General features: G+C 39.9%; 1 protein-coding gene across 3 annotated transcripts; it reads left to right on the forward strand.

Moving 5' to 3' along the window:
- The first annotated feature begins 59,840 nt into the window (after positions 1-59,840).
- PCDH19 (protocadherin 19) lies at positions 59,841-174,020 on the forward strand. 3 transcript variants are annotated; one of them, XM_033201543.1, is made up of 6 exons: positions 59,841-62,066; positions 64,829-64,968; positions 65,617-65,972; positions 116,787-116,845; positions 125,698-125,870; positions 171,785-174,020. In XM_033201543.1, exons 1-6 carry the CDS (start codon positions 59,920-59,922, stop codon positions 172,381-172,383), a joined length of 3,474 nt encoding a protein of 1,157 aa, XP_033057434.1. In that variant the 5' UTR covers positions 59,841-59,919; the 3' UTR covers positions 172,384-174,020. The 3 variants fall into 3 exon arrangements, with proteins under 3 accessions (XP_033057434.1, XP_033057432.1, XP_033057433.1); XM_033201541.1 differs by lacking the exon at positions 64,829-64,968 and having other exon boundaries at positions 65,645-65,972; XM_033201542.1 differs by lacking the exon at positions 64,829-64,968 and having other exon boundaries at positions 65,645-65,972; positions 125,701-125,870.
- Positions 174,021-288,358: the final 114,338 nt, after the last annotated feature.

Below are 288,358 nucleotides of genomic sequence, written 5' to 3' on the forward strand. Positions count from 1 at the left end.
CAAGAGGAGTGGTTACTAGAACCGAGTGAGACCTACAGTTGTTCGAGAGGGCCAACTAGATAGGTACCGTCATGATAGGTAGAAAAACACAATCATTACCCAAGGTATAGCCTGGCCGAGGAGAGGAGAATGTTTGAGGAAAAGTAAGTGCCCTGACCTTACTTTCCTCCTACCCTCAGATCTCCTACCATTATCTTCCATTTGCCAAACCCAACTGGAAACTAAAAACCAAGGACACTTCACATGAAGCAGTCTGTGTAGGTCATCCTCCCAGGGTACTGCTAGGAAGTCAGGAGTTGGATCTGGGGGGAAAACAGACAGTATGAAGCAAAATGGGTTAATATGTACATGTAATGTTGCAATTTAGTCTGGAGTTTGTTTATTCTATTTTATTTTATTTGTGATTGACAAATAATTATATATATTTATGGAGTACAATAATGATGGCTTCATATAAGTATACCTTGTGGAATGATTAAGTCAAGCTAGTTAACATATTCATCACCTTACCTACTTATTATTTTTTGATGAAAACATTTAAAATATACTCTTTTAGCAATTTTTTTTTTGAGATGGAGTTTTGCTCTTGTTACCCAGGCTGGAGCGCAATGGCACGATCTCCTCTCACCGCAACCTCTGCCTCCCAGATTGAAGCAATTCTCCTGCCTCAGCCTCCCGAGTAGCTGTGATTGCAGGCATGTGCCACCACGCCTGGCTAATTTTGTATTTTTAGTAGACACAGGGTTTCTCCATGTTGGTCAGGCTGGTCTTGAACTCCCAACCTCAGGTGATCTGCCCGCCTCGGCCTCCCAAAGTGCTGGGATTACAGGCATGTGCCGCTGCGCCTGGCCTCACTTAGCAATTTTGAAATACAGAATACATTATTATTAATTATGGTCACCATTATGTGTAATAGATCACTAAAAGTTATTCCTTCTGTCCAGCTGAAATTTTGTACCTTTTGACTAGCATCTCCCCTTTTCCCATTCCCCTCCCCCAGTCCCTGGTAACTACCATTTTATTCTCTACTTCTATGAGTTCAACATTTTTAGACTCCACATGTAAGCAAGATCATGCAGTATTTATCTTTCTGTGCCTGGCTAATTTCATCTTAACATAATATTCTCCAACTCATCCCTGTTGTTGCAAAATGACAGAATTTCCTTCTTTTTAAAGGTGGTATAGTATTTCATTATATATGTATATCACGTTTCGTTTATCCATTTATCCATTAACGGACACTTAGGCTGCTTCCATATCTTGGCTATTATGAATAAAGCTGCCATGAACATGAAAGTACAGATATCTCTTTGACACTAATTGTAATTCCTTTGAATATATACCCAGAAGTGGGACTGCTGGATCATATGGTAATTCTATTTTTAGTTTTTCAGTGAACTTCAACACTGTTTTCCATAATGGCTATCCTAATTTACATTCTCCCCCAACACTGTACAAAGGTTTCCTTTTCTCTGCATCTTTTTTTTTTTTTTTAACACTTATTGTCTTTCTTCTTTCTGTTAATAGCCATTCTATCAGGTGTGAGGTGATATCTCATTATGGTTTTAATTTGCATTTCTCTGATGGTTAGTGAGGTTGAGCATTTTTTCATATATCTGTTGGCCATTCATATGTTTTCTTTTGAGAAATGTCTGTTTACATCCTTTGCCCATGTTTAAATTGGATTGTTTTCTTGCTATTAAGTTGTTTAAATTCCTTACGTATTTGAGTATTAGTCCCTTGTCAATGTATGGTTGACAAATGTGTTCTCCCATTCTGTAGGCTGCCTGTGTTTTCAGTCTGTTAATTTATTTCCTTTGCTGTACAGAAGCTTTTTAGTTTGATGCAATCCCACTTGTCTATTTTTGCTTTTGTTGTCTGTGCTTTTGGGGTCATATCTAAGAAATTATTGCCTAGACAAACGTTTTCTTTTAGTAGTTTCCTATGTTTTCTTTTAGTAGTTTCACAGTTTCAGGTCTTATATTTAAGCCCTTAATCCATTTTGGGTTGATTTTTGTATATGGTTTGAGTTAAGGGTCCAATTTTATTCTTTGGCATGTGGATATCCAGTTTTCTCATTACCATTTATTGAAGAAACCATCCTTTCCCCATTGTTTATTCTTGGTACCTTTATTTAAAGTAAATTGAGCATAAGTTTATGGGCTTATTCTGGGCTTTCTATCCTGGTCCACTGGTTGATGTGTCATTTAAATGTCAGATTGCCCACACTAGTAACTTCTATTTGACATAGGACTGGAAGTCCTAGCAGAGTGATTAGGCAAGAAAAAAAATAAAATGCATCCATATAGGAAAGGAAAAAGTGAAATTGTCTCTGTTTGTTTATAACATGATTTTATATATAGGAAACCCTGAAGACTCCAGCCAAAAAAACAAAACAAAACTGTTAGAATAAACAAACTCAGTAAAGTTTCAGGATACAAAATCAACATACAAAAACCAATAACATTTCTATACACTAATGACAAACTATCTTAAAAAGAAATAAAGAAAACAATCCCATTTATAATAGCATCAAAAAATACTTAGGAGTAAATTTAACCAGAGGTGAAAAATCTGTCTTAGTCTGCTTTCTGTTGCATATAACAGAGCACCGAAGGCTTTACTCTGTGCTGCTGCTGGCACTGTGAACAGATGCAAGCAGTGAAACTCCATAGCCCACTCCCATTGGTACCTGATCCCAGCCGATATGGAGGAACCCTGCTGTGCTGCTGTGGCAGCTGCCACATGCAAGCGAACACAGATCTCGCTGCCACTGCCCTAATGAAGCACTTTGGCCAGCAACACCAAACAGAGTGTTGTGGCCAGCAGACCAGGAACACCTTAGCCCCTCCAGTGCAGCAGATTCCTAAACTCAAGGGACCAGAAAACAAAGCCAGGGGCCTGGTATCCGCCCTGCCCCCAGAGTTAAAGCACACAGCCCAGGATTGCTGAGCTAAGCCTTGGCCCCCTAAAACCTTCCAGAAACAAAGCCAGTTGACTGAATGCACCTCATACCACAGTAGAACTCCCAAGGGCATCAAAGAAGATAAAAGCAAAAACAAAACAAAAACCATCCAAAAGATGGCAACTTCAAAGACTGAAGGACCATTAACTTACACAGATAAGAAAGAACCAGTGCAAGAAGTATGGAAACTCAAAAAGCCAGAGTGTCTTCTCACCTCCAAATGCTCACACTGGGTCCCCAGTAGTGGTTCTTAACCAGGCTTATGACAGAAATAGAATTTAAAATGTGTATAGAAGTGAAGATCACTGAGATTCAGCAGACAGTTGAAACCCAATCCAAGAAATGTAGGGAATACAGTAAAATGATCAAGGAGATGAAAGATGAAATGGTCATTTTAAGAAAGAACCAAACTGATCTGATAGGGCTGGAAAACTCACTATGGAATTTCATAATATAATTGCAAGTATTAACAGCAGAACTGACAAAACTGAAGAAAGAATCTCAGATCTTGAAGACCAGTTCTAATAAACAAAGCTTCCAAGAAATATGGGAGTATGTAATAAGACCAAATCTACAACTCATTGGCATCCTTGAGAGAGAGCGAGAAACCAAGCACTTGGAAAACACATTTGAAAATATCATCTGTGAAAATCTTCCCAACCTCACCATAGAGGCCAACATTCAAATTCAGGAAATGCTGAGAACCCCTGCAAGATGCTAAATAAGATGACCATCCCCAAGACACATAGTCGTCAGATTCTGCATGGTTGAAATGAAAGAGAAAATGCTAAAAGCAGTTTGAGAGAAGGGGCAGGTCACTTACCAAGGGAACCCCATTGGGCTAACGGCAAACTTGTCAGCAGAAACTCTTAAGGCCAGAAGAAATTGGAGACCTATATTCAACATTCTTAAAGAAAACAGTTTTCAACTAAGAATTTCATATCCAGCCAAGCTAAGCTTCATTAAGTGAAGGAGAAATATGATACTTTTCAGGCAAGCAAATGCTAAGGGAATTCATTACTACCAGACATGCCTTACAAGAAGCCCTTAAGGGAGTGCTAAATATGGAAAGGAAAGACCATTACTGGCCACCACAAAAATACACTTAAGTACATAGACCAGTGACACTATAAAGTAACCACACGATCAAGTCTGCATAATAACGAGCTAACAACATGATGACAGGATCAAATTCGCACATATCAATATTAACCTTGAGTGTAAATTGGCTAAATACCCCAATTAAAGGGCACATAGTGGCAAGTTAGATAAAGTAGCAGTACACAGCAGTATGCTGTCTTCAAGAGACCCATCTCACATGCAACAACACCCATTGGCTCAAAGTTAAAGGATGGAGAAAAATCTACAAGTAGATGGAAAACAGAAAAAAGGCAGGGGCTGCTATGCTAATTTCACATAAAACAGACTTTCAGTCAATTATGATTTTAAAAAAGAGAAAGTTGGATATTGCATCATAAAGTAAAGGGTTCAAGTCAAAAGAAGGTCTAACTATCCTGAATATATTTGCACCCAACACAGGAACATCTAGATTCATAAAGCAAGTTCCTAGAGATTTATGAAGAGACTTAGATAACTAGATGAATAGTAGGAGACTTCAACACCCCATTGACAGTATTAGACAGATCACCAAAGAAGAAAACTAGAAGATATTTGGGACCTGAACTCAATACTTGATCATCGTACAAGATCTCAAGTTAGTAAGCTAACATCACAACTAAAAGAACTACGGAACCAAGAGCAAACAAATCCCAAAGCTAGCAGAAGACAAGAAATAACCCAAATCAGAGCTGAACTGAAGGAAATTGAGACACAAAAAACCATTTAAAAGATCAATGAATCCAGGACCTGGTTTTTCGAAAAAGCAATAAAATAGAACACTAGGTAGACTAACGAAGAAGAGAAAAGAGAACATTCAAAAAATACAATCAGAAATGACAGAGTAGTCAAGCGCAGTGGCTCACGCCTATAATTCCAGCACTTCTGGAGGCCAAGGTGGGTGGATCACCTGCGGTCAGGAGTTTGAGACTAGCCTGGCCAACATGGTGAAGCCCCATCTCTACTAAAAAATACAAAAATTAACCAGGTGTGGCAGCACGCACCTGTAATCTCAGCTACTCTGAAGGCTAAGGCAGGAGAATCACTTGAACCCAGGAGGCAAAGGTTGCAGTGAGCTGAGATTGTGCCACTGCGCTCCAGCCTGGGAGACTGAGCAAGACTCCATCTCAAAAAAGAAAAAAAAAAAATGAAATGACAGGGCAATATTACCATTGACCCCACAGAAATGCAAACAACCAGCAGAGAATATTATGAACACTTCTATGCACATAATCTAGAAAATCTAGAAGAAATTCCTGGGCACATACACCCTCCCAAGATCGAACAAGAAGGGGAAAGGGTCAGGAATAATAACAAACAGGAACTAGGCTTAATACCTGGTGGCGAAATAACCTTTACAACAAACCCCCACGATGCTAGTTTACCTCGGTAGCCAACCTGCACGTGTATCCTTGAACTTAAACATTAAAAAAAGAAAGAAGGAATAAGAAAATGGGCAGGCATTACCAAGGATGTTTTGCAAAAGAAGAAAAATGGGAGATGACTCTCCCTACCAGAAATCAAAATATGGCATACATTTACAATAATTAAAACAGTGTGAATATGGCTTAGGAATGTAATAGGCTACTAACAAAACAGAGAAGAATTTCAAAATAGACTCATTTAAAAAATTGGAATTTATCATGTGGTAAGTGTGACATTTTATATCAGTGGAACATGATGAACTCTTCAGTAAAAGATGTTGGGACAAAAATTAATAATTTAACACAGTTCTCTATCATAATCTAAGGTAAATTCCAGATGGATTTGAGAAATGAACATAAAATATCAAGTCTTAGACTAAAATACAAGAAAATGAAAGCTTGATAAGCACGATGCTAAAGGAAACCTAGAAACCGTAAAGGAAAACCATGATGGAAAACAGTAACATATTCAATAACATAAAATACAAAACTAAAAACAAAAACAAAAACGTAGAAAACCTCTGAACACCACCACCAACAACAAAAAGTCACTAAAAGCTAGGTCTCAAACTGGTGGCTCATATATGCAACACAGTTTTTTCTGCACAGAGCTTTAAATATTTTTTTGTATTTAAAACTGTTGTGTGGACATTTTTTTGCCTTATTCTTTATTGTCTTGAACCTGGTGAGCATTACAAAATTAAATTACCTTCCTGACTCTTATAATTGTTTGAATTTGTGACATGTGCAACAAAGGAAAACACAAGAAACAGACTGGAAAAGTATTTACAATATATGTAAAAGACAATAAACATTCATAACATACCAAGTGCTTCTACATATCAATAAGAAGGTGACAAAAAACTCATTCAATAAATAAGCAAAGCTATGAATAGGCAATTCATTGAAGAAATACTAATGACCAATGAGTATATGAAAAGATGCTATTTTTCACTTGTAATCAAAAGAATTCAAAATGAAACAAAAATAAGATATATATATTTCCCATTAGGTTAGGAAAAATTAAAAAGATTGATAAAATGTAGAATTGGTTAGTGTGTGTGGGAAACTGATAATGTTATACATATTGGTGGGAATGTAAATCCATATGGCCATGTTGTTGGGTAATTTGGCTCTACTCCGTCAAACTTTAAAATGCAAATATACTTTGATGTAGCAAATTCACTTATAAAAATGCTTGTACATCTTAACAAGGAGACTTGTACAAGGATGTTTATAGTTTTAAAAGATTGTAAATAACTCAATGTCCATCTGTAGTGAAAGGATTATATACATTATCATATCTTTTTGCTATGAAATACTACTCAGAAGCAGGAACAAAATGAGATAGCCCTGTCTCTACTGACATAGAGAGATCACTAAGATATTTTTTAGATTAAAAAAGGCAAGTCACATAAAATGTATAGAGTATGATCCAATTTTTATAAAGATAAAACATCTCAAACTATGTGTTTGCAAATGCATAGGAAAAATTTTGGAAGAATGTACATAAAACTGTCAGCATTGAGGTTGCTTCTGGGGAGTAGTATAGAACAGAGAGTGTCAACTATACTTCTGTATAGAAATATTCATGTATTACTTGAGTAATTAAAAAACATTAAAAAAAGAGTAAAAGTAAGGAAGTGGATTTAAAAGTTTCTCACGTTTGAGATGTGAAAATGCAGATGGGAGAGACAGGAAGTACAGGAAATGAATATACGGTAAGGTGAGTACATTCTAAGTACTCTGACACTATGTATTTTTTAGAAAGCCAGTAATGCTTCAATTCAGAAGTTTGTGCAGGATCTTATATTAGTTAAAATTCAATCAGGAGGGCAGTTTTATGGTATGAGAGATTTTTCAAAGAATCAGACTTCTTACAATTGTGAGAGGAACATATTGCAGGAGGAAAATAAAGGTCTACAAAGAGGAGTTCAAAGATCACCAGAAAGGTCACTAATCAGCTCCCATGAGGTTGAAAGAGTTAGAGCTTACAGGAAATTCTGGAAGCTAGGCATATCAGGCTGCTAACATTAGGTCATGAAGCAGGGATGATGTAGAAAATTATGCAAGATTTTTAGCTTTCTATGGTGATACTGCTTCTGCCAGGTTGCAGTGAAGCATCTAGTGGTGGGCCTGGGATTGCTGTTGGTCAGCAGGACTAATAGGACAAAAAGCTAAAGATGGAGCAGGAAAAAGTGAAGAGAAACTGGAACCTGTCTACACTTCTGTTTCTGTCTCTCAATACTTATAACTAAAGATGGCATTTTTTAGTGTAATGACTACTGCTTTACAAATCTTGTACAACCTCACTTTTGGCCAACTACAAGCAAGTACCATCCAGGGAAGAGGATTGTGGGAAATGTAGTTCCTAGTGTACTAAAGTTTACAAGAGAACATACTAGGAAAGTCTTTATTCAGTAATCACTAAAAGCTAATAGGGGCACTGTATAAGCTGAAAAATATGACTGTGTATTCATACTGAAGCTGGATTGAAAAGAACATATATCCCCTGAACTTACAATAAAAGTAGAATGAAAAGTAAAATAAAATGATTTAAAAAATGCAGGTTGTTTAAAAAAAAAAAGAAGTCTTAAATTTGTAGCCTTCTTTGAAAGCTGGGCCAGATTATAAGCCCCTTTGGTCTGGCTTTGTGAAGATCTGGGCTGCAAAGTTGTTCCAAAGTTCAAGGATTAGCAAGAAGTGATCCATAATGGTAATTCATTCATGTCATTCAGTCAGTGACTATTTATTGGAGTCCCTACTATGTGACTGGTGCTGGCTAGTGCTGGGCATATTGAATGAGCAAAACTAGGCATGGTCTCTGCCCTTTATAGTTTCCATTCCCATTCTGATTCTAGTGGTTGAATCACAAATGGGGGGGTACATTTATAAGCAAATGTAAATATTGTAATTTTGGCAAGTGCAATGAATGAGCATGTTACAATGGGATTGGGGGGAGATTTGGGAAGTCAGGGAAGAGCTATTTGAGCTAAGATAGAAAGAAAAGTAGGAGTTTAGATTATAGGCTATGCTGGTGATCATAGTGGGAAGAAAAGTTCAAGGTGCAATTTTCCATGAGAAAATTGCATAGATCTCTACTGAACAGAAGCTGAGAATGAGAACTGGGAGTTTGTGATGGTTGGTAACTGCAGCTCAATGGCAGTTTGTACCGAATGGGTCAGTAGGCTATCCTGCAGAGGGCACGCATTGTCTCAACAGCTAGTTTTGGTTGGGTTGGCAATTGAGCTTTTCGGTTCAAGAATTAGCTGAGGGTGACAGCCTCCTACCTACAGTTCCATGGGAGCTCAGAATGGCTCCCTCTCCTGTGATGGGGGATTTAGATGTAGGTCAAAGCCCAGCCATTTCTACCTTTTTGGCAAGCCAAGAAGTTCTGGAGTGGCAGATGTGATACTGCCTGGTAAAGCATATACAAAGTGTATGCTAGCAAAGTTTCTTTTCCAATATTAACTTGAGGAATTCTTAGGGGGCAGGTGGGGCAAGATCTCCGGCTACATCACCAATGTCACATAAAAATATGCATGTTCTTGACCCTAGTTGGGTGACAGGATGTCATTGAAACCATGTGTTCTAGGCAAAGTGATATCAAGCCCTCAGTCTCTGATAGCGAGTTTGGATGAAGGATGAATTGGGATCCGTGGAGCCAGGGTAAATGTAGAGTTGTGAAAACCAAAAATATGAGCAGAGCTAAAACTTGTGCAGGAAAGCCAAGTTTCCAAAGCTAGGAAGGGAGTCTTGAAAGTCACCAAAGGCCCAGAGTCAGGCATGGATATATATGTACTAATTCAGAAGCCTGGCACCCATGAGGTGATAGTGAATTTCAGAGAAATAGTGGCTAAGTATAGCAGCAGTGGTGGTGGTGGGCATGTCTGCAACACCTGTCTAGAAAGACAGGTGCTGACCACTAGGTGATCTTTCCTCATTGGTGGTGAGGTCAGGTGTTTGTGGAGCATTTAGTTAGAAATATCTTTGCTATTTAATGTGTATCTGCAAATTCTTAGTTGCTGATGTGTGAAGAGATAGGGAGCTAGCTAGATTGTAAATCAACTATTTTATTGTGCAAACTATTTAGTTCAGCTGATTTTTTTTGATAGAAAGACCTTCTCAAGGAAGGCAGTGGGGTGGTGACTTCCTTACATCATTCTGGCCATGCTTCTTATCTCATAGTTGACCATCATTTTGAATAACTCCAGAGATACCTTTGGGCTGTAGTAAAACTTGAGAGCCATTGACATATTTGCAGTATTTGAACCTGTGGAGTAGATAAGATTTCTTAGAGACCAAACAAAGAGTGAGAAGAGGAGAAGCCAAGGAAAGGATGCTGAAGGATATCAACATTTTTTAATGGTTCATTCACTGTTGTAAGTACTTTACATGCATTATCTCATTCAATTCCTATAGTAGCCCTAGGAGGTAAGTATTATTATTCCCATTTTACACATGAGCAAACTGGGGTTTATGATTATACAGCCATGGTGGCAGAGCTGGTAGTCTAACCCAAGTTCTGAGTCCAGAATCTGTGCTCTTAATTGCTAGGATCTACCAAGGAGCTTGCTGTAAGCAGGGACTAGAGAGCCTTTTAATAGCAGTTTCTTCTGAGAGAGAGGGTGCTTAGGGGAAGAACCAGATGACTGGACCAAAATGACTTGCTGGATCAAGCAGGTCTGAAAACAAGGAAAAGGGATTTGAAATGGATTTATGAGAGGCAGTGTCTGGGCACACACCAAAGACAGTTGCTGATACCTAAAATGGACTTGTTTTTGGATGGGGTGGGTTTGTTGCATGAATTGTCTTGACTTGCTTTTCTGGATACAATGCCTGGTGCATAGCAGGGTGCCCTGGCTTCAAGAGCCAAGTATGGAATGAATGGTTCCTGGATGTTGGAAATATTTGGTAATGTCAAACTAGCTTAGTTGGAATGTCATGAGATTATTCACTTGGGGCAGGGCCCTGAAGGGGAAGAACTGAGAACCTAGCTGGGAGAGACCTGAACTTTCTCCAGCCCCAGGTATACGGTCATCTTTGCTCTGTAAATGGCTCTTACCAAATTAAACGAGGTAGGAAGGCCTCTCAGGAGCTTGGTTTATGAAAGAGATCAAACTGCAGTTTTCTATTATCTATCCCAGCAGGCAAGAAGCCACAAACCTCCTGGGAGCCTAGAACAACAAACAGCAAACCTGACTTTCTCTAAAGAAGAAAAACCGCCTTGATAAGTAGCTAGCAACTGTGGTTCAGACAAAGTGAATAAGACCTATCCTACTTTATTTTCTTCAAAACACCTGACTACATGATAACACATTTTAGATTAATTTATTGTCTCTTACCCCCCGCCACCCCGCCTTCAACTTTCAACTGCCCTACCCCAATAGATATTTTTTTTTTTTTTTGAGACAGAGTCTCACTCTGCCACCCAACCTGGAGTGCAGTGGCACCATCTCGGCTCACAGCAACTTCCGCCTCCCGGGTGCAAACAGTTCTCCTGCCTCAGCCTCCCCAGAAGCTGGGATTACAGGCGCCCGCTACCATGTCCGGCTAATTTTTGTATTTTTAGTAGAGAAAGGGTTTCACCATGTTGAGGCCAGGCTGGTCTCAAACTCCTGACCTCAGGCAATCCGCCCACCTCTGCCTCCCAAAGTGCTGGGATTACAGGCGTGAGTCACTGCGCCCGGCCTTAGACATTGTTTATGGTGGCAGGAACTTTATCTTGTTCACTTCTATGGCACTATGCCTAGAACAGTGCCTGGCACATCATAGGTCTTCAATAAATATCTGTTGAATGTATGAAGACAAAGATAGATGGATCATGGAGGAGGGGGAAGAGAGGCCCATACCCGTAGAGATACTTATGAGAAAATGAAGAATAATTGTTAAAAACACAGACCCTTGAGTCAGACTGCTTGGCTTGAAATTCTATGCAACTTTGGGCAAGTTAGTTAACTTGTGCCTCAATTTCATCATTTGGAAATGGGATAATAATAGTATCTATTTCATCATGCTGTTGAAAAGATGGAGTTAGCTAATAGGTGTTAAAGCACTTAGAATAGTGCCTGGCATATAATTAAAAGCTAAATAAATGTTTGCTATAATAATAACTTATTATTTTGTTTTTAAATTTTTTGTTAATTGATTATTTCTTTTCTAAAATTTTTATTTAAGGTTTAGAGGTACAAGTGCAGGTTTGTTATATAGGTAAAATGCATGTTGTGGGAATTTGGTGTACAGATTATTTTGTCACCCAGGTAATAAGCATAGTCCAATAGGGAGTTTTTTTTAATCCTCACCCTCCTCCAGCCTCCACCCTTAAGTAGGCCCTGGGAGCTATTGTTTCCTTCTTTGTGTCCATATGTACTAAAAGTTTAGCTCCCACTTATAAGTGAGAACATGTGGTATTTGGTTTTCTGTTCCTGTGTTAGTTTGCTTAGGATGATGGCCTCTAGGTCCATCCATGTTGCTGCAAAGGTCATGATCTCATCCTTTTTTATGGCTGTGTGGTATTCCATTGTGTATGTGTACCACATTTTCTTTATCCAGGCTACCATTCATGGACATTTAGGTGGGTTCCATATCTTTGCTATTGTGAACAGTGCAGTGATGAACATGTATGTGCATGTATCTTTATACTAGAATGATTTCTATTCCTTTGGGTATACACCCAACAATGTGATTGCTAGGTCGAATGGTAATTCTGTTTTAAGATATTTGAGGAATCGCCACACTGCTTTCCACAATGGCTGAACTAATTTAGATTTAGACCAACAGTGTATAAGCATTCCATTTTCTCTGCAACCTTGCCAGCACTTGTTATTTTTTGACTTTTTAATAATAGCCATTCTGACTGGTGTGAGATGTTATCTGTATTAGTTTGTTCTCACACTGCTCTAAAGAACTGCCTGAGACTGGGTAATTTATTAGAAAAGAGGTTTAATTGACTCACAGTTCTGCATGGCTGGGGAGGCCTTAGGAAACTTACAATCATGGTAGAAGGGGAAGCAGACACATCTCACATGGCAGCAGGTAAAAGAAGCATGTGAAAGAGGAACTGACAAACACTTATAAAACCATCAGGTCTCATGAGAATTCACTCATTATCACAAAAACAGCATGGGGGAAACCACCCCATGATCTAATCACCACCACCAGGTCCATCCCTGGACAAGTGGGGATTATGGGGATTACAATTCAAGATGAGATTTGGTTATGTACACAGACCAAACTGTATCAGTATTTCATTTTGGTTTTGATTTGCATTTCTTTAATGATCAGTGATGTTGAACATTTTTTCATATGCTTGTTAGCTGCATGTTGTCTTCTTTTGAAAAATACCTATTCATGTCTTTTGCCCACTTTTTTCACAGGTTGTTTGCTTTTTTCTTGTAAATTTGTTTAAGTTCCTTGTAGATTCTGGATATTAGACCTTGGTCAAATGCATAGTTTGCAAATATTTTCTCCCTTTCTGTAGGTTGTCTGTTTACTCTATTGATAATTTATTTTGCTGTGCAGAAGCCCTTTAGTTGAACCAGGTTCCATTTGTCAATTTTGGTTTTGCTGCAATTGATTTTGGTGTCCTAATTGTGAAGTCTTTGCTAGGTCCTATGTTCGGAAGAGTATCTCCTAGGTTATCTTCCAGGGTTTTTTTTTTTTTTAATTTTTCTTCTTCCAGGGTTTTTAGAATTTTCAGTTTTACATCTAAGTCTTTAATCCATCTCAATTGATTTTTATATATGGTGTAAGGAAGGTGATATGGTTTGGCTGTGTCCCCACCCAAATTTCATCTTCATTTGTAGCTCCCATAATCCCCACATGTTGTGGGACGGACCCAATGGGAGGTGACTGAATCATGAGGAAGGGTTTTTCCTGTGCTGTTTTCATGATAGTGAATGAGTCTCATGAGATTTGATGATTTTATAAAGGGCAGTTCCCCTGCACATGGACTCCTGCCTGCCGCCATGTAAGACATGCCTTTGCTCATTCTTCATCTTCTACCATGATTGTGGGGCCTCCTCAGCTATGTGGGATTGTAAGTCCATTAAACCTCTTTTTCTTTATAAATTACCCAGTCTTGGGTGTTTCTTCATAGCAGTATGAAAGTGGGCTAATACAGAAGTTGTCCAGTTTCAACCCGCATATGGCTAGCCAGTTAACCCAGCACCATCTGTTGAATAGGGAGTCCTTTCCCTATTGCTTATTTTGGTCAAATTTATCAAAGATCAGATGGTTGTAGGTGTGTGGTATTATTTCTGGGCTCTCTGTTCTGTTCCTCTAGTCTATGTGTCTCTTTTTGTACCAGTACCATGCTATTTTGGTTACTGTAGCCTTGCAGTATAGTTTGAAGTTGGGTAGTGTGATACCTCCAGCTTTGTTCTTTTTGCTTAGGATTGCCTTGACTTTCTGGGCTCTTTTTTGATCCCATATGAATTTTAAAATAGTTTTTCCTAATTCTGTGAAGAATGTCATTGGTAGCTTGATACAAATAGCATCAAATCTGTAAATTGCTTTGGGCAGTATGGCCATTTTAACAATATTGGTTTTTCCTATCCATGAGTGTGAAATGGTTTAATATTTATTTGTGTTATCTCTGATTTCTTTCAGTAATGTTTTGTAATTCTTATTCTAGCAGTCTTTCAATTTCTTGGTTAGCTGTACTCTTAGTTGTTTTATTTTTTTTGCTATTGTGAATGGGATTGCATTCTTGATTTGCCTCTCATCTTGGATGTTATAGGTGTGTAGAAATGTTACTGATTTTTGTACATTGATTTTGTTTCCTGAAACTTTGCTGTAGTTGTTTATTAGCTGAAGGAGCTTTTGGGTCAAGATTATGGGGTTTTCTAGATATAAAATCATGTCATCTGCAAATAGGAATAGTTTGACTGCCTCTCTTCCTATTTGGATGCCCTTTATTTCTTTCTCTTACCTGATTGCTCTGGCCAGGGCTTCCAATACTATGTTGAATAGGAGTGTTGAGAGAGGGCATCCTTATCATGTGCTGGTTTTCAAGGGGAATACTTCCAGGTTTTGCTCATTCCATGTGATTGGTTGTGGGTTTTTCATAGATAGCTCTTATTATTTTGAGGTATATTCCTTCAATGATTAGTTTGTTGAGAGTTTTTAACATGAAGGGATGCTGAATTTTATCAAAGGCCTTTTCTACATCTTTTGAGAAAATTATGTGGTTTTTGTCTTTAGTTCTGTTTGTGTGGTGAATCACAATTATTGATATGTGTATGTTAAACCAATCTTGCATCCCAGGGATAAAGCTTACTTGATTATGGTGGATTAGCTTTTTGATGTGCTGTTGAAGGACATTGGCCTTAAGTTTTCTTTTTTTGTTGTGTCTCTTCCAGATTTTTGTAACAGGATGATGCTGGCCTCATAGAATGAGTTAGGGAGGAATCCCTCCCCTCAATTTTTTGGAATAGTTTCGGTAAGAATGGTACCAGCTCTTCCTTAAACATATGGTAGAGTTAAGTTATGAATCCATGTGGTCCTGAGCTTTTTCTTGCTGGTAGGCTTTTTATTACTGATTCAATTTCAGAACTCATTAGTCTGTTTAGGGATTCAATTGCTACCTGGTTCAATCTTGGGAGGTTGTATGGTTCCAGGAATTTATCCATTTCCTCTAGGTTTTCTAGCTTGTGTGCACAGAGGTGCTCATAAGAGTCTCTGAAGAATTTTTGTATTTCTGTGAAGTTGGCGACATCACCTTAGTCATTTCTGATTGTGTTTATTTGGATCTTCTCTCTTTTTTAAATTAGTGTAGCTAATGGTCTATCTATCTTATTAATGCTTTCAAACAACCAGTTCCCAGAATCATTAATCTTTTGTATCATTTTTTTGTGTCTCAATTTTCCTTCAGTTCAGCTCTGATTTTGGTTATTTCTTATAATCTGCTAGCTTTATGGTTGGTTTGCTCTTGTTTCACTAGTTCTTCTACATGTGATGTTAGGTTGTTAATCTGGGACCTAACTTTTTGATTTGTGTATTTAGTTCTATAAACGTCCCTCTTGATCAGGAAAAATACTAATGGGTATTTGACCTAATACTTGGGTGATGAATAATCTGTAAAATAAATCCCTATGGCACAAGTTTACCTAAATAACAAACCTGCATATATACATCTGAACTTAAAATAAAAATTAAATAAAAAGAAAAAAAGAAAGAAAACTATAAATATACTTCTTCTTACACTACTTTGGTTGTGTCGCAGAGATTCTGGTATGCTGTATCATTGTTCTCCTTACTTCCAAAGAATTTCTTGATTTCTGCCTTAATTTGATGATTTATGCAGAAGTCATTCAGGAGTAGGTTGTTTACTTTCCATGCAATTGTATGGTTTTGAGTGATTTTCTTAGCCTGCCTTTCTTTCTTTCTTTCTCTCCCTTCCTTCCTTCCTTCCTTCCTTCCTTCCTTCCTTCCTTTCTTTTCTTTTCTTTCTTTCTTTCTTTCTTTCTTTCTTTCTTTCTTTCTTTCTCTCTCTCTCTCTCTCTCTCCCCCCCCCCTTCCTTCCTTCCTTCCTTCCTTTCTTCCTTCTTTCCTTTCTTTTCTTTTTTTTGAGACAGAGTCTTGCTCTGCTGCCCAGGCTGGAGTGCAGTGGTGCAATCTCAGCTCACTGCAACCTCTGCTTCCTGGGTTCAAGTGATTCTCCCACCTCAGCCTACTGAGTAGCTAGGATTACAGGCATGCACCACCATGCCCGGCTAATTTTTGTATTTTTAGCAGAGAAGGGTTTTTGTCATGTTGGCCAGGCTGGTCTCAAACTCCTGATCTCAAGTGATCTTCCTACCTCATCCTCCCGAAGTGCTAGGATTACAGGCATAAGCCATCATGCCCAGTCCCTTAGCATTGATTTCTATTTTTATTGCACTGTGGTCTGAGAGTGTGATTGGTATGTTTTTTTTTAATTTGCTGGGGATTGTTTTATGCCCAGTTGTGTCATTGATTTTAGAGTATGTGCCATGTGCAGATAAGAAGAAGGTATATTCTATTCTTTGGTTGGAGAGTTCTGTAGATGTCTGTTAGGTTCATTTGGTCAAGTGTAAAGTTCAGGTCCTGAATATCTTTGTTAGTTTTCTGTCTTAATTATCTGTCTAAAACTGTCAGTGGGGTGTTGTATTAGTCTGTTTCACACTGCTATAAAGAAATGCCTGAGACTGTGTAATTTATGAAGGAAAGGAGTTCAATTGACTTACAGTTCCACATGGCTGGGAAGGCTTTAGGAAACTTACAATCATGGAAGAAGGCAAAGGGGAAGCAAGCACCTTCTTCACAAGGCAGCAGGAGAAACGAAAGAGCGCAAATGAAGAGCAACTACCAAACAATTTCAAAACTATCAGCTCTTGTGAGAATTCCCTCAGTATCATGAGAACAGTATGGGAGAAACTGACTCCATGATCCAATTACCTTTCATCAGGTCTCTCCCTTGACATGTGGGGATTATAATTCAGATTACAATTCAAGATGAGATTTGGGTCAGGACACAGAGCCAAATCATATTCTGCCCCTGGCCCTTTCCAAATCTCATGTCATCACATTTCAAAGCACAATCATGCCTTCCCAACAGTCCTCCAAACTCTTAACTCGTTCCTGCATTAACTCAAAAATCCAAGTCCAAAGTCTCAGCTGAAATAAGTCAAGTCCTTTCCACCTATGAGCCTGTAAAATCAAAAACATGTTAGTTACTTCCAAGATACAGTGGGGGTACAGGCATTGGATAAATGCTGCCTTTCCAAATGGGAGAAATTGGCCAGAACAAAGGGGCTACAGGCCCCATGCAAGTCCAAAATCCAGCAGGGCAGTCATTAACTCTTAAAGCTCCAAAATAGTCTCCTTTGACTCCATGTCTCACATTCAGGGCATGCTGATGCAAAGAATGTGCTCCCGTGGCCTTGGGCAGCTCTGCCCCTGTGGCTTTGCAGCCCTCTACTTTACAGCCCTCTACTGCCCCCTCCCAACCCACTGCTTTCATGGGCTGGTGTTGTGTCTGCATCTTTTCCAGGTGCACAGTGCAAGTTCTTCATGGATCTACTGTTCTGGGTTCTGGAGGATGGTGGCCTGCTTCTCACAGATCCACTAGCCAGTGCCCCAGTGGGGACTCTGTGTGGGGGCTCCAACCCCACATTTCCCTTCTGCCCTGCCCTAGCGGAGGTTCTCCATGATGGCTCCACCCCTGCAGCAAACTTATGCTTAGACATCCAGGTGTTTCCATCCAGTCTGTTCTCACACTGCTTGCACTTTCTGAAGCAATGGCCTGAGCTGTACCTTGGCCCCTTTTAGCCACAGCTGGAGCTGGAGCGGCTGGCTGGGATACAGGATACCAAGTTTCTGGGCTGCACAAAGCAGCGGGGCCCTGAGCCCAGCCCACAAAACCATTTTTCCCTCCTAGCCTCCCAGCCTGTGATGGGAGGGGCTGCTGTGAAGGTCTCTGACATGCCCTGGAGACATTTTCCCCATTGTTTTGCTGATTAACATTTGGCTCCCCATTGCTTATGCAAATTTCTGCAGCTGGTTTGAATTTCTCCCCAGAAAATAGGTTTTTCTTTTCTGTTACATCGTCAGGCTGCAAATTTCCCAAACTTTTATGTTCTGTTTCCCTTTTAAACATAAGTTCCAATTTTAGATCATCTCTCTCAAGTTCAAAGTTCCACCAATCTCTAGGGCAGTGGAAAATGCCACCAGTCTCTTTGCTAAAGCATAACAAGAGTGACCTTTGCTCCGGTTACCAGTAAGTTCCTTATCTCCATCTGAGACCACCTCAGCCTGGACTTCATTGACCACATCACTGTCAGCACTTTGGTCAAAACCATTCAACAAGTTTCCAGGAAGTCCCAAACTTTCCTACATCTTCCTATCTTCTTCTGAGCCCTCCAAACTGTTCCAACCTCTGCCCATTACCCAGTTTCAAAGTCACTTCCACATGAAGTTATCTTTATAGCAATACTCCACTCCCTAGGTACCAATTTAGGTGTTGAAGTCTCCCACTATTATTGTGTGGTTATCTAAGTCTCTCATAAGTCTCTAAGAACTTGCTTTAATAATCTGGGTGCTCCTGTGTTGGATGCATATATTTAGGATTGCTAGGTCTTCTTACTGAATTGAAACCTTTACTATGATGTAATGCTCCTTTTTTTTTTTGATCTTTGTTGGTTTAAAGTCAGTTTTGTCTGAAATGAGAATAGCAACCCCTGCCTTTTTTTGTTTTCTGTTTGCTTGGAAATTTTTCTCCATCTCTTTACTTTGAGTCTGTGGGTGTCACTGCATGTGAGATGGGTCTTTTAAAGAGAGCATACATTGGGCATTGCTTCTTTATCTAACTTGCCACTCTGTGCCTTTTAATTGGGGCATTTAGCTCATTACATTCAATGTTAGTATTGATATGTGCAGTCTGATCTTGTCATTATGTTAGTAGCTCATAATTATGCAGACTTGTTTGTGTGGCTGCTTTAGTGTCACTGTTGTATGTACTTAAGTGTGTTTTTGTAGTGGCCAGTAACAGTCTTTCCTTTCCATGTTTAACACTCCCTTAAGTGCTTCTTGTAAGGCATGTCTGATGGTAATAAATTCCCTTAACATTTGCTTGTCTGAAAAGCATCTTATTCCTCCTTCACTTATGAAGCTTAGTTTGATTAGATATGAAATTCTTGACTGGAATTTATTTTCTTTAAGAATGCTGAAAATACACCCGCAATCTCTTCTGGTTTGCAGGGTTTGTGCTGACAGATTTGCTGTTAGCCTGATGGGGTTGCCTTTGGAGGTGACCTATCCCTTGTCTCTTGCTGCCTTTGACTTATTTTCTTTAATATTGATCTTGGAGAATCTGATTGCTATGTGTATTAGGGATGGTCTTCTAGTATTTTGCAAGGGTTCTCTGCATTTCCTGAATTTGAATGTTGGCATCTCTAGTGAGGCTGGGAAAATTTTCATGTATGATATCCTGAAATATGTTTTCCATGTTGCCTGTTTTCTCTGCCTCTCTTTCAGGGATGCCAATGAGTCATAGATTTGGTGTCTTTACATTATTCCATATTTATCAGAGGTTTTGTTCATTCTTGTTTATTGTTTTTATTTTTATTTTTTTCTTGACTGAGTTGTTTTGGAGAGCCAGTCTTCAATATCTGAGACTCTTTCCTTGGTTTGGTTAATGCTGCTGTTAATACTTGTGATTGCATTATGAATTATTCTAGTGCGTTTTTTAGCTCTATCAGACAGTTTGTTTTTTTTTCTTATAATGGTCATTTGCTTTATCCCCTGCTGTATTTTTTCATTGTAATCCTTAGATTTCTTGGATTGGGTTTCCATTATCTCCTGTATGTCAATCATCTTTGTTCCTGTCCATATTCTGAATTCTATTTCTGACTTTTCAGTCATTTCAGCCTAGTTAAGAACCATTGCTGGGGAATTCATATTGCCATTTGGAGGTAAGAAGGCACTCTGGCTTTTTGAGTTGCCAGACTTTTTTGCTGTTTCTTTCTCACTTGCATGGGCTGATGTTCCTTCAGTCTTTGAAGTTGCCATCCTTTGGATGGAATTTTTTGCAGGAAAATATGAAGAAGGAAGGAGAGAGGTTAACACTCTTGAAGCAATTGTTATACTCCAGGTGCTTTTCTTCATGACTTACTTGCACTACTTCATTGAATCCTCACTTCAACCTTGGCAAGTAAGTAGCATTATTTTCCCACTTTACAGGTGAGGACACTGAGATACTTGTCCCAAGTGATGCAGAGATGAAACTGAACGCTGGCACTGAGTCCAAGCTCTTTCCACTCAAGAACATTGACTCTAAGTTCTGGATCATAAAAAAGGGCCATGTCTGTTTTTATCTATAATTTTACTCTCAGCCCGTAGCAAATAGTTGGCACTCAAAACTTAATTGGTGGATTTGAACAAATAGTGAATGAATAAATGCTTTTAAGAGCAACAGAAAGGGAAATTCCAACCAAAGCTTAGGGAAGACTCTAGAAAGGCGGTTGAGGCTGCCATTCTGAAGTAGGATGCAGTCTGGACCAGAGTGGACAATCTGAGCCTACAGGAACTGGATGGAGGATGGCTTTGGGCTGTTATGGTGCCAATCATAAGCCACCTTGGGTTCCCGTCGCTGGAGGTTACAATTATGTTTCTAAATTAAAAGGGAAAATATAAGTATATGAAATACATTCTCATTTAAAAAAATACTCGATGATGATAAAGCAAAAATTCTCTTTGAACTACCTTCCACCACTAATTTGATATGCATCCCCTCAGAAATTTGTATATGAATTTAACTATATATATGTATATATCTGTAGCTATATCTATCTTGCTTGGTTTTGTGGTTTTTTATATAAATAATATCCTCCTGTATGCACTGTTTTACAGCCTACTTTCTTCACGTGACAATATGTGTTATAGCTGTTTCTATGTTAGTATGAACCAATCTATCTCCTTTTAAATGATCGAACAGCATTCTATATTTTATTGTTTGGACAAGCCAATTGACGTAAATGGTCCCCTTTTATGCATTCTCCTTTCTTCTCACCTTCTGTCCCTTTGTCCTTCCGTTTCTTTCATTCTTTCTTTTGACACTACAAACATTACAGCAAGAATACTTATAAATGCCTCTTTCTGCTCATGTGCAAGAATTTCTACAGATAGAGACTTGAAAGTAGAACTGCTCAGCTGGAGAATATGCTCATGTAAAATTTAGTAGATAACTGCCAAGTTATGTAATTAAGAGTTTATAAAAGCAGAGGCAGGAAATGAGTGCTCTCTAAACTCATTGGTCTCTCTGTTTTTTAATTGCTTTGCCTATTTCAGTATTCTTTTTCCTTAGCTTCTCTGCGAGGTCACTTTTCAAAAATTTTAGTCTATCTCAGAAAAGCTAAGGAGAAAATTTCCTCGGTTACACTAATTTCTATAAATTTAGGAGGACACTGAGAGTGTCCCTAGTGGCCATATGGCAGTAATGCAACCCTGGCTGCCTGGGCTCAGCTGGGGCTAGGGATCCAGAGAGGTAAGAGTGGGATTTATTCTGGGAAGAGTCAGCATGGCTGCAGTAGTCGTCCTTTCCAGTTTAGAACGTGCCTATATACACTTTTCTTTCCTTTGAGGTCTTGGAGAACCCTTCATCGTGGGTAATCCTTTATCCTCTCCCCACCCCAAATCAAGAAAAAGAGAAGCCATGTATTTTACAGAGAAATGAGACATTCTGAAGAGCTAGTGCCATCTACAGTCCTAAAAACTGCCCACAAGTTTTCTTGAGAATTTCTCCACAGGTCTATATGCTCTTTCATTTGCTGCCATTTGCCTGCTTTCCCTAAAACCTTGTCAGTGAAAATAACAGCAATAATAAATGAATAATACATGATTTGTAATTCAGTGATATTTTCTTGTGTTTTTAACTACTCCTACAGCAATTTTAATTTTTAGTATTTTTTCTTTGCATATGTTTGACTCTATTAGCATATCACAATTTGTATATCCTTTGGAGTTTGCAAAGCACTTTCACATCCAACATATTATTTACTACCTGTAGCAACCACTACTGTCCTTGATTTTATAGGAAATGGTTCAGGGAAGTTAAGTTACTAGTTTAAAGTCACACAACCTATAACTGACAACAACTGAAGTCTACTTGGATCTATTTTCTTTGGCCATTATATTACAATATACCATACTCTGTGTTTATGAATTAATTAGAATTTTTATCTGTGAATATAAATATTATTTTAGTTATCTTTTCTTGATCATCTGAAGATAAGGAAACTAATTTGGGTTTCAAGTTCCTAAGCCTTATAAACAAACTTCTCATAAATAAGATAACTAAAGATGAAGAGTGTCTGACAGCTTTATACTTGATTTTGAAGGGTATACTTTTTGGGTGTGACTGAGAAGACAGAGCTACTCTTCAGTAGGACATTGCTCCCACTCCCTCCTCTCCTGTCAGTATACAAATTGTGCTGTTGGTCAACACTGCAGCTGCCATTTGTTGAGTCTGGCTCTGTGAGCAGTTGCTGCCTGGCCTCCTTTCTCAAGAGGAGGCTTTGCCCCACTTGGTGGGGCTGGTGTCTATGTATTTCTCTTGCCACTCAGAATAATATCAAACTGAAGTTAAACTCTAGTGCAGCCCTGAAGTCTTCTCCAGCTTTATAATATATTTAAGTAATATTTATTGAGTGTTTGCTAAGTGCTAGGTAGTGTAATAAGTCTTTTACACATATTAACTCATGGGATCTTCACATTAGCCCTATGAAGTAGAGATTATTATTATTAAATTAATTTTGCAGAGCAAGAAACTGAAGCTCAGAGATGTTAAGTAACTTGCTGAAATTCATGCAGCTAGTGTGTAGCAGATTTAGGACATGATTCCAAGTCTGTTTTGATGTCTAAGTTTGTGCTTCCAACCATTTTAAGTCTTTCAAAAAGCTTCTCCTCATCCTCCCTGCCACCATTTCAATAACTTCTAAAAGAACACCAAGGTGTAGCACCAAATCAGAAATGGAGTAGTAATGATGACGCTTTGGCTTGAATGCTCTGAATGCTATCTCTTTAGCAATGGACAAATGGCCTTTGAGCATGGATTGGAATATGAACTTTGGAGTCCCCTGACACTTGGATTTAAATCTCAGCTCTACCTCTTCTTTATCTGTTAGTTTCTTTATCTATAAGTTGAATATAATAATAGCTACCCCAATAGGGTGATTGTGAAATATAAATGGGTTAATACATGTAAAGCACTTAGAACTGTCCCTGGCCCATAGATAGAGCTATGTGACAAGATTCTGTTATGAAGCTATAAGATAATTTAGACACTGTGTTGTTTCCTTGCCTCAGTGGGTGAAGAGGAGGCTTGTCTAGGTCAAAGGAGCAGTGGAATGGCAATACTGTTAAGAAAAAACTGTTACTCACTTGTGCCTGTTGAAGCAACATGGGGGTAGTATTTGCAGTTATCTCTTGTCACTGCTGGCCTTGGGCAGATTTATTAACTGATTAAGTTTGCTTTGTGGTAGTATCCCCTTCATCTACCCTCCTCAGACACTTTGTACAGTTGTTTTCTCTTCCACTCCCTGGGCCTCTCCCACACCTATGCCTATGGAAGGAGCCAAATACTCTTCACTCTGACTGAGGTGTCTATGACTTATGAAATTTCTTTATGTAGTTGCTTGTATTTGAACTGAACACTAGATGTTTAGTCTATACTCATGTAGGATTTCAGGCATTAATCAGTGGACATGTCTTAGTCAGCTTAGGCTGCCGTAACAAAATACCATAGACTGTGTGGCTTAAATAATGTAAATTTATTTACTCATAGCTCTGGAGGTTGGAAAGTCCAAGATCAAAGTGCTAGCCAATTTGGTTCTTGGTGAGGGCTCTCTTCTTGGCTGGCAGACAGCGGCCGTTTTGCTATGGCCTCACTTGGCAGGCAGAGGTAGCCCTGGTGTGTCTTCCTCTGAGGGCCACTCCCTCATTAACTCATCTAAACCTAATTATCTCTCAAAAACTCCATCTCTAAATAGCATCACATGTGGAACGGGGGTTAGGGAATCAATGTATGGATTTTGGGGAGACACAAGTCAGTACATAGCAGATCACAAAAGGACATTTAAACCTCAGGGCCGTTAGGTGCCCCTAAAACCATAACAAAATGTAAGAAAGCCAAGTCCCTCTGTACTCCAGGCCCATACACAGTTCAGAAATGAGCATGTTCTATGGAGCTCCCAAGGGCTCTTCCTTCTTGGGTGGTAAGGACAGATTCTCCCCCTTAATCATAGTTGTGGTTCCGAAGTCAGGTTTTGGAAACAATCTAATCCACATTATCAGGCAGTTAAGAGAATGGGATCCCATTTGACTTGGTAATGGTTTTCTTTTATTAACTTTTCGGTGAAAATTTTCCTTTCATTGTGATTAGACTTAGTGATTAGAATCTCTAGATTCTAATCTAGAGATTAGATTAAGTACCAGCAAGTGTTAAAGGGCCAGGACTATCAAAAAAGCTTCAGCTTGAGTTGTTGGTGTAGAGGGAAGGTTTAGGGAAGCCTGCAGCCACTAAGCCTGTTGATTTAGAACAGGCATTAGGTGCCCAGAGAGAGTTGAGAGAAAAGGTGTTATAGACGTCATTAATGGATCCATGGGGAGACTGAATTATTTCTCTAATAACGTGGTCCATTTATTTTTAAGATCATTTGTGGGTTCCTTATATCTTCTAGTTTGTGCACCAAAGAAAGGAAAAGAAGGAAAAGGAATATTTCCATCCTTTTTCCTCTTTGGATTTTTGAAAACCTTGCCCTGATGAAGACATAAAGACTCCAGGGAAGTACAATAGTACTGTGAGGGTGGAGATGCTCTTTAAAAGTGTATATGATAGACAAATACTTATATTATGATATTATTCATATATAAAGAGCTGTTACAGATTAATAAGAAAGACACAAGCATCATAACAGACAAAAAGACAAAGGAGATAAACCATTACACCCACACAAGACAAAAAAATAAAAATGTCCAATAGACACTGTTTTAAATAACAATGAAATCATGTGCTACATTAATGCCTAACACATTCTATTGACAAGGATTAAAAAATTAAAAACAGTCCAGGTGCTGTGACTCATGCCTGTAATCTCAGCACTTTGGGAGGCCAAGGCAGGCGGATTACCTGAGGTCAGGAGTTCGAGATCAGCCTGGCGAAACCCCATCTCTACTAAAAATACAAAAAAATTAGCTGGGCGTGGTGGTGGGCACCTGTAATCCCAGCTACTCAGGAGACTGAGGCAGGAGAATTGCTTGAACCCGGGAGGCAGAGGTTGCAGCGAGCTGAGATCGCGCCATTGCATTCCAGCCTGGGCAACAAGAGCGAAACTCCATCTCAACCAAAAAAAAAATTAAAAACAAATAACCATAGCTGGCGTTGGCCTGGTTAATACAAAAACAGACACTCAAATACAGTTCTAGTGGAGGTATTAATTGGTGTAGACTTTCTGAAAGGCAATTTGAGAATACATACCAAAAGCTTTAATATGTGCATATCTTTTGACCCAGCATTTGCACTGTTAGGTATTTATCCTAAGAAAATAATTATGGATGTGTGAAAAGATTTAGCTACACAAACAATTGAAGCAGCAAAAATTGGAAACAACTAAATACCCTCAAATTGGAAACTGGTTAAATAAATGATGGTATAGGCATAGAATAGAAAATTATGTAGCCATTAAAAATCATGTTTCGAAATGAGAAAATGTTCATGATATCATAATATTAAAATAAGAAAGTAAGATACCAAGCTGTGTATACAGAGTATAATCTCAATTTCATACACAGAAGTATATTAAAAGACTAGAATAAGACACACTTAAATGTTAACAATGATTATATCTGGGTGGTAGGATGACAGATAATCTTTACTTTCTTCTTTTCAGGATTTTATGTCTTTTCCAAATTTCATACAGTGAGTATGTGCTACTTTTATAATTAAAAAAAAAAAAAACAGCAACACAGAAACTATAAAAAAGACATTTAAGCTTGTTTCTGAAAGCTAATCTTTGATTTAATTTTTTCTCTTCAAATTTAAACGCAGACATTTCCTTTAGGAAATGAGGAAAAACATTTTAACTGTCTTGTGGGAGAAATTGATAAAGAAAAAGTTTTTCTGGGTGTGTATGGAATATCCCAGGATAAAAGTACTCCCGTGGACCGTATATATTCTAGACTGACCCTTCTTTCAAAGGCTTCGTGTTACCTTTTTTTCAGAAACTGCTTTATGGAGGTATAATTCACATACCACAAAATTTACTCATTTAAAGTGTACAAGTCAATGTATTTTAGTATATTATCAGGGCTATGCAGCCATCACCACTATCTAATTCTAGAATATTTTTATCACTCTAAAAAGAAAATTCGTACTCATTCACAGTCACTTCTCATTCTCCACTTCCCACCCTCTCACCAGCTCCTGGCTATGGATTTGCTTATTGTGAACTTTTCATATAAATGGAATCACACAATATGTAAACTTTCACTTAGCATAATATTTTCTTTTTTTTCTTTTCTTTTTTTTTTTTTTGAGACGGAGTCTCGCGCTGTCACCCAGGCTGGAGTGCTGTGGCCGGATCTCAGCTCACTGCAAGCTCCGCCTCCCGGGTCCACGCCATTCTCCTGCCTCAGCCTCCCGAGTAGCTGGGACTACAGGCGCCGCCACCTCGCCCGGCTAGTTTTTGTAGTTTTTAGTAGAGACGGGGTTTCACCGTGTTAGTCAGGATGGTCTCGATCTCCTGACCTCGTGATCCGCCCGTCTCGGCCTCCCAAAGTGCTAGGATTACAGGCTTGAGCCACCGCGCCCGGCCAGCATAATATTTTCAAGGTTCATCCATGTTTCAACATCAATCAGTACTTCATTCCTTTTTATGGCTGAGGAATATTTCATTGTATGTATAATGAAGTTGTGTGTATGTATAAACTACACTTACTTTATCCACTCATTAGTTGATGGACATTTCAGTTGTTTTCAATTTCTGGCTTTTAGGAATATACTGGCATGTACATTCATGTACAACTTTTTGCCTGCAAATATATTTTCATTTCTCTTGCATATATACCTAGGAGTGAAATTGTTGGGTTATATGACAACTGTACAATTAACCTTTTGTGGAAATGTCAGGTTGTTTTCCAAAGTGGGTGCACTATTTTACATTTCCACATGTTATCTTTCATCCAATAATTCTCACATGTACTTTAAGAAATATGTACATGGATGATCATTTGTAGTAGCAAAAAACTAGAAACAATCAAATATCCATAGATAGGGAACCAGTTAAATTGACTGTAAATTATGGAATACTATGCAGGTGCTAAAAGAATGAGATATTATATATGTTCTCATTGGGAAAGATATACAAGATATATAAGTTGAAAAAGCAAGTTGTAAACCACTATGTATGATATTATTTATTTGTGTGCAACACAATTATTGTACATATGTATATGTATCAAAAATTTCTGGAAGAATATCTAATCAATTGTTCATACTGATTACTACTGAAGAATGAGACTGAGGGGATTGGTGGTGGTCTGAAGTGTGGTGTGGGGAGGGAATTGCTTTTCAATTTAAAGCCTTCTGTACATTAATTTTAAAAACTGTGTTATTTTACAATAATAAAAAAGTTTAAGAGAGCTTGCATTTTAAAACTTAGCTTTTTAATTGGCATAGACAGTTTGATTTTCATTATTCATACAAGTGCAGCAGGAGGGAAGTAATGCGTAGTAGTCCAAATAGCAGAGTGAGAGTGCAGAGCCTCCTCTACATCAATAGCCCAGGATTCCTTAATCTCTTATTGGATAGTGGGCCAAATTTTAGGAACAAACTACCTCTTGATTTTTCTATTGCATCCAAATGGGTAAATTTATGTTACCAAGAAACATGTTTTGAGGCCAAATTTATGGCTTGTGTAAACATTTTAGTAAAAGCAGAGCCCTCAAGATTAAAATAGGAATGATTGAGGAGACAACATTGGGATATATTTGTTGGCAACCAATACTTGATAAATTGCATTTACTAAAAAGAAGAATTCAGCAGAACAGTTTGCTTGAAAAATGTTACACCATGTAACTACACACAAGATTTGATCATTTAAAATGAGTCAGTTGTTGGCCGGGCATGGTGGCTCACGCCTATAATCTCAGCACTTTAGGAGGCCGAGGAGGGTGAACTACCTGAAGTCAGGAGTTCGAGATCAGCCTGCCCAACATGGCCAAACCCCATCTCTATTAAAAATATAAAAACTAGCTGGGCATGGTGGTGGCAGGCACCTGTAATCCCAGCTACTCAGGAGGCAGAGACAGGAGTCTCTACTAAAAATACAAAAACTAGCTGGGCGTGGTGGTGGCGGGCACCTGTAATCCCAACTACTCAGGAGGCAGAGACAGGAGAATCACTTGAACCTGGGAGGCGGATGTTGCAGTGAGCTGAGATCACACCACTGCACTCCAGCCTGGGCGACAGAGCGAGATTCCGTCTCAAAAAAAAAAAAAAAAGAGTCAGTTGTTGCCAGAAACTGGACAGATTTCTGCTTTTAAAAGAATTTGCGGCCTGGCACGGTGGCTCACGCCTGTAATCCCAGCACTTTGGGAGGCTGAGGCGGGCGGATCACGATTTCGGGAGTTTGAGACCAGCCTGACCAACATGGTGAAACCGTGTCTCTACTAAAAATACAAAAATTAGCCAGTCGTGGTGGCATACGCCTGTAATCCCAGCTATTCAGGAAGCTGAGGCAGGAGAATCGCTTGAACCTGGGAGGCAGAGGTTGCAGTGAGCTGAGATCGTGCCATTGGACTCCAGCCTGGGGGACAGAGTGAGACTCCGTCTCAAAAAAAAAAAAAAAAAAGAGTTTGTATTAAAAGCCCTATGGTATGAATCCCTGTGTTGGGGAAGAGGTAAGCAATAAGGCTTGGCATAGCTACCCTTTCTGTTAATAGGAAAAAGTAGGTGGCCTTAGTTCTCAAATTAAGACAGCCACATGAGATCAACAGCTTGGTGCCCGAGGTGTAGGCAGGATGGAACTTCCTCGGTTAAATATGTTTACAATGAATTGCCTCCATTAATTCCTTTCAACTTGGTTTATACACCCTTTTCAATTCAATTATAAGAAACTCAATCAAATACCTACCCGGTGCCAGGCACTATGTTAATCCCTGTGGTGGATACAATTATGGATGAGACTCCGTTTCCACATGGAAGGAACTAATTTAGGAGCTATTTACAGCTAATTTCTTAACAATTTTCCTTTTTATTTCAATGCACATCTTATATGCACAATATCTGTTATGTTTTTGTTGAGCTTTTAAAGGCTTAAGAGGCAAGTGAAACGCTAATCAAGTGGTCTAATTCATTCCAGGGAAAGTGTAGAAGTCACCTTTGTAATGATCCAATGTGGAGCTGAAGCATGTTCGATTATGCTGTAGGCAAAAGAATCTTGGGCTGCGTTCATCTGCCTCTGAGTTTCCTTTCGTAAGACTTGGAATCCCTTCCACACCCTAGAATAGCTACGTTTTCTAAAAGTAAGGTTTTATAAAAGGAATTCCATGTTCCACTGACCTCTTGTAGCAAACAGCCAAACAAATGAAATAGATGTATTTTGACTGGAAAAAACTGACTCTCACTTATAATAAGAATAATATAAACCTTTGCCAAGAATTACTACTCTTCCCCACTGTGTTAATACTTCTGCTAGCAGGACCTGCCTAAAATTGATTTCACTTTATAAACAACAACAACGGCAAGAACAACCCACTGGTAGAGATAATTTACAACCAAGAGGGTCCATAGTGTTCCTCTACCCTCCTTTACTTCACACACTGTTCCTGTTGGTGGAGTATCTATCTCTAAAACTTTAACACATTTGCTGTTTTTCACCACCTCAAACCTCCTCAGCATTTCTAAATATATATCCAAGATGATTCTATTATTACTTCTGGCCCCTTTCACATTCCTTGAATTTACAGGCCTCTTTTCAGACATTTTCTGATGATACCCATGCAGTTAATTACAGTCTTCCTGATTGAGAGAAACGAACAGCACCCACAGGGAGGGACTGCAGTGGCTCTTCCTTATTTGGCAGTGGTTGCTCAGTTGCAGTTTCTGCTGGGAAAGGGGTCTCCATTCTGCAGTAACATAATATTAACTAGCTGCCTCATAAGGAGGTGCAAATGCAGCACCTCTTCGCCATAATTTGTAAAAGGGCATGTTTCAAGAGTCTGAAGATGGATTTAGCCATTATACTGAGAACTTGCTTTGCTGAGGGACAGGATGTAGTCCATTTAAATCAAAATGGAAGAATTACTCCAGCTGAGCACATTTGACTTGTAACTCTGAGAAAGTAAAAGTAGTAACAATTGTCTGGATCTTGTGTACCTTGCAGAGATAATTTGGGGGTGGGGGTTTTGACCCGTGACAACACAACTTTAGGTAATCAACTCTGCATGAAGATAAGCTGGGGAAGAGAATGGTGCGTCGGAGGACACTTTTTCTGCCAAAGAATGGCTTTCTCCAGGCTTGGCCCTTCCTAGGTGTGTATATTTGGGTAAGTTACCTAATCTCTTGAAACCTCAGTTTCCTCATTTGTACAGTGAAGATAATAATACCTATCTTGTAGGATTATTTTGGGGATAGTATATAAAGGAATCTGTGATATAGTAAAGCGGAGGCATAGTTTAGAGTACAAGATGTTTACTAGGGATCAACACCTGTGAAAGGAAGGCGAAGGAAGCACTTTGTAGTAAGACACCCATGTTATAACCAGAAAAAGGTTTGAGTCCTTAACATTTACTGTTCTTGTTGCTTGAAATGCCATTCCCTAAAGACTCCCACGCCTGTGATAATGACCATAAAGAAAATAAAATAGTAGTGTCTCTGTCTTCTAACTCCTATTTCACTTGTTTTTAAAAATCACTTTTCATTGCTTTCCCTAGCAAAAGTCTCCTTAAATGTCAAGCTTCTTAACCTGCCACTCAAGGATCTCTATTATCTGCCCACAACTTCGTACATTTCCAACTTTTGTACCCTGTCAACCTCCAGCTGGCTGGGCCCTCCACTATTCTTGGCACAAGGCATATTTCCTCCTACATTTACCCTCTCCTGACACCATTCATCCTGTCCTCCTAGCTGCCCTTCACTCATTCAAATGCTTCCCAATCCTCAAGGAGGAATTCTGAGTGCATGCCAATCTGATGTTTTATTGGTCTATTCCAGCTCAGAATAGTTGATTCCTCTTTTGAATTTCTAGTTCTTATGCTTGGACTTCCTCATATTATAAAGTCTTGTAATGCCTTTTGTTTCATTGCTGTGCATTGTTATTATGTTATTGGTGGCAAATATCCGAGTCACTTGGCACCAAAATATGTTAGTGGCGGCAACTCCATACAGGTTTGCAGCAGGAATGTACACCTGGAAGAGAACCAAGTGGGCACCTTGGAGGTCAAGTGCCCCATTTAACCTTGAACCTCAGATTATATATGCTGGCCTACTTCTGACATCTTGCGCCCCTTTCCCTTCATTCTTCCCTTAGGGTGAGCCGCCTGCATGCGCGGTGCACTGCTTGCACTTGGGAGGCGAGTATGCACGTTGTGTTTACTGGAGTTGTACGCATCTCACCTAAGGCTTTCTTCCCTTTTCCTGTGGAATGCCCCTGGAAGGTCACACTCTGCCATTTTGCCTCTTAATGTGCGTGCTCGATCCCACTTGCCCAATTCCTGAAAGCTGCTGATTACCAACTTCAGGTGTTTTTATCTGTTTGGAAACTGGCTCTCCCTGGTGCTGGCTGTGACCTATTATTATTTTAGAGAGGCAGTGTGACAACTGCTGGACCATCACCTGATGGTTGCCTGACATTCTTGGTGGGTGGGAGGGACAGCCCTCTCCTGCCCTGCTCATGCCTGACTAGCTACCTACTGTAACAATTACAGTCTTTGTGCAGATATTTGCTAAGTATCTTTTATGTTCCTGTCCCTAGTCAAGGAACTGAGGATACAGAAAGCAGTGAACAAAGAAAGGCAAGTTGCTGCCCTCAAGGAGAATATATTCCAGTGAGTGGGGATAGACAGATAATAAACAAACAAAGGAATAAAGGAGATAATTTCAGGTAGCGATAAGAACCATGAAAAGAAAGAGCAGTAACATAAAGGGAGGGAAGGGGGATACACTACAATTTTATTTTCTGCATGGTGATTATCACAGGCCTAGAATGTTCTAGAGGAAGAGCATTTGAGGCAGAGGGAACAGAAAATGTTAACGCCCCAAGACTTCTTTATTTTGGCTAGAGTATGGGGTCTTACTACTAAAAGATTAAGAAAAAATACACAGAGAAGGTCAGCTAGGTATCTGGCTATTGGAATAACTGAATCTCATGCTGACTACTGCATATATTACTTCTTGTTTTATAAATTGCAATGCTCTACAAATAAGTTTCCAAAACATTCCATGTGATTATCACAATTACCCTTCAAGTTTGTTAAGGTAGGTATTATTCTCCTCTTTTTATGGGAGGAACTGGGTCATTAGACGACATGCCCACAATCACATATTTAACATGTTTGTTGGACGGGTCTCATTTTCCTCACCATGATGGAAATACCTCAAGTCAGCAACCTTAAATTGAGGGGAATGGAAAGAACTCTGGAGGCAGCCAAGTCAGTTTCAAGCCTGACTCTGCCACTTACTAGCTGCAGAGTCTTAGGCAAATTATTTCACTCTCTATACCTCAGCTTCCTTCTTTGTAAAATAAGGATAGCAATAATCCATGAAGTGGTTGTGCAGAATGAAAATAATAATGTATGGAAAGTCACTAACACAGCATTTGGCATATTAATAGATGGTCCCACCTGTGACCATCATTACACTGAATATAATAATTACAAGAAACAATAATAAAATAATAACCTTTCCTAAGGTTATATTTCTCAGGGAGCTGTTCTGTTACACAGAAGGAACCATTAGTTAGCAGATGATATTTTTTCCTGTGCCTAGAAGTGACCTCCATACATTATTACACACAAGATAATTGGAAACACAGTGATTTTGAGATATTTGATGCAAAAGATCCTGTAAAGGCACTTAGCACAGAGCCTGGTATATAGTAGATTCTCACTTAATGGTTACTATTACTATATAAACCGTTATGTCTATCTTCCTAGATTTCCTAGCATTGTGATGGGTGCACTGGCATTCAGTTAACATTGAATGAGTGAAGGAATAATTGAACTTAAAACACCAAATAATCTTGTTCACTTGCAGTTCAAACAGAGCCAAATGAATTAATACAGGGCTTTGTCTCTGGTTATTTCCTGGTATCTCCATTGTCATCTCAACCAACCTGAGGGGGAAACCATGTATTCCCTTTCTTTTGTATCCTTCCCCACCCCCATTTCCATTGGTCACTGTGCTTAGTTCAATTCTTTGTAAAATGTGAGCAATAAATAAATACATGCTAAATCAATTACCAGTTCACTTGTCCAGAGGCTCATTTCTAATAGATCAAATTCTCTGACACCTCAATGACTCACCTGCATTACTGTCATTTTTTTGAAGTACAGACTCAGTCTAAAGGCTCTGGAAATTTGATGATGGGATTTCACCATTCTGGTTTAAATTCATTGAATACCTGGCATAGAGCAGGCACTCAATACGTAGCTGTTGAGAAAAAAGAATGAGTATTGAATTAATGCATCCTTCACCCTTGCCACTAGATTCTTCTCCTTGTCACCATATTTCAGAGCAGGGAAGTCTAAGACATTGTTTTCTTTGTTTTTCAAGTGCTTAGAGCCAAAGGCATTGATGAACCCTCCCTTAGGCAATGGCATCCTAGTTGAACGCCATTAGGCAAGTCTTTCAACAGAAGCAATTTGGCCTTTGGGTCATCTGGTGCCTCATTTTCTGATGACTATTCTGCCCAAGGCAGCAGGAAACAATCTGCTCAGCCTAGGCTGAGTGAGCTTTTGTGCCTATGGGTGCAGCCTACTTGAGACCCAGCAGGGTGGGGTCACACTTCTATCTCCAGAGACAGGAGGCCCTGAAAGTGAGCTGCAACTGAAATAGAGATCTTCTTGAATTAACAGTGGAACCTGGTTAACCGCATTAGGTCTGCATCTCAAAAACAATAAATAGAATTTAGGTCTCTCCGTCTTAAAAAAACAGCCATTTGTTTTCAGGATAACCGTGTGTTAGAGACCTGGGTAAGGAGGAGACAATTCTGTTTTAAGCATGTTAGGCATGATTTAAAGGGTTTTTCTATTGCTTATAATAGGTTTTCATTTTTGCTGATTGAATTTAGTTGCTTCTGTGGCTGGTATGCAAGCTCCTGGTTGGGGGTGTGTGTGTGTGACCTTTTTAACTTTGTAGCACTTTAATGCAAATGAAATTTAAGGGTGGGGGAGCATGTAAAACCAACCGAATGACAATGAAATCATTTTCTAAATATGTTTACAATCAAATATCTCCCTCGATAATTTGATTTGTAGGAAATGGCAGAGTACAGCATTTTATACAGAAGCTTTTCAATAATTCATCCTCCTCTCATTGATGTGCAAGCCTTTGGCTAGGTTGGTGAGTGCAATAGGTGCTCTGGCACGGGGGAGAAATTCATTTGAGTTCTCAAATCGATGTACCCCTTGTCTGACCCACCCATCTAATGCTGTTCTGGCCTGTGACTAGAGGCTTTTCAACCTTATTAGACTCCTATAGTACCCCTTTCTAGAGTACTGAGAGCATTTAGAACCCGTGCTTTTTCCTTGTTGAATTTTTTGGGGGATTTATATTTGTATAATCCTTATTAAGCTGTTCAATGATTAAACTCCTCTGTAGAAACTTCTAGAAAATTGACACTCCCAAGTGTTAGCTTTTGGGGGCATGGGGAAATGGAAAAGTGTGAAAAGTGGCAATTGGGAGAGGGTCCTCCACCAGTTGAAAAGATAAGCCTCTTAATGGGTCACAAGGTCAAGCAAACTTGAATACATAAATAATAAAGAGACCAAGAGACACTTGAAACCCTCCAAGCTTGAGCTAGCGTTAAAAAGTAGTCTTTTCCCTGGGAATTTGCACTCTTGTGGTGGTTCCTCACAGAGCTTTTGTACAACAGACTTCCTGGCTCTTGGGTCGGGGTGGGGCAAATCCTTTGCAAACTCCTTCCTGGAGCAGAAGGATGCAGGATAGAGGGAGGTGGTGGGTGGGGAGAAAACGGCATGGCAGCATACCCAGTCATCTCAATTAGAATCCCAGAGTCTTCAGGCAGTAGTGTGCTGAGGCTCTGGCACTCAGAGAAGTCAGACAGTGATTACCTACTTTGTAATAATAGACAGGAGACATGAAGTTTGCTATTGTGCTGCTGCTGCTGCTCTGAAACTTTGTGAAGCCATTGATCTGACTTCAATGAACCATAATACTATTGATTTGGTGTCAGATCACTGGTAGGCACTTGAGTGACAGTCTGAGTGGATGTGATGTTACATTTAAATTGTCCTTTTTTTTGTTTTCTAGTTGTCAAAACCTCTTGATAGAATGTGTGCTGCCAAGTGCCTGTACAGTCCTTATTAGAGTTCAAGTGCCAAGAGCATGTGCTGCATCATTAAACAAAATGAGTGGCTCTTGGCCAAATTCTATTGGTTAGAGATGTATAACATTTGGTGAGCCTGATTTTCACTGAGGAGCTCAGAAAGGCATAGTGTCATGCCCTCTGAAGCTGTCGAGGGTAAAAGTAAATCATCCTTCAACCCCCATCTCCACTCCACCAATCTTATTGGTAGCTGGGACTCATGCCATCTCAGCCACATTCCTGGCTGTGCTGGGACTGAGAAAGGGCTTTACTAGGCAAGAAAACCCAGCAGGTTTACAAGTATCTTGGGTTATTTTAAGGGAAGTGGAGAATCAGCAGAATTAGCCTGACATGTTCTTCCCAGGTTATAGTTCCAAACCAGGCGTCATATTGGGCACAATATGTGAAGTAGTGCCCCAGTGAGACTGTAAGGTGGGAAAAACTGAGATGTGTGAAGTTGTGGAGAGCATTCCTTAGTGAATCTTAGTCACTCATTATTATTATTATTTATTATTAGTATTATGACTACTATTATTTTTGAGATGGAGTCTCGCTGTGTCTCCCAGGCTGGAGTGCAGTGGCGCGATCTCGGCTCACTGCAAGCTCCGCCTCCTGGGTTCACGCCATTCTCCTGCCTCAGCCTCCCCAGTAGCTGGGACTACAGGCGCCTGCCACCATGCCCGGCTAATTTTTGTATTTTTAGCAGAGACAGGGTTTCACCGTGTTAGCCAGGATGGTCTGGATCTCCTGACCTTGTGATCCGCCCACCTTGGCCTCCCAAGTGCTGGGATTACTGGCGTGAGCCACCACGCCCGGCAGTCAGTCATTATTTTTATTCAGTGATTACATATTGAGTACACACTAGGCATCGAGCATGGTGCTTAGTGTTAGGGATATAGTAGTAAACCAGAACAACATGGTGCCTACAGGCAAAACACAGTTTAGGAGGGAGAAAAGGACCAAATAAGTCTTATGAATAATTCTAAATATAATGGTAGAAAAAGGAAGGCAGTGTGATATGGCGCAAAGGATATAGACTTTGCAGTCTGGCAGATGTACGACTGAATCTATTTTTACTTGTTTTTTTTTGAAACAAAGTCTCACTCTGTTGCCCGGGCTGGAGTGCAGTAGTGTGATCTCGGCTCACTGCAACCTTTGCCTCCTGGGTTCAAGTGATTTTCGTGCCTCAGCCTCCCTAGTAACTAGGATTACAGGCGCCCACCACCACGCCCAGCTAATTTTTGTATTTTTAGTAGAGACTGGGTTTCACTATGTTGGCCAGGCTGGTCTCAAACTCCTGACCTCAGGTGATCCACTCACCTCGGCCTCCCAAAGTGCTGGGATTACAGGCGGTGAGCCACCGCCTGGCCACGATTGAATTTAAATTAGCTGTTTGTTGTTAAACAAATTACTCCTTTTCTTTGAGCTTTCATTTTCTCCTCCGTAAAATGGTGACAATAACAGTACATATCTCAAAGGGCTGTTGTACGGATGAAGTGGGAATATGCATATAAAGGTCCTAACATAGTGCCTGACTAATTGGTACTTAGTTGTCTAGGAAGGAAGAGTGGAATGGTGGGGGGTGGTAAGGGGTGGGGGAAGCACACTGACAAGTATACGGAGGATTATAAGCAAAGTTGAGGGTTCATGGCCAATTAGGAGACTGTTGCAGTAATACAAGTGAAAAATGATGTTAGCCAAGGCTAGACTGGTAGTGTGTGGGTGGAGAGAAACTGACAAATGCTTATGTTACAGTGGTAGATTGAATAAAGATGGGAATGAGGGAGGGGCTAATCTCCACGTTTCTGACTATGATAATTGGGTGGATAATTACTCTTTTTATGGATTAAGGAATAAGAGAAGAGGATTTGGGGTAAATTAACTATGAAATGTCTATGAGATATCTAAGTGTATGTGAGATACCCAGTAAGTACGCAATTGGATATAAAAATGCAGAGCTCAGTGGAGAGGTGAGGCCCAGAGATCGAGATTTAGAAGTCCTCAGCACAATGATTAAAATTTTAGTTATGAGCGATCTCCTTGTCTTAGTCCGTTTGGACTGCTATAACAAAATACCTTAAACTGGGTAACTTATACACAACACAGATTTTATTGCTTTAAGATTCTGAAGGCTCAGAAGTCCAAGATCAAGGCACCAGCACACTCAGTGTCTGGTGAGGACCCATTTCTCATAGATGGCACCTTCTTGCTGTGTCCTCACATAGTGGAAGAACAAACAGGCCCCTTGTGCTTCTTTTATAAGAGCATTAATCCCATTCATGACAGCTTCACTCTCATGAGCTAATCACCTCCTACAAGCCCCAGCTCTTAATATTATTGAATTAGGGATTAGGTTTCAACATATGATTTTTGGAGGGACACAAACATTCAGACCATAGCACTTGTGAAGAGAGAATGGAGAGAGAAGAGAAGCGAGTAAAGGACAGATTTGTGGGGGCACAATTTGGCAGCTTCTTACTCCTATGTTCACTATTCTTCCCACTTTTCCAGAGAGGGATTTATGGAGTTCTTTATGTCTTTTCTAGAGTTTTTCTTTTATATAACTGACTTGTAAGTCTCCTATAAAATGATCAGGTAGCTGTTTGTATTTTTTTTTTTTTTTTAACAGATGAGCACACAGAAGTGTAGGAAACTATCATGAAATTGTCAAGGTCACTCAGCTGGCACCAAACTCAGGACTCCTTCTTGCCCACCTGCCCATGTCAATTCCTTCTTCATGATCCTTTTTGAAATGGAACTGTCCAGTCCTGTGAGTATGGTTAAGGTATTGTGATTCACACATGCCTTGATCTCCTCATCTATAATGGCATGGGTTGTTATTTAGGGCTATTCATGTTGGGAGGGGAGGGCAAAAGGTAGAGAATGGGAGAGCTCTATTTTTGAGTATGAATTGTCACTGTAGACAGAGGAAAGAAAGAAATCCATGGGAGATGATGACATTGTGCAGTTGGGGAGCAAAGAAAGAGGAGTGGAAGAGAGAAGAGCTAAAAGAAGTGGACGTGTTATTGGAGTACAAAGGCACTGAGGAAAATACTCTTCAAAGATCCCAGCATGAAGTGAGAATCCCAGGAGGCAAGAGAAGTAGTCAGAGAAGAAAGTGGAGGAGGTCGCGAGTACATGTGTGAGCGACAAGAGACTTGTTTATTTCCCTTCAGTTTATTCAGTGGTTTGTTAATGAAGGCCCAGCAGCAGGAGATGTGCAGTCCATTTAGGAATGACAAGGACTGCTAATCCAGGATTTACCTATGCTTGCCGGAGGTGAAAGCCCCTGCTACTAAATTATTTCAAGTGAATGCACTGGCTCAGGTAGGGATCAAATTGTCTCGCTGGGCCAAGTCTTTGAGTTAATGCTTCAGCGCATGACAGTGGAAGTAAAATCCTGAACTGGATTTCCATATTTGTCTAATACAGACTCAGGCAAGAGGCTGGGATGAAGATTGAAGTCCCTGTTTGTTTAAAAAGGCATGCAGAATTTCAACGAGTTTCATTTGCATGATTGACTGACTGAAATGTGACCCCTAATCACACAGTGAGGTTGAATACACTTTGTACTGGCTTGTTTCAGAGAGGAAACTCTAACCTCTTTGGCATTAGCCTGTATAGAACTCACGCCTTACTGATCCTGTACTTTCTCCATCATCCTCAGTGAATCAAGAAATCTCAACTCTCAGCAACAGGAGGTTAAATACTGGTTGATGAGAATGTTTGTTTGCTTGGTTTCTCTCCTAATCTCAGTGCTGGGAGCAGGTGCCTGCTTGGCAGGTCTGGAGTCCTGGACCATCTCAGAAGAGCTACAGTCATAAGTCTGCAATCCACAGCCTCTCCACAGGGTCTTTCTGCTTGGCAGACCTGCCATGGCCTAGTAAACAGGGCTCACCACTAGCATCTGCTCTCTGGAAACTAGTCTGAGAGTCTCGCCTCAGTTGCCCAACTAACTTGCTGTAAACAGACACAAGGCTTCTGGTAGGATCAACAGGAAAGCGCCTTTGTTTGTAGCAAGAATCATTAAACTCCGGATCCCCAGATTTTCCTACCTTCTTCCTCAGACATCCTTTAACAATGCTCCAAGCATCTCTTTACTGTGTGCTTCATTCCTGGTCAGATTAACACCTAGAGGTTCTAAGCACTGAAAAGTTTAGAGTTCTTCCTTACTGCTCCTGTACTTTTTCTATAATCCTCAGTGAATCAAGAAATATCAACTCCTCAACTTATGTAATTCAAAAGTGAAAATTATACTAAACTGTAAAATAAGTGTAGCAAGTCCAAAAATCTGATTTTGACATCATGACTCTTTTACTTTTTAAATAGAAAATATAACATTATTTTTAATTTTTTAGGTAAAATTGATAATCTAGTGATGGTAGGTAACAGGCTGACCCTAACAGATTCAGGGGAGACAGACTACTTCTGCAGAGAGACCTCTTGAACTATATATGCAGAGACTCCATATTCCAAATCTCACAACTTCTTTCTCTAACATATTTTAGAGACTTCCACACAAATATCTCCTTTCCAGGTGTTCAAGTCTGACCTCAGTAAGCCTATGTCATCATTCAAACTGGCTGTTTCTTTCTGGAAAGAACCAGAGAAATCCCAATTGCAGACTGGTTTAACTAGTCTTAGCTGCCTGGTTCCCTCTTAATTCTTAATTGGAAAAATCAATCTGATTGGTCAAAGAAGAGGATCATTCTAACACCCCAAAGTGATCAAAATCACATCTTTTTTTGAAGGTGTAGCTTGACGCCCAGCTGTTGTTTGGGGAACGTCTACCAAAATTTTTGCTTGGCTGCCTAATTTTCATATGAAACAATTCTCCTTTCCTTTGAGCAAAGCTATTACTGAGATGTAGGTGGTTTGAGCTGAAAGAGACGATGGATTTTCTCAGTCCTCTAGTGTGGCAAAACAATCCATCAGTAAGTACATAGAGGGCCCAAGGGAAACTACTCAGAGATTAGCCCATAGGGGTATTTCTTGATTTGTTCTCTGTGTTGCTTTTCTTTTCATTTTAGTGGTGGTAAAAGTATGGCTGATGGGAGGTACACCTCTTTCCACAAAAGCACATGCAACACCAACAACCAACTTCACTGAACCAAGTAGAAAACTGTGAAGCCTCCAGCACAAGGAAACTATAACCAATAACATTCTATTTATTCAACTTAACCTTAAGCTTATTGTTGATTAGCCTCAAATAATGACAAACTTACTGGTGTATTTCCATCTATGTATGATTCAGGGAAATTGCACAGGACTCAGTGTACTGTGTAATCACTTGCTAAATGAGTCTTGAATACACAGGGAGCTACTTGAAGCAGCCTGAGATTGGGCTTATTCTGGCCTTGGGTTTATGTCTATGCTATGGGGACTAAGTGGCGGGTGTGTGTGCGGGAGGGTGTTTGGATGAACTCCTGTTCTGGAAAAACACTTCAAAGTGTGTGTCTCACTGATTGTGGCTCGGTAGGGTTATTTCTATTTAAAGGACAGCACATTTTATTTTTCAAAAGTGGTTACCTCTGACACATCTATTATTTATATTAAATAATGCTATATATATATATATATATATATATGATTGGTTTATGAAAACCCAGCCTATAGTTTTGTAGCATGTAATAGTGTTGCTTCCATTTCACTGTACCTCCTGTAAGAAGCAACCAACTATATTTTGGAAGGGTGGAATAACTACTTCCCCATCTTTCAAAGTAGCTCTGGAATCACAAATGTGGGTACAAAAATCTACAAGTAAAAATGGTTTTCCCAAAAGGAATATAATTGTGTCATAGCCATGGCCAAAGCTATGATCGCCAATTTACTGATAAATTAACTAAGGCATGGGAAAATCAAGTGACATTCCCAGGTGTGGTGGGTTGAATAGTGCCCCTGCACCCCCAATTCACGTTCACCCAGAACCTGTGAATGTGACCTTATTTAGAAATAAGGTCTTGGCAGATGTAATCAAATTAGGATGAGATCATACCAGATCACATATATTGTTTGAGTTGTTCTGAATTAGTGGAGTTTTCATGGGTTTCTCTGATTCTAGATTTACCTGCTATGGATCCTTGAATCTAATAGCAGTCCTGTTATTATGAAGAGCTGGTGATGGTCTGAGAACCATATATCTTAGAGTTGGAGGAGACTTCATGATATCATGGTAAGTTACCTGCTTTAGGGAAACTAAGCTATCATTATTTCCATTTACAGGTGAAATCACTAAAGACAGTTCCAACGATCAAATAAAGATAATACATTTGGTTAGTAGCAGATAATAATATCCAACATTTTAAGTGTTTTCCATGTGTCAGGCATTGTTTTTAGTGTATAATTCATTTAATTTCCACAACCTTATGAAGTAGGTGTCATTACTATCCTGTTTTAAAGAAGACAGAACAGAGACAGAAAGGTTAACTAACTTGCCCAAGGCAGTACTGCTAGTAAGTTATCAGAACCAGGTATCTGCACCTTAGTGTAGATACCACTGGGAACCCAGAAAGTCTGATTCCCAAGCCTAAGTATTTAGTCACCATGTTATATCATTTAGTGGTCAGATAAGAATCAAATTCTCCTTTCCTGGTAGTTTAGTGAAGTGGTTCCTAGCTATTGTTCGGGGCCTATGACTCTCTCTCTCTCCCTCTCTCTCTCTCTCTCTCTCTCTCTCTATATATATATATATATATATCTTCTAAGCATTATCTGTAGACTAAAAACATTAATGTGCTCAACAAATATTATTACATGAATATTAGTGTTTGAGTAAGTAAAGTATAAATTCATTCAAAAGCATAATGAATTGACTGGGCACAGTGGTTTATGCCTGTAATCCCAGCACTTTGGGAGGCCAAGGTGGGTGGATCACTTGAGTTCAGGAGTTCAAGACCAGCCTGGCCAACATGGTGAAACCCTATCTCTACTAAAAATACAAAAATTAGCCAGTCGTGGTGGCGGGAACCTGTGATCCCAGCTACTCAGGAGGCTGAGGCAGAAGAATTGCTTGAACCTGGGAGGTGGAGGTTGTTGTGAGCCAGGATTGCACCACTGCACTGCATCCTGGGTGACAGAGAGAGACTTTATCTCAAAAATAATAAAAGCATTAATGAATTAAAATTGGCTTCTTGTCATGATTCGTTTTATTAAACCAGGGGCTAAAAAAGAACAACAACCCTTTTGTGGGAGGCTGAAATATTTTGAACTATTTCAGGGGTCCTTATATTCATGAAGACTGGGAATCACAGGTATCTTAGTCAATTAAGGCAGCTAAAGCAACAGAGGATAGACTGGGTGGCTTATAGAACAAAAAATAGTTCTGGAGGCTGGGAAGTCCTAGATCAAGGAACTGGCACATTCAGTGTCTGGTGAGGGCCCCGTTCCTGATTTGCAGATGGCTGCCTTCTTTGTGTCCTCTAATGGCAGACAGACAGATCACATCTCTCATGTATATTCTTATAGGAGCGCTAATCCCATCATTAGGGCTCCACCCATAATTACCTCACAAAATTCTCACCTCTGAATACCATCACACTGGGATTAGGGTTCCAACATGTAAATTTGGGGGAGACACATTCAGGCCACAGCAACAGGTATAGGAAAAAGGGCTGAATTTGGAGTCAGACGGACTTGGGTTTGCATCTTGGCTTCTGTTTACTTGCTAGCTGAGAGATCTTGGGCAATTCCCTTAATCATCTGAGCTTCAGTTTCCTCATCTGCAAAATGGTTTTTTTTCTACAACTTGTCCACAGTGTTGTTGGAGTCTCAGATGTACAGTGTATGTGAGAGTATTTTGTAAAACAAAAACCCATAGAATTCCCTAGGAATAAGAACTATAATGACTATTATTCCTCTATAATACTCAAGGAATCAATTTTAGTCCTGAATATGTACACATGTCAATTCTGCCTGTGGCCTTTTTGTACACCTTTCTTTACCTTTGTCATTACTGTGATACCAAGCTGAGGAAATAGGTCAATTTACAGGAAAATAATATCCATCCCTGGCATGAGTTGTCTCCACTTTCCAGTCATGCCTGGAATAGTACATCCTTTGTAAGAGGAGGACTTTGGGTGGTAAAGAGGAAAAGAAGATGGCATTTTAGCTCTTCTGTAGCTTTGACTTCATCCAACCACTTTGAGTAGATCATAGCTATTCTGGGAGGCCCTACATCATTTTTTTTTCCTAGGCTGAGAACTAGAGATGGAAGAATGTAGCCCAGCCAAAGAAAGGGAGAACTGTTCTGTCTTTCTCCCACATTTCTCTCCTTCCCAGCCTTCCAATCTCTGTTGGGGACACTATTTTTTGAAGCAGAAGCCTACAAAAGAACAGACTAGATCCATCGTTGGCCTTCTGAGTGGCATGAAAACGTTTTGGGGCCTATTTTGTGCAGATACCATGGTGAAGTAGCCAGCCAGGATACTCCTGTCAGTGGATCCAAGGACTCTGGTGGAGTTGTGTCTGAACAGCAGGGACAAGCTTGAGGGAACCTCAGTTACAGCCCGAGTCTGACTTGGTCATCTGCTGTGACTTAAGATTTCTCCTTTGATTCCAGCCATTTGTAACTACTGAGTTGCTCCAAGGCTTAGCGTGAAATAGCCTCAGCTTCTGGAGCTAGAGCTGTGCCGCCACCACCTGGGGTTGGGGAGTGTTTCAGCAGGTATTGTCCTTACCTCACTCTTAGCAGTTATTCATTTACAGACAGAATGCTGAATTTATTCTCTTGTCCGAGAAAAATCCTTTTCTCCAGAAGCTTCCTGATTCTTTGGGGAGTGCTTGATATGGAATAGGGTTTGGTTTCTGGGCTACTGATGAAATTTACAAGGTTGGGAGTGATGACTCTTTAAACAGATTTCTTGTACTCTACCAGCCACAGCTATCCATTATGATTAATAAAACAGTGCATTAGTAACGTAGGTCTGACCAGTGCTAGGGCATGATTAATCTTGCGGCCCAACTGCAGTCCAACTCTCTTTGTTAACCTCTTGTCTGAGGACATATAGCTATCAAGAGAGACTGAGGACCTCCTTGTTAATTACACTATATATACTATATGCTGTATATGCTTTATGAGACCTAAGAAGTTTTGGAAATCTGGTTGGCTGCTCTGTCTTCCTAATACCAACCTGTGCTGAGAACCTTGCTATTTATCTCCTTGGTTCCATCTGCACTGCTAGTTCCTGGTTTGGGACAACCACAGATTATTTTCATGGCAGACTTTAATTGTGACTCTTGGCAGAAGACAAAGGTGAACTTCGCTGCTTGATCTGCTATGATCTTTGTGCTAAAGGAGAGAGTAGGAATTACCTTTATTTTTATTTATTTATTTTTATTTTTAGTAGAGACGGTCTCACTTTGCTGTGCAGGCTGGTCTTAAACTCCTGGGCTCAAGCGATCCTCTCACCTTGGTCTCCCAAAATCCTGGGATTACAGGCATGAGTCACCATGCCTGTCTGGGATTACCTTTTTATAGATAAGTGAAATCTAGTGTAAGACGGGTAAGTTTTTATCTTAGTCTGTTCGAATACTAGGTAGAAAAAAGCGGGGTCCCTGGCAAGGGTTTCACTCTCAAGCCTGGGCCTGCAGCCCTAAATAAGAACTTCACATCCCTGTTTTTCTGCCTGAATGTTGCCTTTTGGCCCACCAGGTCCCCCCACCCTGTACCCATAAAAACCCCAAGCTCCACTGGCAGAGGAGCAGAGTAGCATGGCAGAGAAGGAGAGAAAAGAAGTGTCTGAACGTCAAGAGGAGTTTGGCCAGTGACAGTCAGAGAAGAACTTCCCACTGCATTCCCTTTCCAGCTCCCCATCCCACTGAGACACCTCTATCACTCAATAAAATCCTCCACATACACCACACTTACACCCTTACATCTGAGCTGTTTAACGCTTAAGCTGTCCACAGATGGCAAAGCTAAAATAGCATTGTTTGTAACTCACACCCTCTGGGGCTCCAGTGGTTGTGTGCAACCTCTAGACACTGCTGCAGGCTGGTTGGCACCTGAAGGCACTCACCCTGGCTCCTGCACCCGCTCACCTGCATGCTCCCTCTCCTGCAAAGGGTTTGAGCTTGGAGGCTGAGTAAACAAGTCACACCCCTGTCACAAGTCCTGTGAAGGGGTCAAGGGAACTCTCCTCTCTCACTGTTACAACAAAATACCACAGATTGGGTAATTTATACATAATAGAAATTTATTTCTCACAGTTCTAGGGGCTGAGAAGTCCAAGATCAAGGTGCTGGTAGGTTCAGTGTCTGGTGAGGGCTGCTCTCTGCTTCCAAGATAGTACCTTGTTGCTGTGTTCTCTGGAGGGAAAGAATGCTGTGTATTCACATGGTAGAAGGAATGCTAAAGAAAAAAACAACTAGCTAATTCCCTCCAGCCTTTTATAAAGTTGCTAATACCATTTATGAGGGTTCTTCTCTCATGACTTAATCACCCGACACAAAGGTCCCACTTCTTAATACTCTCGCATTGGAATTTAAGCTCTAGCATTTGAATTTTGGAGGGATGCATACATTCCAACCATGTATGGCCTTCTGAACTTTGGAACTGGTCCATGTGTCAGGCCTAAAACAAGTGTGTGGAGCACACCAAGAGAGCTACCATTTGCTGACTTCCCTTTTAAAGTCAGGCTTGCTTTGTGTTCAGATGAAAGAGGTTGGTTGGTAGTGTTCGTCATCTGGCTGCCCTGAGACACACATTTAATTTTCATTATGCCAAGGAAAGACCTAAAGAGAGGTAAGTTATAAGCGTGGAACACACCACACCTCTGGTGCAGTCATAAGATCTGACAGAAGTAGAAATTGTAGGAATACACGGGAGAGTTCTGTTCCAAGACATTCAGTTCCCAAGAAAATGCAAATCATTGCAATACATGGTTTTACAGTTATACTGTCAGAGTTCTCAGAATTAATCATTTTCATTTCTAGCACTAAGTCTGATACTAACCTCTGCATTCCTTACACTGTCTTTTCCTTACACTGTGTAACCTTTTGGAAAAGCACTTATTGCTTTTACCAAAACCTTCTTGGTCTAATCTCCAAGAAATATCTTGAAGAAAATCAGGTTTATCTGACAGGCCATATATTGGCATTTAGTGAATTCTTATCAATGTAGACTGCCTTAGATGGTCTTTACGTTTCATATTAAATGTGACAGATATTCTCAGAGAGGCCTTCCTTGACTATATGCTCTGAAGTTGGTTGCTCCAACCTCTTTTTTTTTGGTATAGTGGTTAAGAAAGCATGCTCCAGAGCCAGGCATCACTTCCCTGGTTCTGTCCACCACTAGCTGTGTTACCCAAGGCAAGTTACTTTCACCTCTCTACATTTCACTTTCCTCACCTGTAAAATAGGCATAATAATAGTATGTACTTCAAAGGGTTATCATGAGGATTAGTGATGGTGCATAAAGCACTCAGAACAATGCCTATCACCATTATCATTATACTTTGAGCCTGGGTTGTGTCTTTCTTGTCATTTATTATGAATTGAAATTGTTGTAGGTGTCAGTTTTTCTGTTTTTGTTTGTTTGTTTTTTGTCTCTCTTCCACTGTTCTGAAAGTTGCATGAGGGCAGAAACCATGGTTGTCTTGTTAATTCTTCTTTCCCTGGTGCCTAGCACAGTGCTTAGCACACAGCAAGAGCTCAGTAAATACTTGCCAAGTGAATGAATGATAATTTAAGAAAATTTCCCTAAACAACTCAAATCTTATAAATCTTATTACCCCAAGCTCCCATTGCCATAAAATCTCTTTATAACAAAAAGACTCCTAGATACAAATTGATGAAGCATTTTATTTTAAGGAATATTTGCTACAAACAAAATGCCAGGACAACACATTCCAAACAGTTTTCCACTTCAGCCCTTCTTTTTCACTAGTGCCTTTGCTTTCTCCAGTTATTGACAGCTAGATCTACTAATGGGACCTACCGCTAGGTTTGGACCCAAATCCTGTCAATCATCCAAGCTATTGATGATGTAGACTAGGTTACCAAAATTATAAAGGTACAAACATATTAAATAATTGAAGTGTTGGCTGGGCATGGTGGCTCACACCTGTAATCCCAGCACTTTGGGAGGCCGAGGCAGGTGTATCACGAGGTCAGGAGATCGAGACCATCCTGGCTAACACGGTGAAACTCCGTCTCTACTAAAAATACAAAACAATTAGCCAGGCGTGGTGGCGGGTGCCTGTAGTCCCAGCTACTTGGGAGGCCGAGGCAGGAGAATGGTGTGAACCCAAGAAGTGGAGCATGCAGTGAGCCGAGATCGCGTCACTGCACTCCAGCCTGGGAGACAGAGTGAGACTCTGTCTCAAAAAAAAAAAAAAAAAAGTTGAAGTGTTGTGTAAACTGTAAAGATACCTTACTCTAGCATGAAGTGTGTTAGAGATGAACCCTGGCTGTTTGTGTAGCCTTCAAGTCATAAATCCTGCTCACTACACCGTCTGTCACAGATGGCCAGATGTCCTAGAAGCAACAAAGACTCCGCCTGTGCTTGTTGACTGAAATTTTCTGTTGACATATCCTATCTTCCGCTTCCATGAAACGTTTTGGGACTTGATGAATTTCTTGAACACAATGACTTGGACATCCAGCTGCTATTGCTGATACCAGCCTCCTCTACTTGCAATACCCCCATCTCAGTGTTCCTACCCATTTTTAGCAGCCCTTGCTTCTGAGCTTACTCTAGTTATATTGCTTTGGTAAATGTCATACTGGAATTTAACTTGTGTAAGAATTAGTGACATAATCTAAAATGTGGGCAAAGTGGAGGAAGGTTGAAGAAGCCGACCTGACATTATTTGGAAATTTAAAAAATCACAAATCATAAAAATGATATTTAGTTATTCCCTACTACAAAAGTCTTAGATGACTTCACTGACCTTAGTAAGGTTCTAATCCTTCAATCTAACAATCAAGGCTCTACACAATAGCCTCTACCTACCTCTCTAACCTCAACTCCCATTATTCTACTATACAATCCTTCCACGAGATCCTTGAGAGCACAGGATTTCTCTTCTTTAGTAGCAGACTGGCACCTTGAATTGTATCTGGAACTTTGTGGTGTTCAGAAAATGTAACAACTAAAAATTATTGAGTTATTTATTCTGTGCTAGGCATGTAAAACATGAAGTACTGTATAGGTATCATTTCCCTTTGCAGGCATCATCTCATGTTATACCACAACTTTATAAATAGACATTATATTATTTTCTCAAAGTCATTCAACTAGGGAAATGGTAAAACCAGGACTTCAACTCAGATCCATTTAGCCCCAAAGCTTGTGCCCTTAATAACTACAGCACAGCACAGCACAGCACTTCAATGGTGTTTGTGGAGTAAGTGCTTGAGCCAAATTGCACTCTTCATTGTTTTCCTAACACACCTTACTGAAGCTTATGTGCCTTTGCAAACACCCTTTCCCTCACCTGAAAGGCATCCCACAGCTTCTAGGTCATCAGTCACCTGTTTGTAACTTGGGTTGTACCAGTATTGAGCACTGCTGCTCTGACACCTGAAAAATACATCCTTGTATTTTTAATTCTCCTTTTATGATATCCATAATTAGACTGTAAGCAATTGGAGGGCACGATCCATGTTTCACACTATTATGCATTATCAGTCTTATGCATCAAGTGTAGGCAATCAATTAATGTTTTCTGAGAAAGCAATTAGTATTTCCTGTTGGCTTAAAATGGAGCCAAAAACTGAAGTTAGGTTCATGAATAATTACAAGAGATCTACATTACATAAAGATGTATCAGAATATGACAGTCCTTTTATGTGCAAATATTAGTTACTGGAATAAGAAATTGAAGGAACAAAGAAGAAATAGATAGTCATCATCATAACCACCACCCTTACAAATAAATCTGCTTCAGAGGTGAATTATCCTGTTATGTCTACTGTCTATTTTAGACTGATCCATGGGAACTTCCAGAAACCAGAAATTAGTTGCCTAGGCTGGACATAATTATTTTGCATTTATGGGATAATTTACATTTATAAAACTGCTTTACAATCATTTTAATGTTCACTGGAGATCAAATAAGACTGAATAGGAAACCTGGGAGGGTCTTCAGAGGCTTCCTGATGATCAGGGACTGCCTATCATAGGAAATCTTTGGTTAAACTCTACGTGGAGCTCCTTTTCTCAAGAGAGGATCAGATTTCATTGATCTCCACGTTCCAAAGCAGTTCATGAACCCTGCTGTTCTGGATGTGTGACAGCTATTTATTTCTCAGGGAAAAGAGAACTAAATTAAGCACCTTTATTTTACTCTCCTTGGTTAAAAAAATCTAATGCTGTATTAGAACAGGTTAATGGTCCACTAAGTAATATTCAGAGCCCCGAGTTATAAAGAAAGGGAGGCCCATGCATGAATCTCTTGAAATGTACAATAAAAGATATGAAATTAGGCGTTATGGATTCTCTTTTAACACTTGTAGGTGATTACTGCTGCTGGGGTTTTAATATGGTGGTTTCACAGACTATGAGATCAAGTTTGTTGTTCTATTAAAAATAACTATATGACTTTCCATCCTCTCTACATTAGGAACAGAGGTCTGGGGAAGATGTCTTCATATACATCGCATTGAAGAAAAACTTTCTATTTCTTTTTCCAGATTACCCTGATCTCTGCTATAGAGCAAGCAATTTGATTACCTTGCTAGCGTTCACTTATATTGCATGACTAACAACATTATTAATAGCTAAAAATTATTCGGGTCCTTAAAGATGCAGTCACTATTCTTCTCTCAAAGGTGTCTTACAGCAGGAAATTCTAGGCTGATTTTAAATGTGTTTTCCATTAATTTAATCAAGCCAACTTTTGCTTCCCTACAATGGCACCAAGAATGGAAGGGCTTGCCTGTATCTTTCACTGCATCCTCCATGGATGGAAGAAGTCAGGCCTGGACTTTCTTGCTTCACATCTTGAGGCTGAGTCTGTCTTTCCCACTTTACCGTTTCTTCCTGAATGACCCTGTTCTTGACCCTAAGCATGCAATCTGAGCGCTGAGTGGGGGTGGAGTGGGGGGAAGATGTTCTGGAGCTCAGCAGATGGATCCCAAGAGCACAATGGCTTACCAGCCCTTCTGTAATTGTTGCCAAAACGCCTTCCTGTTTTCAAAATTGTTTCGCCCCCTGCTCCTTTGTTTTGCTCTGCTAGGAGACTGCAGTTCTGATTTTGCTAGGAACCAAATCTGCTGTTTCAAGGAAATGCAGCTGCTTGCTTTGGTGGGTGGCTTGAAAGAGGGAATTTTTCTATCCTCCCTCCATAACCTCCTTCCCACCCCACCCCCATGTGAACTCCACTGGCTGGCTCATCATCTCATGAAGCATTGATTTTAGAAGCTGACTATTTGCTTTTGATTGTTTGGCTGGGGCTGCAACAAAGTCATTGATGGATCTCATTTTGAGCTATCATTCTGTCCACTCTCTTCAGTCAGGCTTCCAGAACTGATAGCCTGTTCTCCCAAATGAAACTGCATAGCCAGACAGCGAGGCTTTCTCAAGTTCCACCATTTCCCGGGCAGAGAGCACGCAGAGCTGCACAGGCCTCAAGCTGGGCCACTGTCCTCTATGACTGTTAGTTTTCTTACTACCCATCAGTAGGTACAAGACTTAATTTGATCACTGCTGCCTAGGTTGCTATCTCTGGGTGGATATGGCCTGCTACTGATGTCACTGCATTTTGTGATCTTTGCTAAAAGAGATCAGTCAAGCTCAGCCCAGCTGGTATCTCCTGTAACACAGGACACTCTCCCTAACCCTCTCAACTCCCAGCTTTTGGAAGAAAGGTCACTGGTCCTCTATGGCCATTCTGGCTCCAGCCGGAGACAACAGACACAAATTAATAGGCTTTCCCCCAAGTCCAGTACACCAATATGCAAACTCTTGGACCCTAAAACAGGATGTTTTCCCAGGTGGCAAGTCATTGTTTTCTTCTCATTCATAAAAAGGTACATAACTTCCATGCTGCTAAAATGATTTTTCTGTTACTTCTGTTCTGTCTGTCCCCTTTGTGGGGCTCTCTCTGCCTCCTTCTGGGATCTCCTTCTTTCAGTTTATTCTCCACTGCCCCAAGGCTTGTCAACCTGAACAGATACTGTGCCTTGTGCTGTTAGTGGCATACGTGACATGCCTTTGGTACTTATATTGCTAGCCCAGGTAATGTAACTGCAGCTGTCAAACTGGCAGTTCTTCATGTTTATTAGTTTCTTTCTTTCCCTTTTAAGTTGACATTAGCTAAGTAGCGAGTTTCCTCGTTCAGTGAAAAATCAGTTAGTGGAGCAGCTGGAACTCCCAGGGAGCTATGCTAGGCCTCTCCTGAATTCTAGGAGAAACTTGGGAGGAACCAAGAGCAAATCTAGGCCCAGCCTGGTCACTTAGAACTAAAGAGTATACAACAGATTTGGTGCCTCACAAAGATCATCTTTTGCCCAAGATACCAAGAGAAGCCCAGGAAACTGGCTCATCAGACTGACTTTTGTATTCTTCTGGCTATTACTGTTCATTTGAACTTAACGCAAAAGGGTACTATAGTGTGGAGCTCACAAACTCACCTCAGCTCCAGTACTGTATACCTCAAGGTCTTCAAAGATCTGGTTTGTTTTCTCCAATCTTGTGGATATCTCCAAAAAGAACTCAGCCTCCTATAAGATCAAGCAACCAGACAGGTATTTATTTTTATTTTTTAATTTGGAACGCTGATCTTCAGGGCATATTCTATAGGGCTGATATTTTGGCCAGGGCTCTTTTAACCCGCAACCATTCCTTTCAGTGATAGTTCTGCTTTCTTCTTGCCCCACTTGTACTGCTTCAGAAATAGCAGAAGAGACTGTGAGAGAAGCCTAGGGTGGGAGTCAAAAGCTGAGCCCTAATCAGAAGCTCCATCTGAGGGAATTACACAAGGTATAAGGTGCCTGGGATCCACCTACTAGGTTGCAGCGTTAGAGGCTGGGGATATAAGTACAGAAAGAAAAAAAAAAAAAAAAAAGGCTTAGCCTTGGCCTAAAACAGTGCATCCCAAGTGAAAGTCTGCTCACTTTCAATTACGTATTCTTTGTATCATTGTGGTTCATATTTCAGTGGTTTTTGAGGTCTCCAATTTGGTGATAGTTTTTTTTTTTCAAGCTGTCAAAAAGCATTTCCTCTAGGGAGCTGTGGAATGTCACCCTTACCCTCCTCCTTGGGATGAGGGAGTCAGCAGTGGGAAGGCTGGCCGTGATTTAACCAGAGTGCCTTTGAAGGGAGAGCTTTCTGTTTTCAAAAGTGGTGATGGGGGGAGTAACAGCTGACATGAGGTTGCACCTAGGAAACCAGCATTTGGGGTCCACTTGGAGAACATTCACATGAAAAGATTGAGGCAATAATGCTGAGAGCCCAAATGGTGCTGTCAAAACATCACAGGTGATCACTGCAGGGCAGTACAAAAGGTGTTAGAGAGCAGTGTCATTTATTGAAATGTATCTGCTGATTTAGCGTTTGCTAATTAAATGGTCCCTATGATGTGTGCTTATTTAGGGACAGTTATGAGTTTGGCAGCAGCAGGGGTTTGGTCCTGTGGGAAGTGCCATTCCTAAAGGGAGGGGATAAGGCATGGAGGGAGTTTGGACGTAACTTGTTCAAGGATGCTGGCCTTGTCAAAATGGGAAGACATGAAGTGATTAATAACTTTCTCAGTCTCTTTTTCTCCACTGTCCCACACATCTCTTGTGTTTCTTGGAAAAGGCAGGCATTGGGGCCATGGTGAACAATTTCAGCACTTAAGGAACACTTTCTCTACTTTGTTTATCTGCTACAGCTCCCTGCTGTTAATTGTTATCCTCTGTCACAGGGTAGGAAAGGGGGTGGAGTTTGAGAGGAAGAGAGGGAAAAGTGCGAGGGACCTCAAAGGTTTTTCTTGGCCTCTGTCCTAGTCTTCTTGGTGTTTCAGAAGGGTTAGAAACAGCATCCAGGATAATCCCACCCCTGCCCAGCAGGTCCACATCCCCAATTGCTGCTGTTGATGCCTTTCCTTATACTGTCTGGGATAGTGGCCGGGGAGGCGGGAAGGGAGGTAAGGACTATCTAGAAATTGGGCAATCTTTGTGGGCAGAAGAGAACAGAATTTTAGGAAGCTGTCAACATGATATATCCCATCCTAGTTTCTCCTCTAGGAAAATTTATAGTACATAGAAATACATGCTGTTATTAAATTAATCAACTGCATATTAAACTACACAAGGGCAAGGTCCACTAAAAAATATTATCAATCCTTAACACAATGCTGGACAAAAAGCCAACACTTGCTGATCTCACAAGGGAAGTGGTTGAGTTTTGTGTAATGAGGTCATCTTGGAAAATCGTTGAACTGCTCTGCAACTCTGTTTCCACATCTGCAAAGTGTCTTTATCTCCCAGGGATATTGTAAAAATTAAATAAGAGGATGACTTTAATAATGACACTTTATAGGTTTTCTTTTTTTGCCATTTCCTCCATTTTCATTCTTTGATATTCTCTTCTCTAGGCATTGTAACCTAAGTAAGGAGATCAGATATACAGTCAGAAGGAGTTTGATTGAATTTGCTAATTTTAAAATCAAGTTTTTCTTTCTAAGAGAACCTCATCAGGCAGCTGGTCAAACTAGTTGGTGGAATGGGATTCCCATGATATGCAATGAAAGCCAAGCTAGAAGATTACTCAGTTTTCTGCAGCCAGGGCAAAGAGAAGGGGGCAAAAGGGAAGAGGAGGAGGAGGAGGAGGAGGAGAGAAAGAGAGAGACTGGAGTTATTTGAAGGCTAATCTCTTTTGAGCTTAAAGCAAACATTAAAAAAAAGCACATCTCAGGCTAGGGCACAGTGGTTTATGCCCGTAATCTTAGCACTTTGGGAAGCCAAGGGAGAAGGATTGCTTGAGGCCAGGAGTTTGAGACCAGCCTGGACAACAGAGAGAGACCCTATTTCTGCAAAAAATAAAATGAAAAAAAAATGAGCCAGGTGTGACAGTGCACACCTGTATAGTCCTAGCTACTCAGGAGGCTGAGGTGGTAGGATCGCTTGAGCCCTGGAGTTTGAGGATACAGTGAGCCATGTCTGTACCATTGAACTCTAGCCTGGGCAACAGAATGACACCTCGTCTCTAAAACAACAGAACAAAACAAACACATCTCAGAAAGCTTCCTTAAACTTGTCAGAGTTACAGTCCCTCATATACTGGTATCTTGGTTCCTACCATTACTTTTTACTTTTCTGAACAAAACCTTTTGCCCTACCCTTATCAAGCTTAGGAGAACAAGAATTAGCTTCACATACTGATTTAAAAGTAAGATTTCTCCCATTTTGGTCTTCTTTTATTGCCTTTCAGCATGATTTTAGTGGCATGGATGACATTTTAAAGACAAAAAAAAAAAAATCTCTTTACCAATTTTGATGCTGGCCTCTGTGGAGCTGCTTTGGCCTGGAGAGCAGCTGTAGGCGGCAAAGCACCATAGTATTTCTTAGTAGCTGTTGGATAAAAAATACTGAGGATGGTCACTAGATGGCCCTCTTGTGTCTCTAAAGAGGCTGAGGAGGCGTGGCTCCCTTCAGGATTGAAGTAAAGGGAAGCTAAAACGAAGAGAACTTTCTTGTTTTTGTTATCTACATGCAGAACGATTTTATTCAGTTAGTTAATAAATTCCTGATCATGAAAGTGTTTTGGGCTACTCATTTAGTCAATGGCATTGTTGGAGTGTAATGATCAAGTGTGCCTATTAGAAAAAAAGAAATTCTGAGGGCAAAGGCTGTTGTTAGGATTATCTGTAGAAATAGACCGGGGATGGAAGAGCTATCTTGTGTGTGGGGGTGGGGAAGGCTGTGTAACTGTCACTTTGAGCTTAGGGGTGGGGAGGAGATAATAGGAAAGAAGGAAAGCATAGGCACACGCCCCTGCCTCCCTCAGCACCTGGCTTGTGCAAAAGTGGTTTGGTAGCTGGAAGTACTTGGATGCTCTCCTTGGAAAAGAGGGGTGCCTAAAGTGTGAACAGCGAGCAGGAACCTGGGAACACGGTGGCATCGCCTTAGCAAAGAGCGTTTGTCTTTGCAAATGCAGAACATGTCTTTACAATGTGATTGCAATTACGAAGGTAATGACATTGTACATGAATTGAATTCTCCTATTTATCTTTAAAAGACAGCAGAATATAGACATTCTATTAGCACTCCCTAAGGTAAGAGGTCTGCAGTCTTCTTATCTTGTTGTGTGCATCTTTTCGGATGCTACGACAATGTTAATCATTTTACCTGAGTAATTCTTCCATTTCTCGTTACCTGGGGGATTGTTAATGGCCGAGACTACTTCTCAGACTCTTTGCTCCCGCTCAATCAAGCCGTGGAGGCGCCAGTTTACTTTTATTGATCAGTGGGTTCCTGACAGCCTTCGCCACAAGGAAGCAGCATCATCCTTTTTTAACTTAAAGGGGGAACAGATCGCCTTAAAGTTTACAGCTAAAAGCTTCTAAGCATAGCATGCAAACATTTTAGCATGCTGCTAATTGTTCTGTTTAAATAGTCCAAGCAATATTTTAGAAAGCTGCCAAACGCCGAATTCACATCCCGTGATCAGATAGCAAACCCATTTCAAATGCCTTTTTAGGCCTTTTTAATTAGACCAAGATGCACTTCATTCCCATGCTCTGACATCAAAGGTAAATAACTGTGATAAATCAAATGGAACCCTTCCTTTCGCGGAGCCCGCGAGGTACGTCCACCGCTGCCTGCCATGTTGTCATTCTCTACTACTTGCCCATTTCTCCAACGGTGTCTGGAGAAAACCGGGAGGGCCACCGGGCTCCCTTGAGCCACCATTCTGGTGTTCACCCGCAGCTCTAAATGACCAAAATTAAATGAGACTCCTTGCAGAAGCATCGGTTTTCTCCCTGTTTTTCTGGGCCGAATCACATCCTAACGTGAAACAGTGAAACGACCCCCACGCGGAAAGCGGATCAGGCTCCCTACGCTCTCCCTTTGGCCTCGGCTGCACGTTCAGGGGATCGCAACCTCACTCGCGAAATAATTTCTTTCTGTAGGAGGAAACTGCCTTTCCCCTCTCCCACCGCCAAGGTAAAGGCTGCTAAAGTAGCTCTTCTTGGAAGGAAAAATATTTTAAAAAGCAGCTGGGTTGCTCTCCACTAAAATATGGCAGTTTTGAGAAAACCCATTATGTGTCCAAATGCCGGTTTCCTTTTCTTGTTTAACGCTTTTTAGAGGGCAAAAGTGACTCTCATGTTAAGTCCACAGGCTCTAGTCAATGTCGCTGGGCTAATTATGAGTTTGCTTATCCCACTCCCAAATATCCGAGACGACTCACTCAGAAGACATTTTTACTCTTCCAAGAATTGTGAATTCAGAAGCAGCTTCCCCACCTTCTACGAGGGAGAAAAAAAAAACTTGTTTAACGGGCATATTTTTGATTCTTCGCCGCTGGCGACCTTAATTAAAAGCCTCAGAGCCCGAGTGAGGAGGAATGCCCCGCTGCCCCCAGGGAGCCTTCAGTGCACAAGGCAGGATGAGCTTGATGTCAGCCCTGGCCATGCCGGCCTCCCGCTTCCCATACTGGCACATGCCGCAGCCACCACCGCCGCCCAAGTGGAGCTGGCAGCCCACTGGGACCGAGACCCCGCGGGAAGGCTGGGGCGCCCTGCACATCGGCGCCGGCTCCCAGCTGTCGGCGACCTAAGCGGACACGTATGGCGCGCCCGCCCCACAGCTCCTGCCCGGTTTTGAGCTCTGCTGGCTTGGCGCGGCGCGGCGCGGCGGCGTCCGCTCCACCGGCTCTTCTCAAACGTAGAGTTTATTTATAGGGAGCTAAATTCTCCAACAGGGTGGGGTGAGGGGCAATGAAATGTGTCCAGCCCCCTCCGCAGCTCATTCTCTGTGCCACATATCCCATTTGATTAACAAGCAACAGACAAGAGCGAACCGAACCAGGGGGCCCTGCTGGGAGTGCGGCGGGCAGAGAGTAGTGTGGCGTCTGCCCCGGGTGGAAGGATGGGGGTGACGGTCCGGGGGGATGGCGGCCGTGGCTCTCGCCTGATGTGAAGATGCACCGGCCAAAAGCTAGATGAATGACCACCTCAGGGGCGCTTTCTCCTTCCCTTTCTTCCTTCCACTACCGGAGAATGAGAAGAGAGGCAAACAAAAACAGACAAATTTTTAGGGTGAAGAGACAAGGAGAAAGAGAGGGATATAGATATAGATATAGATATATATATAGATTTATAGAGATATATATGTGATTACAATATAGATATTATATTCAAGATATGAAGATATGTAAGGAGTTAAACACGACAAGAGAATCATAACATCCTCATCTTTCCTGAAATCTCTGCAAACATGAGAAGCGCACAGTTCCCGGCGAGGCTCAGCCGCAGCGCCAGCACATCGCCTCCCTGCTCATTCCTGCCCCATTGCTCCCGCCTGGCCTGTCTGTCTGTCCTCCCTTGAATCCCGCCAGGGCTCTACCGGCCGGGGTACCACTTGGCCCCGCCGGTGTGTAAGTTTCCGTTTGGCCCCACCCCCCGCCACCCCCCCTCCCCTTGGCCCCGCCCCAAGACTGGAGCCCGCTGGGCGGCGCGCTGATTGGCCAGCGCCTGGCGTAGCCGGGCTCGGCAGCTCGAGCTCTCTCCGGCTTTCTCCAGACTCCGCCGCCAGTAGTTTGCGGCATCGGGAAGAGCAGCAGCAGCAGTAGCGGCGGCGGCTGGCGCAGCGCGGAGACGGACGAGCGGGCACAGACGGCAGCACAGCTCCCGTGCACCATGCCCGGCTTGCCCGGGAGGCACTGGCACCCGCGTCCCTAGCCCGGTGCTGGCCCTTGGCGCGTTGCGCTCCGCGGCATTCCGGCTGAGCGGATTCATCCGAAATCCTAAACCTCCTACCCCAAACCCATTGCCTCCTGCTTGCTCATACTCCACACTCACACTCCCCACACCACACACTCTTCCTCTCTCTCTCTCACACATTCACACACAGCCCGAGACAGACAGAGAAAGCGAGACAGACCTCCCGAGTGCGCGAGCGCCCGGGAGGGAGGGAGCCCAACGCAGCGCGGCCAGCGCCTCTCCGGGAAGATGAAATCAAGACTCTCCTGCAAGTAAACTTTGGCGGCGACAAAATCGTCGACTGTGGCAGCTGCTGAGGGGGATCCGAGCGACATGCAACTGAGCTAGGAGGGCTTCCTCCTGCGGCGGCGGCGGAGGCGGCGGCGGCCCTTGGAGCGACACCCCAGCCCAAACGGAGAGAGGAGAAGCACCCGGTACCCACGGCGGCGGCCCCGCCTCTCCTGGCCGGTACTGTTGTTGCCTCCCCTTCCCTCTTCCCCATTCCCCGCCACCCCAGGCCATTAGAAAGACTGGGGCTTTGATTTTCTTGGACAAATTGCCACCTCCCCGTTTCCACAAACTTGACGTGGAGGGTCGGGCTGCGTTGTTAACTTTGATTTCCTAGACGCAAACGCCCGCAGACCCTCAACTGCTCTGTGGGGGGAATTCCGCTCCCACCTCGGATCCTGGACAGATGCGCCCCCAAGCCCTCCGAAGCCAGCCTTAGCGCGAGGGAGCGCTCTCAAGCCCTGGCAGCCTCTCTCCCCTCCCCCTTCCTCTGCTGGCCCCGGGACCGCCATCCCGCTCAACCCTATGACCGGGTGCCCGTGGCGCTTGCCAGTAACTGACTCCCGCCTGTGACACCCCCTTTCTCCCGAACAGGCCTTGAAGAGGCCAGTGTGGCCCCCCCAGACCCCGGAGGGCGCATTCCAAGCGGGTACTCTCTCCGCAGTGAACCGGGAGCGCTGGGGGGAGGTCTTTGCGCATGCCAGGTGCACAGACAGCGAGTTCGCCAGCCTCAGTGCCGGTGCGCCGCGGCGGGCCGGGCAGTGCCTGAAAGGCTGCGCCTCCTCCGCCCTCTTTGCCTTCGCCTCAAGTACTATCTAGACTCAGCGGCGCGTCCTCCAGGCCGCGCAGACGCTGCCCGACCCGCAGCCCTGGGCGGCTGCGGACAGTCGCGCCCGGCTAACTTTGAAGGGGGAAAACTGAGTAGCCGGGCTGGAGGGAGGGGGCTCGGGGCCGCGCGGCGCTCCCTTGGCCCCTCGGAGCCCCCGGGGCCCCCGCGAGCCCCCGCCGCGGCCGCCGCAACCTCAGCATTGGAGCCGCCGCGGGTGTCCCCCGCGCGCCGCCGGGCCGCCCTGGGCGGGACTCCTCCCGCGGCCTCCGGGGCCACGGGGCGCGCGCAACAGGCGGCCCGAGCCGGCGGGAAGCTGGAGCGCCGACGGCGTCGGTCTCGGAGGGGTGTGGAGAGGCGAGGCCAGGCAGAGCCCCGCGCAGCCATGGAGTCGCTCCTGCTGCCGGTGCTGCTGCTGCTGGCCGTACTGTGGACGCAGGCAGCCGCCCTCATTAACCTCAAGTACTCAGTAGAAGAGGAGCAGCGCGCCGGGACAGTGATTGCCAACGTGGCCAAGGACGCGCGGGAGGCGGGCTTCGCGCTGGACCCCCGGCAGGCTTCGGCCTTTCGTGTGGTGTCCAACTCGGCTCCACACCTAGTGGACATCAATCCCAGCTCTGGCCTGCTGGTCACCAAGCAGAAGATTGACCGTGACCTGCTGTGCCGCCAGAGCCCCAAGTGCATCATCTCGCTCGAGGTCATGTCCAGCTCAATGGAAATCTGTGTGATAAAGGTGGAGATCAAGGACCTGAACGACAATGCGCCCAGTTTTCCGGCAGCACAGATCGAGCTGGAGATCTCAGAGGCAGCCAGCCCTGGCACGCGCATCCCGCTGGACAGCGCTTACGATCCAGACTCAGGAAGCTTTGGCGTGCAGACTTACGAGCTTACGCCCAACGAGCTGTTCGGCCTGGAGATCAAGACGCGCGGCGACGGCTCGCGCTTCGCCGAACTCGTAGTAGAAAAGAGCCTGGACCGCGAGACGCAGTCGCACTACAGCTTTCGAATCACTGCGCTAGACGGTGGCGACCCGCCGCGCCTGGGCACCGTTGGCCTTAATATCAAGGTGACTGACTCCAATGACAACAACCCGGTGTTTAGTGAGTCCACCTACGCGGTGAGCGTGCCAGAAAACTCGCCTCCCAACACACCCGTCATCCGCCTCAACGCCAGCGATCCAGACGAGGGCACCAACGGCCAGGTGGTCTACTCCTTCTATGGCTACGTCAACGACCGCACGCGCGAGCTCTTTCAGATCGACCCGCACAGTGGCCTGGTCACTGTCACTGGCGCTTTAGACTACGAAGAGGGGCACGTGTACGAGCTGGACGTGCAGGCTAAGGACTTGGGGCCCAATTCCATCCCAGCACACTGCAAGGTCACCGTCAGCGTGCTGGACACCAATGACAATCCGCCGGTCATCAACCTGCTGTCAGTCAACAGTGAGCTTGTGGAGGTCAGCGAGAGCGCCCCCCCGGGCTACGTGATCGCCTTGGTGCGGGTGTCTGATCGCGACTCAGGCCTCAATGGACGTGTGCAGTGCCGTTTGCTGGGCAATGTGCCCTTTCGACTGCAGGAATACGAGAGCTTCTCCACTATTCTAGTGGACGGACGGCTGGACCGCGAGCAGCACGACCAATACAACCTCACAATTCAGGCACGCGACGGCGGCGTGCCCATGCTGCAGAGTGCCAAGTCCTTTACCGTGCTCATCACTGACGAAAATGACAACCACCCGCACTTTTCCAAGCCCTACTACCAGGTCATTGTGCAGGAGAACAACACGCCTGGCGCCTATCTGCTCTCTGTGTCTGCTCGCGACCCCGACCTGGGTCTCAACGGCAGTGTCTCCTACCAGATCGTGCCGTCGCAGGTGCGGGACATGCCTGTCTTCACCTATGTCTCCATCAACCCAAACTCAGGCGACATCTACGCGCTGCGATCCTTTAACCACGAGCAGACCAAGGCATTCGAATTCAAGGTGCTGGCCAAGGACGGCGGCCTTCCCTCACTGCAAAGCAACGCTACGGTGCGGGTCATCATCCTCGACGTCAACGACAACACCCCGGTCATCACAGCCCCACCTCTGATTAACGGCACTGCCGAGGTCTACATACCCCGCAACTCTGGCATAGGCTACCTGGTGACTGTTGTCAAGGCAGAAGACTACGATGAGGGCGAAAATGGCCGAGTTACCTACGACATGACCGAGGGCGACCGCGGCTTCTTTGAAATAGACCAGGTCAATGGCGAAGTCAGAACCACCCGCACCTTCGGGGAGAGCTCCAAGTCCTCCTATGAGCTTATCGTGGTGGCTCACGACCACGGCAAGACATCTCTCTCTGCCTCTGCTCTCGTCCTAATATACTTGTCCCCTGCTCTCGATGCCCAAGAGTCAATGGGCTCTGTGAACTTGTCCTTGATTTTCATTATTGCCCTGGGCTCCATTGCGGGCATCCTCTTTGTAACTATGATCTTCGTGGCAATCAAGTGCAAGCGAGACAACAAAGAGATCCGGACCTACAACTGCAGGTAAAGCCAAGTTTTCTTTGTTTGTCTTGGATGAATAAGGTGTGTTTATCTGTGTCTCTGTGTGAAAATCCTGGTGCTTTTGTTTCCTACTTAAATGCATGCAGCATACTTGCAGTGCTTCTTTTTGTAGGGTGAAAAGTTTGTGGCAGTCCAAGTTGATCAATTCTTTTGATCTGACAATTTGCTGGAAGACAATCATTTAGTGTTTGAATGGATTCTGTCACATCATGATGATGAGCAGAAAAGCAATTACCATTTTAAAATTTGCATAGCTGTCTCCATGAAGTTATGGCAGGAAAAACAGAGGGAGAGAGAGATTGTTCATGTTTTTAGGAAAACCGCCAACTACCACAACTTGGTGTCTGGGGCACAGTGTTTTTGGGACAGGTACTGAATGAAAGGAGAGGGAGTGTTGGCAGCTACCCTGTCTTGTTGCAGTGATGAACTCTGGAGAGAGACTGGGAGTGGGAGTGTAAAATGGGAAAGGGAGATTACGGGGAGGAGATAACAGGAGTGTGTGGAGATGCAGGTGATTAGTGGTTTTTAGTTTATTCTTGGCTTGTTTTTTATCTAGTCCCCAAACATCTGGCTATATAAAGTGAAATTCTGTCAGGCATCTGTATGTTTTCAAATATCTGGTTGGTTGGTAGTGTGGAGACCAAACATCCCAATGAAGAACAAGACTTTGCATCCAGATGTTTCAGTAAAAATAGCAATCTTCTAGAGTTGATGATGCTTTCCTCTAATGTGAGGCTGTGTTGTGGCATTAAGATCTGGTTGCTACCAGTGGATGTCACTGTGGGCTATTGTGTTACAGTTTCTCTTGAAGTGTGTGCAGGATGTGTGTGTGTGTGTGTATGTGGGGGGCGGGGGAGAGAGGGATAGAAGGGGGAGGAGAAGGGAGAAAAGAAATGTGGAAGCACAGTATTTTAAAAAAGATTTCCTGATAAGCACAATAGAAGGTCTTACTGAACCCCTTTCTTACATTTGGATAGAGCACATAAGTCTAAGCATTTCTAAAATCCTAGAATCCAATTTAGAATAATACATGACATTTTTTTTTCCAGCAGTGTCTCATCGAAACAGTTGAAAAAAGTTGTTTCTTTAGTTTGCTGAAAATGAATGATGCTGCTATTTACAACCAAGGTGTGTGTGTGCTTTCCACACACCTACACATCAGTGTGTCTTTTGTGCCATTTGTGTCTGCATGTTAATCAGTCAAAATATGTTCCTGTAGGTTCAGTTTGTATTTGACACCGTCTGAAATGCACACTTCTGTGAATCAGAGCCCCCTGAATATGTAACAGCCATGCAATTATTGTTTCCCTTTTACTATTCTCTGCATTACACAAGTTAGTAGACAAATGCTAACCACACATGAATATCAATCAGGTGCCATAAAAGAGCAGCTGCAATGCCTCATAAATGCTTTAATCCTGTTACTAGTGAAATGGCCATGACTTTTCTTTCCTTCAGCACCAAGTCATTTCAGATGGAGAAATGGAAATTAATATTGCTCTTACCTTTCAAACCTGTGACTGCTAGTGGCGATTTTTATAGGAGAAAAATGTGGGGTCAATAAAATTTTATTTATATGGAGATAATTATGGAGAGGACTCTTTTTAAGCCATTTTCTCAGCATAAAAGTAAATGCATAAGATGCTTTCCTTGATGAAAAAGAAATTAGCTTGGAATAAAGATATTGAAGGCTTTGCCACCTCTTGGTGATGTATGAGTACAAGTGAGAGCCCTTTCTGAGAACTTGCGAAGGAGATGATTAAACAGGAGGAGAGCATCCGAATATTGAAAAAAAAGAGTAAATCTCAGTGCTCTCTAACTTCACCCAAATGTGTATTTTGTGAAGCGCTCTGTTTCCTGTGATGGTTTGGGATTAATGAAGTACAGTATAATTAAATAATTGGTCAATACAGAAAGGGCTGCACAATGAATGCTTCAGCTGAATAATTTGATGGGGCATTGCCAAACTCACTCATCTTGGGTAAACAAAATGATTAAAATTTCCCATTGATTCTGTAAACAGATTAGAATAGAAAATCAACCTTAGTACTAGGGTTTTGGGGATTTTATCTGCTCCCAAACGCCAGTAGTACCAGTTTGCCATCACTGCAAATCTGCCTGAGCACAGAGCGAAGGGGTGAGGGGAACTCAATTGCTTAGCTCTAGGTAGATCCTGGGGACAGAGCAAGAATTTGCCTCTGTAGATGTGCAGTCTCCCTATCTGCTCAGACTTTTTAGAAACCTAAAGTTCAGGAGCGTGTCTTTCCATGTGATTAGGCAGAGGTTTCTTTTGCTAAGCCTCTGCAGAACCTCTTCCTGAAATGCATTCATTTATGAGACTTGCGAGATGATCTGCAATTGCTGCTTGAATTGGGCTCCCTTTTTGTATTCAGACAATTAGCTTTGTCGAGTGAAAATAAGGCACAGTCTTTCCCTTGTAAAGATCAACCCGTATTATTTATTAACCCTATTGTTTTGCTGATTATTGCCCAGAAATCGAATTTCCAAAAAATAAACTGCATCATTATGTGCAAAGTAATAAATGACTTTGAGAATCTGGCTACATTTAAATGTATTTCTTTTGATAAGTCTCTTAATGCTTGGTGTCTTTGGTGCACGTTGCTGGGTCTGTGTCAGTGTTAATTAAATTGAGCTCTTTATGTTCCAGTTGCAGCACAGCTGCTTGTAGGTACACCTGAATGGAGAAGGATGCTGAATGCACTAACCTTTAAATTCCTTTGCAGTAATTGTTTAACCATCACTTGTCTCCTCGGCTGTTTTATAAAAGGACAAAACAGCAAGTGTCTGCATTGCATCTCAGTTTCTCCCATTAGCGAGGAGCAAGACAAAAAGACAGAGGAGAAAGTGAGCCTAAGGGGAAGAGGTAAAAAGGCATTTCCCCTCATTTAAATGGGTTTGGCTGTTAGATTTTTCTAGGAGAGGAGGGGGTCGGGGGGAGAGTAAAAGGGAACTGGGCTAGGGCAGGGAGGAGGGTGTGGAGGAGACGTGAAAGAATGGGGTCTGATCTCCTACCCCAGTCCAAAACTGATCAAGTGAGTCACAGAGGAAGCCGACTGAGGGCGTGTGCCACATGGCAAATGCCTGGAGGAACTGGCAAGCGGGGAGGCGGGGAGGCGGGTATTTTTTATCTTCCTCTATCTCCTCTTTGGTGACTTGCTTTGTATTTCACCTAGGAGTTCTTTTTGGTTCCAGGGAAGCTCCAGATTTGAGCATTTTCATGCTTTCTCTCCCATAGGCTCAACTTTCCCTGTCCCCACACCCGTGCTCACAGGCCACTCACAATGAAAAATTCCAAATCCAAAGTATAGAAACTTTTTTAGGGGGATTGGTGGGAGGTTACTATGTTTAATATGAAAAGTTTATGGCCCTCAGCTTGTTTTCCCATGTAAAAAGCACAGGGAGAAACCCGATGATGTAATGCGCCAGAATAAGGAGCTGGAGCAGAAATGGGGTGCAACCCTCTGGGGTGCTTAATGTTTATTAATCAGTGCATGGTTTGGGAGGGTGTTAGTGATTCATGCTGCCTTTTCTGTCCATAGAATTGCTGAGTACTCCTATGGGCATCAAAAGAAATCAAGCAAGAAGAAAAAAATCAGTAAGAATGACATCCGCCTGGTACCCCGGGATGTGGAGGAGACAGACAAGATGAACGTTGTCAGTTGCTCTTCCCTGACCTCGTCCCTCAACTATTTTGACTACCACCAGCAGACGCTGCCTCTGGGCTGCCGCCGCTCTGAGAGCACTTTCCTGAATGTGGAGAACCAGAATACCCGCAACACCAGTGCTAACCACATCTACCATCACTCTTTCAACAGCCAGGGGCCCCAGCAGCCTGACCTGATTATCAACGGTGTGCCTCTGCCTGAGGTGAGTGCAGCTAAGTGGCTCTGTGAGATTCTCCCAGACCTCCTTCTTTAGCTGCTTGCTGGATACCAGAAGCTGCTGTGCTGGCACATCCTCTGGCAGGGGTGGGGGGAATTTTTCTGCTTATGCCCATTTTCATACTAAGGGTTTGCTACCAGTGCTTCTTGGAGCAAATGGTAACCCAACATACTGGGCCTTTGTGTAGGTATGGGTGTTGGAATTGGTAACGCAAAGAGTCTGAACCCTTGAAATCACTGTGTGATATCCTGGCATAACTCAAGTTTGCTCCACTTGTTGAAAATATAGCACGCTTGACAGCCAGCAGTACCAGTATGCCAGTAAAGTGGCTTAGAAAGAGTCATCAAGTAGTGTTGAAAATGGATGAAACCCTCTAATGCCCTGGGACCAATTTTCCAGTGTGAGAGTGATTCCGCCTCCTAAAGCCCCCATTTGCTTTTTCTTTCGTCACATCACTGCTCTCTAGCATTTTGGTGAGATATGGATGGACTGGTTAAAGGGAGGCAAAGCAAAAAAAGTAAAGAGCCACTTTGCCATTTCTTAGCAGTTCTAGTGGTAACATTTGATGGTTGAGAAGATTGAAACTGTCATTATTGCTGAAAATTTAAGAATTAGTTGACTGGTTGCAGTGGCTCACACCTGTAATCCCAGTACTTTGGGAGGCCGAGGCAGGAGAATCCCTTGAGCCCGGAATTCCAGATCAGCTTGCCAGCCTGGGCAATACAGTGAGACCTTGTCTCTAACAACGAAAAAAAAAAAAAAGAATAAGAATTATCTATGCATTCGAGTTAGCTCTGTTTCTCTTCACTAGGATGAATGTTTTTAAGTAGATTTTTTTTTTTTTTTTTTTTTGAGATGGAGTTTCTCTCGTTGCCCAGGCTAGAGTGCAATGGCACAATGTTGGCTCACCGCAAACTCTGCCTCTCGGCTTCAAGCAATTCTCCTGCCCCAGCCTCCCGAGTAGCTGGGATTACAGGCATGCGCCATCAAGCCTGGCTAATTTTGTATTTTTAGTAGAGACAAGGTTTCTCCATGTTGGTGAGGCTGGTCTCAAACTCCTGACCACAGGTGATCCGCCCGCCTTGGCCTTCCAAAGTGCTGGGATTACCACCACGCTGGGCTTAAGTAGAAATATTTTTAAAAATGTGATGTGGTCAGATGTTTGCTGGCTATGGAAATATTTCAGGGCAGTAGATGGATGATGGCTGGTGGGTGGCTGGGTGGAAGGCTATAAATAACATTTCTTAAGTTGATTTCATTTTTCCATGAATTGCTTAAGTCCCTCTTTGGTTAGAAATTTGATGCCCTGGAAGGCGTATGTCCTCTTCCAAGCTACCAGTGAAAAGAATACTGCACACTTGGAGATCTCTTTCACATCTTTCAAAGCACCTTCCCAAACATTGTTTTGTTTGATCCTCACATCAGGTATCTTGATAAGTTGCCCTTCAGTAGATGATGAAACAGAGGTCCAGAGATGCTAAGGGACTTACTCAGACTCACAAAACTGGTCATCAAGAGAGGGAGGACCATACTGAAGGACTCCATACTCCCTGGCAAATGTGATTTCAGTGACACCTTCTTGCCTTAAAAGTAATTCAACCTGACATACCCAGGCTATGATGCATACATAAAATGGCCTCATAGTATTTGTGTCGATTTTGTAGGATAAGGGGTCTTAGGACCACTTACATTGATTGCTTCTTCTAGTTCCTGAACAATAATTCCCATCAGAATTAATGGGGCTGAACACCAGTGCTTTTGATGAGTAACTGATGGTATTCTGCCAGCAACAAAAGTACCAATATTTTCTATTTATAACTCTATAAATAAGGATTTTTTCTGAAAGTCCAGTATTGTGCTAGGTAAACTTAGTTATAATTATTAATGTTAGTGAATACTACTAAGGCCTAGACCATAGACTACTTGGAAGATTACTTATGGATCACCAATAGCTCAGCAATAGAAAGTGAGAGGTAGTGGTGTGTAGGGGAATCAGATTGATCATGATTTTGAATCCAGGGATCACTGCTTGCTGTGGAACCTAAGACTCTTTCTTTATCTACAAAACAGGCATACCTGTCATGCAAAGTTTTTCCAAGGAATATGACTTGTGTAGTGTAGAAGGTCCAACTCATTGATGTCCCTAGAATAGTAGACCTCTTCATCAGACAGTTGGAGAATCAGTGTTACAATGGCTTGCACTACTGATTATGTCTCCCTAGGCACTTGTAACCAAAGAGGAATTTAGGCTGCTTCTATACAGATAAGTCCTACAAAGTGTTATGACCATACTATTCATATTGATCATTTAAACAGTAGAGGTGAAAGATGCCAAAGTTGTGGGTTTAGTTGTTCACAAGTAACAGCACTGTTACTTGTGGAGATGGACAAAAGAGTTGAATCCAGAGGACTTGGTGACCACTTAAGCAATCATTCCAAGGTACTAGATAAATGTGAGTTCTGGTGTCTATGAAATAGATGGAGAGAACAGAAAACATATGACTACATCTGCTTGGTTTACCTAAGACTTAGTATCATTTCTGGGATTCTTCCATGGGCTGAATGAAACAAAATATTGCTTCAATTATTTAGAAAAGCCATTTAAAATCTCAGTTCTGATCCTGTCTCTGACTCACAAAGCCAGATGCTTTTCCTTGGTTAACAAAATTACACAGTTTTGGTGTGTACAGCTGGTCAGGGCCAAGACAGTGTGTACTAGACATAGTGAGGTTGTGTGTATTTCTAATATTTAGTCCCTTCTGGAGAGTTCAACTGGCAAACCCATTCAGAAAGGAGAGAGGCCCACTTACAGCTGAATACATACCAGGCCATTTAACTTGAATCAGTCACAATGCCCTGCATAGGGAAAATGGCACTTCTCCTTTTTTTTTTTATACCAAAGGCCACTGGACTTGGTGGAATACTTAGGTTCAGTGAAATCTATAGAAGAGCAGGGATGATTGATTCATTCATTCAACTGATATTTGTTGAGCCTACTCTTTGTAAGGCACTGCTCTAGGCTTTGGCATTAGAGAGATGAAAAAGACAAGAAATGCACATTCTAATGTGAGAGACAATCAAATAAATAGGTAATATGCAATATAGAGTAATAAATACTAATATAAGGTGCAATGGGATATTCTCCATTGCTAGGATAATATCATCTTGATATATTTCTTACATTATCTTTATATTTCCCTAATTAATTAATCCATTCAAGAAAGCAACATTTATTAAGCAATTATAGCACAGAATGATAAGTGCTATGATGTGGCAAATATAAGATTCTATAGAAATTTCTCTATTAAATCATATTATGTTACTTACGTTCTTTATATTATTTCATTAAATAATTCTTTCATTTGTTCATTAATTTATCCCATTACCACTTATTATACATTTAGAATGTGTCAGATAATGTACTATTTCCTCAGGATCAAAAATAATAAAACACTTGTTTCTTGACCCCAGGGAGCTTACAGAAAGACAGACAAGTAAACAGGTAATTTCAGTTCAGAATAACATCCTATTCCTGAGCACATGTTACATTCTTACTCTCGAGGTTGGGACAAAAGGGCACTACCTAGTAGGTTCCTCTGTTGGGTTACCTGTGTCAAACCCATTCCCTTTATGAGCTGTAGATCCAGTTACAGGGCTTACTTTCAAAGGAATTATAGACGAGTCCGCTCAGACCTGTGTATGCTAGCTGTACTCTATCACACTTTGAAATTTATCACCATGGCATTAGATCAAGTCAGTAGGCATTGTTGGAGTATCCACTATGTGCTCAGCTGTGTGGCAGGGACCATGGAGATTCCAAATAAGTTTAAGACGTAAATTCTGCCCTCAGAGAGTTCACAGTCTAGTTGGGGAGCTAAGATCACCCACAATGATTTCACTGGCAAGCAATACAAAATAGTTTCTGATCACCTGTCGCTTTGTAGACTCCTAAGAACTCCTTTCTCTTCCTTTCATAGCAGCCTTACATTTTATGTAGATTTGCCATTGAACCCTCAAAATTTAGTGCTGAATGGAAGATAGCTCTTGTATCAGTGTCCAAACCTAGCCACATGTGAACATTGTTGGCTCTAGAAGCTAACAGAAATACGACTTTGAATGCGGTTAAGTAGGCAAGGTAAAGGGAATAGAACACTAGTCAAGAATTGGAACTCAGTTTACAGTATTACAGAGATAATCTTGTGTAGAATTGTATATCATTATTTACTTGTCCTCTGATGTTGGCTGGGAAATCAGCTATGTGGATTTTGTGGTTTTGTACACAAATTTGAGGGGCAAAGTGGAGGATGCTTTTGCTGTTTACAGAAGACTTTTGTAGAAGTAGTGATGTCAGGTATCTTTTACATATTTTAAACTGAAAGGTGAGGTTTGCATTCCTTGGTATCCTGGTTTATTTTACTCATAGACTTAGTGTATATGTGAATGAATTAGAGGATGTGTGTGTGTGTGTGTGTGTATGTGTGTATGAGGGAGTAGAAAAGAGTGAAGAGAGAGGAAAGGAGGTTGAAAAAGAAGGAAAATGGAGAAGATAGTAGGTTTATCAGTTTGCTAAGATCTTTCTAAAAATAGTCCAAGTTTTTTGAGAGGCCCTTAGTATGGCAAATACTTTTTCTTCCAGTCTTATGGAATGGAGACATGCCTACTGGTGCCTCTGGATGCTGGAAAGTGTTATTCCTTTGTACAGCAGCGTTGCTGCATTACCATTTTTGTCACCTGGGTCCAGTCATTATTGGAGGAAGAAAATGCAACTCATTGCTTGTACTGGAAATGGAGACTTGAGTGAGGCTTCTTCCTGCCTCCAGGAGGGGTGAAATGGCCCAAACACCCAGTGTCTTTTGTGCAGTATTTTTAAATTTTAGTTTTCCGATGTTGAATGTTTCTGAGCTGACAGTTCTAAGGGAGTGATAGGAGGCAAAAACTTAGAGAATTACAGTCATAGTTACGTAGGGATTAAATTTTGGTTTCAATCTCAATCATGAATTCTGTTTTCTACCTTTCATCAGGAAACTGTAGTTTCTTTGATATGAGGCATCTAAGGGTTGTGTGTGCATGCTCTGCTATAGTCACTCATGCAACAGTCTTCATAAGTAGCGATGTAGTAGCCGTGGAAGAGTTGGCAGAACAAGAATGTGTGTGGTGGCCAAATTGAATGCTTCCAATTATCCTACAAAAAGTCCGAATGCCTGGTCATCTTAGTGGAAATAATGAAAATAAAACATTAGTTAGGCTTTTAAAACAAATAGTCCAGTACACTTTAGTTCCTAAAACAGAGTTTTAAAGTTAGAGCTTTGCAGTGACTTAAATGAAATTCTGGCTAAATTAGCCACAAACCTATCAGGTAGTAGATTCAGAAAGCGCTAAAAAATAATAGGTATGATAAGGCTGGTTTGGATAGCATGGAAATGACACAAAGCATCGCCTCTAATTAAAACAAACCAACAAACCCTTTAGTGCGCGTCTTGTTTGTTTCCTTATTACAGTGGGGTCTTATAATCATTTAAGTCCTATCCCTAAGGGTCAAAATAACCCTGCAGGAGAAAGCAATGAAAAACAACGCAGCCCACATCTTTTCAAGCATTCTTATTTCAGTTTTCTTCAAAAATCAAGGGCTCCATTTCTACCAGCAGTCATTCTAGGGCCACCGATTGCCTACATTGTATCTTATTGGCGTGTTTCACCTCTAGCTGAGATAGCCAGTTTCCCAGCGGGGATGGGCTTGCAAGATGTGTTCCAGAATAAACTGTTCCTCTGTTGTCTCCATGCAACTGCCACAGAACTGCAGAACTGAGTTCGTTTACATTAGTATCTGCTAATTTATTATTATCATTCCTTATTGGCAATTAGCTGGTTACCTTAGAGATCACCTCTCTCCCCGTACACCTTCGCTAAAGTTGAGCTCAGCCAGAGCTCTTGCTAATGATCCTGAGATTTTTTCTCCCTAAGGGGCTGGAGGCAGGACACTTTCCAGAGAGGGCTCTAAGGCTTTGGAATTCGCCTTATCAGAGGACCACTTGTTTTGGGTCCAGGTGGCTCCACCTGGTTTTTTCTCTGATTGTCAGTCAGACTTACAAGGTGGGGCGAGCTGCAGACCTCTCTCTTCTTAACCTTGCCCCAGCCTGTGCTGTGGCTTGAGCTTATTGTGCCCAGGGCAGAAGCGAAGGGCTTAGGGGATTGCTTGTTAGGAATTAGGGGACTAAAAAAGGATGAAGTCACCTCCTGGCAAAGCTGGAGTCTTTCAACTGTGGCAGTGCTGTGGCTTCTAGGCGTCTGCTTCAAGTTTCAGATGTTGACCCCTCTGCATGTGTACCTCAGCTTCCAGGATTTAGGGGAGGCCAAGCTTGGTTGAATCGAGTGTCTCAGATGTGGGTAAATAAAGTCGTTTTTACAAGAGGCCTGTGTGTGAGAGGTGGGAGGCTGGCTCTGGAGCAGCCATTTTCCCCCATGGAGAAGGGGCTTGATTTCTTGGTGTGTGACTGGCTGGCCTTTGATGTGAGCCTCATTTACTTCGAACAATTGAGAGGCTTGAAGTGAAAATCCCAGAGGATCAGTTGTTTGCAGAGGGAAATGCTCTTCAAGTTACATTTCCTATTTGGCTGTTGTGTAGTTAGAGTGGTTTTTGTGTGGGCTGCATAGTGGGGTCACTCAGCTTCTAGTGGGTGTACCCAGGCTGCTAGCACCTCCCTGTGCCCCCTAGGGGAATGATGAAGAAAATTCCTGCAGCTGTGGGGACAGCAACTCTGCCAACTCCGGGAGCTTGAGCTCCTATGCAGAAACCTTACTTGTTATCATTAGGCATATTGGTTAGGACCACACAGCTCCACAGCATTTCTAGAAGAGGTGTGAGAATGGACCAGTGTTTCCACTCTACAGTTATGAAAATGGAAAAGGCAAATGACTTACCCAGGCACACAACATTTGCAGCCAAACAAGCCTCATTTTGCTTCATAGTAGTTCCTCTGGTGCAGCTTCCAAGCGTTTTCTGTCACATAATGAAAAACCTAACAGGACTCTCCAGGAGGACCTGCGGGTATGCTTTCGTTGGTAGTTGTGTTCCTGAAAAGCTGGTCAGCCAAAGAGTGTTTGTTTTGTAAATTAGACCCCATGCTAATCACAGCAGTGAATTCTGTATTTAAAGAAAGCCTGTGGTGGATCCTTTCATAAAGAAGAGTCCTTATATAATGTGAATAATCAACTCCTAACTGATTTCTTTTTTAAGTCTGGATTTTCACATATCTTGTTTGCTTAAAATTAAGATTCCTCAAATTGACAAGATTTACAAAACCTTTGAAAGGTGGGCCAATTCATTTTTCCCTTGATTGAAATCTGGCCCTTGAATCCTCACTGGTTAGCCTTCCTGTTTGAATTTTACTTAATTAAACAACTTGCAACTATGTAATATTTAAAATATAGTGTCCAGAAAAGATGGGTACGAGCCATTGAAATTTAACAAGTATTAGCATTTAATATTTGCTCCAGATTCTTAAAAAATGAAATAAATATGACAGCTGCCACCTTCCCATCCTTTTCTCTCCACTGTTTGTAAACCCTTGACTCAAAGGACAGAAGCCCATCATGAATTTTTTGTTGTTGTTGTTGTTTTGTTTTGTTTTTTGTCTTCACCTCTAGAGCTTGTTCCTGAAAAGAGATGGCTTCCTCTTCGCCGTCTCAGATTCTGAAAGCTCCCCAAGTCAGTAAGGATTTCCTGTATTGGGTAGAGCCTGGAAATTACTTTGGAAAACGAAAGAGCTCTCTTAGACTTTCCTTTAAATTCAGTATTTGGGGAGGGAGAAAAATCACTTTTCAGAATGGGGGAATAATGAGAATGAGAGTGAGATAGACAAATTGACAGACACATGTTAGGACCAACTGCCTACAGAATTTTGAGCAGACCCTTTGGGACTGAAGCAGGCAGGAAGCTTGGTGTCAAATCTCTGTTCTCCTTGAGCTCTGTTCATGGGCTAGCACCGCGGCTTCTTTTTGTTGTTGTTATCGAGACGGAGTCTCACTTTGTCACCCAGGCGGAAGTGCAGTGGTGTGATCTCGGCACACTGCAACCTCCGCCTCCTGGGTTCAAGCGATTCTGCTGCCTCAGCCTTCTGAATAGCTGGGATTACAGGCATGCACCACCATGCCCGGCTAATTTTTTTTTTTTTTTTTTTTGTATTTTTAGTAGAGACAGAGTTTCACCGTGTTGGCCAGGCTGGTCTCGAACTCCTGACCTCAGGTGATCCACCCGCCTCTGCCTCCCAAAGTACTGGGATTATAGGCTTGAGCCACCATGCCTGGCTGCACTGCGGCTTCTTAATGTCAGATGCTTAAGCACTGCCTTGATGCGCATAGTCTTCTGATGCTCCATTAAGTCTCTGAGTGCCAGGGTGGCCAGTTTTCAGTTTCTCCCACTGGGCCCCATCTGGCCACTGTTCTGTGGCAAGCTGCTCTCCCTCACTGCCACCAGCACTGGCCTTGGCGGGCTCTGCCTTCTGGATTATTTTCGCTCCCAAATCTGATTTCCAGAGCATGAAGGGCACCTCTTCTCAGATTGTGTAGTTTGCTCTTCTGAGCAAAATGGATTCCCTGTGTAAGCTGACAGGAAGAAAAGTTCAATCCAAAGGCCAGATCCCTCTTCAGGGGAGTGTGTGTGTGTGTGTGTGTGTGTGTGTATGTATGTATGTATGTATGTGTGGGAGAGGGAGAGGGGAAAAGGAGAGAGAGAAAGAAGCGGGAGGGAATAAAATGAACATTATCTGCTTCTCTCATTCACTTTTTTGCCTCTGTGATGATGGAGCCTTTACCGGCTGGGCTGACTGTACACATGTCAGTGATATTAGGTCCTCAGAGCCCCCTTCCCAACTCTTTGACATTCTGCTGGTTGTCTCCCTGAGGAAATGCTCATAAGCTTAGTCACAGCAGGCTGTGATCCCCCAAATGTGAGACCATGACACCCCAATTTGATATAGCTCAAGGATAGATATCTCAGAGACTCTTTTTAATTGAGAACTCGGTGAGTAGGAAGCAGCCAAATAATCATTGCTGTGCATACAATTCAGCTTAAGAATACTTTATAGTGCATATTTTCAATTTATTAGAAATTATTTTCTGAGGCTTGCTTTCGCTTTTTGTTTCTTTTGGGCACAATTCTGTATCAAGCTTTCCTCTTCTTTAATTCTCTTGGCTTGAGGGAGTCTGCTTTGGGCTGCCTATGTATACAGGTCGTTTGCTATAAAACCGTATCTTTTCTAAGTGAGAAGAATGGACAGGGAGACCCTGTCAAACTGTGTTCAGAGGGATTGGCTTAACCTTTAAGAGGCTTTTTTATAACTAAAAAGGTCCATAATCCAGCATTCATATTTGAAACTTGGCATACTTGAAGGAGGCAGGGCTCTGGAGATACAGGGATGAACAGAGGCATATGGCTACAGGTAATGGTGAATGGCTTTTGGAAGACTGATTTCCTCCTCTGTGCGGCCAGGCACAGAGGCCACGGTAAGGACACAGACACACTGCACTCATAAGATTGGCATCGACTATGAGCTTGCTGTACTGATCATTTCTTTAATTAGTGCATTTCCATTTTTTCAAGTATAGACTTTTGAGTGATGGAGTATGCTAATGGTAACATTTGTTCCTAAAAGCTTAGGGGAGAGAAGACAATGGTATTAGTACTAAATATTGGTTTTTTCGTAGTGAAGATTTTGCCTGATTTTAAAATTGCAAAATAATTTTATGATAGTTATGGCTCTTTGGAAACAAATCGCAAATACTACATATGAAACACCAATTTTCTGTGTGGCTTGTGCACTTACTAATGGCATATGTGTGCTTACACTTCTAGGTCATTCTAATTTTGCCTTTACTGGTAATTCTTTAGAATAGAAAAAGAGGTGTGCTTTGTTGCAGTAAAAATATAATAATTTCCTGAAACGGAAAGAAAGCTAACCTGCCTTTGCAAAAACTCTGCATTGTGTAGTGGCCTGATGGAGCAAAACCTTATAAAACTGGTAAGCTATAATACCATGGCGCTGGGCATTGTTGGAATGACATCCGGGGCTTGGTCTTTGCACATCTGATCACCAGGTACCCTCAAGAGGAGATCGTGGAAGGTGGAGAAAAATCCGTACCTGTAAAGGTTTGTGGCTGTGCATGGTGTCATATTTGGAAGTATGGGATCAAATAAATATGTGTAATGTTTGCAACACTTTGCTCTCCTCACTCTTTGAGCCTAACAAACTCTATCAGGACAGTTTTCTCTAGTGTGTGAGTGAGCCCAAGTGACTGTATCATCAAAGATAACCATCTAGAAATCTGCAATTCTGAGGTAGGGGAGGAGGTCACTAGCAAAACAGATGAAACAACCACATAAAAGAGAAGCTTTAATTTGTTGAAACCTGTTATTACTAGGGAAATCAGAACCCAAGACAGAATTCTGAAAATTCCAGACAAATGCCAAACTACACCAAACCTGCAACAATATGTGAAGAGATTGGGTTAGGGGGATCTCCAAGTTGTCTTTCAGCTCTAGGTGTAAATGTGTCAATGTTTGCAGCATTGGTTTGAAGGGCTTCATATAGCTGCCTGCATTAAAGTTTGAGTCGAGGTGATGACAATGGTTGCTCTGTAGGTGATATTGAAGGCAGAGGACTTAGCTATGGCAGGTGACACAATAGGTACAGCACATTAGCTTTCAATGAGGACAGCATGTTCTGTGTATAATCTAGGTTGTGAGTGTGCATGCCAAAACTCAGAGCCTCTCTGTTCAAATATGTCTTCCTGTCCAATGCGAGTTCTGCCATAAAGGCAGCAATGGGTATTCTAACCTTGCTTCATTTGGTCTGTACTTGTTTTAGGGATGAATAGGAGATGCACGTGTCTTGCCTGGCAAACGACCTTTCAGGAGAGCACAAATTCACTTAAATATAAATTATGTCGATTATCACTGTACCTAAAAATTTACAGAGCTGGAAGTCACCGATATCTCCTTTTAAGTTGGGTATTCTTGAAAACTGTTTTGTATATCATGATAAATTATCTAACCTTTTATACAGTTGAAGGCCAACATTATGGAAATAAGCAGCTTTTTATTCCGTTCTAAGGTCAGTCTAACCAAATTATGCAACTTCTAATGCAATTGCTTGAAGCTTCCACTTTGAGAGTTTTTTCATCTTAATACCTTGCAACAGAGATAAATATTTTAGCTACTATTCACGCTTAACAATATATTTCACTGATTGTCATTCTCTTCGTGGGATTTGTTGGCATGAGAGGCAGCCCACCATGGCTCTGCTCATTTTGCTGTTTGTTATAGGTTATAAGAAAAGAGCCAAAATTCAATAAAAAATGTATTTTTGTTCTTGCTGTTATTTTTAATTTCAGGCCATAGGAGGCTGACTGAGCCCTACAGAATCAATATATACTTGGCACTTGGGGTTTGACTTAAGAGCCAAAAATGAGGTAGATTTTCTTTTAAACTAGATTTGATTCCAGAATTATTAAACCCAATGCATGTTGGAGGCTGATGGACTGCATCCAGCAGGATTTGGGGCAACTTCTGTAACAAAACAATCTATTTCTTTCAGGGAGTCACTGTTACTTCAGGGGAAGGGGCAGTCGGAGGGGACACCCTTGGAAGCTCTGTTCTACCTTAGGCTCCCTAAACAATAATTTTTAGGAGCTCCTTGATGGTAGGATCAACTCTATGCAATTTCTTTTGGACAGTGTCAGGTGTTTATTAAATGTATTTTGTTACTGATGACTAGCTCTATACTGGTTACAGTGCCCTGCTGTTAGAGAGTATTCATTTATTCTGGGTCAAACCTTCAACTCTATGATGATTTGCCTCCAGACTTTAGTGAGTGGACTTACTGTTTAGTAGTTAGGCTCTTTAAAAAAAAATATTTTAGCTTGAAAATATCCATCCATTCATCCCTCCACCAAATATTTAATAGATCATCCTTCACTGACCAGGCCTGTATTCAGCCCAGAGAGACATAGAGAAAGCATAAGTAGTACCTCACCTTGTAGTTTATATTGCCACTGAGGAGACAAGATAGAAGTTAAACACGTTTTCTTTAAGTCAATGAGGAAAGCAAGGATCATTTACTAAATGGTGCCATGTAGTTAGTTAACAATTGGAAAAGATATGATTTTATTTCCCACTATATGACAAAAATAAATTTCACATTTATTAGTTAATATGAAAACTCAAATAATAAAATTATTAGAAGAAAATATAAATAAATATCCAATTAATTTTGAAACTGAAGAGGACTTCAAGAGCATAAAAACAATGAAAATGAGCACAAAGAAAAATACCAGCAGCTCTCACTATATAAAATTTAAGAATGTCTGTATATCTACAAGTATCATAAACTAAATTAAAAAATAAACCATAAGCTGGGAAAATATTTTAAATGTATAGTGCAGAGAACCTATATTTATTAATTTGTTTTTCAGCTTTATTGGGAGTGTAATTGACAAATAGAAATTGTGTATATTTAAGGTGTACAACTTGATGTTTTGACTCATGTATACATTGTGAAATGATTGCCACCATCAAGCTAATTAACATAGCCTTTACCTCATATAGTTACCATTTTTTAAAATGGTGAGAACACTTAAGATCTACTCTCTTAGAAAATTTCAGGAATACAATACAGTATTGTTAATTATAGTCACCACCATGCTGTACATCAAATCTCCAGAACTTATCTTGTATAGAAACTTTGTATACTTTGGCCAATATCTTCCTGTTTCCCCCACCCACAACCCCTGACAACCACCATTCTGTTCTCCTTCTATGAAGAACCTGTGCTTATTAATTCATTAATTAATGCTTCAATTATTTATAGAGTGCTTACTACATGTTAGTCACTATTCAAGGTGCTAGGGATACAACCGTGACCAAAAATCTCAATTTCCATTGAGTTTACATTTTTATGGGCAAATGGTGATATGAAGAAAAATAAGGAAGCATGAAGCATACATGTTTTGTGGAGAATGAGGATTGCTCTAGGAAGGTCAGGGACGACATCTTGAATAAGAGGACTTTTAAACAATATCCTTATATATAAAGAGCTCTTACAAAACAATGAAAAGACAAACACCCCAATATAAAAAATGTAAAATGAACACAAATGGATAATTAATAAAGAGGCCATTCAAACGGCCAATAGATATATAAAAATATTTCAACCATAGTAATCAACTAATAGCAATGAACTGCTATTGATTTTTAATTGCAAAGATGATGCATACTTACTACTAAAAAATCAAGGAACACAGGAATGTGTAAAAAGTTAAAGTCTTCACAACTATTTCCTCACCAATCTGTTACCTCTGGGGAATCACAGACAATGATTTGATATGTAAGATGTCATTTTGTACTTATCAAATAAGCAAAGATTAAAAAAATAACAGTGATGGCAAGGGTGTGGTTATGATACCTTGCAATATGAAATATAATTTAAAAAATTGATATAATCTTTCCTGGCGGCAATTTGGCAATACACATCAAAAGCCCTAAGATATCTAATATCGTGGCCGGGTGCGGTGGCTGAAGTCTGTAATCCCAGCACTTTGGGAGGCCGAGACGGGCGGATCACGAGGTCAGGAGATCGAGACCATCCTGGCTAACACGGTGAAACCCCGTCTCTACTAAAAAATACAAAAAACTAGCCGGGCGAGGTGGCGGGCGCCTGTAGTCCAGCTACTCGGGAGGCTGAGGCAGGAAAATGGCATAAACCCGGGAGGCAGAGCTTGCAGTGAGCTGAGATCCGGCCACTGCACTCCAGCCTGGGCGACAGAGCAAGACTCCGTCTCAAAAAAAAAAAAAAAAAAATCTAATATTTCCACTTCTGGAATTTATCCTAAGGAAATAATTTTAGATCAGCATAGAAATTCATGTACAGAGGTGTTAATCTCAGTATAATTTATGAGGATAAGACATCAGAAATATCTTAAATATCATCAATATGTTAATAGCTAAATATATTATGATATATAGATATGCTAGAATACTGTGAAGCCAGTAGAATAATATTTTGAGGAATATTTAATTACACATGAAAATACGGTATAATATATATTAATTGGAAAAATCAGAAAATGAAACAACATACATAGATTAATTCCAGTTTAATATATGCATATATTAGTTATTCAAATTGTTTAAATATATTACAATGTATAAATACATATAATATGTAAACAATCCAATTGTGTGTGTATATACGTGTGTGTGTGTGTATGTATATATATATATACACACACACATACACATGCACATATGCACACACATAAGACTGGAAAGAAAATTACCAAAGCATTAACAGTTATCTCAGGTTGTAGGAAGTCAGGCAATTTTAACTTTTTAAATAGTATACATTTTAGTTTTCCAAATTTTCTACATTGAATATGTATTATTTTTGACATCAGAAAAGCAATTACTTAAATTAACCATGATACTATGCAGTAGGTATTAAGGACCAAAAAGGTGGCATAGACAGTTTTTATCAGTTATTCCGAGGAGGGGCAGACCAAAATGTTCCTTATTTTCATTTTCCAATTAGATCATACCAATTTTTTCTTCTTAATTTTCTTCTCTTGGAGGTCTCTCTCAGAAGGTAACAGGTATGAAGTTTTACATTTAAAAATTACTCTTTTATTTACAGTTTACCTTTTAAATGTGAGAAATAATGTTATGAACAATATTTGTTTCCTTTTTCATTCTTCTTGCCCGTATGTATACTCTTGTAAAAATAGATTTGTCTCACCAGTGTTAGACATCTAGTTCACATATTTTATTTTTAGAATGAGAGTTTTAAAATAGTAAAATTTAACTGCAACTTATATAGATATTTAATACTATAAAAATGATATAGGCTTTATCTAAGGGCCACTTTTCACAAAATATATTTTTTTCAGTGCCCTTTTCAGTACCAAATGGCCAATTTGGAGGGAAGTGCTTTTTTAGTATTCTCCAATACTTGATTTCATGTTCTTGCTTCTGGGCTTTGAAGCATCCTGTTTCAACGTGATAGCCCCAACCATTTGGAACACAAAAAAGAAGGAGTCAATGATTTGGTGGTCACTGAGATGCTAAAAATTTTGAATTCAACCTTGACTAAATGCACTAGTTTTGTTCTTTTTTTCAACAAAGTAGAATGGGTTCAATCCTTTTACAAAAGGCAAATTTATTTGATTGCTTCCTCATCTAGTAGCCTAGTTTTGGACAGCATAAATACAAAAGCCAACATCCTTTGGAACACTTCTTTAATTGATGGCTGTATAAACTTCTCACATCCTAAGCAGCACACTTAAGGGCAAAATATTTAATTCAGTGGCCCTGTGTAGATAGACATCAGAACTACTTAGATATTGTAAAGAAAATTCTCATGGAAAAAAAAACCTCACACAGATGCTTCACTCTCCACCCCATAGCTAATGCATGAGAACCCTGTACAACATCACTCTGATTGTAAATGAAATCTTTGCTACAGGAAAATATCTGTGGCCTAATTCTGTAGTCTGTCCCTTGGATAAATGGAGACTGACTTTCAGCAGGACTATATTCTTATATGTGCAACCATTTAACTAGATGGGTTTAAATTCAAATTATAAGGTTTTCATGTTATAGCATGGAGCATTTGATAGAAATATCTTTTGCTTTTTTCATGTGAGTGGGCATGAAAGAAGGGTCTAAAAATTGAGGGACCTCCCACCCCAGCTTCCTTTAGAGTTCAGTTCCTTAAAGTAAAAGTCTTCATTTAAAGAAGTATTGAGAATGTTTGAAACTTGATTATGGAGCAACTTAAGATTCATATTTTCTCTTCAGATGGCTTAAAGATGAGATTGTTTGGATTAGAAAAGAATTTCCATGAAATTAAAATATTTAATTGCAGTTAAGCCAGGATTTGGAAAAAGTTAATGTGATAAAGCAGAATGTTCTAGCTGAAAAAAATTTATGTAATATTATGTAAATTCATATCAGCACAAAAGTTAATATAAAATCCCAGAAGGTGATAAGAATATCGAAAGCAAGGAATTTTGTTTATTGAATTCAAATTCTATTTACACTTGCCAATCAGTGAGGGTTTTGGACTGGCTGTGAAGAGAGCCCTACTAAGCACACTATGCTCTATTCGATGTGTGTGAAGGCCTGACTCTGAACTTGCTTATGGGCCCCGGATAGGCCAAAAAGCCTTGAGGTACCCTTAGCTTCCACCCTCCACTTCCTATGGCTGCTGTTTGCTAGGTCCCAAGAACAGAATTGATGGGATGTTGTGACTGAAATGTTCTTGTTTACCAGTGCCGATGAGGGAGATAGAGCCACGTAGGGAGATGTAGATACACAAAAGCTCCCTGCAACCAATGCTAATCTCAATGAGTTGGTATTTTTGAAAACACATATGTTAATGTCATGACTAAAACACATATGTTAATGTCATGACTAAATAAATGCCCAATAAATGTTTATTGAATTAATGAGAAAAACGTCCATGGTTTTAATGTTTTAAAATTTTAGTTGAGATCATTCTGTTTCTCTTTTCTCATCGTTACATTATGTTATAACATTTTTTCTTTTTTTTGAGACGGAGTCTCACTCTGTCACCCGGGCTGGAGTACAGTGGCTCGATTTCGGCTCACTCTGGGAGGCAAACTCTGCCTCCCAGGTTCAAAGAATCCTCCTGCCTCAGCCTCCCAAGTAGCTGGGATTACAGGTGCCTGCTACCGTACCTGGCTAATTTTTCTGTTGTAAGATGGGGTTTCGCCATGTTGGCCAGGTTGATCTCGAACATCTGACCTCAAGCGATCCACCTGCTTCAGCCTTCCAAAGTGCTGGGATTATAGGCATGAGCCACCATGCCCAGCTAACATTTTTTCTATGTCATTACAGAATATTTATAAGCAATTTTTTAGTGGCCGAAATGTATTCTGTTCTATAGATAGGGTTTAGTTTTACTCAAACAATTGCTAGTATTGAACTTTGAGGTTATTTAAATTTTTGTTTTATATAAATAACACTATGACGGCTATCCTTATATATAAATTTTCTGGTGATCTCTGATTGTTTGCCTGTAATAAGTTCTCTACAAGTGAAATTGTTTTATCTGAGGGTTTGTATATTTTTAAAAGTGATATTTCCCCCAGATAAGTTGTAGCAATGTGTACTCCCACTGACAGTGTATGAAAGCCCATTTCACTGTACTGGCAAAACATTATTATAGTTTTAAACGTCACCACCAATCTGGTGAAGCTGTGGGAAAACAGGTGGTCCCATGGATTATTGGTGGGAGTATAATTTTTTTTTTTCTTTCGGAGACAGAGTCTCACTCTGTCACCCAGGTCTGAGCGCAATGGTGTCATGTCGGTTCACCAAAACCTCCACCTTCTAGGTTCAAGCGATTCTCCTGCCTCAGCCTCCCGAGTGGCTGGGATTACAGGCGCTTACCACAATGCCTGGCTAAGTTTTGTATTTTTAGCAGAGACAGGGTTTCACCCTGTTGGCCAGGCTGGTCACGAACTCCTGACCTCAGGTGATCTGCCTACTTCCGCCTTCCAAAGAGCTGAGATTACAGGCATGAGCCACCAGGCCCCGGCCTGGGAGTATAAATTAGTACCAGTCCCATAAAGGGCAATTTGACATTATCTCTCAAAATTACAAATGCATGTACACTTTGACCCAGCAATTCTACTTCTAGGGAATTAATCTTATAGATATGCTTGACCACATGAAAAATGATGTATATATAAGGTTCTTCATTGATGTATTATATGAAATAGCAAAAATGGAAACAATGTGTATGTCTGTCAGTAGAAAGTTTTTTTTTTTAAAGGAACTTTTATATATTGATATGGAAACTCTCTAAATATATTGTTAACTAAATAAAATGAAGATTCAGAAAAAAGTGTAGGGCACACTATTATTTCCGTGAAAAAAGGAGGGAAAAAGAGAATATATATTTTATTGGTTTATATAAATACATGAAATTGTATGGAAGAATAAATACAAAAGTAATTAGAATGGAGAACTGTTGGGAGAATGGCAAATGAGAGGACAGGGGACGGGGTGGGAAGGAGAATTATTAGTTTCATAGATGGAAAATGGGTATCTAATTTTAGTTGAAATTTGTATTTCTTTGATTACTAATATATATGTTAAGGTAAATCCCTTGTTTAATTTATTGGAAATACTTTTCTTCAGTTTGTTGTATGACTTTTAACTTTTTATGCTTATTTTTGACTTGAAGTGTTTTGGAATCACTATTTGAAAAAAAAATTTATCAGTGCTTTAATCTGCGATTTCTTCTGTTGCTTTTAAGCTATTCAACTTTCTACCAACAAAGAGATTATATATATAATATTTCTTTCAGTATTTTTATGAATTCACTTTTACATTACATTTTTAATTCATTAGGAATTTATTTTGACATATAGTTGGAAGTATGATGTAAAAAACATTTTCCTAGATGGTTAATTGGTTGAGTTTGTACCATTTATTGTTTATTTCTTCTTCACCTTAACTTTCTGGTGCTTCTGAAAAATATGTTGAGTTTGGACAGAGACTAGGCCCTTTCCTGGGCTATTCATTTATTTTCCGCTGATCTGTTTGTCTACTCCTATACCAATACCACACTGATTTGATTATTGACGCTTTATAATAGATTTTAATAGATAGTAGGTTTAGTTTCTCCTTATTCTTTGTCTTTAAAAAGAATTTCAGTTTTTCTGTTTGTTGTTTCAGATGAACTTTGGAGTCATGTTAAGTTTCAAAAATGATTATGTTGGGATTTTGATTGAAAATGTACCACACTGATAAATTTAGGAAGAATTGACATGCGTATAATGTTTAGGCTTTTTATCTAGAAATATGACATCTTTCCATTTAGTCATGTTTCATTCTAATGTTATCAGCATATTTACGTAGCTCTCCTTACATTTTTTGTTAAGATTACTTCTGGCTATTTAATAGTTTTGCTGTTATTTTGAGTGGGCTCTTTATTCCATTACATTTTCTAATCAGACAAAGCTGGCAGAGTACATAGGAGAGTTCTTGACTTTTGCATCTCTATTTTGTATTGAACCCTCCATGTTTTCTTAGATACAATTTGTCACTTGAGTGTTCATGTAATAGTTACTTTGATTTATTGCATCTTTGCTTTCAGAAGTTAGAGTCAGGAGCTGAGTGGCTTTAGGGAAATTACTTCCTCTCTGTGCCTCAGCTTTCCTATCTGTAAAATAAGAGTAATGGGACCTACCTCCTAGATTCTTGTGAGGATTCAATGTGAATGTTCAAGCACCTGGCACATAATAAGCCATCACTAAATGTTAAGTAGCTATTATTATTTTGATCTCTTTTTGACTAGGAAAATATCTAATTTGTGCCTCTTACTCTGGAAGGAGGCAGTCAGATTCTTACTGCCCCTAGCAATGTACTGTAGAGGGCAACACAATTGAATTTTGAAATTAAAGAAAACTTCCATTGCCTCTATTCTGTTACTGCAAATAAATTCCACCTCAGTATGCTTCTGCTTTTAGTTACACAAATTCCTTTTTACATTGCAGTATTTATTCTTTTCCTCAGTGGCTTCTTCAGAGTTTCTCATTGTTCCTTACTGTGACACCCATCTCTAGTTCAAATGTGAAGTGGGAGGAGGTCCTACAAGAATCACAGTTAGCTAGATGTGCTGGCCAGACAGCCAGAAGCCCTTTTCTGATGTTATCCCTTAGTATTTTCTTTCCAGAGTCAGTGGATATCAATTTAGGCCTTAATCTGGCATTTTTCAACCTTTCTCCTGCATGACTCTGTGCTGGGTATCTCCATTAGCTAGGAAGCTCTGGAGATGGCAATTTCATGGACCACTGGCTTGGGGTTGCGACCTGCACTTTAATAAATACTGCCCCAAGCCTTCTTCTCCTGTGACCTGCTGCTTCCGCAGACCTGGGCTCTGTTTCAGGGCCACTGCCTTTTCTTCTTTCTTTCATGCAAGTGACTTACAAATGAATTTTAAATAGCCAGTTCATAGTGAGGAACTTTTGAGATCATGTTCCCAGGACTATGCTCTGTCTCAGACATGTTTTCCTTCTACCCAGGAAACCAGCTTCTTCTTTCTCTTATCCAAGAATATTTTACACTCTTTTCTCAATTTTGGGATGAAATGTAGTGACCTAGGGCAGGGACTCCAATTTCACTTTGGCCACTTGTGGACAAATTTATACTTGTGGGGAGTTTTAGGGAAGTGCCAGGCGGCTTGGGGAAGGGGAGAACAAAAGCTTAATTATCCATTATAATATTTAACCTGAATGTAAAATATGTGAACTCTGCCAAACAGAGTGTCACTGTAAGTGAACCATTGCCAAGAAAATAATAGGTAGCTGGTTGTGTCTGTTTCTTAATGAGATTGTATACAGCCCTGAGACACCAGTTTGCTTTTTTTTAAAAAAAAAATTACTAGATATTGTTCCCAATAGAGTCAGCAGTTGAGTACTAACTGCTTTCTGTTCATTTCAGTACAGGCTGATTATTTTCCTTCTCTAGCTTATCGAGTTGTAATCCATGCACGTATAGTTAAAATGATATCCAAATGCAGCTCAGGGTTTCCTTTGAATATGTAATGGCTGTGTGTGTAGGGAAGGTTGTTGCTTTGCTATAAACCACAGACCCAGAGTAAACCTCAGCTGTGCTGCAGCTATTTTGGACGACAACTTTCTAGTTGCTTGTGTGTAATTGCCCATATTACATCATCCCAACCATTGTGAAATGTGCAAAATACAAGGCTTATCTAATGATTCATTTCAGGTGGATAGTTTCTTTTAAATTAATTTTAGGAGTGGTTCTCTGCACTAAACAGATCCCCTTACTTTGTTCTTGCTTTCTTGTTCAAGCCTAAGGTAATTTAATGATTGATAATGATGTAGCAGAGAGAAGTGTATCATATTCATTGTGCCAGTAACCTTTACAGTCTACCTAAAATGTTCCATGGGATGTGCTTTCTCTTGGCGTAAGTAAAGAACCAAGGGGGAGAAAAATTCCCTCCACAGCATATCAAGTAAACATTAACCTCAAATGAAATTTAATTCCCTGTCATTGAGTAGCAGAGAAAAAAAAAAAAGCTATCTTCAATGGCCACAAGAGGCTTGGTCTTACTGGGGTTTCAGTTTGTCAGACTATACTGTCTTTTGTTATCATAGGCATATCCTATAGGGAAGACTTTCAATGTCTCTGTTGGTGGATTGCACTAACTCATCTTTAAGTCAGGTATGTGAAATTCAAGTAAGCCAAGACCTTCCAGTTTTTTCTTATCCATGTTAAACATTTGTAGGCTAGGTAATATTACATGTTTAGTCACCTACTCTTAAGATGAGGTGTTTACAAATAATATTTATCCTTGACCTTAGACCTTCTATGTTGCTCACAGAGTACAGTTTTGTAAAATGCCTTATAGGTAATATTTCAAAGTGGACAAAAAAAGATTGCTTAGAACCAGAGAGGTCAGAAATAGATCAAATAATCCTGGGACTTTTTATTGCTGAATACTGGACTTTGTAAATATCATATGTGACTATTAGACCAAATGAAACTACATAGAATTCAATATTAATTGGTTCAGTATCAGCTGATGGCCTGTTTGCAGGATTCAATGAAATTATATTATCAATACAATGTTTTATTGATTCCTTGGTTTGCAAAATTAAATAAACATAGTGTAAGCACTTGCAGTGGTAAGTTGTAGCAGGGAAACGGGTTTTGATTTGGAATTTGAAAACAAAATTAAAGGTGATTGAAGCAGAAAGCAGGCTGTGGCATAAAATTTCTGCCAGCACTTTTTGAAGTAACTGAATATATCTGGCGGTTTGGGAGAAATAAGAATCAGAGAACAGAGACTTTGGAGGAAGTGTTTCAAAATGCTTTCTTAAGTGTTATTTCAATACTAGCAACTCATTTTGTTGAATAGTTTAGTTTGCTTTGCTATGGATATATTAATTTACTTCATTTTATGCTTTTTCTTTTCAGTATCTACGCCATTCTTTGTGTTGTTCTAGATAATGACTAAATAGTGGTCAGCAAAACTGACATAGTCCCCTGTCTTCATGGAGTGGGGAGACAAAACACCAACAATATCAAATTGTAATGCTATGAAAGAAAAGAGGATATTATTATGAAAGAGAAAAATGGGGAAACTCAACCTAGTCTGGGGAAGGGAAGTAATATTTGAGCTGACCCTTGAAGGGTGAACAGGAGTTGTGAGGCAAAAAGGTGGGGGACAGGAAAAAGGTTGATGGCTGGCTGTTGACATTGAACTCTTGGCCTAATCTCAGGGAACCATTTCCCACCCCTCCCCCACCAAGGTGGTCTGAATTTGAGTGCCAAAGTCTTGAATCCAACACATAGCCATTGGTTTAAAAAGTGGAAAGAGGCTGAGGCAGGAGGTGGTGGTTGTGGTAACACACCGAGTCTACCATGAATTCTGGAAAAAGCAAATTCATTTCAGAAAAGCAGTCACGAAAAGAATCTATTTCAAAGTGAAGAAAGAAGCAGCCTGCAGTCAGCTTCAGATGGATGGTTTGTGGCTCAAATCCATTCCTCCAGTTACTGCTCGATGGCCCTTTTGAGTCCACGCCACCTCCCACCCCAACCAATGTCAATGGGTGGTGTGCAGATGCAGCTCAGTAAGATAGTGTTTTTAGGGCATGCAAGGTTCATCTAGTCACATTAATAACAGAATCAGAGTAGTGTTAAGGCAATATTTAGCATTTTATATTCTTTCTTGGCTACTCTTGATAAATAGGAGGTCAAGGGCCTCCTCTTTATCTTCCCTCTGGATAAACAGACAGCAGTCTCCAGAGAAGAAAGGCGTCTTTCCTTCCCTATTTTCTGCTTCCAATCTGTTTCTTTTTCCCTTTCTGCTCCAACTTTTTTTCTCTGACGTTCTGTCAGCAGAGGGCGTATAGATGCATCAAAATCCAGCCTTTATTCAACTTGGCCACGGTAATTTCATTGCCTTTATCTCTTCATCTTTACATTCCTCAGAGGCAGGGATGCATCCTGGCGTTTTCTCTTTGTAATAGTACCATCAAGGGCAACCATTCCTTACCTATTTTATAAAGGTGGGAAAAAGCTACTGTCTAGATAAAGCGAAAAAAGTTGTGTTCCTGAGAGCTGGGAGGAAATGGTGTGTGTGTGGTGTGTGTGTGTGTGTATGTGACAGATCTCAGAGTTGCTGGTGCCCTATGTGACTCGTTTGGTAAGGACTCGTTTTGCCAATAGCAAAGCAGACAGTCTGGGTTCCTCTTCTTTGCTTTCCCCGGGCTGTTGTCCTGATAGCAGCTGCCCTGCTTCCTGACATGTCCTAATAATGAAGATGATGTGGCCAGGGGGAGATTCATCTTCTTCCCTAATCTGACTTCTTCATTGAATTTTCCCCTTGCTAAAGTCCAAAGAGGATTGTCCCCTCTTAACTGTGTGCCCTTTTTACTCTGCCCAAGGTCAGAGAATCCAGCTGTGGCCTGTCTGCCTCCCACATCTGTGGCTGCAGAGAGCGATCCATGTTTGTCTGTGACAGCTGTGTGGATGATATGTGAGAGGCAGAGGAGAGCTGTAGTTTAAGCTGCTCCAAAGATGCCTTGACATGGCAGTGCTGACGAAAAGGGAGACTTGTTTGTGTCAATGACATAATCAGAGAAGACATCCATGGCCCAGCTGCAGGGAGTGAGGAAGTGTGCAGCTTAGTATAGTCTTCTGACAAAAGCCCACACACTTCACGTTTATCTGTCCCAGTGCTAATCTCCTTCTGATGTCTTAACCTGACTTTTGTTGTAGTTTATTCAAACGATTCCAGTGACAGAAAGAATTGCTCGGCTGGTGGTGGTTATACTGGCTAGCACATTAATACAAGTGCAGGGTGTTTTATAACCAACTAGTCTCATAATAAGTACACATGAAGAACAGGCAAGGTTTAGTTTAGCATATTCTGCCTATTGTAAAGCATCAGGCACAGTTATAGCTCCTCATAAATAATACTGAGGGCTCCTAAAGGCCATTTTTCATGTAAATTTCCTTACTGTTAGTGAGCTTGAAAAAGGGCTGTATTGATGAACAGGTTATTTTAAAAGTAGAATGATTACTCAATAAAATACTTTTCAGCTTTTCCCTTTGGGGCTCTGGGGTTCCCCCTTATCTCAAGGATCCACGTGGGCAGATTGCATGTTAGCCGGAGAACCTAATAGATGCATTCTTACTTTTCATGCCAGCAAAACACTAATAATCTAAACACAAAGGACATTTAACACAGTAACTGTTTCTGATGGAGCAAGTGGTACTGCTAGCTTGCTTTCTCTTGGTTGGCTTCTGTACGATGAGAGCAGGACTGGGAGTTGAGCCCAGGCTACTTCTTAGTTTTGTATGGTATAAATGAACAACTTAAGAATAGTGTTTGTATAGTCAGGGTCATTTCTGCCCTTTCTCAATGGACTTGAAATCCTGGGCTGAATATTTATCCAGCTTGGTTTTGTGTTTTTAGAACAAAGGAAATTTCCAGTGACCAGTCTGGTTAATCACTAACGTTTATTCCCTCTTCACCACTATTTCGTATTGGGTTTCCTTCTATACCAGTACATTGGATTTCCAATCACATCGAACCCTATTAGACCGCCTTCCATTCATAGAAGATTAGATTCCCTTTCACCTCACTGCCTCTCAGGATTTTTCTCTCCACAATGTGTAGAGTATTAGGTTCCCTTACATGAGTTGCTGCTTGTTAAGTTGTGTTCAGTGCTGCGTAGTATCGAATTCTCTTTCTCATCAGCAGTCACTGGGTTGTTAATTACACACTTGCAGATTCACTTCTCCTGCACATGCTGTGACACACAATTCTCCAAAGCTCTGACCTCACACTTCAGTGCCTTAGCCATATCTGCCCAGATTCAGTTTACTTGAGCTGTGTGGTATTGAATACCTATGCATCAGAGTCTGGGCTAGATACTGCAGAGTTTACAAAAATGGGTGCTGAATAATCCTTGCCCTCAGAGAGTTTACAGTCTACTGGGGTGGATCCAGGGCAGGGCAGTGCATAAGATGAAGAATTATTTGCACAAAGATTAAGTATTGGTTTTACTCTTTTTCTAGAAACAGTTTAGTTTCTAGCATATTTAAAGCACCTTAGAAGGCAACATGTTCATCATAATGCCATTATTGCCACCATTCTGTTCCATAATGGGAAAAAAAGACATTAAAAACACAATTGTGTGAAAAAAAAAAAAAACCTTTTACCAGGTTCCAATGCAGTTATTGGTAGAGTTGGTAGAAAACTCTTGGGTCTCTTAAACTCTTTTAACAACCCTGCTTTCATACAGACCTAAGACAGTATTAGAAATCATATAATTCTAAGAGATATCCATTAGGCATAGAGAAATAAACATTCCTATGTAGACTGCATTCTAACATGCCTTGACATTACTTGCAAACTAGGATCTATCTCTGTTGTATTTCTTTTGGTACCAAAATACTGTGCAATTTTATTCACCCCTGGAAAGAGAGGGAACCAAAAGTAATACAAAATGGAGTGAGTCATAGTTTCCCACAAGCAACAGAAAGTGGAGAAGGCATTACCAGTTGTTATTTTATTGCTCAGCATTCTCAACTTCATTGCAAATTCACAATCTAATGTCTCACAGTAGTGTAAATATTGCCTAATACCTTCTTCATGTAGCTTCTCATTCTTGAATGCTTAACATGTGCCAGGCACTGTTCCGGATGCTTTACTGTAGAATCCCAGTTATTGCTCATCATAAATTAATCTTCCTTCTCTGTATTTGCTGTAGATAAAAAAAATCTAAGTTACTGGCAACAAAGGGATGTGTTTTTATCGCTTTCTGCCAATTCAACCAGAGCACTTCATTAATGCCAATTTCTAATTTGATGTGAACAGTATTCCTAGCATAGTCTGAAGCTTGAAATGACAGTGATTTAAAAAGAAAATAATTTAGAAAAAGACCTAACTAATAAGAAAAGCTATTTACTATAGGAATTCAATACAAACCCAGACTTCGGTTTAAGTTTTTTCTTTAACAACAAAATATTGCGTCATTTAAAAAAAATCCCTGGAAGGAAGGGAACCAAAAGTAAGTCAAAGTGGAAAGAGGTCACAGGACCAATGCTTTTGCTATCTACCCAATCTTTTCTAACTACTCATATGTATTGTGTGTCTAAAATTCAGAGTATAATATCTGTCTTTTCTTTTTTCTTTTCTTTCATTTTTTTTTTTTTTGAGACGGAGTTTCACTCTTGTTGCCCAGGCTGGAGTGCAATGGCGCAATCTCGGCTCACTGCAACCTCCACCTCCTGGGTTCAAGTGATTCACCTGCCTCAGCCTCCCAAGTAGCTGGGATTACAGGCATGCACCACCATGCCCGGCTAATTTTGTATTTTTAGTAGAGATGGCGTTTCCCCATGTTGGTCAGGCTGGTCTCAGACTCCCGACCTCAGGTGATCTGCCCACCTCGGCCTCCCAAAGGGCTGGGATTACAGGCGTGAGCCACCGCGCCCGGCAGATATCTGTATTTTCTAACCTAATTGTGTAGCATAAAGAGGTTTTATTGGTATGGAAAAGTGACAGCAACATTTAGAACTCAGTTTTCAAAGGTGTGTTGCTATTCAAAGCCTTTGGACCATAGCACCATTTCATTAGAAGAATAACATGTTGATCTTCAATTGAAATGCTCTATTTTCTTGACCATGGTTATCACCAGTAGTCAGGGAGGTTTTCGTTTCTGAGGCTTGTCTTTAATCATATAGGGCTTAATATGAACATCTAGACACAGACTTTCTTCTTCCCTAATGCTGTCCCCAAACCTTTCTGGAGCTCCTGTTATGTGTAATGTAGCATGTTCCTACCTTCACAAACATTCCTACCAAGACATGTACTTCCATAGCTCATATATTTCATATTTCATCTTCTTTTGAATCCAAGACTTGTAACCATAATTTATGGATTACGGCTTCAGAGAAACAGTGAGTTACAGTGTATCTTATGATTCCTTGGACATGCCTTATTTAATAGTAAAATTTCCATTTTCCCCCGTTGCTCATTTTTAGCTATAAAGACCATAATGCCAGTCACTGCCTGAAATCTAACCACCCCCTTTCACATTAATATTAATAGCATAATGGCAAACATTCTGTACATTGCCTATGACTCACATAATCACCATGCAAAATGCATCATTCATAAATTGTTTAGTGCGACCTTTTGCACAGTAGCACTAATTATTATTATCACAGAAGCCCAGTAAACTAGACTGGTAATTATCAGGGATTTATTTGAATGGACAGCTAAGCTATTCTTGGCAAGTTAGTCAAAGCAGTTGTCATGGCAGCCATACAAATATGTCTTATGAATTGGGTTAATTAGGGTAATTAATAACTGTTATTTGTCCCCCTTTTCCCAAGATATTGCTTCAGCATTATCAAAAGGGTGAGGGGTGTAAACTTTAAAATAATGCTTGAATCCTTCTGCTAAGAAAGCTACTTATGAAATTAGTGAAAGCTACCTACCCTCCAAGGGTGCTCCCCTAGAGAAACCCTCCTTTTTATGGGACCTTCTCCTACTTTTGGATGTTTCAGAGTCAGCAAGCACAAGCCATACTGAAAAAAAGTAGTTAAAAAGAGGAACTAAATAGTCAGTTTCCCGAGGCTGCTGCTTTCCTTTTAGTCACCTGTGAGAACTCCCAAGAGACTGTCCCTCTGGCTTCTACTTTTAGCAGAGCCCTGCTTTGTTTTTTGCTCATCTAGAACTTTCTTGCCTTGCTCTGCAGCCTGTTCATTGTATCATTTTTTTCTTATTTTTCCCTCACAAGGAAATTGTGAGTTTTTATCACCCACATTTCTGCCCCTCTGAGGTTTTCCAAGTTTTAATTTTGTTGGAGGCCTTTTTTTTATTTAATGCCTTAGGGACCATCTAACATTGCCTGATGGTGGTTTTGCTCTTTTTTTCAAAGAAAGGAAAATAGGCTAGCTCTGAAGAACTTTCTCTTTCTCTTCCTTAAAAAAGTGAAGAGTAAAAGTCCAAGTTTCTTCTCTGTGCATCATGGCATATTAAGTTGTTTTTCTTATTCTAGTGCAAAGAAGAGAGAATGGGAGAGGTTAAAAACTGAAACTGATTTCCCCCAATGAGATAATTCTTTCAGAGTAAATGTTCACAAAAAGACTTTAAGACTTTTTGTAATGGTTTAAACAGCAAATCAATTTCTCTCCATTTCCTGCATAAAACTAGGAGAAGGGGCCTGGAGGAGATGACTCACGCCTGTAATCCAGAGGGAGACCAAGGCAGGTGGATCATGAGGTCAAGAGATCGAGACCATCCTGGCTAACATGGTGAAACCCCGCTTCTACTAAAAATGCAAAAATTAGCTGGGCGTGGTGGCATGTGCGTGTAGTCCCAGTTACTTGGGAGCTGAGGCAGGAGAATCACTTGAACCCCGGAGGCGGAGGTTGCAGTGAGCTGAGATCGTGCCACTGCACTCCAGCCTGGCGACAGAGCAAGACTCCACCAAAAAAAAAAAAAAAAAAAAAGAAGAGAAGGGATACAAGGCAGAAAGAGAACTGAGGATGTTAATTAAACATCTAATCTATGTCAGTTTCTGGGCTCAGTGCTTTTCCTATATTAACTAATTTAATCCTCCCAACAACTCTATGACACTGGAAACATTATTATCCTAGCTTTACAGATAAAGAAACTAAAGTATGTGAAAGTTAAGTATTTTTCTGAGATCACAGATCTTAAACCTCAAGTCTCTGATTCAGAGTCTCCTTTCTTCTACACCAGCTAGAACAGAGTTTCCCCTAAAAAGCAAGAGGCTTTTAGTACTTTATTAATTCCAGATGCCTTGCTCACGCCCCAAATTTCTATTGAATAGAAATGCCCATTTATTTTGTTTGTTTCACTGCCTGTTCGGCAATTGAGATTTCTAGGTCAGTGCCAGCATTCTGGCTGACCCATAAAATTCAAGTTTGGGGGGAATTCTGGTAAAAAGCTTTTAGCAGAGGGTGTTAGATTAATACATTAGAAAAAGTACCAAGGCACTTTCTTCCCATGTCATACTGGAATCTCATGATCAGAAGGTAGCTTCCTCTATTTTACTTTCAGTTGCCCTGTTAGGGAAGAAAGGCTTTCTATTGCAGAAGTGGCTTGGTGGTGCTTGGAAGCTGCACGGGATATATGGAAGATGGAGTGGTTTAGGGTCCTCCAGGTGTCCCTGTCCTACTAAGTCAGAGATCAGGATCAGGTTCTGACATCTTAGGAAGCTGAAAACTGACACACATAGACCCATTTCTTTTTTATTTTTTTTTCTGACGAGGAGTCTTGCTCTGTCACTCAGGTTGGAGTGAAGTGGTGCGATCTTGGCTCACTGTAGCCTCCACCTCCTGGGTTCAAGGGATTCTCCCATCTCAGCCTCTCAAGTAGCTGGGGTTACAGGCGTGCGCCACCACTCCTGGCTAATTTTTGTATTTTTGGTACAGACAAGCTTTCACCATATTGGCCAGGCTGGTCTTGAACTCCTGACCTCAAGTGATCCAGCTGCCTCGGCCTCCCAAAATGCTGGGATTACAGGTGTGAGCCACTGTGCCTGGCCTCCATTTCTTGATATGTTATTATTAAATGGGCCATGATATCATATATTTAGTATTTTTAAGTTTTTTTGTTTGTGTGTGTGTGTATAGTCATTTGTCTCGTCCACGAAGGACCTTCATTCTCTTGATAAGCACTTTGTGCCAGGAGCTGTTTTCAGGGTTCCAGGAACAGCAGTAAACTAAACAAACAAAAAAAAATTCCTAAAATCATGGAGTTAACATTCTAGTAGGGGAAGAGAGATAATAAACACAATAAATACGTGAAATATATGGTATTTTAGAAGATAAGTGCTATGGAGAAAAATAAGGTAGAAAAGGAAGATAATGCGTTTTGGAGGAAATTTGCAGATTTAAATAGGGTGGTTAGGTAAGGCTTCAACGCGGCCCAGTTTTATTTCTTACCACTTCACACATAAACTTTCTTCTCCAGCAAAGCAGATGGTTCATTCATTCATTAATGCCTACTCTACCTACCTTTATATCCTCCCAGGTACAGAATACACATTTAAGGACAAAACAGAGTTGCCCCTACCCTTTTGGAGCCCAAAGTATAGTACAGGAGATAGACGTTTAAAAAATAATTACACAGATAATTACTTGCAATTGTGATAATTGTGATGGAAGTAATAGAAAGTACTAGCACATACTACATATGGAGGCCAATACACAGCTACTAATTCTATTAAGCTAAAGGCCACAGATGGACCACCAAACATTTGGTATCCCTGGATTCTAGTAGGAAGGACCACGATGACATGATTACAAAGCCACAAGTCTCGTTTGGTTTAACCTGTGTCTAGGAATCTGTGAATTTGTGATTTCAAATGTTTGATTGCCATAATTGTATTAGATACTTTCAGCCTCCAACCTAGCCAATACTGGCATTTGAGTTTAAACACATGCGTACACACACACACACACACGCGTGCATGCGCACACACACACTGTTGTATTCTTTGGAAAACAAATGATCTTTTGATGTGGTGTATTGTGGAACTGCTAGAAAACAGGCTTAGAAGGAGGGAAAATGTTAATGAAGGTAATGGCTGATTTTTAGAGCAGAGTACTTCTTTGTTTTTTCTTGTCCTTTCATTGTGCCTCCAAAGCTTCAAAACCTCCTAAAAATGAAAGATGATAGGAAAAAAATGCATCTTTTAATTTTTAAGTGGTAGACAGCGAAGTATTTTAATGATGAAATATATTATTCTCCTACAAACCAAGGGCTAATAGTCTGGAACTGGTACTTTGGCTCTGTAAAAAGTCCAGCAAGACAAGCCAATTATGGACTCAGAAACATTTTTATTTTTAGTTCCTTGTAATAGCGATTCATTCTCTGCTATGGTACATTAACTGAGAAACAAGTTGAAATGAGAGTTTTGGCACCTTTAGAATAATTGAATATATTTACCAAATTCTTAATCGTGCAGAGAGGTTAGAGGGGAGGGGCATAGAAGAACAAAAGGCTAGGTCAGGGAAAAATACGTCTAGGAGAGTTTGACTTTCAATAAAGTCTAAATAGACAGCTTTAGAATACAGTTTTAGAGAACTTTTTTTCTTTTCAGTTTATTCTTCAAGTAGACAACAGTTTGGTTATTCATGCTGATTTCTGCCTTTATGTATGATGTGGTGTTACTTTTATGAGCAGAAGTAGTTAGTTGTTATGAATGAAGAATGCAGTAGGCGTAACTGTGATATTCTTTTCCCTACCACGATATCTGGTAATCCCCAAATTTCCCTCTACATCTGTGTGCATTGTTAACACTGTTAATTGCTCTGTTCCCTTTCTTTTCCAGTAGAATTTCTTTTGTTTGGGAGGACTGTTACTTTTCCTGTTGATCCTCTTTTCCTTCAGTGGCTCTGCTTGCCTATCTGGTGGTCGTTTTGGAAGTTCCAGCCCAATGCCAATCCAGAGTGGAGCTGGTGATGCTGAAATGGAAGGAGTATTTGGGAAGGGTAGATATGTTATGAGGGAATCACGTTGAAGTTAAATGGACCGCTAAAACAAATGTAATCTTAGGCCTCATTAAGGAGGTATAGTTTTCTGATTATGGGAGGTATTAGTCCCTCTGAATTCTTTGCTGTTCAGACTACATCTGGATAATTATGTCTAATTCTGGGTGCCTTATTTTACGTGAAACACTGACACGCTAGAATGAGCTTCAAGGGAGGTTAAGAGACTGATAAACGGCCTGGAGACCACGTCACTTGTGGAACAGCATTCATACTGCTAATTATGAGAGAGGTAAAGAGTTGTATGAAGCTAGCCTTAACATTGATCTGCACTGGGCAAATGTGTTGAAATGAAGAGACTAAACTTTCACAAAAGCATGAAACATTCTTCTTAATGTTTGGCTTGTTAATTAGTTATGTTGAGTACAAATATTTATGGTATTTGAGTCTAGCACCAGCTAATTGACCAGCACAACAGCTTTCACATACTCAGCAAGGACAATTCGTTCTTAGGTATAAGGCCAAAGACTGATCCTTGGGTGATCATGAGATTTCCCTTCCCTTTGTAGAGTGCTCTGTATTTAATCTTCTCATCATTAAAAAACAGATGCTCACCACTGACAGAGGTGGGGTTCCTAGAAAAGAGGGACTGATGGCTGTTATGCTGTCTTCCATCTTCTTGAGACCCTTAGCAGCTTTGTAGTGGTATGCTTTAGTGGGGTTAGGAAGGAGTTAATATCTTGGAAAAACCTTGGATGTGGCTTGATTCCTCTTAGGAATATTGAGAAGATGAACACGTAGTGGGAAATTTGAAATTTACTGGTGCTCTAGGCTTTTTTTCCAAAAGGCACTTGTCATAGTAGTAACAATAATAGTAATAATAATATGCCCAAATGACAGAAGAAATATTAACTTCTGAAAATGAAATTTCAAAAGGCAAATTTTATAATATGGTTGACCACCTTATTCTTTTAAGAACACCTAGGGAGAGGTCATTCATACCTTTTTTTTAAATTAATTCTCTATCGGCTCGTGCCTTATTGATTTGCTTTTCCAAAGCACAGCAGATAAAACTTTGGGGGGAAGAGATAAAACTAAACCCTGTTTGCACAGCAACACAATGTGTATATTGTTGGCTTAAGGCCTGTGGTGGACAGAAAGACTCTGGCCTCAGAGTCCTTCAGGCCCTCTTATCCAGGAAGAGAAGACACAAAACATCGTTCTCAGAGTAGAGACTGTGTTTCTGAGCAAGCCAAGATTTCCCTTGTTTCTTCTTGTGACCTTCTTCCTCTTTTGGGCACTGAATGGGGTCAGGCCTCTAGGGATGGCACACAGTTAGTTGGGGAGAGACAGGAAGGGACTCAGGGTCCAGCAGCTCCTGGGAGGGAGAAGGGTGACTCGGTAACTTTTCAGCTTCTTTTGGAGAAAAGGCACAGTGTCGAGCAATCAGAAGAGGAGGAAAACAAGCATAAAATCCACATCCTTGAAGTCCATAATGGTGAAAGGAAAGCTGTCTCTTCTCCCCACTAAGTGTGGAAGTTTTATGGTATATTCTCTATTCATAGGACTGACAGAGAGTGGGACTGACCTGCTCAGGAAAGTGAAGGTCTCCACCTACAGGCTGCTGCAGGAAGAAGGAGCTTAATCTGTCTTTCCTATCCTTGACAAGGTGACTAGAGCCAGTTTTCAGAGGCTATCCAAGCTAGGGTCGACTTGTCTCAGGACTCATCTTTATGCAAAGTCTGCAAAAAGAATTTGAAATTCATGAACATCTGACCACTGGAGAAAACCTTTACTGGCTCAAAAAATAAGTCTCTGTGGTTTAATTAGCTACCCCTTCGGACATTGATTTTTCTAGCACTTGTACGGAATGTAACTCATCTTCCAAACTTTACAGAAGAGCCAACCCAAATCCAGCTGGATTTGTGGTTGTAGAGAAGTTGCTTGATTTTATTAAGCATGGCTTATGTTCTCTCTTTCTCTCTCCCCTGACATTTATATGTAACTTGCAAAATCAAAAATTACAGCTAGAGAGAAGCAAACTCTTCCCCCAAACCAAATATTTTCCCTAGTTCTATCCCCCTTAGATCATATAGTCTGAGGGCACTTCTGATGGCATGTGTTACCAATGGAGGCTTTCTTCTCCATTGCTGTCTCCTCCGTGCTCCCATGGCACACTGTATATACCACTTGCTATGGCCTAAATGTTGGTGTTCCCCCCAAATTTATATGTTGGGGACCTAAGACCCAATGCGATAGTATTAAAAGATGGAGCCTTTAAGAGGTGATTAAGTCATGAGGGTTCCACCCTTACGAATGGGATTTTTGGCCCTATAAAATGGCTCCAGGGAACCAACCAGCACCTTTTTGTCCTTCTGTCTTCTGCCATGTGAGGACACCATGTTAATCCTGTCCAGAGAAAGATACAGCAGCAAGGTACCATCTTGGAAGCAGAGAGCAACTCTCATCAGACACCAAATCTATTGATACCTTGATCTTGGACTTCCCAGCCTCCAGAACTGTGATAAATAAATTTCCCTTCTTTATAAGTTTCCTAGTCTCAGGTATTTTGTTATAGTAACACAAATTGACTGAGATGCCACTGTGGTAGCACTTACAACCCTGCATTATAATTGTCTCTCCACTTAACTGTCCCTGACACTAGAAATGTGAACTCCTTGAGGGCAGGAGTGGAATCTGGTTAATCTCCAGATCCCTAGCATCTCCCATGGGGCCTGACACGTAGTCTTAACAGTATTTGTTGAATTGAATTAAGTTATTTCAGCCCTGAGCTGTACAAGCTGTCATTTGTTCTGCAACAGTCAGTCGAGGACAGCTAGGAGCATGAGGCAAAGCTTTTCAATTGTGGGGAAGCCTCTGAATGATCTATTTTTGCCTTTTTCTTCTACCCTTCTCATCAATTCCATCTACCCCTTTTCATTACTGGTTGCCTGCACCTTGTGCAAAGAGAAGTCTTAAACATAGTGCAGGATCTTCAGTGACTTTTTTGTCTTTTGACCCGGGGCTGATGGCTTTTCATTTTACTCATGCTTTACATGGCATAGTCAAATCTGATTGAGACTTATTTGGGAGTAGGGCAGTCAGAATTACAGATAGAAAAGAAATTCAATTTTATTACTTTCAAGTTCATAGAATAAGAAGAAGTAGACTATAAAGTCTGTGCCAGGAAGTTTTGCCAAGTAGAAGTCCTTGGACTTGTTTTAATGAATAAATAAGAATGATGTGCAATTAACATATTTATTGTTTGTAAATTGCTTCTAAAGTGCTTAAAAACAATTTACTCTCTTTAAACATTTTCCTTGTAACCTTGTTGATACCACAATTTGCCCAGCAAACCTTTATAAAAATAGATACAGCAGCCTAGCTCTATCCAAATGATCACCAAATATGAATTACTGAAATCTGAACTGCAAAGGTATGACTCCAACACGAGAAAGCAAGTAAGCCTGAGATGGATGCTTTTAGGGAGTGAGCAGAACAGATTTTCCCTTTTCTACTTAGGTGTTGTTAGTTGCAAAGGCAGAAGGTTAGAGTTAGTTGCTCAGTACTATTTAGAGAAGAAAAAAGCTCCCTTCACCAGGGAGCAATACTTGTCATCGTTCCAGCTCCCCTGGTGGTCTAATGCCAGAGAAGTTTCTTTCCACTGAGGCAGTAAAAATGAGAAAATTTACCTTTTAGATAATTTCACTATGATCAAACAATCCCCAGTGGGCAAAACTAATAGAAGATACTGTATTTTGATTGCAGTTTATCTCTAGCAATTATAGATGAGCAATTTAAGTGTCAACAAAGCAAGTCATTTGCTAGAATGAGGCCATATTTCACAGAGCTTTATCATTCAGTATTCTCTGGATCACTCAGCTAAAGGCAGTCTATTTCCTTGGGTGGATCGTACATCCTCTTTCTGCAGTATCCCTGGGAACAATTAATTTTCTTAATGGTAGAGTATTGACAAGATGTGATCTGCAAACATCATTTACACTAAATTTCACTTTTTTCCTCCCCTGAGAAATTTAGTTGACAAGACTTTGAGTATTAGATTTTATTCTTCCAGGACTTCTTAAGAGAAATAACAAGAAGGAGCTGGGCAAGTAGAGTGAATGTCAGAAGAGCTCAGTTCTGAACCCATGCCTGAGTTTCTAATAACCAACTGCGTCGCTTTGGGGGTGGTTGTAAGTTTCTCTGGGCCCATTTCCTTATCTTCAAAATATCGTGTGTGTGTGCATGCGTGTGCAAGACAGAGATTATAGATTAGATGAACTCTAAGGTCATATTGAATTTTAATGCTTTACGGATATATATTCTGTGATTGTTCATGAGCCCAAAGGGGAATTTTTAAGTTTTTCAAAGCCTTCAGTGGACAGCATAGCATTGTCAGGTTGCAGTAATGATTTCAAGAACCTTTGCAAATGACTACATTTGGCAATAAAGCTACTGTAGGCTCTACCATGACCTGAAGAAATAATTAATATTGCATAAAAATGTATTTTTAATTTATGAAGGATAGATCTCAGAAGGGACTATAGATTGAAAGCAAAAGCAGTAAGTGAGCCAATTGGGCTTCCATTTTCTACTATTATAAATTTAGACTGGGTGGAAGGTCCCCTGTTTGGAAAGAAGGAGTCTTACGTTCTTGCTCTGACTCTGCCAGTAATTGGCTATGATCATGGATTCCGAAACTTTTGGGCCTCAGTTTTTCCATCTGTTAAAAAGGGAAAGGAGTATTTTGCCTATATACATCTTCAGACTGTTGTGGTTATTAGAAGGGAGCATAGGTCAAGGCTCTGTAAAAAAAACAATTGCTATATTAATGCAAGGTGTTATTTGAGAAAATAATTTTTAAAATTGGGCCATTGATATACACAGTTCTACAGGTGTTTCTCATTGTGCTAGATTGTAAAACACTGTCTTTGAAGGTGTGGATTGTATCATGTTCAATATTATGTGTGTACACATTGGCATCTTTATGTTAATAAATATGGATTCTAATTTTTTAGGTTTATAAGCGATACTTTGGATAAATGAAAGAGATGGGCATAAAGGATGGGGAAACAGAATGTTAGTTTGTTTTTGACTTAAGCCAGTTTTTCCTACTAAGTTCTTGGGAAATGATGAAACAAATACAAGTCTAGGAAGCACAGCAGCCTTTCTTAAAAGAGCTTTGCAAACTTTGCATTTCTGATTCAATCTATGAAAGAAACAGGTGAGAGATTCCTATCAGCTTTTAATCAGTTAACCAACAGTGGGTGAGCACTTAGCCAGTGCCAGGAACAGTGACAGACACTGAAGATACCAATACTAAAGATGTGGTTCTTGCCCTTAAGGAGTTCTCCAACCTAGTGGGAGTGAGATATAACTAAGCAACACAATGTGTTAGGTGATGTGATAGAGGTAAGTATATTCCTTATATTTTCTTAGGTTACATTTCAGAACCGGCGAATCCTGGGTGACAAGCCTCCGGTTTCTCTCTAAGGTACTGCTGTCCAATAGAACTTTCTGTGATTATGGAAATGTTCTATGTCTGCCCCGTCCAGGACGTGCTAGCCACATGTGGTTACTGAGCACTTGGAATGTGGCTACTATGATTGAAAAACTAAAATTTTAATTTTGTTTAATTTTTGTGAATTTAAATTTAACTAGCTACATGTGGCTAATGTCTATGCTATTGGACAGCACACCTCTGAGGAATGGTAGTGTGAGCCCACAGTCAGGCTCCAAGGAGGTCCTGAATTGGATCATAGAAAGCTTCAGTCAACTTGCCCCTGTCCTTTAACCCTGTTTTCCTATCCAAATACTACACTAGCCCTTGAATGGCTCCTTTCCAGCTGACAGCTCTGAATTATGCATGCTAATGTGTGTTACTCAACCATGGCATGAGGTTCCCCCACTCCCCTCCCCCAACCCTGCCATAAAGAAAGGATACTCTGTAACAGTTCAGTCATAATGAAGGAAGAAAATGGGTCAAAGAAAACTAGTTTATAAAAGCTTTTAAAATGTCTGAAATCTTGCTTTTCACGTAATTTCAGATGGTGTGAGGTCATTTCAACTCTCTTTAAGCTGAGTGTTAGCTCTCTTTCTCTCTCCCTCTCCCTCTCTCTCTCTCTCTCTCTCACACACACACCACACACACACACACACACACACACACACGCACGCACATTCTACCTAAAGGTTCTGCTGTGGTAGATAAGGCTCCTTGTATTCCTATTGAATCAGCAATTAGAGAAGTTGGGTATATAAAATATATATATAATATATATAAAGTATATAAAATATATATTATATATAAAGTATATATAATATATAAAATATATTTTATACATATTTATCATGTACAGAATATATATTATATGCCTATATATATATATGTAAAAAACTTCCCATGCCAAAAACACAACTCTTCACCGCATTATTCTTTTTCTGATAGCATAGATAAAGGGAGACTGAGATAAAATATCCTAGTAGGAAACCTCAGAAAGAAAACTATCACAATATTCAATGGGAATGTAGTTGGACATAGAAATAAATATTCAGAAGAAATCAAGTTTACTATCTGATAAGAAGACTTGTCATTTGTTTGGTGATTCACGGTTTTGGAAAGTGGTTGTACATTTGGTCCTAAAAAAAAATCCCCTAGAAGGTATTTGGGACAGATATTATCTTCATTTTTCTTTTCTTTGGAGATGGAGTTTCGCTCTTGTTGCCCAGGCTGGAGTGTAGTGGTGTGATCTTGGCTTACTGCAACCTCTGCCTCCCGGGTTCAAGTGTTTATCCTGCCTCAGCCTCCCCAGTAGCTGGGATTACAGGTGCCCACCATTACGCCTGGCTAACTTTTTTGTATTTTTAGTAGAGACAGGGTTTCACCATGTTGGGCAGGCTGGTCTCGAACTCCTGACCTCAGGTGATGCGTCTGCCTCGGCCTCCCAAAGTGCTAAGATTACAGGCATGAGCCACTGCACCTGGCTGATATCATTTCCATTTTATAGATTATTTCTAATAATCTAGTCAGAGAGGCTCCATGATGTCTGCAAGGTCACACAGCGAGTAAGAACTTTTTCTATTTTCATCTTGAAGGCTCTGTGATTGGAAGCTTTGTAGGATTTTTCTTTTAATTTTTTTTCTTATGTGCTTTTTTTCAAAGCTTACAACCATCTGCAGGAAACAATCTCCAGAGTAACTTTTGACCCTAACTGAAGCTGGGTCTACCAGGAACCAACATTTAAAAATATCTGTACACAAAGGTACATCATTGTTTCCCTCACAAAAATTATATATAATACACGCATATATAACTATATATAGACACACACACACACACAGAATTAAGAAATGACTGACCACACCTGCTTCTACTGGTTTAGCCCCCACAAAAATGTTTCTTTGTTACCAAATAGACACAGGTATTGAGCCGACCAGGATGAGGAAAGCTTCCTTCAAGAGAAAGGTGTGTACATAAGAGTGAAAGAAGAAAGAGGTTTCTAAACATATTTGAAAAATTGTCCAAGCGAGAGCTGTGGAGGGAGGAAGCTGAGAACAATGTGGGGAAAGGAAAGGAGACATCAGCCACACTGGTTGAGGAGTATGCTGTCTGACATAATACAGCGTTATGTTTCTGACAGTGTTAACTTTTGTTTTTTGACAGTTAAGTTTAAAATTGGTCCTGATTTTTGCTGCTGGGAGTCTGATAGCAGAGGTAGAGTGAGGTGTTCCCCTCATTATTTCATTTCTTAATCTGCCTGCAGGAGGAAATTGCTCTGGTTGTGTTCACTGCCTTTGAACCTGCCGTGTTTAAGCAGGCTAGTGTATTTTCTTTCGCCCAAATAGTACACCTAGTCAGGCAGTCCTATTTACTTTGATTTCAGTGCATTTTCCGGAATCCTAATGAGGTGTGGCCTAGTGGTGTGAGCACAGGACCTGGCATGAAGAGTCTCAAATTCTAGTTGCAGATGCTAGATGCTTCTGTGTAGTAGAGGGCAAGTCTCTTGACCTCTTCTGTAATGCCATTAATGGGGTTAATAATATTTATTTAGCTCATAAAGGCAGCAGGGGGATTAAATAGTTAATGTTTTTTAAAAGGCTTTGAGAAAAAGAAAAGGCAAGTTTTTGTGTATTGTGTCCATTTTCAAATGCTAATTCTTACTAACAGGAAGCATCTGCTCCATTACGGTCATTCAGCACCTCATGGAAGTCTTGCTGGCTGCATGAGAAGGAAAATTCTTCAATTTTGTGCCATGAGATCTGAGAAAATGTAGCTACCTTCAGCCCCAGTTATGAACTTGGGTGTCTGTTTTCTCCCTATCTAAAAACATTCTTCTTCTTTATGTGTTTTCTGAGGTTTAGTAGTTTTTCTCTCTTTTGCAATCTTTTTATGCTTACTGTTACTGGTGCAAAATGACTATTGTGTTTCAGCTGTGGGGGGAAATGAACCCTTTTTGTAACAGCCAGTTAGACATTCTGGAAGTCTTCGTGATAGAAGATGTCATAGAAGTACAAGGTGCTTTAGTAATTGTTCTGTCGGTGCCTTGCATAACTGCATTACAGATTTCTAATACTCTGGCAGTTTCAAAATGCTGATAATATTAGCCACTTTGTGAAGTGGAATTGTGGCTTTCTGTGCATGGTTGCCAGCACTCTCATGTCAGATAGTAGCCTTTTGGTTAATCTCTATTTTAAATCAGATCAAATTCTAACCTGCCCTCATCCCTCCTCATCCCCCTTCCCAAATAAAATGAGAAGCACTGTGAGGATTTGGGAGAAGGACAGGTGGGACATTTTAGAGAATGAGTAAACATATCTATTACTAGTTTTTGAGTCATCTTCTTATTGCTTCTCAGTTACAGTTTATGAAGTGATGCCAAAGTGTAAGCTCTATCTTGCCTCCAATGCTGATTTGCTGCAATGCTTGTTTAAGTTGCTAGAAACTGGAGGCTCCTGTGGGTTTCCTTCTGTGCCTAATAATTTCAACAGAGCCAAATGCCCTTTGTTTACTACAGACATAATTAGAGGGCTGCCAGTGTTAAGCAACCGTGGAATCTGAGTTTGAGAAATGTTTATTGTGCCTCATTAAATCTGAAATGAGTACTTAAAGGTCAGAAATAAATAATCTGTTTATATTTTTGTGACAGTAAATATAAGTGAATGCTGTGTGTACATATCCTTGACTCTACTCATTTCAGTGTACTGAGACACCCCTCTGTCTGCCAAGGCAGTAATCAAAATATCTGCAACAAAAGAGAACTATGGCAGATTTCATTGATCACAAACAAGAAGATGATCTATTGTATTGTATCTAATTAGAAAACATCAATATTAGACGTTAATGTATTCACTATTTCCAAGATGGTCTATCACTTGATTGTTTTTTGTCAGCATGATCACATTTTACGGGCTTGAGCAACAAGCTGGTACAAGGGAAATGAGTTTAGAATGATATGCCAAAGGCTGTTGCTCCTTCAGTCTTAAATAAGCTTGTAGAGGCAACTGGGTTTTTAGTGGCACATAATATAAATAATGGGATTGGGGTTGGAACAGAATTTGGGGGTGTTGTTTTGGCCCAAAGGCACACGGCCACCCGCCGCTTTCTCTAAATATTTTGAAAGTCTTTTCAGCTGACAAAGCTTACTCAATAGAAATTGTACTCTGCACACTCTGCAGGCAGTCAGGGCTCTGTAGCTGGTAAGTGGCAGAGAACTGAGGCACTGATATACTAGAATTTAGCAGAAAGGAATGGTCCAGCTCAGGTTCAGAGGGTCCTTCTCTGGGCCAGAAGGGCTCAAAGGTAGGCTGGATCCAGAAGAGCTCATACTGTGGGTTCCTGGATCCGATTGCTTGTGGGAGATTACACACACACACGCACTCTTATATGTGTGTACATATATGTGTATATATTATGTATATTATATATGTGTATATTTATTTCTTTATTAGAGATGGGCTCTCACTATGTTGCCCAGGCTGGTCTTGAACTCCTGGCCTTAAGCGATCCTCCCATCTCAGTCTTCCAAGTCATTGGGGTTACAGGCATGAGCCACAATGCCCAACCTCTTGTGGGAGATCTTATATGGGTTTATTATTGTCAGTTGGACCAGCTTTACCAAATCATAGCTTCTAAAATTGAAAGCACCATCATGACTATTAATCTTACATCTTAGGTCACCTTCTAACAATGGTTGCCAGTGTCTCTAAAGGGCAACCAAAATGGTCACCAAGGTTTCGGGGAACAAAGTGGCTCATTTCTGGATCCCTTGGGCTCTGTGACTAGGCTCTCCAGCTAGGTCTGGAGAATGATTTCCAGTTAGTGTGTGCCAAGTTTTTCCTTTGTCTAAGTGCTGGACTGTACTCCCCTGACCCTTTCACTGGAATGAGCCAAGGAAATCACTCAGAGAAACATAGGTAGAAGCAGGCTAATCACTTCCCTGATGTTACTGTTTTCTGATTGCTTCCTATCCCAGTAGCAGAAAATGCCAAGAACGGTGCTCCTGGGGTTTCTCTTATTGTCCTTGTTGCGGCATGCTCTAGCTGAGTTAGTACTTAATGTGGCTGTAGCACTTAACCTGTGTGTTTGTTTTCATGGCTCTTTAAAGGGGAAATAACAGTTGGCACTTGCTTGTAAAGTGCTTTGATATTTGGGGATGAAAGGCACTCTGTGCCTGCAAAATAGCTTTAATGTGTTGTTGTTACATGTTCGGGAGGGTGATTGGACTCCAGAATTTGTTCCACTGTCAAATGTGGTTGAGAACTATTTGGTTCTCCATTAAGTTCTGTTTACATGGGATTAAATAGTTTGACTTACATGACTGGATTTTTCATTTTATTTGCTCTTGAGGTACTCTTACTCATACCAAGATATTGTTGATTTTGCATTTGTACATATAATAGGCATTAACTGCTTCCAGAGAGCTTTCTATAAGCAGATAATATTTCAGAGTGTACTATGCCCACAAAGGACTTAGAAAAGGGTCAAGGGCCTTATCAGAAACTTGTATTTGTTTTATGGTATGGTGTTTAGGCTCGTCTTTCAGCAGGCTTTGAATTGTATGGATTACTGCAGACAGCTGCTAGGTTTCTCAAGGAGGCCTCTGTAGTGAAATTCACAACTGGGTTGCTCTTCTAAAGGCATAACTTTGACCCAAAGATGAGATCAAAGAAAAGTGCTTTCCCTAAGCCATGTTTGCCACCTCTAGGTAGGGTGACCACATCATTGGTGCCAGTGAAACAATAGGAATGATAATGAGAGGCTGCTAGGAGGGGAATTCTTTCACTTTAGTTTGTTGAATGTTAACCACATGGCCTGTGTTTCTCATTGATATCCCTGTCCTGACAGTCAGTGGGATGCTAGAGTTGTTTACCACCTGTAGAAAAGTAGCTGCCACACTGTCAATCTGTGACTCAGAGGTCTACATTCTGGTGAACCCTCGTCTTCTCACAGGAACGTTATCTACTTGGGTTTGGGAACACTAACATATGTTGTCACCACCATTCGCAGAGATGTGGTAGGACTGATGGAGTTAGATGGACAGAAAGCACCTAACTGTGTCATCTTATCCCTTATAGTTATATATAGGCTGTTGTGTATTTATAAGGTAGTAGTTGGGAATGATAACAGTGAACAAATTGTAACTACAGAAGGCAGTGTGCAGAGTGGATGCTTTCTGAAGAAGTAGAACCACCTTGGCCTAATAAACTTGGTCACCTTCCTTAATTGTGATAAGTAGCCTCATTCTTAATCCCTTCCATCTCTTCTCTGATCATTCATTGATGCATTACACGAACACACGCTAAATGTCTAGCATTGCGGCAGATGGCACAGGGACCTCAGAGAGAGCTTCCACTCCTGTTGAGAGATGAACTGACACACTACACATGAAATAATCATAGAACCTGAGGAAATGCATAATTACATGGTACAGTCTGTATACAAAGTGCTGAGAAAATACTAAGCAATGTGGGATGATCAGTGATGGAGATATATTAGAAATGAGGGGAATTAGATGGCTTGTGTTGGATGGCTGCTTAGCTAAGGACTTCATTTAGATTTAACGTTAATTGCAACAAGGAGCTACTGTAAGGTCTTGAAAAGAGAAGTGATGTGATGAAAATAGTGGGTGAGGAAGATTTTCCAAACAGCATTTTGCAGAATGAGGTAGAACAAATGAAGGTGAGAAAACAATGGCACAAGGTGATGAAGGCTGTGGAAATGGAGCCAAAAGGGCAGATATACAAGCTATTTCTAAGATCTTTATGAATTGTATAACGTATTTGATAGGATAGGGAGGTTTCTTGCCTTTTATGATGTGGGTTATATATATATGACACATATGAGGGCCAGATTCTCTTGTATGAGTCACCTACAGTCACTGAGCCATTAGGGTGTTATTTAGTTCTACAAAGTAGCAGTGTAATTCTCCAAGTCGCACTCCAGTAGCCTGCGTACAAGTATATGCATGTATCTGCAGGTACATAGGTGCCAGTCTGTGTATGTGTATTTACCTGAATGTCTGACATTTTGATCATCTGTGGTAGAAGATCCATTAGTTTGTGAGCTCCTTGAAGGTGCAGGCTATTTTTTTTTTTAATTCCTGGGGTTTGGTTCATGCTTACTGGATAAATAAATGAATAAATTGAGAATCACTGTGTTTTAGACGGCTAGAATTGTTGGAGCTTGAAGGCAACATGGAATCCTTTTGGTTATTCTCCTCATTTTAAAGATAGATAATTTAAGGCCTCAAGAGGGTTAATGTGATTTATCCAAGGTCATCTGTAAGTTAATGACAATCCTAGGGAGAGAATCCAGCTATCCCCACTACACCACACTGCTTTCTATAGTCAAACTGTGTGTGTGTGTGTGAGAGAGAGAGAGAGAGAGAGAGAGAGAGAAAGAGAGAGAGAGAGAATGAATTTGAATTAGGGCTGGGGTGTGTGGGGAGCATACGATTGACAATAAGTGGTTAGTAGGAGTTTACCTAGCATGTTTTCTAGTTCAGGGCAAATATGAACTTTGTAATGTTGGCAGCTGGGGATGGTGCCTTTTATTCCACCTTCACTAATTCCTGCTTCGGTTGCTGCTGTCTGGATGGATGAGTCTTTGAATATACATTCTAGCTGGAGGCACGTCAGCTTTATTTTTATATAGAATTTACATATTCATTTTTATGTGTTGGGGATAGGAAGTAGGCAAAACTATTTATTATCTCATTTCCAGAAACCATCTTTGTGAGGAGATGGCCATTTGAATATCTAAAACAGCAACCAGCTTTAGGAAAGGTTATGGGTCTTTTCATTATGGGTCAATGGACACAATTATCATTATTGGAAGTCAGTAGTTAAAAAAAGAAGCAGCATTTTATAATCACTTGGTTGTATATCTGATATGGGATTCCAGTTTTCCTGTTTTGATTGCTAAAGTGACTTAAGACTTAAAACCTTTAAAAATTAGGTAGCAAGTTACAGTTATAATGCTTTTCAGCTTGATGGGACTTTAAAAGTGTAGCTTAAAAGTATCGTTCATTTTCAAATGAAAATCTAAAGATTTGAGTAACCTCTGTTTTAATCCCAGTGTCTGCAACCTTTTTTTTGCTTGGTATAGTGACCTGGGATTTGTGCCACTGGACAAAGAGTCTAGTCCTGGATATATCTGCATTTATTGGGCTTCTTTCTCCTTAGGGTCGAAGTCTCTCTGCTGATAAATGTGGTGCTGAGAGCTGCAGTCACTCTTCTAGAGACTAGGGCACGATTCAGTGAACTGTAAAAGTAATGCAAAATGACAATTAAAGTAGGGCATTCTCTGGTACCTTGGGGGCCTGACAAAGTGGAAGTATTTGATTTCTGATATGCCAGACTTACTAACGTAGAAATGTAATAACATATCTCCCACCCAAACGTCTTACTAGAATCCTCCTATATCCAGAAGAAAGCTGAGAACAGCAAATAGTAAGCAAATAAAGCTCCCAAGCAGCTAACAAACAAATACCCAAACAAACAACGAAAACCAAAACATTGCACAAAAGTCCCTATATTAAAGATCATGTAATTTCCCCCTTAGGACCGCAACATCTCAGCTCTCTATGCAGAACATTGCAACTCTTTTTTTCTGGACACAAATATAATTGTATAGTTTCCAAGAACACAGTAGAGTAAAAGCATCAAACTTGAAATGGAAGAAAAGCTACTTTTGATATACCAACAGCACTGAAAAGTTAAAAACACTATGTTTGATGGAAGGTTGGTGGCGATCCTATGTTAAAAATTAAAGACAAGAAAAAAACCACAGCAGTTTGGGACCGTTGAGTATACAGGCAAAACCTGCATGGGGTAATAATTTACATTTATAAAGATGCTCCTAAGTAACCAATAAGTGGTTAAATTATGTTTTTATACCCTATTTTAAGGAGGGCAACTTTGTGATATGTTTCAGAAACAAGGCAGATGGTTAGGATTTTAAATCAAAGTTTTAGTTCTTAAAGGAGAATGCCCTAAGCTATCTGGAAAACTGAGCTGTCCAGAATTATTTATTGTTTGAGAATTTTTAAAAATAAAATTTTATTAAACCTAGGTCAAGTGAGGCACCTGCTTTCAGTGTTACACCCAAGGATAAAGAATTCAAATTAGAAAAAGAATTTGTCATTTTGGGAGGCCGAGACGGCAGATCACGAGGTCAGGAGATCGAGACCATCCTGGCTAACATGGTGAAACCCGATCTCTACTAAAAAATACAAAAAAAAAAAAAAACTAGCCAGGCGAGGTGGTGGGCGCCTGTAGTCCCAGCTACTCCGGAGGCTGAGGCAGGAGAATGGCGTAAACCCGGGAGGCGGAGCTTGCAGTGAGCTGAGATCCAGCCACTGCACTCCAGCCTGGGCCACAGAGTGAGACTCCGTCTCAAGAAAAAGAAAAAGAATTTGTGATAAATATACTAAATAATAAGAAAGTGACTCTTATTTACCACTGAGATGAAATAAAAAAGTTTGCTCTAGACCCATTTTTTTAATGTCACAATTAAGTTTTTCCAAAGCAAATGTTGTTCTTATCTCTTTGCTGTGTTCTTGTGTTAACCTGCCTGTCTCATTAGAAGTGGGGACATTTCCTAGTGAAATTAATGTGACATTTAGAGAAAATTTCCTCTCTCAAATGTTTCATGTTGTTTGCCATTTAGCATACTTAGAGAAGGTATTGGAATAATGTCAAGCAAATTTTGATTAAATAAGGCTAACTAGGAACCAATACATTCATGCAAAAAAAAGGCTTTTGTATTATATCTTAAAGAATGTATTTCTTCTGTGGTTCTTTATCCTATATTGAGATGACCTTGGCAGATAATCTGACAAAAGAAATGACATCTTCTAAACAACTGGGCTTGCCTTAGAAAATGCAGCACATTAGGTCAGAGCCTGTGGCCAGTCCTTTGCTCAAGACAGTTATTTGCCACCCTGGAGGTACACTAAAATTTCCTGGAAAGCTTTTAAAAAAACCACCCAGTGCCTGGGTCCAATTCCAGGCTAATTACCTCAGAATCTCTTGGAGTGGGTCCTTGGTGACAGTATTTTTATTTTTTATGTTTTACAAGAAGAAGATTCTGAGTTGATTCTCATTTGTAGTTAGGGCCGAGAGCCACTGGCTTAAGACATACAAACTGTTCATTAAGAAAATATTTCCTTCTTCAGGATGATCTGAATCTCATCCTTTGCTCCACCAGAAGTGTGAAAAAATATACTCTCTCAGTGCACAGGAGTTGGGTTTGGGCATACACCTCGAACCAGTATGAGCTAGAACACTTGATGTCAGTATACATAGACCCATAATATAATAGCCCATCTATGGCCAGTTAACTCAGTTGTTTGGAATGTAGTACTAATGAGGCCAGAATAGTGTGTTCTGTCCAATTAGAATAATTCTGTTGCATAGATTTTTCCCATAACTGTAACCCAGCTGCCTCACAAAGAGACCTGAGACGGATTACAAAGGCACAAGACAATGGGTGAATCAGCATAGCCCCATCCATTCTGGGAAAATCGGTTCTAGGAACCTGCCACATTGACTAGTGCTACTAATTGCATTAGGATGCAGCATGGGACATCTGCCCATGATGGTTTGTTTTGATTTGGGGGAATATATTTTCATTTGAAGGTCAGGACCCATAAGAATGGGTGGTTTATTCCTTTGGAGTTAAAAAAGGAGGAAGAAAGATAGGAAGGTTATAAGCTTCTATGATATTCTCCTCTTTACAGTAGCAGATCATGCCTGGTACATCTGCCCAAAGTTAACAGAACTGTATTTGGGGGAAGAATTGTTAAGGTAATTACAAACAAGCCCTCGAGACTTGTCTCTTCTCAACTCAGTGCCTGGGAGTGGGATTCTCACGATGAGACATATTATGGCATTAGGACCAAGAAGTAGTATTTTCATTAGCGATAAAATGTGCATGGTATTGCTTTTTTGCCTGAACATGTGGCTCTGGCACCATGCCTGGAGGTCAGGTCACCATGGAGCTTCATATTTGATGCACAGTGCACACAGGTTCCATGCCTTCATATGCAAAGATATGGAAAATTTTCTACTTGAGAACTGTCTTCTTTAGAGGCAGTAAAGACAGATTTTTTAAATACAGTAGCTTGGGTTGCTGCTTATCCTTTTCCTGCAAAGCCGGTATCCTCTAGATTTCCTTTTTGTGTTTTTGTTTCTTTACTAACCTTCTTGAAAAAATGGTTTAGTAAGTTTGGAAGATGAGATGGAACATGCATGTGCCACTATTTTATTGCATGAATGAGGTCAAATTCCTGATCCTACTTGGAGTTAGTTGCAGGTTCTGAATAAAGCAGGGGATCAGGATTCCCGCCATTCCTGTTATGGGTCTGATAAACGCAGCTGAAATTCTCCTTTGGATTCATGTTCTATTATCCCTATTTTATAGAGAGGGAGACTGAAGCACACAGGGATTAAGTAATTTGCCCAAGATTGCAGAGTGAAATGAATATTTGAACTGCTGAGTGCTTAATCAATTCCGGGTTTTAACAGATGTATTAGTCCATTCTTAAGTTGCCCTAAAGAAATACCTGAGACTGGGTAATTTCGTAAAGAAAAGTGGTTTAATTGGCCCATGGTCCTGCAGACTGTACAGGAGGCATGATGCTGACATTTGCTTGGCTTCTGGGGAGGCCTAAGGAAACTTACAATAATGGTGGAAGGTTAAGGGGGAGTAGGCTTATCACATGGCCAGAGCAGCAAGAGAGAGAGATGGGGAGGAAGGACTACACACTTTTAAACAACCAGATGTGATGAGAACTCCTTCACTATCGAGAGGACAGTACCAAGAGGGATGGTGCTAAACCATCCATGAGAAATCACCACCATGATCAAATCACTTCCCACCAGGCCCTACCTCCAACATTGAGGATTATAATTCAGCATGAGATTTGGGTGGGGACACAGGTCCAAACCACATCCACAGGGTAGCATAATTTTTGTGGGGTAGTGAACTTCCAACTTGTTAAATTATATATTGTACTGAATATCATAGATGACACATTTAACCAACATCATTTTTACCTGTTATATTGGTACAACAATTAAACATCTTTGTTGGTTGACTGACTGTTGGATAAACTTCTTCCAGCAAATACTTGGATTGTATTCCTAACACAGCTTCAAGTTTGCCTCCTAATCCTGTTTGTGACAATTTCAGCATTCACTCTCTAAAGAAACCAGAAATGAACCGACCCTTTTGATTTTTAATCTCCCAACCTATTCTTCCAATAGCATTAAAAATTGCTTGGGTTTACATTAAAAAGGGGATATAAACTTCTAGATAAAAGCAGTGTGAGTAGATATTACATGGTCCATCTTCAAATGAGGGGCATGGGTGGGTTTGTGAACATACCTGAGTAAGTGCAGGGCAATGTTGGGGTTTAGTTTCCTTTGAAGTACTGTCTCCTCCTCTCTCTCACACATTCACCATCCCCGTTACTACCTATTGTAGGCACTTGGGGTCTGTACTCTGACTGCTGGCTCTTTGGTGCCCATGTGGATCTGCTATTGCCTGTTCTGTTTTCTTCTCCATCAAACTGTGAGCTTGGAAGCAAGGGCTGCATCTAGGAGCCTAGAACAGTTAGTTTCTGACAGGTAGAGGTCTGAGAGGAATCTGCTATTTTGTTTGCTAGATAGCAGTTGTGTTTTCTTTTCCACACACTCCCAGTTGAAGTAATTTCAGAAGGCTCCTAAGGAATAGTGGGAATGGTGGCGATTTCTAGTGGGATGGCAAGAGGTTCGGGGAGATGTGTTTGGGTAGTTTCTGGATTATACAATGGTTCAAGAAGAGTAGTACTTTAGTGCTGGGCGTGAGATCACTTTACCAGGACATTCAGTTACTTTAGTGTTGACTTTTCTCTGGATTTCACCCTTCTAAGGCTTTTCCCCTCTAGTTCTTCCAACCTCTGGGTGATCATAAGCTGTTTTTCCATCTCTTTCATCTGGCAGGTATTCTGCATTTGCTTTTATAAAGCCATTGCTCCAGCAGTCTGCTGTAACCAGATTAAACAGCGGTGTTCTAATGATAGGAGCTGAGACGGGGGTTTGCTTGCAAACTTCATGTTTCACATGAAAGGCTTTGGCACCCCCTGTGGACTGCCCTTCACCCTGTTTTAGGCATAATGCTTGTTTGCCTTTATATCTGTGATAAAACAAAGGCCTTCCTGCATAACCAGTACTGAGCAAATGTCTTGAAACAAAGGGAAGTGCAGAGTTTAAATCCACAGTGGGGGATTACCTTGCCTGCATTTCCATATCTTTGGAATAAATATTTTAACATGTTAATTATCTACTACTAATAAAAATACCTTTGAACTTCCAGTCAATTTGATGGGCATAGAATTTTCTCCACTGGGGAATGGGAAGCAATTAGTTTCTGTAAGGATTGTAGGTCATGTTATCTCTTCTCGGCAAGTGGTTGCATGATCAGTAGCCAGTCATATTCTAGGGAATGTTTGTGTCAAGGCTGTTCTGGTCTGCAGTGGGGAGCTACTGCCTCCAGGAGCCCCTAGGGCCTGAAGGAGGCAGAGGCTGCTGCTCCACTGTGGCCTTGGGTTCCAATTCACTCACTGCTTCTTGGCCCAGAAGAAAAATTCCTTCTAAGTAGGATAGTTCGAAATCTACTTATGAATCATCTATGTAACCTTTTTAATTTTTTCTTCTCATTGCAGACTGAAAACTATTCTTTTGACTCCAACTACGTGAATAGCCGAGCCCATTTAATCAAAAGGTATGTTGGTTTGCTTGCTTATTGCTACAACTAAGCTTGATTTAACATTAAAAAGCAAAACAGATTAAAAATTTTAAACCGTATTTTTTTGGGGGATTTTAAAATGAATGTCTAACCTACTTATTGTAAAAAGTTTGGAAAATTGAGAAAAGCATAAAAAAGTAAATAAACATCACTGGTAAGTTCATCAACCAAAGGTAATCACTGTTGACATTTTATGTTTCTTGGTATGAAAATGTATGTATAAACACTCAAAATTAAAAATAAAATTGAGATTATATAAAATATAGTTTTATCTAGTGACAGAAATCTGGTATTACAAATATTCACTATTTCTAATATTATTTCTAATTTCTAATATTATTTCTAATATTTCTAATGTGATATTAGAAATATACAGTAGAAAACTTTCACAATCATGTTGATACCAAAATTCTTGTTGCTCTTCACTTTAAATAAAGGAAAGCCTTAAAAATTGTATGCATGTAGAACTTCCCATGAGTTTTGAGATTGATGCTATTTCAACAACTTTGAAATCATTTTAAGGATATTTTAATGACAGAAGCTAATCCGTTCCTTTCTAGATGAGAGAGAAAAAGAAATTTGCCTGATTCTTCTTAAAATATTTAGAAGTGTTTCAGAGGAAACAAAGTTGAGATTTATGTGATTGGTTCGTCATAATTTAGTATCCAAGGAGCCATAATAGATGTTGAGTACAGAGCTGAATACTGCCAAGAAAGATCCCATCTGGTGCAGTGGGCTACACCCAATGGGAGAAGGACAAGGAGTTTGGGAAACCCTCTAAAAGGTGGAAACTGAGCAAAGAAGATAACCTCTTGCGCAGAAAGACCAGTCCTGACCATTCAAATGATGCCTTTATTGCTGTTTCATGTAAATATCGCTTACATGGTCCAGTGGTTATTTTGCAGCTAAAAATGAACTCTGAGTATGTTTGTTAAAATAATAGAAATGAAACAGAGAGGCAAGCAGGGTATGTTAGAGCTGTAACAGAGACTTGCAAATTCTGTTATTTTGCTGGCTCTAATCCCATAAAGTTACATCACCAGAAGAGTAGATTTCAAGGAATAAACAAACTTCAGGTAACTTGCATTCATGTCTAATTTAATTCATGAGGCTTCAGTAACCCCTAAAGCATGCTAAGTTTATCTGTATTGGTCTGGAATTGCTTGTGACCTTAAGTGACGATCATTAGTTGTCTGAAAATGGGTAGCCCTTGTATTATCAGTGAAAGCACAGTTGAGAATTTTTTTTTTGAGGGGTTGGGAGGAATCCATTTCGAATATTTTCCTGGCTCACAGAATAAAAGCAAAAAGTGAGGAACTCAAAATTATCTGACTTAATTTGTTTTAGAAAGAAAAAAATAACCCTCTTATGTGCACTGATTAGAGTGCCTTTGTAGCAGAAACCTGCTTTGTTTTCTGCTTCCGGATTGTTACTTTCAAAGCTCCATTTTAAAACTTTGATAAAAACAGTGACTTGCCTTAGCCTCACAGGCCCCTTGGGCTAACTCAGGGTACCTGGGAATTCTATAGCCAGGTTAAACAGATAACATGATGCTGGGCGCAGTGACTCATGCCTGTAATCCCGGTGCTTTGGGAAGCTGATGGTGGAGGATTGCTTGAGGCCAGGAGTTGGAGACCAGCCTGGGCAAAATAGTGCAACCCCCCCACCCCCTACCGTCTCTACCAAAAAGAAAAATAAATAAATAAAATTAAAAACCTGATAATATGAGTCTGATTGTCACAGCCTGGAAGAAAGCTAAGACTCCAGGCACCCTTGCATCTTACATCAGTCCTGACTATCCAATTTACAAGGTAGACTGATAAGATAAAAACTTATGTGTAAACATTAATGGCTTTGGGGATACATGTATTTCCACAGCAGTGTTGAGACTTACTGGGAACTTCTGATTTTGGTTAATTATTTTATGTTTTTTGTTTATAGACACATACTCACAAAAGGCACAACCAAGACTTAATGGACTCTTGGTGAAAAAGTCTCCTGATTTTGCATGAAATCAAAGATAGCTTTTTTTTTTTTTTTTTTTAATAAAACCAGGGACCACCTTGATCAAGAGGAAACATCTGAAAACTCAGGGACACATGCATTTTTGCCAGGGTTCTGTTTAGAGAGCTGTGAGGGCTTTGGGAAACCTGAAGGCCTTGGAATTTGTGTGGTCAATTGAGTATAGACGAAGTATAATACTTAGAAAGATACAGGGAATCTTGTGTGCTATGCTGTTCTGGGGACCAACTGTGTTAAATGTAAAATGTGAGGAAAATGTTGAGAGTGGTGGCTAACACCAGTGATAAAGTCATGCAAAGCCTGTTCAAATAGCTCACAGAAATGTTTGAAAGGGGTTTTGCTGTATGTGGTTTCTTGAAGATCCATTTACATGCGTGGTAAAAGCTCTTGGCCAGGAAATTCTGAATCTGATTATCAGTTTTAATTTTACTATCAAGTCCCTGTTTCTTTGAATGCCAATACAATTTCAGGCTAACTTTGAGAACTTCTTTTTCTTTTTTCTTTTCTTGTTTTTGAGACCGAGTCTTGCTCTGTCGCCTAGGCTGGAGTGCAGTGGCGCGATCTCGGCTCACTGCAACCTCCACCTCTTGGGTTCAAGCTATTTTCCTGCCTCAGCCTCCTTAGTAGCTGGGATTATAGACATGTGCCACTGTGCCTGGCTAATTTTTTTTATTTTTAGTAGAAATGGGGTTTCGCTATGCTAGCCAGGCTGGTCTCGAACACCTGACCTCAAATGATCCACCCACCTTGACCTCCCAAAGTGCTGGGATTACAGGTGTGAGCCACCATGCTCGGCTGAGAACTTATTTTTCTATCCATGTTCTCTTCTTCTATTCACTTTCTACTTATGCAAGGATGTTTCTTGGACCCTTCTTTTTGGCATTCTTTAGCAGTTGTTAGCATTCTTAGCCAGACTGTTTACATACAGGCATCTTTTCCTCTTTTACCTCTATCTACCCTGAGTAGTTGAACAGCAGCCACCACTGTCCATCTCTGGGTCTTTCCTTCATCAGTCAGGTTCCTACATGAAATAGTTGGCACACCTAAATTGGAATGGCTTGAGGAAAGTTTATTTACAAAGGGGACCATTTACAAAGGCTTGGGCATGGTTAGTGAACCTCAAGGGATACTGCAGTATTATGGCACTGGAGAAGCTAAAAATACTTCAGACAGGACCAGGGAAGAAAGCATGTAGGGAACACTGACTTGAGAGTAACAGTGACTTCTGGTTGGCCAAGGGATCCAGTCATCATGAAGTGACCCTGGAGGAAGGGAGCAGAGGCAATCAATATCCTGATATCATTGTTCTCCCCTGCTCTGATCTCCTGCTGGTGTCTTCCTTTGGCTAAACCCAACAGAAAGCCAGAGGGCAAGGGGGTTCTCATAGGCACAAATCAAGGTTGAGAAAGGAGCTCAGCCTTGGAAAAAGGAAGTGATATGGCAGGCTTCCCATAATTTTATGCACCAAGGAATCTAGCATTATATTTCTGTAGTTTTCTTTTTCTTTCTTTCTTTTTTTTTTTTTTTTTCAGAATGTCACTTGCAACCTGCAGGTGTACCCAAGGAGGCTTATGTGAGGACCCCAGATTAACAAATCATGGCAGTGCAGAGTTTCTTCTGAATGGCTTTCCTTCCTGCTCTGTTTGTTTCTTGCTGTCTTTTCAGAGCAAGGAAAGCCAGCAGAGGTACTTTGTCCCTGCTGCAGCACTCTTTCCTCATGCCTGTTTTGTGGGCTGCTGTGTGATATCCACTCCTACAGTGCTTTGGGAACAACATCAAGCAGGGCATAAGGCTGTGGCCCAAAGAAAATGAAATAGAAAATGAACAAAGCACTCAGTGTGGAAAGGATTAGGAGCTTTGGCTTCCTAAATCATGCACGATGCTTTCTTTTCCACCCAAATTGTCCTGGGGTTTTTGCAGCACCTCGTATGGTGCCTTGTATATAATAAATGCTTGGTACATGTTTATTGAATGAATGCATGAGAGGAATTGAAGAAAACCTTAGCATTTTTCTATTAAAGACTAGCACTAGATTTCTCTTTAAGCCACTGATTTCTGGATTTTAATGTGCATTGGAATCACTTGAAAGGCTTGTTAAATGCAGAGATGCTAGCTCCATCCCTAGAGAACTTCCAGTTGTAACAGGTTCCCAAGGTGATTGTGATACAGGTGGTCCAGAAACCACTCTAGGATTTTCCTTGTATTACTTAAACACAGTTATAATAATCTTCATTCTCACTCCTTTCTCATTCTTAGCCTCAGATATCATTCCCCGGGTATGTGGTATCACCTACTAGTAAGATATAACCTGTTTCCATTCAGATTCTTATGTCTTTTGGAAAAGAGCTCTAATATTTCAGATGGTAAATATGGGTCAGAATTTGTGTGATGTTCATTCGTCATGCATCTGCTGAGTAACTCTTCGGTGCAGAACCCTGTTCTAGGTGTTTTCAAACATATCTGTCTTTCTGTTGGCCACCAGAACAGTAATAGAAACATGTGCATTTGCAATATCATTGGAAACAGGAACCCCTAATTTATTGTCCCACAAAAGTTGTTTTACAAGTCCTTCATCTCCCAAGAGGTATGCAGGTAATAAAGCAAGTGAAATCAGCATTTTTTATGCCTGGCATAAATTGTTATTTGTTTTGGGTGAGTAGCCATTTACCAGGCTGTTTTACAATTTGCGGCATCTTGCTCACTGGGTCTTAAACTGCCTTACACAAATCCATTCATTAAACCACTAAATGCTCTTACAAGATCAGTGTAAGTGGTGCTTAGTTTGTCAGATGGGCAAACTAATCTTTAAATGAGTTAACTATTCCAGGGTTTTGGGGAGTTGTTATACCTCTTGCTTTTTATTCTGAGACTACACAACTTATCATGTTCACACTACCAGTCCCTTACATCCTAGTAGCTAATCCCTCACTGTTTTATTATTTCCATCATTTCTATTTAAAAAAACAAAATCTCTGAGGTTGTTTATAACATTCAGATGCCTTATAAAAAAGATGATCAAATTTTTGAAAGGCAGATGCAAAACCAATTAGGAGAAGTAAGGTAGACATCCCTGGCATCCAGGGAGGTAACTGACTGCAACTAAACATTACATTTATGTTGAAGTTTTTGAGAAATCAAGACAAAGCAGTAAGTACATCAAGTGATATAGTTTTCATTATTCATTAAAGGAAGGATGGCCATTTGACAGGAGAACTATTATTTTCTGTTCTTTAATGTTAGAAGAAATTAACCTAATAGTATGTGACTATTGTTTACAGAAGATATAGAAGAGTTCCTTAAATATAAATTTTCTATACCAATACTCTAAAAACTATGGACATAATATTTAATTGTAACTCAGTGAAAACATTACTACACAGAATAATGATCATATTAAACAATAACCATTTATGGAGCATTTATGTATATCTGGTACTTCACGTACAGTGTCTCTTTGAGTCTTCTAAATGGCCTTGTGAAGGGGGTTTTAGCAAATACATTTTACAGATAAAGAAATTGAGATTTAAAGACATTAGATATCAGATCCAGGGTCACACAGATGAGGTGGCAGATTGTAGATTATTACCTCTCCTAATGACTCCAAGTTCAGGCTGTTCACTGCAGTCTGCTATAGAAATAAAGAACCTGGAGCAGTTGTTCTTAACTGTGGGATGATTTGGCAATGTCTCTTTGGAGACATTTTTGGTTTTTTTCCTTAAGTGGGGGGTCACTACTGGCATCCAGTAGATAAAGGGCAGGAATGTTGTTAAACACCTTATAATGCACAGGACAGCCACAACATAGGATTATGCAGCCCCAAATGCCAATATTGCCAAGGCTGGGAAGCCCTGTTCAAAGGGCTGGTTAGTTACATTGCCCCCACACTAGACCCCTCATCATCATATGTTTCAAGCAAGTTTCAACAGCTGCTGAATTCAGAGTTGAATTCTCTGGCTTAAAGTGACAAATTTGTGTTGTGGATTAAGGAAATTTTCAGACACCAGAAAATATACAGGTTGGAAAGTTAAATATTTGTTATAAAAATGGAGTTACCTGGCCGGGCGCGGTGGCTCAAGCCTGTAATCCCAGCACTTTGGGAGGCCGAGACGGGCGGATCACGAGGTCAGGAGATCCAGACCATCCTGGCTAACACGGTGAAACCCGTCTCTACTAAAAAATACAAAAAACTAGCCGGGCGAGGTGGCGGGCGCCTGTAGTCCCAGCTACTCGGGAGGCTGAGGCAGGAGAATGGCGTAAACCCGGGAGGCGGAGCTTGCAGTGAGCTGAGATCCGGCCACTGCACTCCAGCCCGGGCGACAGAGCGAGACTCCGTCTCAAAAAAAAAAAAAAAAAAATGGAGTTACCTGAATATCATCCAGGCAGGCCATTCCTTCCTCCAGAGGTACATGGATGCTTGTAGGCAGGCACCCACCTCACAAAACAGAGAATAATTTCTAAAAAAACAAACTTTAAATCTATTTAAACTGTGGGATTATGACAGTATTTACAGAAAACTCCATAATATGTGCCATAAAGCTAGAAATGGTGAAACACTTTAAATCATGTGTTTCCAATTGGCCATCATGACCATAAAAGACCTGTAAGATTTTTTTTTTTTTTTTTAAAGAACGGCATCCTGGTAGGTCCATAAGGCTGAGTTAGCTGTGCAACATAAATTGAAGGAGCTGAATGAGCTGGCCTATTGAGTAATTTTAATTTTAGTGCAGTTGATGCTCAGTTATTCTTTCTGAAAATAATTAGCTAACAGGTCAATGCTTCACTCTCTCCTGCTCTTCATTTTCTTATAATTATGGCTTTCCAGTTACTGCCCTCCTGATCTTTACTTTTATATTCAGGTCAGCAAGCATTCTACATCTAGTTGGTCATATGTTAAAAATCTGCTGGGATTCTTCTTGACCAAGTGTGGAAGTGACAATGTATCCATTGTGTCCATGGCATAGCTCTTCATTATCTGTACTGAATCTTCTTATCAGTCTCAGAGAGCCAGGCCTGTGAGTGTCCAAGGTTGAGCAGATCAAGTGAGTTTGCAGTGTCATCTCCACAGGGCTCTTTTCTCAGAGGCATGGTAGGTCTACTAGGGTTTGTTCTAATTTACAAACATAACACTCTTCCTTGTTGAGGCAACAACACATTTTCTTAAGTGTGCCTTTGCTGCTTCCTCACCGACTAGGGAATGGATTCACCATGCACTAGGTATTTCAGATGCATAATTTATGGTTCATGGTGTAGCACAGCTGCGGATTCTGTCAGGACATACAAAGTATTAGAAATAGCAGATGGGTGCCCTATAGCTGTACCTTATGCATTATTCTCTATTTCATGAGAAATGTTGTGGAGTTTTTGGATTGCATGCTTAGTGCATTGGATGGTAGATTGATTTAATAAATGCAAGAATCATTTTACACATCAACACTTGAGCTGAAAGTTTTCATGTTCTTAGTATAACTATACTCAGAGTTGTATTAGTGCTCACTTTCTGGTCCTCACTTTTGTCTTACCTTCTATATTAGTTAGGGTTCTGCAGAGAAACAGAACCAATAGCATATCTAAATCTATAAATATGTAGAAAGAGTTTTATTGTAAGGTATGGGCTCATGGGGGCTGAGGAGTCTCATAATCTGCCATCTGCAAAGTGGAGAACCAGGGAAGATGGGAGTGTAGTTTGAAAGCCTGAGAACCAGAGAGCCAATAGTGTACATTCAAGTCTGGGTCTGAAGTCTTGAGAACCAGGAGCACTGAGGGCGGGAGATGATTAATGTTCCAGCTCAAGCAGTAAGGCAGAGAGCAAACTCAACTTCCTTCTCAATTTTTGTTTTATTCAGTCCTTCAGTGGATTGATGATGCCCACCCACACTGGGGAGAGTTATCTGCTTTACTGAGCCTACCAATTCAAATGCTAATTTCTTCTGGAAACACCTTCATAGACACACCCAGAAATAATGTTTAACTAGTTATCTGGGCATTCCATGGTGCAGTCAAGTTGACTCACAGAATTAAACATCACACTTTCATGCCCAGCTACTGACTCTCCTCTTTTTCTTTGAATATGTTCATCTGTTTTTCTCAGATAAAACTGACCTGGGTTCTCTGGTCCTGATAATCCTTCCTATTTTAGTTGCACTACTTCAATTTCTGCTACCTTTGCTTTTTACAGTTGGTTAGTAGACATCTTTTAGGAGTCAATATACAGAGTGGTTAAATTTCTAGGCAGGCTCTGGAGCTAGACTACCTGTTTTCAGTCTTAGATCCGCTATACTTTTTACCAGCTGTGTGACCTTGGGCGAGTTATCTCACTTCCATGTACCTCTGGTTTTTTTCCACCTGTAAATGAGAATATTAGTAGCACCTTTCTCTTATACAGTTGTGATGATTTAAACAGTTAATTAATGCCAAACACTTAAGACAGTGCCTCATGAATAGTAATTGTTCAGTAAACCTAGCTATTATTATTTTACTTTGATTTTATAAGAAGAGAAAAAAGCCTTCTGAAATGATAACATTCTTTAGAGGCAGTTTTAGAAATGTAGCTTCTTCCACCTTGTCTGTAGTGATGCATTTAAGATAAGTGAATGAAAATGTTAGCTGTGTCAGCATCCAATAGTGGGAACCTCTCTGCAATGTTAAGTTTTATTATCTTTAAACCAAATTTCTCTTCGCCTTATTCCTACCCTATTGGCAATCTAGCCACTGTTTGCCTCATTACGGAGCTGACATCATCCTGGCGCAGAAAGATTTTAAAATCAGATCTGTCACGGTCGTAAATTATCATTCTTTCTTCAAACCAGCAGCTCCACCTTCAAGGACCTAGAGGGCAACAGCCTGAAGGATAGTGGACATGAGGAGAGTGACCAAACTGACAGTGAGCATGATGTCCAGCGGAGCCTGTATTGTGATACTGCTGTCAATGATGTGCTGAACACCAGTGTGACCTCCATGGGATCTCAGATGCCTGACCATGGTAAGGACTGGTTGGATGTAAGTTGCAACAGTAGACTCCAAAGAACCCAAAATGTTTGTAGGCATACTATACTACTTTGCTTAATGAGTGTATTATCAAGGTGTCTACAGAGCTCACACCTCAGCAGCATCTACAGGTTTTTGAGATGTCTTGACACCTAGCCAGATTCTTCTTTGCCCTCCCTAAGTGGATCCTCTAGGTCTGTATAATGTTCAGGCACTTCAGAAGCTTACTACATGTACATATTGCATACATTTTCTTCAATAAAGCTACACTAAGCTCATAGGAGATGAACAGATGCCTTCTCTCCAGGAATAAATGCCTCTTTTTGCTTTAGTACATGAATTCAGCTGATCAATTGAATTGCATAGAACACAGCACTAATGAGACCAAAGGGGTGGGTTTTGTTTCCCTATCAGACTGGTTAGCTTTACCCAGAGTGAGACTCTATTCTCTGACTACAGATTGCGTACTATTTACTGAGGATAGAAAGTACTAAACTTCCCATTTTGTCTATGGAGCTGCTATGCCAAATCCCTCCCTCTAGCTTCCACACAAAACCATGCCATTAGTCATAGGGGAGACCAGGGTAAGAGAACGTGGCTGAGTCAATGTAAAATATTCCATTAATGTGAAAGGCACCTCAAAGCACATGTCAGGAGTAGCATCCTCATGTATGAAAAAGAGTCTATTTCTGTGAACTCAGAACTCAGCCACACATGCTTTATCAAGAGGCACTATTTAAAACTTTGCTAGGCAGAAACCAGGGTATAAAAACATTAGCAGAGTTCAGCTAAGGCAGAATGTTTAGATGGACTTGGGCACAAATGTCATTTTCAATATTTTACTGATGCAAACATGCTATGCAAACAGCCTGTCTTTTTCAATTAAGAAATATGAATTCAACTTCGTGGGTAGGCTCAGTGAAGCTTCAGAATGCTGGCTATGTCTTGAGAAAAAGCTAGACTCAAGCTCAGCTGGAAGTCCTACTGCTATAAGACTTAAAGATGAGAAAACAAAATATGGTGATTATGTGCTGGTCTTCAGCTGTTTCATTTCACTGTAAACATCATTAAATGCTTTTGTTTTGGTTTTGGAAATAAATCCAAAGGAAAAAAATGCACTATCTACAAAACAAAATGTTTTTCATGGAAAAAAAGTTAGTCACTGTAGATTCTATTAAATTGTCTAATCCATCCCCTCCCCAGCAGACCCAAGTGTCAAAGTCTATTATATAGAGAGGTCACTATGAATTGTGCACTGCTGCCTTCCCTAATTGGTGAGTGGTGACATCTGCAGAGATAATACACTTTCTGGGAAACCTCACTATGACTCAAGATGAAAAAAATTAAACACTTATATAACTGAAACAGAGGCAATTTAATACTCAGAGGATTAGCAGTATGACACAGGATGCAAACTGATATATATCATTTACTAGTTGTGTGTTTCAAAGAAGTGCTTTTTCATTTATGTCAAGAAAGGGTTTTTTTTTTTTTTTTTTGAGACGGAGTCTCACTCTGTGGCCCAGGCTGGAGTGCAGTGGCCGGATCTCAGCTCACTGCAAGCTCCGCCTCCCGGGTTTACGCCATTCTCCTGCCTCAGCCTCCCGAGTAGCTGGGATTACAGGCGCCCGCCACCTCGCCCGGCTAGTTTTTTGTATTTTTTTGGTAGAGACGGGGTTTCACCATGTTCGCCAGGATGGTCTCGATCTCCTGACCTCGTGATCCACCCGTCTCGGCCTCCCAAAGTGCTGGGATTACAGGCTTGAGCCACCGTGCCTGGCCAAGAAAGGGTTTTAGTTAGATGCTCTCTAAAATGAAATGACTCCAGGAAAGGAAATAGTCATAATTGATTTTCACTTTATGCGTGGTTAGAACAACATCTGTTTTAATTTTTTGTCACATTTCTCTAGGAAAACAGTATCAGGGAACTGCAGCTAGTTTTTTCTGAGAGAGTGTTTCTTACAAATTGGATGTATTACTATATATGTATTTATGTATGTGTGTGTGTGTATATATATATGCTATGTAGATTGGATAATAAGAGTATTCTTTTTTGTGAATGCATACCTAAATTTTATTTCAGCTTAGTCATTTGGGTTGAAAGTAGAGACCACCAGTCGCCATATAGGTAGAGTGACCACATAACCCAATTGCCTTGTATACCTCACTTTACATCTGTGTCCTTGGCATAATCAATAATGAGAATATTCTAAAGGAGATGTGTGGCAATACTCCAAGATTCTCCTACATATAGATGATGATTTTTACACACACACAAATGCATACGCACACACACACACACACACACTTTTTACTGGGTCATTTTGGTAACACTTTCACGTTTTGTTTCTTACTATTTGATTTGCATGTGTGTATCTTCATTTTTTCTATTATTCCATCAGTGGTTAAACCACTTGAACCAACCCTTGAGTGAGTTCTTTTCAACGTGTGTGATTGCCTAAGTTTAGGTACAAAAAGAATTTCGGCCTTGTTTATGCCTCAGTCTCTCCCTTGTGATATCCCACTACTTCTGAAGCTTTCTGTGATCATACTTGTGTGTCCCAAATCAACTTCAGGCTTGCCACACATACTCCATCACCAGTTCACTTGGACTGATGACTGCAACCTCAAAAAAGAGGAACAATTCCAACAATTAATATTTCATAGCATTTTACTATCTGAAGTCTGCATTTGCATAATAAGTATATCACATGTTATCTTAAGGTACAGTGGTTGAAATGCAGTCACTGGGTGATCCACCATGCATGCCTGATCTTATAACCATTTTAGTTAGATTTGTCCCAGGGTGACATGGTATTGTTGCTTCAAAGGATTACCAGTTTAGAAAGGTGAGATGGGAAAATAGAATCTGCACTGGACTGAGACCTGTACTGAAAATCTCAAGAATTCCTTGAGGAGAAAAAAACTAGTCCCCAATCCCCTTGGTTCATTGACACTGTGATAGGAATCTTAAACCCAAGTGTTCTGAAATTCTTGGAGTTCCAGAGCAACTATTCTTGAGGTTTGTGTAGGTGTCACTGGAGCAGAGTAAAGAATGTAGTGAATTTGTCAGGCTAACTCTGATCCTGATATTTCTTGTAGTCCTGCCAGAACCACTCCAAAGTTGGGCCAAATGTATCCAAGAAGAGTGTGCCTTACACCTTTGTTTTGGGGAGTTTGGCTCACCTTGTCTTTCATGTCTGTAGCTCTCTCTGTGACTTTTCTAATTTGGATATTAGTACTGCATCTTTCCTTGCACATATGTGAACACATGATTGAAGGGAATCTCAGAATTTTCAAAATAAAGATAATTTTGTGCATCTGTTAATTTTTCCTTTGAGCAGGAATGGGTTGTTCAAGGAGCTGATACTGTGTTGCCTGTGTTTGGGGTAAAGGTATAAACTATATTTGCTCCTCTTTTTAAGAGACACCCGGACCCTGTGCTTTTCCACACTGCCAAAAGTTTCTATGGGATTTGTCCTTAAGATTTTATTGGGCCGGGCGTGGTGGCTCAAGCCTGTAATCCCAGCACTTTGGGAGGCCGAGACGGGCGGATCACGAGGTCAGGAGATCGAGACCATCCTGGCTAACACGGTGAAACCCCGTCTCTACTAAAAAATGCAAAAAACTAGCCGGGCGAGGTGGTGGACGCCTGTAGTCCCAGCTACTCGGGAGGCTGAGGCAGGAGAATGGCGTAAACCCAGGAGGCGGAGCTTGCAGTGAGCTGAGATCCAGCCACTGCACTCCAGCCTGGGCGACAGAGCGAGACTCCGTCTCAAAAAAAAAAAAAAAAAAAAAGATTTTATTGTAGCAGAAAAATGATTGGTGTGAATGACAAGGGTCCTTTGTGACTCTGAGTAAGGGCCCGAATTCCTTAATTTTCAATAACCCTTCTCTGAGAACATTCCTAGAGGTGGGAACCCAGAATCACTATATTTAATGAAGAAAGGAGAATATTATATTCAACAAAAGAAGGAGAATATCTTGAAGACTTCTTTTTTTTTTTTTTTTTGAGACAGAGTCTCACTCTGTCACCCAGGCTGGAGTGTGCTTGTGCAGTCTCTACTCACTGCAACTTCTGCCTGCTGGTTCAAGTGATTCTCCTGCCTCAGCTTCCCGAGTAGCTGGGACTACAGATGTGCACTACCACTCCTGGCTAATTTTTGTATTTTTAGTGGAGACGGGGTTTCACCATGTTGGGCAGGCTGGTCTCGAACTCCTGGTCTCAAGTGATCCACCTGCCTTGGCCTCCCAAAGTGCTGGGATTACAGGCGTGAGCCACTGCGTCTGGCTTAGAAGACTTTTGAACTCAAATGGCAGAAGTCAGGTATTTTAGTCACTAGGAAGTTTGGATTATGTGTTTCTTTTTCAATTTTTAAAAATGTCTAAATTTACTTATTATTTTGTTTATAATTGACACATCATGATTTTACATATTGGTGGGGTACAGTGCAATGCTTCAATACATGTATATGTTATATAATAATATAATTATTAAATCAGGGTGGTTAGTATATCCAGCAACCTTAAACATTTATCATTTCTTTGCAGTAATAGCTTTTAGATCCTCTTTTTTAGCTATCTTGAAATATACACTACATTGTTATAAGCTATAGTCTCCCTACTATGTATAGACAGCAGAAGGATTGTGTTTTGATTGTCCAACCAGACACATTCGTGAGCTCAGTGAGGGTGGAAATGAGACAGAATGACAGGAATTTCTGCTTTCTGGATTACTGTCAATCTTGGTATTTCTCTTGACATGCCTAAGACCAGGTCAGTTGGTTGATGAACTGGCTAAGCTGAATTTCCTGGTTGCCAGCTGACTGAATTACAAATTCATTTGTTATCCAGTGCCCATGAATTAATACATTTCAGTTTGTCCTTATTATTCCGCTCTTGTTGTTATGGCTTCCCAGAAAAGAAGATGATAGAGAATTCTTTATCCTGTGCTTTCTACTGGTGTATTGTAGAATGGCATTTTTTGGAATGCTGTCTCTTAATAGCTCTGAGTGGCTTGAGACCAAGTAAGTGTTGTCATTGGCAGGTTTTACCACTTGATTTGGTTCTTGAGGCAATTTGGTGCTGAGCTTGGGAGTCAACACTCAAATTTTTAAACTGATGCCTTCTGTCCCTGAGTGAATTATTTGGCTTGAAGGAGTCTGAGTTACCTGGTAAAATTACCACCCTCTGGTGGGGATAAGAATTTTGCCTTTATGCAGTTCCTGCAGAGACTCTCTAAAAAGAGTGATTGACAAGTAGAGTGGTGAGAGATGCCAGAGGCTCATGGGTTTGTTGCATGATTATGGGTATCACGGGGCTTGAATTTCTTCCTATCCAGGTTATCTCTGAGCTGAGTAGTGGGGGCTGGGGGCTGGGGGCTGGGGTCTGGCTCCTCCTTGCTTCTTTGCATAACAATTTTTGATGATGTGGATATCCCATTATTCTTACTTAATTGTAATCTTGATATGAGATTGGGGTTTATAGGGATCATGCCCTAGAAGTGTACACTAGTCCCAAGCTGAGCTATTTTGTTTCAAATTACACTCATTCCCTCTTTCCTTATGATTTTAATTATTGATATCACCAGATGAAAAGATGACTCCAATTGCTCTAATATGCACCCTATTTGGAGTTCACTACAACACTGAATTGGTTTCCCTCCATGCTGACTGATACCAAATGGAAGCAACTTACAGAATTTTTTTGTAAGATTTATCTGCTTTTCATATCAAATGCATCCAAGTGCAATATAATGATTGCTTTACTTCTGGAAGTATAGATTCTTCTGTTTTAGTAGACTGGTTTATTTACTAGTTTCATCACCTGAATAGCATTTAACATGTTTGCTGTGTATAACATGGATTTGAAGAACTTGATATGTGCCTAATGCAACTGCTATTACAAATTTGCCATGAAAATGTTCTGTAGGCTGTCTACTATGCTTATTCTAGTGTCAACCACAGGTGTATTAAGATGTTTACACTTTCAACACTCTACCAACAATGCGTAATTTTGTTTCCTCTAGCCATTTAAAGAAATTATGATTCCATGACTGAACATCCCTTCTTTTATCTTCTTATCTATCCCCCGACTCACCTCTTATCTCATTGAATTTTGAAACACTCATTTCAATTAGTCTCTTGGCAAAATAGGGAGTTCTCAATGGAGACTATTTCGTGTCATTGCAAAGCAGTGTGCTGCTGGGCTCCAGATGGGATAGCATGGGCCAGATGTTCATAGAGTAATTGAAAATTCCATTTTATCAGAATAGCATTTGCTGTCAAAAAGTTTTATCTTTACTTGAACAAAGCAGTTGATTAGATCCCCCTGGACCTGAATTAGCATCTTTGAGGCTAGATACACTGTTTTGCAATTCATGTGGTTATTTCTTTCCCAGTTTTGCTCATATAGAGACTTTTAAAAATGTCTTCATCCTCTTACAAATATACCTAGTGAAATTTAATTACTTGAACCCAGGAATGTGTACACAGTGTTTCTATATATGTGACTTCGAGCTGCTTTCATCCTGCCTCTGGTATACTAGGCAGGAGTAAACCATGAACTTACAGATATATTTCACTCATTACTCAGTAATATTTTTGAATGCCCACTATGTGCCTGGCTCTGGCAATTGAATGTTTCAACTACTGCTGTTATTGACTGTAAAAGTTGTCATCTTTTTGCTTTTGTTAATCTGGGATTTACTGAGGTGACCAAGGCCAGCTCAATGATGAAATGAATAATTCTATTTTAAAAAATTATAAGAATAGATTTTGGGGTCATTAAAAATCTTGTGAATATTGTACCAGTAAAGCAAGAGAAGCAATATGAAAAGACTGTTATAATCAAGGTGTTATTTTCAATGGGAATCTCATGAAATATTTCTCCTTTGATGTTCTAATTTGGACAATATCACATTGGTAGACTTTTTTTAATCCACCTGTTGTGAGGTTGAATTTCCTACTCACCTTTGGTTAATGTCATTGTAGGATGCTAAGTTTAATCTCTGACATGTCTGACATGTCTACTTACCTTGCTGGTTTAGGGGCAGTCAGTGGCACTCAATGCCTAGTACCCCTTTTTTCTGATGCCCAGAAACTTTATCTTTTCTCTCAGTCTCAGCAGTTTTGGGGCAGGCAGGAAGAGAGGTGACAGTTAGAACTTTTTCTTTTTTTTCAAAACCAGTTATCTGCTGTACCACATAATTGGATTTTTTTCTAAAGCAACATTTACATTTTATTGGAAAAATAATCACTAGAATAAAAAGTTGTTCTTCACTAATGGAAACCTCCCTGTTGTCAGAATTTCTTTGCTAGTATTCTTTTGGCATTGTGCTATTGTGTTATAGCATATCTATTTAACATATTGTATCATAGCATGTTGTGTTTCCCGACACACACACACACCACACATACACACACACACACATATATATATATCGGGAAAACACATGCACACACGCACACTACCCACACACACACACACACATTGGTTATATATATGTTATGCGGTTCCCGCAGAGAGTCTCTAAAAAGGGTGATTGACAAGTAGAATGGTGAGAGATGCCAGAGGCTCATGGGTTTGTTGCATGATTACGGGTATCACGGGGCTTGAATTTCTTCCTATCCAGGTTATCTCTGAGCTGAGTAGTGGGGGCTAGGGGCTGGGGGCTAGGGGCTGGGGGCTGGGAGCTGGCTCCTCCTTGCTTCTTTGCATAACCACTTTTGATGATGTGGATATCCCATTATTCTTACTTAAATATGCAATCCTGATATGAGATTGGGGTTTATAGGAATCATACCCTGGAAGTGTACACTAGACCCACATTCCTGGGTTCAAGTAATTAAACATTTCACTAGATACATTTGCAAGAGGATGAAGACATTTTTAAAAGTCTCTATATGAGCAAAACTGGGGAAGAAATAACCACATGAATTTCAAAACAGTGTATCTAGCCTCAAACATTTATCATTTCTTTGTGATAATAGCTTTTAAGATCCTCTTTTTTAGCTATCTTGAAATATACAATACATTGTTTCTTTCTATATATATATTTATGCTTTTTTTCTTTCTCTCTCTCTACATAGTGTGTGTGCGTGCATGTGTGTTTCCCCGATCTACTTGGAACTTTTAGTTGTCTGATATTCAAAGTTATTTTAATATTTATTATTACTAATAATTATCCGTGGTGGGCTGGGCATGGTGGCTCTTGCCTGTAATCCCAGCACTTTGGGATGCTGGGACAGGTGGATCATTTGAGGCCAGGAGTTCAAGACCAGCCTTGCCAACATGGTGAAACCTTGTCTCTGCTAAAAATACAAAAACTAGCTGGGCATGGTGGCACGTGCCTGTAAGTCCAGCTACTTGGGAGGCTGAAGCACAAGAATCACTTCAACCCATGAGGCAGAGGTTGCAGTGAGCGAGATTGTACTACTGCACTCCAGCCTGGGCGACACAGCAAGACTCTGTCTCAAAACAAACAAACAAACAAACAAAACAAAAAAAACAAAAACAGAAAACTGCCTGTGGTAAGGAATTCATTACTCATCAAAAAATAAATGCCAAAGCTGTTCTTGATTAGTTGACATTAAGAATTTCCACATTTCTAAGCATTTTGAAAACATTAGAGGATACAGGATATGTAAAGGGAGCCCAATGAACAATTAAGAATTTCATTCTCCAGTAGTTTATGGCCCAATAACAAAAATGGTCCAGTATGGAATAGACTGCATAGGATGGTGAAGAAAATAATTAAGATTTTTTGAGCTGGAAACCAAAATGCATTTAAAAGGACCCTTTGGTGTAGTGGGATCTCTTTGGAGGACTAGTGGAAGCCAAGCCCCAACACAGTATGCTAGATAAAATTATGCTCTATTTGGGTGATTTGCTAGGTGAATGTTTTCCAGTTGCTTCATGAAAAATCAACTTCTGTAGGCCATGAAAAGTAGGGACACTGCCAATAGGTTTATAGATGAGAGACAAATCAAGTTGTTTTGTGGGACGGACTTTCTTTCTCTCTCTCTCTCTCTCTCCCCGCCGCCGCTTCCCTCCCTCCCACCCTCCCACGCTTCCTTCCTTCCTTCCTTCCTCCCTTCCTTCCTCCCTTCCTTTCTTTCTCTCTCTTTCTCTCCCTCTCTCTCTTTTTTCTTTTCCCTTCCCTTCCTCTCCCTCTCTTCTTTTCTTTTCTTTTTTTTGAGATCGATCTCACTCTGTCACCCAGGCTGGACTGCAGCGGTGCGATCACAGCTCACTGCAGCCTCGACCTCCTGGGCTCAGGCGATCCTCCCACCTCAACCTTCCGAGTAGCTGGGACCATAGGTACATGCTTGGCTAATTTATTTTGGTAGAAACAGGATTTTGCCATGTTTCCCAGGCTGATCTTGAGCACCTCGGCTCAAGCAGTCCTCCTGCTTCGGCCTCCCAAAGTGCTAAGATTACAGGCATGAGCCACCGCTCCCAGCCTAACATTATTTCTGTCCTGTCATAAGATGGTTAAGAGCCATAAATTTTATCAGGATGGGAAATGATAAGTCTAAACATGGATTTTGAATATTTGTATTTTTTTCTGTTTATTTTCTTTTAATCCTTTTGTTATGAAGTAAATGTGGGGAATTAAGTCCATTCATAGCCAGTTTAGGGACTGGAATCAAGATTTTTTTTTTTTCTTTGAGACAGAGTTTTGCTCCAGGCTGGAGTACAATGACATGATCTTGGCTCACTGCAACCTCCGCCTCCCAGGTTCAAGCTATTCTCCTGCCTCAGCCTCCTGAGTAGCTAGGATTACAGGCCTGTGTCACCATGCCCAGCTAATTTTTGTGCTTTTAGTAGAGATGGGGTTTCATCACATTGGCCAGGCTGGTCTCGAACTCCTGACCTCAGGTGATCCGCCTGCCTCGGCCTCTCAAAGTTCTGGGATTACAGATGTGAGCCACCACCCCTGGCCCCATAGTTTTTTTTTTTTTTTTTTTAATACTTTAAGTTCTAGGGTACATGTGCACAACATGCAGGTTTGTTACATATGAATACATGTGCCATGTAGGTGTGCTGCGCCCATTAACTCGTCATTTACATTAGTTATGTCTCTTACTGCTATCCCTCCCTCCTACCCCCACCCCACAACAGGCCCTGGTGTGTGATGTTCCCCTTCCTGTGTCCGAGTGTTCTCATTGTTCAGTTCCCACCTATGAGTGAGAACATGCGGTGTTTGGTTTTCTGTCCTTGTGAGAGTTTGCTGAGAATGATGGTTTCCAGCTTCATCCATGTCCCTACAAAGGACATGAACTCATCCCTTTTTATGGCTGCATAGTATTCCATGGTGTATATGTGCCACATTTTCTTCATCCAGTCTATCATTGATGGACATTTGGGTTGGTTCCAAGTCTTTGCTATTGTGAATAGTGCTGCAGTAAACATACGTGTGCATGTGTCTTTATAGTAGCATGATTTATAATCCTTTGGGTATATACCCAGTAATGGGATGGCTGGGTCAAATAGTATTTCTAGTTCTAGATCCTTGAGGAATCGCCACACTGTCTTCCACAATGGTTGAACTAGTTTACAGTCCCACCAACAGTGCAAAAGTGTTCCTATTTCTCCACATCCTCTCCAGCACCTGTTGTCTCCTGACTTTTTAATGATAGCCATTCTAACTGGTGTGAGATGCTATCTCATTGTGGTTTTGATTTGCATTTCTCTGATGCCCTGGCCTCATAGTTTTAAAAGCAATTTCAACAATACCAAAATAATGTGTCATTTATTTATTGTGTGGACAAAATAGTTGTGAGATGGCTTTCCTCTTTTATGATAGATGCTTTTTGTCATCCAGGGTCAGGACTTGCCCAAGGTATTTTTGGTCTCTTGTTTTTATCAGATGGCTCAGTGCCCTGTATGTTTTGCATCAAGGAAAGCTTAATTGATACATCCACTTTGGAAATGTGGCTTTTTGACAAGAAAGTCTTTTTTCATTTCTCTTTCTGTAAGGCTTATCCCCAGTAAAACTCCAGCCTAGAAAAATTGTTGTGTTACTCCATTCTCACACTGCTATAAAGAAATGACTGAAATTGGGTAATTTATAAAGGAAAGAGGTTTAATTGACTCACTATTCTGCATGGCTGGGGAGGCCTCAGGAAACTTATAGTCATGGCAGAAGGGGAAGCAGGTACCTTCTTCATAAAGTGACAGGAGAGAGAGTGAATGCGGGAATGAGGAAGTGCTGTACTTCAAAACCATCAGCTCCTGTGAGAACTCACTCACCATCATCAGAACAGCACAGGGGAAACCATCCCCATGATCCAATCACCTTCCTCCCTTAACAGGTGGGGATTACAGGTCCCTTCCTCAACACATGAGGATTACAGTTCGAGATGAGATTTGGGTGGGGTCACAGAGCTAAACCATATCAGTCATCAAGCACCAAATTAGAAAAGGTTTGAGCTGCCCTTTTTAGGAATATCAGAAAGGTTGCTTTTTAGGGGATCACACACAGGTTCTTCTTCTGGGGATATTTTCAAAGATCTCACATAATCTAGGCTTAGGTCTTAGATGGACTTGTAAAGCTCACAGTGGATAGACAAAGCAGACTCTTTTGCGACTGGACAAAATGGAACCCTGTAAACCAATCATTCTGCCATGTAGAGAGAATATAAAGCAGTTCCTCATAGTTTGTGCTAAAGAGATTATCAATGAAATATCAGTCTCCAGAGTTGTTTTGGAACAAATCCTTTGGGACTGTAAGTGTGTGTGTTCAGGTGTCTATGTCAGAAGGGTGCTGTAAGATTTTAGGTTTTGTGGTAAACACTGGACTTCACTTAAAAATGTGCCATTCAGAGATCTAATGTGTGGTTGAAAGTGTGTGTAGGATGGTGTGTAGAAGAGATGATTTGAAAGGCAGTGAATCTGGAAGGGGCCAAAAGAATTGATCAGAAAATGAACTCTTTGTGACTGAAGTTACTCAAAGTTTTGTTACATTGAGGCGGCCTCATGACAAATACTTTTTTCTTTTGAGAGTCTCTAGTCATCAGAAACAATAGTTGTACTTCATTATCCTTCACGACAGTTTAGACAGCAAAAATGCAAGCTATTAAATTTGAAATAACAGACAACCCTGTTTTATCATTAGTTTAGTTCTTTTTAACCTTAGTAATATTAATTTTAATGGCAAATAAGACTCTTTAGGTTACTGCCTTAGTTTAACAGGAAAATATTCAATCTGGCTAAAGAGCTCTAGAATTTTAGAACTCTAAAAGCAAGTTTATCTCCCTCTGTCCCCAGTAAGCTAAGCCTTAGGGTCTTTCTAAAGTTTATGGTCTAGTCCCTATACTCTAAGTAATGCAGGACTGCAAATGTAATCTGCTTTGAATAAAAATATAACTTATAATGTTGCTTCCTTTTTAAGTAGAAATCTGTAGACACACAGTACTCTAATAATTTGAAGAAACTTGGTACTTTTAGTTCATTGCAGCAAGGCAGCTTCCAAGTCATGAGTTTGCAAATCCAAGTCCAATGCCAGAGATATATTTTCCAATTTCTGTGGTCGCCTTTCCATCTCTAAGCTCATATATTCTCTCCTTTTCTATCCTTAACTTGCATAATAATAAATGTTTGACAACTTGCTTTCTTTCCTCCTCTTTCGGCCTCTATAGAGTTTCCAACCTGTGTGAACAATAGAATATTTAGTTCTATTAGTACATGGAAAAGAAGGAAAAGAGGAATGATGTATGTTTCAAGATGTTTAGGCTGGTCAAACTGTTCCAAGGCATCACCACCTGCTGTTTTTAATCATTAATGAGGCTGTCAGTTGCTCTAATCTGGGAGGTGAACCAAAAGAATTGTTTTGACTTTAATTTAATTTAAAAATCAGCTTATTGAAAAAAAAAATGCTTCCAGCTTGTAAGAGTCAGGTTGCACACTGTTGATAAACCAAAGCAAGTCAAATGTTGACGCTGAACCATCATTCATATGCAAACGTGAACTGTTTTAAATTTGTGGAACTCTTATTATTACCATCACTAGCCAGAAATTTTAGTTCCTTTTTTGTTTGTTTGTTTTAGACAGAGTCTCCCTGTGTTTCCCAGGCTGGAGTGCAATGGCGTGATCTCAGCTCACTGCAACCTCCACCTCCTGGGTTCAAGAGATTCTCCTCCCTCAGCCTCCCAAGTAGCTGGGACTACAGGTGCCCGCCACCACGCCTGGCTAATTTTTTTTTTGTATTTTTAGTAGGGACAGGGTTTTACTATGTTGGCCAGGCTGATCTCGAGCTCCTGACCTCGTGATCTGCCCACCTCGACCTCCCCAAGTGCTAGAATTACAGGCGTGAGCCACCACGCCCGGTCAAATTTTAGTTCTTTTAATTCAAGTAGCCATTGCATTCCAGAGACATGCTGTGTATAAATATCTGTTCCATTTTTTAGAAGAAAAACAAATACACCAAAATTTTAAACACTCTGTTAATGTCAGAACACAAATCTATAGCACAGTCCAGAGTGAAGCCTAAAGTTCAAATTCTTTTGCTTGACTCAATGCTCATCACACTGTTTGTACATTTTAGAAGTTTAGTGACTATCTGTGAGTACTCTATTAAGTTTGAGTTTTCTTCACTGGATGGTTTTGCTTAGTGACAAAATGAGAATTCGGAAATACAGTGTCTATGCACGAGTGGATTTTAACGACCTAGAGCCAGACCTTTGTTTGTGCCAACTGTCAATTTAGAAGGTTTCATTATGCCTCCCTCAGCTTCATCAAACACTTTCAGATTTATAATTGATGTCAACTGAAGTTGAAGTCAAAGAAAACCTTCTTTTCTTGACTGTAGAAAGTATTACCTTATTGTTGGACCCTGGTTAGCTGGAGGGTAGGTGTATCAAATCACACTAGCCTTCTGCTAAAACAGCAAGTGAGCACTTGCTGAATTCAGCTGATAATCAATCTGCAGCTAATGAGTCTGCAAACAGACTGAGCGGCTGGAGCTGGCACCAGGAAACCACCATTCCAACTAACCATCTCTTATTAACCTTTTGGTGTTTCCTTTGTGACGCTAATTAGAGACCCATAAAACTATCTGCTCTAGATCTTCGTTTTAAAATACAATTTTCAAAGAAACACAATTCACTTGAAGGCTCCTGTTCGTATGGCCTTTTCCCTCATGAAGGAAAATGGTTGACTTGCCATTTAAGTAAAGTTTGGATAATTAATCTGTAATGTTTTGGTAATTAACATGCCAGGAAAAGTTGGTTCTGTAGTTGGTATAATTTATAATACTCTCCAGATTCCAGTGGTACTGAAGTAGGCGGCAGATGTTTCTACCACCGTTATGTTTCGACTGTCTGAAAGTACCCATTCCCACGCTGTAGCCCTGTCTGCCAGACTGCCTGTCTGCCTCCTCCTTGGTGTGAATTTGTTTTGATTGCCTGAGGGGGTTAGATGTGTGCTTTGCTTCCTTTCTGGGGAATGATGAGCCAAGGAATGAGCTTTGTACTCTTGGGAGAAGGAAAAGTCTTCTAAGTTGACATGCTGTTTAGCTCCAAATAAGTTATCAAATGGGCCCACTCAACATTCGAACTTTTATATTTGCATGATGAAGATGGAGGAGCAGCATGCCTTCCTTCTCTAGTCCCCCATCTCATTTCCTCTTTAATATTTTTTACACCCAGAACAAGAGATAAGTGTTCTAAGCATGTTGGACCCATGTGTTCATCCTGTGCTTTTGTTTACCTGTCTACAGTACCTTTCAGTGCCTCATTTCTCTCATTTGTTTAAAATAAAAATTGCCTAGCACAAATGACTTACATGATCCTAGGGGACAGAATCTCTAGATGAGGAATTGGCTGTCTATTAAATAAGTGAGATCTGCAAAGCTGGACATTGTTTTATTTGATTTAGCAAAGAGGTACTTCTTCCATAAGCCAAATATTAGTCATTTAGGATCCTTTAGAAATTAAAATATTCATACCAGAAATGCAGGCACAGAATCCAATATTCTTGCAGCGTTACCTGGGGCCCCTTTGGTATCTTAAGCTTTCGCTGTCATCAATATGGAATGTTTAAAGTCTTAAAAAGTCCCTGAAATCATTGTGATATGGAACTCATGTTATAATATATCGTTTATCCCATACAGCAACACTGAAAGGGAGAGACAACCATAGAATTCCAAATAGTCAACAGAGGAATGACAGCCATCTATACTGAGGATCAAAATCAAAATCTTGGCTAATGGGGAAAGGTTCAGAAAAATTAGAATGAGGTGATAAGAGAGAATGAAATAAGATAAAAATATCTATGGTTGAAACTGAGATTGGCAGGGACATAAGGGCTATAATCCAGATTTCCTTTTACATGTACTATCTAGCCAATCCTCATTGATAAACCTAATAATTCTAATTCTCATTGGAATCTTCCAGACAGATAGTGTCCAATCAATTCAGGCTCCAACTAATATGAGCCAGTCCTAATGAATCAGTACAATTATTTCCACTCTACTCCATTATATTCAAGATTGACATCATTAGTCTGCCTGTAAATACAAAGGCAGGCAGAACATCATAGTGGCTAAGAGTACAGACTTTGAAATAAGACAGATTTAAGTTTCATGCTTATCTTTGCCACTTAATAGCTATTGACCGTATTTGTTTGAATCCTCAATTTTCACAACTGCAAAATGGGAGTAATGATAGAAATTACCTATCAGAATGTTGTGAGAAGGTCCAGGTAAATACTTCCTGGAATATAGCAAGTTCCCAAAACATAGCAAGTGTTATTGTGGGGACTGAGTCAGTGAAATGGCCACTTTATAGCATTTCAGGTACCCTACCACCCAAAGCCCCCCATCTGTTTGCTTCTATCTGTGATCCCTTTAACAGAAAGTGAGGCATTTCATTTTACAATTACTGTTCACACTTCAAGCAGTCCATGGGGAGAGAAAATGCATTTATTCAAATTCACACTAAGTTGTAAATAGTTGCTATTAGATTGTTTATAAGCTTATTATTTGAGAGGAGTGGTGGGGGGAAGAATGTAGTTTCTAGAATATTGAACTTTAAAAGTCTCAGAGGGGAGAGTCAGAGGGGAGAAATGCATAGAAATGGGGTGCCAAGGAGTGACAACCTCATGAGTTTGCCAGAGCTATTGGTGTCCAAAGAAAGTAATTTGATTTACTCACTGTGAAATGTCTGGATACTGGAAAGCTGCCTTTACTATCCAATCATTTTTCTGAATCAGCCCAGACTCTGAGAAGTTATAAGATGTCTGCCAAAGGTTTGAAAAGAGGTTGTGTTCATTTACATTGCAAAATATATATATTCTTGAGCACTTACTGTGAGATAAGAGAAACCCTGGTTCTTCTCTGGAGGCATTGACTCCACTTTGCCTGCCCTGTATCAAAAGCCGCATACCCCAACCCCAGGATCTCTGCTGCTCTTCCCTGCTCTCCCTCTCTCGCTTTACGGTTCTTAAATGGCTAATGGGTGGTAGACGTCATTTTGATTCCTTTATTTTCTCTCCCACTGCATGCCCAGACTTTCATTAAAAATAAATGAGGAGATGCATTTTCATTTTTAGTTTTTTTTTCTAAAAAAGCCACACTGCAAAGAATCCCTTCTATTCTTTTTTTCTAACAACGGACTGAAAAATGCTCAGCTCTACCTGAAAGGTGGAAAGGTCCTATCTCCTTGCCATATGAATGAGCTTCCAGCAGGTCCATAGGGAGAGTGTCATCTGAGAAATGATGGGAATTTATGTGCGTTTGGATTTTGGCCTCATTTTGTAGTGGAAAAATGAATTTGTTAATGATAGAAAAAAAATCTCAACCAAAGCCCTTTATAAAATTCTCTCTCTCTGACTCCCAGGAGAGAGCCACTCAGACACACAGTTGATAAATGAAAAAATATTTTTACCCTTGCCTTGCTTAGAGCTGTTTGTCTTATATTAATGTAAGCCAGGTGACCCACCTTCACTGATAATATGGTGTTGAGTATAGCAACCTACAGTTCTGTTGCATAAAGTGTTTTTGCTTGTAAGGGACCTTGTGACATGTTTGTGTTTGTCAACATCCTATTGGAAAGCAGGGCTTGGGGAGACATGTACACACATAGAACTGTGTGGAATTAGGGATATGAAAAAACAAAACACAGAGGCAAGCACTATGTTTTTGAAAAAGGCAGATTCATTGTGAAAATAAACTTTCTTTTATAGTTTGAACATTCCATGAATAATGTAACTGGAAGTGCATACATTTGGCCTTCCCCAAAATCTAAATCCACGTGCTGTATGCAAAATGCTAAGATCATCATAGTCCCTAAAATACTTTAATGCCATGTGACCTACTGGAAATGAGAATTGTAGTTTTCATTTTATTGTTTGTTCATTGTAGAGGCTTGGATAAGTCACTAACCTCTCAAAGTCTCAATTCGTATATTTACAGGTGGAATGATGAGCAATGTTGCATTAACGTTGATAAGACCAATAATCAAAGTGTCTCTGTCTCTATATATGTATGTATGTGTATATATGTATGCATATGTGTATATATGTGTATGTATATATATGTATACATATATATATAGTATTTTTTCTTAGTACAATATAATTGTGAATCGGATGGCTAGGTGTTTTGCTGGTTTTTTTGTTTTTGCTTTTGTGATTTTTGTACCCTTCTCTTCCTTGGCCTGTTGACCTGACCTGAGAGTTGGGAACTTTATGTGCTCATCATATTCCACAGATTCATAGCCTATAAACAAGTTACTTGTTCAGTCCAGTCTTTGGATTTCTTATCTACAGAATGGAGGATACTGGTAGTACCTGCCTTGTAGGGTGGTTGTAAGGATTAAATGAGACAATGCATGTAAAACACTTAGTACAGTGTCTGTTCCATAGTAGGCACTTAAAAGAGTAGCGGCAAGATGATGCTGATGAAACATTCTCCCTGAGTTCCTGTCTCCCCTCTTCACTTATCCACATCTCTTTCTGTCTTTAAAATTACAAGCAAAATTTAAGTCCCAGAAAGCAGCCTCTTTTGACTAACAGTTTGTCCTGATCTCTTCTTTACCTGGCGTTCTTTAATACCCATGTACAGAGTTTATATCATGTTAATTTGCTTTTTTCCTATTTTTTAAAAATGTAAAATGAGAAAGTTGATAATTTTTAAGACCCTTCAACTTCTGAGCTTCTTTTATTCTGATTTTGGGTTCTGGGTACAACCTTTTCAGATTCCTGAACACACAGCCATTTACCAATGGATCTGTAATGGGTGCCACACTCAAATTAACAGATGGTATGGTGTGCTTGCTTTGAGGGGTAATTGCTCTTTCATCTTAATTTCCTCCCTTTGGCATTCCTTCTTTGGATGCTGTTCAGTGGCAATGCCATAAAGCATGGGATGAAAATCAAACAAGTAGCAGGTCACTTGCCTAGCTCAGAATAAATTATTGTTAAAAACTAAGAACCAGTGAAGGTCTACCAAGTGAGGGGCTTGTAACTTCTAGTGTTAGGGACCAAGTAACTCTTCAGCATACTTAATTGTCTGGTTGTTCCACCTTTCCTAAGGTGGCTATTTCTAGTTGATAACTGTCTCCATTTTTCTTAAAGTTTAAGAAGATTCCTTCTCCTTGGCCATCATGTCACACCTCTCACAGTTGGTCTGTTCTTCTTAAACTCTTAACACTGTAAGGCAAATCTGATGTCCTTTCATCATTGGAGCCAGTTGTAAACTGCTAACTTTACTATGTAAACTCCTTTCCCCTGTCTTCTTCCTCCTCTGTCTGTCTTCTTCCTCCTCTCTCGTCACACACACTTTTTTCCTTGATGCTTCTTATTTAGGTCTTTCTCCAACCCTCCCCCCTTTCTGCTTGGCCTAATTCTATCCTTTTACCCTCTAGGCAGTTTCTCATTCATCACTGTGTTTTTACAGAGAATAGAAATAATTTTTAATGATACTGAATGAGAATTTTTGTTTTTTTGGTTGTAGTGGTTCAGTCTTCCCTTCTGAAGATTTTTATGACTTATTTTTATTTGGTAAAGTTACCTTCTTTACTATTTTTTCTCTCCTTCCACACAATTCACAGTATACTACCATGAGTGAGGAAGACCCTCAATGAATAAGCACTGATCAATTTATTTATCTGAACATTACCAAACAACAGATGCCATCCACCAATATTTGATCCCCAGGGCAGTTCTTATCTACCTTATTTTACAGATTCCAGAGGTGAAATGATCTATTGTAAAGCAGTGCAAGTATCAGAAGAGAGTTTGTGTTTCCTGGATATATTGTGTGACTCCAGGGCATTGTTCTGCTTTTCCATTTGAAATCTCAAAGGCTATTAGACTGACAGGAAGTTTTAATTCCTGTTGTGGAAGGGTTACTGCCTCGAGTTTGGAAGAGATGTTGCTTAGGGAAACAGCAGCAGATTATAGCAGTAAAGCCAGAAAGATCAGGGAGTCAGAAGTATTATTATGAAATGGAAGCAAATAACTGGTGTGCCTAACTAGCTCAGGAGCATGTTTGATAGTACCCAGGTATGTCTACAGAATTGGCACCTGTATAGATATTGACCTCTCAGTGTGTGTTTTACATTTTACTCTTTGAGTTGGCCTGCTGTGTTTTCTGTGTCACTGGTAATTCCGTTGACCAAAACACTTCAACTGAGTAACAGCTTGAGTCTTCAAGTTTCCTTCCCTCCAGCCTTGCTGATTTCTTGCTCATGTTGATATTAAGAACCTTTTCTTTCAATTCAGCAAAGTTTCCAGATACAAGATTAATTTACACAAATCAGTAGCTCTTCTATACAGCAACAGCAACCAAGTTGAGAATCAAATCAAGAACTCAACCCCTTTTACAATAGCTGCAAACAAACAAACAAACAAACAAACAAAAAAACTTAGGAATATACCTAACCAAGGAGGCGAAACACCTCTATGAGGAAAACTACAAAACACTGCTGAAAGAAATCATAGACACTAACAAATGGAAATACATCCCATGCTAATGGATGAGTAGAATCAATATTGTGAAAATGACCATACTGCCAAAAGCAATCTACAAATTCAATGCAGTCCCCATCAAAATATCACCATCATTCTTCACAGAATTAGAAAAAACAATACTAAAATTCATATGAAACCAAAAAAGAGCCTGCATAGCCAAAGCAAGACTAAGCGAAAAGAACAAATCTGGAGGCATCACACTACCTGATTTCAAACTATACTATAAGGCCATAGTCACCAAAACAGCATGGTACTGGTATAAAAATAGGCACATAGATCAATGGAACAGAATAGAGAACCCAGAAATAAAGCCAAATACTTACAGTCAACTTATCTTCAACAAAGCAAACAAAAACATGAAGTTGGGGAAGGACACCCTTTTCAAAAAATGGCAGTGGGATAATTGGCTAGCTGTATGTAGGAGAATGAAACTGGATCCTCATCTCTCACCTTATACAAAAATTAACTCAAAATAGATCAAGGACTTAAATCTAAGACCTGAAACTATAAAAATTCCAAAAGATAACATTGGAAAAACCCTTCTAGACATTGGCTTAGGCAAGGATTTCATTACCAAGAACCCAAAAACAAATGCAATACAAACAAAGATAAATAGGTGGGACTTATTAAACTAAAGAGCTTTTGCATGGCAAAAGAAACAGTCAGCAGAGTAGACAGACAACTCATAGAGTGAGAGAAAATCTTCACAATCTATACATCTGACAAGGGACTAATATCCAGAATCTACAGTGAACTCAAACAAATCAATGAGAAAAAAACAAAACGATCCCATCAAAAAGTGGGCTAAGGACACGAATAGACAATTCTCAAAAGAAGATATACAAATGGCCAACAAACATATGAAAAAATGCTCAACATCACTGATGATCAGGGAAATGCAAATGAAAACCACAGTGTGATACCACCTTACTCCTGCAAGAATGGCCATAATAAAAAATCAGAAAACAGTAGATGTTGGCATGGATACAGCAAACAGGGAACACTTCCACACTGCTAGTGGAAATGTAGTGGAAATGTAAACTAGTACAACCACTATGGAAAACAGTGTGGAAATTCCTTAAGATTTAAAGGAGAACTATCATTTGATAGTTGGTATCCACCCAGAGGAAAAGAAGTCATTATATGAAAAAGATACTTGCACACACATGTTTATAGCAGCACAGTTCACAATTGCAAAATCGTGAAACCAACCCAAATGCCCATCAAAGAAGCTATGGTATGTTTATATGATGGAATACTACTCAGCAGTAAAAATGAATGAATTAACGGCATTTGCAGCAACCTGGATGAGATTAGAGACTATTATTCTAAGTGAAGTAACTCAGGAATGGAAAACCAAACATCATATGTTCTCACTGGTATGTGGGAGCTAAGCTATGAGGACGCAAAGGTATAAGAATGATACAGTGGACTTTGGGGTCTTGTGGGGGATGGGTGGAAGGAGGGGCGATTGATATAAGACTACAAATGGGGTGCAGTGTGTACTGCTCGGGTAATGGGTGCACCAAAATCTCACAAATAACCACTAAAGAACTTACTCGTGTAACCAAATACCACCTGTATGCCAATCACTTATGGGAAAAAAAAAGTAAAAAACAAAAACAAAAAAACAAAAAAAAACTTTTTCTTTCAAAAACAATGCCTGATGAAATGCAAGTTTTTAGCTTCTTTTCCTCTTGTCATTTCCACTGATCTGGGCTGTTTTAGATAGGATGTTTTCAAAAGTTTTATCAGATGACTCTATTCTTTTTGGCTTATTGGACTGCAAGTGTACTAAGGCCCAGTCACTCAAGATCAATTAGTTCTTTGTGGTACTATATGGGCATTTTGGTGATTGTCATTTCTCAAAAATGATCCAAAAACGATTTTCCACATTGTTTAAACACATTGTTATTACTCTTAACATCCCAATAGTTATCAAGGTGTTTCTTATTGCCTTTTTCTTTTAATTGGGGTTTTTATTGAATAGGAAAGGGGAAAGGCCCTGATTCAGGCATTTGGATTCAGGTCCTGGAACTGCCACTAACTCTGTGTGATCTCAAGCAACTTGCTTCCTCTCTTTGGGTTCCAGTTTTTTTCATCTGTAAATGAAGAGTTTGGACTTGGGATGACTTATAGGCGCTTATTATTGGTAATACTCTATTACTGTTTGTTGTATATTTAGTATGGAAAGATTGTTTGGAAAGTGGATGGCATTTTGGCTGGATTTTCCTGTGTATTTCTAAAGACCAAGGCAAGGTGGGAAATCTGACTCTTACTCCTGGGGCTTTGGGCTGTAATAATCCTTCCGTTGTGGCAAGAGGAATGTGGATGAGACATTGGTGAAGTTGGCTTTTGTTAAACATTCTGAGCTCCTTCCTTCTCTTAGGCTTTTATTTGCACATGTTTAGCTTAACTCTGCTTTCAAGTGTGTGTATTTTTGTGGAAATGGTCCTCTTTTCCTTTTACACCAAATTCATATTCTCATCTTCCTTCTCCCTTACTGAATCATCCATTTCTGAATAGTTAGCAATTTTCAACTTAATGAGGTCTTTCCCTAAGTGAAGAACACAGCTGTTTCTCCTCTGATACTTTGGCAACTGCCTCTGTCTTTCCCAAAATGGAATGATTAGCTCTTTCCTTTGATTTTTTAGCTGGCCATTAGTTCAGGACTACTAGCCCATTTCCTGTGTGATGGAACTACCAAATCCCATGGCCAGAATTGTTCCAATTTGCCTTTAGTGCCTTTTAGTCTTCTGGGGACTTAATTCATATGAAGTGGAGGATTTATCAATCTTACAGAGCTCCATTTATCACATTATCTCAAGTGATTTCATTGTTCAGCCTTTTGAGATGCTGATCTACGAGGAGAACCTAGCCTGGTGTCCCCGATGTGGTTTTGCTGGAGAAATAGAAGATGAGAAGATCCTCAGTCTATTTTGTTCCTGAATCAAATAGTCCTCATTTGTCACAGGATCTCCACTTCAGTTTCTGAAAAGCCCTTTTGCCTGTTCCATTTTAGTTTTAATGTACCAGTATTTAAGAAAGTGATTGCTGTTTTTCCTCATGTACTTTGACTTCATCTGCCCCTCCAACCTTTAATTTTATGATTTCATATCCATTGTTAATTGTTGGGATTTCCTTTTATCATATGTGTCCCTTACACTTAAGATATCAAGTCAACTTCTCCACTCCACTCCAGTTCCCCTCTCACATTATGCTCCTTGTTAATCAATCAAAAGCGTTGTGGGTTTAGTAGTGCTGTTCCAAATGTGTGTGGTGCAGCCCGTTTTTGCTTCCCCACCCCAAATGCCTCATTCAATTTAATTCCATATACTTAGCATATTAGGCTTCTTGTCAATATTTCCTTTCTGAGGTCTATTTTTAAAATTTGAATGCATTCCGCATGTGTAGGGTTTTTTTTTTTTTCTTCTTAAATGATGAGATCTACTGCAACAGAGAGCCAGAATTAGCTCTGTGCCTAGGAGGAAAGGAAAGCACAGAGGGAAAGAATATTTCTCACATTCTCAGAAGGTGTATGTGAGCGCCAGCCCTTGGCACAATATTTATACAGTGCCACTATCTCTATCTGCCTGCACCTTCCCCTCCATTTGGGAGCACAGGCATTCAATATTCTCTTTGGGTTTTCTTAGTTTCTGCCACTATTAACCCTTCTAGTCAGGGCCCTGCATTCCCAGTCTTTCCTTGTTTCCTACTTCCCCATAAAAACTTACCTGGTCCATGTTCCATTTCCCTGAGATCCTAATTATTTCAAGGGACCTGTTAAAATGATCTGTTCTTCTTTCCAAATAGTATTTGTATATTAATGTGATGATAATCCAAAAGAATACCTAATGGTGGCGTTTGGGTCACCAATGCAACCTGATGGGGTGATGTCTTTAGGATACGGTCTTTTTCCCAGCATCAGTTCCTTTATATCCCACCAATAGTTGGCTACATGGTCAAATGATAAGGCTAGCTTGGACTCCATTTATCCCAGAGAGTTAGAGCTGCTTGATGGATAATAATACCTATCTAACATGTATTGAATTTTTCCTTAGTGCCGGGCACTGTGTAGCTCAGCTTACATGCATTTTCTCTTTTAATCATTTCAACAATTCCTTATGAACATCAGTGCTATTAGTCCTGACTTACGGAATAGAAAAAAAGCACACAGAGTAACTTTAAGTAGCTTCTATAGGATAGGGCTATTAAGTCTTAGATCTGGGACTCTAAGGTTAGTCTGGCTCCAGAGCCCATAGTCTTAGACTCTTTGCTGCACTGCCTCTGGGAGAAGGATGGTACCTTTTTCACATGTACACTTCACTCAGAAAAGCTAACTTCAGATGTGCTGCTGGATAATAAGCTTCCCTTTGGCAAGGAACACATGAAGTCTTGAGTTGCTCCAGTAGATCTGGCTCATATCTCATTCTTTCTGGAGTGAAGTTAGCCTTTGGACACAGTGCTACAGCAGAAAGGTTTGCCTTTGCTTTTCTGCACCTCAAAACTTAGAAGTATTAAAAACTTTCTTCACCAGTCCCTGTAGTTTTAAGTCATCAGTAGGGATATTTGCCAAATGCTTAGGACCAAGCTTACACTCTATCTTTTCTCTACCTTCAGAGCTGAGGGAGCTATGTATGTGTCTGTGGGCGGGAGGTTCTCTTTGGTGTTGGTGAGCATGAATATGACAGACTCAGGGTCGGTGGGGCGGGGGTGGTGGGGCGTCCATGGTGGGGAGAGCAGACTCACCCACACTCTCAAGGCAAGTATGATTAGAAACCATGCTTCACTCAGGTAGCACTAGTCTCTTCACTATAAGTAGGTTTTTTTTTTTTTTTTTTTTTTATGTGGTGATAAAATGAATTGTTTTCTGAGGTGGATGGTTGTGTTTTCTGTTATTACTGTTTTTCCTTCTGGACTGAACTTTTATTGACTGCTGCTTACTTACTAGTAGACAGAATGATTCACACCTGTGGGTTGCTGCAATCATGACAATGAACATTCTGTTCAGAAGGGGAGCATTCATTCTCTTTCCCAGCAGCCGTTACCCCAGCATTGGGAATTTAATGCATTCATTTGTTCTTCTTTAGATAAATAGGATTAAATTCAGAATGAAGCAAGGAGCAGTCTTAGTCTGTGCTTTGCATGATTTTCAGGGTCTGCACAGTTCCAGCTGTGTAAACATGCTTGCAGAACTTAAGTATTGTCTAATGGGGGAGGATTGCAATTTAGGAGTGGCACACCATAGCTGGGCTGGAGCCAGACATTCTTCCACCCACTTCAGTCCACACCCTGCAGAGTCGGCTTGCTCAGCTCCTCGAGTCAGAAGTGAAGATGGGGCAGCTGGAGTTAATTATACTGTTTTATAGCTTCTTATCGGTAGGGGATGAGAACTAGGCAAGGGCTAGGAAGATCTAAAATTATATCCTCAAATATGCTCCAGTTATGGCAGTAGGAAACAAAGAAATGGAAGACATTGGACAAAATAAGGAATCCCCAAATATTAAATATGACAAGAAAAAAATCTAATAAAATATCTATTGAAATTGTAGCTGCATTTATATTCCAGTTGATTCTTTTTTGTGGTCACTTGAAGCAAGAGTAGAGAAATATTGTATTGATTGTAAAAGATTGATTTGTTCTAATATTTGGACTCAATTTTGTTCTTGAGATTTGTTTAAATAATGAATAGCTAAGTAATGCTAAAGACTTCTAATAAAGGAGCACTATTATTATGGAAGGAAATGCAATTTCTTCATAACAAATACAAATATTATGGATCATCCAATTCCTTTGTCCTTGTTCCTCCACCCACAATTATGTACAGTGTTGGCTCTGCTCAGTTCAGTAGAGTCTTAGATCTAGTAATTGTTCTGTCTGTCTAAAGAGGAACATGGGCATACATATTCCTGAGCCCTAAAGGATGGGATTTCTGATGATATAGCAGGTTTTGTTTTGTTAGATTCTCCAGGTTATTCTGGGGGAGTATCATTGATAGTTAACACAAAGGTACTTGGCTTCCTACTGGATATGAATGTCAAGACATGGTCCTGATCAAGGAAGAAAACAAAGCATTACCTTTTGAATGTGCTGGGGATTCTAATGCATTTAGGAATAACCCAATCAATAGTATTGGTTCCTGTTACAACTGGCTATTGAAAAACTATTTTTTCTGAGAAACTCACTTCAAAATGTCTCTGAGACAGAATATTCTTTTATAGGATGGAGAGCTCAGGATTGAAAAAGAGAAAGGCTAGGCTGATAAAGCACTGAGTTTGAATCATATGGAAAGTGTTCAAGAACAGAAAGAGAGGAAAATGCAATAAATTATGTTGATGCAATATTGGATGGTCAGAGTGATAAGAGACTCACTAGAGATTTCCAGTCTATGATGTACACACATGCATTCTTTTGTTCACTAGTTGTGGTAGCCCGAAGAGGCAGAAACATGCCTCCAGAGTACCAGCAGAGCATAGGGGAACCCCTCCATCTTCCATCATATTCAACTACAGGTGGGGGGTAATCCTGTCAATATTGCCCATGTGGTACCTCTGGAACTTGAGACTGGGATGCCTATTAGTGCTTCACTGAATTTTATATTTGTAGCATGTGCATTGTAGCATGTACATACCACAACACTTAGCTCATGGATGCTTGTCTGAATCATTAGATATGAACATTATGGGTGCCATAATAGCACGGGAATTCCTGCAGCTAAAAAGGAAACACATTTGGCTTGTACTTTATCCACAATCACTTACACTTAAACTATTGATAGTTGATTAGGATATGTGAACTGCTGGGCTTGTGCCATGGGACTTCTAAGCATATTTGGTGGGCGGAACAGACAGGGAGGCTGTAGATTTTGGCAAGCTGTGGTTCCCATTAGTCAGGCTGACTGTATCTGACAGTAGAGATCCCAATTCACAAAGATGAAGCTTAGTTCTCTAGGTTTTGGCTTATGGCCCAACAATCCTGACATGAAGGACAGGAGAGGAACAATGTTACATTAGGCTGTGAGTTTCTAATGAGCAAATAGTTGGAATGGTTTACTGAATACCCTGTTGGTTTTTTGGTGGAGCAAACACAAAATTCATAATTTGAGAGACATGTAAGACTTGAAATTTTATTTTATAGTACATGTTAACCATTCACTCTCCTAATAGGGAAATGTGGGCTCTTTTATAGGGTGTGCATATTATGTAGGTGTACAGTTAATACTCTTCTCTGTGTTTTTATTGTAAGGGGTGCTGATAACATATCCTACTAAGGAAATTCCAGGCACAGCTGTTTCTAATAATAGGTGCCCCGCCCTACAGAATTGTCAGGCTTACTCTTAAGGTTCTTTGGTGGGAAGGAGGAAAGGCCCCAGAGACCAGGCCTTTTCCATATTAGTGGATTTTCTGGCAGAATCCTGGCCACTGCCATTGTCTCTGATTGCCTCCCTGTAGCTTCCTTGGAGGTATGAGTTTCTAAGCAGAAAGATTTGCTGTGGTGAGGGAAAGCCACAAAACTGAAGAAAGAGAGATGAGGTCTATATAAAACTAAGTGAGAGGCTATTTTGGTCATGGCAGAGATGAGTTGAACACTATGGAATGGAGACAAGATGAGAAGAGGAGTGGGAATGAATTCATGAAAGCACTTATTATTTATAAGTTGGAATAAAAGGTTCATTGAACTCCAGGGGACCCTTCTTATATGAAATGCTTGTGAATATGTTGAAATTTTGTAACGGCAATTCAATCTTAAATACACTGGGGGAGCTGACAACCTACAGTTTATGGATTATTCTATCTAGTGCACAATCACTCTTCTATTTTCCTACCCTGGACATTCTTCTGGGTGTGGTCAAGATAAAGTGGATAGAACAGATGGAAGATTTCCTCAGGAGAGTTCAAGAGCTTCCTTAAACACAGGCAAGATGTGAGCATAACCTTTTACTTTCTAAACTACTTTTTCTGAGAGCTACCTGGAAAAATTTCTAGCTTCCTCACCAATCCAAGTAATTTCTGAAATATTTAGAGACTATTATTCGTTTAACTTTTAAAAATCAAAGTTAGTTTGTGCTAAAAATATCACGTGGACAGTCTGTGTCTAATTGAGTCGGGAAGAAAAAAAGGCAAGCTCTTGGTATCAATCTTTATTCCGTCTGTAAACACACATGACCAGAAGAGAAGGCTGTTATTAATGGTAATGCAGACCAGAAAAAAGGGTATTATTTTCAGTCTGTTGAACAGTACAAAAATGCTTCTCAAGCACTGTGTTCAGATGTTTCTTTTTATTAGCCATCACACAAGGAATTAGACTCATTTCAAGCAGTTCGTTTCCCCACTCTTGTCTCCGTAAAATCGTTACTCATGAGTGGTTTCTTTGTTGAAATACTGCTGACCTCCCATATCGGAATGCACAACAGGGTGTTAAAAATATAAACTTTTTAGTTTGCATAAACTCTGGAAGAAGGGGGACAAAGATTCCCCAGGAGAATAAAACCATTCGTCAATGTCCTTGTTTATTAGTGTCCTATAAGCATCTTATTCAGGAAGCTGTGTCAGCATTACAATTCTGTGTAGACTTTGTGTGTGTGTGTGTGTGTGTGTCTGTCTGTGTGTGTGTGAGAGAGAGAGAGAGAGATTAACAGCAGAGGACTCTTTGAATTCCAGCAGGAGGTTTTAAAATATAATTCTGCATCTGCCCCTCTCTCTTGTCCTTTCCAACCCTTTTCTACCTCCCTTCCCACCACCGACCCATCCAGGGCCATTAGGATAGATAAAGGAGTTGTACCATGTCTTAATATATGAGCAAATGATGATCCTTAGCTCTTCAGCTAGGTGCTGTTTGCATTTTGCCAAAGCTGATTATTTTATCTGCAGTTTTAATAGCAGACCAGATTATTTGCTGTTCACTAACTGTGAAAGCAAATAAAAAAAAAGATTGCAAAGTGGAATTAAGGGGATAAGAAAGTACTAGAGCCAAACAAGTCTTTTTCTTTAATAATTTCCATTTGCTCTTACAATATTTTAATGCTAGAGTTCAACATCTTATATTAAACATATGTGCACCCTTCCTCTTATAACTGCCGAATTGGAATCTTGGAATGGAAATCATGCAGGCTTGAACGGAGCTTCAAATTCTCCCAGTGTTGTCTTATTGTCTGTATACAGAACTAGACTCCTCAGGGCTTCCCCCACCACAGCATGGCATTCCTCCATTAGCCCCATGTTTCCCAGACCCAGTCATGAAGAACTGGCATGTTAACCAACAAGTAGAAAACACAATAAAATTGGAGTTCAGGAGATGCAATGTTTTGGAAAAACAGATTATTCCAAGAGTGTAAAGATACATGATCTAAAGATGGACAGAGCATTTAAATTTACCAGCCTGGTTTTCAGTAATTTTTTGATTTGTTCCATTAACTTGTGAATGAAAATGCATCTTAAGGATGACGAGGACTGGTGGTAGTGGTGGTGAATGTGTGTGTGTGTGTGTGTGTGTGTGTGTGTGTGTGTGGTTTTGTGGCCATGCTCCAGGCTTATTATGCATCAGCTCCTGAAGAGATTTTTATAGAGCTGTGTCTGAGTGTCTTAATTCAGGTCATCTTAACCAGAGAGCCTTCTGCTACTCCTACATGCAAAGGCTCGAGTCAACTCGGAAAAAGTCCTCACAGCTGTGGCCCAGATAGATTCCAAGACTTCTCTGAAACTTCAGATGGAAGAGCCATTCTCTCTATCAAAGACAAGTTGGGCAAGCTGGAGAGGATTATATCGTAATCTTCATGTGCTGAAAGGTGTAAAGAACCTTTTCTTCTTAATAAGAGTACTGGGACAAGCATAGGGTGCCTTCAAATTACCAGACTTCCTCAAACAATAGATCAATTAGCCTTTCTTCTGAATTTGTATAATTGCTTTTGAGGCAACACCCTGAAAAAATATAGCTTACTTTTTCTGACTAGTATAATTAAGTGGACAAATGGAAAAAGAATCATTCAAAGTAAATTTTAAAGAAAAGGGCAAAAGAGTAAAATTTAGCATTGTCCATGGAAGATGGATAATGACAAGTAAACACAGAAGGTGGTGTTTGATCCCTTCAATTTTGGTATTCATTATTCATAGCTATTATTCATAAATTCCAGCACAAATGTTAGGCTTGTGCCCCAGTAACACATTTGCATTTTATTTTAAGTTGATTTCTACCTGGTTTTGCAAACAAGGATTTAATGATTTGGGCTGCCTCTCACTCTTCCTCTGTTGCTTGTCTTTTCATATACAGTGCTGGCTTCTAGCCCCTTTTACACCTTTTGTCTCCATCATCAGCCTTGCTCTCCCACTCAATGTTTTACTCTCTCTCTTTCTCTCTTCTCTCTTCTGTCTCTCTCTTTCTCTCTCTCTCTCTCTCAATGTTTTAGGAAAAAAGATTTCTAACGTGGAAAACTGATATTTGAGTAGAGTCCCCTAAGGCTATCAATTACTTTTAATTTGTCTGGAGCTAAGCTTTTCTTTGTTGCAATAAGGAAGGATTAAAACTGCTGTAAAATTTATTAGCTTCCAGGAAGATATTTGAAATGAATTTTTTTAATGATTGTGCTGTTTGCTGTACCCAGAAGCAGTGTCATCACAACTACAGTATTCCAGATGGTTCCCGAAGTTACACTGAAACATCAAGATAATGCTAGACTTTTTTTATGATGCCTCTATTGGTAATGAATAGTCCATCCCAGGTAGTTAATGGATATTAATTAACAGATATTTGTTTCCAAGGACCGTTTCTAGTGATACCCAGCTGATGACAAAACACACACACTATCCCTTTGAATCATTACAAGAGACAGTGATTGGTTTACCGAGCTCTTTATTTTCCAAATGTGGAAGAAGTGATTGGAGATTTACTAAAGCTGTTTCTTAGCTTCCCCACACAGTCCTAGGAACATTTTGGTAGTCAAGAACCTTTAAGGAATTTAGTAGTTACAGTTGCAACATTTTTCATTGACTCATGTGTAGTATGGCCTATTCTACAAAACTGAATGTCCTGGGACTTGACTGAAGGAAGTGTCAGTTCCTGTTAAGGGGAACACCAGCTGCTGGGTGCCTTTTTTGTTCCATTCAATAGTAAGTTTTCATTAAAAAAAGGAAAGATTTTTCTCTTGGCCAATGTACTCTGTCTACTCTTGCTTTCTGTGTTAGTCTTATGTGTGCCATCTTCACTATGTATTCTCCTAGAAGCTCATGACCATCATAAAAGTGGCTTCTTCACAAGCTGATGATCTGCTAGCAGTTTCCTTATTTTCCACGAAAGAGTGAAACCAAGTTGGAGATAACTTTAGGTTCAGAACTACTCTTTAAGTGTGATAGGCTCTGTGACTGGGCGCAGTGACTCTCTCCTGTAAACCCTGCTACTCCTGAGGCTGAAGTGGGAGGATCCTTTGAGTCCTGGATTTTGAGACCAGCCTGAGCAACATAGTGAGATTCTGCCTCTAATATATTTTTTAATTAGCCTGCAGTCCCAGCTACTTGGAAGACCGAGGCAGGAGAATTGTTGGAGTCCAGGAGTTGGAAGCTGCAATGAGCTTTGACTGCACTATTGCACTCCAGCCTGGGCAACAGAGTGAAACCTTGTCTCTAAAGACGTTTTATTTTATTTATTTATTTATTTATTTATTTATTTTTGTAAAGGCTCTGTCATCCTAGATGTATAACTGCATGTAGAATGTGCCTGACTTTTTAATCTACACCAAGTCAAATAACTGATTTGAACTCTTCACAGAAGTGACAAGATGTTGTAGGTATCCCACTAATACAGGTTTGAGGGACTTAATTCTGTGGGCATCTTCATATGAAACTTTCAAAAACGGTCCTATGTTGTTCAGAGTTGTAGTATCTCAGTGTTCTACCTTTTGGGGAATAGTTCATTGGCCTTCTGTGTCACCTCATATTTACTTATAAAGTTGCTTTTTCAAATGGTTTATAAGCACCTAGATGAAGTCCAGCACTTTGTCAGATTATTTTCTCCTTCACAGAAGCCAAAATACAAAGATTCCAGTCTAGTCAATCTCTGCTTATCTCAGTCACTGTCAGCACCTCTTATTTCTTAGTCTCAATTTTCCAGGCAGCCTTCTGCTTGATTTCCTTGCTCCCCATGTATCAGCACAAATGATTTATACTTATATACATCTTGAAATCTCTTCTTTATGGATTGAATTGAATTGAGCCCCAATACAAATGAAAACTCCAGGAACTGTTGTGATTGCCCAAATTGCAACTTGGATTTTATGACTGTATGCGCCACACTCTCATCTATCATAAATATTAAATTCTCAAGCACTTATACTTCAATATGTTTTAACTTTGTCTGTTTGACCAGCTCAGCACTAAAGATTCCATTGAAGATAATTCAATTGCTTTGAATTCTGAAAGGGGCATCTTTTTAATCTATTTTCATGTTGCACTGGGAGTTAAGTGAATTTCAGGTGCATAGCCTGTGAATGATGGGAGAGGCCTATGTGCCATTTGGCATCACAGAGGCCAAATATTGGGTGGCATTTGCTAACTGATGCTGATCTGTCAAATGATCTAGGACAAGGTTGGGGTTCATCAGTCTTTTTAGCCATTCTCCCTATCTCAAACTAAAACTAAACTTTGCAGAATTTCTGCTGTTTAGTCAGCCATACTGAAAATGCCAAGTTATGCTAATCAGGGCTGGCCTTTTTTCTTCTATCTTCTCTTTTGGTGACATCCCTTTGCCAGTCTCAGGAACTTTGTTCCCACACCCCATCCCCATCCTTCATCCTTCCTGAGGCATCTCCACATGCAGACATTTCTAGTGTTTTTAATCCCATCAAAACTCTCTTATCCTCGATACCCTCATTCAGGGCTCTGTTATGTAACCAAAAAAAATCTGGTAATCTCAGTTCGATAGTGGTGTCTCTTTAAAATTTTTTTTGAAATTTATTTTTTATTTTAATAGTTTTTGTGGAACAAGTGGTGTTTGGTTACATGAATAAGTTCTTAGTGGTGATTTCTGAGATTTTGGTGTACCTATCACCCAAGAAGTGTACACTCTACCCAATGTGCAGTCTTTTATCCCTCACCCTCCTCCCACCCTTTCCCCTGAATCTCCAAAGTCCATTGTATCATTCTTATGCCTTTGCGTCCTCATAGCTTAGCACCCGCTTATTAGCGAGAACACATAATGTTTGGTTTTCCATTCCCGAGTTGCTTCACTTAGAATAATAGTCTCCAATTCTATCCAGGTTGCTGCATATACCATTATTTTGTTCCTTTTTATGGCTGAGTAGTATTCCATGGTGGGTGGGTGTGTGTGTGTGCACGCGTGCGCGTGCACACACACATCACATTTTGTTTATTCACTCGTTGATTGATGGGCATTTGGGCTGGTTCCATATTTTTGCAATTGTGAATTGTGCTGCTATAACATGAGTATGCAAGTGCCTTTTCCATATAAGGACTTCTTTTCCTCTGGGCAGATACCTAGTAGTGGGATTGCTGGATCAAATAGATACACTTTTAGTTATTTAAGGAATGTCCACACTGTTTTCCATAGTGGTTATACTAGTTTACATACCCACCAACAGTGTAAAAATATTTCCTTTTCACTGAACATCCATGCCAACATTTGTTATTTTTTATTATGGCCATTCTTGCAGGAGTAAGGTGATATGGCATTGTGGTTTTGATTTGCATTTCCCCTATAATTAGTGATGTTGAGCATTTTTTCATATGTTTGTTGGCCATTTGTATATCTTCTTTTGAGAACTGTCTATTCATGTCCTTCGCCCACTTTTTGATGGGATTGTTTGTTTTTTTTCTTGCTGATTTGTCTGAGTTCCTTGTGGAGTCTGGATATTAGTCCTTTGTCAAATGTATAGATTATGAAGATTTTCTCCCTCTCTGTGGGTTGTCTGTTTACTCTGCTGATTATTTATTTTGCTGTGCAGAAGCTTTTTAGTTTAATTAAGTCCCATATATTTATCTTTGTTTTTGCTGTGTTTGCTTTTGGGTTCTTGGTCGTGAAGTCTTTGCCTAAGCCAATGTCCATAAGAGTTTTTCTGATGTTACCTTCTAGAATTTTTATGGTTTCAGGTCTTGGAATTAAGTCCTTGATCCACCTTGAGTTTATTTTTGTAGAAGATGAGAGATGAAGATCCAGTTTCATTCTTCTACGTGTGTCTTGTCAATGATCTCAGTACCATTTGTTGAATAGAGTGTCTTTCCCCTACTTTATGTTTTTGTTTGCTTTGTCGAAGATCAGTTGGCTGCATTTACCTTTATTCCTGGGTTCTCTATTCTGTTCCATTGGCCTATGTACTTATTTTTATAACAGTGTCATGCTGTTTTGGTGACTATCCCTTATATATAGTTTGAAGTCGGGTAATCTGAAGTCTCCAAATTTGTTCTTTTGTTGAGTCTTGTTTTGGCTGTGTGGGCTCTTTTTTGGTTCCATATGAATTTCAGGATTGTTTTTTCTAGTTCTGTGAAGAATAATGGTGGTGTTTTGATGGGAATTGCATTGAACTTGTAGATTGCTTTTGGCTGTGTGGTCATTTTCACAATATTGATTCTACCCCTCCATGAACATGGGATATGGTTCCGTTGGTTTGTGTCATCTATGATTTTTTTCAGCAGTGTTTTATAGTTTTCTTTGTAGGGGTTCTTTCACCTCCTTGCTTAAATATATTCCTTATTATTATTACTATTTTGCATCTGTTGTTAAAGGGATTGAGTTCTTGTTGATTCTCAGTGTGTCTGCTGTTGGTGTGTAGCTGTGCTACCGATTTGTGTACATTGATTTTGTATGCTGAAACTTTGCTGATTCATTTACCAGATCTAGGAGCTTTTTGGATGACTCGTTAGGGTTTTCTAGGTATACGATCATATCATCAGCAAACAGTGACAGTTTGATTTTCTCTTTACCAATTTAGATGCCCTTTATTTCTTTCTCTTGTGTGATTGCTTTGGCTAGGACTTCCAGTAATATGTTGAATAGAAGTGGTGAAAGTGGGCATCCTTGTCTTGTTTCAGTTCTCAGGGGGAATGCTTTCAACTTTTCCCCATTCAGTATAACGTTGGCTGTGGGTTTGACATAGACGGCTCTTGTTACCTTGACATATGTCTCTTCTGTGCTGATTTTGCTGAGGGTTTTAATCATAAAGGGATATTGGATTTTGTCAAATTATTTGTCTGCATCCATTGAGATGATCATGTGATTTTTGTTTTAAATTTTGTGTGATGTGTCACATTTATTGACTTGCATATGTTATACCATCCCTGCATCCCTGGTATGAATCCCACTTGATCATGGTGGATGATCTTTTTGATATGCTGTTGGATTCGGCCAGCTGGTATTTTGTTGAGGATTTTCGTGTCTGTGTTTATCAGGGATATTGGTCTGTAGCTTTCTTTTTTGGTTATGTCCTTTCCTGGTTTTGGTATTAGGACGATACTGGCTTCACAGAATGATTTAGGGAGGATTCCCTCTTTCTCTATCCTGTGGAATAGTGTTTATAGGGTTGGTACCAATTCTTCTTTGAATATCTGATTAAATTCAGCTATGAATCTGTCTGACTATTTTTGTTGACAATTATTACCATTTCAATCTCACTGCTCATTATTGGTCTGTTACGAGTTTCTATATCTTCCTGGTTTAATCTAGGAGAGTTGAATATTTCCAGGAATTTATCCATTTCCTCTGGGTTTTCTAGTTTATGCACATAATAAAGGTGTTCATAGTAGCCTTGAATAATCTTTTGTTTCCCTGTGGTATCAGTAATAATATCTCCCATTTTGTTTCTAATTGAGCTTATTTGGATCTTCTGTCTTCTTTTCTTGGTTAATCTTGATCAATCAGTTTTATTTAGTTTTTCCAAAGAACCAGGTTTTTGTTTCATTTATCTTTTGTATTATTTCTTTTGTTTCAATTTCATTTAGTACTGCTCTGATCTTGGTTATTTCTTTTCTTGTGCTGGGTTTGCATTTGGATTGTTCTTGTTTCTGCAGTTTCATGAGGTGTGACCTTAGATTGTCTATTTTTGCCTTTTCAGACTTTTTAATGTAGGCATTTAATGCTATGAACTTTCCTCTTAGCACTGCTTTTGCTGTATCCCAGAGGTTTGGATAGATTGTGTTACTATTATTATTCAGTTCAAATAATTTTTCAGTTTCCATCTTGGTTTCATTGTTGACCCAATGATAATTCAGGAGCAGGTTATTTAACTTCCATGTATTTGTATGGTTTTAAGGGTTCCTTTTAGAGTTGATTTCCAGTTTTTCCACTGTGATCTGAGAGTACTTGATATCATTTCGATTGTCTTAAATTTACAGAGACTTGTTTTGTGGCCTATCATATGGTCTGTCTTGGAGAATGTTCCATGTGCTGATGAATAGAATGTATATTCTGTAGTTGTTGGGCAGAATGTTCTGTAAATACCTGTTAAATCCATTTGCTGTAGGTTATAGTTTAAGTCCATTGTTTCTTTTTTTTTTTTTTGAGGCGGAGTCTCGCTCTGTCGCCCGGACTGGAGTGCAGTGGCCAGATCTCAGCTCACTGCAAGCTCCGCCTCCTGGGTTTCCGCCATTCTCCTGCCTCAGCCTCCCAAGTAGCTGGGACTACAGGCGCCCGCCACCTCGCCCGGCTAGTTTTTGTATTTTTAGTAGAGACGGGGTTTCACCGTATTAGCCAGGATGGTCTCGATCTCCTGACCTCGTGATCCGCCCGTCTCGGCCTCCCAAAGTGCTGGGATTACAGGCTTGAGCCACCGCGCCCGGCCAAGTCCATTGTTTCTTTGCTGGCTTTCTTTCTTGATGACCTGTCTAGTGCTGTCAGTGGACTATTAAAGTCCCCCACTATTATTGTGTTGCCATCTATCTTATTTCCTAGGTTTAGTAGTAATTATTTTATAAATTTGGAAGCTCCAGCGTTAAGTGCATATATATTTAGGATTGTGATATTTTCCTATTGGACTAATCCTTTTATCATTATGTAATGTCCTTTTTTGTCTTTTTTAACTGCTGTTGCTTTACAATTTGTCTGATATAAGAATAGCTATTCCTGCTCGCTTTTGGTGTCCATTTGCATGGAATATCTTTTTCTAACCCCTTTACCTTAAGCTTATGTGAGTCCGTATGTGTTAGTTGAGTCTTCTGAAGACAGCAGAAACGTGGTTGGTGAACTCTTATTCATTCTGCCATTCTGTATCTTTTAAGTGGAGCATTTAGGCCATTTACATTCAACATTAGTATTGAGATGTGAGGTACTATTCTATTCTTCATGCAATTTATTGCCTGAATACCTTTTTTTCATTGTGTTATTGTATATAGCTCCTGTGAGATTTATGCTTTAAGGAGGTTCTATTTTCATGTATTTCAAGGACTCGTTTCAATATTTAGAGCTCTTTTTAGCAGTTCATATAGTGCTGGCTTGGTAGTGGCAAATTCTCTCAGCATTTGTCTGGAAAAGACTGTATCTTTCCTTCATTTATTAAGCTTAGTTTCACTGGATAGAAAATTCTTGGCTGATAATTGTTTCATTTAAGGAGGCTAAAAATAGAACCCCAGTCCCTTATAGCTTGTAGGGTTTCTACTGAGAAATCTGCTATTATTCTGATAGGTTTTCCTTTATAGGTTACCTGATGCTTTTTGCCTCACAGCTCTTAAGATTCTTTTCTTTGTCTTGATTTCAGATAACCTAATGACTATGTGCCTAGGTGATGATCTTTCTGCAATGAATTTCCCAGGTGTTCTTTGAGCTCCTTGCATTTGGATGTCTAGATCTCTAGCAAGGCTGGGGAAGTTTTCCTCGATTATTCCCTCAAATATGTTTTCCAACCTTGTAGATTTCTCTTCTTCCTTGGGAACAGCCATTATTCTTTGGTTTGGATGCTTAACATAGTCTCAAACTTCTTGGAGGTTTTGTTCATTTTTTAAAATTCTTTTTTCTTTTTCTTTGACAGATTGGGTTAATTCAAAAACCTTGTCTTTGAGCTCTGAAGTTCTTTCTTCTATTGTTCAATTCTATTGCTGAGACTTTCCAGTGCATTTTGCATTTCTCTAAGTGTGTCCTTGATTTCCAGAAGTTGTGATTATTTTTTGTTTATGCTATCTATTTCACTGAAGACTTTTCCTTTCATATCTTATCTTGTGTCATGGTTTTGACTTATTTAAGTTGGACTTCACCTTTTTTCTGGAGCCGCTTTGATTGGCTTAATAATCGACCTTCTGAATTTTTTTTTTCTGGCAATTCAGAGATTTCTCCTTGGTTGGATCCATTGCTAGTGAGCTAGTGTAATCTTTTGGGGGTGTTAGAGAACCTTGTTTTGTCATATTACCAGAATAGTTTTTCTGGTTCCTCCTCATTTGTGTAGACTGTGTCAGAAGGAAGATCTAGGACTCAAGGGCTGCTGTTCACATTCTTTTGTCCCATGGGGTGCTCCCTTGATGTAGTGTTCTCCCCCTTCCCCTAGGGATGGGGATTCCTGAGAGCCGAACTGCAGTGATCGTAATTTCTCTTCTGGGTCTAGCCACCCAGTGGAGCTACCAGGCTATGGGCTGGTACTGGGGAGTGTCTGCAAAAAGTCCTGTGACATGATCTCTCTTCAGTCTTTCAGTCGTGGATATTGGCACCTGCTCCAGTGGAGGTAGCAGGAGAGTGAAGTGGACTCTGTGAGGGTCCTTGGCTGTATTTTTGTTTAGTGCACTGGTTTTGTGTTGGTTGGCCTCCAGCCAGGAGGTGATGCTTTCCAGAGTGTATCAGCTGCAGTACTGTAGTGTGGATGCTGGATCATCTTATTTTAACAGGCATTTTTAAATGCATGTATCCAGATTAGTGAAAAATGTGGAAATTTTTCTCCATGCTACAAGGGCTGGTTCTTAGATAGCACTTCTTTGGCATCTGTCAAGTAATACCACATCAGTGTTTTGAATGCCAATCAGTGCTGGCATCCTTTCCCTTCTGCCTGATGTCTGTCATTCCATAGTGTTGTAGGGGAGGGCGGCTAACAAGGAGGAGGCTAGGAAACAGGAGAACAAAAAGAAAGTTTTAGGGAGCAACCAAAAGTGGAGAAAATTGCTGAAAAAAAGGGAAGAAGGGAGTGAAAAAGAGACAAGTAGTTGTTTGTAGTGTAATTTCTGATGTACTTCTTGTCACTTAGAGTGACTACAGGATAGCTTGGTGTCATTGGTTCATGAGTGTCTACAAATATCTCAGCCGTCACTGGTGTTCCCTTGAATGTTTTACAGATGGAATATCATCTTTTTTTTTTTTTTGCTAAAATTTTACTTTAGAATATGACTGTAAACCCCCTGCAACATTACAGCCTGGGAGAGCTCTAGGAAGTTGTCATTATGCCCATATTGAATTTTTGCTAGATACATAACAGGTATTTTCCATATGATATCTAAACACTCAAATAAGCCCAATCCTCAAGATATCAATCATATCAAAACCAAAATAAAATGCCTAAAGCCTTGACAATATTTTATTTCCTTCATTCTTTCCTTCCTTCCTTCTTCCATTTCCTTCCTTTTCCTTTGAGCCCGTTGCTGCTCTGCTTGCCTTGTTAAGTTACAGAGATGGGATCACTAATAGTGCAGGAGAGAGCACTATTAACTATTGTTAGGATAGAAAACTTGCAGATGTATGGCAAATGTATTTTCAACTGGATGTTAGAGGGTACTAGATCTCTCTAACATCTGTATATAGTGTGCAAGAAACCACACAGAGGCTAAGAGGAAACTTAATGTTTCTCAAAAGTTCTAAATTTACTGCCTGTGACAAAGCTACATAGTTTACTTTGTAGGTTTCTGTAGTGTTTATGATAAAATAGTCATTTCCACTTTTAGGAGTTGCACAGTATCTGGGGTGGGACAGTATCTGGGGCGTTGACCAAGATTCTTCCTTCCTTCTGTGCATTTTTCATTCAATTAAATTGAACTATTATCGATAGTTTAATTGACAGCTCTGTGCTGGACGCTTTGCTAGGTTGAGATAGATATGTAATCTTTGCTCATCTAGAGCTTAAAAGGTGGCAGAAAATATAGACATTAAGCAAGTACAGTTGTCTCTTGGCATCCATGGAGGATTGGTTCCAGGACTCCTGAGGATACGAAAATCTGTGCATGCTCAAGTCCTGCAGTTTGCCCTGGGGAATCTGGTGGAACCTGTGGATAAATGAAAAGTTGACCCTACAAATCTGAGGGTTTTGCATCCCACAGATGTTGTATTTTCTATTCACATGTTGCGACAGATGCAGAACCTGCAGATACAGAGGGCTGACCATATTTATTTTTAAAAATCTACCTGTAAATGGACCCATGCAATTTCAAACCCATGTTGTTCAAGGGCCAACTGTAATTACGCATGTGATGAATGTCATAAAAGGGAAGTGCTATGAGATCTACCTTAGTCTAAAGGATTACAGAAGGACTCCCTGGGGAAGTAAAATTTAAATGGAGATTTCAGGGATAATGTATTAATCATGAATTGTGTTTAACTGCTAGTAATAAAGACACCCCTCTCCTACTAAAGAAAATAAATCAATGCCTTAAATAAGAGAGATTTATTTTTCCTCTTATTAAAGAAGTTCAAGTCTGGTGAGGGTAGCTCTACAGTATCTTTAATAACCCAAGGTCCTTATACCTTTCTATTCTGCCACCCACAGGCACATGGCTTCTATCTTCATGGTTGCCTCATGGTAGTAAGACGAATGTTGCAGCCCCAGTCATTATGTCTCCATTCCAGACAGGACAAAGCAGGAAGGAATAAAGACAAAATAGTCTCCTACCTATGTCAACTCTCCCCTTTTAAGGAATTTTCTTAATATCTTGCTTTGTAACATTGGTCCAATCTTATGTTACATGGCCACCCTTGTCTACAAGGGAGCTATGAAATGTAGTTTCTTTTAGCTGAGCACATTGCCATCCCTAACAGAAATGGGGCTTTGTTTCTATTTAACAAAAACAGATAAAGATATTTGGCAGGTAATTAGTTATCTCTGCTTCATCGAGTAGGTGTTAGATAGGTCAAGGGTGCGTGGTGGACTTCTCAACAGTTATGTTTCCTTGATTAGGCACATGTGACCAATTTTAACACCACTAAACTTCTTCATAATTATTGCCATAATCTCTTCCATTATATCTCACAAAAAAAATGGCCCTTCTTTGGTTACAGATTGTCTTGTTCATGAGGTGATGCAGAATAAGCTAAGTAGATGTATAAGAGTACAATTCAGGAAGCTTTTCTGATATGCACATCACTTGCTTGCTGGTTCTATTACTGCTGCCACTTAGAAGTAGCCAACTACTTGAGCTCTCAGGAACTGGAACTCACTCTAACTTTTTTCTTTCTGCTTCATTGATTGCAGATTATTTCTGAAGAAGAAACATATTGCTCTTGTAACTGTAACCTTGAACTATTTTAGTGTTGGATTTTTGTCTGTGATCATTAGGATCTTTGAGTTAATACACCCAAACTCTGAATCACAGTAAAGAACTGCCAGCATTATCGAACACATCCATTGTGACTAGATATCTATACAAGCCCAGCAGAGCCTCTTAGCTCATCTATCCCACCAGGACTTTGAAAGTTTTAGCAAAGCCTGAAATGATGTTTTCATCATTTTCTTTTATTACTTTGGTGGGGACCATGGGTAGGCTCTTTCTAGTGTGGAAGTACATTGTTTGCCCACATCTGAGGAGACGGCAGTTTCATATCCTGAGGAGAGTAGTAATTGCTGCATAAAATTTTGCTATTATCTGCACAAAATAACATATTCTGGTCTTTTTCTATTTGAATTACTTCCTTAATCCATCATGAGTTAGTCATTACTGCCTTACTGCCTCTTTTGCCTCTTGTACCCTGACAAGACTGATGCTTTAATTTTTTTTTTTTTTGCCAGGGGTTTTGGGATTCTCTCACCAAGTTTCCTGATGACAAATTGTGACCCCCAAATACTTATTACCATGTGGATTGAAGAAACTTTCACTTTTTTCTGTATTTTTTTGTGGTCTAAAATAACCAGATTTGTTTTGAACTAAGGAGTTCTCTGGTCTCAAGATCTGTGTTCCTCTTCCAAATTTATGCACTCTCTTTTTCTTGTTTGTTTTGCAAATCCTAGGGACAACTTCAGAAGCAGGGAAAACCAATTTACAAATTCATTAGTCAACCCTAATCATGATTATGTTTAAAGACACCTGCCTTCATTCATCTATACATGAATTTCCACAACTATATGTGGATTTTACAATGCCACATTTTGCTTTGCCTAGGTTCAGGTCAGAACTTTCAGATAAAAATGTAGCAAAGTATCAAGTCACAAATAGGCTCATAAGAAGAATCTTAGCAGGAAATTAGTGAATTGTTAGCCCACCTCTCTATGTAAGCTGGAACCAGCACCTTGACAGTTTGTGATGCTACAAAATGGTTCTTCTCTAGTCTCATAACTCCCTTCCCAGCCACTATACTACATGAGGGCTGGCACATAATCTTTTTAAGTCCTATACAGTTACAGAAGTAGTCTTTTTTATTTTTATTTTTTTACATCTGGTCTGTCTTCATTGCTATATTTAAGGGGCTTTGTATTGTGACTTTCTCACATTTACTATACAATTTCTTTACTAAACTGAAATTTTGATTTTTGAAAGGTAATTCATCTGCAGTATATTTATGAATGTAAATTACCCTGTGCTGGGCAGAGATGCTCTTCCTGCCTGTCTATATTAACCATTTTTATTTCATATATAAAGTGGCTATAAACATATTTAAGCTAAGTTAGACTTCATTGTAACTGTATAGACAAAAATGTGACAAAATATCTGAAACACAAAAAGAAGAAACAGCAACTCAGTGCCCTTGGTAAGGACTTAAAAAAATATATAGGTATCAGATCCAAGCCAAGGATGAGACATTGTGAGTAAAAGAGTCTCTTAGATTCAAGTCTTCACTTGCATGAGGTAAGGGCAGTGCATATAAGTTTACATAAGTAATCTGAGAAAACTGCATATGAGTCCAGCTCACATGGAGCTGAGGTAGGCTCAGTGAGCTTGGTGGGGAAGCTTAGACTGATTGCATTGTTGGGTGTGTCCTGAGTTAGTTTACGTTTCCCTTTTCCCAACAGTGATTGTTTCATTTAGACAGTGGGTCAGCTGAAGGCAAGTACTGTCTATGCAGAGAAGCCTCAGAGAAGACTGAATTCCCTGCTCTGGTCTTCCTAGATTTATTAGATCTTGGAGGTGTGTGTCTCTGGGCTCTCTATTCTCCCTCCCTGTATTCTGGGATCCAAGTCTCCTCATGCTGTTCATTTGCGGCAGGCTAGTACAGGGAAGGAGCACCGTACTCGGATTCAGGATGACACATGGGTGGCATTCTCCTATTGAATGGTGTTGGAAAAAACTGAACCTCAAAATTAGAGGACAGTCACTTCATATTAAAAAACTCAAAGAAATGTTGAGCTTCATGTTGAGGACATTGGGCAGATTCTACTAAATTGTACTTCACTACTGTTCTGCTTTAGAAGTGTGAGCAAGTGGTATGAAATATCAGTCTTAATCTTGGCTGGGATTTTCTTTTCTTAGTTGGTCATATGTCCATGGTTTCAGGGCTCAAGGGTTAGGTCTTTATGCTTTTATGCCTTTCAGTTAGGGACAAAAAGGACAGAGATCTTATAGCCTTCTGGACATTTTTTGCTGGCTTCCAGGGATTTTTACTCTGATTTGTAGAACTGGAAATAATTTATTGAACTTTTCCCTCACCTGCAGCTGCTTACTCTCTCTACCCTGAAACACTCTCACTAATTTTTTAGAGGTATTATTTGGAAAGTTACCAGATAGGCCTCGGAAGAGATGAAAAGGCAAACACAGCTTACTGGGAAACCCTAAAGATGTGACTTCCGTTCTTCCTAAGGGATCTTGGGACCTCCTGTGGAAAGCACTATATTTGGAGGAAACTGATTAAAAGTAGATCAACTAACTCTTCCACTCATACTGTTTAGTCTACACAAAGTACTTCTCAAGTATATCCCAAAATGCTTCCCTTACTTTCATATTTTCTGCCTCCCAGGTACATGCATGTTGAATGATAATAGGGTATCAGATGGCAACACAGAGAGTTTGCAGGGAAGGAGCAGAGAAAGGGCCTTGACCTTTCATTTTGCAGAAGTGGCCATGCAGCCTGATGTGGAACTGTGCTGGAGTTTGCAGAAACATTGTCCTATCTATGTGGAAGGCACTTTCCCTGTTTGTGATGTTGTTCATTTGTTACTTGGTTCCACTGTGCAAAATTCTGAGTGTTTCGTTCCCCAGCACTGAAAGGGGGATGGAAGTGCCCATCTTAAAGATAAATTGGCAAATTATGTCCAGGTACACTGAAGAGATCTTGTCTTTAGTTTGCTTTTAAGTAGCTTAAATGAGGTCAAGGGCCATGCCCAGAATTGTGTTGAAAGCTGGATTTAGCTTGGATTAGGTCCTTGATATTTAACAGGCTTCTAATGTCTTTCCTCCAAATAATGAAGTGTACAGCCAATTCAACCATTATTCCTTGAGCCCTCTGCCTTGTGCCCCTTCACCAAAGAACCTTTGATGAATGAGGCATAGCAGTACCTTGCTTTGCTATGCCATTTACTCTTTAAAAACAATGAAGAAGCAAACAAGAAAACACCAAAATATAGAAATACAGGTATACAAGGAAGGTGTGTTATATCCAGACTGATGCCAAGTAAGACTCTGAATTGCAGACATCTTCCCCCTGCAAAAAATCAGTCACAGCATAAATATATATATTCTATATACATATGTGTATATATATTTTTTTCTGTGAATGTTAAGCTGCTCATATTTTGATGTATTGTGCAATGTGATGAAAATTTTCATTAGGTCATCTTAATGAAAATTCTTGCAAGAATGTAACATAAATATAAATAGATCTGGAAAACTGAGGCTATAAAACAAACATTGAGATGAACAGTTTTCCAGTGACAGGCAGAAGTTAACCCTGGGTCCATGCCTTGGTAAAGCCTGTGTAGTAAGCCTCTCTGAGAGCCAAATTGAAACTTTAACCTTAGTGAACCTGACCTGGAAAGATAAATCTGTGTCTCCCCAATAATTATGAATTGTAACTGCTGAGATCTTCCAGGATGGAGTTAAAATAATCCACGAAAGACTTCTTTAAGAAATATTTCTCTAACAAAACTGCAGATAAGAAAGATAAGAGAGATGGCTAGTTGGGTCTAATTAACAATGCCCAACATGTGACTGATGTTTGCATAGGGCCAATTGAAGCTTATGGGTCAGCTGGAAAGAAGGGATCTCAGTTTATTCCTTCTGATGGGAAATCAAGTCATGGAAGTGGCATAGTGAGGAGATTGGCCGGTGGGACTGGTCGTCAAAAAGAAGGGGTGTGATTGGGCTTTCACAGAGAGTAGGATATCAATCTAAACTTAAATTAAGCGCTGTGTATCAGTGATGGGTAGAGTGGAAGGGTGTTTGGCAGTGCCGTTGTTCAAAAATATGGCCAAGGCTTCTTAAATATACTGACTGTTGGATTCCCTTCCCTGCCTCCACTCTCTCATCTGCTGAATCCAGTTTTAAACACAGGTGATTTTTAGCAGGAGCTGTTGATTAAAATGCTGACTCTCAGCACCTTGACACTCCAGATGAACTTTAGAATATATATGTGTTTTCATCATAATGTGTTTCCCTTTAGGTTTTTTGTTTTGTCAGTAGTGGGAACCTTAAAAAGGATGTACATAGAGGGAGATCTACAGCCTTTTAAAAATCCAATTCTTCACACTTGTCCCAAAAGGCAATAAAGGACTACCTAAAAGTGCCATTTCCCAGAAGGGCCTGTGGATATCTAAGAAACCAGAGCACTAGGGAGTAACAATGATTCCTGGGAAAAGCTGATGAAATTGATATTTTCTTTTTTTCCAAACAGATCAGAATGAAGGATTTCATTGCCGGGAAGAATGCCGGATTCTTGGCCACTCTGACAGGTGCTGGATGCCCCGGAACCCCATGCCCATCCGTTCCAAGTCCCCTGAGCATGTGAGGAACATCATCGCGCTGTCCATTGAAGCTACTGCTGCTGATGTTGAGGCTTATGACGACTGCGGCCCCACCAAACGGACTTTCGCAACCTTTGGGAAAGATGTCAGCGACCACCCGGCTGAGGAGAGGCCCACCCTGAAAGGCAAGAGGACTGTCGATGTGACCATCTGCAGCCCCAAGGTCAGCAGCGTTATCCGGGAGGCAGGCAATGGCTGTGAGGCGATTAGCCCTGTCACCTCCCCTCTCCACCTCAAGAGCCCTCTGCCCACCAAGCCTTCCGTGTCTTACACCATTGCCCTGGCTCCCCCGGCCCGTGATCTGGAGCAGTATGTCAACAACGTCAACAATGGCCCTACTCGTCCCTCTGAAGCTGAGCCCCGTGGAGCTGACAGCGAGAAAGTCATGCACGAGGTCAACCCCATTCTGAAGGAAGGTCGCGACAAAGAGTCCCCTGGTGTGAAGCGTCTGAAGGATATCGTTCTCTAAACCAGTCTCCGGGAAGAAGAGAAAGAAACCACACTGGCTAGTGAAGAAGCAGGAGCTTCTTGTTTTAATTGCTCACCAATGGTTGGTTCTTGAGTGGCTATATTTCAGAGCTTTTCCTAAATGTATTGTTTATAGGTGACTATCATTCCGTGACAATCCCTTGTTTCAACAGGCAGCAGGGGTGTTCAGTTGGAGCAAATTAGCTTTGGCTTGAGTTGTTCATGGGGCCTTGATGTTGGGGAAACAGAGACAAATTCAGTTGTGAAAAGTATTATGTATTAAGTGTTTGAATTTATATATTTTTCTATGTCAAAATTATGATATAAATTACCATTGTTTGTGGAGGATTACATTTAAAAAAGCAAAAAGTGAAAAAAAAAAAAGCTCTGGACACCTTTAATAAGCTCGCCACTGTTTTTTGTAGTGTAGACAAGTTAATGGTCATTTATTGTGTACTATTCATTGATTCAGTGATGTGAAATTGAGCCCCCAAAAGGTTGTTTCTGAAGCTCGAGTACTTCCCAATGCCGCTACTTTGCTGTGGACACCCCTGCTTTAAAAACCCTTTTGCTAGCTGTGCTATTGTTGTATTTGATATTGCAAATTGCTATGTGTGTGGTGATGGCAAAAGGCTTTTAAAGGTTGGTGTTTTCTTTTTCTTAAAAAAATAATAAAACTACAGACAAAAACAGTGCAAACAACGGAGACAGCAAATGAATGAGCAACACCACGCATATAGATTGAGTACTTGGAGAATACTCACGTTTTTTAACTCATGTAGTGATTGCTCACCACTTTGCAAAGTATTTTTCCTGCCTTTCGGTGGTCTGCCCAGGTCCATGATAGATCATTGCAGAAAGTCATTTTTGGATAGGCTGCTATCTAATTTGCAGTTGTCAGAAATACTGTGCTGAAAGTTTTATGACATCCATCTTTTAAATTTTCAGGCCCTGAACAGGAAAGTTGCTCCTGAAGTTATGTTTCCAGGCTTAGAAATTCCCTCTCTCCAATCATCTAAAACTGAAGATGACTGAATCTATTTTAAGATCTAAATTAGCATCTCTTCAGACACACACTTCCTGATTCAGTGTTTCCCAATCATGATTAGAATTAGACTGCAAAGCACGTCATGGGCTGGAATTGAGAACTCCATGTTGCTCTGTATCTTAGGCTTATACATAGGGATAGAGTAAGCAGTACAAAGTGTACATTTTGGAAAAGACAGGTAACAGGTAACAGCATCGCTAATCCCATTACTGTGCCTTCTAAACGGAGACACTCAGACACTTGAACTCGTCTTTTTATGACTAATACTTTTTTGATTAAAAATGTGAACAAGAAAATATTAAAATAAAAATCCTTTAGATTTAGCCAACCCTTTTTGCTGTAGGCTAGGAATATACCCTTTTTAAATTAAACTGTACATCCTTTTTCTTCTGTTTTAACATTCCTCTAACTCCCCCATTTATCTTTTGTCTGTTAATATTCACTAGCCAACGTAGTATTTTTGCAGCCTAAGAGTTCATTATTTAAAAATAAACTAAAGAAATATGTCACCTTTGTTCTGCCTTGGTCTTAAGAGAGTTGTTTCTAGAGAAACAAGTTTTATGGTTCTGTTTTCATTTGTTTCATTTTTTGAAATTCAAGAGTACACAGAGAGAAGGCCTAGAGGTTAGAGCACTAGAATGCAAAAGAGGATTTATTTTCTTAAGTTTAGGTAGATAAGTCAGCTCTTTTGAATGTTTTACTTATTTTTGCCTGAGTTCCTAGCTTTACACATTACTAGGAGTATTTTCTTTTATGGGAGGGAGAAGGGTTTTGAGGGAGGGGGTGGGTAAGGCAGTAGGGATGGGGTTAGGTAGGGGAGAACGTTTCTGAAAAAGAACTTATAATGAAGCTACAAATCCATCCTTATTTCTTATTCAGTGCTGAATACTACCTCATGCAAAATATTGGTGTGGCTGCAAATTTCCTTCTGAAACTGACACAATTAAGGATGAATTACCATAACATCTTCATTTTTCCTCATTTCATTGCCTCTCATACAGTTTTCTCCCTCTGATTTATTTCATTTTGGTAGTGGATTTTGAATTAAGTATTTATTTCTCTTTGCAACTGACTATTTGATTAACACATTAAAAATTTTTTTAAAAATTCCCCTTTAAGTTATGATGGCTGCCTGTATAGAATTTAGACTGTTTCTCACCCTGATCCATCCTGATATTATGTTATTAGCTGCCATTTCAAGGTCACTTTGAAGTCAGACTTCACAGTTTTCCACAGGTGTATTTCTTGCTATGCTCAGTGGGAAAGAGGGAGCAGAAAAGATTGTGGAAAGTGGGAACATTAATTGTCATGTGGCTGTTGAGCCAGAGAAGCCACTGGCTGCCATGCCTCTTACCAACCAAGTTTTAAATGGTTAGAGTGGCATTGGCATTGATTTTGCTTTTCTCTTGGGTTTTCTTCATTTCTTTTCATAATTCATCTTCACGTTATAGATCCATCCTTCTTCCCTATCCAAATACTTTGTTCTCAGTGGGCAGTCAGATTTGTTTTGGCTTCCAAATCTCACTGAGCATGTTCAGAGAATTCCTCTCATTAAGAAATTGTCCTCTCAGAAGCACAAGTGCATACTAGGAGGGCTTTGTAAACTAAACTGGTTTTGAAGGCAGGCTGTACCTGCAAATAGGCATTCTGAGCAAGGATCCTAAATTTCCCTTTGGCTCATGGATCCCCACTCCCCCGCCCCCCGCCCCACCTTCTCCTTTTTGGCATGTCTGGTGAAAAGCTACAAGGTCCACAGGGCCAAATGTTCTTCCTTTTCGTTCTCTAAACATGTTGCACATGTAAACTCAAGGGAGTGATTTTGGTTCCTAAGTCTTAGGCAGTTCTATTCCGTTTATTCTGATGTCCCTTTTAAGGAGGAGTTGGTGTTGAAGTGTGACATACTTTAATGATAACTGCTTTGGCAATTCCCCAGACAGGTAAACTTCTTCATCCAAAATAAGGGGTTTGGTTTACATTGATTGCTTTCCTCCAAATATGGGGATATACAATATAACAAAGGAGAAGGGGACAATGCCATGTGGAATCCCTTTTTTCTTTTCCCTTTAGGGACTAATCTGTGAACCTGTTCAGAATTAAACTTACCATCCCTTTGATCCTCTTAAAGCCAGTAGAGTAAATTATGGCCCACCTTATTGCTGAAATAGATAATGGGCCCCCAAAGGATCCTGCAGTTTCTGTAGAGCAGTGGTTCTCAAGTGTAGTTCCTGGATCTGCAGCAACAACATTACTTGGGGACTTGTTAGAAGTGCTAATTCTCTATCCCCACCTAGACCAATTGAATAAAAAATTCTGGGGGTGGGGTCCAAAAATACTTATGAATCAGATGCCCATTAAAGGTTGAGGGCTTATTAAAGCACAGGTTGATAGTTCCCTGAGTTTTCAGTTCAGTTGGTCTGGGGTGGGGTCTGCATTTTTGCATATGTAAAAATTCCCAGATGATACTGATGCAGCTGATCCAGGGACCATACTTCGAGTACCACTTCTGTAGTGGAAACCTGCCTGATAGAGCTAATTGCACCTAAGGTGTTCATTTAGACAAATTTGTTCACTTAGTGATCCACTGATCTCTAATCAAAAATATTTTTAAAAAATACAATTTAAGTCTCTGAAAATTGGAACCTACCAGAGTATCATCTTGATAGTGTTACTTCAGCATATGACTGACTGATTTTATGAAGGGAGTTTAGCTGACTTTTCCCTATAGCCCTATCATATTAAAAAAAGCAAAACAAAAGTGGTCCACTTGAAGCAGCAAGGACAAAGGGCAATTTAGGGAGAGGCAGGGTGAAGGGGATAGCTCGATTGGGCATCCAGCGTGGAAAAGGATTATTATTGTACATAATAGCAGTTCTGGCTGGAATTCCAATCCACTTTCTGGGGATCATTTTGATGTTGAATGTTCCCCCAAAGCATTCTGACAAGTTTGGTCCACTTGGCTCTTTACCCCAGGTAGGAAGACCCTTATTGACTTTGAAAAACTGGCATAAATGAGCTTAAGAAATCCATTGTATACAGTCCTAGTGTTTGCCTTCTTGGTAAAATTACATTTAAGGATGTCATTTCATGAGTCAAAATGTATCTGCTGACACTGAAGTGTATTGAGATGTTGTTCTTTAGTTTAAGTATGTAACAAAGTAATATTCAAAGGGGATGTGTGGGGGTGGGGCTGGGACCGGGTGGCTTTATATTGATAATGAAATATTCCAGAGCAAAACACATTGTCCTAATGAAGTTGTTGCAGCTCTCTTTGTTTTCTTGTGCCGCTGGAATTGGCCCGTGGGTCACTTGTTGTGCAAAAGTGAATTAATTTCAAATAGGAATCATATTGCTTTTGTGAAACAAAGAAAATTTACCACCTTGTCTGATATATAGATTGGAAGGCGCTCTTGGTAAAGAAAAACCCACAAACACCTGATCTTGATTGGAAAGCATTGTAGGTCATTAGGGAAAACTGATGATGCTGACTGTTGATCCAGCTGTGTTGGCGATTCAAGATGACCTTGTTACTAACTGAAAGTTGCTGTCAACCTTAGCAAACAAACCAGCTAACACCATTACAGCACTGGTTAAGTAGATTTTTACTGGCACTGGCTGGCGTTCAGCTGAGGAAGGCTAGGATACAGACTTTAATGACCAAGAGCCAGACTAGCTCAAGCTAGAAATCAGCAACAAATACCTCCTTGTGCTATTTGAATGCTAAGGTATTAGTTGCAAAAGGCTTACGCCTTCGCTCCTCTAGTGAGGGGAATGAGCCTGATGACACTATTACTGTTTACCTGTCAAACCAGGGTGGAAATTTAGAGGGATGCAAGTACAGTATGTCTCATTAAGCAGTCTCTGTTGCTGATTATATGAAGATGAAATTGTTGTATATGCTGATCTGTATGTTATGTACATTTTCACAGTGATTGAATCGTTGTAAAAAGAAAAAAGACAAAAAAGAATCACCACTGTCTATTTTATGAAGATGATAAAGCAGCTTTATTAAATTATTACAGTTATGTTTCAAATGGTATTATCTGCCACATTGTTTCCTTTTATCTGGTGGTTCTCTGTTTCCCCCTTTAAATGTGTTTTCTCTGCTTCAAAAATTTAATGCATTTTAGTATTAAAGGCTATTATGGAAAAATTATTGAGTGTCTGGTGGACTGTGTTTCAGAGAGTGTTTGTTGGCTCGCGGGAAGCGACTCTTAGACCTAAGAGGTCACCAGTCCTTAGTGGAGTCATTGATGTTCAGACCCCAAGGGATCCTTTTGCCTTTTCCATTTCACAGCATTCACGACCTCCAACTAAGGGGGGGGTGGGTGGGCTCTTCCTCCAGCAGGTTCCAGCTATTTCCTGAGCACCTCCTCTCCTTCCTACCCCAGTGAATACTGTTGCCTGAGGAGGGAGACCCAAACATATCTGGAATGGTAAAGACTTTCCTGGATGGTACTTCAAACAAGAGTGCTAAAGCTGTTCTTTAAAATAAATCATTTCAGGGTAACTTCACAGTGAGACTTCTCTGAAGAATTAATTTTAAAAAAGGTGAGAAATAGTAGAGGCTGACAGCAGGGGAAAAGAGAGTTTAAAACAAAGATGACCTGGCTGCCCCTTTGATGCCTTCAGGTTTGAAAGTGAAGCAACAGGAGAGGCTCTGACTTTGCACAGAACAAGGCTGCAGAGAAAACCCTGACAAGCTTTCTTTATCCAAGCCATTATTCTCTGGGACTTAGCACTTGGACTGTAAGTATTCATTCTGCCTGCGACTGGCAGAAAAAAAAAATCAAGAGTAGAGGAAAAACAGGAGCATGGCAGAACATTTCCAAATAGTGCCATTAGTGGTTAAAGGCTAAATTGCTTCAGCATGACCTAGTCTCTCCGGACAATTAAAAATGATCTCAAGGAAATCTACTGTCTCCCTGGATCTCCATCTTCCTATTATCTCTATCCACCTGTATTAAATTGAGATTGCATCTTACTCTCCAGAATTAGCCCTAAAGTCACAGCAATAGCCAGCAATTTGGTACTGTAGTTTAACAGGTGTTGCATCAGAATGCAAGCACAGACATGCTGGGACACATGGAGTCACACATTACTGATGTATGTACAGATGTTCACGCAGACTCCCAGATGTTCATAAAGGCATATTGGAAGGAGGCTGCTCTGTGACTGACTTGGAGCACATTAAGTCATAGGAGGCTATATGAGTGCTTCTGAGTTAGTTCACACCAAAAACACAAAGAAAATGTTTCTTTGACCACATTTCAACTACCTTTTTTTCAGGGGGAGGGACTGGAAAGGAAATGGCAACTCCATCCTAAAATAAGATCCTCCAAGGAATGAGCAAGAGAAAATAAAGTCTCACACGATGAAGGGCATTTACATATGCAACACAGGCATATCCAAGGTCATTGACAACACCAGTAACTCTGCCTAAGTGTGGGTGAGTGGCAAGATTATAGGCATAACCTCAAATCGATTCAAATTTATAAAACAAAACAAAATACATTATTAAAACTATCCAAAGTGCTTGTGACATATTTTATATATGTCACTGACATGCTGTGTGTGAAGTCAACAAACCATGATGGGAATTGATATGTAAGAGGGCATTCTCCAACAGGAGATGATAGCTGCTCCAGAGACAAAGATACGAGTAACCATTTTTATTATTTTGGTTTGGGGGTATAGACGTGCCTTAGAGAGGTATACCTTGAATGCACTGCCACCACTTGTAAAGGGGTGGAACTCTTATCTCGAGAACAAAATTCTCTAGGATGGGAGCAGAGAGGTATTCCTTGAGAGTCTCAGGTCTTAACCTTTCTACACGTTGACAAATAACCTGCTTATACATATCTGACACTTCCATCCATTTACCATTTTTTGGTGGGCAACTCATTTAACACGGACATTCAAGACCCGGGCAGAGTGGGGAGTGCTAGGGCTTAAGGTACTAAGACTTTTCATGAGCACTTACTATGTGCAAGACACTTTACAAACATTATCCCATTTTATCCTTACAGCAACTTATGTAGTAAATACTGATATCTCCATTTTATATACAAATAAATTGAGACTCAGAGAGCTTAGGGGATTTTGCCCAGGGCCACATGAACACTAAATGACAGAGCTATGATTCAAATCCATGTTTGTCTACTTAGGAATTACTATTCTTTTCAATTACTCTTAAGGGATCAGCAACCAACATGATAAGTTCTTCCTGGCTAGAGTCGTAATAGTGGGTGCTAATGTCTTAAAGCATTTATCCATCCTGGAGGACATGTTGACATTTTAACTGAGATCTTTGGGAAACCAATGTCATGGCCCAAAGAAGTGATTGCAGCATTGGGATTTTCAGGCTAGGGTGCTTTTGATCAGCCTCCTAGGCATGTTCCTACTCCTTCTCTACCGAGTGCCTTCCTTTCAAGTTGCATTAGTCATGCATGGCAGGACTGTGACTCCTTTTAGAGTCTGTGCACTCTAGCTAGTCAACAGCCCTTGAAATGAAGGTCTGGTAACCCTATATTCATCTGTCCCTCTGGGTTTCAAGCAATCTGTCAAGGATGTATTCATGTGTGTTACAGGTCAGCACAGTTGGAGTCAATCCCAGTATATGTTAGCAACAGGTCTTGGCTACTTTTTTAGACCCAGAAAGTTAGTTGAGGGGGAGGGAGGTTGATGGCTAAGGCAAGGTTATAGTGGTAGTGGGTAGGGGAGGCATGTTTGAAAAAGAAATTGAAACCCCAGGCCACTGTGAGGAAAGAGATCAGAGGGTGGAACAATCAGCTGGGAAATGTGGCTGAATCAGCTGTAAGCACTGGGCCATCAGAAGCCTAGGGATTGGTTTTTATGCTTGCCTCATAGTGCAAGTGGAGTTGAAGAGGTGTTGATAGGCCCCCAAAGGACCTTTATCTGGCCCTTCTAAGTTAGCAAGGGATCTGACATGGAGCTAAACTAAGAAGTGAGGTCAGATTTAAAAAAAAAAAAAATGGGAAGGGAGGGGAGGAATGATCCCAACTACATGCATAAAGTCTCTCGTAATGAGTAGACCAGCTTCTCCAAAGGAGGCCTCTATATAGAGAGGCTAAATACCAAGCCATTTAAAATATTTTGTTGTTGAAGTTTTCCTAATTTGCCTCAGTGGCCCAGCACTTCTCAGTCTGGGATATAGTTCCCAGGGTTTTGGATGTCAGAGCTGAGTTAAATGCAATGGTAAACACTGAGATGCTTTGCCAGTGCCATTCTAGCATTCTTTTTTTCCCTTTTAGCAGAAAAATAGGGATATTGTCAGAGACCAAGACAATCAACACTCAGGAACTTTTCCAAAAATGTCTGATAAACTTTCTTTATTCCCACTGCTACCACAGTGGCCCAGGCCTCAGCATCCCTCATCTGGATGATGGAAATAGTCTCCTAATCTGTCTCTTACTCACCTTGCCTCTCTTTATCACATTCTTTATACTGTAGCCAGAGGGATCTTGCTAAAACACAACACTGGTTAAATCACAACTCAGCTCAGAACCCAACAATGGTTTCTCTTAAGATGAAATCCAATCCCTTAACATAGACTACAAGAGTGATTTTCAATTTTTTGTTTGCTTTCCATACTAAGAAATGCATTTTGCATCTCAATTCAGTGTCACATGCTCATAACTGAAACGAACATTTCACAAACAATACTTATCCTTACTACCTGAAAGGCACTGATATATTCTATTTAATTCTGAATGCCAAGGGTCAGCAAACTTTTTGTGCAAAGGACCAGATAATAAATACTGTAGGCTTTGTGAACCATATGGTATCTGTTGCAACTACTAAATTTTAGCATTGGAGAAGCACACACAAATACTTTTGCTTACAACTCAGGGACTTTTGCATCCCTCAGACAAAGATTCCCTGGTTTACAGAATGCAGAGCACTGTACCCTCCACCCCAGGTAGTAAGTGCTCCAACTAGAGACATTTCAGTATCACACAATGCCACAATCACAGGCCCAAATCATGACTAGTTCCACACCAATGTCCCCTTTAAATATTATACCTCTTATTTTTGGAAGTCAAACTCGCTATTTGCCAATGATATGATTGTATACCTAGAAAACCCCAAAGACTTTCCCAAAGGACTCCTAGAATTGGTAAAAGAATTCAATAAAGTCTCAAGTTACAGAATCAATGTACACGAATCAGTAGCACTGCTATACACAAAGACCAAGCTAAGAATCAAATCCAGAACTCAATCCTTTTGACAATAGCTGAGGAAAAAACTAGGAATATAATTTACCATGCAGGTGAAAGACGTCTACAAGGAAAACTACAAAACACTGCTGAAATAAATCATAGGTGACACAAACAAATGGAAACACATCCCATACTCATGGATGGAAAGAATCAATATTGTGAAAATGGCCATACTGCCAAAAGAATGTGCAGATTCAATGCTCAGTGGCAGGGAGACCACTTAGGAGGTTGCTGCAATAATCCAGGCTAGATAAGATAGTAGCTTGAACGAGGGTAGTGGCCTTGGAGTAGGTAAGAAGTGATCCCATTACATTCTTAACTGCCTCAATGCAACCACAGATGCTGTTTTTTTTTTTTTTTTTTTTTTTTTTCTTTTTTTTGAGGCGGAGTCTCGCTCTGCCGCCCGTACTGGAGTGCAGTGGCCAGATCTCAGCTCACTGCAAGCTCCGCCTCCCAGGTTTACGCCATTCTCCTGCCTCAGCCTCCCGAGTAGCTGGGACTACAGGCGCCCGCCACCTCGCCCGGCTAGTTTTTGTATTTTTAGTAGAGACGGGGTTTCACCGTGTTAGCCAGGATGGTCTCGATCTCCTGACCTCGTGATCCGCCCGTCTCGGCCTCCCAAAGTGCTGGGATTACAGGCTTGAGCCACCGCGCCCGGCCGCTGTTATTAATATTAATAGAAGATAAAGACTAGAAAGAGGGAAGAAATGTGGCAAAATGGTGGAGAGGCTCGAGGTCCTGGTGAGTAAAAGAGAATAGGCAGTGGGGAGAGGAGGAAAGATAATTGTGAGAAATAAAAATAGGGCCATGTAGGAGAGCAAAGTCAGAAACTGAGAATGTGTCTTAAATCCATTTTCAATATCAGGTGCTTCTGATTACATAGACTAACTCATCACCATGACTTTTCACTTTATCTGTGTCCGTGTAAGGTAACTTGTTTTGCAGCATTTTGAAATAATGGACTTTTAAAAAAATATGCATAGATTAAGGAGATAGTTGTTCTTCTCCAAGCTGAGGTGAAAAGAAATTCTAATCACCCCCAGGAAAGGAAATTAATGGGTCAGAATAGCCCAATACATTTTTTGGAGCTGTGCTTCCTGCATGAGCGGACTATAGGCAAAGTCCCCTCTCTTGTCTGATCTCCAATCACCAAGTGTGTGACGCCCAGGTTTGGGGTTCAGTACTATCTGTTGGTAGATGAAAACTCAGAATTCCTTCCTGTTGTTGGAAGGTTGGAAGCAAACTAGGTAGTATCTGGAAATTGTTTGTGCCTTGAGTTTTTGAACATTATTATGAACAATTTCAAATCTATATAGTATTGAGAGAATAGTATGATAAATGCAATGTCCCCATCACACAACTTTAATACTTATCAATACATCTGGGGCTTGTATTTCATAGAGAATAAAGAGAGAAGCAGAACCCTTGAGTTAGACTCTGTCTTTTGGAATTTTGACATTTTGATCTCTCTGAAATCAGAAGACCCAGAGTAGAGTCTGGTCCAGAAATAGGAGGCAACTCCAGGTTTTACAGACTGAAGAACAACGGAGGCTAGACAGAGGAGGTGTGATACATTTTAGAATTGGGAAAATTCTATTAAAGAAAAGTAGAAAACACTGAGCTGTTGGTAGAGCACAGCCTCCCAGAGGCTATGGGTTGCCAATTATGGCTAATTTCTTTGTCCTCAAAGTTTTTCACTCAGTTCATTCATTCCACATGGGATTTTTTCCTTTTGAAGAAATCCTAATTCAATGCTATATTTTATCACTGAAATCCATAGGAAAAGTAATCTACTTTGCCAATAGTTGCCTTTCACTTACTTTTTTTTTTTTTTGCAATGCATTGATTTTTTTTTTTTTTTTTTTTATTTAAAAGTTCAGGGCCGGGCGCGGTGGCTCAAGCCTGTAGTCCCAGCACTTTGGGAGGCCGAGACGGGCGGATCACGAGGTCAGCAGATCGAGACCATCCTGGCTAACATGGTGAAACCCCGTCTCTACTAAAAAATACAAAAAACTAGCCGGGCGAGGTGGTGGGCGCCTGTAGTCCCAGCCACTCAGGAGGCTGAGGCAGGAGAATGGCGTGAACCCGGGAGGCAGAGCTTGCAGTGAGCTGAGATCCGGCCACTGCGCTCCAGCCTGGGTGACAGAGCGAGACTCCGTCTCAAAAAAATAAATAAATAAATAAAATAAAATAAAAAGTTCAAGCTCTATGTTTTTTGAAAGATGTAAGGTCTTTGCAGTTTCCTGTAGTGTTTCCTCAGAGAATAAATGTCAAGCTTAACTTTGCACCATCTTCATCACTCTTATCCCTGACCTTGATTGCATTGGGAACAAAAAAATTGTGTGTGTGTTTGTGTGTGTGTGACTGGATATGTGTGGGTGTGTGTATACGGGGAAGAGTGCTTCAGAAGTTCTTGGAGGAGGTGAGTGAGAAGGAGTACCTACAAACGTTTTCATTTTTTCAGTTGGTAATTGTTGCCAGTAAGGGGTCCAACTGACAAAGGCTGGTATGATTTTGCTTAGAAAATAGCTAGTTTGACACAAAGAACTGTAATGAAGCTATATCAGGGAAGGTCATGGTCATTTGCCATAGACTCACCCTGGGGGTGGTGGTGGTGTGGACTGGGCTGGCTCCAGAACCTGCACCTGGGTGGAGCTTGAGTTGAGCATATGGTAGTTTTTCACTTACTAGTTTTCAGATGGCAAGTCAAATATTTGACCTGGACCAATCCCTCTTGAAGTCTCCAAAGGCAGCTGAAGGTGTTTTAAATCTCTCCCAACACGTTGTGAGGAAGCTGCAGCTGGCTTTGATAAACCAAGGAGTAACATGATCAAAACAGTAGCCTCAGTGAGGAGGCAGTGAGCACAAGAAGGCTTCCTTTCCCAGGACTGCGTAAGAAAGAGAATTGCACATTTGGAACTTTGAGGAAAAACACACACACTCCTGGTTTGCCACTTAGTGGTGACTGGGGGTGCTGATGCTTCCTGGCAATGTGCTTCAGGCAAGAAATCTTAGCAAGGGCCAAGTCCTTCCAATTTTTAATCTGACAACTCAGTTCAAACGAGGTGGAATCCAAAGAAATTTCAGAAAAATAGGTGTGATATGCAGGTTGGCCTTATTCAACCTCTGTAGTCAAGGTGGGACTTTATAAGGAGCAACTTCCCATAAGGGGACTTAAAGATTGTATAGCATAGAGTGACAGAACTTGTATAGCATTAACCACCATTTAGTGTGGGCATTTAGTGTGCACCAGGCATTATCAAAGTGGAATATATATATATATTTTTTTTTTCTCATTTAGTCCACCTAACATGATAGTAAGATAGTTACTATTATCATTCCCACTTTGCAGACGAGGAAGCTGAGGCGTGGAGACCCTTTACTTGCTGAGGTTCAAATGGCTAGCAAGTATAAGAGGGGTTCAAATATAGGCAGCCTGATTTGAAAACCCATGATTTTAAGCAGCATGCTATATTTTCTCTCTCAACTGGTAGGGACCTTAGAAATCATTCAGCTTCCTAATTTTACAGATGAGGAAAATGAATTACAAAGAAATGACTAGACTGTAAGATCCACAGCTCTATAAGAGCAGATCATAACTATTTTGCTCACCATTGTAGACCCTGCTACTAATCATAGGGTCAAGTCAATTCTATAGTAGGTGCTCAATAAAAAAAGTTATTGAACGAGACTTTCGGCGGGAGGTGGAGCAAGATGGTGGAATAGAAGGCTCCACTAATCGTCATCTGTCCCCGCAAAGACACCTATTCAACAACTATCTACACAGAAAAAATAGCTTCATAAGAACCTAAAAAACAGGTGAGCACTCATAGTACCTGGTTTTAACTTCATATTATTGAAAGGGCATTAAAGAGATAAGGAAAACAGTCTTGAATCAGGAATGCCATCCCTCCCCGAGGCCCCGCAGCATCAGCATGGTACAGAGAGCAACTCTGGGGCACTAGGGGAGGAAGAACACAGCAATTGTGAGGCACTGAACTCAATGCTGTCTTGTTACAGCAGAAAGGAAACCCGGACCAAACCTAGCCAGCACTCACCCACGGAGGGAGCATTTAAACCAGCCCTAGCCAGAGGGGAATTACCCATCCCAGCAGTTGGAAATTTTGAGTTTCTGCAAATCTCTCCACTGAGGGCTACAGTGCTTTGTGTCTCTAAGTAAACTTGAAAGGTAGTCTGTGCCATAAGGACAGCAAGTCTTAGGCAAGTCCTAGTGCTGAACTAGGCCCACAGACAGAGGACTGGGGGTGGAGGGGATGTGACATACTGAGACACCAGCTGGGATGGCTAAGGAAGTGCTGGCATTACCCCTCCCCTACCTTCAGACTGCACAGCTCACAGCTCCAGAAGAGACCCCTTCTTTCTGCTTGAGGGGAGGGGAGAGAAGAGTAGGGAAAAATTTGTCTTGCATCTTGGATACCACCACAGCCACAGCAGGATAGGGCACTGGTCAGAGTCCTGAGGCCCCCGTTCCAGGCCTCAGCTCCCAGACAACATTTCTAGATATACCCTGGGTGAAAAAGGAACCTACTTCCTTGAAAAAAAGGACCCCGTGCTGGCAGCATTCATCATCTGCTAACTGAAGAGCCCTTGGGCCCTGAATAACCAGCAGCAATACCCAGGTACTACATCGATGGCCTTGGGTGAGCCTCTGAGACTTGCAAGCTTTTAGTGAGACTTAGCACACTTCCAGCTGTGCTGGCTACAGGGCAAAACTGCTTGAGAAGAACAGAGGGAAAAATTAAAGGGAACGCATTTTGTACCTTACGTATCAGCACAACCACAGTGGGGTAGAATACCAAGTGGTCTCTTGGGGGTCCCCAATTTCAAGACTTGACCCTCGGATGGCATTTCTGGACTTGCCTTGAGCCAGAGGGGAGCCCACTGCCCTGAAGGGTGAGTCCCAGGCCAGTCAGCATTCACCACAAGCTGACTTAAGAGCCCTTAGGCCTTAAAGGAACATCAGTGTTAGTTTGAGAGCACTCCTCATGGCCTATGGTGGCAGTGGCTACAGGGCGAGTCTCCTCTGCCTTTGGAAAGGGGAGGGAAGAATGGAAAGGGCTGTTTCTTGTGCTCTGAGTGTCAGCTCAGCCACAGTACAATAGAACACCAGGTAGACTTGTAAGGATTTTGACTCTAGTCCCTGACTGCTGGGCAGTGCTTCTAGGGGACCTCACCACCATGAAAGGAAGGACACAGGCCTGGCTAGCTTTGCCACCTGCTGATTATAGATCCACAGGCCTCGAGTGAACATAGGCAGTAGCTAGGGAGTGGTTACAGCAGGTCTTTGGTGAGATTCAGTGCTGTGCTGGCTTCAGGTTGCCCCAGTGTAGTTACAGTTGTGGTGGTCACAGGGGTACTTGAGTGACTCCACCCCCAGCTTTAGTTGTCTCAGAACAGAGAGAGAGAAGTAGAGGGAAAGACTCCATTTGTTTGGGAGAAAGTAAGGGAAGAGAATAAGAGTTTCTCCCTGGTAATTTAGAGAATTCTCCCAGACCTTGTCCAAGATCACCAAGGTGGTATCTCTATGAGTCTGCAAGAATGACAGTTTTACTGAGCTTGGGGTGCCTGCTAAATCAGATACAGCTTAGATCATAGCAGCGAAGTCCTTTCAAATATGTAGAAAGCTTTTCCAAGAAGGATGGCTACACACAAGCCCAGACAGTGAAGACTACAATGAATACCTAACTCATCAATGCCTAGAAACCGAAGAACATCTACTAGCATCAGCACCATCCAGGAAAGCATGACCTTTCCAAATGAACTAAATAATGCACCAGGGACCAATCATGGAGAAACAGATTTATGTGACCTTTCAGAGAGAGAATTCAAAAGAGCTGAGGTGAGGAAACTGGAAGAAATTCAACATAACGCAGAGAACATTACCCAAGATTGAAATAATTAAAAAGAGTCAAGCAGACATTATGGAGCTGAACAATGCAATGGGCATACTGAATAATGCATCAGAATCATTTAATAGCAGAATAAGCAGAAGAAAGAATTAATGAGCTTGAAGACAGGCCATTTGAAAATATACAGTAATAAGAGACAAAAAATGAATAAAATACAATGAAGCACACCTAGAGGATCTAGAAAATAGCCTAAAAAGGGCAAATCTGAGTTATTTACCTTAAAGGGGAGGTAGAGAAATAGATAGGGGCATAACGTTTATACAAAGGGATAATAACAGAGAACTTCCCAGACCTAGAGAAAGATATCAGTATCCAAGTACAAGAAGGTTATAGAACACCAAGCTAATTTAACCCAAAGAAGACTACATCAAGTCATTTAACAATCAAACTCCCAAAGATCACGGATAAAGACAGGATCCTAAAAGCAGCCAGAGAAAAGAAACAAATAGCATACAATGGAGCTCCAATACATCTGGCAGCAGATTTTTCCGTGGATACCTTATAGACCTGGAGAGAGTGGCATGACATATTTAAAGTGATGAAGAAAAAAATAAAAAACTTTAACCTGAGAATTGTATATGTGGCGTACATATTCCTCAAGCATGAAGGAGAAATAAAGACTTTCTCAGACAAAAACTGAGAGATTTCATCAACACCAGACCTGTCCTACAGAAAATGCTAAAGGGAGTACTTCAATTAGAAAGGAAAGGACATTGATGAACACTAAGTAATCACTTGAAGCTACAAAGGTCATTGGTAATAGTAAGTACACAGAAAAACACAGAATATTATAACACTGTAACTGGTGTGTAAACTACCCTCTTCCAAAGTAGAAAAACCAAAGGATAAACCAATCAAAAATAATAACTACGACAACTTTTTAAGACATAGGCAGTACAATAAGATATAAATAGAAACAGCACAATAAAATGTTAAAAAGTGGAGGGACAAAGTTAAGGCATAGAATTTTTATTAGTTTTCTTTTTGCTTGTTTGTTTATGCAAACAGTGTTAAGTTGTTATCAGGTTAAAATAATGGGTTATAATATAGTATTTGTAAGCCCCATGGTAACCTCAAAACAACATGCAATGCATACACAAAAAATTAAAAGCAAGAACCTAAATTATATCACCAGAGAACATCACTCTGGTAATCTGGATTGGAAGAAAGGAAGAAAAGAAAGAAGAAAAGAAGAGAAGACCACAAAACAGCCAGAAAATAAATAACGAAATGGCAGGAGTAAGTCCTTACTTACCAATATAGTACTTATATCAGACAAAATAAATTTCAAGACAAAAATTATAAGAAGAGACAAACGAGGTCACTACATGATGATAAGGGGATCAATTAAGCAAGAGGATATAACAATTTAAAATATATACACACCCAACACTGGAGCACCCAGATATATAAAACAAATGTTATTAATGCTAAAGAGAGGTAGATCCCAATAAAATGATAGCTGGAGACTCAGTGTTGGACAGATCCTTCAGAAAGAAAATCAACAAAGAAGCATCGGACTTAATCTGTACTACTGATCACATGGATCTAATAGATATTTACAGAACATTTCATCCAATGGCTACAGAGTACACATTCTTTTCTTCAACCCATGGATCATTCTCAAAAATAGACCATATTTTAGGTCACAAAACAAGTCTGAAGACATTCAAAAAATTGAAATAATATCAAGCATATTTTCTGACCACAATGGAATAAAACTAGAAATTAATAAGAGGAATATTGGAAACCATAGAAATACACGGAAATTAAACAATATGCTCCTGAATGATCAGTGGGTCAATGAAGAAATCAAGAAGGTAATTGAGAAATTTCTTGAAATAATTGATAATGGAAACACAACATACCAGAACCTGTGGGATACAGCAAAAACGAGTACTAAGAGAGATTATAACTGTAAGTGCGTACATCAAAAAAGAAGAAATTTTCAAATAAACAACCTAACAATGCATCTTAAAGAATTAGAAAACCAAGCGTAAACCAAACCCACAATTGGTAGAATAAATGAAATAATAAAGAAAAGAGAAGTAATAAATGAAATTGAAATAAAAAAATACAAAAGATCAATGAAACAAAAGGTTGGTTTCTTGAAAAGTTAACAATATTGACAAACCTTTAGCTAGACTAACAAAGAAGAAAAGAGTGTAGACCCAAATAAATAAAATCAGAAATGAAAAAGGAGATATTACAAATGATACTGCAGAAATTCCAAGGACCATTAATGGCCACTATGAATAACTGTATACCAATAAATTGGAAAATCTAAACGAAATGGACAAATTCCTAGACACGTAGAAGCTACTGTGATTGAACCAGGAAGAAATCCAAAAGCTGAATAGACCAATAAGAAGTAAGAAGATCAAAGCTGTAATAAAAAGTTTCCCAGTAAAGAAAAGCCTGGGACCTGATGGCTTAGCAGGTGAATTCTAAGAAACATTTAAACAAGAACTTCTACCAATTCTAAGCAAACTATTTGAAAAATAGAGAAGGATGGAATACTTCCAAACTCATTCTATGAGGCTAGTAGTACCCAGATACAAAAACCAGACAAAGACACATCAAAAAAAGAAAACTATAGGCTAATATATCTGATGTACTGATGTAAGCTTCCTCAACAAAATACTAGCAAACCAAATTAACACTACACTAGAAAGATCATTCATCATGATCAAGTGGGAGTTATCTCTGGGATGCAAGTGTGGTTCAACATACACAAATCAATCAATTTGATACATCATATTAACAGAATGAAAGAAAAAACCATATGATCATTTCAAATGATGCTGAAAAAGCATTTGATAAAATTCAGCATGCTTTTATGATAAAATCCCAGAAAAACTGGGTATAGAAGGAACATATCTCAACATAATAAAAAGCCATATGCTACAGATCCACAGCTAGTATTATACTGAATGGGGAAGAACTGAAAGATCTGGAACGCGACCAGGATGCCTATTGTCATCACTGTTATTTATTATAGTACTGGAAGTCCTAGCTACAGCAATCAAACGAGAAAGAAAGAAGTCAAATTATTCTCGTTTGCAGATGATATGATCTTATAGTTAGAAAAATCTAAAGACTCTGCAAGAAAAGTCATAGAAGTGATAAGCAAATTCAGTAAAGTTTTGGGATACAAAATCAACATACAAAAATCAATAGGATTTCTATATGCCAACAGTGAGCAATGTGAAAGAGAAATTAAAAGTAATCCCATTTAGTATAGCCACACATAAAATTAAATACCTAGGAATTAACCAAAGAAGTGAAAGATCTCTAAATAAAAACTATAAAACACTGATGAAGGAAATCAAAGAGGACACCAAAGGATGGAAAAATATTTCGTGTTCATGGATTGGAAGAATCAATATTGTTAAAATGTCCATACTACCCAAAGCAATCTACAGATTCAATGCAATCCTTATCAAAATACCAACGACATTCTTCACAGAAACAGAAAAAAAACCAGTCCTAAAATGTATATGAATTTATGTGGAACCACAAAAGACCCAGAATAGCCAAAGCTATCCTGAGCAAAAAGAACAAACCTGGAGGAATCACATTACCTGACTTCAATTTATACTACAGAGCTACAGTCACCAAAACAGCATGGTACTGGCATAAAAACAGACACATAGACCAAAGGAACAGAATATAGAACAGAGACACAAATCCACAGAATTGCAATGAACTCATTTTTGACAAAGGTGCCAAAAATATACACTGGGGAAGACAGTCCTTTCCATAAATGGTGCTGGAAAAACTGGATATCTATATACAGAAGAAAGAAACTTGACCCCTATCTCTTTCTATATACAAAAATCAAATCAAAATGGGTTAAACACTTAAATCTGAGACCTCAAACTATGAAACTACTATAAGAAAACACTGGGGAAAAATCTCTAGGACATGGGCAAAGATTTCTTGAACAATGCCCCACAAGTACAGGAAACCAACCCCAAAATGCACAAATGGGATCACATGAAGTTAAAAAGCTTCTGTACAGTGAAGGAAACAATCAGCAAAGTGAAGAGAAAACCCACAGAATGGGAGAAAATATTTGCAAACTATCCCTCTGACAAGGGATTTATAAGCAGAAAATATAAGGAGCTCTGACAACTCTATAGGAAAAAAACTAATAATCCACTGAAAAATTGGGCAAATGATTTGAGTAGACATTTCTCAAAAGAAGACCTACAAATGGCAAACAGACATGAAAAGGTGTTCAACATCATTGATCATTAGAGAAATGCAGATCAAAACTAGAATGAGCTACCATCTCACTCCAGTTAAAATTACTTATATCCAAAAGAAAGGCAATAACAGATGCTGTTGAGAATGTGGAGAAAAGGGAACACTTGTACACTACTGGTGAGAATGTAAATTAGTAAAACTACCATGAAGAACAGTTTGGAAGAAGTTCCTTGAAAAATTAAAAATAGAGGTATCATGTGATCCAGCAATCCCACTGCTGGATATATACCCCAAAGAAAGGAAATAAGTATATCAAAGAGATATCTGCACTCCTGTGTTTGCTGCAGCAATTTGCGATACTTAAGATTTATAAGCAACGTAAATGTCTATCAAGACATGGATGAATAAAGCAAATGTGGTACGTATACACAATGGAGTACTATTCAGCCATAAAAAGAATGAAATCCAGTCATTTGCAACAACATGGATGGAACTGGAGATCACTGAGTTAGTTGAAATAAGCCAGGCACAGAAATACAAACATTGCATATTTTAACTTATTTGTGGGATCTAAAAATCAAAACAATTAAACTCATGGAGGTAGAGAGTAGAAGGATGGTTACCAGAGGCTGGGAAGAAAAGTGGGGAGTGGGTGGGAAGTGGGGATGATTAATGGGTAGAAAAAAATAGAAAAAATAAATAAGACCTACTATTTGATAGCACAATAGGGTGACTATAGCCAATAATAACTTAATTGTACTTTAAAATAAAGAGTGTAATTGGATTGTTTGTAACACAAAGGATAAATACTTGAGGGGATGAATACCCCATTCTCCATGATGTGATTATTTTACATTGTATGACTGTATCAAAATATCTCATGTAACCCATAAATATACATACCTACTATGTACTCACAAAAATTAAAAATATAAAATTTTAAAAATAAAATTAAAAAATACGGAATTAATATAGAATAAATGAGCAAAACGGAGGACTTAAATGGTGGATCCGCAAGATCTCCTACATGTTTAATAGTCTATTTCATTTCATCCCCTTAATTAAAAAAAAAAAAAATACTAAGGCCAGGCGCGCTGGCTCACTCCTATAATCTCAGTACTTTGGTAGGCCGAGGTGGGTGGATCACGAGGTCAGGAGATTGAAAACATCCTGGCTAACAGGATGAAACCCCGTCTTACTAAAAATACAAAAAAATCAGCCAGGCGTGGTGGCCGGGGCCCATACTCCCAGCTACTCGGGAGGCTGAGGCAGGACAAAGACCTGAACTCAGGAGGCGGAGCTTGCAGTGAGCCGTGATTGCGTCACTGCACTCCAGCCTCGCGATAGAGTGAGACTCCCGCAGCCATAGAGCGAGACTACGTTTCAAAAAAAAAAAAAAAAAAAAATGGTATCCGGAATTGGTGGGTTCTTGGTCTCGCTGACTTCAAGAAAGAAGCCAGGGACCCTCGCGGTGAGTGTTCCAGTTCTTAAAGATGGTGTGCTGGGAGTTTGTTTCTTCAGATGTTCAGATGGGAGTGCTAGAAAAGTTCTCCAAGTCCCCACTAGACCCAGGAGCCCAGCTGGCTCCACCTAGTGGATCCCACACCAGGGCCGCAGGCGGAGCTGCCAGCCAGTTCCCAGCGGCAGGCCGGCACTCTTCAGCCCTTGGGCGATTGATGGGACCCGGCGCCGCTGAGCAGGGGGCGGCGCTCGTTGGGGAGACTGGGCCGAGCAGGAGTCCACAACGCGGGGAGGGGAGGGCGGCGGCAGGCCGGCACTGCTGGGGGACCGGCGCACCCTCCGCAGCTGCTGGCCCGGGTGCTAAGTCCCTGACTGCCCCTCGCGGCAGCGCCGGCCTGCCGCTCCAAGTGCAGGGCCCACCGAGCGCACGCCTACCCGGAACTTGCGCTGGCCGGTGAGCGCCTTGCGCTGCCTCCGTTCCTGGCCGCGCCTCTCCCTCCACACCTCCCAGCAAGCAGAGGGAGCTGGCTCCGGCCTGGGCCAGTCCAGAGAGGGGCTCCCACAGTGCACAAGCGGGCTGAAGGGCTCCTCGAGGCGGCCAGAGTGGTCGCCGAGGCTGAGGAGGCACTGAGAGTGAGCGAGGACTGCGAGGGCTGCCAGCACGCTGTCACCTCTCAATACTAAAAGCATTTACACAGTATGTGATGCAGGTAAGGGAAGCCATGGGCATGAAAGATCAGACTTCACTTACTTCATAATTTTTGATGAGCAATGCCTAGCTAGCTCAGACTAGAGGGACAACATTTATTCATTTGTTCACTCTGCAAACATTTTTTGAGGGCCTAACCTGAGCTAAGCACTGTACTAGGCTCTGATGGTACATATGATAATAATAGCTAACCTTTTCCTATTTGAGTACCTGGGCCTATTTTAAATGCCTGATGTGTAACTATTCAGCACATTGGTATTGAGCACTTATTGTGTGCTAGGTATGTTCTGGGCACTGGGGTTATATTGTTGAGCAGAACAGACAAAAATTATGTCCTTGTAGGACTTATACGCTCATCTTTATAACACGTTTATAAGATTGATTCTAACATTAGCCCCATTTTATCAATGAGGAAACAGATACAGGGAGATAAAGATCTCACTGGCAGTAAATAGCAGAGCCAGGCTTGAACCTAGGTAGTATGGTTCTAGAAATGGCTTTTAACAGTTGCATTCTACTGCTTTTCAAAGAGGAATATGAGTCTTTGCACTTAGGGGCTCATGGACTATTTGGGGAGAAAGGCAAAAAAATTAATCATTGTAAAACAACAAAAATAGCAGTAGCCAACACCTGTGAGTGCTTACTATGTTTCAGTCCTTGTGTGAAGAGTTTGACATGTTTTCTTTCATTTCAACTTCCTAACAACCCCCCAAAATAGATAACATTATGATTTCCATTTTATACGTGAAACAGCTGTCACGCTCCACATCCCATGTCCTTAACCACCTTGGTAATACATTACACAAATACATGAACACAGAGTCCTGCATATAGAATAACAACGTTGTAACCTCCCCATGCCCAGCCCTCTTTCCCACTTACTTTCAAACCAAAAGTCTCATTTCTTGATCTTTGGTAGTGTGTTCACACTGTAGGAGCTAGGTATTTTGCTGTGAGAGCTTTGAAAGGCCAACTAAATTAGCTGTTCCATTTCTGATTTTATTGCTGACCTGATGTCGCTAAAGGTCAGCTAGGTTTGTGATGGTACTAAAGGCTGCTTTTATAATAGCAGTTTTTTTTTTTTTTTTGGAGACAGAATATTGTTCTGTCGTGCAGGCTGGAGGGCAGTGGCGCGATCTCGGCTCACTGCAACCTCTGCCTCCCAGGTTCAAGCGATTCTTCTGCCTCAGCCTCCTGAGTAGCTGGGATTATAGGTGCTGCCACCATGCCTGGCTAATTTTTGTATTTTTAGTAGAGGCGGGGGTTTCATCATGTTGGCCAGGCTGGTCTTGAACTCCTGACCTCAGGTGATCCACCCTTCTCAGCCTCCCAAAGTGTTGGGATTACAGGTGTGAGCCACTGTGCCTGGCCTCATAATAGCATTTTGTAGGACATTTCAAAAATGGCACTCTCTCCCTGGGTGAAGAAGCAGTATGGTATGGTGGCTAAAGTTGTCATCTTTAGGCTTATACAGACCAGAGTTCAAATCCAGTTTACTCCCTGTTTCCAGTTGAGTGACCTTGGGCAAGTTATCTACCTTTTTACTACTTTAGATTCCTAGCACCCAAAGCAAATTTTTCTAGATACAGTCTCTAAAGGAGGGAAAAGTCAATATTTTAAAAAAAATTAGAACTACTTATTTTTTCAGTGCTCTCTCTGTATTTGTGTGCATGTGTGTGTGCACATGCCTGTGGGTATGAAAGTATAAACTCAATCGCACTGCCACCAATCTCACAGGCCAATTGACTAGAATATTAAAAAGTATCCTTGCCACTCATCCTTTACAATTTTCCCTTTAGAAAGTGGTATATAACAGAATTACACACAAACTGTATTCATATCTATCCTAATAATGAGTTCATTCTTGACCACATTTGTTAAAATGAATATGAAATAATTATTTGCCACTTAGCAAATGTTAGCCAACTTTACATCCACATCTAGTTATCATATGACAGTTGAGCATTGATAGTTATTGCTGGATATTAGCAATTTTACAGAGCTTCACTTAAAATGTGTGCTGCCTCACAATCTGTTGGCACAAAAAGTATAACAAAGCAAATGACAGGAGAATAGATTATAATGGAGTCTGATGGTTCATCTTTAAAAGAGAAACCTATTTCCAGAGAGAACATCTGCTCTCAATGCAGAGTGCAGGGCCATAGCTGGGGCTGCTATACTTTTAGCAGATGGGAGTGGGGTGGACTGAAAATTCACAGAGCATTGGAGACTGAAGTTTGTCACCTCACCAGATTGCTTTCTGAGTATTTCCTTGTCTAGCAGCTTTGAACCTGCAAATGCCAAGTGAGTACACATTGTCTTCTGAGTTAAAAACCTTCCCAGGTGTCAATGTCAACATTAATTTTTTGTTAAGAGACCCATGGCTCAGATAGTTACATGTTTCCCTGTACTGTGTACATGTAAATATCACAGTCCATTTGTCTGTGGATACATTAGTAAGAACTGAATGATAAACTCATGGCTATCATATTAGGATATAACCTAGCAGGTCAATTAACTCACTTCCTTCTAGCCATGGTAGCATTCTTCCCTCAACAATCAGTCTGGCCTTTGACCAGTTTCATTTTAGAGGAAAAGCATTTGCAAAGTTTCTTTTCACATAAGGCCATCAGCCTCGTGATTGTAGTACGCTTTCGTTTTTCCTTCTCCCCACCTTTTTTTTGGTCAATAGTTCTCTTAAGATAATGAAATCCATACTGTGTTAAATTGCTCAAAGATCTAAATGTAAAATCTTATTATAATGTGACAGGGCCGTGCTAAAAGAATATTGTGTTAGTAACTTTCCATTATATTAACTTACTATTGTGGCTGGAAGTGAAAAAAGCTGAGACTTTTAACAATGAAGCGAGTTTTTTTAAAAGCCTCAATTAAAGACAGGTAGCAGTATTCTGAGGGTTAAATTTAACATAATATAGTAGGTATATTTTAAAAATGGCAGTAAAATGTGATTTGGGGACTCTCAAACTTTATGCTGAAGTGTCATTTCTATCTCTAACAGGAAAGGATCATATATTTAATATATTTGGCTTGGTACCGGCGTCTGATAGGCTAATGGACACTAGAAATGTGTAGAGGGATAGATTTAGATAAAAGAGGCTAGTGATTCATGCTCACTTATCAAATAATGTTTCATTCGGAGTTATGAATAAGCCATAATAAACACAGAGATATGATTTGTTGTTGAACATCAATAAAAGAAGATTAATATGAGTAGTGAAAAAAATCAATAACCAGAAGAGATCAAAAAATTACTGTAAGTAAAAGGCTTTTCATCACTCTCCCTTTTGTGTCTGGAAATAAGAGGTTTTTAGTGTGTGTGTGTGTTTTAATTTTTAAGCAATAAAATTAAAATAAGTGCTTTGGCAATAATATATATATCACATCTTAAATATGTATAAACTCTCCTGGAGTTACAGGGCACTTCACTTTGTATTACTCAACAGCCTCAAAATCTTGAATGTCCACCTATTCTGTTGAATGAACTGCTAGGTGCCATGGGAAGAACTAAAAGGTATACCGTGATCTCTTTCACATATGAAATGAGAGAGCTCAGAGCCCTGTCCAATATGTTTTTCTTTCTATAGCCCCTAAATTCATCCAACATGTGGCAATCTTCAATACCAGGGCAGTTTGAAGGGTCTGCTTAACAGCAATGAGATTTTAATCTAAAGAGCCAAGTAATGCCACATATATTTGTGAAACCCAAAGGACATGTTTCAAGGTAACAGCATTCCCATAAATCTAACTCATCCAATGGAGCTAAAAACTAGAATAAATTGGAAATGCAATTCGTATGATTTACAGATGCATAAAAACCAGGGTCATCAGGTCTGGATTTGGGTATAAGAAGGAATACCATGGTGTTTGCTGTATTTGTCGTATGTCTGTAGTCACATATCCTAATGCTCTAATCATTTGGATGATGGATTTTTTCCCCGAAGGCTTTGTACATATTTTAGTAATTTGTTGATGGTCATAAATATTTGGACATAAAGTTTGGAATATCAAGGCTCTTTGGCATTGTGCACACGCATGTGTGTGTGTTAAAAATTTTCAAACAGAAAGCATCAAGTTTCTTCAAAGAGTTCTTTTCACTCACTTTTGACATTTCTGATTCTAAGCAATACAAATAGATAGAACCTGCCGTGTATTGAGCCTCCTTTGAAACTGGCCCTGGGATTTTTCCTCTCTTCTGTAGATTTCTTTTTTTTTTTTGCGGTGTTTGGGATTTTATCAACAATGGCTGGGGAAGAGCTCAAGGTGGTAAGAACAGCTTATAATATAATAACTCCTAGCTTTCTTATCAGATATTAAGAATAGGGGTGCTCATCAGAAACAGTAATAGCTAACATTATCAGGTGCTTACTATGACCAGGCTTTGCTTTAATTATTTCACATAATTAATTTTATTTAGTCCTCACCATAACTCTATGACTTAGGTAATATTATCTTCATTTTGCATTTGAGATAACTGAGGCCCAGAGAGTTTAAATAACTTGCATACAAACTGATAGTCTTAAGTGGCAAAACTGGGTGTCATACCCAAGCAGCCTGGCTTCAGAGTCCAAGAAAGTAAATATAACTAACCTGTCTTACCCCTAGAGAGTTTTGTTGACAGACCTGAGAGTGGTGTGGTCCGGTCATCGTTATTTTAAAAAAATCTCTTGTTGGAATTCTGGTGAGCTTCCAGAGTTTAGATGCTCTGTTTGAAAGCAAGCTGACCTGGCTTCTTTGAAAAAGAGCCAGTACCAGGTCTGAAGGGAAAATGGAGGCAGACAGCAGACATGCTTATGAGCCATCTGATGATAAACACCCACCATATGGTCAAAATGATTCCCACTGCCTCACAGTGAGGGAAGCAGACACTTTTGCGTATGAAATGCACTGTTTATTTTCTTGTGCAGTGGTTTCAGTTCAAATTAAATGTTTCACGTCAGACAAGGAACTAATAACAAATGATCTCCTCCCTCAGTGGTGCAGTAACAAATATGTAGTAATTTGAAAGCTGGGAAGAAAATTATTACTCCCAAAGATGCAATAAATACACGATATGTTTAGAGAGTCCTTTGATGAAATGAACACTGAAGGTGCTGCTAGCGGTACTTCTGCTTAAGAAAAAAAAACATAGTCCAAAAAAAAAAACAAAAAAGGAAGAAGCATTTAAAAATGCTGTCTGATCTGTCAACATTTTGTTAACATGTAATACCTTAAGGACACAACTTAGAAGTAGAATCTTCAGTGAAGCAAAAACTCATTCTTCACATCACAGGAGATGAAACTAGCAAGTAGAACAGCCAGGCATAAAATTTTGCAGTTTAAAAGCAACTGAGTAAGAAAGACTGCTTCTGCCCTCTTTCTTATTTTGATTGGTCTCTGAAAAGGGCAATGGCCAAACATTTTGTTTTTCTTCAGAGAAGTGCCCTGATGCCTGCCCTCCCCTCTCCCCAAGACCCATTTCCATTCTACTCTCTTAGTTCTCACACTATCCTGGGAGATCTGCTGTTTCTTCTTCTCACTGCCAGGCTTTCTGTATCAAGGACTCCAAAGAAATCAGTTAGAGCCCATGTATTTGATTGCATCTGGCCCTCATCTCAAGCATTAGCAGAGGCAAGAAAGAAGTCCAAGGCCAGGAATACCTGCTGCTGCTAGTGTCCAGTCCTAGGGAGAGTCCAAGGTTAGGTCTCTGCAAAGGGACTTGCCTACTTAATGCTTGCCATAGCCAGCCTTCTTCCTGGAGCCTAGCAGGCAGGATACCACACTAAAAGGTAACAGCGCACCCATGTTGAGATCGGGATTTTTACCTCTACCTTTTTTATTTTGAAATAAGTATAGATCCACAAGCAGTTACAGAAAAATGTACAGAGACATCCATGCACTATTCACCCCTCTGTCCCCAATGTTATCATCTTGCATAATCATAGTACATTATTAAAACCGTGAACTTGACATTGGTATAATCTACAGAGTTTATTCAGATTTTACCAGTTATACATGAACTCATTTGTGTGTATTACTGTGTATGTGTAGTTCTGTGCAATTCTATCACTTATGTAGCTTCATGTAACTACCACCACAAACAATTTGTAGAACTGTTCCATTACGTCAAGGCAACCTCTTGCTACCGCTTAATAGTTACCCCTCCCTCCCAAATCTTAGTCTCTGGCAACTACTATCTGTTTTCCATTTATATATTACATTATTTCAAGATTGTTATATAAATGGGATCATAACATGTGTGAACTTTTTTTCACTCAGCATAATTCCCTTGAGGCCCACCAAAGGTGTTACATGTATTCATAATTCCTTCTGTGTTTGCAGAGTAGTATTCCACAATATGAATATACCTTGGTCTGTTTAACCATTCACTTGTTGAAGAACATCTGGGTTCTTTCCAATTTTTGGCTATTACAAATAAAGCTACTTTGAAAATTAGTGTACAGGTCTTTGTGGGTCATATAGCAGTTGCAAATTTAGTTTTACAAGAGACTGTCAAACTCTTTCCCAGAGTGGCTGTATCAATTTACATTCTCATCAGCAACATATAAGTGATTTGGTTTATTAGCATCTTTGCCAGCATTTGGTGGTGTGACTATTTTTTATTGTAGCCATTCTGATAGCTATGTGATAATATTTCATTGTGGTTTTAATTGTCCTTTCCATAATGGTTAATGAGGTTGAACATTTTTTATGTGCTTATTTGACATCTCTATATTCTCTTTGGTGAAATGTCTATTCCTGTCTTTTGCCCATTTTCTAATTGAATTGTTGTATTTTTAGTATTGAGTTTTGAAATTTCCTTGTATATTCCAGATAGAGGCCCTTTGTCAGATAGGTGGTTGCAAATATTTCCTTCGAGTATATAATTTGTCTTTTCACATGAACATTATTTTGCTTGTTTTTTTCAGTACAAAAGGTTTTAATTTTGATGAGGTACAATTTATCAATTTTTCTTTTTCTTTTGGTGTCAGGTCTAGTAACTCTTGTCTAGCCCTAAATCCCAAAGATGTTTTCTTTTGTTATTATTTTGCCAATAGATGTATAGTTGTCCAATTACTATAACTCCATTTGTTGAGAAGTCAAGCACTCATTCTTCTTCCATTGAATTACTTTTGCATTTTGTCAAAATCAGTTGGGCATATTTGTGGGGTCTATTTCTTGCTTCTCTGTTTTGTTCTATTGACCTATGTGTTTATCCTTGTGCCAATACCACACTGTCTTGATTACTGTATCTGTGTAGTAAGCCTTACTAGCAGGAAGAGTGATTTTCCCCTCATCTTTTTGTAAGAAAAAATTCTCTTTTTTCACTGCTTTTTTCCTCTTTCGATTCCTATTCAAGAGTACATTCAAGAGTAAACTCGTCGGCAATTTTCCTATCCCTAAATTAGCTATGGCTAAGAGTTCATTCTGTCTAGTCTAAATAGAGTAAGTGCCTTTTGGGAGTAGACAAAGGAACCAGTTTACTGTGGGGGATTGCCAAGTGCACAACTTAGATTATGTAGGGTAAGAGAATAAGGCAATTCAAGGATATATTTGGTTTACTTTACTACTAACTCTTTGTTTTTTTAATTATACTTAAAGTTCTGGGATATATGCGCAGAACGTGCAAGTTTGTTACATAGGTATACACGTGCCATGGTGGTTGCTGCACCCATCAACTCGTCATCTACGTTAGGTATTTCTTCTAATGCTCTCCCTCCCCTAGCCCCCACCCCGCAACAGGGCCTGGTTCCCCTCCCTGTGTCCATGTATTCTCATTGTTCAACTCCCACTTATGAGTGAGAACATGTGTTGTTTGGTTTTCTGTTCCTGTGTTAGTTTGTTGAGAATGAGGATTTCCAGCTTCATCCATGTCCCTGAAAAGGACATGAACTCATCCTTTTTTATGGCTGCATAGTATTCCATGGTGTATATGTGCTACATTTTCTTTATCCAGTCTATCATTGATGGGTATTTGGGTTGGTTCCAAGTCTTTGCTATTGTGAGCAGTGCTGCAATAAACATACATGTGCATATGTCTTTATAGTATAATGATTTATAATCCTTTGAGTATGTACCCAGTAATGGGATTGCTGGATCAAATGGTATTTCTGGTTCTAGATCCTTGAGGAATCACCACACTGTCTTCCACAATGGTTGAACTAATTTACAGTCCCACCAACAGTGTAAAAGCGTTTCTATTGGCTGGGCGCGGTGGCTCAAGCCTGTAATCCCAGCACTTTGGGAGGCCGAGATGGGCGTATCACGAGGTCAGGAGATCGAGACCATCCTGGCTAACACAGTGAAACCCCGTCTCTACTAAAAAATACAAAAAACTAGCCGGGCGAGGTGGCAGGCGCCTGTAGTCCCAGCTACTCAGGAGGCTGAGGCAGGAGAATGACGTGAACCCGGAGGTGGAGCTTGCAGTGAGCTGAGATCCGGCCACTGCTCTCCAGCCTGGGTGACAGAGCGAGACGCCGTCTCAAAAAAAAAAAAAAAAGTTTCTATTTCTCCACATCCTCTCCAGCATCTGTTGTTCCTGACTTTATAATGATCGCCATTCTAACTGGAGTGAGATGTATCTCATTGTGGTTTGATTTGCATTTCTATAATGAGTAGTGATGATGAGCCTTTTTTCATGTTTTTTGGCCTCATAAGTGTCTTCTGATGATATGTGTTTGTTCATATCCTTCACCCACTTTTTGATAGCGTTGTTTGTTTTTTTCTTGTAGATTCTGGATATAGCCCTTTGTCAGATGGATAGATTGGAAAATTTTCTCCCATTCTGTAGGTTGCCTGTTCACTCTGATGATAGTTTCTTTTGTTGTTCAGAAGGTCTTTAGTTTAATTAGATCCCATTTGTCAATTTTGGATTTTGTTGCCATTGCTTTAGGTCTTTTAGTCATGAAGTCTTTGCCCATGCCTATGTATTGAATGGTATTGCCTAGGTTTTCTTGTAGGGTTTTTATGGTTTTAGGTTTTACATTTAAGTCTTTAATGCATTTTGAGTTAATTTTTGTATAAAGTATAAAAAAGTGGTCCAGTTTCAGTTTTCTGCATGTGACTAGCCAGTTTTCCCAACACCATTTATTAAGTAGGAAATCCATTCCCCATTGCTGTTTTATAACATGTCAAGTTTGTCAAAGATCAGATGGTTGTAGATGTGTGACATTATTTCTGAGGCCTCTGTTCTGTTGCATTGGTCTATATATCTGTTTTGGTACCAGTACCATGCTGTTTTGGTTACTGTAGCCTTGTAGTATAGTTTGAAGTCAGGTAGCATGATGCCTCCAGCTTTGTTCTTTTTGCTTAGGATTGTCTTGGCTATACGGCCTCTTTTTTGGTTCTATATGAAATTTAAAGTAGTTTTTTTCTAATTCTGTGAAGAAAGTCAATGGTATCTTGAGGGGGATAGCATTGAATCTGTACATTACTTTGGGCAGTATGGCCATTTTCATGATATTGATTCTTCCTATCCATAAGCATGGAATGTTTTTCCATTTATTGTGTCCTCTCTTATTTCTTTGAGCAGTGGTTTGTCGTTCTCCTTTAAGAGGTCCTTCACATCCCTTGTCAGCTGTGTTCCTAGGTATTTTATTTTCTTTGTAGCAATTGTGAGTGGGAGTTCACTCACAATTGGCTCTCTGTTATTGATGTATAGGAATGCTTATGATTTTTGCACATTGATTTTGTATCCTGGGACTTTGCTGAAGTTGCTTATCAGCTTAAGGAGATTTTGGGTTAAGATGATGGCATTTTTTATCATGTCATCTGCAAACAGACAATTTGTCTTCCTCTTTCCCTAATTGAATACCCTTTATTTGTTTCTCTTGCCTGATTGCCCTGGCCAGAATTTCCAATAGTATGTTGAATAGGAGTGGTGAGAGAGGACATCCTTGTGTCATGCCAGTATTCAAAAGGAATGGTTCCAGCTTTTGCCCATTCAGTATGATATTGGCAGTGGTTTTGTAATAAATAGCTCTTATTATTTTGAGATACATTCCATCAATACTTAGTTTATTGAAAGTTTTTAGCATGAAGGGGTGTTGAATTTTATCAAAGGCCTTTTCTGCAACTGTTGAGATAATCATGTGGTTTTTGTCAGTGGTTCTGTTTGTGTGATTGATTATGTTTATTGATTTGCGTATGTTGGACCAGCCTTGCATCCCAGGGATGAAGCCGACTTGATCATGGTGGATAAGCTTTTTGATGTGCTGCTGGATTCGGTTTGCCAGTATATTTTGGATGATTTTCGCATCAATGTTAATCAGGCATATTGGCCTGAAATTTTCTTTTTTTTTAATTGTGTCTCTGCCAGGTTTCAGTATCAGGATGAGTCCCTCTTTTTCTATTGTTTGGAATAGTTGAAGAAGGAATGGTACCAGCTCCTCTTTGTACCTCTGGTAGAATTCAGCTATGAATCCTGGTCCTGGGCTTTTTTTGGTTGGTAGGCTATTAATTACTGCCTCAATTTCAGAACTTGTTATTGCTCTATTCAGCAATTCAACTTCTTCCTGGTTTAGTCTTGGGAGAGTGTATATGTCCAGGAATATATCCATTTCTTCTGGAGTTTCTAGTTTATTTGCATAGAGGTGTTTGTAGTATTCTCTGAGGGTAGTTTGTATTTCTGTGGGATCAGTGGTGATATTTCCAATTATGTGGTCAATTTTAGAATAATTGTGATGTGGTGCTGAGAAGAATGTGTATTCTGTTGATTTGGGGTGGAGAGTTCTGTAGATGTCTATTAGGTCTGCTTGGTCCAGAGCTGAGCTCAAGTCCTGAATACCCTTGTTAATTTTCTGTCTCATTGATCTGTCTAATATTGACAGTGGGATGTTAAAGTCTTCTACTATTACTGTGTGGGAATCTAAGTCTCTTTGTAGGTCTCTACTAACTTGCCTTATGAATCTGGGTGCTCCTGTATTGGGTGCATATATATTTAGGATAGTTAGCTCTTCTTGTTGCATTGATCCCTTTACCAGTATGTAATGCCCTTCTTTGTCTTTTTTGATCTTTGTTGGTTTAAAGCCTGTTTTGTCAGAGACTAGGATTGCAATTGCTGCTTTTTTTGCTTTCCATTTGCTTGGTGAATATTTTTCCATTCCTTTATTTTGAACCTGTGGGTCTTTACATGTGAGATGGGTCTCCTTGGTACAGCACACCAGTGGGTCTTGACTCTTTATCCAATTTGCCAGTCTGTGTCTTCTAATTGGGGCATTTAGCCCATTTACATTTAAGGTTAATATTGTTATGTGTGAATTTGATCCTGTCATTATGATGCTAGCTGGTTATTTTGCCTGTTAGTTGATGCAGTTTCTTCATAGTGTTGGTGGTCTTTACAATTTGGTATGTTTTTGCAGTGGCTGGTACTGGTTTTTCCTTTCTATATTTAGTGCTTCCTTCAGGAGCTCCTGTAAGGCAGGCCTAGTGGTGACAAAATCTCTCAGCATTTGCTCGTCTGTAAAGGATTTTATTTCCATTCACTTATGAAGCTTAGTTTGGCTGGATATGAAATTCTGGCCTAAAAATTCTTTTCTTTTAGACCATTGAATATTGGCCTCCCTCTCTTCTGGCTTGTAGGGTTTCTGCAGAGAGATCTGCTGTTAATCTGATGGGCTTCCCTTTGTGGGTGACTCGACCTTTCTCTCTGGCTGCCCTTAACATTTTTTCCTTTATTGCAACCTTGGTGAATCTGACAATTCTGTGTCTTTGGGTTGCTCTTCTTGAGGAGTATCTTTGTGGTATTTTCTGTATTTCCTGAATTTGAATGTTGGCCTGCCTTGCTAGGTTAGGGAAGTTCTCCTGCATACTATCCTGAAGAGTGTTTTCCAACTTGGTTCCATTCTCCCCATCACTTTCACGTACAGCAATCAAATGTAGGTTTGGTCTTTTCACATAGTCCCATATTTCTTGGAGGCTTTGTTTGTTCCTTTTCATTCTTTTTTTCTCTGATCTTGTCTTTACCTTTTATTCATTAAGTTGATCTTCAATCTCTGATATCCTTTCTTCTGCTTGATTGATTTTGCTATTGATACTTGTGTATGCTTCACAGAGTTCTTATGCTGTTTTTCAACCCATCAGGTCATGTATGTTCTTCTCTAAGCTGGTTATTCTAGTTACCAATTCCTCTAACCATTTTTCAAGATTCTTTGCTTCCTAGCATTAGGTTAGAGCATGCTGCTTTAGCTCCTTTAGCTCGGAGGAGTTCATTATTACCCGCTTTCTGAAGCCTACTTTTGTCAATTTGTCAAACTCATTCTCTGTCTAGTTTTGTTCCCTTGCTAACAAGGAGTTGTGATCCTTTGGAAGAGAAGAGGTGTTCTGGTTTTTGGAATTTTCAGCCTTTTTGCACTGGTTTTTCCTCATCTTCATGGATTCATTTACCTTTGGTCTTTGATGTTGGTGATGTTCGGATGGAGTTTTTGTGTGGATGTCCTTTTTGTTGATGTTGATGCTCTTCATTTCTGTTTTTTAGTTTTCTTTCTAACAGTCAGGCTCTTCTGCTGCAGGTCTGCTGGAGTTTGCTGGAGGTTCACTGCAGACCAGTTGCCTGGGTATCACCAGCAGAGGCTGCAGATCAGCAAAGATTGCTACCTGTTTCTTCCTCTGGAAGCTTCATCCCAGAGGGGTACCCGCCAGATGCCAGCCGGAGCTGTCTTGTATGAGGTGTCTGTTGATCCCTGCTGGGAGGTGTCTCCCAGTCAGGAGGCATGTGGGTCAGGGACCCACTTGAGGAGGTAGTGTGTCCCTTAGGAGAGCTCTAGCACTGTGCTGGGAGATCTGCTGCTCTCTGCAGAGCTGTCAGGCAGGGACATTTAAGTCTGCTGAAGCTGAGTCCACAGCTTCCCCTTCCCTCAGGTGCTCTGTCCCAGGGAGATGGGAGTTTTATCTATAAGCCCCTGACTGGAGCTGCTGCCTTTGTTTCAGAGATGCCCTGCCCAGAGAGGAGGAATCTAGAGAGGCAGTCTGGCCACAGTGGCTCTGCGGAGCTGTGGTGGGCTCCGCCCAGTTTGAACTTTCCAGAGGCTTGTTTACATTGTGAGGGGAAAACCATCTACTCAAACCTTAGTAATAGCGTACACCCCTCCCCCCACCAAGCCCCAGCATCCCAGGTCGACTTCAGACTGCTTTGCTGGCAGCCAGAATTTCAAGCCAGTGGATATTAGCTTGCTGGGCTCTGTGGGGGTGGAATCTGCTAAGCCAGACCAATTGGCTCCCTGGCTTCAGCCCCCTTTCCAGGGGAATGAACGGTTCTATCTCACTGGCATTCCAGGCACCACTGGAGTATGAAAAAACTCCTGCAGCTACCTCAGTGTGTCCCCAAATGGCCGTACAGTTTCGTGGGTGCGACCCAGGGCCCTGGTGGTGTTGGCACCCAGAGGAATCTCCTGGTCTGCGGGTTGCGAAGACCATGGAAAAAGTGTAGTATCTGGGCTGGAATGCAGTGTTCCTCAAGATACGGTCCCTCACAGCTTCCTTTGGCTAGGGGAGGGAGTTCCTTGACCCCTTGCGCTTCCTGGGTGAGGCAACACCCCACCCTGCTTCGGCTTGCCCTCTGTGGGCTGCACCCACTGTCTGACCAGTCCCAATGATATGAGTCAGGTACCTCAGTTGGAAGTGCAGAAATCACCCACCTTCTGCGTTAATCTCATTGGGAGCTGCAAACTGGAGCTGTTCCTATTAGGCTATCTTGCCAGCCACTGCAAACATCACTACTAATTAGAAATGCACTCTCAAACATCTCAGCCTAGACAGCATAAACAATTTAAGGAGCCAAAGTGATATTCAGTCTGGGTGGCCTTCAGATAGTTAACTAGAAGAGCCTCCCAAGAGCCTCCATGGGAAGTTGTCTGATTTGTAAACCACAAACTTTTTCCATCATGAGGAAGCTGAAAACCATGGGGTTAAGCTATTGGCCTAATTAAAAAACAAATCAGAGAAAAACAAAACCCCCAAATTTCTAACTTCTCCCCAACTGTTGACTGCTGATATTCCACTTTACCCCTTTAAGATAAGCTTTTAAGTCCTTATAACATGTAAGCATCACTGGGAGGGCTGATGTTTTCAAGACTTTTTGATAACTTCCTTCTTAGCATGAGTCTGTGCATTTCATCCTTTATTGACATTGATTTTTTTTGTGGAGAAAGGAGTAGAAGAGATCCTATGAAAGTACTCAGTATGGGAAGATTGAGAGGGCCATAGGAGAGCCTAGGATGGAGAGGTCAGTGGTTCTGAGGACAAACTTTGTCCTGTTCATAATGCTTTCCAAAGCCAAGTTTGCCTTAGACTCTTAGCTTTCTGTGCCAATTATGCAATTATCCTTCTCTTTTACTTAGATGGTTATCGTTATAAAAATAAAAACCTAGCTTTATCTTTGTTCTTCATATATACTATATTCTATTGGTCATTTGGTTATTCTCAGGTTGTTTGAGGAAGGTTGAAATAGGACACTTGGAAGGCTGTCATATATGTGAAAGAAAAGGCCTCATTTAATACATCCAAACCAAATGAATTATATTTAATTCTATTCAGTTTTATGTGGTTCAGTTCAATTCAATTCAACATTTTCTACATGTTAAGCAAGTGCCAGACACTTGAGTTCTGGTTCTGAATGTGTGTGTTAAGCCAAAACAGAATCACTTCTGTGACATGGGTACTGGCACCCAAACCAGTCACTCTACTCTCACCAGGACAGAAAGTTGTATTTTTAACAATAAAGACAGAAGAAAGTTAAGGTTATCAACTGGGGGCAAAAAATGGATTTCTCAATGGAAGTTACATCTCTTTGAGTCCAACTGCGACATGCTTCCTGCAGGGTGAGTTCATAATTTCCTGGCTTTTCCTTACCTGACATTCCAGCAGTGGATCAGAGGGCTGTTGAGAGAAAAAGTGGGCTGGGACATGATAGTCGGACCAAGATAGTATGATAAAGGAAATGCAACCTCAGAGCAAGTATATATTATAGGGATTTATTCCTGAAAATGATTGTGGTTTGATACCTCCATTATAAGTCTCACACTCTTGATTTCAGTGAGCTGCATAAAAGAATGCTCATTATGTTTCAAAGAAGATTCAAGCTTGTGCTGACTTTATATCAAGCTGGGTAAATGCAAATGGGCTGGGATCTTAAAATACGTTCGGTGGTTTCTCCTGTCATGTTGATCTATTGTGTTGCCTACCTAACACAACAGTGTCTTTGCTTTGGAAAATTATGTTGGCTGGTTCTTGGATCCAGTTAAACTTTGGAAGCCAAGCAAAAGGAATCTGGATCAAGCAGAAGTGAATTTTTTTCATCATATACCAAATAGCTTTAACTTTCTTCTCATGCTGATTCTCAGAAGTCAAACACCCTCAAATGCAGGGACATTTGGGGCACAGCCATCTTCATGCAGGAAAGTCATATGGCTGGGTCAGGATGGATGGCCATTGTGACAGACCTGACTAGTAGGCACCTAAAACTTTATAGGGAACTGCAAGGTATTTCTCATGCTATGCAGGCAGAATTGGTGGAAGGATTGTCCAGGTTTCTTTCCTAAATATCAAAGCACAGGCGTTCACCCAAGAGAAGCACTCATTGAGTAGCTGCACATCTTTTCCTTCCCCCCGAGTCTTCTGATACAGAGTGGTGAGCCAGTGAGGTCAGTTTAAATCATACTTCAGGAGATGCCACTGACTACTTTGTGGCTGTAAGGGAGGTGGGGTGAGAGGCAAGTGTGAGAAATATGTTGGGTCATAATGCACATAGGTTTACAGTATGTCCTGCACTCCTTGTAAATTGTGAAGCCTCTTAGTGGTAAGGAAAGTTAAAAGCAAGCATGATGACTGATTTAAGTACCTATTATGCAACATCTTCTAATTTGAGGTTTTCAAAGCAGGCACTTTTTGCTTGTTCTTTAATTAGCCATTTATAAGTTATGTTTATAAAACCCAGAGATAGGGGGAAAGTACCTCACTTTCTACCCACCTCAGATATAGCTGAGCCAGTAACTGGAATATTTATGAGGGACAGACCTGGAAGCAGGGAACCGTTGTGAGAATGAGAACCTCTAGCCAATTATTTGTACAATCAAATCAAGTTATTTAGGTGCTAACTTGCACCTCTGAGACTTTTACTGGTTATTGCTTTTGCCACCTTCTTCTGGGGATTGCTTCTAGACTAGGAATAAGGGAAGTATGAATCAGTAAGATGTGTATAACATGTCAGCATCTCTGATCAAAAGATTCAGTGGTAACATGGAAAAATGTTTAGCTTCAATGATAATCAAAGGAATGCAAATTAGAATATTGAGATTCCCCCCCCCAAATCAAAATAGTAAAGAAGGGAAAATGAAAATACCTAGAGCCGAAGAAAGTATGATGCAATAGGCGCACTCATATGTTGCTGGCTGGACTATAAATTGGTACAACTTTTGGCAAACAATGTGGCAGTGTTTATACCCCTTGATGTGATTCAACTTCTGGGAATCTATATGTCATCAGGGAGTTATATAAGGTAGGTAAAGTTTTAGGCACAGATATGCTTATTGTAACTTATTTATTGTAGCCAAATACTGAACACAACCAAAGTGTATGAGAGTGTGGGAATATGTTTAAGTTCATTATGGCATATCCACATGGTGTGCTACCAGGCAGTCATTAAAAATGTGTTCACAAGGAGGTTTTAATAACATGAGAGAAATACTTATGTTTCAATATTAACTGGAGAAAAAAAGAGTACAAGCCTTTATACATAGAGTGAGCACAATCATATTTAAAAGTATGTATATAAACACACAGTGAAAAGGAGGGAAGGAAATGCAACTGAATGATAACAATGATTGAGTTTGAGTGGTGGTGCTATGACTGATTTTTTTCCTGATTTTTATTTGTACTTTTTTGGTATTTTTTTCAAATTTTCTACACTGACTATGTTCTACTGTTATAACTGAGAAAATTTGTATTCAAAAATATTCAGTAAACAGTGGGATTAGGACTTTAAAATATTGACAAATATGAATTTGGTAGATTATCCAGAGGTTTTATTTAGCTATCTTCTTCCTATTTCTCTTTAGGCCTGAGAGTTGTGAAGTAATTTTGTTTAAGTCACAAGCTGTGTAACTCGGTATGACTCATTTTACAGATTCTTCCAACTCTATACTGGCTCTATCCTAGGCCATATATAAGAGAACAGATAAATATTAATAGCTATCTTTTATTTAGTGTTTACTGTGTGCTGGGAGTTAGGATAAGTACTTGTCATTTATTTTTCATTTAATTATCACAAAAACTCTTTGATGTAGCTTATGTTATTACTATACTCATTTTACAGACATGAAAACTGAGGTTTAGAGAAGTTAGATGACAATCTAAAACTACAGCTAGTCAATTGTAGACTAAGAATTCAAATCTATGTCGTCTTAATGATTATATTGGATATACTTCTTGCTTTCAGTAAATGAATGAATAATAAGACCTATGAAAAATGTTTCAGGCTGGACACTTTTGCCTGCACATACCAGAAAACTCAATGAAGAGTGGTTTAAGCCATAAGGCCGTTATATTATTACTTACCAGCAAGCCTGGAAGCAGGTAATTCCAGGGACATTTCAGCAGCTCGGTAATCCCTGGGCATGGGGTAGAATCCTTGGGATTCTTTTTGCCTTTCTCCAGTTTGAAGATGGCTGCAGAAGAATTAAGTAAGCATCATGTTCTCACAGGCAAGTGTTCTAAACAGGGAGGAAATGAAGGGGCTTTATTTTTGCAACATTTTCTTCTTCTTTCTTTTGTTTTCTCTATAACATTGTTTTATTTATTTATTATTTTTATATTTTATTTTTAAATTTAAATTTTGTTTAAGTTGGGGGTACAAGTGCAGGTTTGTTATATAGGCAAACTTGTCATGGGGGGTTTATTGTACAGATTATTTTGTCACCCAGGTATTAAGTCGAGTACCATTAGTTATTTTTCCTGATCCTCCCCCTTCTCCTACCCTACATCCTCTGACAGGCCCAGTGTGTGTTGTTTCCCTCTATGTGTCCCTGTGTTCTCATCATTTAGTTCCCACTTGTAAGTGAGAACATGCGGTATTTGGTTTTCTGTTCCTGTACAAGTTTGCTAAGGATAATGACCTCCAGGTCCATCCATGTCCCTGAAAAGGACATGAGCTTTTTCTTTTTCGTGGCTGCATTGTATTCCATGGTGTATACGTACCATATTTCCTTTATCCAGTTTATAATTGATGGGTGTTTAGGTTGATTCCATGTCTTTATTATTGTGAAGAGTGCTGCAGTGAACATACATGTGCTTGTGTCTTCATGATAGAATGAGTTATATTCCTCTTGGTATGTACCCAGTAATGGGATTGCTGGGTCAAATACTATTTAGGTTTTTAGGTCTTTGAGGACTCACTGCACTGTCTTCCACAATGGTTGCACTAATTTACACTCCCAGCAACAGTGCACAAGCATTACTTTTTCCACAACGTCATCAGCATCTGTTGATTTTTAGTAATCAATAATAGCCATTCTGACTGGTGTGAGATGGTATCTCATTGTGGTTTTAATTTGCATTTCCCTAATTATCAGTGATGTTGAGCTTTTTAAAATATGATTCTTGGCTGCATGTATGTCTTCTTTTGAAAAGTGTCTGTTCATGTCCTTTGCCCACTTTTTAATGGGGTTGTTTATTTTTTTGTCTTGTAAATCTGTTTAAGTACTTTATAGATGCAGGACATTAGACTTTTGTCAGATTTGTAGATTGCAAAATTTTCTCCCACTCTGTACGTTGTCTGTTCACTCAGTTGATAGTTTCTTTTGCTGTGCAGAAGCTCTTTAGTTTAATTAGATCTCATTTGCCATTTTTGCTTTTGTTGCAATTGCTTTTGGCGTCTTCATTAGGAAATCTTTGCTCATTCTATGTTCAGAATGATATTGCCTAGGTTGTCTTCCAGGGTTTTACATTTAAGTGTTTAAATTTAGTTTTGGGTTTAAATTTAGTTTTTACTTTTGGGTTTTACGTTTAAGTTTTTACTCAATCTTGAGTTAATTTTTGTATATGGTGTAAGCAAGGAGTCCAGTTTCAATCTTCTGCATTTGGCTAGTCAGTTATCCCAGCACCATCTATTTCATAGGGAATTCTTTCCCCATCGCTTATTTTTTTTCAGGTTTTTCAAAGATGAGATAGTTGTAGGGTGGCCTTATTTCTGGGTTTTCTGTTCTGTTCCATTGGTCTTTGTGTCTGTTTTTCTACCAGTACCATGTTGTTTTGGCTACTGTAGCACTGTACTACAGTTTGAAGTTAGATAGCATGATGCCTTCCGCTTTGTTCTTTCTGCTTAGGATTGCCTTGGCTATTTGGGCTCTTTTTTGGTTCCACATGAATTTTAAAATAGGTTTTTTTTTTTTTTTTCTAGTTCTGTGACGCATATCGTTGGTAGTTTAATAGGCATAGTGTTGAACCTATAAATTGCTTTGGGCAGTATGGCCATTTTAAATGATATTGACTCTTCCTCTCCATGAGAATGGAATGCTTTTTCATTTGTTTTTGCTATCTCTGATTTCTTTGAGCAGTGTTTTGTAGTTCTCCTTGTAGAGATCTTCCACCTCCCTGGTTAGCTGTATCCTAGGTATTATATATTTGTTGTGGCAATTGTGAATGGGATTGCATTCCTGATTTGGCTCTTGGTTTGACTGTTCTTGGTGTACAAGAGTGCTAGTGATTTTTGTATGTTGATTCTGTATCCTGAGACTTTGCTGAAGTTGTTTATTAGCTGAAGGAGCTCTTGGGCCAAGACTATGGGGTTTTCTAGATATAGGATCATGTCTTCTGTAAACAGGAATAGTTTGACTTCCTTTCTTCCTTTTTGGATGCCCTTTCTTTCTCTTTCTTGCCTGATTACTCTGGCCAGGACTTCCAATGCTATGTTGAATAGGAGTGGTGAGAGAGGGCATCCTTGTCTGGTACCAGTTTTCAAGGGGAATGCTTCCAGCTTTTGTACATCCAGTGGGTTTGTCATAGATGGCTCTTATTATTTTGAAGTATGTTCCTTCAATACTTAGTTTATTGAGGGTTTTTAATATGAAGGGGTGTTGAATTCTATCAAAAGTCTTTATCTATTGAGATAATTATGTGGTTTTGTCATTAGTTCTGTTTATGATGAATCACGTTTGTTGATTTGCATGTATTGAACCAACCTTACATTTCAGGGATAAAGCCTACTTGATTGTAATGAATAAGCTTTTTGATGTACTGCTGGATTTGGTTTACCAGTATTTTGTTGAGGATTTTTGCATCAATTTTCATCAAGAATATTGGCTCAAGTTTTCTTTTTTTGTTGTGTCTCTGCCAGGTTTTGGTATCAGGATGATGCTGGCCTCATAGATTGAATTAGGGAGGAGTCCCTCCTCCTCAATTTTTTGTAATAGTTTCAGCAGGAGTGGTACCAGCTCTTCTTTGTATATCTGGTAAAACTCAGCTGTGAATTGGTCTGGTCCTGGGCTTTTTTTGGGTTAATATGCTATTTATTACTGATTAAATTTTAGAGCTCATTATCAGTCTGTTCGGGCACTCAATTTCTTATTGGTTCAGTCTTGGGAGGGTGTATGTGTCCAGGAATTTATCCATTTTTTCTAGATTTTCTAATATATGTGCATAGAGGTGTTCATAATATTCTCTGATGGTTATTTGTATTTCTGTGGGGTCAGTATAAATTTTTCCCTTGTTGTTTCTGATTTTGTTTATTTGAATCTTCTCTCTTTTCTTCTTTGTTAGTGTAGCTAAAGGTCTATATATTTTATTAATGTTTTTTCCAAAAACCAACTCTTAGATTCACTGATCTTTTGAATGTTTTTCATGTCTCAGTCTCCTCAGTTCAGCTATGATTTTGATTATTTTTTGTCTTTTGCTAGCTTTGGGGTTTGTTTGTTTTTGGTTTCCTGAATCTTTTAGTTGTGATGTTAGCTTCTTAAATTGAGATCATTCTAACTTTTAGATGTGGACATGTAGTGTTACAAATTTCCCTTTTAACACTGTCTTAGCGGTGTCCCAGAGATTCTGGTATGTTGTATCTTTGTTCCCATTAGTTTCAAAGAACTTCTTGATTTCTGCCCTAATTTCATTATTTACCCAAAGTCATTCAGGAGCAGGTTATTCAATTTACATGTAATTGTATGGTTTTGAGTGAATTCTTTAGTCTTGATTTCTAATTTAATTGTGCTGTGGTCTGAGAGATTGTTATGATTTCAGTTCCTTTGTATTTGCTGAAGAGTGTTTTACTTCTGATTATGTGATCAATCTCAGAGTACGTGCTGTGTGGCGATGAGAAAAATGTATATTCTGTTTTTTGAGGGGATGGACAGTTCTGTAGATATCTATCGGGTCCATATAATCCAGTGCTGAGTTCAGGTCCTGAATATCTTTGTTAACTTTCTTACTCAATGATCTGTCTAACATTGTCAGTAGGTTGTTAAAGTCTCCCACTATTATTGTGTGGGAGTCTAAGTCTATTTGAAGGTCTCTAAGAATTTGCTTTAGTAATGCGGGTGCTCCAGTGTTGGGTGCATATATATTTAGGATAGTTAGATCTTCTTGTTGAATGGAACCCTTTACTATTATGTAATGTCCTTCTCTTTGTTTTTGATCTTTGTTGGTTTAAGTCTGTTTTGTCAGAAACTAGGATTGCAACCCGTGCCTTTTTCTGATTTCCATTTGCTTGGTAACATTTTCCTCCATCCCTTTACTTTGAGCCTATGTGTGTCATTGCATGTGAGATGGGTCTCTTGAAGACAGCATACCAATGGGTCTTAGTTCTTTATCTGGCTTGCCATTCTGTGTCTTTTAATTGGGGGCAATTAGCACATTTACATTCAGGTTATTATTGATATGTGTGGATTTGATCCTGTCATGATGTTAGCTGGTCATCTTGAAGTTTTGTTTATGAAGTTGCTTTATAGTGTCACTGTTTTGTGTACTTCAGTGTGTTTTTTAGAGGCTGGTGTGGCCTTTCCTTTCCATATTTAGTGCTTCCTTCAGGAGCTCTTGTAAGGCTGATCTGCTGGTAACAAATTCCCTCAGCATTTGTTTGTCTGAAAAGGATCTTATTTCTCCTTGGCATATGAAGCTTAGTTTAGCCAGATGTAAAATTCTGAGTTGGAATTTCTTTTCTTTAAGAATGTAGAATATTGGCCCCCAATCTCTTCTATCTTGTAGTTTCTGCTGAGAGGTCCGCTGTTAGTCTGATGGACTTCCCTTCGTAGGCGACCTGACCTTTCTCTCTAGCTGCCTTTAATATTTTTCTTTCATTTTGACCTTGCAGAGTCTGATGATTGTGTCTTAGGGATGATCTTCCTGTGACGTATCTTACTGGGGTTCTCTGCATATCCTGAATTTGAATGTTGGCCTAACTGATTTGAGAAAGTTCTCATGGATGATATCCTAAAATATGTTTTCCAAGTTGGTTCCATTCTCCCCATCTCTTTCAGGGACATCAATGAGTCATAGGTTTTGTCTCTTTACATAATCCCATATTTTTTCAGAGGTTTTGATCATTTTTAATTGTTTTTTTTCTCTATTCTTATCTGACTGTCTTACTTCAGAAGGACAGTCTTCAAGCTCTGAGATTCTTTCCTTCACTTGGTCTATTATGCTATTGATACTTATTATTGCATTTTTGAAATTCTTGTAGTGAGTTTTTCAGCTCTATCAGGTCAGTTACATTCTTTTCTATAGTGGCTATTTTATCTGTCAGCTCCTACATTGTTTTATCTTGATTCTTAGCTTCGTTAGATTGAGTTTCAATGTATTCCTTTAGCTCAATGGTCTTCTTTCCTATCCACATTCTGAATTTTATTTCTGTCACTTCAGCCATCTCAGCCTAATTCAGAATGCTTGCTGGACAGGTGGTGCAGTTACTTGGAGGAAAGAAGGCATTCTGGCTTTTTGAGTTGCCAGGGTTCTTGCTTTGGTTGTTTCTCATATTTGTGGACTTATCTACCTTCAATCTTTGAGGCAGCTGACCTTTGGATGGGTTCTTTTTCTTTTATCTTATTTGATAACCTTGAGGGTTTGGTTGTGTTATAAGGTGAATTCAGCTGACTGGCTTCATTTCTGGAAGATTTTAGGGGGACAGTGCTCATCTTCCAACTCCTAGACTGCATGCTCTAACTCTGGGGGACTTGTATTGTCCCCTGACTTTGTTTTCTGGCTCCTTGAGGTTGGGAATCCACTGCCCTTGAAGCGGTGGGGGTGGGAGGCATGCTGAGGTGCTCCTGGAGCACTGGTCACTACACTTTGGTGGGTGGTGTGCGCCAAAGTGTTTTGTAGTGTGATGACAGCAGGTTTCATCCTTGTTGCATGTGCCAGCAGTAGCCATTGTGGCAGCACAGTGGGGTGCATGCTCATTGGCTGCATCAGGGTGCTAGTGGTTGCTGGGGTACTGGCCTCTCTGTGGGCGTTCACCACAGTGGCTTATGCAAGCAGCTAGGAGGGGAGAATTGAAGGGCAGGCCCTGCTGGTGACTCTGTGTGTGGTGATATTGGTTCTGGGCCATTTTCTTTTTATTATGGAGAAAAACCACACAAGCCTTTACAGCATATTTCTGCTTATGTCTCTGTTAGGAGACATAAGAGACAATCATCACTTGTATTTCAGCACATCTTGTGAACAGAGACACTGATAGCTTTTGTTCTGGACTACTTTTTTCAAGGATGCCTATATAGTAAATAGCCGTGGAAGACAGAGATAATGCCTTCTTCCAGGGCAAATGTCAAACATGCTTACTGCCTATCATAAAATATTTGGGTCTTCTATACTTAGGTTTCCTCTCCTGTAACATAATCCACTGAGTGTGCAGGTGTCCTGTGGCCCTGTTTGTATCAACTTGTGGGAATTGGGGACTGGAGAATGGGCTTAAGAAAATGCTGATACTCTGGTTACTGCTGTTGCTATGAGTGGTGAAGCCCTTTGTCTCTGTCCCAGGAGCTGTGTGTTTTCTGCCAGTATCCATAATAGTACATCACTGTGGTAGGCTAACTTGTTAGCTTATAAGTAGTGTAAGATCTCTGACCTTTCACAGTTCTGAGTCTTATTGGTCAGAATTTTTTCATATGGTCACCCCTTACTGTGAGGGAGGTTGGAATAGAGATTGTACAGCAAAGGAAAATGGAATAATCATATTTGGCTTACATACATTATAATTCATTCTCTGGGACTGAGCACATTGCTCCTCTGACCAAGGTTTCTTTTAGCAAGAAGTAGAGGAAATTGTTGTTGAGTATGTGACCAACATTGTTTGCCACAGTGAATGGCCACCATAAAAGAGAGAATGTGACACATACTTCAGGATAGTATAAATGGTGGACTCTGTAGCTTCAATGAAGAAAGGCATTATTTTGTTTGAGAGCCTGGCATTAGAGACGGCTCCATAAAAAGGTAATACTTAATATGTGCCATGAAACAGAGCCAGAATTTTGATATTAGGTTGGTGAAAAAGTAAAGTAATTGCGGTTTTGGAATTATTTTTAATGGCAAAAACTGCAACTGTTTTGCACCAACCTGCAATAGATCCGGATGGGGATGGGCTAGGATGGTAAGAAGATATTCCAGGCAAAGGAATAGCACGAGTCGAAGTATAATGTAAAGAAAACACACAGCATATTCAGGGAGGCAGTAGAGATGGGTTAATTTTTACCCTAAAGTCAAATCTTATATATCACCTACAGAACAAAGGTCGAATACTGGAGTTTATAATGAGCTCTGTGAAATTGTAAAGATCATTTTGTCACTGTCCTTTCAGCGTTTGCAAGATGGCAAGATGCAGCGTGCCATCTTGCAATTTACATGGCAAAAAAAATACGGATAGTGGCTGTGGAGTTACTATGGAGGAAAAAATGATTAGCATATATCATTACTACAGTTTATGTGATTAAAAGGGCATATCAGTTGAGAACTGTCCCATTAATAGTGTACTCTCTACAAGTTCCCTTCTTATAGAGAGCAGAAAGACACGCATTAGAAATTAAAGGCCTGGGTTTGAGAACTAATATACTCTGCCTCTTGATTGATTTTCCTTAGTTATAAAATAGGGGTTTTGAATTTGGTGTTTGCTAAAGTTTTCCAGCTGTGATATTTTATATATTTCCAGATCAGAATAATTACTCCCCCAATCATATACAATGAATCTGCCCTTAATCACTTTCCCACTTCTCCTATTTAACACACATACATAGCACACACTGGCAGCATGATGCATAGACACACTAAGACGTGAACTTTGATCCCATTAAATATTTTCATATCAAAGTCCTGTTGAAGCTGCACCTTCCTTGTGGAGTTTATTTTTAATTTACTCTTTGCATATGCCAAATCATTCTGCAGTAGGCAAGGTCAATTTGGGACTAGGAATTGGAAGGCTCATAGTTTTAGAGCTGGCATTTCAGTTAATATCTGCCGGGTTAGTCCTCTATTCTACGAATACCAATGGAGTGAAAGCTTATTTCTAGAACTTTTCCTATCTGCTGTTTTTAATGCCCTATCGAATGCATTATCAATTTGTGTGACCTGTGATTGCTCCATAACTCAGCTCACAGAGGAATTAAGGTAAGACCAACTTCATGCAGACAAATCTCTGTCATCAGCTTTCATTTTGGGGCTTCTCTTTGTCATCTCCTTCAAAAGCCTGTCACTGTGGAGTGTTCCTTCAGCGCAAAAGGGCTGGAAGAAGCTCAGTCTGTTTGGAGCCTGTCATTCTTTATGTGCTCCTTTGTGATGGATAGAAAAAGCAGTAGGTGAGGAATCTTGTTCTGAGAGCCTAGTACAGAAGAACAGTAGAAATGCATCCAGTACAGAAGTCAGAGCCCCAGCGCAGATTCTTTTGTCTTGGAGGTTACTGCACTCCATTTCTCAAAGAAGACTGACAACCTCAACAATTAGCAATGCCAATCATGGCACTGTCTGAGCTCCCACTGTGTGTTCCTCACTCTTCTAGGCACACAGCTGAGGGGGAATAATAGGATGCATGATTACAAGGAGCTTGCTATCTAGTTGAGCAAAGATGTATTTTTTTTTTTTATTTTTTATTTTTTAGATGGAGTCTTGCACTGTTGCCCAGGCTGGAGTGCAATGGCGCGATCTTGGCTCACTGCAACCTCTGCCTCCCAGGTTCATGTGATACTCCTGCCTCAGCCTCCCTAGTAGCTGGGATTACAGGCGCACACCACCACATCTGGCTAATTTTTTGTGTTTTTAGTAGAGATGGGGTTTTACTATGTTGGCCAGACTGGTCTTGAACTCCTGACCTTGTGATCCACCACCCGCTTTGGCCTCCCAAAGTGCTGGGATTACAGGTGTGAGCAAAGATATATTTTTAAGGGGATAGCAAATGACTTACAAGAACATTTGTGAAACAGCATACAAATAAGTGCAAATTAATGTGGTGCAGCTAGAATAGGGAGAGGCTGTGGAAGCCCAGAATGAAGAGGTGACCTACTGAAGCAAGGTCAATAAGAAAAGGCTTCCCTGAGGAGGAAAATTTTAAGCTGAGTTTTGAATGAAGGAGGCCCATAACACATACACACAGTGCTCCTGGCACCATTCCTTTATTCGGTATTTATTTGGCATCTGTTGTAGCATGGCACTATGAAGGGTACTTTGGAGATACACAGAGGTACAAAGTTCCAGCCCTGCCTTCCACCAGGAGCTTCAGGTCTGTTAAGGAGGTTCACGTATTCCCCATTCCTGATGTTTGCTTGTATATGGAGTGATATCTCATCAGTATAACACTCCTGGCCTCTCTCTGCCTTCTAACCTGCTCCTTTCCTGGAGGGAATTGGTGACTACTCTGATTGATGAGTTGGAGAGAAGGTACTAGGCAGATGAGGCTCAGCTGTGCCCTTCTGCTTCCATTTGAGAGCCAGCAGCCTTGCAGGAAACACACATTCTAGGCTGCTCCTGCATGCCTTAACTCGTATGGGTACAGGTCCCCACATGGGGAGGCCTGCTGCCTTCCAGTGCCATTTGTGACTGGGTGGTTAAGTCTGTCAAATTCTGGAGTTCAGAATTAGGAAGCCCAGCTAAGCTATGCCCTTGACTCTAGACTTCAGCAGTGAAAGAGGTGACATTTTAGTTTTTACCAGCCTGACCTCTTTGCCTACTATGCAATTGACTCAGAATTCAGAGGAGTAGAATTTATTTGGCCTCCTCTCCATCCCCAACCAAAGTCTAATAGGAGATTTGAGACAAGTCTAGTCCATATATAATGGTAAGAAAAGGTGAATATGATAAGCACCATAAGCGTGGCTTGGCTGTTTTTGAGATTCTGCTCTTGACCCTGCAAAGCCTGTCACCAATGTAGAAAAAGTACCTTTTGAGACTCTTGACATTTACAGAATTGGTTGCAGTGGCCCCATTTCACTTGCTTTCAACTGTCTCTTGACTTTCTAGTTGTTGACTTTTACTGTTCCTTTTATTTCTACCCCTGACCTGTCTTCTGAGTCCCTGACTTGTATATCCAATTGCCTACTTGACGTCTCCACCTGGATGTTGCACAGGTTTCCCAAACTAAGTGACCAAAATTGAACTCTTCAGTTCCCAGAGTTCCACCCCAACTGACATCTCTCTCAGTTTTCCTCAACTCAGTGAATGCTACCACCATCCATCCAGATGCTCAAGCAAAAGATGTTTGTGTGGTCTCTATTTGTATGATTATTTGGTCAATGTCTGCTTGCTTCTCTTGGGTGTTATTGCTTCCTCCCCCGACTTTCTTTGTGCTATAAGTACTATATCTCTCAGGGTACCTGGCGCATAAAGGAGTACTCAGTAGATATTTGTTGAACAAATATATTCTATTCATTAACTCTAATTCTAGCTTTGGTCATTGTGATGTAGCAGTTTGTTTGGCTTTTGACCTTTAAGGTTTTCCCCCTTGAATTCTAGCATCATCTTGTCCCTCTCCCTCCGATACTAAAATGTGCTTTAGTTCTGCACTATGATAGATAGATTACTGTGAGAACTCAGAAATGGCTGGGATGAAAGAATGATGGACAGTTCATGGAGAAAGAATAATTTGAGCTGGATCTTGAAAGAACCAGGAGTGTAGAGAGGTGGAAGCAAGAGAATGAGACTTTCTGGTGGAAGAAGTCACTGGGGAAACTTGTAGAGGTAGGAAAGCACTGAGCATTTTTGGAACATGGCCAATAGACTGATTTGTGGAGTAGAATTAAAACTACAGTTGGAAAGTTAGGATACAGCTAGTTTGTGGAGAGAAGCAGTACCTACAATCCATCTAGGAAATATAGATCTGCTTGGTAAATCATGTGATATGAACTCTTCACTAAAACTGTTAAACTATAAATGAAAGCTGCATAGAGAGAGTATAAGATTAAAATCTGTTTCATTAGGTTGTGACCAATTTCTTTGTAAGATGAGTATAGCTGAATTTTAGATAATTTCACAGAAATATGCTACTTTTGACAATGTTCATATTTCTTGTAAAATTCTTCACATCCTCAACATTCTGTCAGATTTGCTGTGAAATTCTGTGAGTGCAATTATTTCCCTTGTCATCTCATGAAAACGAATGTTTCAGGTTCATCTGTTCCACTCCAGTTTTCCTCTAGATTCCTAGGACAAATAAACCTGGGCTCAAGAGAGTGAAAATGCAGCTGTGGGTGGAAGGGAGGGGCTTTTGCTTTCCTTAGGAATTTTCAGTTAAGGAGCCTCCACTGGCCTCAGCATCAGGTAATAATTAGTGTATAATATGGAAGATTGTGAGAAATTTTTCAATTTCATAAAGAATAATTGCTGAAGGGAAAATGGATCCATTTTCCCAGTTCCTCACTTGAACACATTTGTGCTGGCTGCTTGCTTTTTTGAATTGGAGGCCACCCAGCAAGTTGCTGTTTTTAGCAGTGATTATTTTACCAGGCCCATTTCTGTGTCTATTTTATTTTTTCAGAAATGCTTTCCCCTTTGGGTGGGCTGCACTGGGTTGGGGATGTTCCTGAGTCTACTGGGCTTGGGCATATTGTACATGAATTTAAGGAAAGAATGTCTTCCTCACTTTTGCCTGACTCAGGAGGACTGAAGAACTGCCTTCTAAAATGTGGAGGGTCGCCATTTGGGAAAGTGAGTAGACATTCTTTGGAGCTGCAGAGGGCAGATATAAGACTAGTGGCAGAAGTTATGGAGAGGCAGACTTGGTTTGGCAAAGCAATCAATCAGAGCTGCTCAGAAAAAAAAAAAGGAGGGGGGGCTGCCTAGTCAGGTAATGAATGACCTTTGTGTCCCTGAAAGAGTTTAAATAGAGGTGAGATGGCAAACTGTCATGGATGTGGTAGAGAGAATTCCTGCATAGCTCTGCTTATCTGAATCCTACTGCCTTTCTATTGAATCCTACTGCCTTTCTGTCGAATTTGGCCGATGTTTAAAGACCAAACCCTAATATAGTTTTCTACACAAGGCCTTGCTGAGTTACTTTCTAAAGCAATTGTCTACTCTCCACACTTGACACCAACCATTTATGGCCCCATATTGTTAGTTCAAGGTGTCAAAATAGCTGTCCCCAGATATATATAACACAAAAACACTATTTATTATGGATGGTATGTACAACAACCTTCCTTTTACCCCATTCCTGAAGTTTACCCTAACCTTCCCCATCCCCATCTTTTGACTATCCAGGATGGCATGAGACTCAGAGAAGAGGGAGGATGTCTACATCAAATATTCCTTATTTTGCACTTCCCTTGTTCAAGGCCCTATTCTAGGCATCAGTGGGCAAAATACATCAGTGAACAAAGTAAACAAAGATCCCTGGCTTGTGAAGCTTACATGTATGTAAAGTACCAGCACATAGAGAGCACACAATATATACTATATTAACTTCCTTTTCTTTCAGATATACTCAGCTCATATGGTGTTAAAGAAGTAACATTGAACACTTAATATGTGCTATGTGCTTTACACATATGATTGTTTGTGAAACAATACCATGAAGTAGATCATCTCATCTATACTTTTTACGACTGAAAAACACAGGGTTACGAGATTAAGTAGTTTACCCAAGACCAAACCATAAGTATCCCAGGTACAATTTGTTTTTTTAAATAATAAATTGTATTGCGTATATTTAAGGTACACAATGTGCTGTTATGGGATACATATAGATAGTAAAAAGGCTTCTATGGTTGATATGGTTTGGATCTGTGTCCCCACCCAAATTTTATATTGAAGTGTAATCCCCAGTATTGGAGGTTGGGCATGGTGGGAGGTGATTTGATCATGGGGGTGGATCCTTTATGAATGGTTTAGCACCATCCCCTTGGTGCTGTTCTTGTAATAGTGAATGGGTTCTTGTGAGATCTGGTCATTTAAGTATATGGCACCTCCCCCTTCTCCCTTCCTTGCTTCTGCTCCTGCCGTGTAAGATCTCTCACTTTGCCTTCCACCATGAGTAAAAGCTCCCTGAGGCCTCCCTAGAAGCTGATACCACCATGCTTCCTGTATAGCCTTCAGAACTGTGAGCCAATCAAACTTCTTTTCTTTATAAATTATTGAGTCTCAGGTATTTCTTTCTTTCTTTTTTTTTTGTTTTTGGAACGTAGTCTCGCTCTGTCGGCCAGGCTGGAGTGCAGTGGCGTGATCTCGGCTCACTGCAAGCTCCGCCTTCCGGGTTCACGCCATTCTCCTGCCTCAGCCTCCCGAGTAGCTGGGACTACAGGAGCCCGCCACCACGCCCGGCTAATTTTTTGTGTTTTTTTTTTTTAGTAGAGATGGGGTTTCACCGTGTTAGCCAGGATGATCTCGATCTCCTGACCTCATGATCCACCCGCCTCGGCCTCCCAAAGTGCTGGGATTACAGGCGTGAGCTACCACCCCGGCCAGTCTCAGGTATTTCTTTACAGCGATGCGATGATGGACTAATACAGTGGTGAAGCAAATTAACATATCCATTGTCTCACATAGTTACCTTTTTTTGTTTTTGTTTTTGTGTCAATAGCAGCTAGAGTCTAGTCATTTAGCAAGGATCTCAAATACAGTACAATTTTATTAACTATAGTCTTCATGTTGTACATTAGATCTCTAGACTTATTCATCCTATATATCTGTTACTTTGCAACCTCTGATCTACATCAGAGAAGGAAATGAGGTTCCATTTCATCCTCCAGTCCTACCCCGGTAACCAGTTTTATTTTCTCTGTATATTTCAGTTTTATTTTAGATTCCACTATGAGATCAGGAAATACTTATCTTTCTATGTCTGGCTTATTTCACTTGGTATAATACCCTTCAGTCTCATCCATGTTGTGGCAAATGGCAAGATCTCCTTTTTAAAAGCTGAGTAATATTCTGTTATGTATATGTACCACAGTTTCTTTATTTATTCATCTGTTAATGGACACTTAAGTTATTTACACAGATTGGTTATTGTAAATAATGCTACATTGAATTTTGGAGTGCAGATATCTTTACGAGATGATGATTTCATTTTCTTTGAATATATGCCCAGAAGAGGGAATGTTGGGTCATATAGCAGTTCTATTTTTAATTTCTTTAGGAACATCCATATTGTTTTTCATAATGGCTACATCAATGTACATTCCCTCCAGTGGTATACTAGAGTTCCCTTTTCTCCACACTGTCGCCAGCATTTGTTGTCTCTTGACTTTTTGATAATAGCCATCTTAATGGGTGTGAGGTAGTGTCTCATTGTGGTTTTGATTTGCATATCCCTGATAATTAATGATGTTGAGTCCCTTTTCATATACCTGTTGGCCATTTTTATGTCTTCTTTGGAGAAGTGTCTATTCAGATCATTTGCCCATTTTGAAATTGGGTTTGTTTCCCTACTATGAAATTGTGTGAGTTCTTTATAAAGTTTGGTTATTAATCCCTTATGAGATATATGGTTTGCAAATTTTTTTTTCCCAATCTGTAAGTTGCTGTTTCATTTTATTGATTGTTTCATTTGTTGTGCTGAAGGTTTTTAGTTTGATGTAGTCCTCTTATTTTTGCTTTTGTAGCCTGAGCTTTTGGTGTGTGAGAGAGATATATATATTATATTTAATATATTATATATAAATATATTTATAAATATATAAATATATTATATTTAAATATATATAAATATATTTATAAATATATAAATATATTATATTTATAAATAATATAAATATATTTATAAATATATAAATATATTATTTATAAATATATATAAATATATTTATAAATATATAAATATATTATATTTATAAATATATATAAATATATTTATAAATATAAATATATTATATTTATAAATATATATAAATATATTTATAATATATAAATATATATATTTATAAATATATATAAATATATTTATAAATATATATAAATATATATTATATTTATAAATATTATAAATATATTTATAAATATATATAAATATATATTATATTTATAAATATATATAAATATATATATATTTATAAATATTATAAATATATATGGATTGTTTACCATTTGCCAAACACTGTACTAAGTGCTTTACAATATAATATATATTATATATATATTATATATATATCCCACATACCAAAAGCTCAGGCTACAAAAGCACCAATATATATATTTTTATATATATTATAATACGTAATATATATATGTAAAAATTATTGCCAAGGCCAGTGTCAAGGAGCTTTCCCCCTATGTTCTCGTCTAGGAATTTTATGATTTCAGGTCTTATATTTAGGTCTTTTATCCATCTTGAGTTGATTTTTGTGTATGGTGTAAGACAAGGGTCTAATTTCATTCTTCTGCATGTGGAGATCCAGTTTTTCCGGCACCATTTATTGAAGATATTATCCTCTCCCTATTGTCTCCTCTTGGTGCCCTTGTTGAAAATTAGTTGATCATGTAAGTTTGGCTTTACTTAGCACAAGTGCAATTTGAACACAGATTTGTCTGATTTTACACGCATGCTTTTTTCTTATCCTGCATGGTTGTTTTTTTGTTGTTGTTATTCCATGGCTGGTAACTTTCTACCTAATTGAAGATTATCTTTTGAAAAATGAAATTATGGTCTTTAAAGGCATGCTTTCATACTTTAGACGTAAGAATCACCCAGAAAGCTTGATGAAAATGAATACATCTGAACTCAAGTGAGTTCAGGAATCTGCATTTTAACAGGTACCCACCCCCAAGTAATTCTGATATCTGTAAGCTGCAGACCACACTTTAAGAGACCTAATGTCCTTTGATGCTCTAACACTTTGTGCTTCTATGAGATTTTTACTAGTCCCACTTTTGTTATAAGGGCATTGTAAGAACACTCCTGGAATTCATTAGCAGTTGATGTAGTCGTTATCATCATCTCCACCACCACCTCCAGCATCAGCAGAGGCAGTTGTTTTCTATGTGTAAGCCACTTGATTGATGTATTTTTTTTTCTGGGAAACACCTGTGGAAGTGGTGGCCTTTACTCTTCTGCAGGGATTACCTGGCTGGCTGGGTAGCCCATGCAAAATCAACAAAATCAAATAGTTGTAGGCCTGGCTTTATAAAGCTGTAAAAGTGTAATTAGTGACTTGTTTTTGGATCGTATGCCATGAGAATAATCAGTGTTGTAGATTTGGACTATTCAGTCCTACTGAAGGCCTGGTTTTTCTCACTTGCTGAATTTCCTTTTCTTTCCATGCCCACGATGTCCTCTCCCACCACCTTTTGAAAATGTTGCATTAGTGGACCCATTGTTGACAAGAGGAACTTTGTACTTTCGGGCTGCTGAACATTTTTATTTTGAGGGTGAGGTTGACTGGGTACTTACCAATCAGCAATATATGGTTTCAATAGCTAAAGCTTGGAATTTGCGTGTTCTTCTACACAACAGCATTGTAAAAGATGAGAGTATCCCTTATATCATCGTAACATGGTTCTGGGCCCTTAATATACCATTGATTGGTGATTCACATTTATGGATTGTTTACCATTTGCCAAGCACTGTACTAAGTGCTTTACAAGCTAGTCGTCTTGTTCAGTTCTCCTAATACCGCTGTAGGTGCTTTCATAATCTCCATTTTACAAATGAGGAAACTGTGCTCGGAACTCAGATAACTTAAGCAGTTTGTTCAAGCTCACACAGCTAGAAAGTTGGAGAGCCTGGATTTGATGACAAAGCTTTTCCCTTTCTTCTCAACCTGTGTACTATATGCTTTATGAAAATGAAAGGGCAGTATCTTAGAGGAGCTTGAACATTTGGATTGAGATTAAGGGCTTACAGGTTGAGCTGGAAGAGAAAGGGATCCAATCATGTTTGAATTTCTGAAAACATAATTCTTGCTAACAAATGTCTGTTTTCTTTTCTTCCTTTTTTATATTAACAAATCTTTTCAATATGTCTGTGCACTTGGTAAATAGCTAATGATGATGGCTGCCACCTGTATTCCTCAGAAAAGGATTGAAAGAACACAATTACAATTAATGTACATGAAAATGAAAATAGTCAAATTAACACAGAGAATTACAGTGCAGGATGAATGTGGCAACAGTTTTGCCATACTAATAAGCATGGGCTAATTAGGCATTACTTTTCCCATTGAAGAGCCTGTAGCTTCATAGCCACTTTGTCTCTCATCTCTATTTGGGCAGTATCTCTAGAAGCAGCCAGAAAACACAGTAGCTCAGTGCTTGCTTAGATCTCAGCCTTCCTGCTTCGTTTCCTCTTTGCTTCCATGTATGTATGCAGTGCAGCCCTATTCCTTTTGGCGTTTATTATTGTTGTTATTTTTATTATCATTTCTGTTTTCATTTCAAAAGTAATTCTTGTTATTGTTTAAAATCCGAATTTTAAAGAGGAAGGTGAAAAGTAAAATTCTCTTCCTTTCCCACCTATGCTTACTCAGTAGTAGTCAATAGTCACCGTTAAGTTTCCCAGAAACTTTCTATGCATATATAATATTTGTACACATACATATACCCATATGTGGCTTTCAAGATACTGATATTTTCACAGTCTTTGACAACTTGATGGGTGGAAAAGTGACATCATGTTTTATTTTGCACGCATGCTTTTTTCTTATCCTGCATGGTTGTTTTTTTGTTGTTGTTATTCCATGGCTGGTAACTTTCTACCTAATTGAAGATTATCTTTTGAAAAATGAAATTATGGTCTTTAAAGGCATGCTTTCATACTTTAGACGTAAGAATCACCGCGTTACCATGAGATGCGGAAGTATGATAAGAAGCAGGATTAGAATCCCAAGAATATCATAAAATAGAACTTAATTCCCACTTAATTACAAGTGAGGTTGAATATGTATTTGTATGTTTACTTGTGATTTGCATTTTTTATTCTGTGAACCACACATTATCTATTATATGTTTTTCTTAATGAATTTTAAGAGCTCTTTGAATATGAAAGAAAGTAGCCATTTTTCTCTGTCAACTACATAGCAAATATTTGTTCTTAGTTTTTCATTTGTCTTCTGCCTTTGTAATGGTAATTGTTCTTTGCCATACAGAAGGTTTTAATTTTTATGTAGCTAAATGTGTCAAATATTTTCTTCAGAGATTCTGTGTTTTGTATCTTCATTAGAAAAGCCTTTCCTATTTCAGTATTATTTTAAACTTTCATTTATGTTTCCATCTAGCCTTTCTTTTAAAATGAATCAAAAGAATTTTTTAACAATATTGAAGGACTTAATGCAAATTAGATACTATGAGTATGCTCTAGGAAGATTCTAGAAATGTTAGATAAATCATAACAAGCCACCTATTAAATATGTAACTTATCTCTCAAACAAGCGGAGAATATTTCTAGGATCCAGAAATAAAGCGGGAGCTAAACATTGAGGGGTAAACACATATTTTATGATGTGAATGTCCTCGAAGGGGGTTGCTATGGTTTGAGTTTGTCCCCACCAAAACTCACGTTGAAATTTAATCCCCAAACTGGTAGCATTGAGAGGTGTGGCCTCATGGGAGGTGTTTAGGTCGTGGGGTCAGATCCCTTATGAATAGCTTGGTGCCATTCTCACTGTAGTGAGTTCTTGAGGTGGTGAGTTCTCGCTCTGGCAAGACTTGGTTAGTTCTTGTGGAATGGGTTAGTTCTCTCCAGAGTGAGTAGTTATAAAGTCAAGATGCCCCTCATTTAGCATGTGACTACCTCTCCTTTGACCTTCTCCACTATGTTTTGACCTAGCATGTAGCCTTCACCAGAAGCTGAGCAGCTGCTGCCTCCGCCATGCTTCTTGTACTTAGCCCACAGATTTGTGAGCTAAACAACATTCTTTTCATTACAAATTACCCAACCTCAAGCATTCTGTTATAGAAACACAAAATGGTCTAAGCGGTAGAGGGTGTACCAGGCTCAGTCTAAAAGCTTATTTATTTATTTATTTTTTATAGTTAACATGTATTTGGGGAGAAGAGATAAAACTTTGAGTAAGGAAAAGTGCCTCTCACCTAAAGCCATAACTTTGAAGGGTTACAACCTTAAGGCATGGTGAGTGAGAAAAAAAAAATACATGCTGTAATACTAAGAAACAACAAAGAAGCTTATCTTTGCCTAGGATCTGGGTGAGAAAAAAGTTTCTGCTGAAAATTTCTATCAACAGGTCTGTGACTCTCATAGGTCCACCGTTTTTATTTACACTACCTGCAGAGTTTAGTTAGGCACCTGCAAGGCAAAAAATTCAACATAGAATTGTTTCCAGGACAGTGATAAAACCAGGCTGCAAAAGAGTTCTATATATAATGTTCTGCTGAAGAAGAGCTTGCCACCCAATATCATATAAAACGAAACAAAATGAAACAAAAACCGCGTTACCATGAGATGCGGAAGTATGATAAGAAGCAGGATTAGAATCCCAAGAATATCATAAAATAGAACGATCCTGTAGAGTCCCATCAAGTTAGAATGTTTAGAACCATAACAGAAATAAGATAAAGGACTGAAAAACATTAAAGGTAATAATAAGAAACTATATAAACAGGTAGATTATAAATAATAGAATATCCAAAATAAAAATATAGACATTGAAATTTAAAAAGTCCTCAATAGATATCATAGCAAATTCGAGGCAGCTCAAAAGAGAAATAATTAAACTGAAAGAGATTAGATGGAATTAACCAGAATGAAACATAGATGGGAAACAAAACTAAGGTTAAGAGACGTAGAGAAGGTGTGTGTGTGTGTGTTTGTGTGTGTGTGTGTGTGTATTTATAATAAAAACACATGAAATGCCAAATTTATATGCACACATTCATATTATATATATGATTGACATTACACAGAGAGAATAGAGAATAAGGGGAAAACAAAATTCAAGGAAATAATGACTAAGAAGTTTATAGCATTGAGTAAAGAATTGAATCTACATTGTGGAAGTATAATGAACCCCTAGCAGGGTAGAAATAAATTTTTACTTTGACTCATCATGGTGCAACTACAGAGCATCAAGGACAAAGAAGAGCTTAAAAGGTAGCAGAGAAACAGGACTGTTTAACAGCAAGGAATGACAACTAGTCTGACAGCAGAATTCTCAACAGCAGCAATAGAAGTCGGAAGAAAGTTGAATAATGGCTTCAAAGTGAGGTTGAAATAATGAACAACAGTGAATTCAGAAAGAGGGAGTAAGATGTAAGAAGAGCTGGCAAATAGGCGGTGGCTAGCAAGATGGCAGAATAGTAACAGCTCCTGTCTGCAGCTCCCAGCGAGATCAATCCAGAAGGTGGGTGATTTCTGCATTTCCAATTGAGGTACCCAGCTCATCTCATTGGGAGTGGTTAGACAGTGGGTGCAGCCCACAGAGAATGAGCCAAAGCAGGGTGGGGCATTGCCTCACCTGGGAAGTGCAAGGGATGGGGAACTCCCTCCCCTAGCCAAGGGAAGCTGTGAGGGACTGTGCATTGAAGAACAGTGCACTCCAGCCAAGATACTATGCTCTTCCAACAATCTTCACAACCTGCAGACCAGGAGATTCCCTCGGGTGCCTAAGCCACCAGGGCCCTGGGTTTCAAGCACAAAACTTGGCGGCCATTTGGGCAGACACCAAGCTAGCTGCAGGAGGGTTATTTATTTATTTATTTATTTATTATCTTTATCATACCCCAGTGGCACTTGAAACACCAGAGACAGAACTGTTCACTCCCCTGGAAAGGGGGCTGAATCCAGGGAACCAATTGGTCTAGCTCAGCAGATCCCACCCCCATGGAGCCCAGCAAGCTAAGATCCACTGGCTTGAAATTCTGGCTGTCAGCACAGCGGTCTGAAATTGATCTGGGATGCTTGAGCTTAGTGAGGGGAGGCGCATCCACCATTACTGAGGCTTGAGTAGGCGATTTACCCCTCACAGTGTAAACAAAGCTTCCTAGAAGTTCTAACTGCGTGATGGGTTCACATCCTAAGAAATTTCATTAGGTAGGCACAGGGATATCTGTTTAACATTGTTCACTGAGGCATTGTTTTGCATGTGTGTGTGTTTATTAATTAATTTTTTCTCTTAATCCTATTTTTTATTTTTCCTAAAAAAAAAAAAGCAGAATACATGTACAGAATGTGACGGTTTGTTACATAGGTATACGTGTGGTTTACATGGTGGTTTACCTATACATAGGTATACATGGTGGTGTGCTGCACCTATTGATCCATCCTCTAAGTTTCCTCCCGTTACTCCCCACCCCCCCTCAACAGGCCCTGGTGTGTGTTATTCCCCTGTGTCCATGTGTTCTCAGTGTTCAACTCCCACTTATGAGTGAGAACATGCAATGTTTGATTTTCTGTTCCTGTGTTGGTGTGTCCAGAATTGGTGGGTTCTTGGTCTCGCTGACTTCAAGAATGAAACCGTGGACCCTCACGGTGAATGTTAGTTCTTAAAGATGGTGTGTCTGGAGTTGTTCGTTCTTCCCAGTGGGTTCGTGGTCTCACTGACAGGAGTGAAGCTGCAGACCTTCATGGTGAGTGTTACAGCTCTTAAAGGTGGTGCGTCTGGAATTGTTCATTCTTCCCGGTGGGTTCGTGGTCTCCCTGGCTTCAGGAGTTAAACTGCAGACCTTCGTGGTGAGTGTTACAGCTCTTAAAGGCGGTGTGGATCCAAAGAGTGAGCGGCAGCAAGATTTATTGCAAAGAGAGAAAGAACAAAGCTTCCACAGGGTGGGAGGGGACCTGAGCAGGTTGCCACTGCTGGCTGGGCAGCCTGCTTTTATTCCCTTATCTGACCCCACCCACATCCTGCTGATTGGTCCATTTTACAGAGAGCTGATTGGTCTATTTTACAGAGAGCTGATTGGTCTGTTTTGACAGAGTGCTGATTGGTGCATTTACTATCCTCTAGCTAGACATAAAAGTTCTCCAAGTCCCCACTAGGTTAGCTAGATACAGAGTACTGATTGGTGTATTCACAAACCCTGAGCTAGACACAGAGTGCTAATTGGTGTGTTTACAATCCTTGAGCTACACACAGAGTGCTAGATGGAAAAGTTCTCCAAGTCCCCACTAGGTTAGCTAGATACAGAGTACCAATTGGTGTATTTACAAACCTTGAGCTAGACACAGAGTACTGATTGGTGTATTTACAAACCCTGAGCTAGACACAGAGTGCTGGTTGGTGTATTTACAATCCCTTAGCTAGACATAAACGTTCTCCAAGTCCCCACTAGACTCAGGAGCCCAGCTGGCTTCACCTAGTGGATCCTGCACCAGGGCTGAAGGGCTCCTCGAGCACTGCCAGAGTGAATGCCAAGGCCGAGGAGGCGCCGAGAATGAGGGCTGCTAGCACATTGTCACCTCTCATTAGTTTGCTGAGGATGATGGCTTCCAGCTTCATCCATGTCCCTGGAAAGGACATGATCTCATTTCTTTTTATGGCTGCATAGTATTCCATGGTGTATATGTACCACATTTTCTTTATCCACTCTATCATTGATGGGCATTTGGGTTGGTTCCATGTCTTTGCTATTGTAAATAGTTCTGCAGTAAATGCACATGTGCATGTGTCTTTATAAATAGAATGATTTATAATCCTTTGGGTATATAGCTAGTAATGGGATTGCTCGGTCAAATGGTATTTCTGGTTCTAGATCTTTGAGGAATCTCCATACTGCCTTCCACAATGGTTGAACTAATTTACATTCCTACCAACAGTGTAAAGGTGTTCCTATTTCTCCACAGCCTCTTCAGCATCTATTGTTTCTTGACTTTTTAATAATCGCCATTCTGACTGGCATGAGATGGTATCTCATTGCGGTTTTAATTTGCATGTCTCTGATGGTCAGTGATGTTGAGCTTTTTTTCATATATTTGTTGACCACATTAATGTCTTCTTTTGAGACGGATCTGTTCATATCCTTTGCCCACTTTTTGATGAGGTGGTTTGTCTTTTTTTCTTGTAAATATGTTAAGTTCATTGTAGATTCTGGATATTAGACCTTAGTCAGATGGGTAGATTGCAAAAAATTTCTCCCATTCTGTAGGTTGCCTGTTCACCCTGATGATAGTTTCTTTTGTTGTGCAGAGCTCTTTAGTTTAATTAGATTGTCATTTGTCAATTTTGGAAGCATTGTTTTAATAGTAAAATATTAGAAGCATCCTAAATGTACATGAACAAGAGAGTGATTAAATAAATTCCGGTATAATTACACAATGGTGTGGTGTGGTCATGGTACCAAAAGTGAAATATCACTGAAAGTGGATACTCTAGAACTATATGTATGAAAATGAGTAAGCCTGAAAAAACATTTTGAATAAAAAATGCAAGTGGTAAAATAATACATAGACTATAATGTCATTTATATAAAGTTAAACAAATGAAAATACTGAATGTTGTTCCTAGATTATACTGCGTGTCCATTTAGTAGACATTTAAAAGCATACATGAAAATATTAAACACCAAAATAAAGATAATAAATAGCTAAGATTTGGAGGGGCAGGGAGGAAAGGAGCAATGGATTAGGAAAATATATCCAAGGGGTGGTTGGTAAAACTTTGTGTGTGTGTGTGTGTGTGTGTGTGTGTACTTATATATGTGCATGTGTATACAAATATATACTATCTATATATCTATACCTAAATCTATTTTGTACCTGAAATATTTTGTAATTGAGAAAAGAAAAATAAAGAGCAACATACCCATCTATAACCACACCAAACAGAGATAACTGTTACTTCATTTTAGTGAGTATCCTTTCAGTATGTGTATATATATGTGTCTGAAATGGATCTAGTTGGACTAAGATTGTTGTGTCAGCAGGACGGTGTTTCTATCTAGAACCTCTAGGAGAAAATCCATTTCCTTGTTTTTTTCCAGTTTCAAGAGCATGTCTGCATTCCTTGGCTTGTGGCCACCTTTCTCCATCTTCAAAGTCAACAACGCCTGGTTTCTTGGACCACTCTTCTGTAGTCATATCTCCCTCTGTCTTCTTCTGCTGTCGTCTTCTACTCTTAAGAACACACATGATTAGATTGAACCCACCTGATAATCCAGGATAATCTTCTCACATTAAATTCCTTAACCCAAATCACATTTACAAAGTTCCTTTTCCCGGATTCCAAGGTTTAGGAGGTGAACGTTTTTTGGGGGCTATTATTCTGCCTGCTGCTATATATATACACACACACTTTCTATATATGTGTACCTATATGGAGTATATACATATATATATGCACATATATGCATAGATGCAGATTTAAAAACTCAAATTCTACTTTAGGTACAGTTTTGTGCCCTGATTTTTTAATACTTAATACTAGATTATGAACATTTTTTTTCTTCTGCAACTTCTATTTTAATTGCAGGGTACGTGTGCAGGATGTGCAGGTTTGTTACATAGGTAAATGTGTGACATGGTGGTTTTGCTGCACAGACCATCCCATCACCTAGGTATTAAGCCCAGCATGCATTAGCTATTCTTCCTGATTCTCTTCCTGCCCCCTACCCGACAGGCCCCAGTGTGTGTTGTTCTTCCTGCCATGTCCATGTGTGATGATGAACATTTTTAATAACTCTAAATATTATTTGAGAATATACTTTTAAATTACTATATAATGCTCAGTTGTATGCATTATTATATTCAATTAATTTCCTTATTTTGTCCTGGAGGTATTTTAATAAATAATTTTGCAAGGATATTCTTGTACATATGTATTTTAGTTTGTTGCTGTTTCTTCAGAAATTACTTAATCAAATGTACTAAATGTCTTACTCATTTTGAATGCTAATACTTATTTTTCAATACCAATAGCGTATGTTAATCTTACCAGTCATTAGCAAGAGTTCATCCATTCCCCACCTTTTTACCAACACATTATCCTACTTACACAAACAAGTAAGCAAGCAAACAAATAAAAATTTCAATAAGTTTTGTATGTGAGGTCTCTAGTTTTTCTATTATCAACAACTGCTTTTAAAAGTTTGCTCAGGGGTTACGTCGCTGTAGGTTGTCATTGGCCTGGTGCATAGATACACGAAAGCAGAACTGCAACTCCCAAAGATAAAGGAAAGAGATTTTTTGGCCTCAGAGGAGTCAACCAATTCATACCAAGAGTTTCCTGTTAAATCTAGTAGACAGGTTTCCCACTTCTCCCTTCCTTAGATGAATTGCAAACATTTGCAAACATGAGGCTAAAACTTTATGGGGTTTGTTACATTTGCTAATTCTTCAATGAAGGATCATTCAGGTTTGGACAGAGAAGGAGCTTTCTGCTTAAATGATTGATTTGGACTTGCAGTGTATCTTGAGACAGTTATTTCTAGATTAGAGAAGAAGTGAAAAGCAGCATGTTGAGAAATGTGTATTTAGAAAGTTTGGGGTCAAAAATATTTACTTGGAAGGTATTTGTTAGTCACGATTCTATAGGAAGCATATGGCATGCTCAAAGGGCAATGGAAGAGAGACTGATGAAGGGAGTGTTTACAGAGATATGAACAGGGTTGAGGGATGGTGAAGTGCCGTGAGACTAACAATAGTAGGAATGGCATGAAGAGACAAGAGGAGAAAATTGTGCTACTGAAATCTGGAGAGAGGATCCTTAAAGATAGGGCCACCTGATAGGAACTGCCAAATCACAGCCTGGCAGAGAGTGGGCAGAACAGATAATTTGACCTTTATCTCCTCTCACCTTCTCATTTCTTGACAGTGTCTCCCATTGGTTGGAATCACCTGAAAGCCTGAGGGCAAAGGGGCCCGAATGATGCTGTCCGTATCTTCTTGAGGCCTGGAGCAGAGCAGAGAAGGTAGAGAATGGATATAGAGGTATAAATAGAGAATATCCACTAAAGCCTATATGAGAGGTAGTTTATCATTGTTATCAGATTTAAGCTTCACAATAGCCTTATAAGATATATTTTATTCTACTCCCTACCCCCAGTTTACAGATGAGGAATTTGATGAACAGAAAGGTTAATTGACTTGTTCAAGGTTACGCAATTAATAAATGGCAAAACTAGGATTCAAACCCAGGTCTGCCTAACATGAAATTCCATGCCCTTAATCTATAAGACATTGTCTCCTACAACTTTATTTAGGACCCTTTTATGTGTCAAGAATAGTGCTAGGTGCTGCAGGGAATACGAGGATTAAAAGTCCCTGCCCTCAATAAGCTTAAATCACTATTTTTTACATGCACTGTCTTGTTTAATCCTCATAGCAATGCTATGAAATAGGAACATTATCATCACCATTAAACAATTATTTAACAAATACAATTATTATTAATTTATGATTTTGTACCTTTTAAAAACCATTTAATAGTCTTCTTTGAAGATATAGTTTCTTAGCCTCTAATACAGATCTACCTCATTCTTTTAATGATTACGTAGCAGGTGATCACACACAGATTTCATTATTTAATCAGTCCCCTATAAAGGGACATTTGGGTTGTTTCCTGTTTTTGTACTAGTGTAAATAAGACTTCAGTGAACAATGTTGTACATTTATCTTGGCATACCTTTGCAAATATATCTTTGGATTAAATTCCTAGCGGTGGAATTGCCTGGTGAAAGAGTAGATGTAGTTACACTTTTCATGGATTTTGCCAAATTGCTCTCCAAATAATTTGTACTACATTCCCTCGAGCAGAATGTAAAAGACCTTTATTTCTACATGACAGATGGGGGAATTAAGGATCAGAGAGGTTAAATAAATTGTTTGGGTCACAAAGCTGGTGAATAGCAGACCTGGCTGTGAACTCATGTCTGTTTGACTCCAGTGCTTTCATTTTTCAGACTGTATTGTGGATAACATCAGGGAGAGATCAGTTTAGCTGTAAGTAAATATTTTTCTTAAGTTTATTTACTGATCATGGCCTTTAATGGTGTGGTTATTTCTGATTTTCTTTTTAATACCATGTGGGTACAGATGGTTCAGAATAGGAGTCAGAACACTATTGTTCATGGGCCAAATCTGGTCCACCACCTGTTTTTATATAACCTGTAAACTAAGAATGGTTTTATGTTTTAAAATGGTTGAAAAAAAAATCAAAAGAAGAATACTATTTTATGACACATGAAAATTTCATAAAGTTCAAATTTCATGGTCTATAAATAAAGTTTTATTGGAACGCAGCCACCCGTGCTAATTTGGTTATGTATTGTCCAAGGAGGCTGCTTCCACACTACAATGGCAGAGTTGAGCAGTATGACAGGGACCTTATGGCACACAGAGCCTAAAATATTTACTATCTGTAACTTTTCCAGAAAAAGCTTGCTAACACCTGGTTTAGAACTATAGAATCATTCATTTAACAAATACTAAGTGCTTACTCATTGTAAAACAAAACTCAGGGAGCAAATAGTCCTATGGATTTTATTTATTTTTTCACATGTTGAACCCCCTTTTCAAAAGAAATTTTACTCAGACAAAAAATATAATGTAGATGAAAGCAGAGCTGTTCTGTCATGACAGGGACAGATGTTCAAGAGTCTCACACAATTGGCTTTCCTCTTGTTTTTCCTCTTGCCTTCTCTAGTAGCAGATCTCGAGGCATTTGTAGCTATAGGGATGTGCAATTCAAGGCCACCATGGAATATCGTTTGAAAATTACTGCTACATTTTATTCCTTTATTTTACAGAGAAAGAGAAAGACCCAGAGAAGTTAAGTGAGTTACCCAAGATGACCTAGTGGCATGGCTGAAACTATCATCCAAGTATATGGATTTTGGTGTATATGGGGTGGGAGTGGTCCTGGGTGTCTACACAAATAAAACTTGTGAACAGGGTCAGCCTTCTCTATAGATAAATATTCTTTCTGACTAATATTAACTTAGACTGTCAATATTGGAAGTGCAGTTTTAGGTCATCTACTTTAAAGCTTCCATTGCACAGAAGAGAATATAAGGAGGTAAAGTAACTTTCTTAACAGAAATTAGTGAGTTGCTGAAAAAGGTAGAATTTTGGCTGCCATTCTGGTGACATTTACCTTAAAATCAGGCTGTACCATACCTAACCCTACTCTAGTTAATCTTATCTTTAAAGGCAAGTTGACTATTAGCAAAAAGATGAAAAAATAACAAATGCTGGCAAGGGTGTGGAGAAAAGGGAACTATTATACTGCTGATTGAAATGTATATTAGTGCAACCACTATGGAGAACAGTATTGAGGTCTCTCAGAAAAACTAAAAATAGAGCTACCGTATGATCCAGTAATTCCACTGCTGGGTATAATACATCCATAATAAAGGAAACCAATATATTGAAGAGATACCTGCACTAATATTTTATCATATCTGCACTCAGTTTATTGTAGCACTATTCACAATAGCCAAGATATTGTATCGACCTAAATGTTCATCAGCAGATGAATAAAGAAAATATGGTACATATATTCAATGGAATTACTACTCTGCCATAAATCAGGTGAAATGTGTCATTTGTAGCAACATGGATAGAATTGGAGGTCATTATGTTATGTGAAATAAGCCAGGCACAGGAAGATAAATATCACATATTCTGACTCATAGGGGAAAGCTTAAAAACTGGATCTCATGGAGTCAGAAAGTAGAATAGTGGTTACTAGAGGCTGGGAAGGCAAGGGGGAAGGGAGGAATGAAGGGAAGTTGTTTAATGGGTACTATAATACAGTTATGTAGAAGGAATAAGTTCTAGTATTAGATAGTACAGTAGAGAAATTATAGCTAACAATTTATTGTGTATTTTATTTTATTTTTTTTTTGAGACGGAGTCTCGCTCTGTCACCCAGGCTGGAGCGCAGTGGCCGGATCTCAGCTCACTGCAAGCTCCGCCTCCTGGGTTTACGCCATTCTCCTGCCTCAGCCTCCCGAGTAGCTGGGACTACAGGCGCCTGCCACCTCGCCCGGCTAGTTTTTTGTATTTTTTTAGTAGAGACGGGGTTTCACCGTGTTAGCCAGGATGGTCTCGATCTCTTGACCTCGTGATCCACCCGTCTCGGCCTCCCAAAGTGCTGCGATTACAGGCATGAGCCACCGCGCCCGGCCTATTGTGTGTTTTAAAATAGCTAGAAGAGAAGGTTGGAATGTTCCTAAAACAAAGAAAGATAAATGCTTGATGTGATAAGTATCCCAATTACCTCGATTTGATCATTATACATTGTATACAGGTATCAAAATATCATATACCCCTAAAATGTGTACGACTATTATACACCAAAAAAACTTGTTAAAAAGGAAAATATAAATCAACAGAGAAGTAATATTATTAGTATTTAGTTTATCAGAAATAAGCAAGTCTTATCAGCTTTGGTATAGTGCCAGTTGACTTGAAGAGGGAGTGGCTAGGAGGGGAGAATTAGCAAACTATGTAGTTAGTCAGGAGCTGGCCTTACATGTAAGGTTAGGAACTATGAATGTTTAAGCCCACTCTTAAATACTTAGCAATAACTGTCAAGACTTTTGACCAGTCAGACCACATTTCCTTCTGCTACTCACCTTCTGGGTATTTTTCTGGCATGTTGATAGTTGCTTGATATATGGTAAAAGCATTGGTGGGAGAGAGGATTATAATGATTAGCTCAATACAGGTCTTGTTGCCATCTGTGAATGTATCTTTTCCTCATTAGTTTGGCTATTGAAGAAAGGGACATTTGGTGCTTTGCCAAGGAGACACATGCTATGAGGGTAATTTAAAGATTTTCTTTGCCAGTGTCCACTTCGCAGTACAGAACTGAGGGTGTTTACTGGGTTTACATATCTAGGTGCATTTTTCTTTTTTTTTTTTTTGAGGCGGAGTCTCGCTCTGTCGCCCGGACTGGAGTGCAGTGGCCGGATCTCAGCTCACTGCAAGCTCCGCCTCCGGGTTTCCGCCATTCTCCTGCCTCAGCCTCCCGAGTAGCTGGGACTACAGGCGCCCGCCACCTCGCCCGGCTAGTTTTTTTTTTTTGTATTTTTTAGTAGAGACGGGGTTTCACCGTATTAGCCAGGATGGTCTCGATCTCCTGACCTCGTGATCCGCCCGTCTCGGCTCCCAAAGTGCTGGGATTACAGGCTTGAGCCACCGCGCCCGGCCGCATTTTTCTTTATCCTCAAGTTGTGTTGGCTTTGAACAATGTAAATCCTGATGTTAACAAACAGGGACACTGTCTTCTCCCTGAGGGATCTGGAAAACCATTCCCAGTTTTGTTCAAACTGTTGGGATTCCTTGATTCTAAAATCAAGGATTGAATTGCTTCCAGCTCTTCTGGACCCAGCCTTGAAATGTTGCCAAGTGGCTGCTTTTTGGTCAAGTGGTCTTTGCCTTTGCTTGCAGAGTAGATTCTCTGATCAACTTGATTGACAAGCTTTTTTCTGAGGATGCTGAAAAGATTGCTAGGAAAATGGCTACTGCATGACTAGGTGGTAGGCTGTCTCTTGATTCAGAAAGACTTCTATTGGACATATTCTGAGAGAAGGTCAGATGCTATGGAGGTTTCATTATGAATCCATTGCACCTTTCAGTTTCTTACAAAGAAGGGTTGGAAGGCCTAGCCTTCAACTCTACTAATCATGGGGTTCCTGAAGACTTGGTTCAAGGGCATTCAGTAGGAGCTATATGCATCTTGGTGTAAGTTAACTTATTGTCAGTAGAGTGAGCTGTTTTGGAGGGTTGCTGGGGGAGAAACAATTCTCATGTCCTCTTGAGATCACTGGCTCTCCAATGGAAAGTTTTTTCCTGTTATATACTCTGGGTAATATGATAATACAGTTTAATTGTTTACATACTTTAAATTCTGTGCTGTGACAGTTGTCTATCTTAATCAGCAGTTTTACATAATTAAAAACATCATAAACCTAAAATTAGAGACATGCTCAGACATTCTTGAGTTCTCTTTGGAGAACATCTGGCCATCCTTAAGCAATCACCTGACTTCTCCAGAGTCGAGCAGTAGCCTCTTTTTAGTCAGCATTGTCTGAAATTAAATCCACCATCTGAATCCTATTCTTCATGACTAGAGGGATCACATGTGCTGGTTTGCCTGGGGACAGTTGTAGATTAAACTTGCTGTCCACATGTAATAGTAACTAATAGCTGGAACTTTCACATTCAAAACATGTGCCAGTTTGAATAGTAAATATATGGTTATCCTCTGTCCATGACTAGGCAACCAAACTTTGAATGTCCCCAATATGTCAGGCACTGTGCTGGCTGCCATTCTGTGGGGCTACCATGCAACAAAATACTCTGTTGATTCTGGTGATTCTTTTCTTCACTGTATGGCAGAAAGAAGCCAAGAATGGCAAGTTGAGACAGGTCACAAAGTCACTGGCAAGAAACTTTCCTAGTCGCTAGCTTTTCACTTAATCTATGCTCTCTTGGAACAGGGTGATTAATGGAAGCTCTTTTTTTTTTTTTTTTTTTTTTTTCCCCTGATACTGCTTCCATCCTGAATTGCAACTTTGGTTTCAAAGGCTCTGCATTGAGAAGGAGATTCCTGATCATTTCAAATGTCTTTGAAACAGGACATCAAAGAGTCCCTTTCTTGCCCATTTCACTCCCAGTGCTTCCTCATTCGAGGTTTCTGATGTTCTTTTTCGTCTTGAAAACTCCTTGGCCAGCCAGGAGGCTAATGTCTTACAACTTTCTAGAAATTCTTTGTGGGAGACGTGTTCTCAAAAACGGCAAAACCATACTTGATTCAACACTAAGCCAGGAAAAACTTGACTTGGAGCTGTGTTTTTACAAATGTGCTTTAAACAAACAAAAACAATAAAAGTTTATTTCTCTTTTGAGTCTCTGAGAGTAAACTGGGACATTTTCAAAGGACTACTTTAAATCAGGATAATAGAGACTTTTTTGGGGATAGTGGTAACTATTCTTTGATTTTATGTAATATGTGTCATGTCAGTGACCTGTCTTGCTCATCTGGTAAGCTCAGTTTATACAAGATAACTCCAACAAGATAAAATATAGAAAAGGTTTATAAAAAGCATAAACCTTTGCACTTAACGTGAGGTAGTGTATCATTGTGGATTAAAAGGTATATGTGGTTACTGCGGTGAGGGCAAGCTGGGTAAACCTGGTAAGCTGGGTAGTGTGTAGCATTGAGAAAGACACGACTTTTTCGGGCCAGAAATATTTTAAGGCATAAGCACTGGGATCCCCAAATCTTTTGGGTACAGGGAATGTGGAATCCTCTCTCTTTCTCTCTCTCTCTCTCTGTCTCCCTCTGTGTGTGTGTGTGTGTGTTTGTGTGTGTCTGTGTAATATGAGCTATAGTTGAGACCTTCAATATGGGACATGGCCAACATTTGGAGGTTGCAGATTATAGATTATTGGGATTTGCAATGAGGGGATAAAGGAGACCCACCAGTTATTTATTTATTTATTTTTGTAACAGATTCCTTCAGTATCTCTTGGAGTGTTGTTGAAGTAAGCGCTCAATACAGTGGTTCTGAAGGTAAAACTTTTGAATGTGGCCCTAAAAGAATGGCAAAGCCTGGGCAAGAAAGGGCTACATGATGCATAATCCTAGGAATTTTAAAGCTAGAAGGGATCTTAGATACCATCCAATTGACTTTTGATTGTAATGTACCAAAACCATTTCAAAACATGAGAGCTGATATAGACTTAACAACTTTCAATTTTCCCAAGTAGAGACATTATTTAAAAATTACTGTTTTCCTCACCACTGTATCATAAAATAATGGACTTTTTTTGGTCCAATACCAATAAAGCCACACATTCAGAATTTTTTTTTTTTTTTTTTGAGGCAGAGTCTCGCTCTGTCGCCCGGACTGGAGTGCAGTGGCCAGATCTCAGCTCACTGCAAGCTCCGCCTCCTGGGTTTCCGCCATTCTCCTGCCTCAGCCTCCCAAGTAGCTGGGACTACAGGCGCCCGCCACCTCGCCCGGCTAGTTTTTGTATTTTTAGTAGAGACGGGGTTTCACCGTATTAGCCAGGATGGTCTCGATCTCCTGACCTCGTGATCCGCCCGTCTCGGCCTCCCAAAGTGCTGGGATTACAGGCTTGAGCCACCGCGCCCGGCCCAGAATTTTTTAAATTGAGTAAATGTAGCTTAATGAAAACCTTATTACATTGTATTAATGCATTTTTTTTGCTCAGAAAGGACTGATAAATGTTTTATCACAAACTGGTATCTATTTATGGACTATTATTTGGGAACAATTGACTTAGTCCAACTACATTCATTCTACCGTTGAAGAAAGTGAGGCATAGCGAGAAAAAGTAATTTCCTAGGATCCCACAACTGGTAATGACAGAGGTGAGGCTAGAATGTGAACCTTATGAGTCTGGTAGATGATTCTCTGCAGTCCTGGAATAGACCATAAAGTGAAGAGGAATTTTTCGACATGAGAGTTCATATATTATGAACATTTTTTAAAAAACATAACTTTTTTTTTATAGCAGATGCTGCCACAAACTCTATATTAATAAATTTGTCTGGAGCAACTTATGTGAGTTTAGAACTGTCCCTGTCTGTATAAGGAGATGAATGTGATTTGAGATACACAGCTGGTTGCATGATTTAAATTTATTCTTCCATTATTCAGTTGACTTTACAAGAGTAAGCAGAGGGAGAAGTTAAATACAAAGAATGATTTCTTAAGTTAAAAGATTGTGAAAATTGTTTAAATTGTGTTAGTGTCTAAATATGAAACCTTGCCAAGGGCTTTAGTACAGTTTTTTAAATCTGCAATTGTTGGTGAGACTTCCTCTTCATATCACTTTAAATATTTGTGTTTCTTTAGAGTCGTTCACTGAATCCTGTTGCTATGTGGAGCCTCATATTCACAAATTTACATTGCATAACAAGTGACATTACATGTGCCATGTTCATCTCAGAAAATCATAGAGAGGAAGAATTGAAGGGGCACATGCCCTTACTTTATTATTCAAACTACAACCTACAGATCACTGGGATCTCGGTGCTCTCAGTTACCAAAGTTTTCAAACCCAAGACTAGCTTATGTGGCCAACCCTGTATACTTAGATACAACCCAAAGGTGACTGAGCTCAGAGAGTAGAGATGCACTAGGGGAGGATTTCTTTTCAGAGTAGTTTATCCCTATGTAACCACCCAAGGGGTTCACCTTGCCCACTGTATAGACAGAGCTGATTCATCAAGACAGGGGAATTGCAATAGAGAAAGAGTAATTCATGCAGAGCCGGCTGTGCGGGAGACTGGAGTTTTATTATTACTCGAATAGCCTGTCTGAGCATTTGGGGAGCAGAGTTTTTAAGGATAACTTGGTGGGTTGGGGGAAGCCGGCGAGTCAGGAGTGCTGATTGGTCAGAGATGAAATTACAGGGAGTGGGAGCTGTCTTCTTACTCTCAGTCAGTTCTTGGGTGGAGGCCACAAGATCAAATGAGCCAGTTCATTGATCTGGGTGGTGCCAGCTGATCCAGCAAGTACAGGGTCTGCAAAATATCTCAAGCACTGATCTCAGGAGTAGTTTAGAGAGGGTCAGAATCTTGTAGCCTCCAGCTGCATGACTTCAAACCCATAATTTCCAATCTTGTGGCAAATGTTAGTCCTATAAAGGCAACCTAGTCCCCAGGCAGGAAGGAGGTCTGCTTTGGGAAAGGGCTGTTGCCATCTTTGTTTAAACTATAAACCATAAACTAAGTTTTTCCGAAAGTTAGTTCAGCCGACGCCCAGGAATGTACAAGGGCAGCTTGGAGGTTAGAAGCAAGATAGAGTCAGTTAAGTTAGATCTCTTTCACTGCCTCAGTCATAATTTTGCAAAGACGGTTTCACCTTTTGTTGCCTATTTAAAAAATTCCATGAAAAGCTCTGTGTGTCATCAAATAATGACAATCCTGTCCCCTAGTGGCTCATTCCTTTGGGATAAGAAGGCATTTGATCTCTATCAATGGACAGCTCCCAGAAAAGGAGGAGAGAAAGGACATGCTGTCAGTGTTTAATACTTCAGCCTGTAAGATTTTTTTCACAGCATTTCCAAGAAACAGTTTTCAGAAGAGAGCCAGAGTCAGTTCGCTACTAAAGTGAAGAGGAAAGGAAAGGAGGCCCAAGGGGCTGTCTGAGGAGGGGAAGACGGGCAGATGCAGTAATGGCGATTCTAATTAGCATAGGAATAGGAGGAGGAAATTGGGAGCCTGGCTAATGGTTTTGATGGTGGTGAAGAAGGTTCTTAAAAGACAGGCTGCAAAGGCTGTAGGGAACCACCCATTTTCCATTACCAAATGATTTTTTTCTTTCAACACATTGTTAAGAAGTTCCCATTCTTTGCCCACTTTTTATTGCGGTTGTTTGTTTTTCTTTCATAAATTTACTTTAAGTTCCTTATAGTTGTTGGTTATTAGACCTTTGAAGACATATGTGAGACCAAGAAGTATATGTAAAAAAAGCTCAATATCTGCATTGGGAGTTATACCTGATGTAAATGACGAGTTGATGGGTGCTGACGAGTTGATGGGTGCAGCACACCAACATGGCACAAGTATACATATGTAACAAACCTGCACGTTATGCGCATGTACCCTAGAACTTCAAGTATAATAAAAAAAAAATCATTTCAAAAAAAAAAAAAGCTCAATATCACCGAGCACTAGAGAAATGAAAATCAAAACCACAATGAGATACCATCTCACACCAATCAGAATGCCTATTACCAAAAAGTCAAAATATATCAGATGCTGGCTGGGTTGTGGAGAAAAGGGAATACTTATACACCGTTTGTGGGAGTGTAAATTAGTTCAACCATTGTGGAAGGCAGTATGGCAATTACTCAAAAAGTTATTCAGTTGGTGCAAAAGTAATGATACCTATACCTTCGTATGTACCCCCTGAACCTAAAATAAAAATAAAAAAAAAACACCTTTAGATTTAATAACATTAAAAAGTTATTTGTACTTGTATTTAGAAGGAGGGAGAGGAATAGAGCTTCATAGGAAGAAGTATCAAATGGCTTGAGCCACTGGAAGGTTTACATGTTCTTGGAGTGAGACTGGAGGTGGGTGGGGTGAGGAGTAATAGTGATATTGATAGCCATAGAAATTTGCCAGAGAGGTAATTAGCCATTTATTCCTACACCAGTGGGTTGAATGATGCCTGGTGCTTTACAGGTTATGAAACACTTTTAAATCTTAAAGTTTATGATACACTGTCTCAATTAATGATTACTCCATGGGATGGCCAAGGAAAGCATTTTTATTCTTACCTTGAAGATGAAAAATAGAGATTAATCAATTTTAAATGATTTGACAAAGGTCAAAAGATAATATGTTACTGAACAGGGTCTAGAACCCAGGTATTCTGAATCCAAACCCAGTGTCTTTCCAGCAAATGTTAACACTCAGTTTTCTGAAACCTCTTAATTTTTTTTTTCTTTGAGACAGAGTCTTGCTTTGTTGCCCAGGTGTGAGTGCAGTGGCACGGTCTCGGCTCATTGCAACCTCCACCTCCCTGGCTCAGGCAATTCTCCTGCCTCAGCATCCCAAGCAGCAGCACTATGCCTGGCTAATTTTTGTATTTTTAGTAGAGATGTGGTTTCACCATGTTGGCCAGGCTGGTCTCGAACTCCCGCTCTCAGGTGATCTGCCCACCTTGGCCTCCCAAAGTGCTGGGATTACAGGCATGAGCCATTGCACCCGGCCCTCTTATTTATTTATTTTTTGTATTTTTATTTTTAATTGACAAGTAATAGTTTTACATATTTAGGGGTGCAGAGTGATAGTTTGATTTGTGTATACCATGTGTAATGATCAAATCTGGGTAATTGGGATATCCGTAACCTCAAACACTTATTATTTGTGTTGGGAACATTCAAAATCATCTCTTCTAGGTGTTTGAAAAAATACAATAAATTAGTATTAACTATAGTCACCCTGTAGGGCTGTAGAATACTAGAACTTATTCCTCCTATCTAGCTATAACATTGTATCCATGATGTAAATGACGAGTTGATGGGTGCTGACGAGTTGATGGGTGCAGCACACCAACATGGCACAAGTATACATATGTAACAAACCTGCACGTTATGCGCATGTACCCTAGAACTTCAAGTATAATAAAAATGTCCCAATTCTCCCAAATGTCAGTGAGAACATGTGGTATTTGTCTTTCTGTGGCAGACTTATTTCACTTAACATAATGTCTTCCCAGGCTCATCCATGTTGCCAAGAATGACAGAATTTCATTCTTTTTTATGGCTGAATAGTATTCCGTTGTGTAAATATAGCACATTTTATTTTATTTTATTTATTTTTTTTGAGACGGAGTTTCCCTCTCTTGCTCAGGCTGGAGTGCAGTGGCACGATCTTGGCTCACTGCAACCTCTGCCTCCCAGGTTCAAGCAATTCTCCTGCTTCAGCCTCTCAAGCAGCTGGGACTACAGGCACCTGCCACCATGCCCAACTAATTTTTTTATTTTTAGTAGAGACGGGGTTTCACCATATTGGTCAGGCTGGTCTTGAATTCCTGACCTTGTGATCCGCCCGCCTCGGCCTCCCAAAGTATTGGAATTACAGGCGTGTGAGCCACCGCTCATGGCCAGCACATTTTCTTTATTCATTCATCTGCTGATGGACATATCTTGGCTATTGTGGATAATGCTGCATTAAACATGGAAGTGAGATATCTCTTTGATATATTGATTTCCTTTTTTTTTTTTTTTTTTGGTAAATACCCCATAGCGGGTTGCTGGATCATATGGTAGTTCTAGCTTTAGTTTTTTCAGTTTTTTGAGGAACTGCCATGCTGTTTTCCATAATGGCTGCACTAATTTACATTTCCCCCAACAGTGTATAAGAGCTTCTTCTTCTCTGAATCATTGGCAGTATTTGTTATGTTTTGTCTTTTTGGCAATAGCCATTCTAACTTGGTTGAGATGATATCTCATTGTGGTTTTGATTTGCGTTTTCCTTATGATTAGTGATGCTGAGCATTTTTTTCCTGTATACTTGGCCATTTGTATATGTTTATTTGAGAAATGTCTATTCAGATTTTTTGCACATTTTTGATGAAATTATTATTTATGTATTTACTTTTGAGTTGTTTGAGCTACTTGTATATTTTAAATAGGAATCCCTTGTTAGATGAATAGGGCAAATACTTTCTCCAATTCAAGAGGTTGTCTCTTCACTCTGTTGATTGTTTCCTTTGCTGTGCAGAAGATAAATTCAAGGATTTGTTTGTTCACTATACATTTGGAGGCCTACTCTGCAAGTGGCCATAGAATCTACCTTCTAGACTAGCATAGATTTCACCCTTACGAAGGTCTTATATAATACAATTCAAAGAAATGGATATTAATTGCCAGAGGAATAGAATTAATTGGAAGATTTAAAGCAAGCTTGTCCACTCAGGACAGCTTTGAGTGCAGTCCAACACAAATTCGTAAACTTGCTTAAAACATTATAAGTTTTTTTGCGATATTTTTAGCTCATCAACTATTGTTAGTGTTAGTGTATTTTATGTGTGGCCGAAGACCATTCTTCTTCCAGTGTGGCTCAGAGAAGGTAAAAGTTTGGACACTCCTGATTTAGGGATTCGGAGAAGTAGGAGGACATAGAACCATTATTATCTGTGCAACATGGAGGGGTTATTCAAGGCATCTTCTCCAATATCTGACTCCAAAACAATTTGCTTTTTAATATCTTTGAGAGTGGGCATTCAGTTTCTGTTTAAATATTTCCAATGATACTGGGCCTCTGCCTCATAAGAAGCTGTTGCATTGTTAGATTGCTTCAGCTATAATAGCATTATAACATTAGTTTTAGAATTACCCTCCTATAATATTCAGCTGGCTGGTTTATTTCCTCAGGGACAGTAGTCCTCAGCCATGTATGTGGTGTGGGTATGGTAGATTGTGTGTGTATTTGACGTATTGATGGGACTTTCTCAAATTACACATGCCCCTCACCACTCCTTATCACCTGTTTCTTTCATCTTTCCTAGAAATGCTGCTACATTCCTTGATCTCAGATTTTCTGTTCTCAGTGTATCTGTCCCCAGGTCCTTTAGCTATCTGTTATATACCATATTTTCTACATTCTGTCATCATTCTAGTTGATCTACTCTGAACTTAATCAGTTGTAAATGTTCTTAAAATGTTGAAAACAATATCACACATATGGTTGGACTATAACAGGGTACAGTGGGACAATTGCTTTTTGTGAAGCAGACAAAATACTTCTACTAGTGTAGCTTTAGATTGTGCCAGCATCTTTAGCAGTCAAATCTCACTGCTGGCTCATATTGATCTTGAGGCCAACTAAAATCCCTAGGTCTATTTCACACAAACTGCTGTCAAGACTGGTCTCTCCTATGCTGTACTTGCAAAATTGATATTTTGAACCTGAATGCTGGACTTAGCTCATATTTCAGTTAAATTGAATCTTTTTTGTTTAGGCATTTTATTCTGGTTTATTGAGATCATTCTGAATCTTGATTTGGTCATCCATCCTATTGACTATTTCTTCTAAGCTTTGTAGTAATGTTCACATTTTATAAGTTTGCCTTCTGACTTCATTCAGTGTGATATAAAGATTCCTGTTAAGTCAGGGGTAGTGGAGGTAAGAACTCCATGGAGGAGGTAGATTTCGTGTTAGGGTCAGGTGGGGATCCCCTTATGTTCCAAGGCAATGAACTTTTCCTGATTGGGAGAAACTATCTAAAATGAGAGCTATCAATTTATTTATTCATTCATTCAGTGAATATTTACTGAACTTTCATCATTCCTCAACACTGTTCGATGGGCTAGGGATGTAGTAGAGAATATGATAGTTATGGTAACTGCCCTTGTGAAGCTTATAGTCTGGTTGGCTGATTCTAAAATCTATTTCATAACTTTTACACTGTATTGCCAGAGAAGGTTAAATTTCCCAATCATAAATTTACTATTTTGGCAGCTTTCTTATCTATGGAAGTTCAAGTACAGCTATATTCAATTGAATAAATATTTCCTAGGCACTGTGCTAGGCGCTGAGATATAATAGTGAAAAAGGAGCACATTGTCTCTGCTTTATTGAACTTACAGCTGAAAATGGATGATTAGGCAAACAAATTAGCAATGATAATACAGTGTGATACAAACTGTGCTCTGACAGGGATAGTATATAGCATTCTGGTTGCATAAAGCAGTATTAACAAACCCAGAGTTGTGGGGAGGGGGTGGTCAGGGAAAGCTTTTGGTCAAAGTGACATTTTAAATGAGATCAGAAAAGTGAGTAGGAGTGAAACAGGTGATGGCGCAGAGCAAGAATATTTTAGGCAAAGGGAACAGTTCGTGTGAAGGCTGGAGGAGAGAGAAAGCATGCTACATTGGAAGAACTGGAGGATGTTCCTCAGTCTGAAGCAGAGTGAAAGGTTGGAGATTGCCTGTTGAGTCCATTTGGTCTTCCCACTGAGTTCAGGGTACTAGTTGTCATTTGACATACCCTCTTTTTTTCCTAGGGAGTGGCTATAGAAGACAGATTGCTAGTTATATACCGTGCTACAGCTTTTAGGGGTGGCATTATTAAATGGCTTTCTTTGTCCTAAAGGCTTAATGTATATGGTTGCAGCTGTAATAAAATTAGAGTGGTCTCTCACTTTCCCAGCACTTTACTTTTCTTCTAATGTTTCCCTTAACATTTCTTAAATGGAGTTTTATAAATTGGCCATTTGACTCAACCTTGCTAAGTTGTTTGATCCTGGGGATGAAGCTCATTCTTTATAAGAACTGCTTCTGCTTACCTTGTTGAAATAAAAACTGTACAGTTGCTTTATAGCAAAAATAATCCGGTGGCAATTAAAAATAAATGCTAGGTATGACTGTGCTGTACACGCACACTAAATATTTCAGCATCAGGGCTAGGAACTCAGGTTTTGATACAGAATGAAGTAAGTCAGCCTAAGAATTTGATTCTTGGCAATGTGTTTGAAAAGGAGCAGCTCTTTGTAACAGCAACCTAAAAGGGTATTGTGGAGGAGACTTAAATATCTGTTTGAATTATGACCCAATGAAGAGGTTCTCAGGGAGCATGGCTACCAGAAAGAATTCTGAAATTTGGGTGGATGCCTAAGGTAGGTGAATTGAAGGGCTGATTCAGTGAATGTGGTTATTTTGGGAGAAAAATCTTATGTTAGGTTTAAAAATCTGAGACCCTTGTTTCTCTAAGGATTTTCCCCTGATGTGGCACTTTGAAAGATCTTTGAGCATCTGAGGCCATATTACAACTGCCATGCTTTATAGCTGAAACATAGCTTCCAGGGGTGCTAGGGGGCAAATACCAGCCACAGTTGCATTTGTGCTAGAGTCCTAAAACAGGCATAGCTTCAAGTTGAGGAGAGAGAGCGAAATCCTTTACTTTATACATGAAGATATTATATAATACACTAATAATGATAGCTAAGATTTACTGAGCACTTAGTATATGCCAGGTACTACGTCAGATAGTTAACATGCATGATGTCACTTAATCTGTATTGCAATTTCTGTAGGATATGCCATAGCATTATTATCTTCATTTTTCAGGTGAGTAAACCAAGTCCCAGAGATAAGTATGTTATCTAAGATCCGACAACTAGCAAGTGGTAGACCTGGAGAACTTCCAGGTTTATCTGATGTTAAAACCCACATTTTAATCATAATGCTGTCTTTTTCCCACCAAATCCCAGCAGAAGGAGTTCTTGAGATGGTGTGGAACCTTCTTTCAGTCAGAAGGTCAAGGGTACTGCTGGAAGTGACTATTCTGTTTCTCTGCCCCAGTAGAGCCAAGGCAGCATGTCACACTGGAAAGGGCACAGGCTTTGCGTTCAAACAGATCTGGTCCAATCTTTGCAGTATAACTTAGAAGCTGTGTGAGCTTGGGTAAGTTACTTAACCTGTCTGTCAGTTGCCAAATCTATAAAGTTAAGATCATAATGTCTACTTTGCATGGTTGTTTTAAGGATTAAATGCAGCAAGATAAGCAAAATGTCTATTGAAGAGCTTGGTGGATCACAGGTACCCAATAATGGTGACAGTTTCAGTAATTAGAAGTGGTACAATTAGATTATTGAGTTGACATGTTCTGGTAATGGGTACTTAACATCTCAATCCAGAGCCAAGGGGATAAAAACAACAACTGCAGGTGACTCTTTAAGCAGATCTTGCTCGATGTGTGGCTTCCAATGCCTCCTACCTATAACTGCTACGTTCAATAGCTTAGCCTTAATGTAAGTAATAGAAATTGATGTTCCTAAGTTGTGGTATTAACCTGAACTCATTTAAAGCACCACATTGCATTACTGCACTCCTCCGCCCATTGTGATTGCACACCACTCGAATGGATGCTGGTTTCCATGATTTTGTTCCAAAGCAACACATTCCACACATGGAAAGACAACTGCGGTACAGAGGGAAACATGATGGGAAGTTACTTACTTGTAGATTTAGAAGAAAAATATTATCCTTAATTTATCCTATTCACAATACACAACCATTTGTTCAGCAAAAACCCCTGCTACATTTACACTGTAAATTATTTGCTGGAAACTTGAACTACAGAGAGAAGCTGAGTTCAATTTCTTTGAATTCAATAGCAGCAAACCCACTTATTTTCACCCCTTTGTCTGAGAAAGTAAATCCTTTAATAGAGTGCATTTCCCTCACAGTCAGGGTTTGTTGGTTATTTATATTTCAATGTTGAATTTTCATTTCCTTTTATGAAGCCACCATCATGAAAATAATAAGCACAGATACATGGTTCAACATGTCTGCGTTATGATTCCTCAGTCCATTCAAATACTGCTCCAGGGTTAATTTCTTTACACACAATTTGCAATTTTTTCTTTTTGGCCCCACATATGCTAAGAATTAGTATTGTCACACAGCCCTGCCTTGCGTGTCCTCTGAGGTTTGAATATGGTGAATAAAATAAAAGGGGGAGAAAAAGAGCTGAGGGCAAAGGTCCAGTGAAAAGAATCTCAAGGTGATTCATACAGCTGAGCCCCAGAAAAAGAACTTGGCTTCCACCTGCACAAACACTGACGATTGTTTAGAAAATGTCAGTAAGTCAAGGGTATCTAGAGGTGAGGGCAAAAGAAGTTTTATTTCTACTAGCCAACAAAGGGGTTTGGAAAACTCTGAAATTATCCTCACCCATTGAAATTAGTCTGAAAGAAAAGGGCATGTCTCTTTTCTCAGTGGAGATTTTATGCCTGAAAGCATAAAATTCATCAACAAACACAGGCAATAGTTGTGAGACTTGAAGGAGATAATGCATTTGAGAACATAGCATAGTGCCTGCCTGAGTACATGTCCAGTGGAGGTTAAGAATTCAATTAATGAGGACTTTTAATGGGCATAGCATTATGCTAAAGGGTTATCAAGAGGCTTAGAGTATGGTCTTAGTCCTTAAGGGCTTATCATAGACCCGGAGAGATAGGACCCACAAACCAAGAGAGAAGCAGCAATCGGAGGCAGCATAGGTGTCAAATGATAGATACAAACAATGAGGAAGTAAACAGGCATTTGCTGAGCATCTGCATAGGCCATTAGTTCCTCACAGCAATCGTATGAAGTTGGTGCTATGATCAGCCCCATTTTGCAGATGAGGAAGGTGGAGTTGAGATAGGAAGAGTGACTTTGTTTTAGTAACACAGGTAGTAACAGATCTGAAATTTTGCCTCCTACTCCAAAGTCTGTATTCTTTCTATAGTATACACTGTGGTTTCCTGTAGACAAACAGGTAGGGGGCTTCGTTATCCCTCTTGATCATCCATTATTTGCAGGGCTCCTTGTTAAATCCTTCACATATATAGCATATCATTATAATGTAGAGGTTAAAGGTCATGAGCTGTGGTTACTAGACTCCGAGGTTCAACTCCTCTCTCTACCCACCAGCTGTGTGACCCAGGCAAGTTACTTAACCTCTCTGTGCCTCTGAAATAAATGAATTAGGAGGCTGGAAAGATGGCCAAATAGAAACAGCTCTGGTCTGCAGCTCCCAGCGAGATCAATGCAGAAGGTGGGTGATTTCTGCATTTCCAACTGAGGTACCCAGCTCATCTCACTGGGACTGGTTAGATAATGGGAGCAGCCCACGGAGGGTGAGCTGAAGCAGGGTGGTGCGATGCCTCACCTGGGAAGTGCAAGCGGTCAGGGAAATCCTTCCCCTAGCCAAGGGAAGCCATGAGGGACTGTGCCATGAGAAATGATGCACTCCAGCCCAGATACTATACTTTTCCCATGGTCATCACAATCCACAGACCAGGAGATTCCCTCTGGTTCCTACGCCACCAGGACCCTCGGTTTCAAGCACAAAACTGGGCGGCCATTTGGGCAGACACTGAGCTAGCTGCAGGTGTTTTTTTTTTTTTTTTTCCCCCATATCCCAGTGGCACCTGGAATGCCAGTGTGACAGAACCATTCACACCCCTGGAAAGGGAGCTGAAGCCAGGGAGCCAAGTGGTCTAGCTCAGCGGATCCCACCCCCATGGAGCCCAGCAAGCTAAGATCCACTGGCTTGAAATTTTCGTTGCCAGCCAAGCAGTCTAAAGTCGACCTGGGACACTCGAGTTTGGTGGGGGGATGGGTGTCTGCCATTACTGAGGCTTGAGTAGACGGTTTTCCCCTCACAGTGTAAACAAAGCCACAGGGAAGTTCCAACTGGGAGGAGCCCTCCGCAGCTCAGCAAAGCCGCTGTGGCCAGACTGCCACTCTAGATTCCTCCTCTCTGAGCAGGGCATCTCTGAAAAAAAGCAGCAGCCCCAGTCAGGGGCTTATAGATAAAACCACCATCTCCCTGGGTCAGAGTACCTGGGGGAAGGAGAAGCAGTGGGTGCAGCTTTAACAGACTTAAAGGTCCCTGCCTGGTGGCTCTGAAGAGAGCAGTGGATCTCCCAGCACAGCATTCGAACTTTGCTAAGGGTCAGACTGCCTCCTCAAGTGGGTCCCTGAACCCCGTGCCTCCTGACTGGTAGACACCTCCCAGCAGGAATTGACAGGCCCCTCATACAGGAGAGCTCCAGCTGGGATCTGGCAGGTGCCCCTCTGGGATGAAGCTTCCAGAGGAAGGAACAGGCAGCAATCTTTGCTGTTCTGCAGCCTCTGCTGGTGATACCCAGGCAAACAGGGTCTGGCGTGGACCTCCAGCAAACTCCAGTAGAACTGCAGCAGAGGGATCTGACCATTAGAAGGAAAATTCACAAACAGAAAGGAATAGCATCAACATCAAAAAAAGGATGTCTGCTCAAAAACCCCATCCAAAGATCACCAATATCAAAGACCAAAGGTAGATCAATCCACAAAGATGTGGAGAAACCAGAGCAAAAAGGCTGAAAATTCTGAAAACCAGAATGACTCTTCTCCTGCAAAGGATCACAACTCCTCACCAGCAAGGGAACAAAACTGGATGGAGAATTAGTTTGACAAATTGACAGAAGTAGCCTTCAGAAGGTGGGTAATAACAAACTCCTTTGAGCTAAAGGAGCATGTTCTAACCCAATGCAAGGAAGCTAAGAACCTTTAAAAAGGTTAGATGAATTGATAACTAGAATAACCAGTTTAGAGAAGAACATAAATAACCTGATGGAGCTGAAAAACACAGTATGAGAACTTTGTGAAGCATACACAAGTATCAATAGCTGAATTGATCAAGTGGAAGAAAGGATATCAGAGATTGAAGATCAACTTAATGAAATAAAGCATAAGGACAAGACCAGGGAAAAAGATTGAAAAGGAATGAAGAAAGCCTCCAAGAAATATGGTACCATGTGAAAAGGCCAAACCTGCATTTGATTGGTGTACCTGAAAGTGATGGGGAGAATGGAACCAAGTTGGAAAGCACTCTTCATAATATTTTCCAGGAGAAATTCCCCAACCTAGCAAGACAGGCCAACATTCAAATTCAGGAAATACAGAGGACACTACAAAGATACTCCTCGAGAAGAGCGACCCCAAGATGCATAATCATCAGATTCATCAAGGTTGAAATGTAGGAAAAAATGTTAAGGGCAGCCAGAGAGAAAGGTCAGGTTACCCACAAAGGGAAGCCCATCAGACTAACAGCAGATCTCTCTGCAGAAACCCTACAAGCCAGAATACGATGGGGGCCAATATTCAATATTCTTAAAGAAAAGAATTTTCATTCCAGAATTTGATATCCAGCCAAACTAAGCTTCATAAGCAAAGGAGAAATAAAATCTTTTACAGACAAGCAAATGCTGAGAGATTTTGTCACCACCAGGCCTGCCTTACAAGAACTCCTGAAGGAAGCACTAAACATGGAAAGGAACAACCAGTACCAGCCATTGCAAATACATACCAAATTGTAAAGACCATCGACACTATGAAGAAACTGCATCAACTAATGGGCAAAATAACCAGCTAATGTCATAATGACAGGATCAGATTCACACATAAGTATTAACCTAAATGTAAATGGGCTAAATGCTCCAATTAAAAGACACAGACTGGCAAATTGGATAAAGAGTCAAGACCCATCTCGCATTCAAAGACACACATAGGCTCAAAATAAAAAGATGGATGACTATTTACCAAGCAAATAGAAAGCAAAAAAAAAAAAAAAAAAAAAAAGCAGGGTGTACAATCCTAGTCTCTGATAAAACAGACTTTAAACCAACGAAGATCAAAAGAGATGAAGAAGGGCATTACATAATGGTAAAGGGATCAATGCAACAAGAAAAGCTAATTATCCTAAATATATATGCACCCAATACAGGAGCAGCCAAATTCATAAAGCAAGTCCTTAGAGACCTACAAAGAGACTTAGACTCCCACACAATAATAGTGGGAGACTTTAACACCCCACTGTCAATATTAGACAGATCAACAAAACAGAAAATTAATAAGGATATTCAGGACTTGAACTCAGCTCTGGACCAAGTGGACTTGTTAGACATCTACAGAACTCTCCATCTAAAATTGACAGAATGAACATTCTTCTCAGCACCACATCACACTTTTTCTAAAATTGACCACATAAAGTAAAACACTCCTCAGCAAATATAAAAACGGAAATCATAATAGTCTCTCAGGCCACAGTGCAATCAAATTAGAACTCAGTATTAAGAAACTCACTCAAAACTGCAAAACTACATGGAAACTGAACAACCTGCCCCTGAATGACTACTGGGTAAATAATGAAATTAAGGCAGTAATAAATAAATTCTTTGAAACCAATGAGAACAAAGATATAATGTACCAGAATGTCTGGGTCATAGCTAAAGCAATGTTTAGAGGGAAATTTATAGCACTTAATGCTCACAAGAGAAAGCCAGAAAGATCTAAAATTGACACCCTAACTTCACAATTAAAAGAACTAGATAAGCAAGAGCAAACAAATTCAAAAGCAAGCAGAAGACAAGAAATAACTAAGATCAGAGCAGAACTGAAGGAGTTAGAGACATGAAAAACCCTTCAAAAAATCAGTGAATCCAGGAGATGGTTTTTTGAAAAGATCAACAAAATAGATAGACCATTAGCCAGACTAATAAAGAAGAAAAGAGAGAAGAATCAAATAGATGCAATAAAAATGATAAAGGGGATATCACCACTGATCCCACAGAAATACAAACTACCATCAGAGAATAATATAAATACCTCTACACAAATAAACTAGGAGATCTAGAAGAAATGGATAAATTCCTGGACACATACACCCTTTGAACACTAAATCAAGAAGAAGTCAAATCCCTGAATAGACCATAACAAGTTCAGATATTGAGGCAGTAATTAATAGCCTACCAACCAAAACAAATCCGAGACCAGACAGATTCACAGCCAATTTCTACCAGAGCTACAAAAAGAAGCTGGTAGCAGTCCTCCTGAAACTATTCCAAACATTAGAAAAAGAGAGATTCCTTCGTAACTCATTTTATGAGGCCAGCATCATCTTGATACCAAAACCTGGTGGAGACACAACAACAACAAAATTTCAGGCCAAGATCTCTGATGAACATTGATGCGAAAATGCTCAATAAAATACTGGCAAACCAAATCCAGCAGCACATCAAAAAGCTTATCCACCATGATCAAGTTAGCTTCATCTCTAGGATGCAAGGCTGGTTCAACATATGCAAATCAATAAACGTAATCCTTCATGTGAACAGAACCAATGACAAAAACAACATGATTATCTTGATGCAGAAAAGGCCTTCAGCAATTCAACACCCCTTCATGCTAAAAGCTCTGAATAAACTAGGTATTTATGAACATACCTCAAAATAATAAGAGCTATTTATTACAAAACCACAGCCAATATCATACTAAATGAACAAAAACTGGAAGCATTCCCTTTGAAAACCTGCACAGGACAAGGATGCCCTCTCTCATCACTCCTATTCAAAATAGTATTGGAAGTTGTGGCCAGGGCAATCAGGCAAGAGAACAAAAGTCAAATTGTCAAATTGTCTCCATTTGCAAATGACATGATTGTATATTTAGAAAATCCTATCATCTCAGCCCAAAATCTTCTTAAACTGGTAAGCAACTAGGAAATAGGAATGCTTTTACAGTGTTGTTGGGAGTGTAAATTAGTTTAACCATTGTGAAAGACAGTGTGGTGATTCCTCAATGATCTAGAACCAGAAATACCATTTGACCCAGCAATCCCATTGCTGGGTGTACACCCAAAGGATTATAAATCATTCTGCTATAAAGACACATGCACACGTATGTTTACTGTAGCACTATTTACAATAGCAACGACTTGGAACCAACCCAAAAGCCCATCAATGATCGACTGGATAAAGAAAATGTGGCACATACATACCATGGACTACTATGCAGCCATAAAAAAGGATGAGTTCATGTCTTTTGCAGGGACATGGATGAAGCTGGAAACCATCATTCTCAGCAGACTAACACAGGAACAGAAAACCAAACACCACATGTTCTCACTCATAAGTGGGAGCTGAACAGTGAGAACACATGGACACAGGGAGGGGAACATCACACACTGGGGCCTGTTGGGGGTTGGGAGGCTAGAGGAGGGATACCATTAGGAGAAATACCTAATGTACATGACAGGTTGATGGGTGCAGCAAACCACCATGGCACGTGTATACCTATGTAACAAACCTGCACGTTCTGCACATGCACCCCAGAACTTAAAGTTCAATAAAAAAGCAATAAATGAATTAATATATGCATTGTACTTACAAAAGAGTTTAACACATTGTCAATATAAGTGATGGTTGCTGTGATTTTATTTAGTCTTCATAAATCCCTGTGAAATAGGGACTGCGGTTATGTTCACTTTACATATAAGAGAGCTGACCTTTAGTGAGATGAAACAACTTTTCCAAAGTTACATGGGTAGGGAATGCTGGAGCTGGCATTCAAGTTCAGGCTTGTTTGACTCCAAAGTTTTCTTTTATTCTCACTGTGCCACATTGCTTCCCTAAGTGCCATAGCTGTTTAGGAGAGGAAGAATTCTATGTGAGCTGAGGTAGCTGGAGAAGGTTTCATTGAGGATATTAGAAAAGGATACTGAGAAGACAATCTGTGTAGGAAGCCTGGATAAAGAAGGAAGGACTTTCAAGGGAGGAGGAGGGAGGCCCAAACATCTCTCCTCCCAAAAGACTCTTAGGGCATGAGGAAATCCAGTCCTCCATTAGTGACACAAAAGCAAGTGCAGACCTGCTCAAAGGAGCTGTCTTTTAGGAGTTACAACACAGTGCCTAAGGGCAGGAGACAGCCCCAGGTTTCCCAAGAGGTATTAGTCTGGGGAAAACTGTAAATGAATTAGAAGGTAATCTCCTAGAGGGCTGTGCCTGGAATCCTAAACCTGAGTTTACAGCTGGCCTATCTGCCTCCAGGTGGCTCCTCTGGTCATGCTCCCTGTAGACAGTCACAGGGCAGAGGGATTTCCAGAGGAGAAACTAACACTTGAAGTACCAAATTAGGAAGAACATAATCCAGTGGCTTAATTGAAAATTTATAAAAATGTGTACAATTCTAAGTCTGTTAAATCGTGAGGCACAAACCCCCACTGAAGAATGATTTAACTGCTGCCTGCCTCCTGCTCTGCATAGCTGAATCTCCAGGGGACCATTGCTTTCGCAGTTTGGCTATCTCAGCTGCTACCGTGCTTCCTCATTTTACACCATTTCTGACTCTCAAGTGGTGTGGCTTGGGAAGCCAACCATGTCTTTTGTAAAGCCTGCCAACTTGCCTATGTAGTTGGTAAGCGCTGGTGATTTATGTCTGGGAGTCTGTTTAACTGGGGTTTCTGCCTGCCCAAAGCTTCCTGTGGTAATAGCCCTCCTAATTAACTCTTGTTATTTTTTACTCTTCGCCCTCTGAGCTTCCTTTGAAACTCTCCTAACTTTGCATGACTCAGAGTTTTAGAGAAGCACTTTCCTGGGGAGAAATTTCACTCAGGCTCAGTCCAGTCCTTCAAGTCTCACATCAGCACCTGCAACTACAATGCACTTTGTACTGAACCACAGTGTTCAGTAGAGAATTGTCTCAATGTATCACAATTACACAGAATCTTGAGCTAAATGACTCTGGAGCAACTACTGTGAAAATTCATTGGTTCAAGAGCTTATAAATAGACTTAATTTACCTTGCCTAAAGAAAAGTGTACCTGTGCCCGTTGACCCTTAAATGAATGGTGTGCTGAGCTAAAGCAATGGAATGCTAAATGAAAATTTATCCAAGAGAAAAGAGAAAGTTCTGACATGGCTTCGCAAAGAAAAAGCCTTTTGATACCTCTAAGATGCAGTGAGAAGCTGATTTGACATAGATTTAGAGAGGAAACTTATGCCATCTCATTCCCAGGCATGATTCTCTGACTATGGGGGTTTGTATTATTTACATAAAGGAAAGGGTACAGTTGTAACTTTAGGGTGCTCCGGGCTGGCATGGCATAATGTCAGTGTGCATCACTGGCATTTTACTGAGTAAGGAATGGAGACCTAATGAGGAGAGGTGACTTTACCAGAGTGTGTGAACATTCCATGTGCTTAAGCATACGTATCAATGCTTGACAACAGATTAATGTAAAGTGGCAAAATAAGGAGAATGAAACATTAAAAAGAACCTTATACTTCATAGTTTGTGCTCTTGACACCTGCTGAAAGTGTAAGGTATTCCAGGATACTCTTCCATGATTCTTGGTCAATGAGTGGATGGAGTGGAATAATCTTATAGTAATAAAAGAATTAAGGGAAGCCCGAAAGTGGAGTGGATTGTTTGGATCCTGATCACATGGATGAGTGAAGCAAAATGAATTTCCAACTGGGTAAGACCCACACAGATTCATTAGGACTCAGTATCCATGCCATGCTTGCATTCTTTAAATCTGGCTCTGGTCACTCTCACCAGGTGTTGAGAGCACAAACTATGAAGTATAAGATTCTTTTTAATGTTCCATTCTCCTTATTTTACCATCTTTACATTAATCTGTTGTCAAACATTGACATTTATACCTAAACACATGGAATGGTCACACATTCTGGAAAAGTCACCTCTCTTCTTTTGGTCTCCATTCCTTATTCAGTAAAATGCCAGTGATGCACGCTGACATTATGCTATTTTTTTTTTTTTTTTTTTTTTTTTTTTTTTTGAGACGGAGTCTAGCTCTGTCGCCCTGGCTGGAGTGCAGTGGCCAGATCTCAGCTCACTGCAAGCTCCGCCTCCCGGGTTCACGCCATTCTCCTGCCTCAGCTTCCGAGTAGCTGGGACTACAGGCGCCCGCCACGTCGCCCGGCTAGTTTTTTTTTTGTATTTTTAGTAGAGACGGGGTTTCACAGTGTTAGCCAGGATGGTCTTGATCTCCTGACCTCATGATCCGCCCATCTCGGCCTCCCAAAGTGCTGGGATTACAGGCTTGAGCCACCGCGCCCGGCCGACATTATGCTATTTTTGATATTATTATGCTTTATCTCTGAGAGACAAAGAAACCTTCATTCTTGCCCTCAAGGATGAGGAGTAGGCCTGGCATGGTGGCTCACACCTATAATCCCAGTACTTTGGGCGTCTGAGGTGGGCAGATAACTTGAGGTCAGGAGTTTAAGACCAGCCTGGTCAACATGGTGAAACCCCATCTGTACTGAAAATAAAAAATTAGCTGGGCATGGTGGCATGTGCCTGTAGTCTCAGCTACTTGGGAGGCTGAGGCAGGAGAATCACTTGAACCGGGGAGACAGAGGTTGCAGTGAGCTGAGATACTGCCACTGCACTCCAGCCTGGGCAACAGAGTGAGACTCCATCTCAAAAAAAAAAAAAAAAAAAGTAAAATAAGCTGAAGCTGTTTCTAAGGGCAGAAGTAAGATTGTATCAGACTGAAGGGTGAAATAGGAGGTGAAAATGTAGAGACAATAACCATTCTCTCCTTTTTTAATAATTGGAATTTTGGACCAAAGATATTTAGAAGAATTGTTGGACACCTATGGAGTAATTAACTAATGCCTTAGTTTGGAGACAATCATTTTTCAGAACACCAACACATTTGTATGATTTTTAAATGTAGTCATGCTCAGATGCCTCAATGTAGGAATAGAAAAAGTAGGTGGTTGGATTGAATAAAGGCTAGAGATTTACAAGATAGTCTTGGTAGAATCGCCTAAGAAGGCAGTATATTTGAGGGTATTGGCGAAAGAATGCTTACAGATTGGATTGTAAACTTGAGGCTGGGGAAGGAAGAAAGTGAAGCCAGAAATGGACCAATATACTGACCAAAACAGAAGGGTCATAGGATTGTGGAACTCAAAGAAGATGAGGAACAGGTGAAGTAAGAATCATGGAGTGAGATTAATAAATAAGAGTTAGTCCTCAAGGAAAGGTCAGTTGGTATTCAAGATTTCTGAAGTGGAGCAGTTCTGGTCGGAGATGAAGTCCAGAGTGTGGCCCTGGGAGTAGGTTTCTAAAATGAAATGGAGGAGAAAGTCCTTGGAGTAAAAGAGCTCAAGGAACTGTGGGCTATATGATTGGGCTTATAGCATGGCTAAGACGTACAGGCCAATGACTGGAGTTAAGGTACGGTGACTGACAGAGAGTGTGGTACCAAAGACCTTGAAGAATGTGGATATGTGGTCTAGGGGCAAAGAGAAGATAGTCATAAAGAAAGGTAGAAAAACATGTATCCTGATCCCCGAGAGAGGAGAGTCTTCTATAAGAGTGGAAGACAGCACTGTGAGGTTAGGGTAATTAATTGTTAAAATGTTCTAGCCGCTCAAATGCCCAGAACAAAAACTTCTAAATTAAGCGAGTGTGAGGTAGGGAAATGATTTAGTGGTTTGTGAGAGCCTCCTTGGAAAAACACTAGCTTCAGTATTCATGCTATAAACCAACACAATCATCATCATTGCAACTATTGATGTAGAATGTAAGAGCAGAGTGATTTGCAATGGTTCCTCATGCTTGTCCTGTGGGAAAAGGGAGTTCAATCATTCCTATTTCCAAAGAAAGGAACAGACAATGGTTCTGTGGTCAGATTTAAAGCAAAGTTATTGACTGAACTCTCTTTAATTGGCTATCACTTTCTAATTGGCTGATGATGTACAGGCCCCTTGAAACTCCCAAGAGAATTCCTAGGAATCTAGGCTGCACAGAAGTGGTAAATGATAACTCGAGTAACCTTGTTTCTTTGCTGAGAACAGCCATTGTCAACTATAGGACTGTTAAGTGGGCATTTTCCCATTAATTCCAGTTATGGATTTTGAGATATTTGTACCATTAGTGATTTTGATCATTAGAACACAATTGACATATTATTTATATTGGTTTTTACTTATTTGTAGCCAAGGATACTGTGAATTTAGATGCTTGGATGATATGCATTTATACTTGGTGTATATAAAATAGTGTTATCCCTCTTGTATTTTATCATCTTCAGAAATATTATGTTCCATAATTTGTTGAATTTTTCAAAATTGCCCTATGCTGTCAAGGTAAATTTTTCCATTTCTAGAGTTCAATATGGATTTTACAGCCAATCATGGATTTGGGCACTGGTAGAATCAAACTATTTTGAACCAATAGTTCCCTGGACAGCTAGCAAGAGTAGTTGTGATACTGCTATGTGTGTACAGGGTACTGGGATGCAGTGTCTACTCTAGAGGCTACTTTATAGCCAGCTATGGCTAAAGATTTTTTTTCTTCCCTAAGAGGGGACATGTTTGATCCCTTTCTCAGAATTCCCTTCTTTTTGGTTTTTGTTTTCTTTCTTCTGATATCCTTTAAACCAGAAAAATAAAGTATCTAAAACATTTAACCATTTTACCTGTGGGCAAAGTACTCTGACTCAAAGCTGCCATGAAAGAATATACATTTTTTTTTTTTTTTTTTTTTTTGTTGAGACGGAGTCTCGCTCTGTCGCCCAGGCTGGAGTGCAGTGGCCGGATCTCAGCTCACTGCAAGCTCCGCCTCCCGGGTTTACGCCATTCTCCTGCCTCAGCCTCCCGGAAAGAATATACATTTTTAAAAAGACCATAAGTTTGCTTTAAGATGGAAGATTTTGGTTTTGCTAAAGACACTTCATAGAGCAAATGCTGTTTTGTATTGGCGATCTTCACAGTGCCTGGCCAAATGAGAATATGGCTGCTCTTCACTGTAGTGTTTTCTACTGATATAAATTGCTTAGAGTTCAGGCTTGGCCTGCACTCAGGCACTATGTGGTTCCATTTGGCAGATGCATCTGAAGCCTTCAACATTTCAGATAACTTTGGAGTTTAAGGGAAGCAACAAATTTCATTAAATCACCTCTTATTTGGTTTCTTTTTCCACTTCCTCTCAATTAATGTCCTGGGAGTTTGTGGGATTCTCTCCGATTTGATTCTCTATTTTTTCTTTTTTCCAGTAAGCAGCAGGACTCCCTCAGGTGCCCTCTGAGGGTTCTACTCCCAAGTTTCCTCAGTGAATTCTCAGACGAGACTGTGACAGATGCCCACAGAAGCCCTTACATAGGGGAAGACGAGGTGCCTCTTCACACCTCTCTGCAGTTTCACACTTGCACACGGATGCTTCCTTGAACACCCGCGCCCCATCTGTTCTTACATCAGTCCCATAAAACTAGATATCATTATTAATAGCACGTTTCCCCTGAATTTTTTATTGGAAAGTTACTTAAAAGTTGCTGAAACTTACAAGTTCCCTTTCTCAGGTAGATTGGGTGAGCACTAGAGAAAATAATGCAGATACTGGTTTCTCTGAACTTTGATCTCAGAGATGCATTCATGTATAATAGTACACTCTCAATTATACTAGCCTTCCAAGAGGGTGATAAATGTGAGGAATGGAGAATAATAGTACTTGCGGATCTTGTGCTGTTTGTACTCAGAGAGGTGCCTGCTGTGTTACTTTGGGACATATTTGATGGGCCTGAGCCATTGTTACCAAGTTCCCCTCAGGGAAAGTAAAGACATTCTGGGATGTCTAGGTGTGGTTGGGGCCTTGGAGGCTAATGGACTGAGCCCTTGTATGCTTCTTGCATTCAGTCCTGCAGTGATCATGAGGCTTAATACATTGTGAGGCTTTTGGATTTGTAACTTGGACCCTTTACCAGCATGAAAATAAATACAGGCAATGCCACATGCAGTGTGCTGAATGTGGCCATTAATCCACCTGCACTTCTAAGTCAAGTTTCTATAGTATTGTTTCTGTGCCTTTTGACTCTTCAGAAACAGCTACTGACTTTTTTCTCTGTCTTGACTCTGTTCTAAACTCTGTCCCCATCCCCACAAATAGTCTCATTTTATCAGGTTTCCTGGGAGTTTCACTTTTCTCCTGAAATACCCTCAAACACTTTTCTCCTTAATGTACTCTTCTTGATTTAAAAAAAGTACAGAATACCTTATATATAATAATTCTGTAACAAGTATTTACTTTGATAAGTTGATGTTTTGCTTAACCATATATTGCTGGACTTAAATGTTGGACAACTTCATTAAAAGCTACTAAATTGAGTATATTCTTCCTCCTGCCCCAACTATTCCAGTTACTTATTCTTCTTTTTCCCCTTTGCTCCTTCTCCACCTGATCCTCTGGCCCCCTTCCCTTTCTTATAGTCTTTAGCTAACTCTTTTCCACACTTTTTTCTGGTTCTCTTTGTTTCAAAAAATCAAACTTGTTTGACCAAGTTCTGAGTCAGTAAGGCTTTAAAGCAAAAGATAAATTTATCTATTTTACCTGAATTCTTTTGCTAATGTTCCCCTATTTAGAAATCTGTAAAACTCTGTCTAAATGTCTATTATTTTACATTTGTACTTTTTAGGGTATCAGCATATTTTGACACATTTTCCGTGGTGGGATTTTCATAGAACTGCTGGTCTCTCCTCAGAGCCCTTATGTTACCTCTCTGCATTTCTTTCTTTCTTTTTTTTCCTGCAGTTTAACAGGAAACCTGAACAGGAAGCCAAACCTAAGAATTCAGGGTGCTTTGTGCTCTCTTCATGGCTTCAATCTTTTCCCTTGGTTGGCTATGAAAGTTTAGGCCCTTTTCAACTAAATCCAGGGCCAGATTTCAAATGACATATTGAACCCTGAAGGGAATGAGCAGCCCCTAAAAGGTAGTAGAATCAACTAATCTCCCACATTTTGTATGAGTAATGTTGCTATAGGTAATGTTTTGTGTATCCAAAGGTGAAGGTGCACTGAGGAGAAATCATCTGCTTTTGATATTAAAACAAACTCAGCAGAAAAGAAACTCCTCCAGTTCTAATTTCAATGGTAGTCCAATGATTTTTAAACCTGTTTTGATTTGTGATGGGCCTGTTTTTCAAATATGACTGGTTCACTAATAAAGGGGAGAATATCTTATAATGAAATAGAAGAGTCTTGGGCATAAGTGTGTGGGTTTCAGAGTCACCATAGGCTTGGTGTTCAAATCCTCACTGGGCAATTTGATAATTGTATAACAGTGAGAAAGTGTGTTACCTATCTTCTCTCAGTCTCAGTTTCCTCATCTATAGCATAGGAATTAATTATAGCACCTCACCTCATCAGGTTGAGAATTACATGTGAGTGGAAGCATGCAAGTGCATATGTGTGGCATATAAATACTCAGTACATGTTATACGTCATGTTTATGATAATTTTATAGTTTCCTCATAGAGGTAACAATGTGTTATAATGCTATTAAAATGTGCTGAAAAATGTACTGAAATTTGTAACCGAAATTACAATTCAGATTTCAGTATGATGTGTCCTCCTTGTGGGTGGCTGGTTGCCTATGTAACAGATACCTTCCATCTGAAGCTTCTTACCCCATGATCTTGGGCTTGTTAACTCAGTATGCTTTCCAGATGCTAATTCCCAGACTGTAGTCCCTCTTAGACTTTATTCCCTTTCTATGGGTTAGCAGAGCCTTCTCTCATCCCCAACTTCCTTGTATATATTGGAAGACCTAGCATTGACAATTATTTCTAGGTGATCTGCAGCATTCTTCTTGCTTTGAGGGATTATTTAGGGAGCCTGAAGAGCCTAACAATGTCAGTTGCTGCTTTTAAGTTTCTACTCAGGTCAACATTTTCTCATTGTGATGCATTTTTAATATACTTCGTAAGAAAATGAATCAGATTTGGATCAGAATAACTATCATTATGGGAATAGTTTATTAAGAAATACTTACTATGGTGGTCTTGACTAGTTTTCGGCTTGGAGACAAGGTGCTAAAACCCTAGGCAGCCTCTGGCAGTAGCCCCACACCCTTCAGGTATTGAAACTATAGAAATTTCTGCATCTGCAGAGGCACTTTCTTGCCCTTCTGATGTTTGTCTGTGGGACTTTAGATTAATTGGCTCTGACAAAGCATGTTAGTGGGCAACCAAAAAGGGATTCCTTTATTAGAATTCCAGATTGTTCTTTTGCTTCTTTTGGCTCAGAACAGCATCTAGATGTAGTTGGTTCTATTTGAGAGGGGTTCTTTCTTTCTGTCTATCTGTCTATCTATCTATCTATCTGTCTGTCTGTCTGTCTATCTAATCTAATCTAATCTATGTATCTCGTACCATAGCACCTCTCAAATTTTAATGTGCATGGAGATGAAGTGGTGCCTGAGATTTTGTATTTCGAACAAGATTCCAGGTTATTCTGATGTTGCTGCTTGAGTGTAACAGCCACTGTGGTGCCCTCTCCATATTTCTTGACACTCATCTCAATACATCCTGGAGACTGCTTATACCCTTGACTATCTGCCTGAGGAATTTTTTTTTTTTTTTGCCTGTGGGAGCACTTGTCCTAGATGCAAAGCAAACCTGAAGTGCCAGAGAATTAATGGCCCTGGAAACATCCTTCAGCTAATGTCTGAGGGGAATTTTGTGGGTAAATATTGTAATTCCTTGGTCCTCAGTTGGAATAAATTTCTTCAGAGTCCCACACCAAGATTGAGCTCTTGTTGCCCTTTTGTATTGGCTTCTTTCACTTCCTTGCCTCACTTCCCCACTTTTCTTTGGGTATTTCCTGGGATCAGCTCCCAAAAAACATACTGCTCTTGAGTTTTATCTCAGGATCTGTTCTTGGGGGAACCCAAACCAAGAGCTTTGCTAAATATATTTTTCTTATTTTGTTAGCCTGTTTACTTGAGAGATATACCCTTTACCTCAAACACTACTATATTTGTCTTGATAAGTCAAATTATGTTAATTGATGGTTCATAGGTTTGGCCTTCAGATGTCCAAAGATAAGGCTTCATATTAAGAAACATTATAAGGAATCCCTGAGTTGGCATTCACTAGTTCTAGAAATTCCATAGAAATATACTAATATTGGCTTTCAGTATTTGGTACAAGTCCAGTCAGCTTCATGACATCAGCTTAGGAAGAATTGTTTGGAAAGAATGTTTAAATGCAAATGAATGATTAATTTTGTGTACCCAAACTCAGTGTGTTTCATGTCAACAAGGATACTCATGAATTGAGTAAATTGCACACATTGGAAAAATGAAATCGTAAATGAGTCTTTAAGGGTTACCCTTGGCCAGCTGGACTGTGACTCACAAAGGTGACTTTTGTACTAAAAATCCCATTTGAGTTCCAATTTAGTATTCAATTGTCACTGAAGTCACTAACAGTGCAATTGCATTGCATCTTCCCCAAACCGCTTCTTTAGTCTAATAGGAATTTGATAATTAAACATTAACATTTTGCAGAGGCGGTCTCCCACTTTGCCCTATTTGAAGTTTGCTGAGATTTTCTACAGCAGTGAGAGTTGAAGGTGGTAGATTACCAAGCTTTGGATGCACAACCAGACTTATTTTACCAAGGGATACCTAAAGATGTAAGTGCTCAGTTGTCTGTTTTGACCATCGATGCTAACATGTGGTGAAATTGTGTGGTCCCCTTAAAACACTGTTTATAGCAAAACTATAGCTAAAGTTGTCATGAGAAGCCTTTAGCTTTGTGTAACACTTTCTCATTTTTCAAAGTGCTTTCATTCTTATATATCATCTGATGTAAAATACCTTTATATTTTAAATATTCAATTAAAAATTCATTCTATTTTGAAGTTAACAAAATAGATTTGTCTTAGTCTGGGCAGCTGTTACAAAATATCTTAGACTGGGTAGCTCATTAACAACAGAAATTTATTCTCAGTTCTAGTGGTTGTGGGATTCAGTATCTGGTGAAGGCCTGCTTTCTGGCTCTTAGGCAGTGTCTTTTTGCTGTGTACTCACATGGTGGAAGTGGTGAAAGGTGTTTCTCTTGGGTCTCTTTTATAAGGGCACTAATCCTATTCATGAGGGTTCTGCCTTTATGACCAAATCACCTCCCAAAGAGCCAGCCTCCTAATGTCATCACCTCGGGATTAGGATGTCAACACATGAATTTTGGGAGGACACAAACATTCAGACCATAGCATTTTGTCCCTGAGCCCCCAAAATTCGTATCTGTCTCACATGCAAAATACATTTATTTCATTCCAGTAGCACCCAAAGTCTTAACTCATTCTGACGTCAACTCAAAAGTCTGAAGTTCAGAGTCTCATCTAAATATAATTGAAATCAGGTATGGGTGAGACTCAAGGTATGATTTATCCTGAGACAAATTATTCTCCAGCTGTGAACCTGTGAAATCAAATGTATTATGTGCTTCCAAAGTGCAATGATGGGACGAACACAGGATAGACATTCTTATTCCAAAAGGAAGAAATAGGGAAGAAAGGAGTGGCAGATCCCAAACAAATCCAAAATCTTAAGGCTCATGATTAATCTTTGGCTCAATACTCTGCCCTCCAGGCCCATTGCCGTGGAGGTCCTGCCTTCCAGACCCACTGAGTCAACTATCCTGCCTCTGCGACATTACAAGGCAGAGATTGGGTTCCTAAGGCTCTAGGCAACCTTGACCCTGTGGCACTGCTGGGCAAAGCCCATGCTATAGCTCTCACATGTTGGAGTTGCCGGCCTGTAGCTCTAGCAGTTTGGAATTGCAGGTGTGACTCTGTCTCCATGGATCTACTGGGCATTGCCCTAGTGAGGGATCTCTGTGGTGGCATTGCCCCTGTATTTGTTCTCTACCTGGGTCCTGTGGCTCTCTGGAGGCAGCCCTGCCCGTACGGTTTTGCTGGGTACAAGTACACATTGACCCAGACCTACTAGAGTCACATCTAGCGCAGCCAAAGAATAAGGCAACTGAGTAAGAAGGGTGGAACTTACAATTTGCAGCAGCTTAAACCTTTCCTTGGATGTAATTTTGCCCCCTAGACCCTGGCACTCTGGGCCTATGGTGGAGAAGAAGCCCTGATGATCTCTGACATGTCTTTTGGGTCATTCTTCTATTGTCTTAGACAATAGGTCCTGGCTTTTGTTTAGATGGCTGACTAATATTCCCATTGTCTTGATGAATAGTACTTGACTTCCGTTGAGATGTTCAATTCATATAAATCTCCTTATCAGATAGTCTCTTGGCTGCACCTTTGTTCTTTCCTGAACAGGTTTTCTCATTTTTTCCAATATGGATCAGCTGCAAAATCTACAGATTTTTAAGTTTTGCTCTCCTTTTGATGAACAATTATATATCTTTAAGTCATTTCTCTCTTCTCCAGTTTTACTATAAGCAGTCAAGAAGAGCCAAGCCATGCTTTCAACACTTTGCTTAGAAATTTCTTCAGCCAAATATCTACTTTCATCATTCACAAATTCTATCTTCCACAAAACACTAGGACATTAACACAATTCAGCCAAGTACTTTTCTACTTAATAACAAGGGTGGCCTTTCCTCCATTGTCCAATAACGTTCCTTTTTTCTGTCTGCGACCTCATCAGAATGGCCTTTTTGTCCACATTTCTTCCAGTAATTTTGTTCACAGCCAGTTACACAATCTCTAAGAGGTTGAGGCTTTCTCTACTGCTCTCCTGTTTTCCTTCTGAGCCCTCACCAGAATTACTCTTGACAACAACGTAGGCTTTTTCTAGCATGAACCTCAAAACTCTTCCAGCTCCTACCCATTACCTGGATTCAAATCCTCTTCCACATTTTTAGGTATTTGTTATGTGCAATATCACTCTTACTTCCTGGTATCAATTTCCTGTCTTAGTCCTTTAGGCTACTTTAACAAAATAATATAAATTGAATGGCTTATAAACAACAGACGTTTATTTCTCACAGTTTCAGAGGCTAAGAAGTCCAGCAGATTTAATGTATGGTGAGTACCTAAATCTGCCAGCAGATTTAGTGTATGGTGAGTACCTGCTTCCTCATAGGTAGCACCTTCTGTGTTTTTACATGATGGAAGGAATAAGGTGTGTGTGTGTCGGGGGGGTGTCTCTCTAAGGCTTCTTTTATAGGGGCACTAATCCCATTCATGAGGGCTCCTCTATTATTATCTAATCATTTATCTAAAAACCATACCTCCTAATACTATTACTTTGGGGGTTATGATTTCAACGTGTGAATTCTGGGGAGACAAAAACATTCAGATCATAGTAGAATGAATGGTTAGTTTGAAATATCCCTTCTCCCCATACTACAACTGTAAGTTGAGGCCTTGGGATAGGAAGATTAATGAGGCATCAGGGGCAAAATCAAGGACCATGCTTAAACTTTGGTTTAGGCTTCTCTCCTGGCTGTCATTCATCTAATTTCATGCAAGCCTGGTTGAAAAAAACCCTAGAAACTTTGATGAGAGCCTATTCCTAACCCCAAAACATAGTAACTTTGATGAGAACCTATTCCTAACCCCACCTCCACCCTCTAACTCTCAGCCACTGTGGTGGCTCCAAAATTTCTATCCAGGAAATGAAAAGCAATTATAGATTTGATATGTTTCTAGAAAATTGGCCTTGAAAGTGTGAGTAACAGTATACTCTTTTTACTTAGGTTTTATGTTATATCAATTAATTTTTTCCAAGTATTCCAAAGACATTTTATTCAAATAATATGAAATCTTCTTCTTCTTCTTATTACCTATTTTTATTTGAAATGTCTTGGAGAAGGGCTTGTTCCAGCCACCTCTATGGTGACCTTATGATCAACCTCAAGCCTTAATTAGTTTGCTAGAAGCTGTTTTGCATTATAGATCCATGTATGGATGGACAAGGTTGTTAATCCCTTGATTTCTGCTTCCTGTAAAGTTGGATGCTGCTGTTTGTTGAGTGATTGTGTTAACACCCTACCAAGTATGCATCCCTCCATTCCCCTTTTTCATCAATTTTTTTTTTTTGTGGTTAAAAGGAGCAGCTTTTAAAAGATTATTCTGAGCCTCCCTGTTTCTTGTGTTCGTAGGCTGACCTACTGTTAAGCTTTTTATAAAAGAACACACATTTTCAGAAAGCCCATAAAGGAGCCTCTTTCAGGTCCATGTGCAGGTCTTCCGTACACCACCAACTACAGAATTTGATGAATATTGTGTGAATTAAAATGAGAGGTGTGTCTTTCTTTCATTGATTCTTAGGACATATTCAACAGGGTCTGATTACATAAAGAGAGTGACTGCTTAATTAATTGCCCTGTTACCTAGGGCAGTTGCTTATGTTTATTTGGAGTACTAATACAGATAATACAATTTACCAGTGCATTGCAGAGAGGGCTATAACCAGTAATACTGTTAAAGAAGAGTGGTAGAATCTTCACTCTACATATCTTTATGATATCCACAAATCCCAATGAATTATTTATATGAGAATTTTGATTTAAACTTGCCTTCAGTACCAACCAACAATATAGAAATGTTGTATACTGAGATACAGTGGTGCAAGGGATTTTCCCCCACTCTCTTATGTAGATAAAGGAACAAACACTAAGAAAGAACACATTATTAAAAGACCAACTTATTTATCACGCAGCTAGAGCTTAATACTCCTTGCCAAAATGCCAGAACATTTCCCGTAGTTTAGAAATCCCGTTGAATAAATTGTTTTCTTTCATACCTGTCTTATCATTTAGAGATCCAGGTCTGTTGCCAGACACATTTTGAAGAATATCTCTGTGTTTAAAATTAGTTTTTAAATCCCTATAACAACCAAAAGAAAAACCACATGAGTTATCAGCTTAGAACTTCATCTGTGTGGAAACTAGGCATTATTCTGGCTACACTTTTCCAATCATTTTGAAAAGAGGAAGAGAAGAGTGTGCACTGACAACCATATTTTTTGGTTTCCCCCAGGAGTATCTGTCATTTTCTGTACCCTAAGAGTCAGTGGAGGAGCCATTCATTTGCTTTTCCTTATATAGTATCTTGATTCCTTTCATACTCCCTATAGGTGACTGCAACTTCCTCCAAGAAGAGGCTATTAGATATGGTTTAAAGGATAAAAACAACAAACTGGTTTGAAATAGGATTGGGAGGGGGAGACTGAGGGAAAGCTGTACCTTCCTGGAATGATGGTAATAAACAATATAGTCCTTGTTTTTGACAGAGTTCAGAGGAGATCAGAGCAGGGCTTGATCAAGGGCAGTGACCTTGTGTGAGTGCCAGGAAATGTGCTCCAAGTTGATGAATTACCATGGTTTTATATAACATCACAGATTTGTCAGAATTTGATCATTTACCACTCTAAGAATCAAACAAACCAGCACCACAACAAACAGCCCTTTTGAAAGCAAGGATGTTGTTGACAGTATGAACAGGTGCAAGAAGGGCAAAGTCTTTCAGTAGCTCCATTCCTTATAGTAACCAAACAGATGCATTTTCTGTTCAAGACCTCCTCCATTCCTTTGTGCTCTTCTGGCTGGTTCTGGGACTGGTTAATAAGATGAATGATTACACTCTAACATTTTAATGGAATCCTGTCAGCAATGTAATAAGGACTCATTTGCTACAGAAAGTGAGCTTGGGATGCTTTATTTCATGATCAGTGTTCCTTCAAAAAAATAAGGAGAATAAATTAAAAACAAAACCCAACAATCGAAATACCTGAGAAATACCTGGAAGAAGAAAGATTTAAGCACTCTAGAGTGTTTCTGTTTTGGAAGAAGGGGAGGGAGTGGGGGAGTGATGAACAAATACGATTAACAATTGAGGGAGGGCACAGTGATACCTTTATACTTTTTCCTGTGATGTGGGAATAAAAGAATGTTTTGTAAAATTAAACAGCAACTATCCTGAAAAAAAGCTCAAACCTGATCCTTTTCCATAAGTCACATGATATAAATGAGGGCATTTATGTTACCAGACATGTCAACACATTTTATTTTCTTTCGGTAAGTTTTCCTTAGGTAAATTAAATGCTATGAACAGGTAGAGTAACTGGGCTAAACTTACCAGGGTCATTAATCTTCATGCTTCAAGATGGTCAATTCATCCTTGAAGTGGTCAAACTGGACAATTTCCCCAGTGAATGCTATGCTTTCTAGAAATATTTCTTTCCCATTAGGCACTTTAACAATGCTATATCTTCTACATTGCATTATTCACAGCTCGAAATTATTATATGTTTTTGTTTACTCGCTTATTGTCCATGTCTAGTAGACTGTAAGCTCTATGAAATTGTGGATCACATCACTAGGATTTACTCTTGATTCCTCAGCACATAGTAGGCTCTTGATAAGTTTTCATTGAAAGCTTGAATGAATGATTCAGTGACCACTACACATGGTGACACAAGACTGCCATTACATTATGTTGCAGTAAAATATAGCTAGTTTCTTTATCACCTCTTAGCCACATCTGCTCAAAATATCCTGAAATCTTTCAGTAAGAGGCAGAAAAAAGTACTTAACACCTACACAAACGCATCTTGGAATTAATAAAGTATGGTGAGGGAGCCATTATCACACCTCTTAAAATCATATTTTCACCCGTCTTGGGTGTCGGCAACTGGAGGCTGGTAGGCAGTATTTACCAATGAAGAAAACTCATCAGCACCAAACTTGCTTTGGGAAATCTGTTTTGCACCTTTAAAATATTTTAAAAAGAGACACACATCTGCATTGGTTCATTCAGCTATAATTCTCCTTCACTGAGCCAGGTTCAACAAAGGGCTAACAGGGAGATTTTTTTGCTCTTTGAATTTCAGTGATTAAGCAACCATTTCTGTTGTCTGCTTTCGAGTTTTAACAAACATTGTAGCTACAACCATAATTACTAGATTTTGTTTTTGTTCTGCGGAACCATTTTTTACTGAAGAATGCCAACCACAGGCAAGATTACATACAAACATTGAATTTAAATAAAATAGCTCTAGAATTCAGTGGACAAAAGAAAAACATTAATATTGAAAAAAATGAGGCAACTGGGTTTCCCCTTGGCATTTGCATTTTGACACTCACATTCTCATTCTAAAATCATGCAAAGTTATCATTGTCTCACATGTGTTAATATGAGAGCTACTTGATTTCTCAATGAATTTGGTTTTTTTTGACTTGCCCAGGCTGGAGTGCAGTGGTGCCATCTTGGCTCACTGCAACCTCCGCCTCCCGGGTTCAAGTGATTTCCTGCCTCAGCCTCCCGAGTAGCTGGGATTACAGGAAGCTGCCACCACGCCTGGCTAATTTTTGTATTTTTAGTAGAGATGGGGTTTTACCATGCTGGCCAGGCTGGTCTCGATCTCCCGATCTCAGGTGATCCACCCACCTTGGCTCCCCAACATGCTGGAATTAAGGCGTGAGCCACCGCGCCCCGCCTCAGTGAACAGTTTTAATGATTCACTTTGATTCTGTTTCATTACAGGGAAAATTACGAGCATTTTGTTGTGCATGCTTACTGTCTTGTAATTTCCTCCTCCTGCTTTTATTTCACATGCCAAAAATGTGTGCCTGTGTATTCTGATATCACCTAGAATAGGACTGGATTACATATGCAAACACAGTGGCCTCAGTTTTTCTCTTTACCTTAGGGGAGCCCTAAGATTTTCTTTGAAGCTGCTGATGTGATACAACTTGCTCTCTGCCCCATGTATGCCCCTTTTACTGAATGTACAAGGTAGAATACTTTGACAGAATTGGGAGACTATATGATAACTGATAACCACTGTTTATTAGTTGCTTACTATGTGCCAAACAGCCAAACATTAGATGATTAGTTTGCATAAAACATCTCATTTAAAGCGCAGGTGAATTTATGAGGTAGATACTATTACTATCTCTATTTATGGATGAGGAAACTGAGGTATAGGAAGGTAAAGTGAGTTGACCAAGGTCACAGTCAACAAATGGTGGAGCCAGGATTAAAAAAAAATTGAGGAAAACTGATCTAATACTTCAGTCCCATCTTTTCTACTTTTCTCCTCCCAAACAACACTAAGAATACTATTCCGTTCTTTTTTTTTTTTTTTAATTATACTTTAAGTTCTAGGGTACATGTGCATGACGTGCAGGTTTGTTACATATGTATACTTGTGCCATGTTGGTGTGCTGCACCCATCAACTCGTCAGCACCCATCAATTCATCATTTATATCAGGTATAACTCCCAGTGCAATCCCTCCCCCCTCCCCCCTCCCCATGATAGCCCCGGTGTGTGATGTTCCCCTTCCCGAGTCCAAGTGATCTCATTGTTCAGTTCCCACCTATGAGTGAGAACATGCGGTGTTTGGTTTTCTCTTCTTGTGATAGTTTGCTAAGAATGATGGTTTCCAGCTGCATCCATGTCCCTACAAAGGACGCAAACTCATCCTTTTTGATGGCTGCATAGTATTCCATGGTGTATATGTGCCACATTTTCTTAATCCAGTCTGTCACAGATGGACATTTGGGTTGATTCCAAGTCTTTGCTATTGTGAATAGTGCCGCAATAAACATGCGTGTGCATGTGTCTTTATAGCAGCATGATTTATAATCCTTTGGGTATATACCCAGTAGTGGGATGGCTGGGTCATATGGTACATCTAGTTCTAGATCCTTGAGGAATTGCCATACTGTTTTCCATAATGGTTGAACTAGTTTACAGTCCCACCAACAGTGTAAAAGTGTTCCTATTTCTCCACATCCTCTCCAGCACCTGTTGTTTCCTGACTTTGTAATGATTGCCATTCTTTTTTTTTTTATTTTTTATTTATTTATTTATTTATTTATTTTTATTATACTTTAAGTTCTAGGGTACATGTGCATGACGTTTATATCATGTATAACTCCCCAATGCAATCCCTCCCTCCTCCCCCCTCCCCATGATAGGCCCCAGTGTGTGAAGTTCCCCTTCCCGAGTCCAAGTGATCTCATTGTTCAGTTCCCACCTATGAGTGAGAACATGCGGTGTTTGGTTTTCTCTTCTTGTGATAGTTTGCTAAGAATGATGGTTTCCAGCTGCACCCATGTCCCTACAAAGGATGCAACTCATCCTTTTTTATGGCTGCATAGTATTCCATGGTGTATATGTGCCACATTTTCTTAATCCAGTCTGTCACTGATGGACATTTGGGTTGATTCCAAGTCTTTGCTATTGTGAATAGTGCCGCAATAAACATACGTGTGCATGTGTCTTTGTAGTAGGGTAATTATAATCCTTTGGGTATATACCCAGTAGTGGGATGGCTGGGTCATATGGTACATCTAGTTCTAGATCCTTGAGGAATCGCCATACTGTTTTCCATAATGGTTGAACTAGTTTACAATCCCACCAACAGTGTAAAAGTGTTCCTATTTCTCCACATCCTCTCCAACACCTGTTGTTTCCTGACTTCTTAATGATTGCCATTCTAACTGGTGGGCTGGGAAAATTGGCTAGCCATAAGTAGAAAGCTGAAACTGGATCCTTTCCTTACTCCTTATACGAAGATTAATTCAAGATGGATTAGAGACTTAAATGTTAGACCTAATACCATAAAAACCCTAGAAGAAAACCTAGGTAATACCATTCAGGACATAGGCATGGGCAAGGACTTCATGTCTAAAACACCAAAAGCAACGGCAGCCAAAGCCAAAATTGACAAATGGGATCTAATTAAACTAAAGAGCTTCTGTACAGCAAAAGAAACTACCATCAGAGTGAACAGGCAACCTACAGAATGGGAGAAAATTTTTGCAATCTACTCATCCGACAAAGGGCTAATATCCAGAATCTACAAATAACTCAAACAAATATACAAGAAAAAAACAAACAACCCCATCAAAAAGTGGGCAAAGGATATGGACAGACATTTCTCAAAGGAAGACATTCATACAGCCAACAGACACATGAAAAAATGCTCATCATCACTCGCCATCAGAGAAATGCAAATCAAAACCACAATGAGATACTATTCCCTTTTCAATCTCCTCTCATTGGGACTCCTCATCTTCTGACAAAAACAAAAACAAAAAAAAGCCCTTTCCTGGACTTGAACCCTTATAGTGACGCTTCTTGATGATTTAATGCTCTGACTGTATCAACGTGCTTTATAAAATTTATAAAAATTATAAATTCTTATGTGTTTTTTAAAGTTAGCGCCCACCATTGCCTTACATGCCTTTTTTGTTACCTGGCACCATACAACTTTTATTACAGATGAACCCATGAACATATTATGCATAATCTTTTCCAATTTTAGGCATGCAGGTCCAATGACAGTCTCTCACAGGCCTCTGAAATAGATGTTTGTACACATAAGCACCTGTTTTAGCTATCTAAATATATACATTAGCACTCCACATTCTGTACCACATCTCAGTTTGTATGGAATACTTAATCAATAAGAGCACATTGTGCCTGATTCTTCCCCTGATGGTTGGTGAATATACTATTATAAAGCTATGGAGGGAGTTTCTGGGCTAAATTACTTAAGGAGTGTCAAGTCAAAAGTTGAACCCATATGTTTATACAGCTGAATAACCTCCATCTGGGCAGTCAGCTAGAGGTGATGATGAAAGGACCTTCTGTTTAAAATCTGTATTTGTAAGGTCCACTTATGGAACTGCTACTAAGATATACTTCTAGGTATTACTTCCCAGCACATATAAAAGCCATACTTGCAGTATATCGTAGTGGTTAGAGGCCCAAGCTTTGGCAATAAATTTGAATTTTAATCCTGGCTCCACCAGGGAAAATGCTGTAAGTTTACTGTGCTGCACTGTTCTTGATGTCTGTGTGTTACCAGGAAGTGCAGGAATCCTCAGTTCTTAGTCTTGGAGAAAGAATTCTGCCAAGCAGCTGGTTTAGCCAAAGAAGAGAACTTATTGAAGGAAAATAGAGAGCAGAGAGCTTATTTAGAGAGAGAGTACACTCTGAAAAGATAAAGAAGAGTGGACCCCTGAAAGGGAGTGAGCCAGCAGCACCCTGAGAGTTCTCCCTTGGTTTTTATGATGTTGGGTTTGTCTTACAGTTCCCGCCTCTGTCTTAAGTCTCTGCCTTTTTTCTTTGTCTAGTTTTCCAGCTCCTGCCTTAAGTCTCTGCATTTTCCTGGCCTAGTTCCCACCCCAGGGTTGTGGTACCGTCTTTTACTATTAGTTGTTGCACATGCGTGGGCCTGCTGTTGGCTCTGAATTGCACCTATGTATTTCTTAGAAATTTCCTCCTTTGCCCTCTTTCTTTTATCATCATGCATCTTAGCTACATTCTGACAGGTTAATTGAAGAGTGAATGATTACTGGGCATCTTAATGGGCATTCCTTCCTGTGTAGGTATTTCCCTTCTGCTGTGCTTATAACTAGCATGCATATTTTGGGTGATCTCTGGGGTGTGAGATTTTTCTAGGCTTTCCTCCCCACAGGGGCTCTCTTTTCCTGCTCACGACTGGCTATCTGCCTACTCTAACATCTGTGGGTGAATAGAGAGGCACTATACCGTACTGAATAAGAATGTCTGGGTGGGATTGGGGGAAAAAATGTGGGATCTGGAAGCAGAGTGCCTCAGATTAATCCTAATTCTGTCATTTACTAGCTGTGTGACCTTGGGCAAATTACTTTACATTTCTATACTTGATTTTCCTAATCTGTAAAATTTTGACATCAATAGTATCTATCTTGTAGGGCTGTTATAATAATTATATTATTAATCATAGCAAAGTCTAGTATACAATAAGAGCTTAATAAAGGGCAGCCATTTCTATTTATGTTTTTGGTATGATGCTGTCCATGTGTTTGTATCATTGTTAGCCCCAGTAATGTGTTTTAATGAGAATTCCTTGAGGGCTGGGCCTGGATGACTTGTCTATTATAGCAAAATGCACTTTTCATGAACTTTCTTTGAGCTTTGGTGAATGGGTTTTATTTGCCAAGAGGGTGAGGACAGAGCTGACTGAGCTTCAAAAAAAGTTTGACTATTAACATAGAGATTTTCAGGTCAGAAAGCCCTGGGGTTCTTTTGTGGTTGTTTACTTTTTTAAGTACCTCAAAAAAAAATCCCTACTTCCCTTCTTCCCTCCACAGTCTGATACCCTCCACCTCAGCCCAGGGTGTATTTTCCTTATACATCTACAAACATTGAATGGAGTTTGGGAAGTGGCAACAGGCAGACAGAGCAGCAGGCCAAGCTGAGCCCACGATGTTGGATGTTGGCAGGGAGCCAGAATGGCATTGATGACTTCTGCACTAGAGGAAAGCTCCAGTTTCTCTCACTGTTTGATGGCTTTTGGGATGGTTGAAAAATAAAACTCAATCTGTCATGTAACTAACTGCATTTGTTTTAACTACTTAATTCCACACTCTGTGCTAACCAGATTCCTTATAGTAAGTTTACTGTTCATTCCAGATGTTAGTCCTGAAAACAAATAATTTCTCTGCAGTGGAATTCCAATCCAGAAAATGGAAATAAAATATTGATTTGATATGATGCTAATAAGTCAACCTAGGCACCGATATACCTGATATCTAGCAATTGTAATGATAAAAATGTGTACCAAGTAGTGTCTAGAGTTATTTAAAGCAGTTGAACGAGACGCTGAGAGCTCAGTGTTAATTGTTTGATTTTGTTATTTATTTATTTATTTTTTTGGAGACAGAGTCTTGCTCTGTCGCCCAGGCTAAAGTGCAGTGGTGCAGTCTCGGCTCACTGCAAACTCATCTCCCAGGTTCAAGGGATTCTTCATGACTCCGCCTCCCAAGTAGCTGGGATTATAGGCGCTTGCCAGCACACCTGGCTAATTTTTGTGTTTTCAGTAGAGACAGGGTTTCGCTATGTTGCCCAGGCTGGTCTTGAACTTCTGAGATCAAGCAGTCCATCTGCCTTGGCCTCCCAAAGTGCTGGGATTACAGGTATGAGCAATCATGCCTGGCCTAGTTGTTGGATTTTATAGATAGAGATGCTGGCATTTAAAGCTTGTAGTTCCAAAGGAACTTAGCCTGATAAATGCATGTTGCTCTACTTGCATTCAAAGCTAACATGTTAGGTTAGTTTGGAGGCTCCTGTGGTCCAGGATTGGGGGAGAGTTGCAGATATGGTCAGGCCTGTTGATTGAGACTGTTTTCCAAGATTCAAATGCTCCTGTCTGCATCCCAGCTCATTAAAAATGGAGTTAATCCATGAATTCCCAAGTTATTGTTGACTGGATACTGAATAGGTATCAGCAACAAACTAGCCGGGTTATATTAGAACAAAGAAAAAGAGACACTTTTATGTAGCTCTATTGTGCTTTATAAAAAAGCCCCATCAGCTTTTTTATAAAGCATAACATCAGAAAACCATGCTTACCTTAATGTTTTTGCATTCTTGAACAGAGGTTCCAATGAACAGTTTAAAAAATTACATTATGATTTGTTTCTTCAATAAAATGTTGATATTTTAGTATCTTTCAAACCCAACATGCTTTATTTTTCTAAAATATTTAGAAGACTTATGAAGCAATTTGTGTGGGTGGTTAAAAAGCACCAGAAATAACCACAAAAACCCACCCTCAGATTGATAAAAGCCCCATTCCTATATCAGATTTTGGGAAATAAGATTGCTATGTGCCCATGATTCAAATTTTGTGACTAATACTCCACCCATGTGGGTGTAACTAGAGGCCAGAGGCACTAGGTATATTGTTGGGCCTGTCTGGTCCTTTTGGAATGCTGGTTGAGTCAAGAACCACCTGGTTTCACAATTGCTTTAATCCCAGAAACCAAATGCTTTTGAGAATTAGCCTGAATGTAGTCTATACTGGAGAAATTATTATTTTCTTAGTATCCTGTATACCCAGGAAGCTGGTTCCTTATGCAGTGATAGGGAAGTATTTTGGAGTATATGAAGATAGTGGTTTGTCAGGAGCAAATTGGCAACATTCCAGTGTGATGTAGGTTTCATACATGACTATCAGATAAATCTGTTTTCTTATAGCACTTAACATTATCTAATACTGTATATTTATTTATTATCTTTCTTACTCTCTATTTTTTAAGTCCCATGAGGGTAAGGGGCACTGTATGTTTTATGCTCCATTGCTATTTTTTTAACCATCCAACAGTGTTTAGAACATAGTAGGTATTCATTAAATTTATAAAATAAATAATGAACTGCTTTATAGCAAAGTTTCCGTAAGGAGCTGCCTTCCTAAACATCTTTGGACAAGACTCTATACTCAAATCAATATTTACCTAAACCGTCTCAATTGTAGCTCATTAGTGCCTGATTATTTCAGCCCCTGTCACATTGGGGTGACTCCTATATGATGGACTAGTATGCCTATTTGTTGAATATACAAATAGACTATGAACAGACTGTGTATCTCTAAGCAACTATCATATGAGTTGAGAATCTCCTTTTGAACATTGCCTTCAATGAATCAAATAGTAAAGGGCATATTGTTTCTTCAGGTCCCCACCATAACTTTAGCGTTAGCTATATTGTGCAGCTTAATCACACATGTGATTCACACGTCATGGTTCTGAGTACTTGTGACTGTCCTTATAGGACACAAGTTTTCTGTCAATGAGATTACTAGTTATTTGTTCAATTCATTAATTAATTAATTATCAGTGTTATTTTCTGCGTATTTTAAAAATAATTTTCCCATGTCCTTCTGACAGTTTTAGACAGATTTGTGGCTATCAACCCTCACCTATGCTTTATCCCTCCCCCTCAGGGCCTAGCTTTCTCTGGATCCCCCAGCTAATGACTACTCAATCTGATCAAGTAATCCTTAAGATTTTCACTAAATGGGCCATGATGTAGACTCAAGCCAATAGTCCATTTATCACTTAAAGCCTACAAGACCTCCATTCCAACTGATGGGTCCTAAGGGATTACCGTTAACTAAAAGCCAGTGTCCAGTAATCCTTAAAAGGTTTGAGTATTTGATATATCCACTGCATAGTTATCCATTTAATGGCCAACTTCATTGAAAGAAGCCTTAAATAATAATTCAAGTATTTGTGCTGTTATTTCTCTGGAAGAATGTGTATTCAGCAAAACTCTCATTCAAAAACAAGGATAGAGAGGACTTACACTGTCTATCCTGTGTATCCCATTGTGACTATTTTGACCCTATCACTGGGGCTTTGCAACTTTGACAATCAAAAAACAAAACAAAACAATAAAACCTTTTTAAATGAACTTCTTTATAGCTTAAATAAATGGAATAGACATCTCAGAAAGAATATTTTTATACAAATTCATCCAAAGTGGATATATGCTTTCTTGCAGTCTTTTATCTCAGGATGGGGTGGAGAGATGGGAGCTAAGGACAAAGAGAGACCTTAGTTTAATGGTTTCTAAATTTGTTGTGCATCCAGAGTATCTAAAGACTTCGTTAAAGTGTGCACTTCCAGGTCTTACTTTTTTTTTCTGATATTCCAAACAGTGATTCTGGAGTGGGGATTGATTAGCTGCATATTCAACATGCACTTTAGATTATTCTGGTAGGAGTGGTGCTAGGGCTATATTATCAGAAGAAACACTGGCTAGGTAAAGAGCAGGTAAGGATAGGTAGAAAAATCCAGAGTAGGTTTTTGGTTTTATCTGGGTCCCAGATACATTTAGTCCTGTACCTAAATCTTTTGTCATCCTAGTCTTCATGCCATTCATGCCACATTAGATTTGTGGCTATCAACCCTCACCTATGCTTTATCCTCCCCCTCAGGGCCTAGCTTTCTCTGGATCCCCCAGCTAATGACTACTCAATCTGATCAAGTAATCCTTATTGTTGTTAGGGTCCTGGAAGGAAGATATTACAGAAGTTACCTGTTTCTTCAGTCTTCACCAGCTTGAGGATAAAAATGGGGAGGGGTGTGGCATATTGTATATCATAAACCTAAAATTCCATTGGCTTTTTCCACTGAATGAATGCTAGACATCTAACCACCTCTTCTTTGTTCTCCCCTACTCTGAACCCTTCTGTCTCCCAATATCATTTATTTCTTCTTTTAAAAAGTAAATACTTCAATTACAACTATGTTAAATATGCATTAGAAATACTGCAAAGCAATATATCAATATTCTAATAGTTTGATGGGATTATGAATAATTTTTTCTTTCCTTTTTTGCAACATAGTTTTATTATATTTATAAAAAGTGTTTTTTGTTTTAACTAATTTATTTCAATAGCTTTAGGGATACAGGCGTACAAGTGATTTTTGGTTACATGGATGAATTGTATAGTGGCAAAGTCTGAGATTTTAGTGCACCATAATCTAAGTAGTGTACATTGTACCCAATAGGTAGTTTTCCAGTCCTCACCCTTCCCACCTTTCCTCTTCCTAAGTTTCTAATGTCCAATATACCACTCTGTATGCCTTTGCAGAACCATAGCTTAGTTCCCCTTATAAGTGAGAACATGTGATATTTGTTTTTGATTCCTGAACTGTTTTACTTAGAATAATGGCCTTTAGTTCCATTCAAGTTTCCACAAAAGACATCTTCTTTTTTATGGCTGAATAGTATTCCATGGTGTATGTATATGTGCGTACACACACACACATATATACACACACATTTTCTTTATCCGCATATCAGTTTATGTACAATAGATTGTCAATCATTTATTTCTAAAAGTAAAGCATTATGGAATGTCCTGTAATCTTCAGTGAGCTGAAGCCATTCTCTAATGGGAAATTTATTCTTTTGCTCATTGTGAACTCTATGTTGTCACTAAAACACCAAAGTAGCCCTGCCTGGGTCTACATTTCTCAAAGAGGACTTCATGAAAACAGCTTCTCAGTTTCTGCCTTCAGCCCCTTCCCCTTCCTTCTCACATGCAGATTTTAGAGATATGAGTCCATACTGCCAGAATAGAGCCAATATGCCATATATCTCACCCTTCCTCTTCTTTTTTTCTGATCCCAGGTCATCTTTTACTCACTCAAAGGAACCCAATGCAAATGGAGAACTGTTATGACACACTCTACACATTCACTAGTTTCTCAGACTTACTTGTACTTTGGCATGTCTGAAGATCAGCTCCATTGAGATCACCTTCCTTCATCATACCTCCTCTCCTGCCCCCATCAAGTAATCTCTGTAAATTTGGAAGTAATATCTGCAGAAAGAACCTAGGTTTATCCTCTAATACAAGCAATTTCCTTTATTTTGAGGGATTTCAAGGCAAGTTTGGCAGGAGGGGATGTGGCAGGTGGCTAGGAAGATTGTTGTGGGCAGGTGCATTACTATGGTTTTGCTCTAATCACTCCACCAATCATACCATATGGGCAAGCAATTTTAGGAATTAAAAGAATAGAAATCAATTGAAAAGTATGACACCAAGGTAGAAAGCCCTTTTATTTAGCTTTTAAAAAGAAAATGTGTCTTAAAAACCTAAATTTGTAGCTGTAAATGTGAAGTATTTAAAGATATGCAAATAAATAAGCAGATATTAAACTAAGTACTTGTGATAGGCTGAATAATGCCACCCCACAAATGTTCATGTCTTAATCTCAAGAACCTGTGACCATATTACCTTATATAACAAAAGGGACTTTACAGAAGTGATGAAGTTAAAGATCTTGAAATGGGGAGATTATACTGGATTATTATTTTCCTTGATTATTTGAGTGAGCATAAGGTAATCACAAGGGTGATTATGAGAGGGACTCAGGAGATCAGAGTGAGTAGTAGGAAAAGTGGTAAAACAAGAGGTTGGAATGCAGATGGCCTCTAGAAACTAGAAAAGACAAGGAAACCGATTCTCTTCTAGGTTCTCCAGAAGGAATCAGGTCTATCAGTACCTTGATTTTAGCCCAGTGAAACCCAGACTCATGACTTTCAGAACTATAGGATAATACGTTTGCGTTGTTTTAAACCACTAAGTTTGTGATAAATTGTTACCGCAACAATTGGTAACAAATTATGTATGGTTGTCCTCATTATGTATCCAGCACAGTGAAATATGGTATGGGACAGAAATGCTCTTTCTCCTTATATTTAGATATGCACTACCTACTCATCATTCCAGTTCTAATTCAAATACCACCCCTTTAAGAAGTCTTTGTTATCATACATATAGTTACCACTTCTCAATTTGGCTACTACTTTACTAAAAGATTTTTATGGTTCTGATGGCTTCTTACTTTGTTATGGTTATTTGTGTGTTTCCTGAGAGTGACAGTTACATTTTATAAATTTTGTACTCCATACATCCTCTGCCACTAATCCAGGCATTGTGCCTTGCACATGAGAAATGCCTAGTAAATATTAGCTGAATGAGTGTTTGGTTAGAAGTAAAATTAACCAAGAATGTAATAAGAATAAACATCCTGAATTGGACTATGAAGTTGTTATTTCATCTTAATTATGGATTTTATATTTGCATCTGTTTTGTGATTTTTTTCTTATAGACAGATTTGAATTCCCACTTGGAGGAATTGCATAATTCACAAGAGGTGCCATCTTGTTCTTTTATACAGACAGAGTACATGAACACCACG

The sequence above is a fragment of the Trachypithecus francoisi genome, unplaced genomic scaffold, assembly GCF_009764315.1.
Source record: "Trachypithecus francoisi isolate TF-2019V2 unplaced genomic scaffold, Tfra_2.0 Lachesis_group6, whole genome shotgun sequence".
Taxonomy (NCBI): domain Eukaryota; kingdom Metazoa; phylum Chordata; class Mammalia; order Primates; family Cercopithecidae; genus Trachypithecus; species Trachypithecus francoisi.

What these genes read in the sequence shown, in the direction of transcription:
- PCDH19 (XM_033201543.1), top strand. Translation starts at nt 59,920, where the DNA reads ATGGAGTCGCTCCTGCTGCCGGTGCTGCTGCTGCTGGCCGTACTGTGG. An exon ending in AGTGAGCCTAAGGGGAAGAG is followed by an intron (nt 64,969 to 65,616) that starts GTAAAAAGGCAT and finishes GGAGGGTGTTAG; the next exon opens with TGATTCATGCTGCCTTTTCT. An exon ending in ACGGTGTGCCTCTGCCTGAG is followed by an intron (nt 65,973 to 116,786) that starts GTGAGTGCAGCT and finishes TTCTCATTGCAG; the next exon opens with ACTGAAAACTATTCTTTTGA.